Consider the following 217,527-nt stretch of genomic DNA (forward strand, 5'->3'; position numbering starts at 1 on the left):
CTGGTTTGGCTCTTATTTTCCAAGCTAGATCGGAAGCATCCATTGTACCCAGAACACAGCAGATGCTCTAAAATGGCTGTCACTATAAAATTTTACAGATTTGTTACTTACAACATATATTACTTTTGCAATTAGGTTACTACTTGCATTATCAATGTGTTTCTAGCCACACGCTAAGGCCACAAAACTTACCCATGTTAAGAAAATTGAGAAGCAACTAGAATAGATAGTAATATTAAATAATTAGGAGCAAACTTCTTAATTCAAAATCACAATTGTGTCATCTTTAAAATGCAGATGTGACAACAACTGGAAAGATGTTTCAGACAAATGATTCTGAGGTACACCATAGTTATTTCCTCAGTCAAAAATTACTCTAAAAAAGTATTTCACTTGTATCAGGCACACATGATAGATATCCAACAGTCATGCAATAGGTCATTCTCCCATAAATATACTACTCATCAATTTTTACAAAATAACTGAAAAGGAACATCTAGACTTATACCCTCTTGCCAGCTGTAAGACATGCTCAGCCCCTTCCCTCCCCTGCCTCAGATTCCCATTCTTAATTTTTACAATGATCTATTATCAGTTGGAATCTGGGTGGGAGGGAAGAGAAGCCCCACTTTGTTCCTAAATCTGTATATATGAAATATATGAAACTTGTATAACTTAAATACGATAAAAAGAATAAAGAAAAAAAAGACATGCTCAGCATTTCTCAATCCATTTAAAAATTATATCCTTCCTATTGGTCTCTAAAACTTTTAATTTGTATAGATACCACTTGTTTCCAAGAAAATGAAGATGAAATAAATAATTCTAGGCATGATTTCAGCCCTCTGTGTACCCCACATGTCAAGGAAATCAAACAAGATTTATTTTTCATATTTTTAGATGATATATCATTTGAAAACCATGCAGCCCATGGACTAAGACAAAAGTGAAAAGGAAGGATAAGAGGCTTATTGAATTATCGCTAGTTATTCTGAATAAGCAACAATATACACAATGATATACAATCATATGAGAAAACTATTGTTTATTTAGAAAAAAAGTTACACAGGTAGAATTCAGTAGATAAAAAAATTCTCTTAAAAATGTCACTGTGAAACTTTTCCAGATGAAAGCGCAGCAATACAAAGCTCCTGTAGCTGTAGACTTAAAACACAATAAACTTCTGATCCCCCGCCTCTGCCAAGATTTGTCTAACATAATTACAGGGGGAAAAATGGCAAGGGACAAGTGAGCAATGGTATCTTTTCCTTTTTCAAACAGATTTTAATGTTGCACATGTACTATTTTATAAAATGATTCCTAAGCATTACATAAGACACTTGCTCCCACTTTTTAGTGACAAGTATTAAAAACAGGCCAAATAATAAATTAAAACTAAGTTTTAAAATGAGGTAAATTCAAAACAGTTCAATAATTTTTTATTTTTGAACAGTAAAAAGGAAATGGGTGGGGGATGGGAGGGAAAACAACTAAACCCAGGCAATATTTAGTTAACCAAAAGTGAAATTCTGTACACATGTAACCTTATTTGCTTGTTGGAAACTGTATGCAGCACATTGTGCTAAAAATATCAAACAGTTTTACACTTTCAGCCATTACTGAAAATAAACATGTAGAAACCAAACAACAAGTTAAAATACAGTAATGTACAATTCAACAATTTTAAGTTTTCAGCATGGAGCAATAAAGCTGATAACTGAATAATTTAAGGAGATGAAAATGGGCCCTCTTCGATTCATAATCCCCGGCAATTTATTCAGGAAAATTAATTTCTGGTCACAGATGAACAATTTCATTCCAATATCACCTGAAAGAAACAAAGTGATTATATTGATAGATAAGGAATAAAGGAAGACTGGAAGGGAAGGAAGGAAGGAGAAAGGAGGAAACAAAGAAAAAGGAGGTGGGAAAGAGAAGGGAGGGAAAAAGGCAGCTAGGTTCTTTTAATATAAAAAGAGAAAGAAAAAAAGAAAGGAAAATTAGTAAGTTCCATCAATAATAAAGACTTGAATCAAGTCCCCAGAAAGGGATGAAATATTTGAGTATTTCTTATTATTGCCCACTCTTAGAAACCACTAAAGTCAGGCACATTATGACTTTTTTAAAAAACAAAAAGCAATGAATTTTTTGTGTTTGAGAAGGAGGGCTGGGGAAGAGTAGGGAGAAAAAATGAAATAGCAGTAAGGAAACATTTTACAAGCATAAACAATAGCTTATCAAAAAAGAAAACCATAACATGTAGCAAAGAATTCATTTTACATGATCAACAAAAGAAAAATGACATCACATTTTTCATAAGGACACAATTTTAATTGCGACATATTAAGATGCAATGTCTGCTAAATTATAAAAATTGCTTTAAAAATATATTGACTCAATTATACTCATTTCCTTTCCTTTATGTATTGACATTTTTCAAATACTGTATATTGAAATAAATTCAAAACATGATCATTACAATATGTGGCAAATAACTTCATATCTGCCTAACATTGTTCTCAAAGTTAAACTAATGCTTAATGCATTACTTTATTGATGAAAATACTACATTCACATATTTCATAAAACCAGAACTAGAAGGGGCCTTAGAAAATAATCACACTTCCATGAAATGCTGACAAATAATTTACATATCATTTCTACAAAGCATTCTGTTCACACCATGTATAATCTTGACATTGTCAATGATAATCATAGATACACTAATGTTGAACTTACAGTTTTAATACTTAAAAAGTCATTGTTCCTATCCATCAAACAATGAATGGATAAACACAATATGATACACATTCATTCAATGGAATATTATTTAGCTATAAAAAGGAACGGAGCACTGACATGCTACAACATGGATGAACCTTGAAAACATGATGCTAAGTCAAAGAACCCACATACAAAAGGCTGCATATTGCATGATTCCATTTACGTGAAATGTCCAAAACAGGCAAATCCATAGAGACAAAATACATCAGTGAATTACAAGGGTCAGGAGAAGAAAAAGAATTCAGAGTATGGTTGACAGACCTGGGATTTCTTTTCAGGGTGACAGAAATGTTATGGAATTAGACAGTGGCGATGATTGCACAACATAGTGAATATACTAAAAACCACTGAATTGTACACTTTTAAATGCTGAATTTCATCACAATTTTTTAAATTGCAAAAGAAAAAAAAGACTCAGTTCCAATAAGGAGCATGATCCTATCAGTATGGCCATAATTAGGCAATAAGAAATGGCTTCTCAGTCACGAAGATGTCACTTTAGAATTAGTGGACAATCAAAATTTTGACAACATAATTAATGGAACATTAAAGGATAAAATTGCTGTTAAAATATATAAAGAAGATCCTTCCCAGGAAACGAAATTAAAATTTTTACAAGAAGCCAAAATCCTCAAGCAATATAATCATCCCCATATTGTCAAACTTATAGGAATTTGCACACAATGATAGCCTATCTACATCATCAAGGAAGTGGTTCCAGGAGGCGACTTCCTCTCCTTTCTGAGAAAGAAGGATGAACTAAAACTCATCATTTAGTGAAATTTTCATTAGATGCTGCTTCTGGATGGCGTATCTTGAGTAAAAATTGTATACACAGGGACCTTGCGGCAAGAAACTGCGTGGAGGTGGAAATATTGTTCTGAAAATCAGTGACTTTGGAATGTCTCGTCAAGAGGATGGTGGTGTATATTCATCTTCTGACTTAAAGCAGATTCCCATTAAATGGACAGCACCAGAAGCTCTTAAATATGGGAGATATCATTCTGAGAGTGACGCATGGAGCTTTGGCATCCTCCTCTGGGAGACCTTCAGCTTAGGGGTCTGTCCATACCCTGGAATGACAAATCAGCAAGCACAAGAGCAAGTGGAAAGAAGATACTGGATGTCAGTCTCTCAGTAGTGTCCGGCAAGTAATCATAAAATAGTGCTGAAGTGTTGTGATTACAGACTTGAAAACCTCCCCCAAGTTCAATGAACTTCAGAAGGAGCCAGCTGCCAACAAGAAGTTAGTCACATAGTGATGAAATAGTCCTAAACTCAGCCTTTCGGACTTTATCTTCAGCAAAGTAATATTTTTCTTTTCATTGAGGTTATACCACATTACCTGCCACATTCTTCTAAGTTGTTTTTTTTTTTAAAGTATCATTTTAACCATTATATATAAGCAAGCATAGGTTCTGTACGTAAGTCGTCACACACACACACATCTCTTTTTCACACCTAGGACAGATGTGACTTCAGGAGCAGTTCAGAATCTGCATAGTCTCCATTACAGACCCTATACTGTTATTGGTAATACTATGTCTGCAGGGCACATTTCAACAAAAGGTGGTCTCCACTCTGCTGAAACAAGGTTACATTTATAAACATCATTTTATATTGAAAGCTATCTGGATCTCCTAAGTTTTCTTTTTCTTATGCCAGCAATTGGTCCTATATCGTAAGACTATTATTTCCCTACATTCTACCATGCCTTCCTCAGGGAATCAGAAAACTAAGTACAAAATGTCTTCAAAGAGAACTCTCTCAGAGTTGAGGCAGCTGACCAGCTGACTTTAAGAAGGATTACAGAGCTGTTACAACAAGAGGCAAATTTGAAATGCACAGTGATCTGGAGAAAAGAGCAGCTAGAGACCAGAAAGAGAAGAAAAGGCAGACAGAAAATCAGTCTTTTTATCAAGGCGTGCCTTTCTAAACATATACATGATTTTTAATTTTATGATCAAACCAAAAAGGTGCTAAGAAAGGTTTCAGCAATTCACAGATTACTCATACAAGAGCCTTCTTGATGGCAACGAATTTTTTAACAAAACTACAAAATACAAGCCCACCAAAACAAAACTAAACATTAAACTAAAATGTCTGGGATGTCCTCAAAGACAGCATCCCAGAATTGCTGCATTCCCTGCATCCAAAACTGTAAGGATTTCACAATCCTAATTTCCTCCCTCCCTCTGTCTGTCTGTCTGTCTCTCTCTCTCTCTCTCTCTCTCACACACACACACACACACACACACGAGTAAAAAGGCATAAGGATGAAGTTAACTTTTCAAAACTTGAACACACATTTATAAGGTAGAAAAAAGTTTGAAGGAGAAAGACACAGGGACAGCCACTGTAATTCTACTTTACTCCTGCATTTATCTTTACATTACAACCAAATAATTCTTACAACAAACATAGTTCCTGAGATATTTCATGTGGATAAAATATAACAGAATTAAAACTGGGACTCTAATGAGCTGAATCTTAAGCATATTCAGGGATGCCTCTCAGGATACATACATATATTTGGGATAGTCACATTCATGGCCAAATGTGGCATGACAGCCTTTTGTAAGTGCTTAACCCTGTTAGGTTTAACCAAAAACAGAACACCACACACACACACACAATCAGCACCCTAATGAATACTGGGCCTAAAAGAGCAAGGAAACAGAAAAATTCCTCCCATCCTATTCAACTGTGCAGCACTGATGAATATCATTGCCAAAGCCCATACCCAGTTTAAGAGTCTAAAAGACAATAATGAAGAGAAAAATGGATTGTGTCTATTATTTCAATTCTCTAATAAGTTTTACAAATATTAAATGTTTATCATATAAAGAACTAAATAAAAGCACAACAAATTTGCCTTCAAAAATATATTGCAAAACATATAACAAATTCTTTTTCATCAGTATGGTTTCCCATCTATCAAACACTGTAAATAAACTGAACCTTCTTTTGATGACAAAAAAAGTCACTGTTGCTGTTCATTATTTTCACACTCATGCCAAAGAGAAAAACTTAATATTGCTATAATGGTCCCTCTGTAAAGTTAACAAAGTATCTAAGACATAGGACATAATAAAAAAATACTTAATTGGAAGATTGGAATGAAGGGATACAGTTTCAGCCTTCAACAAAATCACAGTTTGGGAGAGGGGTACACAAGGTACTCTACATAGGAACCTGTGACTAGAACTTGGAAGGCAAGCCCACATGCACACATATTAGCAAGGGGAGGCTACTGAGGAAGCAACTTAATCAAACACTCCCTAGCCCTATACAAATTACTACCATCAGGAACCTACTTCAAAATGACAATACATTCCTAAAATAAAAAATCCTTCAGAGCTTCGAGGCCAGTTTTCAAGTATGGACTGAAGGAAAAAACAAAAAGCTTAGAGCAGGAATTACACAATCAATAGTCTACAAGGGCTAGGAATGTAACAGAAATAAATGATGTCGCTGAGTGAGAACAGACTGACCTTTTTTTTTTAAGGTCTTGGCTTGGGGCCAGAGTTGCACCATAACAGGTAAAGCCGCCACCTGGGACATGGGCATCCCATATGAGGGCAAGTTTGAGACAAGGCAGCTCCACTTCTGATGCTGCTCCCTGCTAATGTGCCTGGGAACGTAGTGAAGGATGGCCCAGGTGCTAGGGCCCTTACACCCATTTGGGAGATCTGGAAGAAGCTCCAGACTCCTGGCTTTGGGGAGGGAATGAACCAGTGGAAAAAGCAATCAATTAAAAAAAAAACACAAAGCATTGTGTGATACACTCCAGCAAGCCACATTCTACCAAAGGGCTGAGAATTTGCAGCCTTGGGATAGAACTCAGGTAAGAGTTAGGGTTCAGGTATGAAATGGAGATGAGAAATGAATCTGCAATATATATTCAGCTTGCTGAAATGGAGGATTAGAATAGGAATGTACTAGATTTAAAATACAGATGATAGTGTGGGTATTTAGCCTAGCAGTTAAAGATACTGGTTAGGGGGCTGACGCTGTGGCGTAGCGGGTAAAGCCGCCGCCTGCAATACCAGCATCCCATATGGGTGCCGGTTCAAGTCCCAGCTGCTCCACTTCCAATCCAGCTCTCTGCTATGGCCTGGGAAAGCAGTAGAAGATGGCCCAAGTCCTTAGGCCTCTGCATCCATGTGGAAGACCCGGAAGAAGCTGCTGGCTTCAGACAGGCGCAGCTCTGGCCATTGCAGCCAATTAGGGAGTGAACCAGCGGATGGAAGACCCCCCCCTCCGCCTTTCCTTCTCTCTCTCTATGTAAGTCTGACTTTCAAATAAATATTAAAAAAAAAAGTTTTAAAGATACTGGTTAGGAAACTGGCATCCCATGTTGGAGGGCCTAGACTAAGTTCCCAACTCTGGCTAACTCCAGCTTCCTGGGAGGCAGGAGGTAATGGCTCAAGTAGGTGGGTCCTTATCACCCACAAAGAACTGGATTCACTTCACCCTGGCCCAGTCCGTCAGTCTTTCTCTCTCTCTTGACTATATTAAAAACAAAATGAAGTAACATTATGAAAGTTGGGTTCTAAGGACTTAAATAGTATTCACTTATGCAAGTTTTAAAAATACAGATGGACAGGATATAGCTAATTGTTGACACTCTTTAACATCAAAATCCTAGGTCCAAAATAATAAAGAAAGGGCAACTGAGCACCTCAAGGTCTGGGAGCCAAGTGTCAGCTTAGCACAGCAGCTCAATCACAGAAAGGACTCTCAAAAGCGTGACAAGCTCAACATTCCTGTGTTGAGGAACACACATATCAAATTAAAATCGATAAGCCAAAGGTTAGTTCTTTGGGGACAATTTTAATAGGCAGGAATTTTTAAAGAAGATTAAAGTAGAGAAAAGATTAGAAGCAAAACAGCTAGTAATGTTCAAGAGACTAAATCAAAAAGAGGTAAGATGAATTTGGACAAAGATGTTACGGGTAGCAGAAGATATAGAAAAAGACAGGATCTTGCAAACAAAAACAAAAAACAAAAACAAAAAACAGGCAGGGCAGGTGTTTGGCCTAGTAGTTAAGATGCCTCTGTCCCATACAGAAAAGCCTGATTCAAGTCCTGGTTCCAGCTCCTGACTCTAGTTTCCTACTAATGCACACCATGAGAAACAGTGGATGATGGATCCTACTACCTGCTACCCACATGAGAAACCTGGATTGAATTCCTGGCTCCTGGCTTTGGTCTGGGCTAAGCCTAGTTGTTGTGGACATTTGGGAAATAAGCCAGAGAACAGGTGTGTGTGTGTGTGTGTGTGTGTGTGTGTGTGTGTGAAATAAAAAAAAATACACAAGGGAAGAAGACAGAAGACTTTACAAGGAATTTAACTGAGTCACATTTATATAGTATATTTTCTTAATAGAAAATAAAAGGGGAGTATGGAGATTTTGAGATAGCCTATATAGCTAGATGGAACCAGTTAGAAATAGTAAGACCTCTAAAAAACAAAAAGGAACACATACAAAAAGACTTGACCAATCCTAGAATGAACCCAAACAGAAAGCGGCAGTCAGAAAAATCAGACCTTCACATAATTAAGAGTTTACTCAAGAATAAACTATAATACACACTTTTCAGGAAGAAGTTAAACAGGATTACCATCAAGCTAAATGTTATCTTTTAAAGGATATCTGAATCTAAAAGCTCTGCTATAAAACTATCAGCCAAACACCTCACCCTAGCCAGTCTTTTCATGATTTTGTTCCTGATAGATTATAGACAGGTAAAAGTACAAATGCATGATCAAGGGAAGAATTCAATGAAATTTGTAACAAAGCCTCATATACAAAATAATACTTAGATACTAAGTAAAAAGACATGTATAAATTCACAGTAAAAAATTGTGACAGTAGTTGGCTCTTTTCCTAATGAAGATGAGAGGCAGGCTTCTTGTTTCTTTAATAGAGAGACCTACCTCATGGTGAAAGCAAAATCCCAAATTAAAAGAAAGGCTAAGGTAAAGAATGAGAGAAGAAAGATTAAGTCTACCAGAGACTATAGCTAGTTGTCAGAATGAGGGGTGAGGGTAATGAAGACTAGAATTGAAGAGGAGTAATATTTCTTTTACAATCTTCAAATTTAAAAAGATTTAAACTACAAATGCTGGTTCCTAGCTCTTGTTTAACCTACTTTACTTAGATAACTAGCCCAAAATAACAGAACAGAAACAGCATGCCACTCAGAAGCAACCTCAAATCCCTGCTTTATAGCCAAAATAAACATGAAAAAAATCCACACCCTAAAGCCCGTACCCTCAACTAGAACTAGCTCTCAGACACTTAACTCACCTGTACCTGTAAATAGCCTGGTTTATCTATCTGGCTTCATAAAAGGTTAGAAGTAGCTAATAACATTAGGGAGAAATAATAGATAGTAAGTATACTTAATATTATTAAGAAATGGAAACTAACATGAAAACAAGAAAATGGACAATAAAAAAGCAGAGTCAACAACTTCAGATACATCTCTCTGGAACCATCAAATAAACCACTAAATGTAGGAGAAAATCATCTTACACATTTCAATAATCCTAAGGCATCAGCAAATAGTAACTATTCTGATAATGATGGACACAGAATTTATTTAAGATGGTTAAATCACTTTGTAAGTCTCACATAACACATAAGCGAATTTCCTTGAAAACAAAGTTGCACATCTTAAATTCTAGAACTAAAAGCAGAGACCTTATTTTCTAGCTTTGTAAAACATGGGAAGTAGTAGAAAAAGGCAAAAAAAAAAAAAAAACGTTAAAAATCTTTGGATTACATGTCTGCGTGAGAAGGCATAAAGAACAGAAAACACTCAAGGAATAAAACCTAAGTTTGAGTATTGGCTCAATTGGACAATATCTCTGTGATTTTCATCAACTTAACCCTAAGAGCCTCAGTTTCTTTACCTGTGAAATGCAAATACTAATACTACTTATAGGACCACAAATACTTCAAAAAGTTAATTAACTACCCAGAGCAGATGGGAATGAGTGGTGAAGAGAAAACCAGATATTCTTAAATACATCTTGGTGTTTAAAAAAAAATGCGTGGCAACTCAGTAAGCTTAAGTCAAAAACAGCTTTAAAAATAACTATGAGTCTTGTTTCACATCTATATCCAAAGACTTTATCCTTATAGTTAGGTGAAAAAAAATTAAGTAGCTATATCTTGCAAAATGGATCTAGTTTCTTAAACAGTATTAGTTCTTTAACATGACAGTACATACATTTATATCTTTAAATAAAAAGGAGATAAGAGACTACTCACCTTGATTTAAAGTCTTCATTATCTGTGTTTATCTGAGGACTTATGAGTAGATGAAAAATTAAGGGAAAACAACTTTGGAGGAAATAAAGAATAGTGTCTCAACCTTCAGGCAATTCCTCAGGTTGCAGGCCTAAGCATCTGGATCAGCCTGATAGCTGCAAACTTCCCAGCCCTGCTCCTAACTTGGCCCTTCTATTTCCCATGTTCAGTCACCATGGGAGTCAAAGAACAAAAATCCCAAACATCAGGTTTCCCACTTCCACATTTCATATATTTGAGAGGGTTACCTTGAAAGACCACTGGGGGGAGGGGGGTTATGAAGCCTTTAGCATTTAGACCACAGACTTCAGGGTATAATTCTAAATACATGCAGTATCAAAATTTTTTCATTATACCACCACCACCACCACTACTACTGAAAACACCAATAAATGAAAAGGATATTGTTTCTTTTCTTCCTTTCCTCCTGAACTGTCCCGTTTCTCTTTCTTTTCTATCTTTTCTTTATCATGCCTGGACTCCTATAAGGAATGGTGCAATTAGATGGGGAAGAGAAAGCCAAATGTAAAAAAATCAGTTCAAAATCCCTTTTCATCACCTACAAGCCAGAATTTTTCTTCAAAGATTTACTTAATATGGTACCAAAAGCACAATCAACAAGAGAAAAAAAAAAAGAAAACTAGAAACATACACTGGACTCCACAAAAGAACAAGGAACTTTCTTGCATCAAAGTATGGCTAGAGAAAAAAATAAACTTCAAAAAAGGCAGGCTAAAACTCAGGTGAACAGAAAGTGATGGAATGCAATTTTTAGAGGTCACTAATTACCTCTCAATAATCTGAGACTGAACTGGCTCTAATTCCCCAGTTAACCTTGCGGCCTCCCTCCCCCCAATGTCTCCTTTCTTCCCACACCCAGGTAATTAACAAAAGAAGACTCAAAAAAACTCTAGGGCAACCTTGCAGTTCAGTGTGTTAAGCTGCTCCATGCAATGCCAGCATGCCATATGAGCACTGAATGCCCACTGGAGTCTTAGCTGCTCCACTTCTGATCCAGCTCCCTGCTAATGCACCTAGGAAGGCAGCAGAGGCTGTGCCAAGTGCTTGGGCCCCTGGCACCCACATGGAAGACCCAGAAGGAGTTCCATGCTCCTGACTTCAGCCTCGTTCAGCTCTGGCCCTTGCAGCCATTTGTGGCATGAACCAGCAAATAGATTTCTCCCTCTCCCTCCAACAACACTGGTGTCTTTCAAATAAATAAATATTTACCAAAAAAGAAAAAACTCAATATTTGGTAAATTCTCAAAAGGATGATTTAAAAAAAAATAAAGAACATTGTTTTGTTTTCCTAATTTACCTTTTTGCCACCGGAAGAGATTTTATCCATCTTCTCGGACTTAAATGAATCACCACCTTTTTCTTTGCCTGAAGATTTTGACTTATTTTTTTCCTTGTCTTTCTCATTTGGGTAAGGAGAGTCACATGGACTTTCACTTTTGCGTTTTGATACCCCCACTACAATTACAAAAGAGAATCATGAAAGCCCTTTCCAATTCACATTGACAATTGCTTCAAAGGCATTAATAAGTCTACCTACTTGTTCCATTTTCCTCTTTACGCCTCTTGGCTATGTCCGGTGGCACTTCACGGTCACTGTTTGAGTGATCCTAGAACCGAGAATTGTGAACTACATTGATCAAGGGTTTACATTTTTGCTTTAAAGTATCGCTTTTATACAAGAAGAGTGAAGCTAACTAGCATTGGAGAACATTTGCAGTAGTTTCACATACTTGGTAAAAATGGCATGAAAGACAAGCACAGCTGGTACAGATTACTAGGCTGAAGATCCTTATTATTGTGAAGACGCAAACACACTTCAGGGTGAAAATACCAGTTAGAACATGAAATAATAAGCTGCTATGGAACAAACTAGTATTTTCAAAGAAGCAACAAACATGATAATGAGTTTTCCAAACTAGTTGTAAAAAAATTACAAACCCTTTTCCGCTCTTTCCTGTCCTTCTCATCTTTTTTCTCTCTTTCTCTGGATCTTTCCCTCGACTTGTCCAAATCTTTCTTGTCCATTTCTCTCTCCTTACTCTTGGATAGTGGTGGAGGAGTATGATTAATGTAGAGCTGTTAAATTAAGGTAATATTACTAAAGATTATTAATTTTCCAGTATTGGCATCACTTGTTTGTTTATTAAGTGAAAGACAATTGGTAGTTAGACCCCAAGTCAAAACTGGTCAGCTGTTTAGACTCCAAAAGGTTTAAAAAAAAAAAAAAAAGGCAGGAGGAGGACATGGGACAAATTATACAGAGGTTTTAATTCTTGGCCTTACAAAAATTGTCACTTAAACTCAATAAGTTTGTTACTACCTCAATTGATATTCATTAGTAAATTAACAGCGAGAATTTACTGTTCTAAAGACCTGTAACCATTATTCGGAGAATCCATATGTGAAAAAATAGGGACTTGATTTTTCTCTACCATAAAACCATAAAAAGTAAGCCTCTACACAATCATGGAAATTTTAAACAGTCTTTCCAGGCACTGAAAGGCAGTCAACAACAGTGAGTAAAGGTGCAAAAATAAAATCTAGCCATAATTTTACTAGTTAAGCCTTTTCTGCCTCAGTGTAAACCATGCAGAGATTACCCTAAGTTAGCTTTACAAATATAAGGGCTACATATTCTTCTGAGCACACTCCAATTTCTATCAAATAGCCACAACTGATGGTAAATTCTGTTATTGGTTCCAAATAACTCAGAAAAACATTTTGACAGCTGAAAATTATGAAACTCAAAGAATGAAAAATGAACCAATATTCTCTGCCAAAAGGCATATAGGAAATAAAACATCCAAACACCAAGGATATTCTAACTGTAAATAATCTGAGAGATAACCCTACTCATACAAGGTGTAAATTCGGAAATTCACTATAAAAGAAAATATTTAGGAAGTAGGAAATATTCAGATATATAACTTTATAGCATTTATATCCAAACTTATGTTTAATAACAGATATTAAGAGTATCAGGAAGCAGAATGGTAAATATAATTCATTATGTAACTACACAATTCTAGATATACCTCAAGAATAAAATAGTGAATCTAAAGTCAAATATTTTTACATGAAGAAACCCTTTGGTATTCAAAGGAATACATGAAAAAGAAGACTCTCAGTTTGAGAACTAAGCACTTTAACACCACCAAACATTTTCAATTCAGTTGGCTCCGAAATACTGGCAGAGCAAGGCAGAAGTATATTCTTTAAAATTTTAATGTTTAAAAAGCTGATGATTAACTGAAATAGACAGTGTTTATTAATAACAAAGAGCAAGAGAATGATAAACAGTCTTGCTGGATACAATGCCTTAAATGACAAGTCAAGATTTTTCTAATTGTGAGGTTTATTTCTAACTGTGAGTTAATATTACTTATGCAACTGTTAAGACAAAAGAAATAATACTGCAATACTCAAAGTTTCTCTAAGAAAAGTATTGGGGGGCAGAGGGAGGCTTGTGATCACAAAAACCACACAACCCTCCATAAGAATGAAGTTTTAACTGTGCCTACTTCAATCCTGTATTACAAGGAATTGAGAAACTTTTCTAGGACTTCCTTCTGGTATTAATGTTCAAATATTTCATTCTTGACATAAAAAGTCAAATAGTTCAATTGACACACAATCAGACATTCTTAGTACAGAAATGTACCCAATTCAATTCCTTTTCTCTACCATTTGGAGAATAGTTTTGATCATAATACTTCTTTCCACAAAGCCATAAAGTTTCTCAATGCCTACTGAATAAATGCATACTCCTCAGGCTTAGGCATCCCAAGCTCTCTACATTTTTATAAGTGCACGCTACTATACAGCAAACCAATGCATTCTATTTACTATCATTGCTCCCTGTCCTCTGTCCTTTCCAGCAGTTCTCTTTATTAGAATGGCCACAAACTTTCATCTCCATCTCTTAAAATCCTACTTAGCCTTCAAATATAGCCCTCAAAATTCTGCAACTCAATTTTTGGAGAAATATTGTAGTATTTTATATTTTCCCTTTTTTGTGACAAGTATTCCCTGATGATTTCAGATCACTTATTTTTTTTTCCATCCACAACACAGTTTCCAATATAGCAAGAGAGCTAAGATGCCATTTCTAGTTTTATACACTTCTTAGTACCTTGTAAACACAGTGAGTGCTCAATATACAGCTGCCAAATAAAATAATCATTTCAGAGTAGGCATCTGGCACAGTGGTTAAGACACTGTTTGGGAGTGCCCACATCCCATATTGGAGTGCCTGGGTTTGAGTCTTGGCTCTGCTTCCAATTCCAGCTTACTGCAAATGCAGATGCTGGAAGGCAATGGGTGATGATTCAAGTACTCAGGTACCCGCCTTATAGCTCTGTTGAATTTTATTCTTGATTTGCTTTCACTCCTGACACTGGGATCAAGATCTAAAAGAGAACTTGACCAATTTTCAAAAAAAATCTGTTCAGGAAAACACTGCTGCACTGAAGATTCAACAAACAAAGATGGCCTCACTTTTAGTCTTGGGTTTGGCTGTAAATCCTCATTTTAAAATGGTGAATAAAATTAAAAGCTAAATTCTATCTTGAGCTAGTTACAGCTGTTCTCCTAAGTTACAGAGTTTTGGTTAGACTAACATGCCTACGAGAACTTTTTTCATCAAATGTACCTACTAGGATTGGTAGTTCAAAACACAACTGACCAAAACTGGAAATATACCAGCTGGAAATTAGGACTGGTGGCTGAACTGACAGAAAAGATTTGGATACTAAGCTAAATTTTTCTCCCCTTTAACTAATCGCACTTGACAAGCAAAATCCATGTATTACTTTTAACATGGATTAGAAAGTGAAAATAGCAAGTAATAAAACAGAATCTCTGAGGCAAAGCATAACTAAACAGTCAAACGGAAGCAGGGAAACAGGTTTATATGTACAAGTGACAAGATAACATGAAAAATAGACACATATCTTCCAAACCCTCTGAGTAAAAAGCTACCCCCAGAACAGTGAGGTCATGATCAATTTGAGATCAAAGTCCAGCAGAAAAAAAGTTTTCTAAGACATTCATGTGCTATTAAACTTTCTAGACACATAAAAATGCCAACATCAGCTACTACACAAACCAGTACATTGAGTGCTTTACCAAAGTCCAAAGGATTTTAAGAGTTCATGTCAAATATTTACTGAATATCTAACTTTATTTCCACATAAGTGTCTAAAAAGGAGTATGAGCCACATAATTTTCAGAAGTGTATTCATATGCCATTTTGAAAATTTTCTCCTTGTATGTGGAATAAATCTATGAAAATTTACATGCCCACAAAATTCATTTTTTAAATGGTGGGTAGAATGACTTGAATCACTGTACCTAGAAGACAAGACAAACACACTAAAGGAGCTTCAAACCCCTTCAACCATTGTTGAAATGGCACTGAAGTGGCTAAGAATGGAGGAACCCTAATTTTGGTTCACACTGTGGTACTAAGAAGTTGTATATGGGGCCAACGCCATGGCTCACTTGGTTAATCCTCCGCCTGCAGCGCTGGCATCCAATATGGGCGCCAGGTTCTAGTCCTGGTTGCTCCTCTTCCAGTCCAGCTCTCTGCTGTGGCCTGGGAGGGCAGTGGAGGATGGCCCGAGTGCTTGGGTCCCTGCACCTGCATGGAAGACCAGGAGGAAGCACCTGGCTCCTGGCTTCGGATTGGCGCAGCACCGGTCGTGGTGACCATTTGGGGAGTGGACCAACAGAAGGAAGACCTTTCTCTCTGTCTCTCTCTCACTGTCTATAACTCTACCTGTCAAAGAAATAAATAAAAAGAAGCTGTATGCTACTTGGAAAAGCAAGAACATTCTCAGTCTCTCATCTGTCAAAAAAGACGCTATCACTATCCTATTTATCTCTTAGCATTTTTATGAACAAGAAATGAGATATGTCATACAATAATGCATTTTCAAAAGGCTTTTGACAAATTTGAGGAGCAATAATCATCATTGATTAGAAAATCCAGTTACTTTTAACAGCAGATTTCAAATTGCTTCAAAGGATGTTTAGTAAATAAATACTCACAAGTTACCACTATTAACCCCTGAATTAAGATAGCCTACACAAGTCACTGATGGTTACTACTGACAATACAATCCCAAACTGGTTATGAAGATTGACTATAGTGCAATATATATTTAATTTAGCTAATAAGAAAGTTTTACTTTAAACAAAGTACTTATAAGTCCAACTGATACTCTTCTGAATAATACAGCATGTTCACAAACAATGCTACAGTTTTAACACACAAGCATGTTGGCTAATCTAAACTGTTGGAATCAGTGCTCACTTGCCCAGTATCCACAGACATTTCATTTATAACACTATGGATCTAAAAGCAGTTAATAACATCAATTGGTTCTGTTTTAAAGTTCCATATGGCCCATAATTAGCAGATTTAAGAGAAGGCAAAAGCAGAAAATCAAAGCAAAGGAAAATTCAAATTTTATAATGAAGACAACATAAACAATGGACAATTCAACTATAATGCTGAAATTAACTTTGTAGTAAGATACACAAACTGTACACTATGTTCAATAGCAGAATTTTCAAGAAAGTAGACTAACAGGTAAGATTGACTACTGACATGTAAACACAACCAACAACTTAAGAATTCCCGGGATGATTATTTTACATTTATTATATCTCCTAATATGCTGCAACTTTCAAATAGGTACCTCAGCAGAGGAGATTTAAAGGCAATATAAAGAGCTTTATGAATGAAGAAGGGATCATGTTTTAGAATAGTTATGTAAATGCATCAGATTTATTTTTTGGATCTTTTGGCTTGTCCAAAAAGAAGTCAGAATACAGCCTGGCAGATTTATTTTGAGAAATTAAATAAACCTAATCCCCAAAACAAACCAATAACTCCTCCCCAAACATTAAACTTATTTCCAGATTTTGAAGCAAAAAAGGAAAATGTATAACACAGCAAACAAGGAGAGATTATAGAAAGATTGCCACATTACACATATTTTATAACAATCTCATTAAAAGAGACCATTGTAATCTGTTGCTTCAGATTGTGTTAGGTTGTTTTTTTTTTTCCTTTTTTAAGGTTATTCTAAGGAAGCAGGATACTTCCTACTGATCCTAGGTTAATAATGAACTTACTAATGTGAGGGTATCCATTAAGTAAAAGTACGTTTTGGTTTACTTAGGCATGATGATTTTAAAAGACTCAAACCTTTGTTGAAGACTCCTTGAGTTCGATGAGACTGTCCTGTAGAAAATGAATGGAGATGACAGGTGAGCTGGCATAGTTCTCAGAACCCAGAGGAACTTTTGGAAGTATGGCTGTAACCTGGAAATAAACCAGCTACTTCTTGTGAGGATAAATTTCGTGATATCATTAGCAATATGAGTATCAACAGTAAAACAAAAACAAAATCATGTAATGGAGTTGTAATGTTTAAAAAAAAACTAAATTATATGTACTCAGTGTGAGAAATAAAAATTTATTCTGCTCAGAATTCAAAAATAAATGTCAATGCCACATTTTTCTTATCTTAGTACTTAATAGGTAATTAAGAACACAAAACATTTTTCTCCACAAAAAGCTTAAAATAGTGGAGGTCACTGTGGAAGAACAACACTAATTTGTATTTTTATAGTTTTTCTTAATTGGGAGGCTTCAAATTTTACTTAGGTTGTAATTCTAACATAAATACATACAGTTTCGATCTCAACTAGAAAACTCAGTGGCATTATTAAAAAGAAAACAAAGTACAGTCTATAAATGAACAATCACTTTTTTTGCAAAGTGCCTATAATGATGAATCATATTACCTCCCACCAAAAAAAAAAAAAGAAAAGAAAGAGAAAGTAAAAACAAAAACAGAAAGAAAAAAAGGTATTTTAAAAAAGAAAAAAAATCAATTATAATATTCCACCACAGTGTTCTTGATGAAGAATAAATAACTTACAGTTTTAAAAGTTCAACGTACTGCAAATTCAAAGATTCCATGAAATTAGATGACTTTAGAATTAAAATTAAATATGGAGCAAGGAATGGCTACCCTGAGTCTTCAAGAAGGCTACACCCACGATTTTGTGCTGCAGTTGAATGCCTGGGGTTTCTCTTTGCTGGGTGGTAGGATTGGATGCCACATCTGCTTTTATCGTAACGCAAGGTTCAACTTGTTGGGAACCCAATGGGTATAAACAAACCTCCAAGGGAAGATACAACAGAAGCTGCATGCTCACTGAATATACACAACTACAGGAGAACTGATCACCAAGGAGACTTTAAAATGGAACTCCTTTCAAGATTCCTTCTTAGAAGGCACATCGGTATGATGCTCATCAAGAAGCTTGATGAATTCAGAGGTATCTTGTTTATCCTGTATCATCCAGGGTGTCTTCAGTACTAAATATTCTTCAATATTTATGCTGAAAAATAGGCTTCATTCTGCTGAAAAGATTCATTTGCTTGTAGCTACCATTGCACTCCAAAAAAGACTGCTTAAAGCAGCGAGGCACTTCGTGGTAAAATTTCTCTTGCACTTTGAAACACTACAAAATTAGTGCTAGGTCCTTGAAGTTTAACATTTTTATAACAAAAATTATCAATGGGAAAAAATCAGTCCACCGATATAGAAAAATTCATTTTCTAATGCAATATAAAACCTCCAGTGGCTCCAGTGAATACTTGGCACAAGACTTGAAGGAAGTCAGGACACTGGTATTCCAAACAGGTGAGCCTAATACGGACGCTGCCTTCCTCAGGCTATACTAACCTTTACTGCGGAGGAATGTGATGGAGAAGGGTGAGTATCAATTTTGCGGCGTTTTTGTTCTGTTAGGACAAAAAGAAACAGAATAAAGTCTATCTCCAGTTTTTCCAAATAAAAATTATGAACTTTCAAGATCATCAAGTGTTAGTTACCCTAGCAAAATCCCTAGATTGCTTACCAAAACAAGGAGACAACAACCAAGTATATGCTAAAATAACAAAAAGTAAACAAATATAAAGAAAAGTACACTTGCCCCTTTCAGGCTCTGCAAGATCTGATCTGGGAACAGGTGACTTCAACGACCCAGAAACTGGCGTTTTTTCTCCTCCTTTAACATTTTCCTTTGATTTCACTTCCTTTGCTATATCTCTTTCTCTGGATGGCTCCTTTTCTCTTTCCCTCTCTTGAGATGATTTTGCTTCTACAATGGGGACAGCGGTCTTAAACTTCTCATCTTTAGCTTTTTCTTCCTTCTTGAATTTTTCTTTCTCTTTGTCAGACTTAGGTGTTCTTTCCTTGGTCTCTCTTGCTTTTTCTTCTTTATTTGGCCGTTCTTCCTTTGGTTTTTCTTTACCATCTTTACCAAGTACCCTGGCCTCTGGAGTAGTAGCTGGAGTCTTTTCTTTTTTCTCTTTTTCTTTCTCTTTCCCTTTTTCTTTGTCATTTTCTTTGACAGTTTTGCTGCTTAAGGATAAAAACACAGGATTTTAAAATACAAAAAATCATAAAGTACATACCATGTTTAAAATCAAAGTTTGCCATCAGCTTCAAAAATTCTGGAATTAAGAAAAGCCCTTTGAAAACTAAAGGAAAACTTTAAGACAAGTAAAAAGGAAGTATTTCTTTATCCATAAAATAATAATAGGGGCTGGAGCTGTGGTATAGAGTACTAAGCCTCCATTTGCGGTGCTGGCCTCCCATATGGATGCAGGTTTATATTCTGGCTGCTCCTCTTCAGATCCAGCTCTCTGCTATGGCCTGAGAAAGCAGCAGAAGATGGTCCAAGTGCTTGAGCCCCTGCAACCTTGTGGGAGACCTGGAGGAAGCTCCTGGCTCGTAGCTTTGGATCAGCCCAGCTCTGGCCATTGCAGCCACTTGGGGAGTGAACCAGCAGATGGAAGGCCTTTCTCTCTGTCTTTCCCTCTGTCTGCAACTCTCTCTCAAATAAATAACTAAAATATTTTTTAAATCAATAATAAACAAATTCATTAATAGATGAAAAAGGATGACTAAAATAATGTCAGGTTCTTTTTTGAGGATAACAAGGCAACAATCAAAACTATATCCCACAAACCAAAATGGAGTACTACTATCAATAAATGGATTACTTAGCTGGATGGATTACTGAATTACTGTAGGCTTTTCTTACATATACTAGCCTTATTCAGACCATCCACAGAAAGCACTCTGTATTAAAATAATTTTTAACTTCACTATTAATACTCCCCTGCATATCCCAGCAAGGCAAACAAACTTATTACATAAAATAAAATTAGGATATTAAGTACATCATCAAAACAGTGGTTCCTACAAAATTTCAAAGTCCAACAGAATTCTGACATAAAGCCCAGTGTCCCTACCTGGTAGAGCTACTATTTCCATTGCTTGAATTCCCTTTTGGAGTGGCACTAGAAGCTTTATTAACAGCTTTCACACCACACTGAGATCTCTCCCTTGATTTATCTGAAATAAAAGTAAGGTTTTATTTAACAAGCATTTAAAAGTAAATAAGCATTTTCACAGCAAAACTATTAGAGAATAATTAGAAACAAACAAGAGGCTGATTACTTCTTAACAGTTATTAAAACTCCCAGCTAGGGAATTAAAAAAAAAGAGTAATACCAAACAAGCACTGTATTTGTCATGTGATACAAAACATTTCACTGTGTTGAAACAAAATGCATTACTTTTAAGTTTCTGCAAATAAGCATACCAGTCTCCTCAGTACTGCTTTCATCCGATTTAGATGCACTTCCTATCGATGATGAAGAAGGCCCACCACCAGGCCCATTTTGTACACTGGCGACAGCATTCCTCGGAGGGGGGTCTTTGTGATGAAACTCATTTTCAGGTATCATGTATGACTTTCTACTTTTCAACTGCCCAGAGTAGCTGAAAGTCGCACAAAGTGTTTAAATATACAAACACAAATCAAAAAGCACAAACATGGGGTTCAAAAGAACAAAATCAGTACTTTATTCACTCTACTACTTGGTTCCAGAGAATAAATAAATATTTTCAGTAACTTCTTGAAGATCTTTAAAGCAAACCCTGGAAAACTGCCTTACAAATAAAAAAAAATTTTCAGTGTAAGCTGATCCTAAACTAAGACAACTCTACTTCTTTTTGTCCTTTAAGATCTGATAATTCTATAATGACAAAATTACATTTCTTGCCAATCAAGATAGATTATATATGACTTTTGAAACTATCATCCAGTATAGACCGGAGGTTGACAATCAGAAGCAACAACTCTCACCAGCCTGTGGGAACATGATCGCATAATCTCCCATAATCTCCTGAAATAAGGCAGAAGATAAACTTCAACACTGTAAAACATTTTCAAGTCTTCAGAATCCTTCTGTCATCTAATCTCATAAATCACATTAAAGTATAATTTTGTTACCCCATAGCCAATGCATATAGATCTGGCCTCTTCTCTTTTTCTTCTTGGCAGATTTTGTGCACTCTTCTCTCCAAAGCCTGACCCAGATTCAGAACTTTTGGGTACCAGGGAAGTATTTTTGTGAGTACAATCAAGATATTCCTGATGTGAGTATATTCGCCTGTTTCAAGGCAATGTACTGATGCCTGCAATAAACGTTTTATGATCCATTATTAAAACGGTACAAGTATGAAGAGAAAAAATTCCCCTTTGAAAATCCGTTTTTGCTTACCTTGGTTAGTTTGTAATGCCATTTGTGTACCACATGTCGAAAATTTTCATAGTCTAGTTGATCAGCTTTATTTCCACCATCAAATCCAGTCGCCCGTAATATGGTAAGGAATCCGGGATAGTTACCACATTCCTAAGGGGAAAAGTTGGCTTCTGAAGAAAAACTATGTCTCACAAAACAGCAGAAACTGAAAGTAGACTAGATAAATGATTACATGTAAAAACGTGTATTTGGGTGACAGGTAGTTTGCACAGACAGGTTCAGCTTGTTCAGTGTTTTTTTAATTTAGAATATGTTATAAGATAAAACTGTATAGCACTTCTCACTAATGAGTAATTATGTTTTTAAAATACTGTTTTACAACTGAATCTTAAACTTGGCTACTCTTTTAAAACTCAACCATCTAGAGATTACTGGAAGTGGTCATTATATACATGGATAAAAGGTAAGGGAATTAACTAGTCATACAATTTCATATCGAAAGTCATACCTTTTCATATGTGGCTCTATCGCTATGCCACCTGGTCACAGTCTCTAACATGCAGCAAAGAAATCTCCCGTATCGACTAGCTTCATTTTCAGTACAGCTTGCAACTGTGTAAATTATATCAGAAAAAACCTAAGGGTAAAAAGTTTGAAAAATAAAAGCAAGTCGAAGTCAAAATCAGTTGACAATATTAAAAGATCTTCTTATAGTGAGTCATATCAGGTAAGTTTAATCAAAATGTGCTTTTCCCATTATATTCACACTTGCAGAGTCCTATGGAAATTTGACCTTTGTGCAGAAACACTACATTTGTAAAGCAATTTAAAAAAAAAACCTTTTATATAAGAAAGCAGATTTCACAATGACAGAAGAAAAAAACTGTCACTATTATCATACAATAGCTTCTTAAAGAGTCAGCCATACGTATTACTCGAGTTAGGGAACAGTAAGCAGAGGCAAAACTGATAGAAATTAGAAATAGGCAGCTGACATGTTGTAACACATATTGATGCACAGTAATTTGACAAGAGAAAGATATACAATTCTGTGAATATGACCATCCTGAAAAGCGTCCCTGCTTTTATCAATGTGTGCTATTATTGCTGTTTTCAGGAATGAGGGTTAACAAAGAGTTCTACCTACTATCAAACAACATGTAAACTCAAATGTTTAGTTAACAGCTTGATCTTAAGTGCTTACTACATATCAGGTAATACCCAAAGTGCTTTTCATGTGTAATGACTCATTTTATCCTCACAATTTTATGAAGCAAATACTGTAAATCCTGCTATACAGATAAGAATACTGACGCACAGATAAGTTATATAACTTGCCAAAGATCACATAGCTAGAAAGCAGAAAAGCTAGGATTCAAGTTCGGGCACTTGACTTTCTAAATCATGCTTTTAACCACACACACAATAATATGTCTATAGATTATAATGTTTAGCTATGTTTGTGTGAGACTTTTTTTTAAAGGTTGCAATAAAAAACTTACTCGATCATAGCAAAGAAGTGTGGAAAAATTTGGAGTTTTCTGTTGATGTACCAATTCAACAAAACGAGCACAGTAAACAGCATCAATTGCTGAAAAAATACATCGAGGAAATATACACAGCTGTAGAAATTTTGTGATGGTCTCATTTTTGGTAGATTCTAAAAATAACAGAAGAAAATATTAAGTGGTAAACTTCTTCCTCAAGTGCCTGAAGGCCACTAAACATGACAACATACTAACTTTAGTGTAGAGAATGCCATAAAACCACAAATTATTTATGGTTTGTAACCAAATTGCTATGCCTAGGATAAGAATATCTTTTTACTCTGTGGTCATTTTTCTATCTATGATTTCCCCAGAACATGACTTTATACAGAAAATGTGAATGGTATGCTGCCAATATTGTAAGTTAATTAAATTCACCAGCAAGCTAATATCAGTTCCTTCCATGACCATGTGAAGTTGATTCTGCATCAATGAATAACCAAAAAACAGAATAGTGAACACTGAGTTGAAATATAATCATTATAATATACTTCAACGTCTCCAAAGTGATAAAGATTTGCTTTTTGAACTTAACAGCAGCAGAATGTAACAATTCCAACAACTTACTTGCTAAAAGCCAGTTGTCCTTTTCCAATTTCAGTCTTTGCAGAACTCTCTGTACATGTTCCATCTGTTTCTTTTCTTCTTCAAGAAGCTTGTCCTGAAGGGCAGTACAGCGCTCCTTCTCCTTTTTCTTTTTATTTGGAGGCTACAAAGTATAAGTTAGATATACACATTACCTCCCTTATTTTAATTAAAAAATTTAAAGAGATAAATGCTGATGCTTTATAATTATTTCAACCTGGATGTATAATCAGTCCATTTGGATGCGCTTTCATATCCATCCTATACATCAAAAACAGTGCCACAGTTTTCATAAAAGTATCAAAACAGACTACCTTCCCAATAGTAAGTAATATTAGTCTTGGAGATAAAGCCATCTTTGACTCTTCTCCTTCACTCTTATATTCTATTTGACAAGTCTTGTGCATAATTAGTACCTCCACTGCAGTCTAAACCCTCGTAACCTCATGATGAATTTCCCCTAAAAAAAAACCACCTACCTGGGCTACTACTAGTCTCCTCCCTCATCAAAAGCATCTTTCAGGGCCAAGTGCCTGGCACAGCAGTTAAGATGCTGTTTGGACATCTACATCTCATATCACAGTGCCTGGGTTCAAATATTGCACCTGATCCCAATTCCAGCTTCCTGCTAATGCATATCCTGGGAGGCAGCAGGTGATGGCTAAGGTACTTGGATCCCTGTCATCCATGTGGTAAAACCAGATGGAGTTCCCAGCTCCTGGCTTTGGCCTGGCCCAGCCTCAGCTACTGTGGGCATTTGAGGAGTAAACCAGCATATGGGAGATCTCTGTCTGTCTGTCTCTCCCTCTTCTTCTGACTTTCAAATATATAAATATTCTTTAAAATAATACATTATTTTAAAAAAGCATCCATCACACCACTGTCATGAGTTATCTTTTTAAAGTACTATTCTTTATCATTATTACTTCCCTATTCAGGATTCTAAAATAGCTCTCAATTTTATCCAGTCAACTTTTCCTCCTGACTTTAAATATCCTACATAATATAGCCCCATCCTAACTATTCAAATTTGTCATTAAACAAGATCACTAAAATGAATGTAGTCTAAAAGCCCAGACTGTTTCCTGACTCTGTTGGACCCCTAGAGTGCCTTATTTGCATCTGTATTTCCAAACCTAATTGACCATAAAGGCCTGCTCAGCTCAAGACTCAATAAAGTCTTCTCCTAAAGAGTTCAACTACCACCACTCTTGCAATTCAAGTCATACAGATCTGTTTATCTTAATAGCATAGCCTTTTATAGAAAGACTTCTAACTTCAACCCATTCATCAACTCCCTGCTCCACCCACTGAGGTTATACCATTAAACTAACTTAAGAAAACATTGTATACAATATCAAGATCACAGCCTTAAGGAGCCTGAACTAAAACAATTTCAAAGTATGGGTATTAATAAATTAACATCACAAAGTTATTGTACTTGAGCAATGAGAACAAAAACCTACCATTTCCTGATTGTCATCGATTGCTTTCATCTGGACTTTAAGTTTATTGACTTCTCGTTCATAGCTGGTATGTGGAACTGCAAGGTCATACATTGTCAATGACCAGAATGTGGCATAGAATTGAGGGCTGATATCATCCCAGACTTTGGAAACATGTAAGGAGACCACTGCTTCATGGACAGGAGCCATCACCATTTCACACGATGTGATGTACTTGTGAACTTTATGTTGCTGTTTACTTCCCTTTTCTGATTTTTTAAGTTCATCATACTTCGACTGAAGATAGAAAGTAAAAACACATACATACATAGAAACACAATATAATTTATAGCTTTTGACTTTCAAAGTATAAAAACCTACAATCTTTTTTAAGGAATCAAAAGATGACCAATCTCAAAACTATTACAAGAATTTTACTTTCTTACCAGTAGCATTTATTTTAACATAAACCATCCCTGGAAGCTGTTCTAATTGTTATTCCCATATTCTGACTATGAGTTTTTCAACAGATTCTTATTAAGTCTGACCCGTTGAGTAAGTGAAGAGGGAATGCATACCCCCCACCCCCCATCCATGCCTCCCAACCTATTCCCTCTTACTGCAGTATTAGGGATTGAACAAGTAGAGCTTCCAGTCCTGCTTTTGAGATATTCAATGGAACTAAGCGGAGGGTCTTAAGATTAGTAAAGAGGTAGAACAGAAGGAGTAACAGCCAACCAAGATAGAAGGTAGTATCATTACTTGAAGTTCCTACCAGATGTTAACAATTTGCCAATTAAGAAGCTGGATCAGCACTAAGAAACGTTAGGAAGAAGTTACTATAAGACCAATGAGTACGTTGACCAGCTGTTCAGGTTTGCAAAGATTTAAGGGTTTCCCAGGATGCAAGATTTTAGTACTAAAACTGGGAAAGTGTCAGGCAATTCAGGAACAGCTGGCTAACTTACTCCTTAGCCAAATAAAATGTCCTATGAATAGCTGTGGTATTGAAGTTTAAAGAATGTGAGAAATGATGCAGCAGCTTTTTTGAGCTGAATGGTATATCCTAATTTGGGAAAGAGTCAGAGGAAGGCCACATTCTACTCTGGATGAGAAAAAAATTGTTAGTACAATGGTAGGTAATGCATGTTATATCACAGAGTGTACACCAAATGTAAAAAAGAAAATACAAACTACAGTCATTGCTATTGCTTCATATCCTTAGTCTCCTTAGGATAAAAGAGCTCTCTCTCATCAAGGAAACTCCATTTGGATTAGACATCATCCTTAAGGCAAATCCAAGAGAAGTCCTAAAACCAGCTTCTTTGACAGAAAAGAAGCACTTAAATTATTCAATTTATGCTAAACATGTAACCACAAACTAGAGTCTGCTTCCAGGTCTGTTATGTGATAAGAAGAATCTCAGCTCCTTACAGTCCAACTCTTTTTCCTTCTAAGTGCTCTGGGTACCACTGTACCCCCAGGCTTGCTGAACTGAAGGCATACCAAAATCTTTGTTTTCAGACAGTATCTCAAGCAGAAACTGAAAAGCTTACATCCATTTTAGAGAGCATGCCAACAACTGAGACCACAAAAGTGATAACTATAAAGAACACCAGTTATGAGAGGGCGTAAGAGAGAGACACCAGCTGGGATAACAATTTTTTTTTTTCAATTTAGAAAGTGAGTCTTTTTGAAGATAACTAATACAAATCTAGGTGAGCAGAATGACATCTGCTAAGGGTATAAGAAAACATGAGATAATAGTGCTAAAACTATCTGTATAAAACAATCTAGCCTCCCCCCCACCCCCAACAAAAAAGATAACTTAGTTATCTGATTTGGGCAAGATCTAGAATATGAACTGGGGGAAAGGCTCTCTTTCTAGCCCATAACTCAAGATAGATTTCAACAATTGAAAACTGAAATTAACAGGTTTAAGAGGGTTATAAAATAGCTCCAATCTCCTTAGTCCTCCGGTTCTGAATCTATGACTTCTATTGCTGGGCATCCCCTTAGTCCCTATCGTGTTAGAAAAAAAGAGCTGTACTTCATATTTACCTAGGATGAAAACTTCCATGCCTAAGGTTAGTTTAACTTCCACTTTAAGCTCACATCTTCAGTCAAATGGAAAGCTATAGAGATAACAGCTCTATATTTCAGGACACTTGAGGGAACTAGAAGAATGGAACAGAACTGATATCTACATTATTGCTATACTTCTGATTACTACTCAAAAAGCTGTTACCTCAAGAAACAGTGTTTGGCTGAATTATTCCGAAGAAAGCCTATTGGCAGTTCACTTTTATGGAAGAGACCTAGCAGTCCTCTAATGCTCATGCACTTGCACTACTTCATTGAAGGTTCTTCAAGAGAGGCTTCTCAAGAAGCAAAAGCAAGGATCTCCAAGGCAACTTGAATGCCCATCCAGTGCAACCAGGTTGCTGAAGAACTCCCTTTCTAGAGAGTGACTTGTAGATTATAGATAAAGACTTATCTCTGATGTAGCTATATACACAAGGTTACTTCAAAAGGTTGGCAGAACTGAAAAGTCAAGTTTATTTTGGCACAAAAAATTTTGAAATCTGGGGCCAACACTGTGGCAGAGTGAGTTAAGCCACTGCCTGCAGCACTGGCGTCCCATATGGGTGCTAGTTTGAGTCCCAGCTGCTCTACTTCCAACCCAACTCCCTGCTAATGCACCTGGGAAAGCAGCAGAGGATGGCCCAAGTGCTTGGGCCCCTGCACCCATGTGGAAGACCTGGAAGAAGCTCCTGGTTCCTGGCTTCGGCCTGGCCCAGCTCCGGCCATTGCAGCCATTTGGGTCGAAGACCACTCTCTCTGTGTCTCTTCCTCTAACCCTGCCTTTCAAAATAAATAAAATAAATCTTAAAAAAATGAAATCCACACAGATATTTCATAATAGGTATTTTCCAAGAACTTTTTGAAGATTCCTCATAGTTTTGTTTTCTTCCTCAATTCTGAGAGGGAAATGCCACTTTTTTTGCTATCACTTAAGAGACAAAAACACAATATTTTACAAAGGCTAGAAAAAAGATACCTATGTGTATGAATGACTGGTTCTACTTTCTAAACTAGGGAAGTTCAGCCAACCGGGTGTTTCTGTTTTCTAGGGTTCACTACTGTTGATCACTGTGCTTACTTCTCATCACAGCACAGGGCAATGAAGCAACTCTCCCACCTCAGTGCTTCAAGTAATCAGGTCCTCTATTGTATAGCTGAGACTGATCTGTGGGTTGGCGCAAAAATAAGAAATAACTATACAAAGACAGCATACAATTCTCTGGACTGAGAGATTCAAGAGGGAAAAGGTTTAACTGACACTCCCTTATCTAGTCTATAAGACAGCATCTGCTGCAATAAAGAGATGATCAAATCAAATAATGTTTAAGGTGTTTTTTGGGGGGGTGAGATAAGAGACTGTGGCAGTTGACATATAAACACTAAGTTTGGTGGGGGAGGTCAGCGCTGTGGTACAGCGAGTTAAAGCCCTGGCCTGTAGCACTGGCATCCCATATGGGCACCTGGGCATCAGTTCAAGCCCCAGCTGCTCTACTTCTGATCCAGTTCCCTGTTAATGCACCTGGGAAAGCAATGGAAGATAGCCCAAGTCCTTGGGCCGCTGTAACCAACTGGGAGATCCAGAAGAAGCTCATGGCCTCTGATCAGTTCAGCTTCTGGCCATTGTGGTTATTTGAGGAGTGAACCAGCAGATAGAAGACCCCCCCTGCCACCTCCACCTCTCTCTGTAACTCTTTCAAATAAATAAAATAAATCTTAGAATCCAAGTTTTTCTGCACTTCTTTGACAGACAAGCTCTTCTACAGAGTTCTGTATCGCTGACAAAAATTGGGATTCAGTTTAAGAGAAAGGGTCAAGACCTTTCTCAAACTTCATAATGAAAAGCCTTGTACAGTATATAATTTAAAACAACATAAGCATAAAGACCAGAATCCAAGCCTATAGAAAAATAAACATCCTGGGGATCCAGTCACTGGAGTTAGTAAACTACTATGAGTTTACTAACCATGGCTCTGAGGGGAAAGGAAAGCTGAATTCACACTAACAGTCACTGTTTTTTGGGGCTGTCTCCTCTCCTCCCACATCCTGACTTGAATTCAAAGTCACTACAGGGATATCATGCTTGCAAAGTTCTCAGTTTACTTTTGGGTGGGTTTTTTTTTCCAACAGTTTTATTCAGGTGAAGAGAAAACAAAACCGAGAATATACCCTCCCTAGAAAGTACACAACAGAGAAGGCAAGGCTTTTTATAGGATTGGGTAATGGAGTCTTTTTTTTTCTTTTCATTATTTCTTTGCTTCTTTCTTTCTAGGAAATATGACTAATATCAAGTCAACTATCTGACAGGAATATTCTTACTGAAAAAATATTACTTTGTAGTCAACAAGAGATATTCTCAGATCCATTTGTTTCAGAATTACCTAGCACTTGTTTAAAATAAAGGATACTCTAGGGTAGGTGTTTGGCACAGCAGTCAGCGCAGCACTTTGGCTGTCTGCATTCCATGTCAGAGTCTCTACTCTCAGCCCCTGCTCTGCTACTGACTGCAGTTTCCCACTACTCCACACCCTGAGAGCCAACAGGTGACACATGGCTCAAGCATTTGGGGCTCTGCCACCCACCTGCCATTCCAGGATCTTGGCTTCACCCAGCCCATTCCCTGTTGTTGCATATATTTGGAAGTTAAACCAGCAGATGGAAGATCTCCCTCTCTCTTTGCTTTCCAACAAAAAAAAAAAAAGAAAAAAAGAAACCTAGGAATTTCCAGACATCCTTAAAGTTAATGAATTAAATGTTTGGGATGCTTTAGCAGGTTAAATTTTGGTGTGTGGTGTGGCATAGCAGGTTAAGCTACAGGCTACAGCTTGGAACGCCAGGATCCTATATTGGAGTACCAGTTCCAGTTCCAGCTGATCAGTTTCCAATCCAGCTACCTGCTAATGTTCCTGGGAAGGTGAAGGATAATGGCCCAAGCACCTGAGCCCCTTGCCATCCATGTGGGAGACCAGGATGAAGTTCCTGGCTTTGGCTTGGTCCACATCTCACTATTGTGGCCATTTGGAGAATGAACCAGCAGATGGAAGATCTTTCTCATTCTCCCCTGACTCTCTCTCACTACAATTTTTAAATAAATCTTTTTTTAAAAAAAATTTTAGTAAGTTTGAGACACAGGGTTCTGAGTTATAAAGATGCTTCTCTGGTGATTCACATCTACATTAATAGGGTTCTCTAGTGTCCATGAGATATCAATCTGGACAACTGGCAGAGTACAAAAAGTAAAGTAATAGACTGAATAAAACATACTTTTTTTTGAAAGATGCATTTATTTATTTGGAAGGCAGAGTTGCAGAGAGGCGGGGGGGGGGGTCTCCCATATGCTGGTTCACTCCCCAGATGGCTGCAATGGCCAGAGCTGCACCTATCCGAAGTCAGGGATAGGCGCTTCCTTCAGGTCTCCCACATGGGTGCAGGGGCCCAAGGACTTGGGCCATCTTCTGCTTTCCCAGGCTATGGCAGAGAGCTGGATCAGAAGTGGAACAACCAGAACTCAAACTGGCGCCCATATGCTGCAGGCTGCAGCTTTACCCGCTACGCCACAGCACTGACCCCTAAAATATACTCTTAAGAAGGGACATTTCCATTGAACACTACTTACATCCGAATATCAACAGAAGATAGAAGTAACTCTCCAAGGGACATAAGTTAAACATATCTGTGTCAAATTAATATGCATTTAAAAGCAAGACAGCTAAGAAATAACTTACAATCATTCTTGAAAGGCAGCAAAGATAGTTGTACTTACCGAAATATGGTGTGCATACATTGGCCTAGACAGGAAAAATGCCGCATCATGGGGTGTATGAAATTCATTACAGAGCACATCAATTGAAGGCACTCGTTTTATATAATCTTCTGTGCTTAGGTTAGATGCTAAAAACCCACCAAACTGTACCAGGGTATCGTGACACTAAATTAAAAAAATAAGGCAGAAAACATGAATGTGCTATCATTTTATAAAACCATCAAACACTTTCCAAAATGAAGAAGGTATATCATTTTAATATTAATTAAAAATCCAAATTTTACAATTTAAAAGGATGTTATAGGACACCAAGTAAAATCACAGGATCATATAAAAAAGATGCTAATAACCTGAAATGTTGACTAATCCAAAGCTTTAAGAATACACCAAGTCCCATAAGTTCCAAGTTAATGTTCATCACTTTTAGGAGAATATAATTATTTATGTCACATAAACAATATGCATGGGGCTGGAACTGTGGTATAGAGAGTTAAGCCTCTGCCTGCAGTGCTGGCATCCCATACAGGCGATTGTTTGAGTCCCAGCTGCTCCATTTCCAATCCAGCTCCCTGCTAATGTGCCTGGTAAAAACAGTGGAGGATGGCCCAAGTATTTGTGCTCCTGTACTCATGTGGGAAACCCAGAAGAAGCTCTTGGCTTTGGCCTGGCCCAGCCCTGGCTTTTGCAGCCTTTTGGAGAGTGGACCAGTAGAAGGAAGATCACTCTTTCTGCTTCTGTGTCTCTGCCTTTACAATAAAAAAATCCTAAGAAAAATATGCATGAGGTGGATCCAAGATGGCTGAATAGGATATAGCCATGCTGATTTCAGATGCCTTGGGGTATGAAAAGAACAAAGGAATGACCTGTTTCCAGGAGCCTGACTGGGAGAAATTTTCAGTGGAAAAGTGACAAAACAATGAAGACTCCATGAGTCAAGAGAAAGGGAGGACAGAGATGCTGTCTGCACACCAAAGGAAATGATCAAGAGTGAAGAGACATCCAACAAAATGGGAAAAAAAATATTTCCAAGCTACCTATCCAAGAAAGGACTAATATACAGGATGTATCAGCAATTTAATAAACTTAACAACAAAAAGAAAATCTGGTGAAGAAATGGGCAAAGGACCTCAATACACAGTTCTCAAAAGAAATGCAAATTGTCATCAAATATATGAAAAAATGCTGAACATCACTAGCCATCAGGGAAACGCTAATCAAAACTCAATGAGATATCACCTCACCCCTGTCAGAGTGGCAAAAATCCAAAACACAAAGAGTTGCTAAGAACTCTGGTAAGAATATGAAGAAAAAGGAACACTAATACACTGTGGTTGGGAACCCACTATGGAAAACAGCATGGAGATTTAAAATACTAGAAACAAACTTGCTGCATCATCCAGCAATCCCATTTCTGGGAATATACTCAAAAAACAGGAACGCATTGTTCCAAAAAGATACCTGCAACCACTATTGTTTACAGAAGCACTATTCACAACAGCCAAAATATGGAAATCAACCAAGGTGTCCATCAATAGATGAATGATAAAGAAAATGTGGTATATATATACATACAATGGAATATTATTCAGCTATAAAAAATAATGAAATTCTACCATTTGCATCAATGAATACAATTGCAGGACATCGTGTTGAGTGAAATATGTCAGATACCAAAAGACAAATACCACATGTTCTCCCTCACACGTGGGAGCTAAAATTAAAAAAGAAAAAATAAATTAAAAAAAGAGAAAATGCCTGTATCAGTATGACTGAAAATATAGTTTTGCCAAACTTTGTTTTATACCTTGTCAAGCCAATGGTTAAGAATATTATACTACTATAGTTTTAATGATTTGTGTGATCACTTTAAAACGTAATTGGGTAAAAGGGTCATCCTTCCATCTGACTACTGTTTTTTAGTCCTTGCCCATATTTGTCAAACTAGCATTTTTTTTGCTTTATATCTGTTGAACTCTTTATTTAGTAGAGAATTAAGTCTTTGTCTGTAATGTAAATTAAAAACAGGTTATCTCAAAAAGGGAGGGAGGGAGAGAGAAGTGAAAATCATTGTTTTATTAGAATTGTATCTATAAACTATATTGAATGTGTTAAAAACTAAAAAATTAAATAAATAACAATATGCATAAGGCAAATAGAAATCAACTCCTTTGCCCTTAAAAGATGAGAATTTACTTATGTAATATATATTTATAAATGTTATGCAACAAAACCTATGACAGCCAACAAAATTTGTTTATCACCAGCTATATTACAAAGAAAAAAATGAGATACCATCTACTTTATTGTGCTTGACATTCCAGATTTCCAGAGATCAGGAAAGATGAGGCAAACAACTCAAGATTGCAGAAATTTAATGACAGAAAGCCTAATTAACTGAAAGCCTTATACATGTAAAATCTCAGAATCATTTCTTAAATACTATAATTTGCATAGAAATATGCCTTATTTCCAAAATATCTGTTTTATATTATAACTGTTTCATAATTATATAAAGTACAAAACATTTTTGTTTTTCAAATTTTACCACATTCTCTATTTTCCTTTATCAGGTTCAAAAATTTACATCAACACAAAAGTCACTGTTAACTTGCCTGGTCATAGAGCTTTCCCACAAGTTTCAAATGCTTCTCTCCACCTTCTTGAAAGATTACTCCATTCCTCTGCTGAGCCATAAGCAAACAGAGAGGAAGAGCAAGATCATGGTCCAATAGTGCATCCTTTAATCTCTGAGAGGATTTCTTAGTGTTTCTGATCTGGCCAAAATAACCACCCTAAACAAGAAAGACACAAATTTACCAGGATACAATACATAACCCATGCCACCTTATGTGAAAGTGAAAAAAATTTCAGTTACAATCCTTAAGACACGAAATTCCTACGTTCTATGTTCCTTCCCCTTTTCATAAATTTATTTTAGTGACACCATTACTAATTATAATGACTTAAAGGTAAATGTCAATCACTTTCCCCCTTGCTGACCCCTACCTTCACAGGATCATTCTTTATTCACTGTGGATCAGATTAAGCAGAGTAGCAACATCAAGATTTATGGCAATAAAGATATCAAGGACCACAGAAGATTTGGTATTTACTTTCCTCACAGGTGTATCACTTAGTGTCTTTTACATTATGCTTTAGGTTTTTAAAAAGATTAAAATGGTTTGTGGAATGAGTATTTGGCACCTATTAAGCTGATGCTTAGGACACCTGCATCCCATATCAGACTGCCTGGTTCAAATCCCAGCTCTCCTTACAACCCTGCTTCCTGCTAATTTACATCCTAAGAAGCAGCAAATGATGGTTCAAGTCCCTGCCACCCACACGGGAAACCCATAAGGACTTTTAGGCTCTTGGTTGTTGCAGGCATTTAGGGAGTGAACTTGCAAATGGAAGATCTATCTCTGCCCTTTGTCTCTGCCTTCCAAATAAAAATGTATAAAATAACTAATATATCTCAATCTCACAAAGAGAGGTAAGTGGTTGTGAGAGAGTATAGCTTTTGACATTCGGCTTTATGTATTCGTATTAAAATATTCTTTACTATGGCCATGCATACAGCAGTACCTCCTTATCCACACAGGATATGTTCCAAGACAAACAGTGGATGACTGAAACTGTTAATAACACTAAATTATGCTCACCTTTTTTCCCTATATACACACATATTTATTATCTGTAAGTATAATTTATAAATTAGTTGCAGTAAGAGATTAACAAGGGCTAATAATATAATTCAGTGGATGCAGGCTCACTCTCAAAATATCTTACGATATATGAGATGATACAATGCCTACAAAATGAGATGAATGAGCCAGCACTGTGATGTAGCATTAGGCTACCACATAAGGGTTACTTGAACACAAGTAATGTGATACAGCCTGATAAACCAAGACAGCTACTAAGTGACTCTTGGGCAAACAGCATATACTCCCCCTGGACAAAGGGAAGGTAAGATTCCCATCCTGGGCAGGAATGAGGGGCACAGCATGTGATTACATCCTGCTACTTAAACAGAAGACAATTTAAAACTTCTAAATTTTTTATTTCCAGAATTGACCATTTAATATTTATAGATACCAGCTGACCACAAGTAACTAACTACAGAAAGCAAAACTGCAGAAAATGTGGTACTACATACATTTTCTATTGTAAAAGTAAATAACCAAAAATGACAACTCTCACCTCAGCTTTTAGCTGCTCTCCACCAGTCATAGCCTCTAGTTGCTCCATTGTCATTTCCTCTGTAATTTCTATTCCTGCCATTTTTTGTACCACTTCTTTCAATATAAGAAGGTCAAAACTATTCAAAATAAATGGTCTACAATTACAACTTCAAATATATGTGACAATGTATTATAATTAATATAGCAAGAATCTGTAATTATTTGTAGATGAATATAGAGGAGGTTGAAGAGGTTTTAAAACAACTACATTCTTAGAACCAAAATGAAAAATATTTCTTGTGTATGTTTATATTTAATTCCATATAATGTTAACCTTACAGATAGTATCAAAAATAAAGGTACAAAGCAAGCCCATATAACCTTTCCCTCAATTTAATTATTAACATTCTTATTGCCATCTGCTTTATCATTTGTGTGTCCCCCTCACTTCCTCCTCTCTCTGTACACATATACAATTGGATGTCCAATATATTTTTGATGGTATAGTCATCTCTCGAAACAATTCAATTAATAAAAATGAATAAAGAATGATCAAAACACACTTGGAAGAGGGTACACATTAAAGGAAAAAAAAAAAACAAAGGGAAGGCAGTTTCCAAGTGTACTATTTGAGCCTGAGATGGCAGCTGTTTGTCCTGATTGTTTGAAATACTAGATCATTTTTTATTTTGTTAGCTTTCTACCAGAAAGCTCTTGGAAACAATTTCTAGTTCTTAAGAGTCTCGTCAATTTCCTGCTGCTGAGGTTTAATATTTGTACTAATTCAGGTTCTGGTGTTGTGGCTTAGCAGGTTAAGGTACCAGCTGTGATACTCAGCATCCCATATGACTGCTGGTTCAAATACACTTCCAATCCAGCTCCCTGCTAATGTACCTGGAAAAGCAACAGAAGATGGCACGATTGCTTAGGCGCCTGTCACCTACATGTGAAACCCAGATGGAGTTCCAGGCTCCTAGCTTTGGCCTGGTTCAGCCCCGGCTTTTGTGGCCATTTGGGGAATGAACCAGTGGATGGAAGAACTCTGTCTCTCCCTCCCTAACTCTTTCAAATTAAAAAAAAAAAAAAAAAAAAACTCTCACACACACAAATTCAAACTTTAAGCACTGACACTGGCCCAGAATAGCTAATATTTATAAAGAAAAAGACTGCCCCAAAGCTATGCAGACCTTACATATCTCTAAAGTTCAAATATAAAAATATGCTTTGTGTTTTGTCATGAGATTATACAATGTACATATTACTCATTTACTCATAGTTTAACAGGTAGTCAAAATAAGCAAAAAATGTCTTTTTAGTGAGTTACATATAAAGTCAAATATTTATTCCTATAGAAAGGGTCTGTGTATCAAGTTATAATTTCTTTTAATTACAAAATTCCACACAGATAAATAAGCAACTATTTTACTTGAGCCTACAACAAACAAGTAGTCTTTCAGGATAATATATATCTCAGTATCTCAATACCTCCCCCAAATTCTCTAATTACTAAATTTCACTTATATATCATTTTCTATAAATACCTTTTGCCTGCCTTTAGCTGATTGGCCACATATTGAAGAAGACCAGCAAGATCAATTGGATATTTACGAAAAACTGCACCACAAAAACTAGCCAGGCCTATATGAAGTTAAAAAGAAAAGAGTAAGAATAAAAAGAGTTCATAAAAACAAAACAAAAAGCACACGTAGCATCATTTCTTCAACTAAGTCAATTTCTAAAACAAAATGAAGTAGGAATAACTACCTTGCTGATATCATTGAATGGAGTTCTATAATAGCTAATATTTCTTAAACATGTCAAGCATTATACCAAGTACTTTACATTGATTAATTCATTCAATTCTTATGATGATCATCTAAGGGTGATATAAACCTATTGATGAGGCAAATTCAGAAGATACATCATGTAACTTGCTCATGGTCACATGGCAGAAAGTAGTACACTGATTCTAACCTATGCAGCCTGATTAATTAGGACAGATCAAAATCTCACAGATTACTCAGTAAACCTAAATAAATAACCAAATACCAGCCCTTTAAACATTCCAATCAAAAACAATTATCTGGGGCCGGCACTGTGGCACAGTGGGTAAAGCTGCCACCTGTGATGCCGGCATCCCATGTGGGCGCCAGTTTGAGTCCCAGCTGCTCCACTTCTGATCCAGCTCTCTGCTATGGCCTCGGAAAGCAGTAGAAGATGGCCCAAGTCATTGGGCCCCTGCACCCAGTGGGAGACCCAGAAGAAGCTCCTGGCTCCCGGCTTGCAATCAACACAGCTCCAGCCACTGTGGCGATCTGGGAAGTGAACCTGCGGATGGAAGACTCTCTCTTTCTCTTTCTCTCTCTCTCTCCCCACCCCCTCTCTCTGCCTCTCCTCCTCTCTGTGTAACTCTTTCAGATAAATAAATAAACCTTTAAAAAAACCAATTATCTGCTTTATCTAGGAACATGCCTTGTCAAGGAACTTATCTAGGAACTACTTGTCAAGGGATACAGAAACAGGTAAAATATTGCCAGGCCAAGAAACAGACAAGAGAATAATTTTAACCAATAGTCCTTACCATGATTAGGGAGGAAACCCCAATCAAGACAAGAAAAGAAAATCCTAGTTAGGTTATCCATAGTCTATTCAACAATTACTTGCAAAGCACCTAAATTTTACTGGACAAAACATGGGTCCTGTCCTCAAGGAGCCTAAGTCTAGTGGGAGATACAGAAAATAACTTAAAATTGAGTTGAATAAAAAATTCCATGGGAATACAAAGAAGTTGCATTTAATTCTGACTTTTGGGCAGGAAGATTAACAGGAAAAGCTTTCCAAAATAAATGATCTTTAAGTTAGAATCTAATAAGAAGATGGAATAAGGACGAGTGGTCACAGAGGAGTATTCTATACAGAGAAAGCAACAAATGTAAATGAGCCAAAAAAGTCCAAATTCAGTATTAATGAAAGGTAAAATACTGGAACAAGGGGAATGCTGAGGCTAGAACAGTAAGGACCTGATTCCAAAAGAACTGAGTTGTATGATTAATTAAAGATTTCAGCGTTTAAAAGACAATGGGAAGCCACTGCAAGATTCAGCTATCAGAGATGATAGAATGAAAGACTGGGAGCTGGCTTATATAAAACAAAAGAACAAGAAATAAAAAAGAAATGTGGTGTATTTTTGGTTAAGCAGGCAAGTTTTTGATCTTTGAAAATGACTAGAACCTTGAATAGAAAGGGAGAAAAGTGAGGTTATTTCCCTTAATAACAATTCCTTTAAAATAATAACTAAAAAGAAGAGGATCTTCAACTCCCTTGTAATGCTTACCCAAATTCTCTTACAGTCAATAATGATCTAAAGTTTGGAAATTTGAATTATATGAACTCCATTATACAGCCAAAGATTTGGATGCTCTATAAGCTGAGTGGCTAGACAGCTTTAAAAGGTCTTGACAAACAGACTCTTAGGAAGTCTCAAAATACAGGTGATGGAATGTATAATATAGCAGTTATCAGCAACAGTAATTTCACTTTTGGAAAAACAAAAATACTTACTCTGAAGCCAGTTTGAGATGGTTGTGTCATCATGTTTCATTCGCTCCTTTTCTGGATTAGCTAAAGCTTCAATGATACAATCTTTCATTACATTTAGGAAAAATGCATCACTAGCAGAGACCACTAAAATAAAACAATAAGCCACATACTGGAAAAAACTAAAACTGCTTGCTTCAGGCTGTTACAAATTAGTGAAAGACACTCACTTTAGTACCAACTTTTCTTTTTTAGCCTCTTTTCCATCTTAAGAAAGCATGATAAATTCCACCTAAGTCAAGATGTTTGGTAAACCTAACATCTCTCCCTTTATACAACACAGATATATGTGCACACAGACACTCAATCACTCTCATAGTCTTGACTAGTCAAACTTCAGATCAGTCACCTGAATCAACTTCATATCATTGCTTAAGGAATGGTGAATAAAAATAAAGTATGGGCCAGTGTTATGGTGCAGTGGGTTAAAGCCCTGGCTTGAAGCACCGGCATCCCATATGGGTGCTGGTTCTAGTCCCAGCTGCTCCTCTTCCGATCCAGCTCTCTGCTATGGCCTGGGAAAGCAGTAGAAGATGGCCGAAGTCCTTGGGCCCCTGCACCCATGTGGGAGACCTAGAAGAAGCTCCTGGCTCCTGGCTTCAGATTGGCACAACTCCGGCCATTGCGGCCATCTGGGGAGTAAACCAGCAGATGGAAGACTTCTCTCTCTATCTCTACCTCTTTCTGTAACTCTGTCTTTCAAATAAATAAAATAAATCTTTTTTTTTTAAAAGAAAATGTTCACCATACATTTATGAAATGTGAAATCTATGTGTTGCTTCTTCACTTGAAAGGATACAGGCCAAGACATCATAATTCAATGAAGTGAGGTATTTCAATGAATCTACTACAGGTGTTATTAAGTTATCGTACTTCTGTATTTGTGACAAGATCTGGAAGAAAGCAACAAGAACAGAGGGCATAAACTAATCAAAAGATGGCATCTACTATGCCAACTAAATAATACCTGCAAATTTTATTTTTCAAAAGAAATAATGCTTATAATTTAAGTGGCTTCCTATCATTTCGCATTTATATAAAACATACTATTTTGTCACTGCATCAGAATTTTTTCTTTGAGAATGTTTTTCCAATTAGGAAAGAATTCCAGAGGGCCTAAACTTGGATTTTCAATGACAGAGGCTACTATTGCATCAAATGTGTTTTAGACATCTTTTGAAACTGAAATAGTGTGTATCTAAATCACAATGAAATGCCATTCAATATTTCTAAAAGCTAAAATAAAAAATAATTATTTCTAGAAATTAAAATGTGGTAGGCCAGCATTGTAGTGCAGCAGATTAAGCTGCCATTTATAATACCAGCATCCCATATCAGAGCACTTATTCATATCCCAGCTGCTCAGCTTCCAATCCAGCTCCCTGCTTATGTGCCTGGGAAGGCAGCAGAAGATGGCCCAAGTACTTGGGTCCCTGCCAACTACATGGGAGACCAGTATGAAGTTCCTGGTTCCTGGTTTTAGCCTGGCCCAGGCCCAGATGTTTTAGTCATTTGGGGGAGTCAACCAGTGAATGGAAGACCTCTTTCTTTGTTACACTGCTTTCAAATAAATAAATCTTCAAATAAAAATATATTAAAATGTGGTAAACTGTTTACAACAGAAGCACTGTTCCATGTTACCAGAAAAATACAATAAATATAAATACACCATATAAAGTTCTTTATATCTGGCAATCTTTCAATGTTCCAAGTATTTTCCCCCTAACACTACCAAACATTTTAAAAACTACATTGTTCTTTTTCTGCTATGCCAATTTAAAGACACCAAAAGGAAAAATCCCTGAAAATATTAACTTCAAAAACATACATAATCAAACAAAATTGTTGGATTGCTGTGGCTCAACTTCCCAATTTGTCTTCCAGAAGGCTTCACATTTTCCTTGGTTAGTCGCCTACAAGGAAAGAAAAAGGCAGCAGAGGTCATCTTAAGAGACAATCCTCATAATGTTGATAGCTTTGTGATATCATGTAAAAAATAAAATTCTTTCCCAAATATTCAAAATGGATCCATGTAAACAACTGTATTCATCATCATATGCTTTACTATAGAACTTGGATTATTTTAGTTAGCGATTCTCCCTGAGGGTATTAAGATCTCGATATTAAAAACTTAACATTTAGAAAACATACATTTCCATTTTATCATAATAGCCTAATAAGTATTAAAAATTTTACTGTACTCTGCAAGTACACAAAATTCTTCCTGCAGAGAATCTATTATTTTATATTTAGAAGGGCTCATTTATCAGGCTAGGTATTAAGGTATCAAGTTTAATGTGATGTAATGAAATGCTTCATGCCATCTGGTTCAGTGACCCTAACAGAGTAATAGCTAATGTTATACTACTCAACATCAAAGGTTCTCTGCTTTTTCAAGGTAAACATTTTTTAAATAAATTCTACTTCTTTTTTCCCTATTTTTTCTCCTGCTTAGGATTCACTAACATTCAGCAAATTTATAATCTGTTACATTTTTACAGTTCAAAAACAATTATTACACAGAATCTAAAACTCCTCTGATGAATCTGTTACATGATTAACCCAGGAAATGTAAAACTTGAAAAGGTCGTTAAGTGACAGGAAGGAAACTTTTGCAAATGAAGTATATTATGAATTCAGTTCAAAATGTGGGGAATGTGATCATTCTTGAAATTATGAAGAAGAAACTTCAGAAGTTTCTCATGGCGAAACCGGACCATCAATTAAAATTGCTTCATCATCAACTTCCCCCCCTTCACATTGTTCCAGGCCCAGTTTCTTTGGCTATCTTCTGTTTTACCTTTTTCCCTATTTCTATATCAAGTGGTCCTCCTACTTGTCATTACAACCCACTACCCTTTTTATTCCATCCCTTACTGCCTCCACTACCTGGGCAGGAAAAATGAAAGAAATATTTTCTTGATTATGTCTGCCCCTTTTATCATGGTATCTGACAAATAAAACACAATCAGTGAGTATTTTTATAATTAATTATTAGATGCCCTATGGCAAGCTCATGTTTTAAGTAGTATTCAAACTTTGTGAAATTCTACAAATAATAAATATGTTCCATTCTCCAATTCAAGCAATAACAAAATCATATTGCTAAGGCCTGGTGAAATATGTACAGCTTACTAATATGACAAAATTCTAAGTATATTAAAAATTCTGTACATTTTGTATTGTATAAATTATATCTTATTAATTTCATAATATTGATACCTACTATGACAGCTAATGTGCTAAGCTTTAGGAACATAAAGATGAATAGCAGTTCCTGCTGAGATTTCTTAAAAAGAACAACAGAACAGTATTTATATGCTATCAATATTAAAAGTGAGGATAATTACTTGTATTACCTTATACACAGATAAAAGTATCTGGGAGGATAAATAAGAGACTAAAAATTAGTTACTATATATTTTTTATTGAGGGGGAATAGAGTGAGAGATAAACCATATGGCTTTTTTTTGCTGTGTATATTTATGGAGTACGATGAAATGTTCTAATCATGTATATACACACTGTAGAAAAATTCAGTAAAGCTAATTAACATACAACACCTCACTCATTTATTTGTAGTGAGACTGTTCAAAATCTATTTTTTCATCCATTTTGAAACATATGTATATAATAACATACATTATTAATTATATAACAATACATTATTATTAACTATGGTTATCATGCAGGATGACAGATCACTAAAACATTCCTCTAAAGTAAAAATTTTGTGTCCTTTGATCAATATCTTCCCCTTATCTAACCCACCCCTGCTTCTGATAACAACCTCAACTTTAAAAAAAAGGGAAATTCTGTCATTCTCAACAACATGGATGGAACTGGAAGACATTATGCAAAGTAAAATAGACACAGGAAGACAAATACCACATGACCTCACTTAGATGTAGACTCTATATACCAACTTAAACTGGGTAAACATATAAACTATTCAAAAACTAGAAAATATTAAAAAGAAAAATGATCATGGCAATGTACCTACTAAGTAGAATGCTAGGATTTTAGGCATAAGGGATATTGGTGTCACAAAAAAAGAACTATCAACTTGTGTTGGGCAATATGTGCTAGGTTAGTCTTCACAGCAGTGACACTGGAGCTCACTCTCCAAAAATGTTACCAGATGGAGTAAAGGGAGGTAAAGGAAAATCTGCACAAAGAGAGGAAACAAAGGCACAGTACAGCTGGAGGTGGAATTGACAGGAAATGAGGTTAGATAGAGGGAGAGACAGATCAAGCAGTGTCTCTTACTTAGAACATCATGCCATAAAGATTGACATACTCCTGAAAACAAAAAGGCATTATAATTCTCTATAAGAACTAAGGTGGGGCCAGTGCAGTGGCCTAGTGGGTAAAACTGCCGCCTGCAGGGACAGCATCCCATATGGCAGCCGATTCAAGTCCCAGCTGCTCCACTTCCTATCCAGCTCTCAGCTATGGCTTGGGAAAGCAGTAGAAGATGGCCCAAGTCCTTGGGCCCCTGTGCCCATGTGGGAGACCTGGAAGAAGCTCATGGCTCCTGGCTTTGGATCAGCCCTGCTCCGGCCATTGCAGCAATTTGGGGAGTGAACCAGCAGATAGAAGACTTTCTCTGTTGCTGTGGATTCGTTCTGAGAGGAGGAGCGTGGTGGGGGCAAGAGGCGTGGAGTCACCACAGAGACCCTGGGAGTCGGGTGAAAGTGGGCCAGAGGCGAGCAGACCACAGGCTCTTTTATTTCAGATGGTACAGCAGCTTATATAGCCAAGGCAGCCAATCCAGTCAAGGGACGGTTTATGCCCTAACCAATCACAGCCCATTGCCAGGCAGGCTCCATTGCCAGGTGGTTTCCCAGGAGATTTCCCAGGGGGTTTCCGAAGCCATTCCTGAGGCTCGGTTGCCAGGTGGTTTCCCAGGGGGTTTCCGAAGCCATTCCTGAGTAACTGATGCTCACTTGCCAGCGGCCATCTTGGCATGGCCTTCTCATTCCGCTACATTTTTCTCTCTCTCTCTCCATCCCTCCCTCCCACTCTGTAATTTTGCCTTTCAAATAAATAAATAAATCTTTAAAAAAAGAACTAAAGTAAAATCTTTAAAAGAGGGTGGTGGTGGTGGTGGGCAGGGCAGTGCTGTGTCACAGTAGGTTAAGCCACCATCTGCAGCACTGGCATCCCATATGGGTGTTGGTTTGAGCCCCAGCTGCTCCACTTCTGATCCAGCTCCTTGCTAATGTGCCTGGGAAAGCAACAGAGGATGGTCCAAGTGCTTGGGCCTCTGCATCCATCCAGGAGATTCAGATGAAGCTCCTAGTTCCTGGCTTCGTCCTGGCCCAGCCCTGGCCATTGCAGCCATTTGGGGAGCAAACCAGTGGATGGAAGATCTCTCTCCTCTCTTTTTGCTGTAACTGACTTTCAAATACAATAAATAAATCTTAAAAAAAAAAAGAACTAAGGTAGTGGGGGCAGGTATTTGGTGCAGCGGTTAAGCTAACAGATCCCATTTCACAGTACCTGGACTTGAGTCCTGGCTCTACTGCTGATTCCACCTTCCTGCTAATGCACACTCTCGGAGGGAGCAGAGGAAGGCTCAAATACTTTTGTCTGAGGTGGGCATTTGGCACAACTGGTAAGATGCTGCTTGGGATGCCCACATCCCATGAGTGCCTGGGTTTGAGTTCCTACTTTGCTTTCAATCTAGCTTCCAGATAATACACATTTTGGGAGGCACCAAATGATGATATAGCCATGCCATCCACAAAAGAGACCCAGATGGAATTCTGGGTTCCTGGCCTCCTAGCTCAGCCTGACTCAGCCATGGCTGTTGCAGGTATTTGGGGAATGAATCAGCAGATGGAAGATATTTTTCTCCATATCTCCCCCCACCTCTTGCAATGATATTCAAATAAACAGAAATAAATAAGTACTTACAGGGACCAACACTGTGGCAAAGTGGGTAAAGCCACCGCCTATAATGCCAGCATCCCATATGGGCACTGGTTTGAGTCCCAGCTGCTCCACTTCTGATCCAGCTCCCAACTAATATGCCTGGGAAAGCAGCGGATGATAGCCCAAATGCTTGAAGCTCCTGACTCCTGGATTTAGCTTGGCCCAGGCCCAGCCCCAGCCATTGAGGCCATTTGGGGAGTGAACTAACAGATGAAAATCTGTCTCCCCCTCTCTCTTTATAACTCTCCTTTTCAAATAAATATTTTTTTAAATAAAAGTACTTGTGGGGCTGGCAATGTGGTATAATGGGTGAAGCTGACGGCTGTGATGCCAAAATCCCATATGGGCACTGGTTCAAGTACTGCCTACTCCATTTCTGATCCACCTCCCTGCTAATGGCCTGGGAGAAGGAGCAGAAGATGGCCCAAATGCTTGATCCTGCCACCTATGTGGGAGACCCAGAAGAATCTCCTGGCTCCTGGCCATTAGGGCCATCTGAGTGAACCAGTATACGGAAGATATATATCTCTTTCTGTAACTCTTTCAAATAAATAAATAAATCTTTTAAAAAAAATAAGATAAAAAGTACTTGTGTCCCTGGGTGGGAAACCCAGTTTGAATTCTGTGCTCCTGGCTCAGCCTAACACAGACATAGCTATTGTAGCCATGGCGGGGGGTGGGGTGGGGGGGGGTGGGTGTCAATCAGTAGATAGAACATCCCTCTTTGTCTCTTAAGTAACCAGAAAATAAACAATATTTTTTAAAAGAAAAATAACTAAGGTCCTAGTAGTAGAGAAAAAGATGACATGGATTTAAGGAATGCATTAATGCTTGACATATTATTAAGTAATATATATAAATCACATAGTTCAGGGAACACATAATAATGACTCTATAAAATATTAGCTATGGTGGTTAAACTAAACGCTGTTCCTGGAGAATTCTTTAAAAACCAGAACTCTTTTCAGATGAACCTGTCCTAATATCATCTTCTGCCATAACTTCCTTAAGTAAAATAATTTACTCTCCTGTCTATCCTCCCATAGCACTTCATACATACTACATAATAGCACCTAATAAATAAGACTCTGATCCTGCACACACCTGTTTTTACAGTACAGCAGCATGACAGTTATCATGTGGCAAAGACAGTATCAATGCATACTGTCAAAGCTAGTTAAAATATAGAATGCAATGCTTTTAATGAGAATAACCACACCACTGCATGAATTTATACAAGGAATGACAACTGACAATAAATAACCTTGCAGAAACACTTGCATTACATTGGTTAAGTGTATTTACTATATAAACTGATACTAATCTGAAATATATAATTTTCATAGTAAAACTTTAGTCTACCAGAAAGTAGAACTAACATCAGTCTTATGCTTCTATGATATGAAAGTAAAAGCATACAAATGAAAACAAAGTTTCTCAAAAGTCAGCACCGTATGGAGAAATTTCTACATAATTCCAATAGATCATCCTAACAGAGCGTTAAAAACCTTTATTATACCATTTGTCAGTTGAGGATATTCATAGAATATCTATTACACTGCACAACATATTAAATGTATTATTCAAGTTGAGCAAAGGCCACAGCTTTTTTAAAAACAAAAAGGCAAAAACTGAATCTTACATGTATTACGGAGAATTGTTTAAGATTTTATATCTATATAACTTAACAACTATGGAAACAGTAACTTTGTACTCAAAATAAGCTAAAACTGCGAAAATTGACTCATCTTACCTGTAAACTAGGATCAGCTATACCTTTAACAAACATTCATCAGGTTTTTTTTTTTTTTCCCCAAAATTGAGGCTCAGGGGGCCAGTGTTGTAGTATAGTGGGTAAAGCCATTGCCTGTGACATTGGCATCCTATATAGGAGCCCATTTGAGTCCTGGCTGCTCCACTTTCAATCCAGTCCCCTGCTAATGTGCCTGGAAAATCAGCAGAGAATGGCCCAAGTGCTTGGGCCCCTGAACCCACTTGAGAGACCGGAGGAAGCTCCTGGCTCCTGTCTTCAGACCGGCCCAGCTCTGGCCATTGCGGCCATATCGGGGAGTGAACCAGCAGATGGAAGATCTCTGTCTCTCCCTCTCTCTGTAACTCAGCCTTTCAAATAAATAAATAAATCTTTAAAAACAATTGAGGCTCAGACATAAGCTAGCTGAAAAAAAAGTAAATTAAATCCATATATAATGTAGATTAATATGAAGAATAATGAATTACAACTTACTTCATGATATATTTGGCTCTGTCTATTGTTTGAGCTTTAACTTTTACTAAAAGTGGGTGACTGTTGTAAGTTTCATTCTTCCACTGGCCATACAGACGATATCTTAAAAAATGAGATGAAGAATTAGAAAAAGTTAAACATACTTAAGAGGTTAACACATTAAAATTACTAGTAGGTAAAAATGTGAAAATATATATTTACCTATGCTGATAAGGAAATGTTTTAAACATTCCCCATAGCTCTTCAGACATGCAAGCATTGCAGTCCATCAAAGAAAGAGATGGAAGAAGTACCTGGTCAGTTATGCTAAGCAAACAGCTTAGGATAACTTCCTAAGAAAGGAGGAAAAATTATTTCACAAAGCTGTCCAGACCAATCCATCCCTCAAAATAAATTTATGATAGTCAGGAAAACTGTCCTTTCTTGATCTGCTAACACAAAATATAATTCCCCACCTTACAACTTCCCTTATTTATGCTTCTCCAGGCAAGATAGCACATACAGAGAGAAAGATAAGGATTACTAAGGGAATGAGTGATTTTTATCCCTCATTCGCTTCTAAACATGCTAATCTTAAAAGGGGGGTTAATCTTAAAAATATAACTTTGTGTGAGCTGACAAAAGAGAAAATAAGCATGTCAAATATAACATAATTACCTATACAAGTGACTAAAGCTTATTCACAATAAAATTTGCACTGTTATATCTAAACATTTGACATATTATTGGATTTTTTCTAGTTTCTTACCGTTTTCTCTTTATCTTCTTGTTTGCTTCCATCAGACTGAAACTAAAATTAAAAAAATATTAAAACAAAACAGAAAGGTTAGCATCATGCCATCATAATTAGTTTTAATTCCAAAATATTAACTTGTACAATTATTTTAAACTGTATTCATATTTAAGGTTTACATATAGACTATTACCAATTAACATTTTAAAATTTTATCTCTATTTCTAGCATCCAACTCATTCTTGACATCCATACATTTTAAATGATTGTATAGGCCAATTTTCTCACTCTCATCACAAACTAAGCATCCTAAATCGATCTAAGTATCATAAAATAAAATTAAAGCTAGCATAATAATTTATAGTTCATTTGTACTATCTGATCCAGGTTTTAGTTATTCCTCTATAGAATTAGTAAAATCAAACAGTAAAATAACAAAAATAGGGGCTGGCATTGTGGCACAGTGGGTTAAGCTGCCAACTGCAACGCCAGCACCCCATAGGAGCACCGGTTCTAGTCCGGCTGCTCCAACCCAGCTCCGTGCTAACCCACCTGAGAAGGCAGCGAATGATGGCCCAAGTACTCGGGCCCCTGCCACCCACGTGGGAGACCCGGATGGAGTTCCAGGCTCCTGGCTTCGGCTTGGCCCAGCCCCAGCCATTGCGGCCATCTGGGGAGTGAACCCCAGCGGATGGAAGATCTCTCTCTGTCTCTCCCTCTCTCTCTGTAACTCTGCCTTTCAAATAAATAAATCTTTAAAAAAAAATAAAACCAAAATAAACACAATGAAATGTAAAGGCATGTTTTAATACACTACTAAAGTCCTCACAGAAAAATAAGCAAAAATATTAACAACATTGCTGAAAAAAAAAATAAAAACCATTAGTTAACTTGAATCCATTAATAATAAAAAACTGGGTTAGCAGATGGGTCCCCAAAGTGTTTGACAACATTGTATATTCATTCAATATGAAATAATGAGTGATATGTGTATGTGTACAGCAGGTGGAGGGTTGGGAAAGAGTGCAGAGGCAAAGGGACAACTGAAGCACTGACACCTACAGACAATTTAGATTTCCTGAAAGAATTAGCTCAATAGCAGGGAAGGGAAAGGGAAAAGCAAATAAATATGCAGCTAATAAGCTTACTATTTTCCTAGTAAGCAAGGTTATTTTGTGTATGTATGTACTTTCATACTTGAGCAATGTAATGAGTGTTAACATGGTAAAGTCTAACTTCTGTGTCACATTTTCAACACCTACCATATAAACTTTATGAGGGAAAACACACACCTTTTTTTTTTTTTTTTGGAACTGGCAGTCAAAAAGGTATGATCATTTTCAAAGAAACAATTATTAGGTTACCTTGGTCAGTAAATAAGGAATTGGGTTACAGGAGAGTGGCCTGGTAGGAAAAAAGCTAGAGAGTCATCTGGGTTTTTGGAGATGGGGGATGGAAATGTGTAATTCTGGTGGCATACTGAGTGTACATTCCGGATGGAAATAGGGTAGACCATAACTGGAAAAACTTCCTTAATTTCCAATATAATACATGATAAACATACCAAAAGAGGTTTCAATATTGCCTTATAAAGACAGAGCTACTAATGGGGCTACATAACAACATAGGTTGAAGATTAAGGGGAAAGTTGCAGACATAAATCAGATGAATTACTTTTATGGCTAGATCAAAACCTGTAGCCATACCTATATGAACTATAGCATTACCTTCACCATCCTTATTCTTCTCATTTTTAATGACAATTATTGAATATCCACCAGGTCCATGTACTAGAATAAAGACTTCATATTTATGTTTTAAAACTATGAGGAAAATCATTTTGCTAAAAATTATCCAAGTAAGATTAAAACAATTTAGAAATCAGAAAATATACCTATAGGGAAAAAATTATCTAGGGAACAGGAGATTAACAAGTCTAGAGAACAGATCAATAAACCACCTTCCTTATATCTTTCAATTAAAATTTAAGACTTTATAAAATTCTTAGAAATACATTGTTAATACTACATTATTCATGAAAAGATAGATACTAAATGACAAAATATTATCTCCTAGCTCCTGGCTCCAGCTCTGGCCGATGCAGTCATTTGGGAAGCGAACCACCAAAAGGAAGACTTCTGTCTCTCTGCCTCTCCCTCTGCCTCTCTGTAACTCTGTCTTTCAAATAAATAAATAAATCTTAAGAAAAAAACGTACATCGGGCTATGCATTTGGCCTAGCAGTTAGGGCACTAGTTGGGAAGCCAGCATCCCATATCAGAGTGATTAGGTTCAAGTCTCAGCTCTCCTCCTGATTTCAGCTTCCTGCTAATGAGTACCCATGGGGGTAGCAGATGATGACTCAAGTGGTTAGGTCCCTGACACCCACATGGGGAACCTAGATTGCATTCCTGGCCACCGGTGTGCATCTCTCTCCCTCTACTTCTACCTCTCCCTATCACTCTCCTTAATAAAGAAATTCTATGTACTGATCTTTCTTATATAAAATGCATTTTTAAAAATAATGTACTGTTTTCATCTAGTCTATATATGCCTCGTAATACTTAGTAATACTTAGTAGCTGCCTATCCTTGTATGTTTATATACCTCTTTTAGTTAAGCAGAATAGCTAATGAGGAAAATGCTAATTAAAGTATGATTTGTAATTTATTCCCTTAAGTATGATTCTACATCTTGATTAGAATTGTAACAGGAAGATATTCAGTACGAGATAAGCTGATCTTAATTCAAACCAATTGTTAAAGGTGAAAATACAAGAGCAAATATAAACATCTTAATACTTCTTTGATCACATTCATTAAATACAAAAGATGTTTTTAGATTAAACTTGGTTTCTAACTCTAGAGCTCCTCATTTTCTTTGTATGGACTTTTTACAATAGCAAAAATACATCAGGGAACTTGACAGTACCAAAAAGAGCAGTGTTTGCCTCTATGTGTAAAATAAGAACTATATTAAAAGATTTTGATGTTTTTAAGGTATTCTTACAAAATGCTTTTTACTTAAAATGAAGAGATACACACTCATACCTACCCTTGAATAGTTCACTCACAAAACCCTAGCAATAAATATTTTCTTCATAAAAATTGCCAGGGCTAGCACTGTGGCATGGCAGGCAAAGCCGCCACCTGCAGCACCAGCATCCCATATGGGTGTACTGGTTTGAGTCCAGTGGCTGCTCCACTTCCTATCCAGCTCCCTGCCAGTGCACCTGGAAAAGCAGTGGAGGATCACCCCTGCACACATATGGGAGACCGGATGAAGCTCCTGGCTCCTGATCTTTGAGGCCACTTGGAGAGCAAACTAGTAGGCAGAAGATCTCTCTCTGCCTCTGCCTCTGCCTCTCCCTCCCTGTTATACTTTAAAATAAAATAAATGAATCTTTAAAAAAATTGTCTTTATTTTGTGTTAACTAATTTATAAAATAAATAGCAACACTGGTGGGGTAAAAAACCACCTGATTATCATTAAAAAGTAAACAAAGAAAGTCCTTGGGGCTGGCGCTGTGACATAGTAGGTTAAGCATCTGCCTGCAGTGCTGGCATTCCATATGGGCCCCGGCTCTAGTCCCAGCTGCTGCACTTCTGATCCAGCTCTCTGCTATGGTCTGTGAAAGCAGTGGAAGATGGCCCAAGTACTTGGGCCCCTGTATCCGCATGGGAGACCTGGAGGAAGCTACTGGCTCCTGCCTTCAGATAGGCCCACCTCCGGCCACTGTGGCCATTTGGGGAATGAATCAGTGGACGGAAGATCTTTCTGTCACTATCTCTCCCTCTCCCTCTGTCTGTAAATCTGCCTCTCAAGTAAATAATATAAATCTGAAAAAAAAAATGAATTCTGGGGCTGGTGCTGTGGCACAGTGGGTTAACACCCTGGCCTTAAGCACCGGCATCCCATATGGGATGCTGGTTCAAGTCCCGGCTTCTCCTCTTCCCATCTAGCTCTCCGCTATGGCCTGGGAAAGCAGTAGAAGATGGCCCAAGTCCTTGGGCCCCTGCACCCAGATATGAGACCCGAAGGAAGCTCCTAGCTCCTGGCTTCGGATCGGCACAGCTTCAGCCATTGTGGCCAATTGGGGAGTGAACCAGAGGATGGAAGACCGCTTTCTCTCTCTGTCTCTACCTCTCTCTGTAACTCTTTCAAATAAATAAAATAAATCTTAAAAAAATGAATTCCTACATATAGTAGACAAATGTGCTCTTGAGTGAAATAAAGCTATTACCTTAACATGAGAACTAAAAATTTTAAGACAAAAAAAAGCTTGTAATAGTTTCAAACAAATCATCAAAGTCTAATGAAATAATGACTTACTCAAAAAAAGCAATATCTATGATCTTAAGAATTCATGACTATTCACATTTTACACTATAAAGCTAATTAATGTTAAGAAATACTTGATTTGATCCTCATAGCAATTCTGGGAACAAGATAAGGCAAATATCACCATCCATCTCTGGCTTAGAAAAGTGATCAGCTCAAGGTCACAGAACCAGCAAGCAGCTAGCAGTTTATCCTGATGAAACCAATTAACCAAATGATCAATTTTTAGCTCTTTAATTACTTTGGAGTACAGTCATAACTCAAGATGCTTTATGGGTAAGTTAGGTTCTAAAGTCGGTACAGAAAATGAAAATTACACATGCTCACAATTATTCTTAAAAGTCCCCTAAATTATCCATAATGTACACAGGCATGCCATCTTTTAGGTAAGTCTAACACAGACTATTTTTCCCTCTAGTAAAAATAATTCACTGTTAAGTGAACAGCAGACCTAAACAAGAGATGAAAGAATTTCTTTGCAGTTGAGGCTAGGTCCCATGAAAACATATTAAATACTAGACTCACACTCTGGTGTGAGACTCTGTAAGAGATCTGAGAAATGGAACCAAAGTACCAAAAATGTCTACCAATTTCAAGCTTACTCCTGGGCATACACACTAAATATTTTGAAGGTACAAGTTTGGCTACATTGACATAAATTAAAATGCAAGCATATCCCAATTCCAAGCCCAGACTTCTATACAAAAGAAATATTAATTTGGGTTCTAACCAACACAACCACTACAGATACTCAATTTCAAAAAGAAATAGGAAGAGTAAGGCAAGATCACACACACACTACTCCTAAAAAAAAAAGTAGTGAACATCAACCCCAAAATTCTATGACAGTTTGTTCATAAGCAAAATTTTGAAGTCACTGGTCTAAAGTACATTCTCTACCTACCAACTCAAAGATAGTACACCATCTACCGTCTAGATTCAATATCTTGTACTTTCTGTGACTGACCCAAAAAAATGCAGACATGAGAAACACAAAATGGGCATTCAGGGTATACCCCATAATTATAAGGACATTCTTCTACATTACCATAATATCATTACTTCACTTATTTCCTAATATCATCTAATACCCAGTCTGAGGTATATACTGATCACATGAGTTCATGTTTCTAACAGTCATAAAAAATTTATGCAAACAAATAAATTAAGATGGAAGCAGATTGGCGCAATGGCTCACTTGGCTAATCCTCTGCCTGTGGCGCCAGGATCCCATATGGGCGCCGGGTTCTAGTCCCGGTTGCTCCTCTCCAGTCCACCTCTCTGCTGTGGCCCGGGAGGGCAGTGGAGGATGGCCCCAGCGCTTGGACCCCTGCACCCATGTGGGAGACCAAGAAGAAGCACCTGGCTCCTGGCTTCGGATCGGCACAGCGCCGGCCATAGCGGCCATTTGGGGAGTGAACCAATGGAAGGAAGACCTTTCTCTCTGTTTCTCTCTCTCACTGTCTATAACTCTACCTGTAAAAAAAAAAAGATGATAGCAAAGTAAAAACACAGAATCTCTCCCCAAATCCCTGAAGCAATGAGCAAAGTAAAGGATGGGTTTTTAAAGGCACAAAATTCACCATCATCAACCAAGGAAAAAAGGAACCTATGCTGTTAACTCTGAGGGGAGGGGAGTTGCCAAACAAGAATCCAATTCTATAAACAGTGTGGTATGGCCCCAGAAGTAGTACTAAGGAAGCTTAGCCACCAAAATCCATTAGGCAACATGGCCTATAGTTAAGTAGATAGCCTGAGGAAAAAATCCTTGTGAATAGGAGCCTAGCAAGACTCCGTAAGGGCTGCTACCTTTCAAAGGCACTGTGCTTAAATCTGTGAATGAGTCAAAGCTCAAGGCAGTTAGGTATGTACTTGGTTGGGTGGGCTATCACTACTGTAAAAAATTTTGGACAAAATTCTGCAGACAAAAAAGCAACAAGGTATTCATCTTAAGTTTGTACATGCTGACTTCCAGCTTGTCATGTAAGAAACTTAGAAGTGACCACACCATACTAACAGGTAAAAAGCTGAACAAATGAAAAGCCAACAGCTCTTAATGCAGTCGCCAGGCAAACCACTATCCCCAAAATTAGAGACAGACAAGCAAACACAAAGAATCACAACTTGCAGTAAACAGAAACTTCCAAGGAAACCAGTGGCCAGGACAGAAATATCAGGCTTGTAAATCATAAATCACAATATAGACAAGTCTGGGAGCTTAAAAACTCCCATTTGGGGGTGAGAGGTGGGCACACACATGCACTGTCCTGAGTTTTACCTAGCATGAGCTCAACCTGGTTCTCACAGTGAATATCAGAGAAAATCTTGTGTTTCTAACAGAGGGAAGGAAAAAGGAATCATTTAAAATTACACCAAAGCATTCTGTCCTCCTTAACAGGGTCTGCTCTCAGGATAAACTAACCAGAGCCTAACCTGCTGGGATTCTATCAATCTCTAACTGACCTGTGAGAAAAAACACCCAACTCAGGCTACTCTACCCATCCTGTCTCACCTGGGGGAGGCTGGGAGGCAGCTCCTCAGAAATATTTGTGAAGTTCACAGTCTAGGGTCACAGACAAGGTCACTGAAAGACTGACACTTTACCATTACATTACTAAAGTCCTAATTACGGTTCCTTTTACCAAGGACATCATGCCTAGCTACCAAGAAAAAAAACACAGGTTGAAGACACAGAGTTCGAAGAATCAAAACCAGACTCAGATACAGCAGGGATATTGAAATTACTGGGCCAGGAATTTAAAATACTGATGATCAACATGCTAAGGGTTCCAATGATAAAATAGGCAGCATGCAAGAATAGATAGGCAGTATAAGTATAGAGGTAAAAATTGGAACCAAGAAGAGATGTTAGAGATCAAAAACTCAGAATGAAAAATGCCTCTGATAAATATTTTAGACTGGACATGGCTGAGGAAAACTTCTGAGCTTAAGGCTATCTCAATAGAAGCCTCCAAACCTGAAAAGCAAATAGAGAAAAAAAATGCTTGGAAAACAAAAAATAATCAAGAACTGCAGGATGTGAAACAACTATAAAACAAGTAACATGTGCATAATGGGAATACTTGGAGAAAAGAGAAAGGAACACAAACAATACTTGAAGTATTAAATACTGCAAGTTTTCCCATAATTAATTTCAGACACCGAATCACGGATCCAGGAAGCCTAGAGAAAACCAAGTAGAATAAATTCCAAAAATAACTACACCTAGGAATCATACTCTAACTATAGAAAATCAGAGAAATGGGAAATATAAAATAAGCCACAAGACAACCATCTTACCTATAGAAAAATAAAGGTAAGAATTACCAGGCCTCTCCTCAGAAACCATACAGAGAGTAGTGTGAAATATTTAAAGTGTTGAGATCGGAAAAACAAAAAACTATCAATTTAGAATTCTGGGATCTGTGAAAATATCCTTCAAAAGGAGAAAAAATAAGAACTTTCTCAAACAAACAAAAGTTGAGGGAATTTGACGCCAATGGAACTGCCTTGGAAGAAATGTTGAAGTTATTTAGAGAGAAGGAAAATTACAGAGGTCAGAAACTCAAATTTGCATATAAAGAATTTTTAAAAACGTAAGTTAAGGCAAAATAAAAACTTTTATGCTTCTTACTCTTAATTGATCTAACAGGTAACAATCTGCTCAAACTACTAATACCAACAATGTATTTCATTATATGTTTAGGGGTATGTATGCTCATTGATAAAATGACAGCAAAGACACAAGCTTCAGAAGAAGCAGGATTATTCTGACAAAGCACTTGCAGTAAACATGAAGCAGTATAATGTATTTGAAAGTAGAACTACATTGATTGTAAATGTTATTGGAAACTCTAGGGCAACCAGTTTTGGAGGAAAAAAGAGACATGAAGAGAAAATGGAATCATACAAAAATGCTCAGGTAGGGATGGCGCGCTGTGGAGCAGAAGGTTAGTAAGTCTCTACCTTTAGTGCCAGCATCTCATATGGGCACCAGTTCCAGTCCCAGATGCTCCACTTCCTATCCAGCTCTCTGCTAATGCAACTGGGAAAGCAGCAGATGACCCAACTGCTTGGGCCAGAGTACCCAATTGGAGATACACAAGATGTGCCTGGTTCCTGGCTTCAGCCCAGCCCTGGCCATTTGGGGAGCGAAACAGTGGATGGATGATCTCCCTCCTCTCTCCCTCCCCCTCTCAATCTCTTTCTCTCTCTCTCTCAAGATTTCATTTATTTGAAAGACAGAGTTACAGAGAGAGGCAGAGACAGAGAGAGAGGTCCTCCATCCTATGGTTCATTCCCCAGATGGCCACAACAGCCAGAGCTATGCCAATCTGAAACCAGGAGCTTCTTCCAGGTGTCCCACATGGGTGCAGGGGCCCAAGGACTTGTGCCATCTTCTACTGCTATCCCAGGCCATAGCAGAGAGCTGGACCAGAAGAGGAGCAGCCGGGACAAGAACCGGCGCCCATATGGGATGCCAGTGTTGCAGGCCAGGGCTTTAACCCACTGCGCCGGCCTCTCTCTTTCTCTCTCTACCTCCCTCCCTCCCTATCTCTCTCCCTCTTTCTGCTCTCCTTCTCTCTCTGCATCTCTGCCTCTGAAACAAATAAATCTTTTTTTTTAATAAAAAAGCTCAGGTAAAATAACATAAGACAGAGAGTGGAAGACAAGTATGGAAACAAAGAACAAAGGCAAAATATAGAAAACATTAATATGGAAAATATTAATCCAAATATATCAATAATCACTTTGAATATCAATGCTGTAAATGTATCAATTAAAACACAGAGACTATCCACATGAAAACCTGTACAGACGTTTCAAGAATCTATATTCATAATCACCAAAACTAAAGCAACTAAAATATTCTTTTCCATAGGTAAATGGATAAGCAAACTGCTGTTAATCCAGAGACAATAGAATATTATTCGACACTAAAAAGAATTGAGCTATAAAGCCATGAAAAGACACTGAAGAACTTTAACTGCTTAATACCTTACTAAATCAAAGAAGTCAATCAGATGAGGCCATATAATGTATATTTCCAACTATATGACATGCTGGAAAAGGTAAAACTATGAAGAAAGTAAAAAGATAAGTGGTCGCCAGGGATTGTAGGGAGGGAGCTAAAAATAGGCAGAGCACAGAGGATTTTGAGATACATGAGACTAGTCTGTATGACACTATAATGGTAGGTTCAAGTCATTCTACATTTTCCAAACTCCAAGAGTGTACAACACCAAAAGTAAACCTGAATGGAAATTACAGACATTGGTTAGTAAAAACTCGTCATTGTAGGTTTGTCTCCTGTAATAAATGCATCACTCTGGTAGGGGATTTTGATAATGGAGGAAGCTATGCATTTGTAGAGGCATGATATAAATGGGAAATTTCTGTACCTTCCTCTCAATTTTGCTATAAATCTAAAGCTACTTTAAAAATGTCTAATTTTAAAAGTGTGTAGGTGCTATGAAGAACATTTAAATTAAGTAGGTCAAATGATCATGTCAAAGCTGGGCTCAGCAATTAAAGATTTTACAGCAGCAAAAGGTATCTTTTCATATGTAACTAGTCTATGAATCACCACCATCATCTCCCTTTAAGCCAAAAAAAACAAAAATCAACATTGGTTAATATATAACAGAACAATAATTCTCAGTTTATTATTTGAACCAGCAGGATCAACATCAACAGTGAGGGCCCAGTGTTGTGGCACAGAAGGTTAAGCTGCCACCTATAACATCAGCATCCCATTTGAGTGCTGGTTCAAGTCCCAGGCTGTTCTACTTCTAATCCAGCACCCCATTAATGTGTCTGGAAAGGCAACAGAAGATGTCTCAAGTGTCTGGTGCTGTCCCCAACGTGGGAGTCCGCCTTGGCCGTTGCAGACATTTTGGGAGTGAACAAGCAGATGGCATCTCTCTCAAGCTCTGTCTTTCCCTCAACATGACTCAGCCTTTCAAATAAATCAATAAATCTTTTTTAAAAAATCACCTGAAATTTCATTAGATATGCAATTTTTCAGTCACACCCTACATCTTTGGATCACAAACTCTGAGGAGAAGGCACAACAATCCATGGTTTAACAACTCTTTAGGAGGTCAGATTTATAGGCACCTGCAATGCCAGCATCCCACATGGGTACCAGTTCAATTCCCATCTGCTCCATTTTTGATCCAGTTCCCTATTAATGTGCCCGAGAAAGCATCAGAAGACGGCACCAGTGCTTGGGCCACTGCACATACATGAAAGACCCAGAAGACACTCCTAGCTCCTGGCTTTGGCCTGGAGCAGCCCCAGCAATTGCGGCCATATGGGAAGTAAAACAGTGGATGGAAAATTCTCTCTCCTCCCCATTTTTTTTAAAATGAAAACACCACCACCATTTAATGGTTGTTCTGAAACACATTTTTTTCAAATTTATTTATTTATTTGAAAGGCAGAGTTACAGAGAGGCAGAGGCAGAGAGAGAAGTCTTCCATCTGCGGGTACACTCCCCAAATGGCCGCGATGGCTGGAGCTACGCCAATCTGAAGCCAGAATCCAGGAGTTTCCTCTGGGTCTCCCACATGGGTGCAGAGGCCCAATGACTTGGGCCATCTTCTACTGCTTTCCCAGGCCACAGCAGAGAGCTGGATCGGAAGTGGAGCAGCCAGAACTCAAACCAGCACCCATGTGGGATGCTGGCGCTGCAGACTGGGGCTTTAACCCGCTGTGCCACGGTGCCCTCCCAAAATAAAAATTCTTAAAAGACATGCACTCCCCCAAAAATCACATTTATAAAAAAAACTTTGAGGGCCAGCACTGTTTAAAGCCCTGGCTTGAAGCACTAGCATCCCATATGGGCACTGGTTCTAGACCTGGCTGCTCCACTTCCAATCCAGCTCTCTGCTATGGCCTGGGAAAGCAGCAGCAGATGGCCCAAGTCCTTGGGACCCTGCATCTGCGTGGGAGACCAGGAAGAAGCTCCTGGCTCCTGGCTTTGGATCAGTGCAGCTCTGGCCATCGCAGCCAATTGTGGAGTGAGCCATGGGATGGAGGATCTCTCTCTCTCTCTCTCTCTCTCCCCCCTCTCTCCTCTCTCTGTGTAACTCTTTCAAATAAATAAATAAATAAATCTTAAAAAAAAAACAACAACTTTGGGCGCTATGGTGCAGAGGGTTAAAGCCCAGCCCACTGTGCCAGCATCCCATATGGGTGCCGGTTCAAGCCCTGGCTGCTCCACTTATGATCTAGCTCCCTGCCAATGGCCTGAAAAAGCAGTGGATGATGGCCCAAGTGCTTGGGTCCCTGCACCTGCATGGGAGACCTGGAAGAAGCTCCTGGGCTCCTGGCTTTGGATCAGTCCAGCTCAGGCCATTGCAGCCATCTGGGGAGTGAACCAGCGGATGGAAGACTGGAAGATCTCCCTCCCTCTCTCTCTTTCAAATAAATAAAACAAATCTTTAAAAAAAAAACCTTTAAGAGATTCTGATATGCTGAAAATTGAGAATCACTGTATTAGGAACTTAATCTTATACTACATGTCAAATTAAAGATCTCCCTCTCTCTCTTTCAAATAAATAAAATAAATCTTTAAAAAAAACCTTTAATAGATTCTAATATGCTGAAAATTGAGAATCATGGTATTGTATTAGGAAGTTAATCTTATGCTACATATGTCAAACAGAAATGATTACAAGTAACCAAAGTTTAGAAGACTTCTGTTAATGTTATCTAATTTAAGTACAGAAGCTACTTTTTTTTTTGGACAGGCAGAGTGGACAATGAGAGAGAGAGAGACAGAGAGAAAGGTCTTCCTTTTGCCATTGGTTCACCCTCCAAGGGCCGCCGCGGCCGGCGCGCTGCGGCCAGCGCACCGCGCTAATCTGATGACAGGAGCCAGGCACTTATCCTGGTCTCCCATGGGGTGCAGGGCCCAAGCACTTGGGCCATCCTCCACTGCACTCCCTGGCCACAGCAGAGAGCTGGCCTGGAAGAGGGGCAAGCGGGACAGAATCTGGCGCCCCGACCAGGACTAGAACCCAGTGTGCCGGCGCAGCAAGGCAGAGGGTTAGCCTAGTGAGCCGTGGCACTGGCCAGAAGCTACTTTTTAAAAATATGCATAATTTATACATTCAAGCAACCACAAGGCAATAAGTGAGTCTTATATAAGAAGTTAATTGTGGGGCCAGCATCATGGTGTAACGTGTTAAGCTGCCACCTACAGTGTCAGCATCTCATATGGGCACCAGTCTGAGCCCCAGCTGCTCCACTTCCAATCCAGCTCCCTGCTAATGCACCTGGGAAGGCAGCAGAAGATGGCACAAGTCCTTGGGCCCCTGCCACCCTCGTGGGAGCCGCAGAAGAAGCTCCTAGATCCTGGCTTTGGCCTGGCACAGTCCTCGTTTTTGCAGCCATTTGGGGAGTAAGCCAGCGGATGGAAGATCTCTCTTTACCTCTCTAACTCTGCGTTCCAAATAAATAAAATAAATCTTAAAAAAAGTTTAATTGAAAATTTTTTAGAAACAATCTTATAAATCTTCTTTGAAATCAAGCTAGGGAACAAAAGACCAATATACCTATAAACACGGAACAAATGATCTGTCATAGTGCAATATTTATAGGGGCAAAAATCAATCGAAATTCTAACCCAGATTATCAGAAATATTCACTTTTCATACCACGACCCTAGTCATGAGAAAAGACAAATTTCTTCCCACATTGGCCTGAGTAGTCCAAAAGAACGCATTTTTTCCTTCCCTTCTTCCTTCAATATCTCTGCAAGAATAGACTGGAGTTGGGACTGGGGCCAGGTCCAACCAGGACAGAACCAAGGTACAGCAGTCCTAACAACTGTGTATCTTGGAAGCAATATTGTACATATTGTGTGCACACATATATATAATGCTTATGTATTGGACAACTTCCATAAGTTGGATATTTGGTCTCCTGCTTACAAGTTTTTAATTGTTGCCAAACAAAGACTTTCAAAACAAGAGATCTGGATATCAAGATTCTCAATTAAGAACACCATCTTTGGACATTGTGGCATAGGTTAAACCACTGCCTGCAGCACCGGCATCCCATGTGGGTGCTGGTTTGAGTCCCAGCTACTCTACTTCAATCCAGCTCCTTGCTAATGCACCTGGGAAAGCAACGTTTGGGCCCCTTCACCCATGCAGGAGACACAGAAGAAGCTTCTGGCTTCGGCCTGGCTCAGCCTCGGGCATTGCAGCCATCTGGGGAGTAAGCCAGTGGATGGAAGACTTCTCTCTCTCTCCCTAACTCTACCTTTCAAATAAATAAAATAAATCTTTTTTAAAAAAAGTCTTTTCATTTGAATATTGTTTGTAGCCCATTCCTGCTTTCCTGCTGGACTATTGTCTTTACTTCTGACTTTTTTAGCTCTTTATTTAGTACAAGACAGACCAGCACTAGGTAGGTGGAAGTATGATGAGAAACAGGCTATTTACATTCCCAAAAGTATCTCCTAAAGGGAAAAACAGTAACAGTACAGCTGAAATGCTGGTAGCACTCATCTTAACCAAGTGATCAAAGTTAAAATCATCAGTAATAGAACAAAATGATTTCACATGCTTCCTGATAGGATGCACTAAGACATAACTCTGCTCTTTGAGAAGGCACTAGTTAAAATGACATTCTTTCCAGACCATAAGGATCAAAATGTTTAAACGTTGTCATGATTCCCTTTTATATGCACATTATATAATAAATGATAAATATAATAACTAACTACCTAACATATTTAGAGAACTTTTATGCTATTTTCATTTATGGGCATAAAAAACTAGTATTAAAAGCCAAGTTAAACATTTCAGGTGTTAAAGGATCAATATACAACAGCTTTTAAGTTTTCAAGAGTTATTGTTGTTTAAAATTAAAATTAGCACAGGTGTTTTGCACAGCTGTTGAAAAGCCAAAGCCACTTGGGACATCTGCCTCTCATTTCCAAGTGCCTCAACTCCCGCCTCTGCTCCTGGGCCCAGCTTCCTGCTAATCCTGCCTCTCATTTCCAAGTGCCTCAACTCCCACCTCTGCTCCTGGGCCCAGCTTCCTGCTAATGCTCACCCTGGAAAGCAGCAGGTGATGGCTCAAGTAGCTGTGTCTCTTCCACACACAAATGAAATCCATACTGAGCTACTGGATCCTGGCTCAAGCCTGGGCCAGCCCAAACCATTGCAGGCATTTGGGAAGTTAATCAGCCAGAGAATGGAAGAAATCTACCTCTCTCTCTCTCAGATAAATGAGTTTTAAAATCTAAATTAGATGCAGGAACAGGCATTTGAAGCAGCAGTTAAGACACTAGTTAGGATGCCCACATCCCATACTAGAGCACCTGGGTCCAAGTCTCAGCTTCACTCCCAGTTTCAGCTTCCTACCAATGTGGACTCTGGGAGGCAGCAGGCAATGGCTCAAGTGGTTTGAGTCCCTTCCACCTGGACTTAGTCCTTGGGTCCTGGCTTTGGCCTGACCCAGACCCAGCTGTTGTGGGCAATTGAGGAGTCTATCAGTGATTTTTTTCCCTAAAAACTTATTTGTCTGAAAGGCAGAGTGAGAGTGAGGTATCTTCCATCTGCTAGTTCAGTCCCCAAATGGCCACCAATAGACAGGACTGGGCCAAAACCTAGAGCCTTGAACTCCATCCAGGTCTCCTACATGGATTACAGGGCTCAAGTACTTCAGCCATCTTCTATTGCCTTCCCAGGCATATTAGCAGGGAGCTAGATGGGAAGCAGAACAGCTGAGACTCAAACAGGTGTTCATATGGGATGCTGACATTGCAGGTGGCAGCTTAACATGTTATACCATGACGCTGGTCCCACAATTAAACTTCTTATACAAGATTTACTTATTGCCTTGGGGTTGGCCGACACCACAGCTCACTAGGCTAATCCTCCACCTGCAGCAGCGGCACCCCAGGTTCTAGTCCCGGTTGGGGCACCGGTTCTGGTCTTGGTTGCTCCTCTTCCTGTCCAGCTCTCTGCTGTGGCCCGGGAAGGCAGTGGAGGATGGCCCAAGTGCTTGGGCCCTGCACCTGCATGGGAGACCAGGAGGAAGCACCTGGCTCCTGGCTTCGGATCAGCACAGCACGCCGGCCATAGCGGCCATCTGGGGGTTGAACCAACAGAAGAAAGACCTTTCTCTCTCTCACTGTCTAACCTGCCTGTCAAAAAAAAAAAAAAAAAGGAGCTGCCGTACTTAAATTAGATATCATTAACAGAAGTCTTCTATACTGTGGTTACTTGTAATTATTTCTATAATTCTACATATTTCTTTAATTTGACATATGTAGTATAAGATTTTCATCCTGAAAACCTTGGGTTGAGCAAAGATTTCTTACAGCACAAAAGCAAACACAAAAGAAAAAGACTGTTAACTTGGAATTAATTAACATCTAAAAATTTTTGCTATTCCAAAGATAACAAAACTTAAGAAGTAAATGTGACTGAGAAAAAAAATCAAAATCAAATATCTGATAAAGGTCTTGTATGGAGAATATATGAAGAATTTTACTCAATAATAAAAAGATAATACAACTTAAAAATGGGCAAGATTTATGAACAAATCACTACAGATGATTACAAATGGCAAATAAGCACATTAGAAGATGCGCAACATCAATAGTCACAGGCAAATGCAAATTAAAATACAACACCCACTAGAAAGACTAAAATGTACAAGAGTGAGAATACCATGCATGTATCAGCAAGGATTTGGAGCATCCTATAAAGCTGCACCTAGAAAAGCAAACTGGTCCAGTATGAACCATTTGGGTAATTCCTTTAATTCCTTAAAGAGTTTATTCCTATGATCCAGTAATTCCACTCCTGAGGACATATAAAATTATGTCCCCCAAAAAAGTCATACAAGAATATTCAAAGCAGCTTTATTAATAATAGCCCCCAACTACAAACAACTCAAACATCCATCAATTTGGTGAGTGGATAAACTCTTGTATGTCTATATAATGAAATATTACCCAGCAAGAAAGAAATTGCTGACGCAATCAACAACTTTGATGAATTTCAAAAGTATTATGTGGAAGAAACCAGACAGAAAAGATTACATACGACACGGTTCCACCTAAATTAAGTTCTACAAAATCTATAGTGAGTGACAGAAAGCCTTTCAGAGGTTACCAGAAACTAGCAATAGAGGGAGAAAACTTATAGCAGAGGCAAGAGGAAATTTTCAAGGGTGATAAAAAACATTCTCTACTGATTGTGTTGATGGACATGCAACTGTATAAATTTGTCAAAACTTACTGATACTAGTTCAAGTCCTAGCTGCTTGGCTTCTGATCCAGATTCCTGTTAATACATCTAGGAAGGCAGCAAATGATGGCCCAAGTGCTTGGGTCCCAGCCACCCATGTGGAAGACCCAGATGAAGTTCCTGGCTCCTAGCTTCAGCCTGGTCCTTTTTTCTGCTTAGCTTCCTGCCTGTTGTGGCCATTTGGGGAGTGAACCAGCAGATGGAAGATATTTCTATCTATCAAACGATATATATATACACACACACACACATATATATCCTCTCTCTCCCACTCTGTCCCTCACTCAGTCGCCCTCTGACACTCTGCCTTTCAAATAAATAAGTTTTTAAAATAAAAAAATTGCACAGATGATAATACTTGGGGTAATGACTTGAAGGGAGTACAAAGGAGACCCTGGGTTGCTGGTAGTCTTTGTTTTATCTCTTGATTTGGGAGGTGAACACATGGGTGTTTAGTTTGGGAAAAGACAGTGAGCTATACAATTATGTTTTATTTCAATAAAAAGTTTACTTAAAACATATAAATAGGTCTTCAACATTCTGAGGTTGAAGACCCTTCTTAAATATAACAGTAAGGATTGAAAACTGAAGGCATGTCAATGAGTAGAAAACAAGCAAGAGAAAAGTAACCACTAATTATAAGAGGATTCATAAAGCAGCCACTTGTCCATAGCATATTTTCTGAGGAGGGGAACTCAGCTAACAATCTTTACATAAACGGTTAAGACACAATGACTTTCCACAAATCTTACTCAACATAATCTTAAATTGGGTTCACTTTAGTTTTGTTCCTAGAATACCTGTAATACAAGTATACTCACAACATTTTCATTTCAAAATTTAAATTTGCTTGAAAGAAAAATCTTACTGACCTCCTTCATAAATGACTTGCCTATGCGCACAACCTTTGCAAATAAAATGGGATCATGAGAAAGGTGAGGACCAAGATAACAGAACATATTGAACACGTCTCTCCTCAAATCTTCATAGCTCTCTGCTTGTTTTGGTGCTCTCTTGTTTTGCAAAGCATTAACAGGTGAGCCTTTAGCACCTTTAGGAACGCCAACTCTATTTAAAAAGAGCAAAATATTTATACATGTATATAGATATACACTATACAATACCTTCCATTTTAAGTTAACAGTCATCTTAATTAGTAAGTTAAACTCCTGCTCATATTTGATTTCTGTATTTCAATTGTGCCTAATGTTATTGTAACAGATAATTCTCAACTGGTAGAAAAAATACAAAAACAATATTATAGGAAAAAAATACAGCTAAGAGGACAGTGTTTCAAATTAACCACTTAAGAATAGGAAATCCAAGAAACGTAGATCCCAAGTAACATTCAATACATATCATTTGTTTTCAAACTTGGACAGTATTAAGAATTTGGATATAGAAATGGGGAAGAGGGATGGACCTCTGAGACACTGGAAAATGAAACAGAAAATTATGGATATAACAACACTGATTCATGTCAATTAACATTTCTTAGTCTGGGTTCCAATACCCAGACCGAGTATGAGGGAGGTGGTGGCAGGGAAGGTGAGTTGAATAATGAAGGAAGGTGTGACACTAAAAAGGATAGAATGCCCAGAGTTCTCACCTGCTGAGCAGGTGTCCCGCTGTGGAGTCACAGGGGTCACTCTATGAGAAGAAACCTTCATGTTCCACAGCCCAGGTGGCACTGAAGGCAGCAATCAGCAGCTATGCACGATCACAAGGCTGGGGCTTTTGAGGCAGGCTCTGATCTGTGGGCTGAAGCCAGAGCTGCTGCCAATAGTGCTCTTAAGTATTCTGCAAGTAGGCTGAGGGCTACATGACTGGTCAACACAGTAACTAAGGATCATGAGAGAGGCTTTACTGGTAATTTCCAGAACACCATCTTATACACCAGGAGAGATAAGGCCAACAGAGACAACATCCTCAGAGCCACTCAATCCAGGGTAGAGGAAAATTACACTAAATAAAAATAAAAACAGGAATTCCCTGCTCCAAGAGAGGAAGACAAGTCAAAAAATAGGAAAATGGAGTTTTCATTCCTAACGGAACAAACCAAACCTAGAAATTGAACCTATCATTTGTAAATTACACTCCAATAACATGTTCTAGAATACCTGGTCTAGGCATGAGGAGACAAGTCACTCATTAACATTTATCAGACTGAAAATTTCTGGGAATAATTCTTATCTCTTGATAAAATGCACTAGAGTGTATGCTTGGTTTGAGGAGACAAGATAAATATGCAACATTGCCTTTGTAGTCCTAAACAATTTCTATCTCAAAGATGAGTATACAGTAACATACCTTCGGTAGAGAGGCTCAATAGTTATGTGAATAAGCTTGCAGATAGCAAGGGCTATTAGCTTATGTGAAGCTGCATAGTAGGGAGGCATCTGATCCATAATGTTCTGGGCATGCTGCCAATCACCAATCTTTAACAAGGCTTCCAATAAACCAAGCTTTTGGTTGTCAGGTGGCTAAAAATAAACAGTCACATCAAAGATACTTAAGATACAGGAATCAAAAAAATATTAATACTGTTTCACTTTAAAAACTGAGCTACACAATACAATTGATATCAAAAATAGTTGTCATTAATGGGAAATTGAATAGCATTGTCCTGAGAATACAATCCAAGGTTTTTAACTGAGAAAAAAAAAGACTCCACTTTTTCATTTAGCAGGCACAGGTATTATAGTTTACAGACTTGGGATTAAGTTCTACTTAACATTATATTGTGCCATAGGCAACCAAAATTCATTCATATTTGAGAATTCCCTGGGGGCCAGTCTTGCGGCATTGGGGGTAAAGCTGCCATCTGTGACACCAGCATCCAATACAAAAGTACCGGTTGCTCCACTTTTTTTAAAAAAGATTTTATTTATTTATTTGAGAGGAAGAGTTACAGACAGTGAGAGGGAAAGACATAGAGAAAGGTCTTCCTTTCATTGGTTCACTCCCCAACTGGCTGCAATGGCTGGAGCTGCGCCTATCCGAAGTCAGGAGTCAGGAGCTTCTTCCGGGTCTCCCACGTGGGTGCAGGGGCCCAAGGACTTGGGCCATCTTCTACTGCTTTCCCAGACCACAGCAGAGAGCTGGATTGGAAACGGAGCATCCAGGTCTCAAACCGGCACCCATATGGCATGCCAATGCTTCAGGCCAGGGCATTAACCCACTGCGCCACAGCACCAGCCCCTGCTCCACTTTCGATCCAGCTCCCTGCTAATATGCCTAGGAAAGCAGCTGAATGGCCCAAGTGCATGGGCCCTTGCACCCAAGTAAGATACCAAGAAGGAACTCCAGGCTCCAGCTTTTGCATGGCACAGCCCCAGCCACTGGGGCCATCTGGGAAGTGAACCAACAGATGGAAGATAGATAGCTCTCTCTCTGCCCCCCTCTCTGTAACTCTGCCTTTCAAATAAAAAAAAAAGGAGGGAGAATCCCTTTACGAATGGAACATTAATACAAAGACCATAAATATATTTTGTGGTTTTACTTAAAATACATTTTGAAACTTACTAAGTAAAAAAATATGGCCCTTTGTAGGAAGATGACATCAGATAATCACTTTTGCTTCCTGTCTGTTTTGGTTTCCTATATTAACTTTTTAAAAATGCTTTTTTGAGTATTCTGAAAATCCATTCTCAGCAAAATTAAAAAACTAGGAGATTCTGCATCCATCCATAAGCTGATTAATTATTAGAAGTTTAAAATTTTGTGGCCGGCGCCACGGCTCACTAGGCTAATCCTCCGCCTTGCAGCGCCGGCACCCCGGGTTCTAGTCCCAGTCGGGGCGCTGGATTCTGTCCCAGTTGCCCCTCTTCCAGGCCAGCTCTCTGCTGTGGCCAGGGAAGGCAGTGGAGGATGGCCCAAGTGCTTGGGCCCTGCACCCCATGGGAGACCAGGAGAAGTACCTGGCTCCTGCCATCGGATCAGCACGGTGCTCCGGCCGCGGCGGCCACTGGAGGGTAAACCAAAGGCAAAGGAAGACCTTTCTCTCTGTCTCTCTCTCTTACTGTCTACTCTGCCTGTCAAAAAAAAAATTTGTGACTTTAAGTCCAGAAGACATTATTAATTTTACTAGAATGAATTATATACCTTATCTACTTTCTCTTCTTCTTTTTCCTTTTCTCTCTCTCGTTCATCCATTTTTTCAGAAGACAATACAACCATCGTAAGTTTTCTAACAATTTGCTTAGCTTCCACAATTTCCCGTTTATGTTCATCCATAATACAATTATCAGCTGGAAGAAGCTAAAAATAAGTCATTAAAATTTAATGAAACAGCTAATATTAACCACCTGCTCATATAAAAGCAAACACTATTCTCAACTGAAAAAATGCAAATAAGAAGTCTCCTATTCACAACCATGGTTTCCCTTCCAAATAAGTTTGTTATTTTCTTAGAATTTAACAAGTACTAAATTTTGTACACCTCTTAAAATGAGTTAGCAGTTCACAGTTTCATATTTTCAAATCAACAAATTGATTTTAATCTCATCTGATAATTGTCATCATCGTAACAATAGCACTTAGTCTGCTTGCATTTATTGTTAAACATATCAGTATTAAATCTATCATTTTTGTATTTTCCATTTGCTATGCTACTCTATATTAGCCTCTAAATTCATACCTCTCTCTTCAAATTCTCCCTTTTCTGACAAATTTTTTATATTCTCAATTTGTACAACACTTCTCTTTGTTAAAACCTGAATGCCACTCTACTCCCAAGAGAAAAATCCAGACTTCTTACTATGTCATTAAAACCATTCCGTATAGCTTACCCCCAACAACTTCTCTATCCTCATTCCCTATATAAACCATTCTAGGCTCCAACCACTCTGAGCTTCCTGATATTCTCCAAAAAGCGATAGTAAAGTCCTTTCAAACCTCCTGCCCTTACAACATTCAGTTAATTCTACCTAAAAATCTTCCCATCATTTAAGCCTTAGCAACTACTTCTCATTTATCAAGATCCCGGTTTGACATCACTATTTGGAAAACTCTTCTAAACTACTCCCTCTAAATATATGAACACTATCGACTCTGAGATCAAACAGCACTTTGTGAATACCTCCAAAAGAGTACCTACTATGTATGCAAAACTGTATTTTCTACCTTGCTAGATTATGAGTGTTTCCAAGTTAGAGAAAAAGACTTACTCCAGATAGGCAAGGAAGTTATTTCCTTACTGACACTTAAGAACTTAAGCTTTATATCCAATCTTAAACTCCATAGAGGTGATGAAAAGGTATTTGATTTCTGTGATTTTTTTCAAGGAATTAAATTCATTCACTTTATAAATGCAAAGCAATAATGTATTGGTGCTTCAAAAAAAATACTTGAGAGCCTAGCACCAGCCTTGGAGTGCTATGTAGATGACTACTCCCTCTTTCTTACCCGAGAGTTAGACATCAAAATATTTTTAACATCCCACTTAACTTACATGTACATAAAGATCATCTAAATCAATAAGATTAAACTGCAGAAGTACTGCTGCAACTCTGTATAAAGATGATGGAGTCTCGCCATTTGGCTCCTTAAAAAACAGAAAGAAAATTTTAGAGTGTATAAAGTACAGCAATTAAAATCTATCAAATAACGCTAAGCCAAGAACACACTTCATCACTCTTTCTCATCACACCAATCATCTGAATTTAGGACAATGATTATTACATCAACATTGGAACCATCTTCTGATGAAAGGAAAGCAGTTTCAAGATGGACACAAGTTAACTTTTGAATAAAATTAACAACTGAATAAGCATGATTTTATACTGTATAATAGTATGTGTTTCTGTCTATTTATGTGTTTCCTTCACTTGTTTTTCCAAGTAGCTCTCAGTGGAGATGCAGATATATTAAGACTGATAAATGTGTAAGGATAGAACCGTACGTTTCCTTAATACTTTCCTCCCTAAATCTTTTATTGATCTTATCGATCGCCAGCTAATCTCCCCTTTAAAACAGGTGTCTATTACAAATCAATCAATAAATTTTGGTAGATGAATCAGAAACTTTAAGATATAGGTATGAAATCAAAAAGCATTCAAGCAGTAGTTTCAGAGATGTAAGTCAAAGTACACAGATATCACTTTAAAAGCAATTGTGAAAGTATGCTGTAGAACTAGGACAGATTCAATAAGTTTCGTAAAAATAAGACATATGAAAAACTATTAATCTGAGATCATTTACTTCATTTGGATGGCTGAAGAATTATACAGGATCTTTTAATTTTTTAATAGAATTTTTAACAGATTCAATGTGATCTGTAGATGGAATTCTAAGAACATAATGATATTGTCTCCCTCATTCTTTTTCCCTTTCTTCCTGCCTTTTTTTATTTTAAGATAACATTTTAAAATTACATTACAGTAAAAAGTCTTAATACTTCACCAAATAAGAATTTTAACAAGTAAAAATCAAGAAGACTCTGGTTTACTGGGACTACAGACAACAGCCATAAACAATAAATGGAAAAATGACCATTTCACCCATATACAGTAAATTTTAAATTGATCACAGATCTCTAAAACTACAGTAGTATAACATTCTTAACCATTGGTTTTGCAAAAGTTTAAAAGTTTTACAAAACTACATTTTCAGCAATACTGATACACACAGACATCTCTTATTTCTTTTTTGTTAATTTTTAAAGTTTTAGCTCCCAAATGTAAGGGAGAACATGTGGTAATTCTCTTTCTGAGTCCAAACCAACCCACTAAAGTTGCAAGTTAGAAAATATATCAAAAAACAGTAGCTTTTTTACATGCTAATGATGAGCTCACAGAAAGAGAAATCAATCAAGAAAGAAATCCCATTCACAACAGCCACAAAAACAATCAAATATTTAGCAATAAATTTAATGAAAGTGAAAGATCTCTACAAAACCACAAAATATTGATTAAATTATCAAGGATACAGAAAAAGTTTGTTTTCCATGCTCATGGATAGCAAAGATCAATATTTTTTAAATGTCTATACCACCTAAAGTAATTTACAGACTCAATGCAAGTCCTATCATGGCATTCCTCATAGGATTAGAAAAAAACAATTCTATTTATGGAATTACAAACGAGCACGAATACCCAAAGCAATCCAGAGCAAGAAAAGCAAGGTGGAAGCATCACAATACCTGATTTCAAAGCATACTACAAAGCTATAGTAAGTAAAACAGCTTGGTATTGTCATAATAATCGACACATAGACCAATAACAGAGCAGAGAGCCCAGAAATTAATCCATGTACATACAGCCAACTTATTTTTGACAAAAGTGCTCAGACCATACAGTGAAGGGTAATCTCTTCAACAAGGTGCTGGCAAAACTGGATGTATATATGTAAAAGAATGAAATTAGATCCATACCTCTCACCATATACAAAAATCAACTCAAGATGGATCAAAGACATAAACTTAAGACCTGAGACAACAAAGCTGCTGAAGAAAACATAGGAGAAACACTCCAAAACACAGTTGTAGGGGACCCCTTCTTGTACAAGATCCCCAAAGTACAGGCAACAAAAGCAAAACTAAACAAATGGGGGAGTGGGGGCTGGTGCTGTGGTGTAGTGGATAAAGCTACTGCCTGCAGTGCCGGCATCCAATTTGGGCGCTGATTCCAGTCCTGGCTTCTCAACATCTGATCCAGCTCTCTGCTATGGCCCAGGAAAGCAGCAGAAGATAGTCTAAGTGCTTAGGCCCCTGCACCCGCCTGGGAAACCTAGAAGAAGCTCCTGGCTCCTGGCTTCAGATCGGCTCAGCTCCAGCCATTGCGGCCATTTAGGGAGTGAACCAGTGGATGGAAGACATCCATCTCCTCTCTCTCTCTGCCTCTCCGTAACTCTGCCATATAAATAAGTAAATAAACCTTAAAGAAAAAAAGTAAACAAATGGGACTATTATCAAATCCAGAAGCTTTTGCACAGCAAAGGATGATCAATAGAGCAAAGAGACATCCAACAGAATGGGAAAAAAATATTTGCAAACCACCTATCTAACAAAGGATCAATATCCCAAATATATCAGCAACTCAAAAAACTCAACAGGGGTCTGGTGCTGTGGCTTAGTATGCTAAACCTCCATCTGTGGCATGGGCATCTCATATGGACACTGGTTCATGTCGGGGCTGCTCCTCTTCTAATCTAGCTCTCTGCAAAGGCCTGGGAAAGCATTAGAAGATGTTCCAAGTGCTTAGGCCCCTGCAACCGTGTGGGAGACCTAGAAGAAGCTCCTGGCTCCAGGCTTTGGATTGGATCGGCTCAGCTCCAGCCATTGTGGCCATCTGGGGAGTGAAACAGCAGATGGAAGATCTTTATCTCTCCCTCTGTCTGGAACTCTTACCTCTCAAATAAATAAATAAAATCTTGAAAATTCAACAACAACAAAAAACAACCAATCTAGGTGAGAAATGGGTAAAGGACTTCAATAGACAGTTCTCAAAAGAAATACAAGTGGCCAACAAATATTTGAAAAATTGCTCAGCATCACTAGCCATCGGGGAAATGGAAATCAAAACCACAATGAGGTATCATCTCAACCCTGTCAGAATGGCTAAAATCCAAAACACAAAGAGAAACAAATGCTGGCAATGATGTGGACAAAGGGGAACACTTACATACAGTTGGTGGGAATGTCAGTTAGGGCAGCCACTATGGAAAACAGTGTGGAAATTTCTTAAAAAACTAGAAATAGACTTGCTATATGATCCAGCAACCCCACTTCAGAGTACATATTGAAAAGACTTGTACACAATGTATCAAAGAGATACCTACACCACCATGTTTATACTAGTATTGTTCACTACAGCCAAAATTTGGAACCAACCAAGATTTCCATTATCAGATGAATGGATACAGAAAATGTGGTGTGTGTGTGTGTGTGTGTGTGTGTGTGTGTGTATATATACATACACACAACAGAATATTATTCAGCTATCAAAGAATGAAATTCTACCATTTGATGCAACTGGAGGACACCATGTTGAGATAAACTAATATTTTAAAATAGGGATCACAGGGTGGTGTTCAGCCTAGAGGTTAAGATAATGGTTGAGATGTCAAAACCACATCTCATAGTACCTGGATTTGATTCCCAGCTCTGGCTCCTGACTGTAGCTTCTTGCTCTTGCTAATTCAGACCCTGGAAGGTAGCAGTGATGGCTCAAGTAACTGAGTTCCTGTCACTTTGCCACCAGATTGAATTCCCAGCTCCTGGCCCAGCACCAAATGTTGTGGGCATTTGGGTAGTGAACCAACAGCGGTGCACACATATGCATGTTTCATATATATATATATATATATATATATATATATATATAAATATAAATTCTTTAAACATGTTAATAAAATAAAACACACAAGTGGCAAAGTCAATTCCAGGGCAGCCATGAGGGCTCTCCACAGAAACGTATCTTTGAATGCTAGCAATTTTCAAAGCTAATTTTTAAATTGCTGGAGAGTAAAGTGAGAATAAGTGACAATAACTAAGTGGCTACAAGTATATAAAAAGCAAATAGTGGGGCGGATGTTATGGTGCAACGGGTTAAGCCACCCTTGGTGAATGGGACTCTGGCATTCCCTATCTGAGTGCTGGTTAGAGTTCCAGCTACTCTGCTTCCGTTCCAGTTTCATGCTAATGTGCTTTGGGAAGGCAGACAAAGATGGCCCAAGTACTTGGGCCCTGTCATCCATGTGGGAGATCAGGCTGGACATTCCGGCTCCAGGCTTCAGCCTGGACCAGACCCAGCTGTTGTAGCCATTTGGAGAGTAAACTAGCAGACAGAAGATACATAACTCTGTTCTCTGTCTTCTCTGTCTCTGTCGTTCTGCCTTTCAAATAAACAAACAATAATTCTTTTTTAAAAAATAAAACGCCCCGGTTCCCCTCTTCCAGGCCAGCTCTCTGCTGTGGCCCGGGAGTGCAGTGGAGGATGGCCCAGGTGCTTGGGCCCTGCACCCCATGGGAGACCAGGAAAAGCACCTGGCTCCTGGCTCCTACCACCGGATCAGCGCGGTGCGCCGGCCGCAGCACGCCAGCCGCAGCACGCCGGCCGCAGCGCGCTGGCCGCGGCGGCCATTGGAGGGTGAACCAACAGCAAAGGAAGACCTTTCTCTCTGTCTCTCTCTGTCACTGTCCACTCTGCCTGTCAAAAAAAAATGCAGGGGCCAGCACTGTGGCACAGGGGGGTTAATGCTCTGGCCTGAAGCACCGGCATGGTTCGAGTCCCGGCTACTCCACTTCCGATCCAGCTCTCTGCTATGGCCTGGGAAAGCAGTGGAAGATGGCCCAAGTCCTTGGGCCCCTGCACCCACGTGGGAGACCTCAAAGAAGATCCTGGCTCCTGGTTTCAGACTGGCACAGCAGCAAACTGGGGAGTGAACCATCGGATGGAAGGACTCCCCCGACACACACACCATGTAACTCTGACTTTCAAATAAATGAATTAATCTTAAATAAATAAATAAAATGCAAATAGTAACAATACACTATGTTGATTCTAACAAACACTGAAAATGAGGCCTTTGTAGGTGAGGGTCCTCATCAGAATTGTGTGGCTTCAGACAGGCCCAGCTCCAGCTATATGGAGAGTGAACCAACAAATGGAAGATCTGTCTCTCCTTTCTCTCTCTCTCTCTCCCCCCACCCCCCACCCCACTCTCCGTAACTCTTTCAAATAAATAAATCAATCTTAAAAACAAAGAAGTATATGTGAAGTTTTGAGACTACAGATTAAGAAGTACACAGATGAAGTGTCAGCTAAGACTTTATAGAGCAATATTTGACCTTAACAAAGAGCTGACAAGATGAAAAGAGAAGTGAGAGGGTTGGATATGGATAGCTTTCTAGTAATAAGGAATCCTACAAACAAAACAATATTTATAACTAAATGCAGGCAATGTCTGGTCATTTGATAAGACTAGAATATTAGATTTAAGGGAAAAATTACTAAAGAAAGAAAAAACAGTGCCAGATTGTGAAGGGCTTTTTCTGACATGTTTACCAAGATTGAATTTCATCCCACATGCAAAGGTTTTTGATCAGTGAAATGCTTCAGATCTCTTTTAGAAAGTAACAGTAGAAGGGCCAGCACTGTGGTGCAGCAGGTTAAGCCACCACTTACACTGCTGGCATCCCATATGGGTGTGGGTTTAAGTCCTAGCTGCTCCACTTTCGATCCATCTCCCTGCTTATCTGATTGGGAAAGCAACTGAAGATGACCCAATGCCTTAGGTCCCTGCAACCCATGTGAGAGATTTGGAAGAAGCTCCTGGCTCCTGGATTTAATCTGGCCTAGCCCCAAGCACTGTAACCGTTTGGAGTGAACCAGCAGACAGAAGATCTGTCCCTGGGTATTTCTCCTCCTAACTCTGCCTTTCAAATAAACCTTTTAAAAAAGAAAATAGCAGTAGCAATGTGAAAGATGGACTGAGAGAAATAATCAGAGGCACAAATTATCTTGATAGCAATTATAATTTAACTGAAAAAAGATATAAAATATGCCTCATTTATTCACATCCAGAAAAAAATTCACAATAAAATTCTAATACAGTATTCAAGGTCCATGACAACCTAAAAGGTGCCTACCTTTCCAACCTCATTTTTTGTCCCATCTTTTCCCATTTTACAATGCAGCCTTATCAGACCATGGACCATTCCTTCAATCTATTATGTATATTCACACCACTACACCTTCACTCTTATACTGTTATTCCTGCATAGAAAACAACCAACAAATTCCTACTTATCCTTCAAGGATCACGTACAAGAAAAGAAAAATGGTCACATCTGTAAAGTCTTTTCTGACTTTACCTTTCCTGAGACAAAAATTAATTATGCTTTCCCTAGGCTTTCACATCACATCATTCATTGTTAGCTTTCCACTTATCTATCTACTCTGCTCTATAGAATGCCTAAGCCGAAACCAATCACTTACAAATAAAATTCAAAGTATACATAAAAAATTATGGGATTAACCTACACACACACACACATCCTCTCCGCCCCCATACATACACACACATAATTTTTTACCTGATAAAACTTGAATTTGAATCCAAGAATATGACACAGTGTTTGCGGTTCACACATACTCATGTAAGATTCTAATAAAGATATAAAGAAGTCATCGTGTTCTGGCCTGCATTCAAACACTTCTAAAATGACATCCAAAACTCTATTGGGATCCAGATTAAAGCATCCTGCAACAGAGGAGATATACACAAATTCAAAAGTGATTATGCATCATTTATAGTAAAGCCATTAACTTTCAGGTATAACATACAGCCAGGTAAAACTTTTTTTTTTTAAATAACTTATTACAGTTTTGCTTCCTCTTCCCCATAGGAACATCTTCATAACTTTCAAGATCATAAAGTGTACTCTACACATATTACAGAAAGAAACGTGACGTGCCCTGGATCACAAAATATATTAATGACAGGTCTGAGGGTAGAGTCCAGGATTTGTGACACTATTCAAGTAAGCATTCTTTGATGCCACACTGTCTCACTAGTTCTTGACTACTTAGGCTAGTCAGAAGTATCCACGTTAATTCCTAGCTAAATATGAAAACCAAACAATGCTGGTTACATGTTAGACAACTAAAGAATTTTACTTTTAGACATAAGTATATAGAATGTGATAAACTGCTAAAAGTTTAGATTCACGGAAAGGAGACCATTATTTGTAAAGGAAATTTGAGTTTATTTTACATGCATAACAGAGCTATAAGATATACCTATACCACTGATTTATATTTATGGTTTTTAATAGCATTGTAAAGGGAAATGTGATATACTACTGGTACTAAGAGAACAGAGAATACCAAGGGACACAAGAAAGGAGTATAGATGACACACATAAAAACAAAAGGAAGAAGGTAACCTCAGTAGAACAGGGAAAAAAAGGCAAATAAATACTAAATAAGTGTTCTTGAGTACTAGACTTAACTAAAAAGGGTCAATGGACATGAATTTAACAAACGTTCCTACCAGCTACCCTATACTCAAAACATTATTAACTCTATATGCATTCATCCTCAGCTATTTCCATAATTATAATACAGTGCAGTCACATCATATGCACATTTCAGTTAGAAGAATTCAACTTCTGCACACAGGGAAAAAATAGAAAAATTAATGTAAATAATATAGGTAATTCCAAACACCATTCCTCTCAATAAAAATTACTCTACTCTTAGGACCCAGAGTAAGCATGAGATAGCAGTTTTCTGTATCCCCCTTCCAAATTAATAAACTCTCCCCCTTCCAAACTAATAAACCTTTTGTTTAAAAGTTCATGAAAATGCATATCATAAAACTATGCCTGAAATTAAAAAAATTTTGCACCAAAATAAACATCTTTTATTCCATTTTCCATGAACTTTTTGAAGTTCCCTCATATAACCCAGCCCTATGCTTTTTTTGTAAAACATTTTCCCAAAGTTATTTATATTAAGCACTGCAAAACTGAAGTCTGCTTCATAGTATCTTAGAGTCACTTAGAAAAGTAAATCCAGGGCCTGCGCTATGGTGCAGTAGGTTAATCCTCTGCCTGTGGGGCCGGCATCCCATATGGGCACTGGTTCCAGTCCCAGCTGCTCCTCTCCCAGTACAGCTCTCTGCTATGGCCTGGGAAAGCAGTAGAGGATGGCCCAAGTCCTTGGGCCCCTGCACCCACGTGGGAGACCCAGAAGAAGCTCCGAGCTCTTGTCTTCGGATTGGCACAGCTCCAGCTGTTGCGGCCACTTGGGGCGTGAACCAATGGAAGAAGATCTTTCTCTCTGACTCTCCATCTGTCTCTAACTTTCTCTCTCAAATAAATAAATAAAACCTTAAAAAAAAAAAAGAAAACTAAGTCCTTCTCCAAGTAACTATTTTTCCCTTTATGTGATCTAAATTTAAGAACACATTTTCTTCCATTTTGCATTCCAAGGTATAGAAGGATTAATGAGGCAATCATGTCCTGTTGAATACAGTTCCAGATTTTCATAAGATTTTCAAAAATGTATTTCCCTAAAGTTTGGAGAAAAGTTTCTCAGTGTTTTGCCTCCACATGTACTTTCAAAAAGTATGGCCTCTATAAATTTAAAGAGTGAATCTAGAGGCCAGCATTGTGACTCAGTAGGTTAAGCTGCCACCTGCTGCTCCACTTCCAATTAAGCTCCCTGCTAATCCACCTGGGAAAGCAGCAGATTATGGCCCAAATTTCTGGACCCCTGCCACCCACTTGGGAAACCCATACAGAGCTCCTGGCTCTGGCTTGATCCAACCCTGGGCCATTGCGGCCATTTAGGAACAAACCAGCAAATGGAAAATGCTTTCTCTCTCTGCCTCCTCTTCTCTCTATGTCACTCTGCCTTCCAAATCAACAATATCTTATTTTTAAAAAGTAAATACAAACTAGCAATCTGATTCATTAACTGCTACTGATAGGAATGTAAAATGATGCAAATAACTTTTCATAAAACTGGCAGATTCTTTAAATGTTAATCCCACACCTGCCATATGACCCAGCCATTCCATTCCTAAGTATTTACCCAAGAGAAATAAATGTCTATGTTCATACAAATAGTTGTATACAAATATTCACAGCAGCTTTATTTGTAATAGGAAATACACACACATGTCCACCAACATGTGAATGGATCAACAGACTGTAGTATACACAAGTACAGTGGATTAGTACTCAGCAGTAAAATGTGAAGAACTACAGATACAGGGAACAACAAGGAAGAAATCACCAAATAATTGTGCTGCATGACATGTAGTATACACAAGTACAGTGGATTAGTACTCAGCAGTAAAATGTGAAGAACTACAGATACAGGGAACAAGGAAGAAATCACCAAATAATTGTGCTGCATGACATGTCAGACCAAAAGAATTTACACTATATGATTTTATAGAAGAATTCTAGAAAAAGCCAATTAAACTACAGAACAGAAAGCAAATTTTCAGCTGTGTGGGGAGAAATAAAGGGATAGAAAGGGAGATGAACACAAAAGAACAAGAGGAAATTGGGGTGGAGGGTTGACAGAATGTGCATTATCTTGTCTATGATATTTTCACAGATGTACTTACGCTAAAATTCAGTTTCAACCTTTAAATACATGCAGTTTATTGTATAACAACTAAAGCTGAATAAAACGGAAAAAATACCACCAAATTGCTATACTACTGACAACAGTATATTATGGAAGTAAGATCTGGCAAATTCTCCAATGCTATAACTTCCATATTTACAAAATATAAAAGTGAAGTCACTAACAAAAAAAAATGAATAGCACCCTATTCTATCATAGAGAACAGAGAGATACTTAATTTTGAAAAACTCGAGAGCGTAAAATTACCCGTAAGTCTACATATGCACAACTTGTGAATAAGGACTACAACAAGCAACATATTATATGGACATCTTTAAAGTCATTCATTCACAATTCTTTGAAGTTTATATTTTCAATGTGCTAGAACGTGAACCATTGAAATTGTTTATTTTATGTTTCTCATCAAGACTATTTTATCAGTAATCAGTACTGTCTAGAACTCATTTCTTTCTACATTCAATTTAAGAATATAGAAGAAGTAGGCCGGCGCCACGGCTCACTAGGCTAATCCTCCGCCTTGCAGCACTGGCACACTGGGTTCTAGTCCCGGTCGGGGCGCCGGATTCTGTCCCAGTTGCCCCTCTTCCAGGCCAGCTCTCTGCTGTGGCCAGGGAGTGCAGTGGAGGATGGCCCAAGTACTTGGGCCCTGCACCCCATGGGAGACCAGGATAAGTACCTGGCTCCTGCCATCGGATCAGCGCGGTGCGCCGGCCACAGCGCACCGGCTGCGGCGGCCATGGGAGGGTGAACCAACGGCAAAAGGAAGACCTTTCTCTCTGTCTCTCTCTCTCTCACTGTCCACTCTGCCTGTAAAAAAAAAAAAAGAATATAGAAGAAGTAGCATGCACTTTCACTTATAACAGATATCAATCTTTGCATCTTTCTCAAAAGAAAAAGTGGCCGGTTACTTTTCTATTAAAATCTCAGGTGCTGTAAGTTAGTCCAACCAATATCACCTATAATATAGAAAAAGTAGCCAAACTGAAAGTTTAGAAAAATCATTTCCAAAACCTTAGTTTCTAATAACAGTTAACTTATTTCACATATAATAAGACTCTAATAACAATCAATAAGACTGAATAGCCAAAAAAGTATTTTCTAGTGGAAATTGAGGTAGAATATAGACACTCTTGTATTCAAGCATCTTAGAAAGGATTTCATCCAGCTCAAACATCTACAATCTTATGATCTAGAAAGATCAGGACCAGCTTGCTCCCTACCTCTACCACCATTTACATTAAGGAATACATATACATACATACATACAAACACACACACACACACACAGCTTTTATGTCTTTTGAGGAACCAACAGGGAACCATACTGGAAGGGAACAATGGAAAAATAAAGAAATGACAGACTTTACTATAATCATTAAATCATTCCTTCATTTAAATAAATATTAAGTAACTACTAGGTGCCAAGTGCTTATAACACAGAGCCTCCTCTACCCTTGAGAGTACACGCCTCCTGGATGATATTTTTAAAGAAATGCATTGGACAGTAACTGAAGTTTCCCCCCAAAGATGAACAAGATGGTCGTATATTGGAACAACTGCAACTACAGATAAGAGCTGTGATTAAACTGACAGTGGCTTTTATAGCAATACAGCCAAACTGAGCTTCTAAACAGGAAAATAAAACACCAGGAAAATACTGTAAACATGACCGGAAGAGTTGTCTAGTGTATACATTTCAGACAAAAATAACATAATTATAGGTTGACAATGTGGCTTAGCATATAAAGCTGCCACCTGCAACATCAGCATCCAACATGGGCACCAGGTTCAAGTCTCGGCTGCTCCATTTCCAATCTAGCTCTCTGCTAATTGGGTGGAAAAGCAGTGGAAGATGGTCCAAGACCTTGGGCCATTGCACCAATATGGGAGAACTGCAAGAAACTCCTGGCTTCAGTCTGGCCCAGACCCAGCTATTGCTGCCATTTGGGAAGTGAATCAGCAGATGGAAGACCTCTCTCTGTCTCTCCTCTCTCTGTAACTCTGCCTTTCAAATAAATAAAATAAATCTTAAAAAAGATTTTTATAGTCTCAGTAACCAGACAAAATGGGCCTTAAAATATAAAGAAAAAACCAAGCTTTCAACAAAATGAAACAACTTGGAAAGTAGAAAGAACTCCTTTTGAAGCAAGCTAATAAAAAATACTATGGGCCCAGTGGCGCGGCTCACTAGGCTAACCCTCCGCCTGCGACACCAGCACCCTGGGTTCTAGTCCCGGTTGGGGCACCGGATTCTGTCCCGGTTGCTCCTCTTCCAGTCCAGCTCTCTGCTGTGGCCCCAGGAAGGCAGTAGAGGATGGCCCAAGTGCTTGGGCCTTGCACCTGCATGGAAGACCAGGAGGAAGCACTTGGCTCCTGGCTTCAGATCGGCGCAGCGCGCCAGCCGGAGCAACCATTTGGGGGGTGAACCAATGGAAAAAGGAAGACCTTTCTCTCTGTCTCTCTCTCTCACTGTCCACTCTGCCTATCAAAAAGAAAATACTATGTTAAATAATTTCTGAGAAATAGTATTTGCAAAAAAACTGTACGTGTCACTGTAGGAACCAATAAAATCAAGATGCAGAAAAATACACCTAACAAAATAAAAATTATTCTAAGAGAAAAGAAAGCCTTTACTTCAAATCACCAAGAGCTGTGCTCTTTTTCATGGCAGGGGGTGAGGGGGAGGGAGGATCTCCAACTAACGTATTGTTAAGAAATTTTAATAAATCAAGAAATTATGTAAAAGAGGCAGCCAAATGGCCTTTCAACAAGATAGAGGAAACCTGACACAATGATAAGATGTATCTAGGCTGACAAGACCTTATATTGATTGATCCAAAAATAAAGTACTAAGTACACTCAAAATAACATGGTCAAAGGAATTCAATGTCTCAAAATCTGTCCAAGAATAAAATGGCTCGGTTTGTTGTTTTTTTGTTTTTAATGTTCCTCTGGTCACCTGACAAGCTTCAAGAGTACTTGTGAGACTAGAGGGCCATACCCCTCACCAGCGCTACCCAAATCTACAACCTTAGACCTTAGGCAGCAAATAAAAAGCCCTGAGGCTTGGTGAAAAGAATTTTGACTCTGAGAGAGATGATAAAGGGTTAGAGTTTGGGCCAAAAAGATCCTAGACAACTAAACCCAAAACCACGAAGAACAATTTTCAATCCATAAAACAAAGTTTAAGGATGCTCACTCCAGGAGCAGCTTACAGCTAGAACTTTTATTTAGAGCAGGAATCAAGAAAGTATCACCCATGGTGGATTAAATCCATTTGACTGTTTTATAAAGTTTTACTCTAACAACCAAACTCATTTATTTATGTACAATCTATGGCTTTCAACACTGTAAGACAGAGCTGAGTAGGTGCAACAAAAAACCATATTATCCACAAAGCAAAAATGTTTTTCCTAACTTGCCATTTAAAGAAAAATTATGCTTCACTACTGAATCAGAAAAAAAAAAATCTAACAATCACTTTTTTCACTGTATGTATGTAAGGTATACAACATGTTTTGGTTTCTGAAAGGCACACAAAAAGAGGAGAGTACACTTAGTTTAGTTTAACAAAGTGTTTAAAGGAGTACAACTCTGATACCCTTTCCTCTAAATTATAAAATGTGCTTTTTGCCATCTTGATACAAGGATCACTGGTATAGGGATCTATGAATCGGCAGCTCAAAAGTATACTAATGAGCTGGCACTTTGGTGTAGTAGGTTAAGCCTCTGCCTGCACTGCCAGCATCCCATATGGGTGCCAGTTCAAGTGCTGCCTGTTCCTCTTCCAATCCAGCTCTCTGCTAATAGCCTGGGAAGTGGAAGACTGACCCAAGTGCTTGGGCCCTGGCTCCCATGGGAGACCCTGAAGAAGCTCCTGGCTCCTCCTGCCTTTGGATGGGCCCAGCTCTGGCCATTGCAGCCATTTGGGGAGTAAGTCAGCAGATAGAAGATCTCTTTCTCTCTCTCTCTCTCTGCCTCTGCCTCTTAATAATTCTGCTTTTCAAATAAATAAATAAATCTAAAAAATATTTTAAAAAGATTTATTTTATTTAAAAGAGTTACAGGAAGGGGGAGGGAGAGGGAAATCTTTCATCCACTGGTTCACTCCACAAAAAGCCACAACAGCTGGGCTGGACCAGTCCAAGGCCAAGAGCCTGGAACTCCATCTAGGTCTCCCACGTGGGTGGCAGAGGCCCAAGAACTTGGGCCATCTTCTGCTGCTTTCCCAGGCATATTATCACGGAGTAGGATCAGAGGAGATGTAACCAGGACTTGAACCTGTATTCATATGGCATGCTGGCATTTGCAAGCAGCGGCTTAACCCACTGTGCCACAGCACCTACCCAGTATTATTTTTGAGATAACATTTAATTTACATTATAGTCAAAGGCTTAACACTCTACTAAATAAAGAGTTCAACAAATAGCTGGCGCCACGGCTCACTAGGCTAATCCTCCGCCTTGCGGCACAGGCACACCGGGTTCTAGTCCCAGTCGGGGCGCCGGATTCTGTCCCAGTTGCCCCTCTTCCAGGCCAGCTCTCTGCTGTGGCCCGGGAGTGCAGTGGAGGATGGCCCAAGTACTGCACCCCATGGGAGACCAGGATAAATACCTGGCTCCTGCCATCGGATCAGCGCGGTGCGCCAGCCGCAGTGTGCCAGCCACGACGGCCATTGGAGGGTGAACCAACAGCAAAGGAAGACCTTTCTCTTTCTCTCTCTCTCTCTCTCTCACTGTCCACTCTGTCAAAAAAAAACTTAAAAAAAAAAAAGAGTTCAACAAATAAAAGGCAAAAACACCGTAATTCAGAAAGAATACAGGCAAGGGTTAAAAACAATCAAATGAAAAGAAATTCAACTCATTCATATAAATTTTTAAAATAGCCACAGATCATTAAAACTATAGAAACATATAATTTTTAACAATGTGTTTGACAAAGATTTAAAACAAAGTTTGACAAAACAATAAATTTTCAGCAAAGCATTATATGAAATGCACTCATCCTGTCTCTATGAATAATCTACAAGCTTTAAAAAAATCTTAACACATAATGCACACACATATAAATCTTACCTATTAAAGACTTGATATTTTCTAAGATTAAATCACTAGTAGCATTTCCAGATAAATCTTGCCCCAATTCAGCAATCAACTTGGCATAACCTTCATTCTCCTCTCTTAGCAAATTGAATTTTTGCTGTTTATAACTGAAATCAGATAAATATCATTAAGAGGATAAAACTAACTTCAATTAACAAGCCTGTATACCATAATGTAGTCTTATTGAATATCTCCCACTTTAAAATAATCATAAGAATAGCTATTAAATGTTTAACTTCTTTGTATCATTTTTAACAGTTCATAAAAGAATATGGAAGTTACATGGGTAAATCAGTAACAAAAGGAAAGAATATTGCTAACATCAAAGAATAACAATACACCACTATTTCTATCATGTGCTCTGATTATAGTCATAGTCCCACACTACTTTATTGCTAAAAAGAACATTAAATATTATTTAATGTTGAATACAGACAAAATTAACACTGGTTTTGCAGCAGTAAACCTCACTGATGACTCAATCTTAGGCTACTCTTTGAAAGCAGAAAAACACAAAAGATCCACACTAACCACAAAAATTTCTTCAATGAGCCTTAAAAACTCATAGTATTCAAAATGAGAAGTTAAAAAATATCCAGCTACTTGATGTCCAATATAAGATACATATACTTACAAGAGCTTTGTCTTGATTTTAACTGATTTTTGATTAAATTGCTGTGATTGCTTGATAAGCCCTAATGATTCCAGTGTTTCTGGATCCAGGCGTTCCTTTAGAACTGTGTCTGAAACTAAATACTGTATTAAAAAATATTAAGTGTCATTTACTTCTTAGCATTCCAACTACGCAATCTACAATCTAAATATATTCTAAATAACTTTTCCCAAATGAGAATACAAACATTTCATTCTATAAATATCAACTTATAAAATGTTTTTGGACTTCAATTAAAAAAAGATGACTCTCCAAATATTGAAATATATAACATACAGCTCTCCCAAAAATTCACTTAAAAATTATATGCATAGTATACATAGCCAACAAATGACAAGCACAACAGGTGAAATTCTCATTAAAACTGAGTCTGTCTCAGCTGAATTTTAAGATAATATAGCATTTCAGTTTTCTTTAGTTTCAACTGTTTAAGTCAAATAATAGCACCACAAAGACAAGGACAAGGACATTCTTCCAGGTCTGGGTAATGTCATTCTCTTTAGTTCTAAATTTGTGACATATGGTTTACTAGACCATAATTATGAAAAGTTTTAGAATTTATTACATGAAAATTACTTCCATTATTTTTCTCCTTGCCTAATAAAGAGTTTAGGAAAATTCTTTCAGTTTAAAAGCTGTCTATAGTCATTTCTATTTATAGATGCTTACCTTTCCTTAGGAACTTACTAGGTCAGGAATATCACTAAAGGTTTCACGTGAACAGTTTAAGAGATACGGTAACATGTTTATTTCACAGAAATATCACATCTAATTTCAAAACACATTCCATTTCAAAACCCAAATCTCACCTTATGTGAGCTGTCACCTGAATGTCAAAATATCCTCCATTAACATAATTAACTGCAATGACGACTCCAATGAAAAGTTTTAAAAAGTACTGTTTATAACTTACCAAACATGCTAATACCAACTGTGTAAAATAGTCTCTCTTGCTTTTTTCTTCTAAACAGTTTGTCTCAATATCTACAATGATGAAAAAAAGATAAGTTTGATTGATTTCTCTAGATTCTAACACTAAAATATTTTGTTTAAAACTTCCTAATTCAAAAATGCCTCATCATAAATTTGGAAAAATTTAAAACTATGGCAACTGGAGACATCTGACGTATGTATGAGTGTTTTAATATCTATCCATAAAGGGTAAGTTGATTAACAAGCGCTACCTGCTGTGGCAATGGAAGCAACAATGCTACAAAAAATATTGTCCTTAAAATGGTAAACAGTCAAAGTTTAAACTACTTGTCAAAGATGCTGAAAAAATAAATTCTTTCCTTAAGTAAGAAGTTGAACTGACTGACAACAAAGATCTCTTCTAAATCTGAAGATCCTCTTGTTTATAAAGATCAAACCCTTGGCCGGCGCCGTGGCTCAACAGGCTAATCCTCTGCCTTGCGGCGCCGGCACACCGGGCTCTAGTCCCGGTCAGGGCACCAGATTCTGTCCGGGTTGCCCCTCTTCCAGGCCAGCTCTCTGCTATGGCCCAGGAGTGCAGTGGAGGATGGCCCAAGTGCTTGGGCCCTGCACCAGCATGGGAGACCAGGAAAAGCACCTGGCTCCTGGCTTCGGATCAGCGCAATGCACCGGCTGCAGTGTGCCGGCTGCAGTGTGCCGGCTGCAGTGTGCCGGCCGCGGTGGCCATTGGAGGGTGAACCAACGGCGAAAGGAAGACCTTTCTCTCTGTCTCTCTCTCTCTCACTGTCCACTCTGCCTGTCAAAAATAAAAAAATAAAAAATAAAAAAAATTAAAAAAAAAAAAGATCAAACCCTTGACCTTGGCCACCTTAGTCAAACCACCATGTTCTAACAAAGCTACCTGGCCACCAACTCTCCACAAAGATATTTTGAAAAGATTTTAAAATATCTTTTCAATTACAATTCTAGTAAATAAAGTGTATTCAAGATTTTTATTTTCTTCCCACTGAAATATTTTTTAAACTGAGACCTTAAGTTTTAGTAAATTATTCAGAAAATTTGTCAAACAGTCTTCTGATCTGAGGTATGGAGGAAATATAACAATGCTAAATAATAATCATCAAAAATTTCAACCACGATTGGCAGGATTACAAACAAGATTATCTCAGGGGCTGGCGCCATGGCTCACTTGGTTAATCCTCCACCTGCGGCACCAGCATCCCATATGGCACCGGGTTCTAGTCTCGGCTGCCCCTCTTCCAGTCCAGCTCTCTGCTGTGGCCTGGGAGGGCAGTGGAGGATGGCCCAAGTGCTTGGGTCCCTGCACCTGCTGGGAGACCAGGAGGAAGCACCTGGCTCCTGGCTTTGGATAGGTGCAGTGCGCCAGCCATATCAGCCATTTGGGGGGTAAACCAACGGAAGGAAGACCTTTCTCTCTGTCTCTCTCTCTGCCTGTCTAAAAAAAAGAAAAAAAGAAAAAAAAATTATCTTGAGATTATTGTTTTAACTGATTACGTACTATTAAACTATTTAAAAGTCAACTGATACTTTAGAATGTGCTGTTACTAAGAGGCAACAGCTTTAGCAAAGTAATAAAAATCACCCTCCAACACACATCCTACTGCTGTTTTGCTTGTTTACTTTCTACTGACAACACTAAAAAAAGGAAAAAAAAAATAAGAAGAAATTTATCATCAAACATATTCACATTTTCCCGGCCTTTCTCCACTTTTCCCTTCTTGGACAGCTGCCAATTCCCCCATATTTTGGCCATTGTAATTAAGCATACAGCTCAAATTGTGTTAAGGATATTGTATTGTGTAACTTATGTAATGTAAATAGTAGTTCAATTTGAATTTCTCATCGAGACTTTTTTTTAATTCATATATATTTTGTTAATCCTTTCTAGGAACTCTCACCTGTTATCCTGGTATCTCATCTTCTGGTCCCTCTCTCAGTCTAGAACTTCAAGGAAACTGATCTTAAGGGGTTGGGACTAAATTAGGCTCATTCGTTTAACCAAGATCTGTCAACTCTCTTGGGCCCTAAAGTCTCTAACATCAGGGCGCCTGATAGCAGATTCATCCTCTACAAAACCAATCTGCTCACCTCAGCCACCTGACCTGCTTCAGATGCCATCCTCCTGGGTTCTGACCATGTCAGCAAACACTTAATAGGACCTCAGTGAATTTCTTAGTTGTCTCAGTCAATGCAGTACTCTAATATCCCAACTGTGCTTTTCCTGTTTACTTTATCCTTTGATTCTTAACTCATAACAGCATTCTAATGAATTCATTTTTTGTTATTTTTTAAGGATTTATTTATTTGAAAGGCAGAGTTAGAGACCATCCAATCATTCACTCCCCAAACAGCCACAACAACTAGTACTGGACCAGGCTGAAGCCAGGAGCTTCTTACAGGTCTCCCACATGTGTGCAGGGGCCCAAGCACTTGGGCCATCTTCCGCTGATTTCCTAGGGGCATTAGCAGGGAGCTGGATCAGAAGTGGAATAGCTGAGACTCAAACCAGTGCTCATATGTGATGCTGGCATCACAGGCAGAGGCCCTACTTGCCACAATGCTGCCCCCCGCCCCCCGATTCCTTTCTATCCTAAATCTACTTACCTTTCCATCCCTGAATGAAGTTACCTTTCATTTCCCCTATAATTTTAGATTTTAATAAAAAGCCCTCAACCATTTCCAGCTGTAATTCTCTGAGTTACCAACTACCTACCCCCAAGCAGATGTCCCAGCAAGGCATCGAGTTATATCAAACTTGCCTTTTCAGGTTACTAAGGTTCTCAGGCTGGGGCCAGCTTTGTGGCAAAGCAGCTTAAAAGCCGCCACTTGGAATGCTTGCATCTCAAATCAAAGTGCTTGTTCGAGTCCCAGCTGCTCTGCTTCCAATCCAGCTCCCTACTAATGTACCAGAGAAATCAGCAGAAGATGGCCCAAGTACTTGGACCCCTGCCACCTACATGGTAGACCCAGATGCAGTTCTTGGCTTTGGCTTGGACCAATACCAGTCATTGCAACTATTTGGGGAGAACCAGTTTATGAAAAATTACTCGCTTGCTTGTTCTAACTGCCTTTCAAATAAATAATTCTTTTAAAATAAATAAATAAAGCTCTCACGTCCCCTCACCCTCACACAATTAGGCTTTTTAGCTATCTTAACCTGGAAAGTACAATACTGATTTCCCTTATACTGTTAACACATTGCAAACACAAAATGATGTAATAAAAAGATCACATGCTCTAGAGCTTGCAGGATCCAGGTTCAAATCCTATCCAGATTCAAATCCTGCCTAATTAAATACATGGTCTTGAAATGCCACCACTTCCTGAACTTCATTTTTCTGATCAGTACAAGCCTACCTTACAGAAATTGCTGAGGATTAAAGTGAAATTAAATGCTTAAGCACTATGCCTAAAACAAAAATTCCTCCAAAAACAGCACCTATATTATTATTAATATTACTATCATTACCATTATCATCATCACCTTCAGAGATAGTTCATATTCTTTCTCCTATTCCCCTACCTTGAGCTGGGGTCACCCTTGATCATGTTTTTTTTCTGTCAAAGTCTCACATGAGAGTGATTGTGGGAGGGGGCAGGTAAATTTTCAAGTTTACAGTCCTAATGTTTCTTATAAAAACAGACTGGATAGGCTAAAGAAATTTCCCAAGAGCAACCAAACATCATCTTCATGGATTCATGTTACTAGTGAAAAAAAAAAAACCAATGACTTGTAGTAATAACTCATATTACTAATTAACTATGAAGGGAAAACACAACCCAGTAAGTAAATAATTTACTGCAACTGGTAAACTGATACCTAATGATTACCCAAAGATAGATATAACATAATCCTGAAACTATTAAGGAACAACAGCTTTTACAAAATGTTACATACAAATTTATAGATAGCAAATTTCAGCTTTTTAAGTTGGAATTTGTTTCATGTTATGTTCATTTTTAAAATAATGTGGTATCTTCAGTGCATGCTTCAAAAACTAAGGGCTTTTAATTGTTGTTAGTATAAATCAATCAATCCAACAGATACCAAAAAAATGTACTTTATAACCCAAAGAGGACAGTTTTGAGAGTGACAGAGGGCACTATTAACAATTACGCTAGGGAAAACAAAATGGGAACATATAGTCACCCCATCAATGGTCTGGTCTTTTCATTTATCACTACAGTACACACATTCTGACCTGTTCTCAGTATCACCACTATTATGAAATCTGTAACATACTAGGATCAAAGTACCAGGCACTTGTACTTATTAAGGCCAAATTCTAGAGTCTCAGTAAGTTACTTAAGCAATTTAACTAATTTTAGGAATTAAGATTAATGAGCTAAAATAATTCATTCCAACTTGACAAACTTTCACAGGATGTCTTATTTTAAAGTGAACAGAATGTCTGATAATGCTTTCCCCATTAGATTCAAAGTCATTAAAAAGCACAAAACTAATGGAGAAAAATGTGCTAAGTTATTTTAATCCAGATGTAAAAATAGAAAAAATAAATTGTAATATACATTGTTTTTTAAATCCATGCTTCCCATAGAGGGACACTACCTTCTGTTCTGTTTTTTATGGCTTACATGAATTCTTATTTATTCTGTGCAAATAGAGAAGTTGCTATTTCCAAAGCTGGTTTCTTATCCACAAAACAAAAGTACTTGAATACCTTGTCTCTTCTTGCTCTTTCTAAAATTAAGAAGAATCAAGAGTACAATAGCAAAATAAATATCTCAAGTGCCCAAATTCGAGATTCTGACATCATTCACTGAAAATCTACACTGACTACAATTATTTTGTTACTACAATCTAAATAACTCAGAATAATTTCATGCCAGAAAACTTGTTTTAACTTGAAATGACTTAATTTAGCTCAAATTTTTATAAATATATGTTGCCAAAAACTCCAAAAAAGTTGTTATACACTAAAGATAGTTTAGAAAGTGACTATACTGACATCTGACATAGAATACTATACTGTTTATTGTGTGAAAAAGAAAAACTATTTCCAGATTTGCAGAAACATTTGTAAAATTCTTATTTTTAAAGAAAACATTCTATTCAATATGGCACATCAACTTACCGTTACACAGCACATGTTTACAGGTAACTTAATACTTACCTAATATGCAGAATACATCAGCAAGAATGGAGGGCATATCCTCACGAAATTCCTAATTCAAAAATAATTAAGTAAATACCAGAACAATACACAGCCAGTACTAGGGTTTCAGAATAATACTCTTAAGTAGAACTTAAAAACAAACCCCCAATATCACTGTGCTATCAAATATTAAAATTCTTCAAGTTTCATAAAAAAAAAAAAACAGAAAGGAGATAATAGTTGGAAAAAGTTTCTTAATGTCTACTATCAAATAACTTGCTACAAAATGGAAACTTAAGCAAAGGGAGGGAGAGGGAGGGAGAGGGAGGGAGAGAGGGAGGGAGGGAGGGAGGGAAACAGAATCAGACAGAGACCAAGTTCCCATTCAATGGTCCACTCCCCAAATGCCTTCAAGGGCCAGAACTGGGCCAGGCCAAAATCAAGCCAAGAACTCAACCCTGCTGCCTCCCACGATCTCTTTGGCAAAAAGCTAGAATCAGGAACCAGAGCCAAGAACGGAACTCAGCACGCTAATATGGGACATGAATGTCCTAACTGGTGCCTTAACCACTAGCTAAACTACCATCCAACCTCAGAAAATATTAAACAGTACAAGTGAGTAACATTTTTCCAATTCACATTCAGGTTAGAAAATGCTGGAATTTGGGGCCAGTTCTGTGGCACAGCAGGTTAAAGCCCTGGCATGAAACACCGGCATCCCACATGGGCGCCGGTTCAAGACCCAACTGCTCCACTTCCAATCCAGCTCTCTGAAATGGCCTTGGGAAAGCAGTGGAGGATTGTCCAGGTCCTTAGGCCCCCGTAGCCACATGGGAGATCCAAAGGAAACCCCTGGCTCCTGCCTTCAGATCAGTGCAGCTCTGGCCATTGCAACAATTGGGGAGTGAACAATCAGATGGAAGACCTCTCTCTCTCTCTCTGCCTCTCCTTCTCTCTCTGTGTTAACTCTTTCTAATAAATAAATAAATCTTTAAAAAAAAAAAAAAAGAAAATGCTGGAATTTAGAATACCTCACACATACTTGAAGCAAAACTATTAAAAATGGTATATTTTTCATCTAAAACATTAAAGGTATTCATACCTGAGTCAATATTTGATCTATGAAAAATCATAATGCTATCACAAGAACATAAATCTAAAAATCACAAAACTAAACACTATTGTTCCATATTGTACATTTCTTTGAAGAGGAAAATAATTTCTGGAACCTTATTTTATTCATTCTCATTTGTATCCTTTGGAAAAACGAGCCCAAAATTCTGTTTCTGGATGAAAACTTCAGCATTAGACGAGATTTGTTTCCTGTCTTCCACTCTCATGCTCAATTTTAGAGCCATTTTCCACTAGTAAGGATCACAGCTCAATTACTGCAATTTGTAGTTTCCTGGTACTATAGCAGCCCTAAAATTAGCCTAATTTCAGAGACTAAAAGAAATTCTAAAGAAAAACACACAAGAGACGTTTCCATAGCTAAGATATTTGACAATGTATATTATGAGCAAGCCATGGCAAAGATAATCAAGCTCAGGAAGTGTATGTAAAGATATCACTAAATATTCAAAAGAAGCTAAGTAAAAACTGAAGACACATAAACAAGGTTCATTTGGACTATTTTCAGCAATCTGAAAAAGAACTATAATCAGATACCATAACATAATGAAACCTATATCAATGCCCATTTTACAGAATGAAGTCACACCTTCATGGTCAACCAGATATTTTTCTCTGGCTACATCTACTTGAATGCAAGCGCTCAGGCTACTTGAAGACCAAAAGAGAGCAAGGCAAGAAACTTCAAACACAGAATATCACTTGCTTAAGAAATAGACCAGGGGCTGGCCCTGTGGCGCAGCAGGTTAAAGCCCTGGCCTGAAGCATCAGCATCCCATATGGGCGCCAGTTCTAGTCCTGGCTGCTCCTCTTCCCAACTAGCTCTCTACTATGACCTAAGAAAGCAATAGAAGATGGCCCAGGTACTTGGGCCCCTGCACCCACGTGGGAGACTTGGAAGAAGCTCCTGGCTTCAGATCAGCACAGCTCCAGCCATGTGGCCATCAGGGGAGTGAACCAGCAGATGGAAGACGTCTCTATCTCTACCTCATCTCTATCTCTACCTCTCTCTGTAACTCTTTCAAATAAATAAATAAATAAAGAGAGAGAGAGAGAGAGAGAGAGACCGACCGACCGACCAGATGAGTCCAACATGAACAGATCAGTCCAACTGATGTTTACAGCTGGTAGGAATAAAAGGGAAACTTATACTCAACTCTACTACTTAAATGTACCTGAATACGGAGAGAAGAAAATCACAAAAGCTAAACTTATGACCATCCCTGGGAAGCACAAAAATTAAACAAAGGAGATTACCTTCCCTTAATAGAAAAAGGCTACAAAAGCTTAGAATGCAACAAGGGAAATTCATACTGAGATCAAGAAGTCCCAGATCTCACCTCAATAATATTTATTATAAAAGCTGTTCTAAACTGGAAAGATAATTTTATTCATACAAGTTTTACTTAAAAAATTTATTAATTTGAAAGGCAGAGCTGGGGGGGGATACATACATATACATATACATACACATACACATACACATACACATACACATACACACACACACACACACACTCTGATCTTCCATCTGCTGGTTCACTTCCAAAATAGCCATGAGGGTCAGGACTGAGCCAGGCCAAAGCCAGGAACCTAAAACTCCCTCCTGGTCTCTGATGTGGGTGGCAGGGACTCAAGTACTTGGGCCATCTTCTGCTGCCTTCCCAGGCACATAAGCAGGGAGCTGGATCAGAAGTACAGCAGCTGGGACTACAACCAGCACTTATGAGATACCGGTATTGCAAGCAGCAACTTAACCCACTGTGCCACAACACCTGCCCCACATACAGGTTTTAAAACCAGCCTATCTGGGGCCGGCACTGTGGCACAGCGGGTAAAGCTGCTGCCTGCAGTGCTGGCATCCCATACGGGCACCAGTGAATGGAAGCTATCTCTTTATCTCCACCTCTGGATCAATCTCTCTCTTTCTCTCTCTCTCTCTCTCTCTCTCTCGCCCTTCCCCCATAACTCTGCCTTCAAATAAACAAAAAAGGCTTTTTGAGGATACTGGGGCTGGCGCTGTGGCGTAGCGGGTAACACTGCTGCTTGTAGTGCCAACATCCCATCTGGGCACCGCTTCAAGTCCTGGCTGCTCCACTTCCGATCCAGCTCTCTGCTATGGCCTGGGAAAGCAGTACAATATGGCCCAAGTCCTTGGGCCCCTGCACCCACATGAAAGACCCAGAGGAAGCTCCTGGTTCCTGGCTTCAGATCAGCACAGCTCCGGCCACTGCAACCAATTGCGGAGTGAACCAGCGATGGGAAGACAGACCTCTCTCTCTCTCCCCCCCCTCCCCCCCTCCCCCCCTCTCTCCCCCTCTCTCCCCCTCTCTCCCCCTCTCTCCCTCCCTCCCTCTCTCCCTCTCTCTTTTTCTCTCTGCCTCTCCTTCTTTCTCTGTGTAACTCTGACTTTCAAAGTAAATAAATAAATTTTTTTAAAAAAAAAAACAGCCTATCGGTAACAGAATAACATATCACTCGCAATACCTCAAAGTTTCACAACAAATACCCTTAAAATCTGACAGCTCATTTTCCAATTCAAATGCCAAACCACTATGAGAAGTATCTGGTCTAAATCTCACTTAAACTAAGATATAGAATAACTATAAGGTTAAAAAAAAGTCTCATTAGGGGGCAAGCATTTGGCCTAGCAGTTAAAACACACACATCCTATATCAGAGTGCCAACACAGACTCTGGGAAGCAGCGGTAATGGCTCAAGTAACTAGGTTCCCACCACCCACATGACAGACCTGGATTGAGTTGTTGGCTCCCAGCTTCAATCCAGTCGTTGCAGGCATTTGAGGAGTATGCCAGCAGATGGAAACAAGCTTGCTCTCCCTGCCTCTCAATTTTTTTTATAAATCTACCTAATATTTTCTCTAAAACAAACAACAAACAGATGAAAAACAGCAAGTCAACAGTATAACTACATAACCAACATTTAAAATAATTTAATCCTCTGGGGGCTGGCGCTGTGGCACAGCAAGTTAAAGCCCTGGCCTGAAGCGTCAGCATCCCATATGGAAGCCTGTTCTAGTCCCAGGTGCTCCTCTTCCCATCCAGCTCTCTGCTGTGGCCTGGGATAGCAGTGGAGGATGGCCCAAGTCCTTGGGCCCCTGCACCCACATGGGAGACCCGGAGGAAGCTCCTGGCTCCTGGCTTCAGATCAGCACAGCTCTGGCCGTTGTGGCCACCTGGGGAGTGAACCAGTGGATGAAGACCTCTCTCTCTGTCTCTACCTCTCTCTGTAACTCTGTCTTTCAAATAAATAAATCTTTAAAAAAATAATTTAATCCTCAAAAATTCAAAATCTCATTAATTTCTAAGCATAAATATAAACAAAAGGGGCCGGAACTGGGGTATAGCAAGTAAAGACACAGCCTGCAGTGACAGAATCCCATATGGATGCCAGTTCAAGTCCCAGCTGCTCCACTTCTGATCCAGCTCTCTGCAATAGCCTGGGAAAGCAGTGGAACATGGCCCAAGTCCTTGAGCAACTGCACCCACATGGGAGACTTAGAAGAAACTCCTGGTTCCTGGCTTTGGATTGGCCCAGCTCTTACTGTTGCGGCCATTTGGGGAGTGAACCAGCGGATAGAAGACCTCTCTCTCTCTCTCTCTGTCTCTCTCTCTTACTCTGCCTCTCTGTAACTCTTTCAAATAAATAAATAAATCTTTATATATAAATAAAAATGGCACATTATACTACATTGGAAGAAAACTAATTTCAGATTTTTAAAAAATTTAAATGGCAGAGACAAAAAAAAAAGAACTTCCATCTGTTGGTTCACTCCCCCAAATGCCTGCAACAGCTCAAGCTGAACCAGGCTGACACCAGACCTAGAACTCAATCCAGGTCTCCCATGTGTTTGGCAGGGAGGGACCCAAGTAGTTGTGCCATCACCTGATGCCTCCTATGGTACACATTAACAGGAAGCTGGAATCAGAAATAAAGCTGGGACCTAAACCAAGGCATTCTAATATGGGATGCAGGCATCCCAAATGACATCTTAATCACTCAGCTAAACACTCAATCCTCAATTTATTTTTAGATTATCACTTTAAATTAAGGATACTTCAATTTCCTTACAGTGCAGGCACCTTTTTTCATCCTCCCAACTTTCCCATTATTTTCTACTTTACTCATAACCAGATAAAAGGAATTAAAATATCTTTACTACCTAAAGATAGTCACTTTACTACCTTAAGATACCCACTTTAGAATGAAATATAAGTATATACTTCAAGGATGTCTATGTCAAAGGCAAGAGATGTACCAACTAATTTTAAATATACAAATATATACTTACACTAATGTCATTAAGAACATTAGATGCCTGTTCATGCTTTAGATTTCCTTTAATGACATGGTATGACAACTCATAGAGAGCTTGCTGGAAATCTGTTGAACATAAAAGAAGTAGTGTAAGAACACAGTCTCTTGACATGAAACGCAGACTTGGAGGGAATCTATTTCCAATTTCTCAGATATAAGTGTCAATAACAAAAAGAAAAATATAATTCTAATGCTTTTCTCTGGCAGTTTTCCTTTTATTTTCACAAAAACATAACACTAACAGGTTAGACAAAAGTTAACCATTCCTCTAATATTGTAATGTTACTACTGGTTAAGCATTCCTTTTCAGTATTTTCCCATAGACTATAGATTTTACATATCTGCAATCACTGTGTATATCATTTGGTATTCTGATTCTTCACCACTTTCAAATACATTTTTCATGCTACTAATGTAGCCATAATTATTTTCAATAACTGCTTTGAACTCTACCAAGTTTATATAAACTAATCATTTTCTTCACCAGGTGAGTTCACAGATTTTCCTAAACATATTCAAAATATACTCAATTAGATCTTAGGGCTACAATGACAACAGAAATAGCAGAAAACAGAATACTGAGTTTTATCCATATCTTACAGTCAGAGACATTTCTCTCAAAATCAGATTTCAATTGCCACTAGAATTTAAACAAAAAATAAATGTATACATATATACTTTACATTTCAAAAATGGCAGTTCTATGAGAAATGTTAGCCACAAATAGCTCTATTCACTATTAATTATCACAGCTTCATTTCTTGGAAAAAAATTTACCTATGGAGACGGTTGTTACTGGTCAAATGAACTCCTTCTTGTCATCTTTTTATTTAGTCTCATATATTAAAACTTTACCTCTTTCTAACCATTAAAAATAGGAAAACAAGCAGCTCTAAAAATGTTAATATAAAATAAAGTCTTTTTTAATAGCCTTTGGAGGGGCCAGAACCATGGCGTACTAGGTTAATTCTCAGCCTGCGGAGCCAGCATTCCATGTGGGCACCAGTTCTAGTCCTGGTTGCTCCTCTTCCAGTCCAGCTCTCTGCTATGGCCAGGGACAGCGGTGGAGGATGGGCCAGGTGCTTGGGCCCCTGCACCCACATGGGAGACCAAGAGGAGACACCTGGCTCCTGGCTTCGGATCAGTGCAGCTCTGGCCATTGCAGCCATCTGGGGAGTGAACCATCAGATGGAAGACTTCTCTCTCTGCCTCTCCTTCTCTCTGTGTAACTCTGACTTTCAAATAAATAAATAAATCTTTTTAAAAAAGTATTCTGTTCTGATCTATTCACAAAGGCATAATTTAACTATAATAAGTCCTAACAAATTTGGCTCAAAATAGAATAATGATTATAAAAATATATTCCCCATATTGAAAAAAACATTGAGTTTCATCCCTAACTAAAGCTACGTATAAAAATGCTCTAAAATTACTAGACACAATCTCTTTTATTTTTGCCACTCCTTTGCCAAACCTGTATACTTAGGTTTAAACTAATGAATATTAAGTAGTAAAGTCCTTTAACACTAAAATTTACATCCTGCCTCATTATGTAATATCTTAATTAATCCTATTTGGGATATGCAGTAAACAACTCATTTGCTTTTCATGTTTTCCATGGCAACTGCCCTTAACAAGATCCCCAGATACCACCTGAACATAACCAGCTCTAGTAAAAACACTAAGCTTCAGTTTCTGGAAATTTTCTAGTGCAAGTAAAATCAAAGCCGTTTTTCTTTCCATGCCAGCTTTTCTCTCACATTTATGACTGATACAGCTAACAACTGCTGAAATCCAGCTAAATATACCAAGTCTCAATTACAAAAGTCAAGCAATATCATATGACTGTACTGCAGGTCAAATAACAAGAGCATACAAGATGTACAGTCTTACTGTAGTTTTAATCCTGACTATAATGGATTCATATAAAAGCTTGATATAAGGTGAACTCTTACACTTTTTGTTTTTTATACATAGCAATGAATGGAAAGCAAGAGTTAATAATTGTAATCGAACCAAAAATAATGGTTTATTTTACTTTTTGATGTCTTACCTCTGTAAGTCGAACTATCATCGCTTTTATTTTCACTAAGGAGCCGGCACAAATGCAAGCTAGAAAAAAAGAGAAATAATCCATATCAATTTCCAAGATTAATACTTGGGATTCTGAAAGCAAATTATATCAACTAAAAACACACAGAAATATATAAAATATGCTTTAATGCATTAGTTTATAATGACAAAACAAACCTAAAAACTCTAATTGGTTAGAACTGGAGGATGCTGGGCTGGTGTTGTGGCAGAGCACATTAAGTCACTGCTTGCGATGCCAATATCTTACATAAGTGCCAGTTTCTGTTCCAGCTGCTCCACTTCCAATCTAGCTCCCCACTAAAGAGCCTGGGAAGATAGCAGAAGATGGCCCAACTACTTGGGCCCCTGCCACCAATGTGGGAGACCTGGATGGAGCACCAGGCCCCAGTTTAGGCCATTTGGGGAGTGAACCAGTGGCTGGAAGCTATCTCTGTATCTCTACCTCTGGATCTGTCACTCTCTCTCTCCCTCACCCTTCCCCTGTAACTCTGGCTTCAAATAAACAAAAAAGCCTTTTTGAAAAACGAGGATGCTGTGGCCTAGCAGGTAACGCTGCCGCCTGCAGTGCCAGCATCCCATCTGGGCACCAGTTTGAGTCCCCGCTGCTCCACTTCCGATCCAGCTCTCTGCTATGGCCTGGAAAAGCAGTACAATATGGCCCAAGTCCTTGGGCCCCTGAATCCGCGTGAGAAATCCAGAAGAAATTCCTGGCTCCTGGCTTCAGATTGGCCCAGCTCTGGCCATTACACGCTTCTGGGGAGTGAACCAGCCGATGGAAGACCTCCTTCTCTCTCTTTGCCTCGCTGTAACTCTGACTTTCAAATAAATAAATCTTAAAAAGAAAATGTAATAAATACACACAACAGAAGACTATCCATGCATACAAGGGAAGAACTCCATCATTTGCAACAATCTGGATGGAACTGGAAGCCATTATGTTAAGTGAAATAAGTCAGGCACAGAAAGACAAGTACTGCATGACCCCACCCATATGTGAAATCTAAAAAAGTTGATCTCACAGAAACAGCAGGGGGGGAGTGCTAGAGAAAGGGAATGGGAAAAGTTTGATTAATGGGTACTATGTTATAGCTAGGAGACAAAGAAGTTCTGGTTTTCTGCACAGTAGGGTGATAATACATATTTATGTTGTGTATTTCTCTTTAAATATTAGAAGAATTTTGAATGTTTTCACCATAATGAAATGTTAAAACGTTTGAGGAGATGTGGTTACTCTGATTTGAATATTACACAACATGTACATGTGTTGAAACATCACAATGTCTCAAAAATATACACATTTTCACATATCAGTTCAAAACAAAAACATTTTCAAACAAAATAAAATAATGTTTAAGGACACTCTTTAAGCAGGACAACAATGATTGCGCAGAGAATCTTAGAGTTGCAGGAAAAAAAACTCACATATAGATAATTCTGAATGTTAACTCAACAATACTTGTAATAATGATGTCTTATGTTATTTAAATATAGCACTAAATATACATATATAGCTATAGACAAATACTGATACACATCAAAACTAAATGGGTTTATCTGGAACATCCAAGATTCCGCCAAAGTAATTTATTACATTTTTTTTAAATCACATGATAGTTCAGTAGATCCATTAAAAGGCTTCTACAAAATGTAAGATTCATTACTTTTTCAATTTAAAAGAATCCTAGATAAATACTCATGGAAGAGAATTTTGCATATTATCTATTTTATTTTTATTTATTTAAAAGGCAGAGTGAGTGATAGTGAGAAAGAGCAACAGAAACAGAGAGCCCTCCTATTTGCTGGTTCACTCCCCAAATGTTCACAATGGCTAAGACCATGTCAAAGCCAGGAGTACAGAACCAGGTGAGTTTCCCACATGGCTGGCAGGACCCAAGTGCTTGGGTCATCACCTGGTGCATCCCAGGGTACACATTAAGAGGAGGCTAGATAGGAAGTGAAGCAGAGACTCGAACCCAGGCTCTGATATGGGATGCAGGCATCCCAAGTGGTGTCTTAACTGCTGTGCCAAAAGACTGCCCCTTTTTTATTATTTTTTTTAATGTTTAGAAGAGAACTTTTTTAACTCAATAAAGCAGCAGTTGTTAGCATCTGCTTCACAAACCCCTGATCCTGAGGACTCACTCTTGAGATCTACAAGGTCAAAACTACTTTCATAATACCAAAACATCCTTTTCCTTTTGCTCTAGACATTCTAAATAATAGTCTGAAAACAATGGAGAGTAAGACTGCTGATCAGCCTTAGCACTATCAAGGCAGTGGCACCAAACTGTCCCAATAACTTCTTCAAGATCAAAAACTCAAAGCAAAGAAAAAAAACCAGTCTCACTTAAGATGTCACTAAACTATTTCATTACATTCTTCATGATCATACACAAATAAAAGCCAGCTTACTTGTGAATGTTTTTGATGGGAGTGTCATCAGTAAGATGACAGAATAGGAAACCCAAAACTTTTCTTCCTGGCACTAAGTCAATGAATAACACACAAACCAATTCTCTTTATCATAAATCAGTTAAGAGACCCAAGTCAAATATCAAACCACATGGAAGTCAATAGAAAAACTCATAACACACTCTATCCATATCCTCTCCCCATAACACATGAAGCCAGGAGCCAGGAGCTTCATGCAGGTCTCCCATGTCGGGTAGCAAGCTGCTTTCCCCAGCTCATTAGCAGGGAGTTGAATTAGAAGTGGCGTAGGGGTGCTGGCACTGTGGTGCAGCAGGATAGAGCCCTGGCCTGAAGCGCCAGCATCCCATATGGGTGCCGGTTCTAGTCCCGGCTGGCCCTCTTCTGATCCGGCTCTCTGCTATGGCCTGGGAAAGCAGTAAAAGATGGCCCAAGTCCTTGGGCCCCTGCACCCACGTGGGAGACCTCGAAGATGATCCTGGCTCCTGGCTTGGGATCAGCACAGCTCTGGCAGTTGCAGCCACTTAGGGAGTGAACCAGCGGATGGAAGATATCTCTCTCTCTCTCTCTCTCTCTCTGCCTCTGCCTCTGCCTCTGCCTCTCTATAACTCTGCCTTTCAAATCTTTTAAAAAAAGAAAACAGTATGGCCGGCACCGCGGCTCAATAGGCTAATCCTCCACCTAGCAGCACTGGCACACTGGTTCTAGTCCCAGTCGGGGCACCGGATTCTTTCCCGGTTGCCCCCTTCCAGGCCAGCTCTCTGCTGTGGCCCGGGAAGGCAGTGGAGGATGGCCCAAGTGCTTGGGCCCTGCACCAGCATGGGAGACCAGGAGAAGCACCTGGCTCCTGCCTTCGGATCAGCGTGGTGCGCCGGCCACAGCGCGCCAGCCGTGGCGGCCATGGGAGGGTGAACCAATGGCAAAAGGAAGACCTTTCTCTCTGTCTCTCTCTCTCTCACTATCCACTCTGGCTGTCCAAAAAAAAAAAAAAAACACCAAAAAACAGTATGTCAAAAGAGATCCATATTCACTACAACATTATTCACAGTAGTTATAGTTGGAATGAACCTAAATTTCCATCAATAGATGGATAGAGAAAATATGGAGTATATACAAAAAGAAAATTACCCAGCCTTTAAAAGAAGGAAATTCTGTCATTTGCAAAAACATGGATAAACCTTAAGGATCTTAGAATAACTGAACTAAGCTAGGCACAGAAGGACAAATACCACATGATTTCACTTATACGCAGAATCCAAAACACTCAAACTCACAGAAGCAGAGAACACAAATAAAAGTGATTACCAAAGGCTGGGGTTAGAGATAATGGGAGGTGATGGCCAAAAGATACAAAGTTTCAGTTAGAGAAGATGTAAGTTTTTTGAGACCTTTGGACAGCATGGTGACTAGTTAATAACAATGTATTACATTATTTCAAAAATTGTTGAGAGCAAATTTTAAATGGTCTCACCACAAAAAAGGTACTTGAGGTGAAGGATGTATTCTTTAGCTGGAATTTATCAGTCCACATCGTATACACAAGGTTTTCAAAAGGTTTTCAAAAAGTTCATGGTCAGTGTATATTATAAACTATGCAGATTTCAAAATTTCCTGTACCAAAAAAGCTTCTCTCTCAATTCCATTTTTCCATGACTTTCTAAACTACCCTCATATGTCATAACATCACTTTGTACCCCATAAACATATATAAAAGATACTACCATAAACAATTATATGCCAACAAACTGAAAACTGAGGACAAATGGATAATTCTTAGAACCATACAACCTATCAAGAATGAATCTTCCTTAAAAAAAATGAATCTTAAAGAGAAAATCTGAAGAGACTATAATTATAAAGGTTTTAATCAATAATTTTTAAAAAAGTAAAGTTCAGGAGCAGATGGCTGCAAGGTCAGTTCTATCAAACATTAAAAGATGAATTAATCTTTCTCTAATTTGTCCAAAATATCAGAGGGACCACTTCCAAACTTATCTTGTGAAGCCAGAATTACCAAAGACAAAAAAAAAAAAAACCCGACATTATAAGAAAATTACAGACCATCTTCCCTGGTGAATATGCACATAAAAATCCTCAAGAAAATATGAGAAAATTAAATTCAATAGCTCACAAAAAGGAATCATACACCATGAAAAGAGAGATTTCTCCCTGGGATGAAGGAAGGCCCAACATACTAAAATCCACCAACATGATACACATTAACAGAACAAAGGACAAAAATTATACAATCGTCTCAATAGATGCAAAAATGCTGACAAAATTCAACCATCCTTCATGATAAAAAACACTTAACAAACTAGAATAGAAGGAAATTACGTCAACATAACAAAAGTCTAGTAAGAAAAAAAGTCTAATATGAAAAGCTCACCAGTAACATACAGAATAGTGATAAACAAAAATTTTTCCTCTAAGATCAGGAACGTAGTATAAATGCCCACTCACACTACTTCTATTCGTCATATTATGGGAAGTTCTAGACACAACAATTAAGCAAGAAAAAATGGCATCCAAATCAGAAAGTGAAAAGTAAAATTATCTCCATTCACAGATGACAAGATCTCCTATGCAGAAAAGCTTAAAAGATTCTACCAAAAAAACCTCTTAAAATAAACAATTTCACCGAAACAAGATACAAAATATACAAAATTCAGTTGTGCTTCTATATGCTAAAAATGAACAATCCAAAAGGGAAATTAAGAAAGCATCATTTACAACACCAAAAATAATGTATTTAGGAATATGTGTAAATGCAAGCTAAGAATCAAGACTTTAACATTGAAAACTTCAACGTACAAAACATTTCTAAAAGAAATTAAAGACAAAAATAGCATTGTGGTACAGAGGGTTGTGCCAGCTTCCCATATGGACTCTGGTTCAAGGCCCAGATGCTCCACTTCCAACCCAGCTCCCTGCTAAGGGCCTGGAAAAGCAGTGGAAGATGGCCTGAGTGCCTATAACCTTGCCACCCATGTGGGAGACCCCAGTGAAGCTCCTGGCTTCAGCCTGGCCCAGCCCTGGCTGTTGCAGCCATCTGGGAAGTGAATCAGCAGATGAGAGATCATTCTGTCTCTCCCTCTCTCTGTGTAACTCTTTCAAATAAATAAATAACTCTTTTTAAACTGGCGCCCCGGCTCACTAGGCTAATCCTCCGCCTTGCGGCACCGGCACCCCGGGTTCTAGTCCCAGTCGGGGCGCCGGATTCTGTCCCGGTTGCCCCTCTTCCAGGCCAGCTCTCTGCTGTGGCCCGGGAGTGCAGTGGAGGATGGCCCAAGTGCTTGGGCCCTGCACCACATGGGAGACCAGGATAAGTACCTGGCTCCTGCCATTGGATCAGCGTGGTGCGCCAACCGCCGCAATGGCCATTGGAGGGTGAACCAACGGCAAAGGAAGACCTTTCTCTCTGTCTCTCTCTCTCACTGTCCACTCTGCCTGTCAAAAAATAAATAAATAAATAAATAACTCTTTTTAAAAAATCAACTCAAAATGGAATACAAGCATAAAGTTAAAACTTCAAACTGTGAAACTCCTGTGGCCATCATCATGGCACAGCAGGTTAAGCTACGGTTTGGGATGCTGGCATCCCAGATCAGAGTGCCGGTTGAAGTCTCAGCTGCTCCAGTTCCCTACTAATGAGCCTGGCAGTGGAGGATGATCCAAATGCTACTGCTACCACCCACATGGGAGATCCAGATGGAGTTCTGGATCCAGCCCGTCCCAGCCTGGGCAATTGCAGCCATTTTGGGCGAGTGAACCACAAGATGAGAAGATCTCTTTCTCACTGTTTGTCTCCCTCTCTGTCACACTGTCCTTCAAATAAATAAAATAAGACATTAATAAAAAAACTACAAAACTTCTAGAAGAAAGCACAGGAGGAAAGTTCTGTCATTGTTTTAGCAATAATTTCTAGGATATGACACCAAAAGCACAGGAAACAAATCAGAAAAAAACAAATGCAACCGCATCAAATTAGCAAGCTCCTGTGCAGAACAGGAAACCCTCAACAGAGTGAAAAGGGAGCCAACAGAATGGGAGCTCTGGCCATTGCAGCCAACTGGGGAATGAACCAAAGGATGGAAGATTCTCTCTCTCTCTCTCTGCCTCTCCTTCTCTCTGTGTGTAACTCTTTCAAATAAATAAATAAATCTTTTTAAAAAAGAGAGAGAGAGAATGGGAGAAAACATTTGCAAACCATATACAGGATTATACCTTAGTAAAAACGATTGAGCCCATTAGTATTTCAGAGTTTGAGATATCTCGAAGATGGGACCAAAGTCAATATATAAAATTCATTTAGTTTGATACAGACCTTACACATCAGCCTAAAGGTAATTTTAAATTTTTAATTATTTTCATTTATTTGAAAGGCAGAGCAACAGAGCCAGAGATCTTCCATCCACTAGTTCACTCCCCAAATACTCACAGCAGCCAGCACCAGGCTTGGCCTAAGCCAAGAGCCTAGAATTCCATCAGGGTCTCCCATGTGGGTAGCTGGGACTCAAGTATTTGAACTGTGACCTGATGACTCTCAGGGTGTGCATTATCAGGAAGCTAGATCAGAATCAGAGTTGGGATTTGAACCCCACCACTCTGATATAGAATACAGGCATCCCAAGCAGTCTTAACCACTATGCCAAATATTTTCCCCTGATACAATCTTTTCTCCCTTAGGGATACTGAATAAACTGTGCCTTATGCATCTGCATTTTGAGTGTAACCCATCAGAAAATCAGGTGAATTTTTCACTTGGGCCATCACACTGGTACCCAAGAAGTTTTGGACTTTGGTGCATTTAGGATTTTCAGATTAGGGATACTCAACCTGTATCTGATAAGGAGCTAACAACCCAAAACATATAAAGAACTCCAACAGTTCAACTGCAAAAAAAAAAAAAAAAAAAGTAACTATTTATAAAATGGGCAATGTACTTAAGCATTTCTCCAAAAACATACGAATGTCCAGTAAGTACATCAACAAGTACTCAATATCACTAATAATCAGAGAATTACAAATTAAATCTACAATGAGATACATCTCATTGTATGATCATTTTTGTTTTAAAAAACAAAATAATCATCATTATTGAGGCGATATGGAGAAACTGGACATTCGTGATTGTTGGTGGGAATGTAAAATAATATAGCCACTATAGGAAACAGTATAGAGGTTTTCATCAAAAAATTTAAAAATACAACTACCGTATGATTTACCAATCCCACTTCTAGATATTTATCCAAAAGCACTGAAATCAGAATCTCAAAGGGTTATCTACACTCTCAGGTTCACTGAAACATTACTCACAATAATTAGGAGGTAGAAATAATCCATGGATTAATAAAAGGGATAAATCTGTGTGTACATACATATAAATGCTTATAAATTTACATATGTATATATAAATTATTCAGTCATGAAAAAGGAAATCCTGTCATGTGCTAGAGCTAGGGAAAGGGGGAGAGTCTCAGCTGCTCCACTTCCAATCCAGCTCTCTGCTGTGGCCTGGGAAAGCAGTAGAAGACGGCCCAAGTGCTTGGGCCACTGCACCTGCATGGGAGACCTGGAGGAAGCTCCTGGCTTCGAATCAGCCCAGCTCCGGCCATTGCAGCCATTAGGAGAGTGAACCAGTGGATGGAAGACCTTTCTCTTTCTCTCTCTCTCTCTCTCTCTCTCTCTCTGCCTCTCTGTAACTCTGCCTTTCAAATAAATAATCTTTTTAAAGATACAGCAAGTTCCCTATTATAATTTAAATTCAATGTTACAACAAACTATCAAGAACTGCCACTTGACAGAACTCTGACATGACACCAAAGAAGAATATAAACAATTATTCTAAGAGGCTAACAAAATTCTCCTTCAGCCAACTACTTATCTGTGTGAAGCAGGAATTTCTTCATCTATTTCAACCACAACTTATTGTAATGTCTACCTCACAGCAAAAGTCAACACCAGGTAGACAAAACTTAAAAATGAAAAGAAAAACTAAGTTCTCAGAAGATTATAGAAGTACAAGTTCATTAACCTTGGAGCAAAGAAAATTGCTTAAACAAAAAATATCTAATCATAAAGCAGATGACTAATAAATCTGACTACATTAAAATGATTAATTTCTGTTCATCAAAAGTCACCATTAAGAGTGGATATGGGGGCCAGCACTGTGGCACAGTAGGTTAATCCTGCGGCGCCAGTTCTAGTCTCAGCTGCTCCTCTTCCGATCCAGCTCTCTGCCGTGGCCTGAGAAAGCAGCAGATGTCCCAGGCACTTGGGCCCCTGCACCCACATGGGAGACCAGGAAGAAGCTCCTGGCTCCTGGCTTCAGGTCGGCGCAGCTCCGGCCATTGCGGCCAGCTGGGGGGTGAACCAATGTATGGAAGATCTTTCTGTCTCTCCCTCTGTCTATAACTCTCTCTCTCAAATAAATAAATAAAATCTTTAGGAAAAAAAGAGTGGATATGTAAGCCAAAGAATAAGAAAAGATGGCTGCAAAAATTATAGTGTAACCCACCAGGGCTCAAACACACACTCTATCAGGCTTCAAGAGGCCAGAGTTGGGGTCGGCGCTGTGGCGTAGCAGGTTAAGCTGCTGCCTGCAACACCAGCATCCTATACAGATGCTGGTTTGAGTCCTGGCTGCTCCACTTCCAATCCAGCTCCCTGCTAATGTGCCTGGGAAAGCAGCAGAAGATGGTCCAAGTGCTTGGGCCCCTGTACCAACCTGGGAAACCCAGATGAAGAATCTGGCTCTTGGCTTCCACCTGGCCCAGCCCCAGCCATTGCAGCCATCTGGGAAGTAAACCAGCAAGTGGAAGATACCCCCCCTTCTCCCCCCCCCCGTCCCGTAACTCTGCTTTTCAAATATAATAAATAAATCTTTATTTTATTTTTTAAAGAGGCTAGTGTTGTAGCATAGCAGGTTAAGCAGCTCCCTCTCAAATTCAAGTCCTAGCTGTTCTGCTTCCTATCTAGTCCCCTACTAATGTGCCTGGGAAATCAGGAGAAGATGGTCAAAGTACTTGGGCCCATGCCACCCCTGTACGAGATCTAGATGGACTTCCAGACTCCTGGCTGCAGCCTGCTCTAGCCCTGGCCATTTGGGGAGTGAACCAGTGAATGGATCTCTGCCTCTATGTCTCTGCCTCTCCTCCCTCCACCATCACTCTTTCAAATAAATCGTTTAAAAAGTGTTTTTAGAAAAATGTAATCAAGTTTTGTTGTAAAAATTTTTAATTCATGCATAGTTTTTTCATAATATACATTTTCCATGAACTTGTTAAAGATCTCATATATAATGAACACCCACAAATCAATAGAAGAAATGCAAATGATTCAATAGAAAAATAGGCAAAATATATAGAGACCCTTTACGAGGTAAAATCAGAACTTAAAGACACTGAAAACATATAAAAATATGTGCACAAAAAAACAGAGCCACAATAAAATACCATTATATATGTATCATACTGACAAAAATATTTAAAGTCTGACAATATCAAATGTTAGCAACAGTGTGCAACAATGTCAATTCTCATACATGGCTGGTAGGAGTGTATATTGCAAAAGTCTGGCAATATCTATTAGAGCTGAAGTACAGTATAAAATCCAGTGAATCTATAAGTAGATACCCTACAAAAAAGACAAGCTTGTATACACCAAGACAGTTATGTATGAATGTTTCTATTGGCACTGCTAATGTTTCAAAAACTAGCAACAATAATAGTACAGTGATGCAACAGAGTATCTTGCAGCTATGAAAATGAATGAACTGCAAATACAAAACCACATGGGTGGATGGATCCTTAAGACAAAAAATCTCGGCAAAAGCAGCTCGATACAATAGAATACATACTCCAGCATTTGAAGTACAATAACAAACTTAAGCTAATTGGTTAGTAAAACCATAAGGAACAGTAAGGAAGAGATAAACCATAAATGTCAAGGTAATAGTTACCAGGGCCAGCACTGTGGCATAGTGGGATAAGCCTCTGCCTGTAGCACCAGCATCCCATATGGGCACCGGTTCTAGTCCCAGATGCTCCTCTTCCAATCCAGCTCTCTGCTATGGCCTGGGAAAGCAGATGATGGCCCAAGTGTTTGGGCCCCTGTACCAGTGTGGGAGACCCGGAAGAAGCTCCTGGCACCTGACTTTGGATTGGCCCAGCTTTAGCCGTTGTAAGCCATTTGGGGAGTTAACCAGCAGATGGAAGACCTCTCTCTCTCTCTCTGTCTCTCCCTCTGTCTATAACTCTACCTCTCAAGTAAATAAATAAATCTTAAAAAAAAAAAAATAGATAGATAATGGTTACCACAGAGGAGGCAGAAAGGGTTTGATCAAGAAAATTATGTTGGGCTGGCGATGTGATGTAGTGGGTAAAGCCACCACCTGCAGTGCTGGCATCCCACATGGGCACCAGTTCAAGTCCCAGCTGCTCCAATTCCAATCCAGCTCTCTGCTATGGCCTAGGAAAGCAGTAGAAAACGGCCCAAGTCCTTGGGCCCCTGCACTCACATGGGAGACCTGGAAGAAGCTCCTGGCTCCTGGCTTCAGATCAGCCCAGCTCTGGCCATCACGGCCATTTGGGGAATGAAGCAATGGATGGAAGACCTTTCTCTCTCACTCTGCCTCTGCCTCTCTGTGATTCTGCCTTTCAAATAAACCCTCTGTAACTCTTTCAAATAAAAAAATAAATCTTTAAAAAAAAAGATTATCTTGTCTTGTACTGAGTGTAAGTTAGGTGGTTGTGCATTTTACAATGATTCTTTAAGTTCTACATTTGGGTTTTGTGCATTTTACTGTATTTTTGTTAAATTTCACACTTTAGAAAAAGAAATATTATTACAAGTTGAAAAAGGCTTTAAAGACAATAAAGACAACCAATGAATGCATATACAATGGTTTCTTTTTATATCCAGCTATCTTTTTCCTAGTCAATGAAATAAGACATTTTAAGATTTACAGAAGCTGCTTATATACTACATCTAAGGCTAAATATAACACCACATTACCATCATCCCATAGAGATTGTCCACTTCGCAGATTACCCATGCCTATGCAGCTCACCTCTTTTGATTATTGCAATACTTCATCAGGATGAGAATAAGGTTGTCAACGATTAATAAACATTTGCCAGTCAACTTGTAGGTTTCACAAAAAAATTTTTTTAAGTTTACTTTATTTATTTGAAAGGTAGAGTTAGAGAGAGAGAGAGAGAGAGAGAGAGAGAGAGATTGACTTTTCACCCACTAGTACTCTCCCCAGATGGCAGCAATGGCCAGGGCTGGGCCAGGTACAGGGCCCAAGCACTTGGGCCATCTTCTGCTGCTTTCCCACGTGCGTTACCAAGTAGCTAGATCAGAAACCAAGCAGCTGGGACTCAAACTGGTACCCATATGGAATACCAGCATCTCAGGAGGCAGCTTTACCTATTGCACCACAATGTCAGCCACACAAAATTATTTTCAAAAAGCAATAAAAATGCCAAAACAATTATTAAATCAAATCTCATTTAGTTATAAGTTTTTAACCACCTCCCTCCAGAAAAAAAAATCTTTAGAGTGTTCCTTACAAATGATAGAATAAACTGGTTTATGTCCAATCCCAAATATTATCAACTACTTCCCTAGAGAGCCAGACAGGCCTTCCAATGGGTTGAGAATATTGGTTAAGTTTCTAATTTAACAAAAACATGTTAAACTTACCACAAGCTTATCTGGAATATAAAATAAATATGCCTTTCGATAAGCAATAGAGATAATACTTGGGAACTGGCATTCTAGCCCAGTGGGTAAAGCCACCAATTGTGACATCAGCATCCTATATGGGCACCAGTTCAAGTCTTGCTGCTCCACTTCCAATCCAGCTCCCTGCTAATAGCCTGGGAAAGCAGCAGAGGATGGTCCAAGTGCTTGGGCCTCTGCCACCCACGTGAGAAACCCGGAAGAAGCTCCTGGCTTCTGCCTGGCACAGCCCCGATGTTGTAACCATTTGAGGAGTAAACCAGTGGGTGTAATTCTGCCTTTCAAATAAATAAAATAAATCGTTTTTAAAAAATATAACCTAAAAATGCCTATCATATAGCTCTTTGTTGGATATACATGTAAGAAAGCATATCACTAGTGCTTCGATATTTATTCTGAAGTATTAAAACAATTCCCACTTGTGGTTCTCACTGCCCCTATAGATTCAATTCCCTTTAAATTGTAATACCATGAAGCATCCTGTTTTTGACAAAATTAATTTAAGAGAATCAAGTAATTCAGTTTTCCCTTTGTGTTCAGGATATTAAAATGTAAGATCAAATATCCTTTTTACAGAAAAAAGGAAAAGATTTTTAAATTCCTTCTTGTAGCAAATGCATGTGCTTCCTCACATTTTCATTAGCTTCGTTTTCTACTTGTTTTAAAACTCTTAGTTCCTGTGCCTTTTGTGATAATCCCTCCCCAATGGTTGAGAAGGGAAGGTTTGTCAGTGGTCCAACTCCTACTTAATGGTACAGTCATCATTCCATAGTTTTAATAACTGAAATATAATTCTATACTGTCAATCACTAGGCCAAAAACATATTCATTAGCATGCAGATGATAATCTTATAATGAACTATTAATTAGCATCTCAAAGATTTGCTCAGATTGTGTATTGAATCACTAATGGGTTATGGCAATAATGCAACTCATCTGCGTAACAGAGAATTGTATATCCCTAGTATAAAACAGGTATTCCTTCATTATAGCAGAAAACAAAAAACAAACAGTAAGAATTTTCCCCCAGAGGTAGGCACTGTGGCACACTGTTAAGCTACCTTAAGAGTCCCTGGTTTGAGTCCCAGCTACTACTCTGCTTCCTATCTAGCTTCCTGTTATTGCACACCCTGGAAGGAAGCAGATGATGGTTTAGGTAGTTACATCCCTGTCACACACCTACATGAGACCCAGATGGAGTTTTGGGCTCCTGACTTTGGCCTGGCCTGGCCTGGCCCCAACTGTTGCAGGCATTTGGAAAGTAAACCAGTGGATGGAAGATCGGGGGGGGGGGGGGGGCGCAGGGGAGAGGGCACTTACTTACTCTGCCTTTCAAATAAAGAAAAATAAATAAAACTTTAAAAATAGAATTTTTCCCCGGGGCCAGCACAGTGGCACAGCAGGTAAGGCCGTCACTTGCAGTGCCAGCATCCCATATGGAGTCCCTGCTGCTCCACTTCTGATCTAGCTCTCCGTTATGACCTGGGAAAGCAGCGGAAGATGGCCCAAGTCTTTGGGCCCCTGCACCTACATGGGAGACCCAGAAGAAGCTCCTGGCTCCTGGCTGTTAGAGCCATCTGGGGAGTGAACCAGCGGATGGAAGATCGATTCTCTCCCTCTCCCTCTCCCTCTCTCCCTCCCTCCCTCCATCTGTAACTCTGCCTTCCAAGTAAATAAATAAATCTTAAAAAAAAAAATCTTTCCCTAGTAACTACTGCAGATTTATCTGTACTCTTCTCCCTAAGTAATCTTCTAATAAAAGACCATCGAGTATCCAATGTCCTTAAAGAATGAATTTGTGTCTGAATGCTGCATTTGTCTTACTACATATCTGTTAAACAATTTTACAAACACTAACCTAAATTACAGGGAAGGAACAAACAAAACTATCTTTAACAGTTGCCTATTTTAATATGGCTTTAAGGGGTCAGTGCTGTGGCGTAGCAGGTAAAGCTGCCACCTGCAGCGCCAGCAACCCATATGGATGCCAGTTCAAGTACCAGCTGCCCCACTTCTGATCCAGCTCTCTGCTTTGGCCTGGGAAAGCAGCAGAGGCTAGCCCAAGTGCTTGGGCCCCTGTGCCCACATGGGAGACCCACAAGAAGCTCCTAGCTCCTGGCTTCAGATTAGCCCAGCTCCAGCCATTGCAGCCATCTGGAGGGTGAACCAGGGGATGGAAAATCTCTCTCCGCCTCTGCCTCTCCACAACTCTGCCTTTCAAATAAATAAATCTTTAAAATAATATGGCTTTAAAATAATCAAATTCTATGTCTCCACCCAACTTCAGATTATTATTTTAGTCCCTTAATTAATAACCTCCAAATATTTGAATTTACCATTTGTTCCACTTTTAAAACAATTTAGGAGACAAGCATTTAATGTAATGGTTAAGAAGCCATTTAGGACATGTGCATTCCATATCCAAGTGCTGAGTTAAGGTCCCAGCTCAGCTCAAACTCTAATATGCCCCTAGGATATAGATGTCTCAAGTACCTGGTTCTCTGCCACCCACATGGGAGAACTAGGTTGAGTTCCTGCCTCCTGGCTTCAGCTTGGCCAAGCCCCAGTTGTTGAAAACATTTGACAAAGGCAGATGGGTAACTGGTCTCTCAAGTAATTAAAAAAAAATTAGCATCACTGTGGACATGCTCTCAGGTCCCTGAGAACAAGAATAGAATTTACTTTCAGCTAAAGATTCAGGAAAAACTGAATAAAATGTCTCAACTTCTTCCAAGGATTATGAAATATTTTGTGAATACTTATTAACACAAATATTTAGCTTTCACCTTATTTGCTCACATTTTCCAGTACAAAGAAAACAGCACAATCCTGAACTATCTGATTATGCTGACATCTCAACGTTTGCTTCATACATAAAAGGCAACCATGCTTCACTTAATTCTTTAAAACGAGGCACAAAAACCATTAAATTCAATTAAGTAAAGTGCTACCTCTATTATCAGTGTTAGAAAAGAGATATAACCAACAAAAATGAATACTGGGATAAAATAGTTTTATCTTGTGGAAACAAGCATTCATGAGGTAGGAAACAGGAAATGTTTTTAAAAAAAGACAACAGAAGTTCCTGCACTTACAGTAGAAAAAAGCACAAGTATATTAATAGCACTCACTTTACCTCAACATCTAAGTGTTACAGAATATTTTTTAACAAAGAAAGCAGTATCCTAGATAATCTCCTGATACTGCTTCAACATTTTCTGAAGAATGAAGGAAAACAAACCAAAACATATACTTAACTCATGAATACAGGTTAAAATGAGAAACCAAATGCCAAATGGGAACTAAGACATGAAAGAAATGCTTCAGATAAAGCTTTGACTGATTTGCAGCAATTTGGAAGGGGGAGGCACCAAGACTAAAATTCTCCTCTTAGTTCCCTCAGAAAAATTCAGGTCAGACAACATTTACTGAATGCCCAAATGTACTTAAATTCCAGAATGTCTAGAATCATGTGGCATAAGCAGAAGAAAAAGAATTGTAACCAAAACAGTTGGCAATGACATTTATTATAACTATCAATAATTAATGAAGACCAAAGCAAAGTTTCTAATTGGGATATGTAAGTTTTTTAAATGAAAAGAAAGTTCTCAAATAGAAATAGATGATATTTGACAAATCTATTTCAAAATTAGAACAAGTAGTGACATGAGGCTAACACCTTCAGATTAAGAGCTTGGGATATAAATCCTCCATTAAGGTTGCCTGTGACAAAGAAATGCTGAGCTCACTGTGCTAATGATTTCTACTAAAAACATAATTCTCTGAACTACCAGTACATACAAGTTTATTAGCTTAGTCATGGCAAGTCCTATGCTGACATGGATCTATCAAGAAGCTAAAACTCTAATTCCAAACTTAAAGTGGTTAAATCTGTATCCTGTATATGTGCAGAATTTGAGTTTGCATTTAGAAGTGAAACCTGTTCAGAGTAGGTCTGAGTATTACTGGAAAGGACACTTAATAAATAATTACATTTTGGTAGTGCTCCCTGCTACTTCTTGGAAAAGATCATTTTAAAAGGTCTATAGAGACAGACATTTGCATCCCATATGGAAGTGTCTGGGTTAGTCTTTGCTCCCAATTTCAGTGCATCATGGAAGGCAGCAGGTGATGGCTCAAGTAGTTGGGTTTCTGCCACCCACACAAGAGACACACACTGGGTTCCCAATCCCTGCTTCAGCCTCAGCTGTAGCAGGCACTTAGGGAGTGAACCAGCAGATGGGAGCTCTCTCTTTCTGACTCTGTTTCTCAAGTAAAAAAAAAAAATTTAAGTTCTATAATTTATCATTAAAAACATGATCGGTATCTCTGGAAACACAATAAGGTAGCTAAGTATGTGATGGATCATTCAGACAGGAAAAATACAGTTTCACTTTTCAGCTTAATTATCTGACAAAACTTATTCTTCAAAGCCAAGACCCTCCATCCAATACACAGTTGCTTTTCATGTGGCAAAATTAAAGTTACAAACTGCCCCATATCACCTGTTTGTTTTTAACACAGTTATGCTCAAGTCCACTATAACACCCAGAATAGACTTATGCTGTTAAGAGACAGAAATGAACAACCTCATAGAATATATCATACATTTTTTAAAAGATAATTTTTAATCATGTTAAAGCTTATCTGAAAATTTATCACCTTAAAGAGGAAAAATCTGCCCAATATATAATTTTCGATATTAATAAGTCTAAAAGCCAAATCTATAAATGAGTCCACTAATAATTTAATGGGACACTACTTTTGCTTTAATGTTTTGAGTTTCTCTTTCATATTTAAGAGGTTCTATTTTCAGGCAAAGGAAATGATTATTTCCAATATAACACCATTTGTCCTAACAAAATGAAAATGTTAATATGCATCTTTAACAAGATACAAAAATTCCCATGTTAAGCTTTATATAATTAAGCTTTCATGAAGGAAAAAGGTTAAATAAATGAAAACTAAGTACTGGATATTTATGTGTCTGGCTACTTGGAATGTTATGTCACATAATAACTTTAAATTATCTTCATGTAACAAAATACAATCATAAAACTGGCTACACATCTATCACATAAACCATATTCCACAAGCCTTGTAATAACTTCCTACACATTAAGTCCTTAAAAGCAGCTCTTCAAACATAGAAACTACAAGTATTATGGGTAGCATGGATCAGGCAAATACATTTAAAATGATCCCAAAATTCCATTTGAACTAGGTATGTCAACCCCTACATAACTTGTTTTTTTCTCCAACCACCGCCAGTTAGAAGCCAAGCAGAATTTCACCTCCTATCCATATATCATTCATTCTAAGGCAGAAGCAATTATAATAAAACTGTCAAAAACTGAAGCTGGAATAAGGAAGCTGAGCAACCTACAAAGATGACAGCCCTGGAATAAAAGAGTTGGCTTTAAAAGCGAACAACAGTCTTGTCTGGGTTTGGGGGTTACCCTAATACAAATGAAGATGACGGTTTGGTAACTTTCCATCCCACCTTCCTTGCACATGAGGGACTTGACAGCTACAGCTGCTTGCTAACCAGCACATACAAGGATTTGGAAAATGTTTTCTAACAGTTAGCAAGAAATGTTTATCAAAAAAAATTCTCTGGTCAGTTAACAAACCAATAAGCACTATAAGCATAAGCTGGGGTGGGGGCTGAGCCAAAAGGAATGAAACATAGTTCCTATCCTCCAACAGCCTCACAATTCATTAGAGTACAAGACTAAATACACATGCAGGAGTCAGACACCAATTAATTGCTAACCTGAGTAGTGCAGCCTTTAAGTGCGAGAGCTGTCCTGAGAAGTTTAAATATCTTAAAGATTGAAATAATATTACTTTTAATAGCTATCACTTTGGGCACTTACTATAAGCCAAGTGCTTTACAGGCATTATGTAGCCTTCACAACAATCCTTAGAGCACTTATTATTCCCAATTTACTCAAGGGGAAACAGTAAAAGTGGTTAAGGAACTTACCCAAGGTCACTCAGCTAGTTAAGTGGCTAAGACAGCCGCTTATGATTCAGGCAATCCAATTCTAGAGCTCACAGTTAAGATATAAAGTAGTGCGGTGGGAGGGAATAGGTGATATAGGCTGGCAACACTAGCACATCAGACAACACATTCCCAGCTTTTCTTTTCGTTCCAAGTAACAAACTTGCAAAGATTTGTATCTTTTGCGCTAGCAATAGTACACTTGCCACACAGAGGGATGGGGGAAGGGGGACACAACGATGACAAAACGGTTAACAGGAGGTGATCTTATACAGAGCTGAGCTTCTAAAACGATTCAGGGAAAGAAATTAGAACTAAGTTATCTTTTACATCTGCGATTTGTGCTGCTGCTTAATTTTTTTTCCAAGGGGGATGGGGAAGCGCTGAAATTTTGGGCGAGGAAGCCGCAAGTATGCCAAATTACTGTTTTCTATTACGGAGGGAGGGGGGGCGGGAATAAGTTTTATCATTAAAGGAAACGTAGTATCCTTGGTACTTGGAGAGCTTGAAGAGCTGCCAGAATTAGTTACAGTCCCAGGACAAAGTGGGGTATAAGAAACATGTAATGACTAAAGTTGAGTCCAAACCGAAATAGCTCTAAGGTGAAAAGACGGAGCAAAGAAATGCCAGCAGTCTTCAGGGAAAGCGGCAATCTCTGTCACTTCCCCACGGCCCGCGGCGCCGCGCAAGGCCGGGACAGTCCGAGAGGTGCCAAGCCGGGCTCTTCGCGATGCCCCAGGCTTCTAGGCGGCGGGCGGAGAGGAGAGGAGGGGAGGGAGTCCGGGACGGTTCGCCCTCCTCGGACTTCGGGCAGGCTTCAAACTGCGGAGTCGAACGGGTGCAGAGTGAAGAAATGGGACAGAGAGAGATGCAAAGTCCGAATCACCCCCAGTGCAGACCCATAAAGAGAAAGGAGCCAAGTGAGCTCAAACGAAGAGGGGGACAAAAAAAAAAAGAGAGAGAGAGAGAGAGAGAGACCGAGCAGAAGCGCGGGGACCGGCAGGGGCGAAACAGGAGTACTGCTAAGAGGGTAAAGGAAGCCGGGCTAACACAGGCAGCAGGATTTCGGAGAGGCCGGGGAAGGAAGGAGGTCAGCGGTGGTTTAACAGCACCTCACCTCCCTGAGTTCTAAACTCCCAGCCAACCATCCACGCCCGCCACCCCGGTGGGGGAGGGGGTACTCCCCCCCCCCCGCCAAAAAACCTCCCACCACACCTGAGGGTGCTGCCGACACCCTGACCCGGCCGGGCTGTGAGGCTGCCTCCAGCCCGAACACTCACAATTCGCCTCTCCCTGATTTCTCCCAGTTCTTTATCCACTCTGCGGGAAGCACCACACTTGCCGCCGCCATCTTCCCCTCGCTAGTAACAGAAGCCCGGATGTGTAGCACGCGAACGAGAGGTCAAAGGGGAGCACCGCCCACGAGGAATGCCGGGAGCTCCGAGTTCGATTTTCGATTTCCCGCCCCACCCTGCGGAAGCCCTAGGCCGGGACACCAACTAGGTAGGAGACAACCGTGGGCGCTTTCCCCAAGTGGCTGCCCTGGCGGCGCCCTCCCCATTCCTCGCCGTGCTTCCCTTTGGAAAACAGGAAAACGCCATAGCGAGGCCTTCTCCTAGCTCGCATCTTCTTTCCTAATTCCCACCCCAGACCACTAATTCAAGCATGTACTTTACAATTTTTCAATTTGGACTAAACACTGGAGGTAGAGAAACAATAATCCATGATGCCTACCTTCAATGAACTCACAGTCTGTATGCAGGCAAGGCAGAAATATTAAGCAGCTAAGTTGCTTACATACAGCTAAGTTTCTAACATACAGCAAATCAAAAGGAGAGGGAGCAGCCACTTAATACATACCAAGCATTGTGCTAATAGAAAAGATAGTCTAGCCCTGTGTGGATCCCTAAATCCTAACACTACTGTGTTTGCAAGTTATCATTCTTAGCTTGGCCTAAACTAGGGAGCGCAAGTAGGAGAAACAAAATGTTTACTTTGGGGCCAGTGTTGTGGCTTAGTGAGTTAAGCCTTGGCCTGCAACCCAATGGATGCCCCAATAAATCTGCGCTGCTCCACTTCCAATCCAGCTCCCTGCTAATGCACCTGAGAAGGCAGCAGAAGGCCTGCCACCCACGTGGGAGACTTGGGAGACCCGGATAGAGTTCAGGGATCCTGATTTCTGCTGGAGCTTTCTGTCTCTCGGTCTCTCCCTTTCTCAGTGTAACTCCGTCTTTCAAATAAGTAAATTTTTTTTAAAAAGTATTAGCTTGCACTCTTCAAAATCATCAAGGTCATGGAAGACTGAATAATACCTCCAGATTAATGATGACATGAGACATAACTATTTACCAGCCAGAAAATTTTTTTCTTTTTCTATAAAGAGCATTATTGGGATAATTAACCAAAATTCCATGTCTGTAAATTAAGTAATAATATTATATCCATGTTAATTGCTTAATTAACAAGTTAATTGCTTTATTAAGAAATAAAACAATGTTTTTAAAAAGAAAGCATCTATTGAAATCTTTATTTTTTTTAAAGATTTATTTATTTATTTGAAAGAGTTACACAGAGGCGAGGCAGAGAGAGAGAGAGGTCTTCCATCCAATGGTTCACTCCCCAATTGTGCTGGTCTGAAGCCAGGAGCCAGGAGCTTCTTCCTAGTCTCCCACACGGGTGTGGGGGCCCAAGGACTTGGGCCATCTTCTACTGCTTTCCCAGGCCATAGTAGAGAGCTGGACCAGAAGTGGAGAAGCCGGGATTCGAACCAACACCCATATGCGATGCTGGCACTTCCGGCCAGGGCTTTAACCCACTATTGAAGTCTTTAGAGATAATGTAGCATTACTTTGCAACTTACTCTAAAGTGTTTCAGAAGCAGTTGACATGTAACAAAGCCATTAAGACACTACTTGGAACCCGAGCTATGGCATAGAAGGCTAAGACTCCACCAGCAGTGCCAGCATCCCATATGGGTGCCGGTTCAAGTCCTGGCTGCTCCACTTCTGATCCAGATCCCTGCTAATGGGCCTGGAAAAGCACAGGAGGATGGCCCAAGTCCTTGGTCCCCTGTACCCAAGTGGGTGACCTGGGTGAAGCTCCTGGCTCCTGGCTTTGGCCTGGACCAGCCCTGGCCATTGTGGCCATTTGGGGGAGTGAACCAGTGGATGGAAGATTCATTCTCTCTCTCTCTCTCTCTCTGTAATTTTGAAATCATCTTTACTGTAATACAAGTACTGTATTACTATACACTTCTCTGTAGAATCTACAGGAAGAATTCTTAACCTTGGACTCTTATCTGCATTTGGATCAGAAAATTCTTTGCCGGGAAGAGGGATTTGGGTGGAGTCCTCTGCACTGTAGCATGTTTAGCAATATCTCTAGCAAGGACCCACTAGATGTCAGTAGCACATACATACACCAGTTGTTACAATCAACAATGTGTCCAGATACTTTGAATGTCTCCTGGGTGGTAAGATCACCTCCTGTGAGAGACACTGAGTTACTGTATTCTCTTGTATTATGGCTTGCCTTATCATGAAACACAGTGATTTCTCCTCCCAAACACTAACTTGTATGCAGTGTGTATGCTACTCAGTATACCTCTAATGTGCAATGACCTGAGTGCAACAATGTTGCCCTCTGAGACCTTGGTTTTCCCTTCTCACAGAGCCTGCAGAACTATTTTTACATGTTATGATGATTCCTTTAGGAATTACTCGGAGCTAATTGGCTTTTTGCTCTGCAAGACTGCAAAGCTATCATATCTTTTGCATCCTTGTTGTTGGCTTGTCTGTTCTTTGCTATCAGCGTCTGGTATTGTTTCGGCAGCTGGGAGCATTGTTCCCTAGTGATCTCACTGGCTCATGAGTACCAGTGTGCTAGTCAGGGACTGAGGACTGTGGTAAAGGCTAGAGATTGGGTAGTTTCAATGCTGGCAATCTGCTACATAGAATAATCAGTTGATTTGGGGTCATTGTAAGGTCAAGCAGTCTTATTACACACCATCTCAGTGAAAACAGATAATGGGACCAAGAAAGAAGCACATAAAAGCAAATCAAGACAAAATCATAAAAACCAAAGAATTAATTGAAAGAAAGCAAAAGCTTTCTTTTAATTTTCTTTTAAATTTCTTTTAATTAGAAACAAAGCAAAAGCTTTTCTAAGATCCAAAATGAAGGTGAGCTCTTTGAGCTACTTAATAACATGCATATTATGCTAAGGTTGTTTTTATGTCAAACTAATCTAATGGGCTCCATCCTGCTCAGACTGCCCCTTTGGTGAGGAAAAAGCACTTTTCATGATCTGTGTCAGGTCTCCCAATTGAAACCGGAAATCCAAAAGGAGGCGAAGTAGGGAAGAGGGGGTCAGCAATGAGGTTGGTCCAGACCGCTATGAGGGACAGATTTTTTAAGGTCACAGGGTAGAGGTGACCAGAGTTTGGTAACCAGGATGTGTTAGCACTACCTGTTTGGTAGGAATAAACAGTGCCCAGATTAGATAGACTTGTTATCAGACTGGCACTGTGGCGAAGCTGGTAAAGCCACCATCTGTGGTGCTGGCCTCCCATGTGAGCACTTGTTTGAGTTCCAGCTGCCACTTCCAATCCAGCTCTCTGCTTATGGCCTGGGAAAGCAGTACAAGATGGCCCAAGTATCTGGGCCCCTGCACCCACTTGTGAGACCTGGAAGAAGCTCCTGGCTCCTGGCTTCAGCGTGGCCCAGCCCTGGGAAGATCCCTGTCTCTCTGTCTCTTCCTTTCTTGCTGAAACTCTGACTTTCAAAATAAGTAAATAAACCTTAAAAGACTCATCTCCTCTCAGTTTTTCATTGCTGTTCTCTTTTCCGTTGCCTTTGCCTCTTCAAACCCAAGAAATCAGGCTCTAGAACAGGGTTTGAACTTGGCTTTCACCACTTAGCTGCATGACCTTGGACAAGTTAATTTATTTCTCTATGCTTTTATTTCTTCCTTTATCAAATGAGGATGATAGTATCTGTTGGGCTTGGAGGGGAACAGGTGATTCACATTCTTCTTCCTTGTCCAAATTTTACAACAAGAAGAAAGGGTTAAGGAGAGAATGTGGTTAAACCTGCAAGTAATGAATTGGGCCTCCTAATACTAAACACTAGCAAGAGACTGGCCCTCCTTCCCCACCCAGTGACGTGCAGCACTGGACTGGAGCAAAACAGCTACTCCTGTCCCAAGATAAAGCAGAGATGTACAGGCTGGCTACACATGCCCAGTTTCTCCTTCCAAAAGGACCCATCAAGTCAGTCACATCTGAAGGAGAGGAGTTGGAAGAAGGGTGGAGAAATTAAGGAGGCCATGGAGCAGGACTCTTCACCCCTATCAAAAGGATGCAACAGCATTTGGGCTGTGTTTTCTCCCCTTAACTATATCTCATTGGGGGTGTGGTTTTGAGACCAAAATGAGATAACATGAGGTAACACATGCTTAGAACAGTCTCCAGCACATAAGTAAAAGCTCAACAAATATTAGTTATTACTATTATTACTCACATGGGCCCTAACCATAGCACTGCCATCTGGCAGGATGCTGGGCAGCGCTATAAAGATGGGCTGTGATTGAAAATGGGCTCTATGATGACTGGTGCATAGGGAGATTACTGATGCCATAAACAGGAGTGTCAATTTGTAAAGTCAACAACAGGAGTCACGGTGCACTTACTCCTCATGTAGGATCTCTGTCCTTAATGTGCTGTACATTGAGGCTTAATGCTATAACGAGTACTCAAACAGTATATTTCACTTTGTGTTTCTATGGGGGTGCAAACTGTTGAAATCTTTACTTAATGTATACTAAACTGATCTTCTGTAAAAAAAAAAAAAAAGAAATTATCAATTCCCAACTTGACTCTCACTGGGATTAAACATGACAATAGGTCTGATCTGATTTCATCATCATTTAAAAAAATCATCTATTATTTTTCACTTTATGTTTCTGTGTGGGAGCAAACTGTTGAAATCCTTACTTAATGTATACTAAGCTGATCTTCTGTATATTAAGATAATCGAAAATGAATCTTGATGTGAATGGAAGGGGAGAGGGAGTGGGAAAGGGGAGGGTTGTGGGTGGGAGGGACGGTATGGGGGGGAAGCCATTGTAATCCATAAGTCGTACTTTGGAAATTTATATTCATTAAATAAAAGTTAAAAAATAAATAAATAAATAAATGAGAGGTAAAAAAAAAAAGAAAGAAAGAAAATGGGCTCTATGTATGTGTTCTGTGCAGAAATTACTGGTTTATGTCCAGAGCTTTGCTCCTCATATGCGTGGGGACTGTCCTACAGTATTCTGAACTTTGTTATATGCATAGGCCCTATCTTAGGTCAGGTTTCCCAATGCAGACCCTGAGGTGAAGATTTTAGCATGTGTGATTCATTAAGGAACTACTCCCAGGAAAATCAGGGAAGGCAGTCAGGAAAGCAGGACAGGGGAGAGGATGAGGCCAAGCAAGGGTGCAAAATGAAGTACCAGCCTTTGCATGATCCCAGAGGGAGATCTGGAACACAGGTTATTCAGAATTTGCCCAGCTTAAGGCAAGGGAGCTGGACATTCATATTGCCAAGTGGGTCAGTGGCTAGAGATCATAAACTCCTAGGCACATCCAGCACTCCACACACTTACAGCAAGAAGTAGCTATGGTAATTGTGGTAGCCTAGTAGCAGTCTGCTGAAGAAGGTGCTCACGGTGGTGCCAGACTTTTAAAATCAAACAACACAAAGTAGTAGGTAGGCCTGTGGAACTGGTAAGAAGGGCTCAAGGGATCTGACCTGGCCCTATGCTAATGGGCTCGAGAGTAGTGTGGATAGGTTCTGTGATTGGCTTGGAACCTGTCTCTCCAGGTGCTGAGCATTTCTATAGACTGTATTCTATGTGGGACTGTCTCCTGGAATGCTGAGCATTGGTAATGTATTTTGTTAACTAAAGTCATAATTGTGTTAAATATGCATACTAAAATAGCTAGGATAACCATGACAAAAATAAAAGCATATTGCATATCTTTCCAAACAGCAGAGAGGAAAATAATTGAAAGAGAAAGATGGGGGAATAATCAATTCACAGAAGGCAATAAAACAGGCAACAATTTTGGGAAAGAAGGACAAAAGAATAGAGGAAGCTAGTAGATTTGAAACTGAATATATCAGTAATTTCATAAAATGTGAATGAACTAAAAGCTCCAGTTAAAAAGTTAAGATAAGTAGTCTGGTGGTTTTCTTTGTTTATTTGTTTTTGTGGTTTTTTTTAGCAGTCTGGTTTTAAAGATGCCTAGCTGCCTTTCTTTCCTTCCTTCTTTCCTTCTTTTGTGTAGTGGAAGTCTTGGGAATTTTATTAACTCAATCTTTTTAAAGATTTTATTAAAAGAGAGAGAGAGAGAGATCTTCCATCCATAGGTTCACTCTCCAAATGCCTGAAAAGCCTGGGATTGGCCAGGTGGAAGCCAGGATCCCAGAACTCCTGTGAGTCTCCCACATGGATGGCAGGGGCCCACATACTTGAGCCATCATCTGTTGCCTTGCAGAGTGCATATTAGCCCCAAGCAGCAATTTAGGCACTGTACCAAACGCCTGGTCCTAGTCTAGCTATTTTTGAGAGACACACTTAAAACACATGGAAACAGAGGTAGGCATTAGGCCTAGCAGTTAAGCTGCCAGTTAGGATAGACTCATCCCACATCAGAGTATCTGAATTCAATGCCTAGCTCTAGCTGCTGATTCCATCTTCCTGTTAGTGCAAACCCTGGAAGGTAGTGGTCATGATTCAGGTGGTTGGTCCCTTCCACCCACAGGGGAGACCTGGATTTCATCTGCCTCCAGTCGTGGCCCATATCCACCCATTGCAGACATATGAGAAGTAAACTAGCACATGGAATCTCTCAGTTTTTCTGTCTGTGTGTGTGTGTGTGTGTGTCTCAAAAAATTTTTAAAAATAAAACAATATGGAAAACACCAGTCAAAAAATGTACCAAATCAACAAAAATTAAACTGTTGTATCTAGATTGATATTACATAAAATGGACTTTAAGGAAAAATAATTACTAGATTTTAAAAGATTTACTATGTATTCATAAAAGTTCAATTGACCAGGGAAATGTGACAACTTATTGAATGTACTCAACTATAACTTCACAATAAGTGAATCAAAAAGTAACAGAACTACAAAGAGAAATAATAATAATATAAATTTAAATTAAATTAAATTTAAATTTAATAATAATAATAAAAACTTGCCACCACAGTGAGTCTTTAATTTATCTCTCTCAGAAATTGATAGTTGAGGGGCTGGCCGGCATAGTGGTGGAACAGGTTAAGCCACTGCTTACAACAGTGGCATCTTATATTGGAGCTTCCTGTTAATGCTCCTGGGAAGGCAGCAACAGATGGCCCAAGTACTTGGATGCCTGTTACCCATGTAGGAGACCTGGATGGATTTCATGGCTCTTGACTTTAGCCTGGCCCAACCCTGGCTGTTGCAGCCATTTGGGGAGTAAACCAGCAGATGGAAGATATCTCTCGCTTGCTCGCTCTCTCTCCCTACCTACCTCTCTGTCACTCTACTTTCCAAATAAATAAATAAATCTTTTTTAAGAAGAGACTTATAGATGAGGCAAACAAAATCATTGATGATGATGTAGAAAATTTGAACAAGTGAGTAAGCTTGACCTGGCAGTTATATATCAAATACTGTATATAGCAACTGAAAAATAAACATTCTTTACAAGAACACATACATGAACAGGACCACAAGTGTTCATTGATCAAAGGCACTTAGCCAAGGCGACAAGTAGGGGCCAAAATTCACCCCACGTTCCACTTGACCTGCATAATAAGGCACATTTTTGTAATCCATATGAATATGTCCAGTGGTGGCCCAGCACACTGAATATTTATGAAAATTAACTATATATAAATAAAAAAGCCAAAGTCAGCACATTCAGAGACTCAGCCTTAAGCACTTCAGGTTTTCTGATACAGTGCAGTTAAATTGGGAATTAGTAACAAAAAGATAAAGAAAATGCCCGTCCTTGGAAATTTAAAAATGTACTTTGAAATAAATCACAGATCAAAGAAAAAGTTATACTAAAAATATTTAGCACCAAACATTAATGAAAATGTTACATAGAATTAATGAAGAAACGTATAAGTTGCAACTAAAGTGATATTTAGGGAGAAAAAAAGTTTGCCCTTAAACCTTTGTATTATTAAAGAAAAATAGTTAAGTGCTTGCTTCGACAGCACATATACGAAAGAAAAATAGTTGGAAACAGTGGTCAGCAATGTGGCATAGAAGGTTAAGCCTCTGCCTGTAGTGCTGGCATCCCGTATGGGTGCTGATTCGAATCCTGGCTGCTCCACTTCCAATCCAGCTCCCTGCTAATGTGCCTGGGAAATAGCATAAGATGTCCCAAGTCCTTGGGTCTCTGCACACACATGGGAGACCCAGAAGAAGCTCCTGGCTTCAGATCAGCCCAGCTCTGGACGTTGCAAACCATTTGGGAAGTGAACCAGTGGATAGAAAACTTAACTAACTCTCTCTCTCTCTCTCTCTCTCCCTCCCTCCCTCTTCCTCTGCCTCTCTGTAACTCTGCTTTTAAATAAAATAAATAAACCTTTTTTTAAAAAGAGAGAGAGATGATTGAAAAGTGGATCATGGAAGGGAAAACAGATTTTCTAACCCTGGTTCTCCCTTTTGCCTCTCCATACCCACCCTTTGTCCATGTATCCTTTGTCCAGATGAAAAACCCATGTCCTCAAAATGAAGTGTACCAAGTCCCATCAACTACTATGTCATTTCAGGGTGATGCCAATTCACTCATACTCACACAGGAAATCTAAAATATTAGCCACCACCAGGGATTTCAGCTAAAGAGATAAAAATGAGGTACGTTAACATAGTTGCTACATTGTGGGTGAGAGGGTGGTTATGGGGGGAAAACCACTATAATCCAAAAGTTGTACTTTCGAAATTTATTTTTATTAAATAAAAGTTAAAAAAAAAAAAAACAGTTACGGGCCACACTGTGGTGCAGCGGGTTAACACCCTGGCCTGAAGCGCTGGTATTCCATATGGGCGCCGGTTCTAGTCCCGGCTGCTCCTCTTCCAAACCAGCTCTCTGCTATGGCCTGGGAAAGCAGTAGATGGCCCAAGTACTTGGGCACCTGCACCCACATGGGAGACTGGGAAGAAACTCCTGGCTCCTGGCTTCAGATTGGCACAGCTCCGGCCATTGTAGTCATTTGGGGAATGAACCAGCAGATGGAAGACCTCTCTCTCTCTCTCTCTCTCTGCCTCTCCTCTCTCTCTGTGTAACTCTGACTTTCAAATAAATAAATACATCTTTAAAAATAAAAAAACATAGTTGCTACAATCTCTGCTTCTCTAGCTATAAACAAACACTTACTTGATAAGCATAGCTTCTTTTTTCTACCACCCCTCCATATTTCCCCTCCACTCTCCTAGCATCTCCTAACAAGACAGGATATATTACCTGATAGAGTTGCCTACGTCTTTATTCCCACTGGATCTGGGTCCTTAGAATTTTACCTTGGTCGAGTTACCAGTTTTCATTGACCACTAGTATTGACCAAGAGAATGTGAAGAGGAAACCCTCTGAAGCTCCTCACTCCTAGATATAGTCCTCCTTGTCCCCATTGTGTAGCGGCAACCTCATTTGCTTTTCAGAAATATAGATGACCTTGCTTGGTAGAGTGACCCCCTTATCTGCCTATGAGTTCAACAGCGTGAGAAGTATAAAATGGCCACAGAGCATTGTCAGCTTCCAAAATATCAGAATCCTAACAGATTCTCTAATGGAAGAATTTATCCTGGGGCACTAGAACCTTCTAACCCACTGAATTCAAAATTTAGTGATGGGAACCACATATTTATTCAGTGAGAGTGTTTATTCCTACCTTTACCCCCTGAATGCTGGAATCAGGCATTCTGACTACAAGGGAGATGAAATGCTATACTGGCCTATGATTTAAAGCATATACTAGGTTCTATAAGACAGTATTCCAGACTTACTGGAGGTGTTTACCAGCTGGTACCAGCAATAAATTTAACCATTCTATCAAGCCAAATATGACCAATGCATTCCATGGAGATGAAGCCATTATCACACTTTCTTTATCCTAAAGTGAATTCCTATGTTGGAGGCAATGTTGGGTGGGAAACCATGGTGATGAATAAGCCATTCTGTGGGTCCACATGGTAGTGCTGGCAGAAGAACTGCAAGCATGGAAAGCAAATCTGTATTTAGAATATGCATGCAATTCTGTGAAGACATTTGATGCCTTCTCTCTGGAGGGGTACAGTGTAAGCAACCTCCATCAGATGACTATCTGGTCCCTCTGGCCAGTGTTGCCATACTGGTGCCTAATTGCTTGGTCTCTTTTGAAAAGTAGATAGCTCATTTAACAGTGGTGGTAGACAGACTAGTTTCACTGAGAAGTTCTTCTTGTTGAGTCCCTGTATGGGCCCTATCCCAGCTGCCATGGCCATTTTCTATGTGGGTCTTCTGAGCAAGTTCTAGGGTAACTGAGTAAAAAGACTAACATCAACAGAATAAATCATCCTATACACCTGATTACTGACAACCTCTACTATACTGAATGCCATTTGGGGCAATTATATAGAACACAAATGTCTTCCAACTCTGGCCCTTTCTGAGAAGCCCATGTATATGTGTACCTCTACCCTAGGCCTCCTTATCACCAAATTCCTATCTTGTTATTTCCACACTCTTCCCTTGTCAACCAATTTGTTGGCCTCTATCTATGAATCAGTATAGATCTGTATATTAGGCCGCTTCTTCGTCAAAAGTAGACAATCAGGTGTACTACTTGAGCTGATTTACTTATAATTCAGTCTCTTGAGGCCATCCCTTAGTGGGGCTATGGCACAACTGCCACCCACTTCTGCCAGCTGCCAGCCTACTATACTGACCCATAGTTCTGCATTTCTTGGTCTTTTAGATGGTCATGGAGCAGTCTCTTTGAAGCCATTTGTATAGGCTGATGGTGAGGCAGTGGCAATAACCATGAGGATGTGAGCCACTTCCTCATTCAGTTTACGTTTGCTTTCAGTTTTCTGGAATCTGATTTCATAAGTGAATTCTATTTAACAATGGTATGCTGCTGCACATGGCCATTTGATGACTGAATGTCTCAAATAATACCCAGTGATCAACTCATCCCGATTTTCCTGGAACTGGACTGGTTTTAAAATGAAAAACTTCCCCACTCCCAAAAAAGAAGAGAAACAAACAAGAAAAGAAAAAAAAAAAAAACAGAAAACCCTATAACCTAAGAAACTGTGAAGTTCTAAGAGTGTAGTTGGAGGAAGGCTCTGTGAAGGTGTCACGTGATAGACCCACTTCGTCTCCTTCCCCTTGGGAATTTGGGCATCTGGGCTGTGTTGAGATCTAACAATTCTTACGAGTATGGAATGAGGAGTTGTGAGGACTGGTGCTGAGGAAAGCCAGTATTCGTTGTAAGGCAAACACCTCAGTTGAAGTCACTAAAAGTGGTTTGTTTTTTTTTGTTGTTTTTTTTTGTTTGTTTGTTTGTTTGTTTTTTAATGCAGGGAAAGACTGGTACCTTAATCAAGGGATATAGGGTTACTTCCACTAGCAAGGATGATTCAGGAGGAGTTGAAGGTTAACTTTTTCTTAGCTTCATCTTTTATGCTCAGATGTTTCCATACAATAGGTTAGGATCTTATTCTTTCCCCAGGAGTGTCCTCAACTTAGTCTAAGATCCTGGCAAGGCTGAACTTTTAATTGATGCTGTACCTCCGCAGCATTTATAATCAGTCTCTGAATGTGATCTTCAGGCATATCTTCCCTGCAGCTGCAAGAGAATAAATATTCTTCATTACTGGAATTGGGGATCTTTGATTTTTTTTCCACTGTGACCTGAGTTGTGCATTCAAGGCTCTCAATTTGTCCTCTTTTCTATGTAACCTCTCTGGGGTCATCACAAACAGGTTAGTCCTAGACACATCCTTCTCAATAATCATCATCACCACAGGGACTAAGTGTTCCAGCCACTTGAGTTCCCAAAACTTTGCCCTCCAATCACATCCCATTTCAAGCCACCATGGGTAATAATTTGAGAAAATCACCATCAGTTCATGGCATACAGTACGAGTACCCCATTTCCCCCTAGCAAAGAAGTGGTCACAGATTGTATTATTTAGGAAGCAGAAGCTGAAACTGAAACTGAGTGAGGAGCGCAAGGAGTTTACTGGAAAGTAAAACCAGTGAAGGAAAAGAGGAGACAGTAGGACTGGGCAGAGGCAGGACAGGCAGGCAAGTTAAACCCAAATCTGATGTGTTAATTCCATTTGGGACAACTCACTGTCTCCTCCAAAGAGGAAGGGGGGTCCAATGCCATTAAACTTACCAAAAGTGGCTGGCTAGTGCCCCTTCAGTCACTGTTAACGATATTGGTCTCTGCTGTGGGCTTTTTTGGGCACTCAGCAGTGGCAGTAGTTAAATCCATGCTTTTGGGTCCATGCACAGTCTCCATCTCTCCTTACATAACCACTGGTTCATGTGCCCATTGCATGGGTAGTAAAGTGGCCAGGGAGTTTGGTTGGCTGACATCCACAGCTTAGCCCCTCTTATCCACTTGGCAACTTAGAATCTCCTCTACAACGATGGTCATGGGTGGATATGTATTTGAAATGCAAAAACCTGCCCACTCCCAGGGGTCCTCCACAGAGCTTTCTCAGATATCTTTTTCACTGGTATTCCAGCATTGCTCCTTCTATGCCTCCATCCAAGGTACCAGGTATTTGCCACTACCCAGGACTCACTGTATTTCTATATATCAGGCTTCATGTCTCTCCATACAAAGTGAATGACCAAGAGTCTTGCTTGCTGGAATGATTGCCCTTCAGCAGATAGAATAAAATGGCAAAGGGATGTGGCTGCACATGTCACTAAAAAGGGAACAATGACCGCAATCAGAGAAATAGGTGTTCAAAAATGATGCGTTATTGGAACACAGCCACCCTCATTCAGATACATATGCCTGTGACTGCTTGCACCACTGCAATGGCAGAGTTGTGCAGTTGCAACAGACTGAAAGGCCACAAAGCCAAGAGCACTTACTCCATGGTCCTTGGCAGGAAAAAGCTTGTTAGCCTCTTTTTCAGACAGTAAAATCCAAGAACACCTTAACATAAGCACAAGATAAGCACAGGATGTCAACATTCCCATCTTATTTAGAATGTTCTTAAGAGCACCATAAAGGAGAGAGTAAGAGAGAGAGAGTTGATATTATTCTACCTGGAAAAGACACATAGGAAGAGAGCTGGGAAAATACAAAAATGAAAGTCGATGTCAGGGGTTCTTAACCTTCACTGGGCCTCAGAATCCCTTGGAGGGCTTGTTAAAACACAGACTGTGGGGCCAGCGCTGTGGTGTAGCAAGTAAAGCTGCCGCCTGCAGCACCAGCATCTCCTATGGGCACCAGTTCGAGTCCCGGCTGCTCCACTTCCAATCCAGCTCTCTGCTATTGCCTGGAAAAGCAGTGGAAGAGGACCCAAGTCCTTGGGCCCCTGTACCCACATGGGAAGACCTGGAGGAAGCTCCTGGCTCCTTGCTTTGGATCAGCACAACTCTGGCCTTTGCGGTCAATTGGGGAGTGACCCAGCAGATGGAAGACCTCTCTCTCTCTCTCTCTCTCTCTCTCTCTCTCTCTCTGCCTCTCCTTCTCTCTCTGCATAACTCTGACTTTCAAATAAATAAATAAATCTTTAAAAAAAATACACACGGACTGCTGGGTCCTACTTCCAGAGTTTCTGAGTCAGTAGATCTGGGGTGGGGCTTGATCATTTGACTCTCTAACACATTCCCAAGTTATGCTGATGCTGTTAGCCTAGAGACTGCATTTTGGAAGTTGCTATCCTAAGTGTTAGAAATAGTTTCCAAAGTCAGCTACTCTGGCAACCCACATCAGAATCACCTATATCCCTGGCCTCCTCCAGGAGCTAACTTTTTATTAAGATTCATTTTATTTATTTATAAGTCAGAATTATAGACAGAGGAGGAGAGACAGAGAGAGAGAGAGAACGAGATCCTCCATCCACTGATTCATTCCCCAAATGACCGCAATGGCTGGGATTGGGTCAGGCTAAAGCCAGGAGCCAGGAACTTCTTCAAGGTCTCCCAAGTGGGTGCAGGGCGCTCAAACTCTTGGACCATCTTCTACTGCTTTCTCAGGCACGTTAGCAGGGAGCTGGATCAGAAGTGGAGCAGCCATGACTGGAACCGGCACCCATATGGAATGCCAGTGCTACAGATGGTGGCTTAAACCACTGTGTCATGGTGCCAGCCCCTGGAACTAACTTTCGAGCAAAGAGGTGTGAGAAAAGCTCAAAAAGTTCATGGAAAATGGAATCAATAGGTAAGTTTATTTTGGCACAAAGCATTTTTTAGACCCATGCATACCATGAGTCTCTAAAAAGACCATGAAAATACACATTATGAATAAAGCTGTACATGGATTTTAATTTTTTGGCACCAAAAGTGATGTACTTTTCCATTTTCCCTGAACTTTTTGAAGTACCTTCATATTTGAGGTAGGGTGATCAATTCAGGCATTTCTAAGAAGACAACAATGGACAGAGACCTTAATGAATGTCAAGAGCAAGCTACCGATTATGATAACTCATAAATATGTTCATATGCGAGGGAAGAGTATCACAGGTGGGAAGAACAGTCAGTACAATGACCATGAGACTGGAATGTACTTGGTATGTGTTCCTGGGACAATTCAAAGCCAGAGTTTGACTCCTTATTGTTCTTCCTGGTTCTTTGTATTCTTTCTTCCCCAAGGAAATAAGCTTCATTTTATTGTCTATTTCATCAACAAGATCAAACAATACTCATACATGTTGTTCTGTCAACTGGGCACTTTCCCTTAATGATACATCTGACCTCCAGTCCTCTAGTTCTGTGATAAAACCATATTGTGAAGCCACTGTAATTAGATACACTGTTACAGACAAATTCATCTCTGAATCATAAGGTGAACCTACCAGGGGCTAGGAGAGCATGTTGCAGATACCTGCCCCTTAGCAGCCAGAGCACAGGCACCTGCTCACCTCAACCAGAGAAAGGACGTAAGTGTATACAAAGAAAAAGTTAGTAATTTCCTCTCACCCCCTGTAGCTGGCTGTTGATCCTCTCATATCCCCCAGGTACTCATTGTTTCTGTACAGGCTGGTGGCTTTTTATTTCAAGTAGCTGCAACTTGCTGCCTAAAGACTTTCTGGCCACAGGAGAGGTACCTAACCCGAATTCAAGGCCAGAAGTACCAGGGAGGTAAAGCCCACCGGAGCAAACCTCAGTCAACAGTGGACACCAAGAGAAGGAAAAGAACCCAGCTTCCCTGATCCTGGGGTGGAAAACTCGGTTCTATTTAGTCTCCTGAGCTCCCACTGGGATTGAGCCGCAGTTGCCCAGAGTGCTAACCAGCTCATTAGCAGACCTTGTATTGTTTTCTTTCCTATCTCATTTCCCTCCTCTGCTTCCTGGGATTATCTCCCCAATAAGCCACTTGCTTCCAGATACTTAGCTCTGGGTCTATTTTACCTGAAGTCAGATAGTTGCAACCAGAAGTGGTCCTTTAAAGTGGACCCTCAGGATGGAATTCTGGATGAGGGTCCTTCAAAAGATTTATGGGAAATGGAATTAAAAGGTAAGGTTTTTTTTTTTTTTTTTTTGGTGTAAAAAAATTTGAAATCCATGCATGGTTTTTTTTTTTATAATGCTCACTGAACATATTTAGCCTGAAAAAAAGCTATGCATGGATTTCAAATTTTTTAATTTTTTTAAAAAATTTATTTACTTGAGAAGCAGAGAAAGAGAGCACACTGTCTGCAGGCTCACCTCCCAGATGACAACAATGACCAGAACTGGGTTGGGGCCCAAGCCAGGAGGTGGGACTGCAACCCAGGTTTCCCATGTGAGTGGCAGGAACTCAACTACTTGGGTCATTGCTGCTGCCTCCCAGGGTATATATTAGTAGGAACTTGGAGTCAGGAGTCAGAGCCAGAAATTGAACCCAGGTGCTCCAATGTGGGATATGGGTGCCTTAACCACTGGGTTAAATGCCCACTCTGCATTTAGGAAATTTTTGCATCAAAATGAACTTATATTTTAATTACATTTTCATGAAGTTTTTGAAGTGCCCTTGTAGAACATATGAAAGTAAGGACCTCATTATTAATGGTAAACAAGGTAGTAGGTGTCTCTGGAATGTCGTCACACTACCATTACTGAAATTGGGAAGGAATACAGGTGGAAGAAGAAACGGCTCATGTAAGAGCTCTAGCACTTGAAAGATGGAAATTTTTAGACTCATGGAGTTTGTTTCCTGTTGTTAATGACCATGGAAACCCAAAAGGACAAAAATGATGTTTAGTCAGTCTGCTAGGAAGAATGTGAAAGCAAAAGGTCCTCATAGGAATTTTTTATCTCTTGTGATCTCTTGCAGAAAAGGACAACCTATGCTAAAAAATGAGATTTCAGATTTGATTGTGAGAGTAGTACAAGGGTATTTGAAAAAGTTCATGGAAAGTGGAATTAAAAGTACAAACAATTTTGAAATCCATGCATAGTTTCTTCATAACACGCATCTTCCATGACCTTTTTTGAAGACCTCTCCGCACATTTCTTCCATAGACAAATAAGAAAGAGAAATTATTAGCATGGCCCAAGAAAGGAAAAATTGTTTTCACTATGAGAGAAAAGAAATTATTCACTGAGTGGTTGTAGGATGTGACAAATCTGTATTTGCAATATTCAGGATAATAAACCGAGAATGGATCTTGAGGATGCCAGGCCAGGGCGGAATATAAAGCTGGATGTGGGAGAGTTTATAAACGTTGGAACATTCTCCCATGACTCAGGATTTAGCATTCTGGCAAGGACACCTGGAGTTGGTCCTAGTCTGCTGCTGGAGTGGTTCCTTGAAACTTGGAAACAACAATGCCTACACAGTTAAGTGAAGTGGAGTTGTTGGAACTGCCTTGGTGAGAAAAGGGTCAAAAGGCCCAGAGGAGTGGGCAAATTCGAATGGCTTATTAATGTACAATAAGAAAACACACCAGCTGGTGATGTCCCCTGGGAGGGCCCAGAGGACACTTCTTTTGTTAAGGCAATAAGACCTGGGTTACTCCACAGCGACCATCTTCTATGGGTCAGGGTTCATGATAAGGGAGAAAACTATGCAGTGAAGCCCCTTGATATCAACGGGGATGATGAGATTCTCAAATGCCAGAGGCCAGCTGGCAGCAGTTAGCTGTCAGAATCAAAGTGAGTCTATTAACCATGATGGACAGCAAGTCCGGAAAGGCAAAAATGAAACCGTGACCTCCAAGAGTCTGTAGAGATGACTAATAAACTGACATTCCTAGGAACAAGATAGATAGGAGGCTATATTGACTTGCTAGGGATGCCACAACAAAATGCCATAGCAAGTTTAAATAATACAAATGTATTTTCTCACAAGTTCTGGAGGCTAGAATTCCAAGGTCAAGTTCTTGAAAGGTTTGGTTTCTTCTGAAGCTTCTCTCCTTGGTTCTCTGTGTTCTCATGTAATCACCCCTGAGTCTGTATCTGTCTGTATTCCCTAATCTCTTCTTTTAAGGACACGGGTCACATTCGATTAGGGCCCACCTAAAAGACCCCATTTTACCTTAATTATCTCCTTAAAGTACTGTCTCCAGATATAGACACATTCTGAGGTTTTAAGGGTTAGAACATCAAGATAGAAATTTGGGGGTGGACACAATTCAGCCCATATAGAAGCCAACAAGAGTACTGCTTTAAAGACTGAACTCAAGAATGGGTGAGCAGTGGACTGATGTTGGTTGCCATAAAAAAAAAAAAAAGCATAATGGCTTCCCTTTCCCTGGGGAAAGGGGGAGAGTCCCAGCTGCTCCACTTCTGATCCAGCTCTCTGCTAGGCCTGGGAAAGCAGCAGAAGACGGCCCAAATCCTTGGGCCTCTGCACCCTTGTGGGAGACCCAGAAGAAGCTCCTGGCTCCTGGCTTTGGATCTGCACAGCTCCGGCCATTGTGGCCAATTGGGGAGTAAACCATCAGATGGAAGACCTCTCTCTCTCTCTCTCTCTCTCTCTCTCACTGCCTTTCCTTCTCTCTGTGTGTAACTCTGATTTTCAAATAAATAAGAAATCCCCTGTAGTCCTGGGACCCAGTTGGCCACAGTCATTAACCTGCTCACCTTGAGCTGCCTTCCTTCCTTCCCTGTCTTGCTTTTCTATTTCCTTAGCAGTGCTTCCTACAATCACCTTCCAATAGACTATTTACATTCAAGTCCTTCCCCTCAGTGTCTAATTCTGGGAAACACCAACCTAATAGATCTTCCCTCTCGCCTCTGTTCATACTAAAAACCAAACATATAGAGATTTTTTTTGTCATTGTCATTATTGTTGGTTGTGACCAAAACAGAGGTGAGGGGGGAGATCATACCATATACAATATTCTGCAATGATCTTTTTTCATTTTATAATGCTTAATGTAATTTCTTCCAGGCCAATAAATTATGTATCTAATTCATTAATAGCTTTGTTATGTTCCATAGCATGTATTACATTCACCTATTGTTAAACATTCTAGTAGTTTCTACTTTGTCACCATAAACAATGCTACCATAAGCATTTTTGGACAGATGCCTGAATGAAACACTACTTCTGTTTATTTAGAATAGACTTCAGGGGGGCTGGCATTGTGGCACAGTGGGTTACACCGCTGCCTGTGACAATGGCATTCCACAGAGCACTGGTTCATGTCTCAGCTGCTCCACTTCTGATCCAGCTCCCTGCTAATGCACCTGAGAAAGAAGCAGAAGATCACCCAGGTACTTGGGCCCCTATCACCCACATAGGCGATCTGGATGGATTTCCAGGCTCCTGGCTTTGGCCTCATCCAACCTTGGCTGTTTCAGCCATTTGGTAGTGAACAGGTGGATGAAAAGATCTCTCTCTCTCTCTCTCTCTCTCTCTCTCTCTCTCCATTTCTCTCCCCTTCCTTCATCCTCTTCCTCTCCCTCTCCTCCTCCCTCTCCTTTCTCTCCTTCTCTCCCTCTCTCCCTCCCCCTCTCTTTGTGATTCTGCCTTTCAAATAAATAAATAAATATTTTAAAGAAAGAAATTAAGAGGTGACTGTGTCAGAGGCTTTAGGATAGAATTTTTCCCCTTTTGGAAAAGAAAAATAAAATAAACTTGAAAATGAAAGATTACTAGGTCAAAAGGTATATGCATTATTTCTTCTAAAAAGACACCTTCATGTTTCTCTCCCAAAGGATTAGAGCAACTCAATTCTCATCAGCAAACTTGACAGTGTACTTTCTTCCAGCTCTTGATGGGGTACAATGCTATTACTCCTCTAGCTTTTAAATCATATCAAGGAAACAGTATCACATTGTTGCTTTAATTATTTTCAGTATTACTTGGGAGGCTAGATTTCCATGCAATTCTGAGGCTTTTTAGATTTCCTCTTTGTAAATTGTTTTTTCTCTCACAGGAATTCATTGTATTAGGAATACTACTACTGTATATATTGTATTTGTGTTAAACACACTTTTTTTCTAAGCAATTGTCATTTGACTTTATATTGTTTGAGTATATAATAACTTTTTTAAAAATTAGGCAGTCAAGTATGTCTTTTTTTCAATGATATCTAGATTTTATGTCTCATTTCCAAAGGTCTCCTTGACCCTCATGAATGTTTTCCTAGAACACAGTAAGTGTTCTCTTAAATGTTCATCGAGTACTTTGTTATTTTTTAACAGTACAATTGTTCATCCAATGTTACAAATGAGTAAGGTTGGGGAAGCAAGAATGGTCTATGTGGTAATAGAGTAGTGTTGAAGACGTTAGTATGAACTCATGTGTAGCTCAATATAGGTAGAAATAGTCACATATGCAATATTTATAAATACATATATAGACTAAGGTTAGTATACCCACATATCTCCCTTCCCTGATAACTGAAAGGCTTTTAAAAAAAAATGTATTGGCCAGTGCTCACTTGGCTAATCCTCCACCTGCAGCGCCGGCACCCTGGGTTCTAGTCCTGGTTGGGGCACCAGATTCTGTCCTGGTTGCTCCTCTTCCTGTCCAGGTCTCTGCTGTGACCCGGGAAGGTAGTGGAGGATGGCCCAAGTCCTTGGCCCCTGCACCCGCATGGGAGACCAGGAGGAGGCACCTGGCTCCTGGCTTCAGATTGGCACAGTGAGCCAGCCGTAGTGGCCATTTGGGGGGTGAACCAACGGAAGGAAGATCTTTCTCTCTGTCTCTCTCTCTCTCTCTAACTCTGCCTGTGAAAAAAAAATTTATTTGTTTGTTTGAAAGAAATGAGAAACAGCCCAATAGAACAATGAGCAAAGTATATAAACATACAGTTCACAAAACTGTAAATGCAAATAGTTCTTAAATCTATGAAAATAGATTCAAATTCACCTATAATTAGAAAAGTGAAATATTCTTTTCACCTCATAGATTAGAAAAGACCAAAAAAGTTTGAAAAAAACACTATTTTGGGGGGAGTGAGGAAACAAGCACTTGGTTACATTGTTGGTGGAAGTGTAAAGTGATACAACTCTGCTGGGGAACAATTACACAGTATCTATCAGCATTTAAAATTGGCATGCTGTTTGACCTCATGCTGAAGATGTACAAATTGTATACACAATGTTACTGACTGAACATTGGCAAAAAAGTATTTTGTTCATCAATAGGAAACTTTTTAAATATACAATGTAACAACATTATGTATCCATAAAATGAAAGATTGTGTGTCCATAAAGGGATAAGAAGCAACTTCTTTCTGTAATTCTCAAATTTCCATTGCTAAGACAAATAAATCAACATGCAGAACAATGTGTATATGGAAAAACAATATGATTCAAAGCTCTCTGAAAGTATATACAGGAAACAAGTGATACAGCATGCCTATGTGGAGGATAACTGAATGGCTGGGGGATAACTTTTGAATTTGAACCATGTGAATATTTTAATCACTCAAAAGATTAAATTGTTAATTTTTATAATAATTATAGATTCCCTTTATCCAGTTCACTGGGATTTTATAAAGATTTCTCCTTGAATTTCTTTATATTTGTTTTTTAGGGGAAGATTAAAATTTTATGTGTCTTTCAATTTGTTGAGGTCTCGTTTCCTGTTCTTCAAATAAATCATGTTCATCTCCTATTCCATTCATTCCTCAATATTTTAAATTTTTGCCAGTGTTATGAATGGAATACTATCCCATTACATTTCTAACTGGTTATTAGTAACATAAAGAAATTCTGGGGCCAGTGCTGTGGCAAAGCGGGTAAAGCCACTGCCTGCAGTGCCAGCATCCTATATGGGGCACCGGTTTGAGTCTCAGCTGTTCCACTTCTGATCCAGCTCTCTGCCATGGCTTGGGAAAGCAATAGAAGATGGCCCAAGTGCTTGGGCCCCTGCGCCTGAATGGGATACCTGGAAGAAGTTCCTGGCTCCTGGCTTTGGATTGGTGCACCTCTGACCATTGTAGCCATCTGGGGAGTGAACCACTGGATGGAAGACCTCTCTCTCTGTCTCTCCCTCTTTCTGTAACTCGACCTCTCAAATAAATAATCTTTTTTAATTAATTTATTTTTTTTAATTTTTTTTGACAGGCAGAGTTAGACAGTGAGAGAGAGAGAGAGACAGAGAGAAAGATCTTCCTTTTCCATTGATTCACTCCCAAAATGGCTGCCACGGCCAGCGCGCTGCGGCTGGCATGCTGAGCAGATCCGAAGCCAGGAGCCAGGTGCCTCCTCCTGGTCTCCCATGCGGTTGCAGGGCCCAAGGACCCAGGCCCTCCTCCACTGCCCTCCCTGGCCACAGCAGACAGCTGGACTGGAAGAGGAGCAACCAGGACAGAATCCGGCGCCTCAACAGGGACTAGAACCCAGGGTGCCGGCGCTGCAGGCGGAGGATTAGCCAAGTGAGCTGCGGCGCCGGCCAATAAATAAATCTTTTAAAAAAGAAATTCTATTGATTTTGCTTATCATGTAAATAAAATTTTGTATTAATCCTGTAAGTAAAAGTTTTTATTAATCCTGATTGATTTGTTAAAATTAGAGTCCACTAGATTTTCTATGGATATACTAAAAATAGGACAACTGCTGGATCTTTCTTCTGACATTTATTCCTCTAGTATTAGTTTAGTAAAAAACTAAATAAGGCAGAAAGAAGAAAGGAACTTGCTTCTTCGTTACATAACCATCTGATCAGTCCAGCCTGGTGTGGGACACCCTTGCTCCACAGAGTTCTTCAGGGGCATACGTTCCTTTCATGTTATTGTCCCGACATCTACTGGGGTATTACACTTCTTTTCACAGTTGAAGTTGAGTGAACTTGTGCCTCTAGTCCAGCTCGTGAGGAGCAGAGTGTGAGAAACAGCCAGGTCAAGCAATTGAGGGGTACGTGGAACTCCTCACTTCCATGCATACTGTACTGGTGAGACACAGTCATGTGGCCACATTTATTGTCAAGAGAAACTGGGAAATATACTCACTCAGGCAGGGGCTTCCTTAAAGCTGTATTTCTAAGGATGAAAGGGAGAACAGATTTCAGGGGGGAACTAACAGCCGGCTACACATATTACTTCATTTGTTTGTCTTATTGGATTAGTCAGAACATCCTAAATAATGTTGAATAAGAGTAGTGACAGCATCCTTCTGTCATTCCTGATTTTAACAAAATGACTTTGTATTTTTGTCGTTCAGTGTAATAGTCACTGCTGAGGTTTTGATAAGCAATTATCATATCTAAATCATTTACTTTTCATCTCTATTTTACTTTGAATAATTATTATGGCTGCTGCTGAAATTGTAAATGCCTTTTCAGATTCAGTTAATGTAATAATACAGGTTTTTCCTTTAATTGTTCCATATCATAAATTATATGAGAGGCCTTTGAAACATTCATGGAAAATGTGCATTAGGAAAAAACTATGCAGAGTTTTCAATTTTTTGTACCAAAATGAAGTTATCTTTTTATTGCCCTTTTCCATGAACTTTCTGCAAGATTCTCATATTGATACACTTCCTAATGTTGAATCATTTTTGCATTTCTGAAATAAACTGTACTTTATCATGCTGTGTTGTTCTTTTCCACACTGCTAGATTTAGAGCTTCAACTGTATTTGGAATTTCCATGGGTAGTTTTGTACAATTATCACATTTTAATATATTACTGTATATAAGGCTAACTGAGCTTTACAAAGTAAATTTGGGAGCTCTTCATCTTTTTCTGTGGTATGAAGACTGTATGTGCTACTACCTAAACTGTTATCATCCATGATAGGATAAATGCAGAAATTGAGAGTGTTTAGAAGTCTTTAGAGGGGCTGCCGCTGTGGCACAGTGGGTAAAGCCAGCGCCTGCAGTGCTGGCATCCCATATGGGCGCCGGTTCGAGTCCCGGCTGCTCCACTTCTGATCCAGCTCTCTGCTATGGCCTGGGAAAGCAGTAGAAGATGGCCCAAGTCCTTGAGCCCCTGCACCCATGTGGAAGACCCAGAAAGAAACTCTTGGCTCCTGGCTTAGGATCTGCTCAGCTCTGGCTGTTGTGGTCAATTGGAGAGTGAACCAACGGATGGAAGACACCTCTCTCTCTCTCTCTCTGCCTCTTCTTCTCTCTGTGTGTAATTCTGACTTCCAAATAAATAAATAAATCTCTTTTAAAAAAAAAGTCTTTAGAGCAATTCAACATGGTTATGACATTCGAGCAGATCAACAAAAAGTGTATTCACTTATTCAGTTTTTGTGATCATTTTCATTGTCTCTGTTACATTTGTTTTGACCATATGTAATGAAATGTAATTTTTTTCTGATGATTCTGAAAATTTAAAAATTGACCTTGCACTATTATTTAATTTGCCCATTTTTATTGCATTCCACAAAAGTATATGTCTACATAATTATGATTTTTAAAAACATCCTTCACTACAGATATTTTGAAAAAAACACTGGTCTAGAATGGCTTGAATGACATGGAAATGATCGACTCTATAAAAGTGAAGCAGAATTCATTTGCAAAACCAACTGGACCTGGCCACTTTCCATTCTCCTCTGGTTATGGCTTTCCTCTGTTTTTGTTGTTGTTGTTGTTGTTGTTGTTGTTGTTTTGTTTTGTTTTGTTTTAATTTCTTGGGTCAATTAAGGTAGTTTGTAGTTTTGCTAGGCAAGCAGTTATTCCTTCTGTGTACGTACTCGCACGTTACATACTCTCTTAGCAATCTTTAAATATCACACGTGTGTCTCTAGCCACTTTCTCATTCCTGATACGCTTCCCTCCCTTCCCTCTCGCTGCTTCCTTGCCTTTCTTCCCACCGTGGGCTAGCCCAGAGTTCATCTAGTTTACTGATCCTTTCACACAAAGGCGCTCAGGGGCAGGGCGCCAAGCGGGGAGTGAGGAGCGGACCCAGCGCGGTGCCTCGGACGTGGGCTCACTCCGAGCCGCGAGAAAACAGCGGCAGGGGCGGAGGCAGCTCGGGCCGAGGAGAACCCTCAGGCCGGAAGTAGGGGTTTCCGGGGTTCGGGAAAGCCTCCGCGGGCCCCAGCTTCCGGTGTCGCCGCCCTGATGCCATCTCCTCTTGCATTGTTGGCGTCGCCGCCGCCTCCTCCCCGGCGCGTTCCGCCGTGCCTGGCCCCTCCTGGAGCCGCTCCTGCTATCGCAGCTGCCACTCGGTTGGTCCTCCTCCTACGCCAGATGTCCAACCGTGTGATTGGGCGGTACACAGTGGTACTCCGCCTCAAGCCCCCTGCTGAATGCACTGATAGAAGGGTGGAGGGCGTTGTCGGAGCCACAACGCTCAGGAACCATTGTCGCGCCTTGTGCAGGATATGCTTACTGTGGCTCGTCTTCTTGCTGATGCGCTTGCCTTCCCCGTCATGTGCCCCCCGCAATGTTTGCTTTCCAGGGTGAGTAGACAGAGGACACCTCTCAATCGCCTCCCTCTTGATCAAAAAAGATTTACAGAAAACGGAACATGAGCACAGCATTGCCATGTACATTTGCCTTATACTCGTGCTGTTAGAGCCGTGGCGAGCCACAAGGGCGGCTTGACTGCTATTCCCATCCTGGTCTGAACGCTAAATGATTCAACAAAACAGGAATTCAGGAGACTACAGTAACTAGCTACTGCAGCGCTGAAAGAAATACAATCTAAGCTACAAAAGTCAGCCACGTGTGTAATTTTAAATGCTCTAGAAGCCACAATAGAAAAAAGAAATAAATTTTAATATATTCAATACATCCAAAAGATACCATAATTTATATAAAAATTATGAGATATTTTATATTCTTTTTTTCATTCTTAATCTTGAAATTCTGGGTATATTTACAGTCCCAACATATTTCCTATCAAATTAGCTGCATTTAAGATGTTCAGTAGGGATCACCCATTTGGGACAGTACAATTTCTTCTATCGCTGCCATTGACATCGAAGATTCTGAACAGTTACTCTGCAGAATCTGAGAGAGGTTCATAAATCTGTCTAGAATCTAGACGAATCATGTAGGTGTGTTACAGAACAATAGGACCACATGTATTTCAGCAATCACTTGAAAAAGCACCATTATGCAGTATGTGGAGTATGTGCCATCTGGACTCAGCAAATATTATTGCGGAGCTCCAGAATATCGAATGACCATGAACTTTCCTGTGTGATTTATGTCCAGTTGAGCCAGTGTAGAAACTGGTAGGCAAGCCGGCCAGTTGGGCAGCTGGGGCACTTATCAGTTCACTGAAGCTCCAGGTCCTCAGGGATGCCACTGTGTGTCTTCCTCCTCTGGCCACAGTAAGAGCCCGGCCTTACCCTTCCCAAAAATATCATTCCTGATCTTGAGGGACAGTGAAACCTCAAACTAAGAGAGTGTCCTTCTATTTTTTTCTGGTAGGAGTAGCCCTTGCTAATTTTTCCAAATTTCAAGTCATTAAAAAATATCCTTCCTTGTTTAAGGCAGTCAAAAAATTGGATTACAGGCCCCAATATGACAGACAGCCCTTTGAATGCTACCTGTTTTTCCTAATGTATCATTTAACACATCCTAAAGGTCCATTTTGCAGATTTGTGTGTGTATATTCCACTTGCACAGCAATTTTCAAAATGGCATGCAGACAAAAAACAGTGCTTGATAGATTGAATTTATTATTTTAAAGCCAACTTTTGGGTTTTGGCATTAACTATTTTTGTGTGTTTGGGGGGCAAAAACAGAGGTGCTACTCAGAATCCACTTCAAGAAATGTCTCACTATTGCAGCCAGCATTGTGGTGTAGGCAGTAAAGCCCCCACCCGCAATGCCGGCATCCCTTATGGACGCCGGTCTGTGCCCTGGCTGGTCCACTTCTGATCCAATTCCCTGCTACTTGCCTGGGAGAAGCAGTGAAAGATGGCCAAGTGCTTGGGCCCCTGCAGCCACGTGGGAGACCCAGATGAAGCTCCTGCTCCCGGCTTCAGCATGGCCCAGCCCTGGCTGTTGTGACCATCTGGGGAGTGAACCAGTGGATGGAAGACCTCTCTCTGTCTCTGTCTGTCTGTCTGTCTCTGTGACTCTGACTTTCAAATCAATCAATAAATCATATATATGTGTGTGTGTGTGTGTATATATATATATATATATGAAATGTCTCATTGTCCAACCACAAGGAGTATGGTTAGTTCTTAGTGCCACATGCTATTCATACGTACAGGGTCCACGTTGAGTTTTTTCTTTAAGATTTATTTATTTACTTCTGAGGCAGAGTTAGAGAGAGAAAGATCTTCCACCCGCTGGTTCACTTCCCAGATGGCTACAATAGCTCAAGCTGGGCTGATCTGAAGTCAGGAGCCAGGAGCTTCTTCCCAGTCTCTCATGTGGGTGCAGGGGCCCAAGGACTTGGGCCATCTTCTACTGCTTTCCTAGGCCCTAGCAGGGAGTCGGATCAGAAGTGGAGCAGCCTGGACTCGACCCAGTACCCATATGGATGCCAGCGCCATAGGTGGAGGCTTAGCCTACTTCACCACAGTGCCAGTCCCCACATTGAGTTTTGAGCTGAGGTTATCCTCCTCTCGGGCAGGATACCAGGGCTAGTGATCTAGCAAAGGGAAGGTAGTGGAATGTAGCCTTTTCTGCCCAAAGCAGGACTCCTCTGATGGACAGCCATTGCTCAGAGCTCCCCAAAGGGCTGGCAGAGACTTTGTCAGGTCTGTGCTGCAGTCTCACAATACCACCTGCCCCCCTTTGTTCACAGGTGTTAATTCCCTGTAAACCTCTGGTACCCTTAATTCCTCAGCATCTGCTTCCCAGAGAATCTAGGCTGTGACAAGTTCTATTTTCACTCATTGGAGCCCTTAGCTTTCATTAGTTCCCTATTTATATTTTCTTTTGAATAATTTAGTGGCTTTGCCACTGAGTTTTTAGATTACTTAATTTGCATTTTGCATTTTTCCTTTTTTACATAATAAAAGCATTCGCAATAAAGTATTGCAAACTGCTAGACTTGAATGCTTTTGGAGCAATCACATCCTTTCCGGTTCTCTACAGCCCCCACCTCTCCCTATTTTTACATCTATCCACTTCCTACGTCTGTATCACCTACTTAGGGCCTGAAAAGATTTGTGACGTCTATTTAAAACTATTTTCTCCTAAATAGAATCCTAAGTGATGGATAGGTTTTGCTACAGCATACTTACTTTTTGTTACTCCCTAAAAATTGTATAATGTTTTGATCTTCTCTTTGATCTAAGAATATTTAGGAGAGTATGAGCCAATTTCCAGATAGTAAAGCTATTTGACCATCTTTTATTATGTATTTCTAATTTTACTGGAATATAATGAGAAAGTATAACCTCTGAAAAAATCTCTTCTGCTTCAAACCTACTAAGTTCTCCTCTGTGTAGAAGCACACAATTGATGGACATTTTAAAATATCTTACAGTTTTAATTTTTTTTTGGAAAAAATTACTTGAGAGGCAAAGAGAACTCCTATTTTCCGGTTCATGCTGCAAATGCTTGCAACAGCTGGGGCTGTGCTGGGGTCAGAATGGAAGCTAGGTTCAAAATCAGGGTCTGTCATGTGGTGGCAGGACCCCATTTCCTGAGCCATCACCACTGTCCCACCACAGTGTGCAGTGACAGGAAGATAGTATTGGGTGTTACAGCCAAAAATGCAACTTAGATACCCTAATATGGGTTTTGGGTAGCTTAACCACAAGGCTAAGTGCTTGCTCCTAAACCGTTCTTTTTAATATGTATATGGATCTTTAGATAAATAAACATTGAAATTTTTTGCTCTACTATTTAAATAATACTCTGGGCCGCCATCATGGTCCGGAAGCTTAAGCTTCATGAGCAGAAGCTGATGAAGCAGGTGGACTTCCTGAACTGGTAGGTCAACCGACCACACCCTGCACGTGCTGGGGCGTTAACAGTTGCCGCGGCGCGAGGACTGCATGCGCTACAACCGGCTGAGCCGCACCGCGCGCGAGCGGCCCGCGCCCTCGAGCCCTTCCGCGTGCGCGCTTCAGCCACGCTGCCCAACAAGCTGTCCGCGCTCAGTCCAGTGCCCACGCGCGGCTCGCACGAATGCTGCGACCTCGTCATGGTCTCGTGCTTGGGCCGCTGCCACCTGCCCACTGTACTCCTCAAGCTGCGCATGGCGAAACACCTCCAGGCTGCGGTGGCCTCAGGGAGCAGGGCCACGTGCGCGTGGGCCCCGACGTGGTCACTCACCTTGCCTTCCTTGTCACACACAGCATGGGGGACTTTATCACCTGGATGACTCGTGCTAGAGTACAACGAGGTGGATCTGGAAACCTAGTGGGGTCTCCCTGTGGTTTGCAGATGGGAAAACAGGCCTGAAGCCAGCCTCTACGAGGGTGCTTCCCCCAAGAGCATGTCAGCTGTTGTGGGTTGTTTAGGAACTTGGCTTTCTAACCGCCGGCCACACAGAGCCAAGGGGGAGTACTTGCTGTTTTCCACGAACTTGGACTCCTGATGGGGAAATGACTTCCTGGGGAGAGAGCGGGAAGCCGTGTTGTGCTGCACTGCGGGAATTGTTAATTTCTTGTGCCTGAACCAACGTAGAGTAAAAGCCACAGCTTCAGCACAGGCACACCTGCTTTCCCTTTATTGTATTGTGGCTATTTGGCTCAATTTATTTAATTGGAATTCTTGCTCTTGTTCGTGAGTTAGTTGCTTACTGTTGGAGAATTCGGGCTCATGTTTAAATAAAGTGAGTGAAACTTGAATGTTTAGGGTCCCCTCCCTCATTTAAAGAAGGTTTTCCTGATGCCAATAAATGGCCCAGCTACTTAGTACAAAAAAAATTGATCTACTCTTTAGCTTAATGTTTATCTACTTGATCATTCAAATTCTGAAAGAGGTATACTATAATGTCCCAGTATGGACATAACTTTTGGTGTTATTTCAAATTTGCCTTGTGTTTCAAAGAGATTTTGCTTTAAATACCAAGCTGCTGTGATAATTTAGTATATAATGGTTTGATTCACCTCTTTATTAAGGATTGAACCATTTATGCCCTACTTTTCCATTTTAATATTTTGCATTTCACTTTTTTCTTTTTGTTAAGATTTATTTATTTGAAAGGCAAAGTTGGTGGAGGGGGAGAAAGAGAGAGAGAGAGAGAGAGAGGGAGAGAGAGATCTTCCATCCACTGGTTCACTCCCCAGATGGCTGCAATAGCCAGGAATGCACCAGGTCAAAACTAGGAGCCAGGAGCTTTATTGGGGTCTCCCATGTTGGTGGCAGAGGCCTAAACATTTGGGCTATCTTCCACTGCTTTTCCCAGGCCATTAGCAGGGAGCTGGATTGGAAGTGGAGCAGCTAGGACGTGAATGGTCACCCACAAGGGATGCCAGCATTGCAGGTAGCAGTTTAACCCGTTGTACTACAATGCTGGCCCCAATTCCACTTTATTCTATAAATACTTAGTGACTTAAGCAACACAAATTTATGATGTCTTAGGAATCCAGGCATGGCTAGTCTTTTGCTTCAGAATCTCTCAGAAGATTGTGATCAAAGTGTCCACTCAGAGTCTTTCATGGGCTTCAATCAAGGTTTCAACTGAGGTTGAGGCCTCATCTTGAGATTCATTTGGGAAAGGATGCGCTCCTAAGCTCACTCAAATGGTTACATGTTCCTTGCTGGCTGCTGCACTAAAGGACTTAGTTATTTACCAAGTGGCCCTCTGCATCAGAGGAATCACACATGAAGAGAGAGAGAATGTGAGCAAGACGCAGAAACTACAATCTTTTGTAACCTGATCATGAAAATGGCATCCATCACTTTTGCCATAGTCTGTTAGAAGCAAGTCTGCTCTGTTAGAAGCAAGCCCAATACAAACACACAAGAAGAGGGACTTAGGGACCCATGCTGGGACATAGCAGGTAAGGCCGCCACCTTCCAACACCAGCATCCCATATGGGTGCCGGTTCATGTCCTGGCTACTCTACTTCCAATCCACCTCCCTGCTGTTGGCCTGGGGAAAGCAGCAGAAGATGGCCCAACTGTTTGGATCCCTGCCACCTATGTGGAAGACCCAGATGAAGGTCCTGAATCCTGGCTTCTGCCTGGCCCAACCCTGGCTGTTGTGACCATCTAGAAAGTGAGCCAGCAGATGCAAGATTTTTCTCTTTCTCTTTCTCTTTCCCTTTCTCTCTGTCTGTCTGTCTCTCTCTCTCTCTCTCCCCCTTCCCCCCACCCCAACCCTTTCTCTGTAACTCTTTCAAATAAATTAATTAATTTAAAAAAGAGGGATTTACACAAGGGAGTGAGCACCAGGAGGAGGAGCTCATTGGAAGCCATTTTAGAAGCAGCCTACTAGAGCAGGGTATAGTATTTTTAGGTAATAGTTTTTTTTTCTCTAATGTTCTGTAGATGGTATTCCACTATTCTCTAGCTTTCTGTGTGGTGGATGAAAAATCTCATCCTAGTTTCTTTCCCTTTGTAGGATTATCAATTAGGATCCAACCAGAATATAGAAAGTACTTGAGTATTTAAAATAGAAAGGAGTGGACATTTGGTACAGTGATTAAGACCTTGAATAGAATGCCGGCATTCCATACCAGAGTATCTGGTTTGAGTTCCAGCTATTCCACTTCTGATCCAGCTGCATGCTAAAGCACACGCTGGGAGGCAGCAGTGATGGCTCAAGTACTTGGACCCCTGACACCCATGTGGGATACTCGGGTTGAGTCCCTGGCTCCCAGCTCAGCCTTGCCTCATCCCAGGCTCTCAATGCTTTTGGGAAGTGAACCAGTGGGGTTGATTCTCTCTCTCTCTCTCGTATATTTATTTTCTGTTATTTAACTTGAAAGAAAGATGGAGAAAGAGAGTGAGAGGGAGACCGTTATCTCCCATCTGCTGATTCACTGCCCAAATGCCCACAATAGCTGTGGTTGGATCAGGCTCACGCAGGAGCCAAGAACTCAATCCAGATCTCCCACATGAGAGGCAAGGACACAGCCACTTGAGATATCAGGGTGTGAATAGCAAGAAACTGGACTTGAAAGCAAACCTGGGACTCAAGCTATGCATTTCAATGTGAGATATGGGCATCCCACCCAGCGTCTTAACCACAGTACCAAACTCACCATACCTCTGAGATAACTCTTTTCAGTACATTTTTTTAAAAGATTTATTTATGTACTTGAAAGGCAGAGTTTCAGAGAAGCAGAGGCAGAGGCAGAGGCAGAGAGAGAGAGAGAGAGAGAGAGAGAGAGAGAGAGAGATCCTGCATCCTCTGGTTCACTTCCCAGCTGGCTGCAATGGCCGGAGCTGCACCAATCAGAAGCCAGGAACCAGGAGCCTCCTCCAGGTTTCCCATGCAGGTGCAGGGGCCCAAGGACTTGGGCCATCTTCTACTGCTTTCCCAGGCCATAGCAGAGAGCTGGATCAGAAATGGAGCAGCCGGGACTCGAACCTGTACCCATATGGGATGCTGGCACTGCAGGCGGTGGCCCCACCCACTACACCAGCCCCTTCAGTACATTTAAAAGAAGTTATATATAGAACACTGTGACTAAAAAGCCAAAAAATGAAAAAATAAAACAGAATATATGATAATGCAGGAAATAGACTACACAAATAATGGAAGAATTGATATAAAACAAGGGCTAGTGATGGACTCCTGGAGACAGAACTAGCAGGGAGTTCCTACTACCCCTAAGTTAAATTAGAGTCAGAAGAAGAAAGTGATGCTCTTGGTGATGGAGCAAAGACATAAGCCTCAGCCATCCTCCCTCATTGCCCAAAAGACAGATAAACATTCGAATGTATTCCTTGCCCTTGAATCTGTTGGGTCTCACACCCTATTGCCTTCATACCCCACCTGAAAGGCCAGTTGCTGGAACACCTGAAAGACCAGTTCCAGCAATGCCCCTCCACCTGCTGCCCCCACCCCCACCCCTAGACCTCATAAAATATAAAAAGTTCTAGCCCCTGGGATCAGGGCCTTCTGCCACGTGTTCCATCAATGTATACACAGGCAGTTGGTCACTCACCTCTACAAATTTATTTTCTCTGAATAAATTCGGTCTGGCTGTAAATTCATACACTGCCTCTTCTCTATTCTGCACCTCTTTTTCTAACATTGATGGTGCCCCGTGTGAGGAAGCACCAATCTGCGACTCTTTTCCTAACAGTTGGAGCCTAGAGGACAGGGTCATCCAGTGGAAGTGTGTCTGGCAGGATCTAGGGTTATAGAGAAGCTGCAACCATTACCAGAGATGCTACCCGAGACCTACAGGAAGGTGGAGAAATACCCTGGCATCTCCTTATGCCCTTCCTCCTGCCTCCAACCTTCCACCAGTGCCTCCCACTGGCCAAAGCCAGTTGGAAGCCAGAATGTGTTCTTACTATTTAGATGCTTTTAGGATTTACTTTGTATCCTCAGAATTGAAGGATTTCACAAGGATAGGTTTTTTTAAAAAAATGTGTTTCTTTGAGAGACAGAGACAGAGGGAGACACCAAGACAGGCAGATGGAAAAAGCTCCCAAATGCTGGTTTAATCCTCAAATGCTCACAACAGGCAAAGCTGGGCCAGGTTGAAGTCAGGAACCGGGAATTCAATCCAGGTCTCCCACATGACAGGCCAGGGACTCAATTCCCTGAGCCATCACCTGCTGCTTTCCAGGTGCACGTTAATAGGAAGTGGAAATTGGAAGCAGAGCTGGGACTTACCTGGGATGTGAGTATCCCAAGCTACATCTTAACTGCTCACCAAATGCCTACTCTTCAGTGTGCATTTTCAGTTTACAAACTCAAATCTTTCTTCAACTCAGAGAGAATTCTTTCTGGTATCTCTTTCTTCCTTCCTTCTGTTCACTTTGTCCTTCTGGGCTTCTATTATTTTTGTGAAAGATCTCCTGGATCCCTTCTCCAGAGTGTCTTGACCATGATGCTTTCTGCCTTTTTATATTCTTGTTCTCTGTTGAGAGAGATTTCTTCCACCCAATCATCCAGATTACTAATTTGGTGCTCAGTTGCAGCTGTTGCAATGAATTGTTAAACTCCAAACTTGTGTTTTCTAGTTCTACAATGTCTTTGTTTCTACTCTAATTACACACACTTGAGAGCTGTCCATACTTTCCTGTTACAGTTTATTATTTGACAAACATGTACATGACACACAAGATGTCCTAGGCACTGTTCTACTATTTTCAGATATTAACTTTAATCATTTAATAATTCTGACCCTCCCTGTGGTTGTACGTCAGTGGAAGCCACCCGTCTAGTTGTGTGAGTTAGGTTTCCTCCATCTAGACAATAAATGTCCTTCAATGGATAATTTTTCTTTGCCTGTTCAGGATTTGAATTCTTAACAGTTAGGTCACATTGTAAGGGTCTCTTGAGCAGCGGTAATGTGTGAGTGTTGGATAACTACATTTTCGCTCTTGTGGATCAGAAGGAAAGTAGATGAAGGTGAAGAGCCATTATGCCTTTGCCAAGACAGGCGGGATGGCTCTTTGCACAAACTTTTCCTGAGTGTGAGTGGCAATCTCTTCCAATCACAAGGGCTTGAAGCAAGTCAGGCCAGCAAATCATTTGCCTGGAGGCCCATCACAGCCATCTGAATCAGACAGGGCCCGGCAAAAGAAAAGCAAGTAAGCAGATCGGAGCTTCATGGAACAGGCTTCGTAGAGCAGAGCTCCCTCAGAGAACAGCAGAGCCATCATCTTTGTCTCAGGTCTCAAAAGATATGCCCTGCCCTCTGCTCCTGTCCTCTGACTCTCACCCACCATGACGATCAGACAGTCTCAGCCAACCCCGTGGAACTCTGGAGCTAAGACTGCCTATTTGAGACATCCCACAGTGGGCAGAAGTGGGCAGGGCTAGCACCACTGTCCTGCAGAGTCATTGGCTAGATGCTGCTTGAATCTGCTCTCCATCCCCATCAGAAGATGCAGAAATAAATGTGGCCTTCTAAGCAGCTCCCAGGCTCTGGCAGTTTACCTATTGTGGCTGTTGTTACTCTAAAGCAGGATTCAGGAAGTGTTCCAGGGATATTTTTTCAAACTACCATCTTCCCAGAATTTGAGGGAGATGTAATTTGCAGGACACACTTACATTTATATTTGAGGGATATAGATGGGTAGATAGATGATAGATAGATAAATAAGACTATCCACACTAAAGAAACATTGCAGCAATGCTAATTTGTTCTTTTTTAAAGCATTATTTTATTTATTTGAAAGACATAGTTACAGAGAGAGGGAGAGCCAGAGAGTGAGAGGACTTCCATTCCGCTGGTTCACTCCTCAAATGACCGCAATGACCAGAGCTGAGCCGATCCGAAGCCAGGATCCAGGAGCTTCTTCCAGGTCTCCCACGCAGGTACAGGGGCCCAAGCATTTGGGCCATCTTCTACTGTTTTCCCAGGCCAAAGCAGAGAGCTGGATCCAAAGAGGAGCAACTGGGACTTGAATTGGCACCCATATGGGATGCCGGCACTACAGGCTGGGGTTTTAACCCACTGTGCCACAACACCAGCCCCGCAGCAATGCTAATTTCCAAAAAGAAGGCAGGAAAGTAGGTGTAGCATTGTGCTGGTGGTTTTCCAAGACCTAAAAATTATCAACACCCTAATGGCTAAGCTGAAATACTTGAGGCAGGGCTGGCAAACTCAAAGATTAGGATCAGGCAGGTAAGTACATGAAGGAAGGAGCCAGGAGTCAACGGGTAAGCATTTATTGTGTGAGTGGTAATGGGATGGATTCCAGAAGGCAGGCTACTCAGCTCCAGCACACTTCGCAGTGGGAAAATGCAGTCTCACCTAGAGTCTACACTCTTAACTACAGTGCTGTGTGACCAACATTTAGAGCTGGACCTGTACCCATACCACCACTCGTCATACAGTAAAAAAGACCACAATAAGATATGGAATGACATCACTACTCTCTTGATTACTCAAAAAACAAAACCCACAAGGTAGCCCCACTAAGATACCTACTCATAGCACTAGAATGATGTCCAGACCAACTTTCATCATATCAAACAAAAGTGCCTGTCTAAACTGAGATCATCATCATACTATCACTTAATTTACTGAGTCTGTCTCTGATGTAATCATGGTGTGTATTCACCCCAAGATTTAACATGCCACAAGCAAGTGTTAGCCAAGAAGAGTCTGTCTCCCCACAGTTCCATTTAGAAAGCTGCAGTCATAACTGTTCTCAGTAATTCACAATACATACTACAATCAGCCCCTGATGACTCTGCAACCCATATTCATAACACTACTCATATACCAGTTTTAGTCCTTGCCCAGATGAGAACTCATATGTGTCACACAGTTCAGCACAGCAGGTGACAGCCCCAGACCATATAAAACTTTAACCTATACGAAAACTCAGTTAATCACAAGATTATACTAGGTACTTCCCAGTACTCATATTCTTTACCACCACTGAGCACACACCATCAGAAACCCAGTGTGGGCACTTATTACCTGTGTCACCAATCAGCCCCTAACTAGGCCAGGCTATTCATCCGTCTTATTTACTCAGAAACCCAAGAGGCAGTGGCTGGCATTGTGGTGCAGTGAGTTAAGCTGCAGCCTGGGAGGCCAACATTCTAAATTAGCACCAGTTCAAGTCCCACCTGCTCCACTTCCAATCCAGCTCTCTGCTGATGTGGTCTCTGTGGGAGTCCCAGATGGAGTTCCTGCCTCCTATCTTCAGCCTGGTCCAGCCCTGGCCATTGTAGCCATTTGGGGAGTGAACCAGTGGATGGAAGATATCTCTGTCTCTGTCTCTGTCTCTGTCTCTCCTTCTCTCTCTAAAACTCTGCCTTTCAAACAAATAAAATAAATCTTTAAGAAAAAATAGAAATCCTGGTCTAGCATTGTGTCATGGCAGGTAAAGCCACCACCTGCAATACTAGCATCCCATATGAGTGCTGGTTCAAGTCCTAGCTACCCACTTCTGTTCTAGCTCCTGTCTAATGTGCCTGGGAAAGTGGTGGAGAATGGTCCAAGTGCTTGGGCCCCTGCATCCACATGGGAGACCCAGAAGAAGCTCCTGACCCCTGGCTTCAGTGATTTGGGGAGTCAACCAGCAGATGGAAGATCTCTCTCTCTCTCTCTCTCTCTCTCTCTCCTTCTGTCTCTCCCTCTCTCTCTAACTCTGCTTTTCAAATAACAAATAAATCTTTAAAAACATAGAAATCCAAGAGATAGGCCTTATCCAGAATAGGGTTCATGCATACTCCACTCCACAGCATACCTAATGACAGTCCCCCACCCCACTCATTCTACTGCTCTGTGCACCATGAAACATATCATCCCTTCACATATTGGGAATGGGTACTAACCAAACTGATTCCTGCCTATTCAGTGTGCCCATTCCGGGAGCAGCTCAACAAAATTAATCAAAAACAAAAAAAAAAAGATAAATTGATTGAAATTAAAAGACTGATTCAGCAGATGGTTGGATAGACAAAGATTTAAGTCACTAGTAGTTATGTATTAGTCAATTTAGTCATACAAATTTAGTCATACAAAACTTGAAGAAAAATTGACAAATATCCTAAAGGAACAGAATTTTTTAAATTTTGAACTCATATGCTTCTACCTACTTTAAAAAATATTTATTTTAAAAAAAATATTTATTTATTTACTTGAAAGGCAGAGTTACAGAGAGGCAGAGGCAGAGAGAGAGAGAAGTCTTCCATCTGCTGGCTCAGTCCTCAAATGGCTGCGAAGGCCAGAGCTGGGCTGATTTGGAGCCAGGAGCCAGGAGCTTCTTCCAGGTCTCCCATGTGGGTTCAGGAGCCCAAGGACTTGGGCCATCTTCTACTGCTTTCCCAGGCCATAGCAGAGAGAGATGGATTGGAAGTGGAGCAGCCAGGACTCGAACCAGCACCCACATGGGATGCCAGCACTGCAGGCCAGAGCTTTAACCCGCTGAGCCACAGCACCAGCCCCTACTCTTTCTGAGGCATTACCTGCTTGGTCAGCGTCTCACACTCCCAGCTCACTCTCAGCATCTGCTTCCTAGAGGGCTCAAATTGATGCAGCCTCCACATTTAGACAGTTCTGCAGCCACTCCATATTTTCTGGGGTTCTTTTGGATCTCCCACATTTGAATGGGACAATTATAGCACTTTTCACCTCAGACTTTCAATTTTTGCATCTGGCATCTATTTTCTATCTCAGTGAACTTTCTTCAGATTTCTGGTCCTTTCTTCATAGGGACTTCCTGGTAGGTATGATCACTGAAAATCCTATTCTTGTATGTTTCCTTGTGTCCTGGACAGGAGCCTTGCCATTACTTAGTCCAATGTCTAGAAAGTGGAAGTATTTCCAGCTTTGAGTGTTAGCCAAAATTCCAAAACAAGAAATTTTCATTTAAATTTTATGCACATGTAGTATGTATTATGTATCAGATACACGATACATAATACTACTTGCAAAAAAATGAAATTGTGCTATTTGTTTTATCTCCAAGTTTTCTTTTTAAGAATCTTATAAGGGGCTGGCGCCATGGCGCACTAGGCACTGGCATCCCATATGGGCACCGGGTTCTAGCCCCGGCTGCTCCACTTCCAGTCCAGCTCTCTGCTATGGCCTGGGAAAGCAGTAGAGGATGGCCCAGGTGCTTGGGCCCCTGCACTCACATGGGAGACTCAGAAGAGGCTCCTGGCTCCTGGCCTAGGATCAGCACAGCTCCGGCCGTTATGGCCATTTGAAGAGTGAATCAACGGAAGGAAGACCTTTCTCTCTGTCTCTCTTTCTCTCTCTCTCTCTCTCTCACTATAACTCTACCTGTCAAATTAAAAAAAAGAATCTTATAATACCTAGAATGTACAACACTGTGGTAGTTAATTTTGTGCATCAACTTGAATGGGTTAAGGAATATCCAGATAGCTGGTGAACATTATTCTAGGTGTGTCTGTGAGGGTGTTTCTGGAAGAAATTAGTGTCGGAATCAGTAGACTGAGTAAAGATGTACCATCACCAACGTAGGCAGGCACAGTACAATCCATTGGGGGCCCAGATCAAACAAAAAGGTGGAAGAAGGGTAAATTCAGTGTTTCTTCTTCTTCTTTTTTTTTTTAAGATTTTATTTATTTATTTGACAGGTAGAGTTACAGACAGTGAGAGAGAGAGAGACAGAGGAAGGTCTTCCTTCTGTTGGTTCACTCCCCAAGTGGCCGCAATGACCAGAGCAGTGCCAATCCAAAGCCAGGAGCCAGGTGCTTCTTCCTGGTCTCCCATGCAGGTACAGGGGCCCAAGGGCTTGCACCATCCTCTACTGCTTTCCCAGGCCATAACAGAGAGCTGGATTGGAAGAGGAGCAGCCAGGACTAGAACCGGCTCCCATACGGGATGCCGGCGCCACGGGCGGAGGATTAACTAGTGCGCCACGGCACCAGCCCCCAATGTTTCTTCTTGAACTGGAACATCCATCTTTGTTCTCGAACATCAGAGTGTTTTGTTCTTGTGTCTTCAGACTTTGAGACTTAAACTAGCAGCTCCCACTCTGTCACTCCTGCACACACATCGGGTTCCTGAGCTTTCAGCCTCGGTGGGAGAATTACCCCACTGGCTTACCTGGTTCTCAGACTAGGAACTACGCCACTGCCCGTGCCCCAGCCCTGGTTCTCACAGCTTCAGTCTTGGACTGCATTCCCTACCAGCTTGCAGACAGCACATGTGGGACGACGTGGCTTCCACCATCACAGGACTGAATTCCCATACTAAATGTTGTCTTATCTATACCCTTGGTTTTGTTTCTCTGGAAAACGTTGATGAATACAACACCAACAGTGAATCCTAATATCAACTGTGGACCCCAGATGCTAATATCAATGTAGGTTCACCAGCTGCAAAGAATGTACCCCAGTGGTAAAGGATGTTGACAGTGGAAGTTGTGTAGGGAGGTGGGGTATATGGGAACTCTGTACTTCCCACTCAGTTTTGCTATGAACCTAAAACTTCCCTAAAAAATAAAACTCATACATTTTTAAAAGCTTAAAAACCCTTAAAATAGCGATATATCAAAATATTTTATTGGTTCTGTCATATTCTATTACGTGGAGTCTTATGATTGTTTTCCAAAAATCAGCACCCTACGTGTAGGAGACATTCTGTCAATTTTTCATCTTTACACATAATTCTGCAATCACCACTACCGTATATCCATCGTGACATATTTCTACAGGTTAGACACACAAAAACGTGTTGCTAAGTCAGAGTCCTGTACCTCCCACTGTTTACAGATGCTGACAAAATGCTCTGAAAATACTAACACAGTGGATAATCCTGCTCACAGTGTTAAGGCACTTATTTCTCCACATCCTTACCAATCCTGGAACTTGTCAATATTTTAAATATTTACTAATATAGTAGGCTGAAGAAAATATTTTCCAGGAGCCCAGAATCTCATCTGGATCTCCCACATGGGTGGCCAGAACCCAAGTAATTGAGCTGTCAACTGCTGCCTTTCAGGATGCACATTAGCAGGAAGCTGAAATCAGAAAATGTTTTTATCTACATTTCTTTCGTTACTAATAAACTTGAGTGTCTTTCATACCTTTATTGACCGTATGTATACTTGCATACCCTTCACCCATTTTTCTAATGTGTTCTTGGTGGTTACTGATTTGTAAGAATTCTTTTTTTAAAAAAAAAGATTCATTTATTTATTTGAAAGGCAGAGTTACAGAGAGGCAGAGGTAGAGGCAGAGAGAGAGAGAGAAGTCTTCCACCTGCTGGTTCACTCCCCAAATGGCTGCGAAGGCCAGAGCTGGGCCAATCTGAAGCCAGGAGCCAGGAGCTTCCTCCAGGTCTCCCACATGGATGCAGGGGCCCAAGGACTTGGACCATCTTCTACTGCTTTCCCAGGCCGTAGCAGAGAGCTGGATTGGAAGAGGAGCAGCCGGGGCTTGAACCCTCAACCATATGGGATGCCGGCACTGCAGGCGGCAGCTTTACCCGCTACATCACAGCGTCAGGCCCCAGAATTCTTTTTCACATTAAGTAAATAAGGTCTTGTCTTTTGTATGTAGTGCTAATGTTTATGCTCAATTTGTTTTTCTAGATTGATATTTTGTGCTGTGTAGAATTTATTTCTGTATTTTTATGTAGTCGAATTTATGTCTTTTTGACTTTAGAATGCCTTGGCTTTGTGCCATGCTTAATAAGGCTTCACTTTTTTCTCACACCACTTTTATGGTTCTATTATTTCCTTCATATATTTGAACTTATTTTGGAATAAGGAATGAGGTAGCAAATTGCCTGCATTTTTTTTCAAATGGCTAGTCAGTTTTCCAGACACCTTTATTGGATAATGTTATATTTTCTCTACTGATTTCCAGCTGCTGCCTTTACCAAAATCTATATTGCCATATGTATTTAGTTTTATACTGTTTATTTTTGTTTCAAGTACAATGTCACATTATTATCCCTTAACAATAGGTTTTAAAATATAGCAGAGCTACACTTTATTAAACTTTTAAAAATAAATTTCCTCAATAGTCTTGCATATTTTTACTTGAATGAATATTCCTTTAAAATATGTATTTATTTGAAAGTCAGAGTTACAGAGAGAGAGAGAGAAAGAAAGATCTTCCATCTGCTAGTTTATTCCCCAGATGGCCGAAATGGTCAGGGCTGGGCCAGGCGGAAGCTAACAGCCAGATTCTTCATCTGGGTCTCCCACGGGGGTGCAGGGGCCCAAGCACTTGGGCCATCTTCTACTGCTTTCCCAGGCCATTAGCAGAAAGATAGATCAGAAGTAGAGCAGCTGGGGCTAGAACCGGCTTACTCACAAGCCACAACACCAGCCCCCACTTAGGTGAATCTTTAAGTTAATTTCCTCAACTATCCAAAAAGTATTGTGGAGTTTTTAAATCAGAATTCTGGGACTGATGCTGTGGTGTAGCAGGGAAACGCTGTCACTTGCGATGTCGGCGTTCCATATGGGAGCTGGCTTGAGTCCCAGCTGCTCCACTTCTGATCCAGCTCCTTGCTAATGGCCTGGGAAAGCAGGAGAGGGTGGCCCAAGTGCTTGGGCCCCTGCACCTTGTGAGAGACCTGGAAGAAGCTTCCAGATCCTGGCTTCGGCCTGGCTCAGGCCGCCATTGCAGTCATCTGAGGAGTAAACCAGTGAATGGAGGATCTCTCTCTCTGTCTTTCCTTCTCTCTGTGTAACTCTCACTTTTAAATAAATAAATATTTTTTTTAAAAATCAGAAATGCAACGCATATAGTAAATTTAGAGATAATTAATATCTTCACAAAATTCAGTCCTTTGGTTTTCCTCTGGATCAATTTTTTTTGTTGTTAAGATTTTTATTTATGGGGCCGGAGCCGTGGCTCACTTGGTTAATCCTTTCCTGCGGCACTGGCATCCAATATGGGTGCCGGATTCTGTCCCAGTTGCTCCTCTTCCAGTCCAGCTCTCTGCTGTGACCCGGGAAGGCAGTGGGGGATGACCCAAGTGCTTGGGTGCCTGCACCCGCATGGGAGACCAGGAGGAAGCACCTGGGTCCTGGCTTCGGATTGGCGCAGCTCCGGCCATGGCGGCCATTTGGGGGGTGAACCAACGGAAGGAGGACCTTTCTCTCTGTCTCTCTCTCTCACTGTCTAATTCTGTCAAATAAATTTTAAAAAAAAGAAAAAGATTGTTATATATTTATTTGAGAGATAGAGTTACAGTGAGAGGGAGAAACAGAGAGAGAGGTCTTCCGTCTGTTGGCTCACTCCCCAAATGGCCGCAATGGCCAGAGCTGCGCCGCTCCAAAGCCAGGGGCCAGGTGCCTCTTCCCAGTCTCCCATGTAGGTGCAGGGGCCCAAGGACCTGGGCCATCTTCTACTGCTTTCTCAGGCCTCAGCAGAGAGCTGGATCAGAAGTGGAACAGCCAAAACTCTAACAGTTGCCCAAATGGGATGCCGGTGCTGCAGGCTGGGGCTTTAACCCGCTGTGCCAGAGTACCAACCCCTAGATTGATTTTATTTTTTTTTTAATGTTTATTTACTTGGGGCCAGCGCTGTGATGCAGCAGGTTAAAGCCTGGCCTGTAGTGCCTGCTTCCTCCCATATGGATGACAGTTTGAATCTCCAAATAATCTCTCTCTCTCTCTCTCCACACACACACACACACACACACACACACACACACCTCACACTGAGTAATGTAATCTTTGACCTGGGGCTCATTTGCTCACTGACAGAACAAGTGATGCTTTTGTGTGGACATTGGGAACTGAAGGGAATACTTGGAGCTGAGTACCATCCAAAGAGGTCTCCTAGTGCAACCTACAGGCTGTTCTGGAGAGGGAACTCGAAGACTACACTTTGGAAGTGGGGAAATAAAAATGGCCCACTTGCTTGAACCCCTGCCACTGACATGGGAGACAAAAATGGAGCCCCTGGCTCTTGACTTCAGCCTGATCAGTCCCAGCCCCAGACATTGCGGCCATTTGGGGATTAAATCAGCAGATCTCTCCCTCTCTCTCTCTCTCTCTCTCTCTCTCTGTGTGTGTGTGTATGTGTCATTCTGCATTTCAAATAAATAAATAATTAAATATTTGTAAAACACAAAAATATCAAATATCATTCTAGTCTCAAATTATTCCTATAAATAATCGATCAGATAGTTTGTCAAATGCATAGTTAAAAGTAGCCAGACACACAGTGAGAGACAGCAAAGAATGACCAAGAACCATCAGAAATAACATGCAATAGAAACATCTACCAGGAAGTTTCTACCACAATACTGATAAAAGCTATAGTTAAACTTTTTTAGGGAACTAGAAACTATAAAGTGGCACTATATATTTTAAAACAAACCAGTTTGAAATTATAGACATGAAAAATAAAACCAAAATTAAGATCTCAGTAGATTAATTTCACAGTAGATCAAACATAGCTGAAGACAGAATCAATAACAAGAAGAAAAAAAAAAACAAAATAAAGGAGAAAAAAAGCAAAAGAAGAGAAACCAAAAGAAAATTGTTCAAACGAGTCTGTTTTCTCAACTACAAACTAAGGAGCCAAAAGACAATGGGAAGAAATACTTAAGTTACTCAAATAAAGTAACCATACTTAATTGTGCCAAGTCTACACAGGTGAAAATATTTTAAATTTGAAACAACATGTGGGAAATACAGAGAAAACAGTGAGGTAGTGTTATTAGTCACTGTTCAAACAAGGTATTTTTCAATAGATAAAAGCTAAAATTATAGAGACAGTAAAAGAATCAGCAGTCATAAGGGGCTTGAAGGGAGGAAGAGAATGAATGAGTGAGCTGCAGAGGAATTTTATGGTAGAGAACTATTCTGCATGATACTATAATGGTAGACTACATTGGCAAAAATCCATAGAATGCACCCCACTAAGAGTGATCTAATGTAAACTATGGACTTTGGATGATAATGATGTGTCAATGTAGGTTCATCAGGGTTTTTTTTGTTTGTTTGTTTGTTTTTTTGGCCAGGCAGACTTAGACAGTGAGAGAGAGACAGAGAGAGAGTTATAGACAGTGAGAGAGAGAGAGAGATCGATCTTCCTTCCGTTGGTACGACCAGCACTACGCCGATCCAAAGCCAGGAGCCGGGTACAGGGACCGAAGCACTTGGGCCATCCTCCACTACTCTCCCGGGCCACAGCAAAGAGCTGGACTAGAAGAGGAGCAACTGGGACTAGTACCTGGCACCCCAACAGGGACTAGAACCAGGGGTGCCGGTGCCGCAGGCGGAGGATTAGCCAAGTGAGCCACGGCGCAGGCCGGTTCATCAGTTTTAATAAATGTACCTCTTATGGTGCATATTGATGGTGGGAAAAGCTGTGCGTTCAATATGAACTCTATTGTCTGCTCAATTTTGCTATGAACCTAAAATTGCTATTTAAAAAAAAGCCTGTTCTTGAAAAAAAAGGGAAGGGGTTGAGTCTTATGGCACAAGATAAGATTCAGCTTGGCACTGTGGCAAAAAATGTCCTACATGAATGACCTCGATGGGTGAGATCCCAGTGGAAAAAAGTAGTCATCAAAGAAGGAGGGACTTTTCTCTGAAGGGAGGAGAGAATTTCCACTTTGTTTATGGCCTTGTCTAAATATTGATGGAGTTTGTGGATTCAAAAGCTTCCATAACCTAGGCAGCTCATGTCATGAGCCTCGGGTGATTACTGACATCATACATTAGAGTGTTAATTGTTAAATTAACAACAGGAGTCACTGTGCACTAACTTGCCAGACAGGACCTCTGTCCTCAAAAAGTTGTATTATAACTATGTCTAAGTGCTCCCAAAAGATGTATCATTCTTGGGTTCTTGGGTGCTTCATTAAAGTTAATTAAGTTTCTAAAAAAAAAAAAAAAGAAGTGAAATTAACTTCAAGATGCAATGACTTTGAACAGCCCTTGTCTCCACTGTTGAGGAACAGTTTTCATTTGTATTGTCTTTTTTTTTTTTCATGGAAATTGTTGAACTCTTTACTTAGCATAGAGTTGGTCTTCTGTGTATAAAGTTAATCGAAAATAGATCTTAGTGGAGAATGGGACTGGGAATGGGAGAGGGAGCAGGAGGAGGAAGAAGGGTATGAGAGTGGGTGGGAGGGCAGGTATGGTGGGAGAAATCACTATAGTCCTAAAGTTGTACTTAGGAAGTGCATTAAGTCTGTATTCCTTAAATAAAAGGTTTCTTTGGAGAGGGAGAAGATTCAGCTTGGGCCAACTGCATCCTTTATTGGAATGCCTGGTTCAAGTCCCGGGTACTCCACCCTTCTGATTGAGTTCCTTGCTAAAGCAGTAGATGTCCCAAGCACTTGGGACCCTGCCATCCACGTGGGTGGCCCAGATGGAGCTCCAGGCTCCTGGCTTCAGCCTGGCCCAGCCCAGGCTGTTGCAGCCATTTGTGGAGTGAACCAGCAGATAAAAGATCTCCCTTCCCCTCTCTCTCTCTCTGTCTCTCTGTCTCTCTGTCTCTGTCTCTCTCTCTGTTACTCTACCTTTCAAATAAATAAATCTTTTTTTACTTTTATTTTTTTTTTGCCAGGCAGAGTTAGACAGTGAGAGAGAGAGAGAGAGACAGAGAGAGTTATAGACAGTGAGAGAGAGACAGAGAGAAAGGTCTTCCTTCCGTTGGTTCACCCCCCAAATGGCCGCTACGGCTGGCGCGCTGCGCTGATCCAAAGCCAGGAACCAGGTGCTTCCTCCTGGTCTCCCACGCAGGTGCAGGGCCCAAGCACTTGGGTCATCCTCCACTGCCCTCCTGGGCCACAGCAGAGACCTGGACTGGAAGAGGAGCAACCGGGACAGAATCCGGCGCCCCAACCGGGACTAGAACCCAGGGTGCCAGCACCGCAGGCGGAGGATTAGCCAAGTGAGCCGTGGCACCAGCCAAATAAATAAATCTTTTTTTAAAATATGCCAACAAAAAGAGTAATATATACAAAGAACTTGGAGAAAGGACTAGATATCTTACTCTAAATCACATTATTCTAGAGATTGATGTGAATATGCTTACCTCTACTGAACTAAACACTTAAAAATGGGTATGATAGTAAGTTTAACATTATTTTTGACAACAATAAAAAACAATAAATGATATAATAGCACTGAAGTTGAGAGGGAGTCGAATGGATTTTAGTGTTATGGGGTCTTTACATTATCTGGGAGAAGGAGAAAAATAAAGATTAATATTAGCCTTTGATTAGTCAAGGATGCATGTCAAATTTTAATGTAATCACTGAAAGAATTTTTAAAGTATATAACTTCGAAAATAATGAGAGTAGGAAATAATTTTTAAAATTCTTTAAATGTAGACCCTGTGAGTTATTGAGGATGGTTCATACAATTAAGTTCCTGCCTCCCACATGGTTAGGTTCCTTCCAGTTCCCAGATGCAAAATAGGCAGACATTTGGAGAGTGGATGGGAGCTCTTTCTATTTCTGTCTGTCTCCTTGTCTCTCAAATGATAATAAAAAAGAATAGCAAAATGAACTCAAAGAGAGTAAATGGAAGAGAATTGTAAAATAAAAGCAAAATTAATGAACTGGAAAACAAACATATGGAGAACATCAATAAAACCACAAATTGGTTTTTTTGAAAAAATGTAATAAAATTCATGTGAAAAACCCCACTGCTGGTGAGATTGGTCAAGAAAAAATAAGAAAGATCAACTGATGAATGTTAGGAATGTAAACAGGTACATACTGTGTATCTTGCAGATCATAAAAAGATAAAAAGAGAAAATTATCAGGAACTTTAGACCAATGAATTTAAAGCTTTGGATGAAATACATAGTTTCCTAGGGGAAAAAATTGCCAAAAGTAATTCAGGAAGAAATACATAACTAAATAGACCTATAAATAGTAAAGAAACAAAAGCAGTAATAAAAGTATTCCCATAGAGAAACTTCAGGTCCAGATGTAGAATATTTGCACCACATACTCAACAAAGAAAGCATTGCAATCTGTGGAAAGTCTTTCAAAGAATAGAGTACCCTTCCCAATTCATTTTATGAGTCAGCATAACCTTGATACCAAATCCAAAAAAGGTAGTTCAAGAAATAAAAGCTAATAATTAATGTACATCATGAAAGCTTGCAAAAAACGGGACAAAATATTAGCAAGCTGAATCTAACACTATAAAAAAGGAGTAATCAGAGGCTGATATTGTGGCACAGTGGTTAAGATGTCCCTTGGGGTGCCTGCATCCTAAATTGGAATGCCAGGTTTCTAGTCCTTTCTCTACTTCCAATCCAGCTTCCTGCTAATGTGCACTCTGAGAGGCAGTGGGTGATGATGGCTCAGGTACTTGGATCCCTGACACCTGCGTGGAGACCCAGACAGAGTTCCAGGCTCCTGGCTTTGGTCTGGCCCAGCCCAAGCCATTGCCACCATTTGTGGAGTGAATCAGTCGATAGGTCGATAGAAGAGATCTCTCTCTCTCTCTCTCTCTCTCAAATAAATAAATAATGAATAAATAAGTAAAACTTCACTGGTGATTTTTTTAAAAGGACTAATGACTAAATTGAATTTATTCCAAGAATATAAGCTTGATTTAACCTTACAAATCAGTCAATGTAATTTGCTATCTTTTAACTTATCGAACAAGAATAATTTTTTAAAGATTTATTTTTATTTATATGAAAGGCAGAGTTAGAGAGAAAGAGAAATATCTTCCACCTGCTGGTTCACTCCCCAAATGCTTCAATAAATAGCTGGAGCTGGGCCAATCCAAAGCCAGGAGCAAGGAGCTTCATCTGGGTCTCCCACATGAATGCAGGGGCTCAAGCACTTGGGCCATCCTCCACTGCTTTCCCAGGCACATTAGCAGGGAGCTGGATGGGAAGCTGAGCAGCTGGGATTCGAACCAGCACCCACATTGGGTGCCTGTGTCACCTTACTCCCTATGCCACAATGTCAGCCCCTCCTAAAGGTTAAAAAAAAATCTACAACAGACATAAAACTTAAAGGAGAAATATTAAAAGCTTTCTCCTATAGATCAGGAATGAGACAATGATGTGTGCTATCATAATTCTTCAAAAAGTATTTGAAAGGCAGAGTAATGGGGAAGGGGGGAGGGAGAGGGAGAGAGAGAGAGCATGTGTGTGCTCATATTCTATCCACTGATTCACTTCCCAAATGGACACAATGACTAAGGCTGGGCCAGGCTGAAGCCAGGAGCCAAGAACTCCATCCTGGTCTCCCACATGGGTGGCAGGGATCCAAATGTTTGAGCCATCATCTGCTGCTTCTCAAGACCATTAGCAGGGAGCTGGAAGTGAAGCAAAGCAGCCAGGATTCAAACCAGCAATCCAGTATGGGATGCCAATGTCACAAGCAGCGGCTTAACCTGCTGTGCCACAATGCCTGCTCCTGCTATCACTATTTCTATTCAACATCATACTGGGCAGAAAGCAGCAATAAAAACTAAAAAATTTACAGACTGGACAAAAACAAAACTGCCATTTTGCACAGACATGCCCATGTACATAGAAAATAAAAAAGAAAGTAACTTTTATAATTAATTAGATAATTTATCAAGGTTCATGGATACAAAATTAGTATTCAAAAATGAATTATTGGGGCTGGTGCTGTGGCATAATGGGTAAAGCCACCGCCTGCACTGCCGGCATCCCAAATGGGCACCAGTTCGAGTCCTGGCTGCTCCACTTCTGATCCAGCTCGGAAGAAATGAAGCATTGTACCTGCTACAACATGGATGAACCTTGAAAAAATTATGCTAAGTCAAAGAACCTAGTCACAAAAGGTCTCATGGTTTGTTTTTTTTTTTTTTTTTAAGATTTATTTATTTATTTGAAAGGCAGAGTTACAGAGAGGCAGAGGCAGAGAGAAAGAGAGAGAGGTCTTCCATCTGCTCCCTAGATGGCCACAACAGCCAGAGCTGTGCCGATCCGAAGCCAGGAGCCAGGAGCTTCCTTCGGGTCTCCCATGTGGGTGCAGGGGCCCAAGGACTTGGACCATCTTCTGCTGCATTCCCAGGAAGTAGAGAGTTGGATCAGAAGTGGAGCAGCCGGGACTCGAACCAGTGCCCATATGGGATGCCAACACTGCAGGCAGTGGCCTTACTCACTATGCCACAGCACCGGCCTCCTCATGGATTTTTTTTTTAAGATTTATTTGTTATTTGAAATGCTTAGTTAGAGAAATCGAGGGAGAGAGGGAGGTCTTCCATCTGCTGGTTCACTTCCCAAATGCCCACAATGGCCAGAGCTAGGTTGGTCTGAAGCCAGGAGCCAGGGGCTTCTTCTGGGTCTCCCATGTGGATGCAGAGGCCCAAGGACTTGGATCATCATTTATCGCTTTCCCAGGTCATTAGCAGGTTGCTGGATCAGAAGTGGAGCAGCTGAGGTTTGAACCCACACCCATATGTGATGTCAGCACTGCAGGCAGTGGCTTAACCTGCTCCACCACAGCGCTGGCCCCAGGACCTCATAGTGCATGATTCCATTTATATGAAATGTCACACAAGAATTGTGAGGACAAGAAGGGACTTCTGAAGGAACTGAAAGGAACTGGTAGTAGTAAAAGATGATAATGCCATACAGAATTCACGCTCAGCAAGAGAAAGTTCCATTCTAAGTGAATACTAAACAAGTTTGATATCTGGTGGATCAGAGCACTAACAAAAACTCAAAAGGAAGAAACCTAACAATTGCACAGTCCAAGTGGCAGTGGTCCTCTTGCAAAGAAAAGAAGATAGGGAGACAGATCCCTTTGAGGAGTAGCATCACAGAAACAGATCAAATGCATAACTGATTAAAGAGACTGTAACTGACTGTATCAACAGAAGGTGGTGCTCTTGAACCAATAAACCAAATAAGGTATCCAAATCCTTTCCTTCGTATGGAATCAGCTGCTATTGCTGCACCAGGAAATCCAAGACATTTCTCTGTGGGAGAAAGGCAGAGTGAGAGCGAGAGCGAGAGCATCTTTCATTCACTAGTTCACTGCCCAAACGCCTGCAACAGCAAAGCTAGAAGCCAGGAGCCAGGAGCTCTTCCACATGACAGCGCTGTCTTCCAGGATGTGCATTAGCAGGAAGCTGGATCGGAAGCAGAGTAGCTGGCACTCCATCCCAAGCACTGTGATATGGGGTGCAGGCACCCCAAGCAGCAGTGTAACCCACTGCATCACAATGCCCACCTTTAGGATATTTGTATAATGCTTAGAAAAATGAAAGGGACCACATGCAAGAAGTTAAAGTGAAGGCAAAAGAAAAGCTAGAATCCAAACTTTTCAGTTGATAAACATATTCACCCTCCAATAAAAAGAACCACAAAGTAGAGAAAAACACTAATTAAATACAATTAAACAAGTAATTACAGATATGCAAGAATACTGGAAGTCAGAAAATCAAAAATTCACAATAGAAACAAACAACAGGAGAGTGTGAAATGAGTGCCAACTGAACTCGGGAATAAAACTGGAAAAAAAGGACAAAGTCATCTCAGAAGAGAAAAATAAATAAATTACAAGGTACTCAAGGGAGAATGGTATGGTTGCAAAAGACAGTAAGGGGAAAAAGAATAGAAATAAAAGGAGCCATGAAAACCCAAATGAAATAAAGGAGACAAGAGGAAACTGGAACTGCTTTTAAAAAAGAAAAGGCAAATAACAAACAGAATTTACATTTAAAATGACAATTTGAGCAGAACTTTCTGGAAAGAAAAGAATACATTTAAAGATCCCATTGTGCACCTGAGAACATTAATAGTCAATGCAGAGGCATGGCCTAGTAAAACAGACATTACTGGCAAAGAAAAAAATCCTTTGGGTCTAAAAGCAAAACACAAACAACAGCAACAACAAAAACCCAAGTAACCTGCAAGATAAGAAAATCAAGTGACATCAAATGATTTGACAGAATTATAGAAAGTAAGATAATGGCAGAGAAATATTTTAAAGAAATTAGTGTGACAAAAAGTTTGAGCTGAAGTCTTACAGTTTTAAACTTTCAGGAAATCAAGAAATTTTGTATTCAAGAACACTTTCTGTAGTGGTTACTAGAGGTTAGGAAACACGGGTGGGGGTGAGGGTGGGGGTGGAAAGAGGTCAGATAGCCACGTACCCAAACACAGTCAGAGTTCTGGGGCCAGCGCTGTGGCGCAGCAGGTTAAGCTGCTTCTGATCCAGTTTCCTACTAATGGGTCTGGGAAGGCAGCAAATGGTGGCCCAAGCACCACCCACATGGGAAACCAGAATAGAGTTACTGGCTCCTGACTTTGGCCTAACCCAGACCCAGCCATTGTGGTCATTTGGGAAGTTAACCAGCAGATGGAAGATTCTCTCCCTCTCTCCCTCTCTCCCTCTCTCGTTCTCCCTCTCCCTCTTTCCCTCTCCCTCTTCCTCTACCTCTCCCTCTCTCTCTTTTCTTCTCCTTCTCCTTCTCTTTCTTCTCCTTCTTCTACCCTCTCTGTCACTCTGCTTTTCAAGTAAATAAAATAAATCTTAAAAAAGCAGTAATAGGCTGTACTGTTCCACAGCACAGAGGGGCGACTACAGTTCACAATAACCTATTACACATTTTACGAAGAACTGAAAGAGAGGAGCTCATAGGTCCCAAACATGAAGAAAAGATAGGCCGGCGCCGCAGCTCAATAGGCTAATCCTCCGCCTAGTGGCGCCGGAACCCCAGGTTCTAGTCCCGGTCGGGGCGCCGGATTCTGTCCCCGTTGCCCCCCTTCCAAGCCAGCTCTCTGCTGTGGCCCGGGAGTGCAGTGGAGGATGGCCCAACAGGAGAAGCACCTGGCTCCTGCCTTCGGATCAGCGCGGTGCGCCGGCCGCGGCAGCCATTGGAGGATGAACCAACGGCAAAGGAAGACCTTCCTCTCTGTCTCTCTCTCCCTCTCACTGTCCACTCTGCCTGTAAAAAAAAAAAAAAAGAAAAAGAAAAGAAAAGATAAGGAAGTGGAGATGCTGATCGCATGATCTGATCAGTTTATGCTGTATACACGTAGTGGCATGTCACACTGTAGCCCATAAAAATGTACAAATATTACATATTAATCATTTTTAATTAAAATGGAAAAAATAACTCTTTCTGATGTTTCTAGTAGTCAGGTTTCATCCAGCTAAGAGATGATTGGAAAACTGACCAAAACCAAAACAAAACTCAGATATGAGAATGGAATAAGTTTAATTGCCCAAAGGAAGGAAAATGGGAAATAAGAGCTAAGCTCCTTAGCTATTCCAGTATATTCCCCATCTACCTTTTAAGTCCCTTTGTGCTCTAATCCTTATGGTATCTGTTAAATATTTCATGTATCAGATAGGCTCCATGCTAGACCTGTACCCCGAACCCCCTCTCTTTTTATCTCTCCTACACACACTCTCTCTCTCTCTCTCTCTCTCTCTCTCTGCTGCCAGCCCAGGCCACTCATTACATAACACCTCTTGATTCTCTGTTTTGTAATCTAATGGCAGCACTCTCATATTCTCAGCCCACAGTAAAATACTTTACCTTCCTGCTGAGCCAGCTGCCCCACTTCTAGCTGGGGAATCCAGCTCTTCATCAGCCGGCCAAAGGGCTTCCAAGGCAGCTTTGTTTACACAGAAATACAGCATCCCTGCCTTCAGCCACAGCCGGACATTGAAAGGTTGCGCTCTATTGTGGGAGATTGCTGAAATGTGAAGATTTTTCTAATTGCAACAGTTCGCTTCGGGGCTTACTCAGTAGCTTGCTACTCAAGCCAGAAAAGAGCAGGCAGGAGGTAGTGCTGAAAAAAAAAAAAATAAAAGATGATGCTGGCTGTTTGTTTGAGGTGTATTTTTTTTAGCGTGTAAAGACACTATCCATCTGTCCCTGTTTTATTAAGGTTTTAAATAAGATTATCAGAAATAAACATTAAGTTTTCCCAGATGTTTTTTAAGCATATATTAAAACAATCACATGGCTTTCTACCTTTCATCTATTAATTCAATAAATTATAATGTTCATATATTTTATCACACTGAACCAAGTCTTATATTTCTGGAATGAATCAACCTTGGCCATGGTTAATACATGACTGTATTCTCTTTGCTAAATATCCTATTAGGGTTTTCATAGCAAAAATTTACAGTATTTACATTAATATTTCATTGTATTTATTCTGAACAATCCTTTTATCTGGATGGATTTTTTTCTCCCTCTCAAATCATCTGTGTCAAGAACACAGCTCAGATATGTACCACTGCCCAGCACACCATGTGTGGTTCCTACTCAGTCCAGAATTCTCTCAAATACCATGTCCTAACCCAACACAATGGAGCCCTTACATAGCTCACAATCCTTACCCATGGGAGCCAGCAAACTGGGAGATGGCCCTCTGCCTGGTTCAGGACTTTTATACAGACCTATGCTCCCTGAATCACTAAGCAGACAATAGCAAATAATAAGCAGATAATAGCAAATCCTGACACCTAACACAGTTCAGTATACTAGGAGAGAGAACTCACTCACAATTTTCATCAGAAATTGCAAGGTGACATCCTTCATGTCAGAGCCACCTTGCATATTTTTGCCCACACACATTGTTTTCTGTCTCCCTTCTTTCTTTCTTTCCTTCCTTCCCCTCCCTCCCTCCATCCCTTCCACATTTCTTTGATTCTTCCCCCATTCTTTTCTTTTTGAATTGAGCCAAGCCTTAAAAATTGGAATATTTCTCTTTTAAAAACATAATCTGTGTCTTGTAAGCATCTCATGAAAATTGGAAGCTCTGGCAAGACGAGACTGCTTTCCTGTATAGTCGAAGCAAAGCTGCAGCTCATTGCCCTAACACATCTCCAGAATTAGTTACCATTTGTCATTGTACTTAGACTGCTTATTTTTCTCTCATAGCAGAGAACATTTTCTGAATGCATGTTTTCCTGAGGGCTGACTGTTTCTGGAGAAACGAGAGAGTTGATTTCTTTATGCAAATGATTAATATTCCTCCACAGAGTTACAGAGAGGCAAAGAGAGAGGGGGAGAGAGAGAGAGAGAGAGAGAGAGAGAGAGAGAGAGAGAGAGAGTTAGAGAAAGAGAGGTCTTCCATCTGTTGGTTCACTCCCCAGATGGCCGCAATGTCCAGAGCTGATCTGATCTGAAGCCAGGAGCCTGGAGCTTTTTTTTGGGTCTCCCACGTGGGTACAGGTGCCCAAGGAGTTGAGCCATCTTCTACTGCTTTCCCAGGCCATAGCAGAGCACTAGATCAGAAGGGCAGCTGGGACTGGAACCGGCACCCATATGGGATGCCAGCACTTCAGGCCAGGGCTTTAACCCACTGCGCCACAGTGCCAGCCCCTTAATTTCCATTTTTCTAACTGCTTGTTGCTATTATGCGGAAATAAAATTGAATATTATATACTGTTCTATCCAACATCCAGGTTGAACAGTCTCATTAGTTTGAATTGTTGATCTGTATAAACTTTTAGAATGTTGACTTACATAGTCATATTATAAGCAAATAATAAAAATTTTGGCTTATCTTCTCAAAAATATTTTAATGTATTATTTTGAAACTGAGAGAGAGGTCTTCCATCTGCTGCTTCACTCCCTAAATGGCCACAACAGCCAGGACTGTGCTAGGCTGAAGCCAGGATCCAGGACCTTCATCTCGGTCTGCCATGTAGGTGTCAGGGGTCCAAACACTTGAGCCATTGACTGGGAGCTGGATCAGAAGTGGAGCAGCCAGGACATGAATCGGCACCCATATGGGATGCCAGTGTCACAGGCAGCAGCTTTACCAACTATGCCACGATGCCAGCCCCTCAAAAATCTTAGTCTTTTTGCCCTCCCCCCCCCCCCGCATAGGGACTCCACATAAATGCTGAGGAGGAATGGTAAAGATAGTGAGCGTGTTTGCCATGTTCCTGTTCTCAAGAGAAAAGCTTTTAAGAGTTCACCACATATGATAACTGTATTTCTGAAGGTTTTTAAATCAAGGACATCCCTTTATACTTCATTTTGCTATTAGTTTTTATCATAAACAGATATTGAATTTTATAAGATGTTTCTTTCTGCATCTTCTGAGATTACTATATCTCACTCTTTTAAAAATTTATTTACTTTCTAGTTTTTTATTTGAAAGACAGAGAGATATGGAGATAGATGGAAAAAGATCTCCCATCTGCTGGTTCACTCCTCAAGTGCCCACAACAGCCAGGACTGGGCCAAGCCAAAGTCAGGAGCCCAGAACTTAATCCAGATCTCCCACAAGGGTGGCAGGGATCCAAGAACTGGAGACATCAGCCAATGCCTTCCTAGGGTACACATCTTCAGGAAGCTGGCTCAGAAGCAGACGAACCACGACTCAAACAAGGCACTTTGATGTGGGATGCAAGTGACTTACTTGCTGCACCACACACCTGCCCCAATCTTCTCTTTTATTATGGTAAAACAATCATGGCGCCGCCGGCACTGTAGCATAACTGGTAAAGCTGCCATCTGCAGTGCTGGCATCCCATATGGGTGCCGGTTCAAGTCCCAGCTGCTCCACTTCATATCCAACTCTCTGCTATGGCCAGAGAAAGCAGTAGAAAATGGCCCAAATGCTTGGGCCCCTGCACCTGCGTGGGATACCTGGAAGAAGCTCCTGGCTCCTGGCTTTGGATCGGCACAGCTCCAGCCATTGTGGCCAAATAGGGAGTGAACCAGTAGATGGAAGACCTCTCTCTCTCTCTCTGCCACTCCTTCTCTCTCTGTGTAACTATGACTTTCAAATAAATAAATAAATCTTTAAAAATTATCAAACAAAACAGTTGATTCAGAGTGAGCATTTGGAACAGAGCAGTTAAGATGTTGCTTGGTATGTCCACATCCCAAGTCAGAGTTCCTGGGTTCAAGTTCTAGTTCTTCTTCCTTGGGTCTCTGCCACCCATGTGGGAGTCACCGGATTGAGTTCTGGACTCCTGGTTTTGGCCTGTCCCAACCCCGGCTGTTGGGGAGTAAACCAGCAGGCAAAATCGATTTCTTTCTCGCCCCGACCTTTCTCTCTCTCAAAAAAAAAATAATAATAAAAATTTGGGTGCCAGTGCTGTGGCGCAGCTGGTTAAGCAGCTGTCTGCAGCTCTGGCATCAAAATGGGCACTGGTTTAAGTCCTGGCTGCCCCACTTCTGATTCAGTTCTCTGCTAATGGCCTGGGAAAGCAGCAGAAGATGATCCAAGAGCTTGGGACCCTGCACCCACATGGGAGACCTGGAGGAAGCTCCTGGCTCCTGGCTTTGGATCAGCACAGCTCTGGCCATTGCCATTTGGAGAGTGAAACAGCGGATGGAAGATCGATCTCTCTCCCTCTCTCTGCAATTTTATTTTCAAATAAGTAAATAAATAATAAATAAAATATTTAAAACAAAAAAATTTAGGAAAAAATAATTGATTCTCTAATTTTAAAGCACCCTTGCATTCCTGAGAATAAACCTGTTATTTGGGATACGTTCATTTTTTCCATATTGCTGGACTTAAGTTGCTAAAATTTGGTTTAGGATTTTTGCTTCTGTATAAATAAGATTGGCATGTCATTTGCCTTTTTTAAACTGTTATTGGGTTCTGGTGCCAATATTATAGAAGTCTCATCAAATGAATTGGGGACTATTCTATCAATTTCTAGTCTCTGGAAGAAATTGCAACTACTTCTTCTTTAAATGTTAAACTGGAAAGACATCTAGGTCTGGATCTTTAATTTTATTTGGGTTTTCTATTATTTTTTCTGTATCAATTTGATGAGTATTGTCTTCAGACAATTTATCCATTATATTTATATGTTCACATGAAGTTGGGGTCATAGTATCCTCTTATTATCTCATTACCTCCTGGACCTTGAACCAATAAATTGCTCATTAGTAACTATTAAACATGTCTCTTCATTTGCTTTGCCACTTTTTAACATTGGGGCCAAATCCAGATACTACCAGGAGACAGTCTCCCATGCAAGGCTGGGTCTATGCTTCCATATATGCCAAGCAGGCCATGGCCAGGCCTGAAGTCCAAACATACACCCTTGCTATAACATAGTGAACTATGTGATGGCTCCCACGAAGATTGGAGCCCACGTGTTGCACACTGCCCAGCACATGCTAATGCAGCCTCTGAATGCAGAGAAACCAACCACAGGCCAAGAATCAGGACAGTCCTCAGGTCACCTCGATGTCACAAGAAATCCTCACCCAGCTCAGGGGCTCCTGTCTTCCACTACTCCACCTCAAGGGTTGCTTTCCCAGCCCTCACCTACTGGACCTGTTGGGATGAGACAGGGTGGGTCCCACCTTCCTCCAGTCCTCCAGCCCTGCCTCAGGCCCCGACCCCAGCTCCCACTGCGCCCCCTATCTGAGCCCCCCTCCTGCTGTGCCGCCTCCCCCACGGGTGCTGTTCTCTGCACCTGCCACCGAGGCTCCCCATTTCCCCACTCACGGGTGACCTGTGAGTCTCTGCTCTGGGGTCCCCTCCCCACGAAGCCACGGCTGATCCTGTCCCCAGCACCTAGAGCTGCCTCTGTGTCCCAGCGGGACCGGGATTCCCAGGCTCTCAGGTCCTCACGGGCAGGGACCCCCTGGGGCTGCTCACCTCCAGGTCCTCAGGACAGGACAGGGCCTGGGTGAAACCAGCCACCTTGCGCGGGCTGGAGAGGCCAGTGTGTGTGCAAGCACAGGGACAGCTGGCACCCGCACCTGCCAACAAGCCAGGCGGGAAAGGGCACGCGGGCCTGCTTGTGGCTGCAGAGTGGCTGTGGCAGGAGGCCAGAGGCCGGAGGCCTGAGGCCAGAGGAGCGGTCAGCAGGGCAAGCGGCCCCCAGGGCGCCCTAAGAACCGCGGAAGGGCTCAGGAAATATGTGTTGGATCAGCTGGGGTGCGTGAGGCAGACTTAGCCAGCCAGAGAGGCATGAAGGGCCCTTGAAGTCCTGCTGCTAGGGAGGCTAATTTGGCAGGCAGAGGGGAGGGAGCGGGTGAGTGCGCGCCGCTGGGGAGAAGCACTCGCTGCAGCAGACTGGCAGTAATGGCCCTCCAATCCAGGTCAAGTGATGGCTTCTGGGGGCGCAGCAGAGCCAGGCGCCTCCCTGCACTCAGCCAGAGCACCGCCCGTGCTGGCCGGTGACACGTGTTCCATGCCAGGCGTGAGGTGGCTGCGGGCGGCCAGCTGTCCCAGCGTTCCCCTAACTGGGGAATGCCCAGGAGTCACACTTTCCACTTTAAAACCAGGGCAGTCCCCCGCAGGCAGGCCGGCAGGGACACTTGGGCACTTGAGGTGGCCTCGGAGGGCGTGTCCGTGTGGAGCAGGGCTCCCCTCCCTTGCTGCTGTTGAGAGTGCAGGAAATCGGGGAGGGTGGTCAGCGTGGCAGCCCTGTCGGCATGTGCCCAGGGCCTGTGGCTCTGTGGGCCGGCATCCAGCTGGGACCGGCAGCTGCCTGGGGGCTCACTGCAAAGGGCTGTGGGCTCAGCTCTGCCTCACCCACCGTGCTTGGTAGGTGTGCTGTGACGGCCATGCTTTCCATGCAGGCTGTGTGTACTGAGATGGGCAACAAGCTTGACATTAGCTGGAGTTTTTTGCCAAGGTTCCTGACTGGTTCTTGTCAAAAATATATTAATAGAGTGGCTTTGTAACTGTGAGTCTGGAAACCTTCAGAAAAGTTTGATCTATAAAGTCATTATTTTATTTTTAATTCATATTTTATTTTATTTGTTTCATCATTCACATAGGAGCCAGTGTTGTGGCAGAGCAGGTTAATCTGCTGCCTATGATACTGGCATGCCACATTGGAGCACTGGTTCGAGTCCTGGCTGCTCTGCTTCTGTACCAGCTCCCTGCTAATGCATCCAGGAAAGCAGCTGAAGTTGGCCCACGTACCTGGGCCCCTGCACCCATGTGGAAGACCCAGATGGAGTTCCTGGCTCCTGGCTTTGGCCTGGCTTAGCCCTGGCTATTGTTGCCATTTGGGTTGTGAACCAGCAGATGGAAGATTGTCTCTCTCTCTCCTCTTTTTCTCTCTCTCCCTTTCAAATAAAAATAAGCATTAAAAATGCACATAACATGAAATTCCCCTTTTTAAACATTTTAAAGCATATAATTCAGTGGTTCTTATTATCATCACAACATTGGACATTTTCATCACTATAAAAAGTAACCTAGCGCTTCCCAGTTGCCCCCTCCCTCATCCCTGTTGATTCCTAATCTCCTCTTTGTCTCCACAGATTTTACCATTTTGTACATTTCATTTGAATGAAGTCTTACAACACGTGACCCAGTGTGACTGACCTCTTGCACTTCACATAACACTTTGCAGGTTCATCCATGATGCAGAATGCACTGGTGCTTTAGTCTTTTTATGACTAAGCAATATTCTATTCATGGATATACTACATTTTTTATCCATTTATCAGTTGAGGTACACGTGGATTATTTGGCTGTTATAAATAATGCTCTTTTGAAGACTCATGTACAAGTTTTTGTATGAATGTATGTCTCCCTTCCTCTTGGGTATATATCTGGGAGTATAATTATTGAGTCATATTACAACTGTATATTCAGCATTTTTAAACACAGTTTTGAAAAACTTATTTGAGAGAAAGAACACTCCCATCTGCTGATTTACTCCCCAAATGCCTACAACAACCTGGGCTGAATAAGGGCCAGGGGCAAAGCTGAGAGCCAGAAGCTTGATCCAAGTCCTCATGTGGGTGGCAGGAACCCAATCACTTGAGCCAGCACTGCTGCCTCCCAGGGTGTGCATTAGCAGGAAGCTGGAGCCAGGAGCTGGAGCTGGGACCCAAGCCCAGGTACTCTGCTGTGGCATGCAAGCATTGTAATGAACATGTTAAGCACTAGACCAAACACCTGCTTCCCCGCATGTTTAACATGTTGAGGAATGGCCAAGTTGTTTTCCAAAGTAGCTGTACTACTTCACATTTCCAGCAACTATGTGTGAACATTCCTTTTCCTCCACATCCTTGTGATTTTTCTTTTATTTAAATATGGCCATTTCTGAGACCTTGGGACACTGCGCCCATGTGGGAGACCTGGAAGAAGCTCCTGGCTCCTGGCTTCGGATAAGCGCAGCTCTGGCCATTGTGGCCAACTGGGGAGTGAATCAGCGGATGTAAGACCTCTCTCTCTCTCTCTCTCTCTCTCTCTCTGCATCTCCTTCTCTCTCTCTGTAACTCTGAGTTTCAAATAAATAAATAAATCTTTAAAAAAATAAATATGGCCATCTTGGTGGGTTTGAAGCAGTATCTCATTGCGATTTTGGTTTGCATTTCCTAATGACTACTAATATTGAGGATCATGTGTCTTACTTTTTCTTAAAAGATTTATTTATTTATATATTTGTAAGGCAGAGTTACAGAGAGAAAGGAAGACACACAAACACACACACACACACACACACACACACATAGAAAGAGAGATAGAGAGAGAAAATGAGACAAAAAATCTTCGGGCCAGTGTTGTGGCTTAGTGGGCTAAGCCTCTACCTGCGGCACCAGAATCCCATATGGACAGCGGCACAAATCCCAGCTGCTCTTCTTCCTATCCATCTGTCTGTTGTGGCCTGGAAAAGCAGTGGAGGATGGCCCAAGTGCTTGGGCCCCTGCACCCACATGGGAGATCAGGAAGAAACTCCTGGCTCCTGGCTTTGGATCGGCTCAGCTCCAGCTATTGTGACCATTTGGGGAGTGAACCAGTGGATAGAAGACCTTTCTCTCTGTCTCTCCCTCTCTCTGTAACTCTACTTCTCTGGGTCTCCTACACAGGTGCAGGAGCCCAAGGACTTGGGCCAACTTCTACTGCTTTCCCAGGTCGTAGCAAAGAGCTGGATTGGAAGTGGAGCAGCCCAGACTCGAACCAGCACCCATACGGCATGCTTGCACTGCTGACGGCGGCATTACCCACTATACCACAGCACTGGCCCCTGTAAGTCTACTTCTCAAACACATAAATGAGATCTTAGAGAGAGAGAGAGAGAGAAAGAGATCTTCCACCTGCTGGTTCACTCCCCAAATGGCCACAACAACAGCCAGGGTTTGGGCCAGGCCAAAGTCAGGATTCAAGGATTGCATCTGGGTCTCCCACATATTAGCAGGGGCCTAGGTACTTGGGGCATCTTCCACTGCCTTCCAAGTGCATTAGAATGGAGCTGGATCAGAAGAGGAGCAGCCAGGACTCAAATCAGCCCTCCAATATGGGATACCAGCATCACAAATGGCCCCTTAACCTAGTGTACCATGCCAGTCTCTTTGATCCCTTTTTTTTTTTTTTGACAGGCAGAGTGAACAGTGAGAGAGAGAGACAGAGAGAAAGGTCTTCCTTTTCCATTGGATCACCCCTCAATGGCCGCTGCGGCTGGCGCGCTGCAGCCAACGCGCCTCGCTGATCCAAAGCCAGGAGCCAGGTGCTTCTCCTAGTCTCCCATGTGGGTGCAGGGCCCAAAGAATTGGGCCATCCTCCACTGTACTCCCAGGCCACAGCAGAGAACTGGACAGGAGGAGGAGCGACCAGGACAGAATCTGCGCCCCGACCGTGACTAGAACCCCAGGTGCCAGTGCCGCAGGCGGAGGATTAGCCTATTGAGCCGCGGCGCTGGCCTGATCCCTTCTTTATACTTCCTTTCTATTTGTTACAGATTCCTGCCACAGTACATCTTCCCATGTCTAGCCTTGTCTTTCTCCTTAGAACTGAGGCTTGGTATGTTTATTTTTTTTTCTCCCTCTCACCCTACCTTCCTCTACCACATTCCTTTCTCCCTCTTCCTTTCTTCCTACCCTGTCTCCCTTCTTTCTTTCCTCCCAGCTATCATTGTAATTCTCCCATTGTCTATAGTATCACCTTGCAGTCCAGAGTAAATACCTTCCTTAACCTTCCAACCTTCCAAAGATTGACCTCTGACTCTCGCCAGCAGCATTGCTGGAAGGCCATGGAGAACACTCCCAAGCCTGATAGAGGGTGTGACATGGAAAGTGACAAGGAAAGTGTTGGGTATTTAAAAAAAAAAACATTTATTTATTTGGGGAGAGAGAGAGAGAGAGAGAGAGAGAGAGAGAAAGAGAAAGAGAAAGAGAAAGAGAAAGAGAAAGAGAAAGAGAGAAAGAGAGAAAGAGAAAGAGGGGAAGGGAAGGGAAGGGAAGGGAAGGGAAGGGAAGGGAAGGGAAGGGAAGGGAAGGGAAGGGAAGGGAAGGGAAGGGAAGGGAAGGGGAGGGGAGGGGAGGGGAGGGGAGGGGAGGGGAGGGGAGGGGAGGGGAGGGAATGTTCCATCCACTGGTTCACTCCCCAGAGGCCTATAACAGCCAGATCTGGGCCAGACCAAAGCCAGCAGCCAGGAGCTTTATCTGGGTCTCCCACATGGGTGCAGGGGCCCAAGCACTTGAGCCATCTTCCACTGCTTTCCCAGGCCATAGTAGGGAGCTGGTAGAATTCAAATTGGTGCTCTGATATAGGATGACAGCATCAGAAGCTGTCTCAAACCTGCAGTACCATAATGCTGGTGTCTGTGCTTTGTATAGCACATGGATTCCTTTAGCCCCCAAATCCACTTTCCTGCTTTCTTTCTCTTACCCTGTGTAATGAAGTTGTTTAGGGTCTAGGCAAAAGAAATGGCACAAGGACAGGGACACAGTATCGGAAGCAGTCTTCTCATTAGAGCTTGCTTCTCCAAGGATGGATGTTTCAGGAAAGCTCACCTTGCAACACTTTCCTGGGAGGGGACCAGACCACCAGGCGACCAAGGAGAGCTGCAAAACACCAGTCAGTCAAAGTTTTGAACACACGGTGTGTGAAAATGGATCTTGCTTGGGCTGGAAGGGCCGTCCTGTTCCCCCTCTTGAGGCTGATTTTTTGATGACCCCCTGCCCCAAGCAGACAGGCCCTTTGTGTTTGCTAACACTTGGACCCCCAGGACACTACCGCTTCCATCCTCTGTGCCATGAGCTCCCTTGCCCACTGGCTTCTGCTTGGGTTTGGCCAGTGTAGGCACTGACAGGAGCTAGCTAGATGATAGCTGACACAGAGAGTGGGAAGCAAGAGTTCAGAGGTCAGAGTATTCATCCCCCCTGGGCCCCTTCCTGCCCAGCCATGGTTCTAAAAGGGGCAGGCTCCTTCAGAGGCACTCCCTCTTCCACAGCTCCATCTCTCACCAAGCTCTGGTAGTAGTTTCCACCTCTTGGTTCTCCTGAGTGGGGGCAATGACTTCCTTTTGTGACTAGTGCTGAACTACTGAACAGTTTACTAATGCCCTTTATTATCTCCCTTATTTCTGCCTGCTTCTTCAGTCAACTTACCTCAGAGAATCCTGTTTCCTGCTGGGACCCCTGCAGGGCAAGGAGCTGGAATCAGAGCCAAGATAGTGCCATTCCTGGGGCTCTCTGCACTCTCCATCAAGTGAGCCACGGACTTGCCTCTTACACGAAGAGCCAAAAACAAACCTGAAGTCAAGGTGCAAGAGACATTTGATTCTTTCTTTTTATTTTTTTCTTTTTTTGACAGGCAGAGTGGACAGTGAGAGAGAGAGACAGAGAGAAAGGTCTTCCTTTTGCCATTGGTTCACCCTCCAATGGCCACCGCGGCCGGCGCGCTGCGGCTGGCGCACCGTGCTGATCTGGTGGTAGGAGCCAGGTACTTATCCTGGTCTCCCATGGGGTGCAGGGCCCAAGAACTTGGGCCATCCTCCACTGCACTCCCTGGACACAGCAGAGAGCTGGCCTGGAAGAGGGGCAACTGGGACAGAATCCGGCGCCCTGACCGGGACTAGAACCCGGTGTGCCGGCGCTGCAAGGCAGAGGATTAGCCTAGTGAGCCGCGGCGCCGACCTTGATTCTTTCTTACAAGGCTCTGGGACTTTTTGTAGAAAAGCAAGGTGACACATCAAGGCTTGGCTAGGACTACCAGACCTTAAACTAAGAAGGTGGCTCTGACTCGTTTGTCCCGCAGGGAATCAGAGGCTCTGCAATCCAGACTGTGCAGGAATAAACAATCTTATCCAAATCAGAGAGAAGATGTCATGTTAACCTTTTGCAAGGCAATGTGAGAACTGGGTGGTGTCTTTGGACTTGGCTACAGCCCTGCATTGTTTCCAGGCCAGGTCTAAGGTAACCTCCTTGACCTCCTGGAATGTTAGTAATCATCTAAGAAAATAACCATTGTGAGTCTCATGGCTTGTGTTCGTTGTTCCCATGGCTGGAATTCTACCTTGTCTGGGCATGTTTCATGACTTGGAGGAGCAGGTGACTTGAGCCATTTATTTGCATCAGTATCAAACTGATTTACAGAATAAATAAATAACAGTTATTTGTTACAGAAAGAGAGACAGAGAGAGATCTTCCATCTGGTTCACTCCCCAGCTGGCTGCAACAGCCAAGGCTGGGCCAAGCTGAAGCCAGGAGCCAGGAGATTCATTCAGGTCTCCCACGCGGGTACACGGGCCCAAGCGCTTGGGCCATCTTCTACTGCTTTCCCAGGCCATCAGCAGGAAGCCAGATTGAGAAGTAGAGCAGCCGGGACCTAGACTGGTGCCCATAAGTGATGCCAGCACTATAGATGGCAGTTTAAGCCACTATGCCACAGCACTGGCCCCAAGGGGACCACATCCTTGGCACAATGTTCTCATGTGCAGGTAAGAAAAATTATTCAGAACTTGTAAATAAGGCAAAAGGGTGTCCTTTCTATGCTAGAGTGAAGCATTGTCTAACAGGTCTGTCCAAAGATTATCTAATTCTCCAGGGAAATGCATCTTATTGACTCACTATTTACTGTTAAGGCTAAGTCTTGGTGACGTAGCGCTTTTTTATTTGGAAGGCAGGGCAGGGGATGGGGAAGGTTGGACTGAGAGATAAGATTTTCTACCCACTATTTCTCTCTCTCTCTTTCTTTCTTTCTTTCTTTCTTTTTGACAGGTAGAGTTAGACAGTGAGAGAGAGACAGACAGAGAGAAGGGTCTTCCTTCTGTTGGTTCACCCCCAAAATGGCCGCTATGGCCCTCATGCTGTGCTGATCAGAAGCCAGGAGCCAGGTGCTTCCTCCTGGTCTCCCATGGGGTGCAGGCACTGAAGCACTTGGGCCATCCTCCACTGCCTTCCCGGGCCACAGCAGAGAGCTGGACTGGAAGAGGAGCAACGGGGACAGAACCCAGCGCCCCAACTGGGACTAGAACCCAGGGTGCCGGCGTCTAGTGAGCCGTGGCACCGGCCGGAAGACCTCTCTCTCTGCCTCTCCTTCTCTGTGTAACTCTGACTTTCAAATAAATAAATAAATAAATAAATCTTCAAAAAAAAAACAAAACACCCTGGGGAGACTCCCAGCCGTAATGTGATGAAACAGGTATTCCACCCTAAGTTCCTGGTTTCGCTTGAATGTGAAGGCAAAAAGAAATAATAATAATTGTCCAAGTTTCATCAAGACAAGATTTCAAAACCTTTTCATGAAAACTTCTAGTTGCATAACTTTTTGTCCACTCTAAGTCCACGTGCTCTAAACTAAACATTATCTTTCCCCCTTTGAATTTCAAGACTCTGGTGTTCCCTGCTGGAACAAGGACATAATCCTCAGCCATTCTCCCTCATCGCCCCAAAGAGGTAAACATTGGAATGTATTCCTTGCCTTTGAATCTCAATTGGGTCTCACAGCCTATAGCCTTCAAACCACACCCTCACACCCACCTGAAAGACCAGTTGCTGAGAGCACTTGAAAGACCAGTTCCAGGAATTCCCCTCTGCCTGCTGCCCCCACCCCCACGCCCATCCCCAGTCCTCCTAAAATATAAAAAGTCCCAGCACCTGGGGGCGGGGCCTTCTGCCACGTGCTCCATCATTGTGCATTTGGGCAGTTGGTCACCCACCTCTGTGGATTTATTTTCTCTGAGTAAATTCGGTCTGGCTGTAAATTCGTACACTGCCTCCTCTCTATTCTGCGCCTCTTTTCCTAACATTCCCTACTAAATTGAGTGGTACCTCTGCTCACTCCATCTCACATTAGAAACTGGAAATTCATCTGGGCTTTCCTTTCTTCTCCATCTTCTATATATGGTCAGGGTCTTAGTAATTCTACATCATAAATCAGTATCCCTTCCTGTCCCATCTGACTCCTACTGCTTTCTCAATTCAGTTCTTTATCACCTCTCATTGTCTGAGCCTACTCACCTGCCTCTTTATCACCCACCCTCCAAGTCTTGTTAACAATATTGCTAGTTTCATTTCATGAGGAGAAAATTGCCTTAGCATTATTCCTTAGCATTATTGATGAAAAACATTCAAGAGAGGGTGGGCATTTGGCTTAGTGGTTAATATTAGAAGTGACTTAATGGTGTATTTCCCTAAGAACTTAGCCTTAGTACAGCCATGATGCCAGAGCCTGGTCCCTGGCTGCAAAGGGGGATAAGTGGAAAATCCCAAAGTAAATAAATCGATGGCTCAGTTAGCAGAGATGAGTGGAATAAGTTCTTGCCTTTGCAGGAGAATTAGGACATAAGACAGAAGAGTGGTAAATAAGGCAGTAAGGTTAAATGAGGTAGGGCATCCATTAGAATGGATGGGCACCTCTCTTGACAGATCTGAAAGACAGTACCTAGTTTTCAGTTAGACTGGGGTTATAAGGAAATGGGATCCAGTTCTTCCTGCCATTTCTGCTTCCCCATCCCTCTTCTCCTGGACAAAGGATTTGCTGAAAGTAAATTAAATAAAAGCCCTCCCAAGGTTTTATGACCCAGTGTTATCAGACTGGGTAGCCCACCTGGAACTGGGCAGAAGTGATTCCCCTAGGGTGCCTTTCTTGGGGGGACACAGCGAAGGTTTTATTGCCCATTGTTAGGCTGGGTAGCCCACCTGGTGCCAGGCAGAGGCGCTTCCCCTAGGGAGCTCCCCTTGGGTGGAAGATTGGGATCACCTGCAAAGCTATTAGGGTATGGGCAGGTCTTTGTAGCTTAAAATACTGGGCAGCTTCTAAGGTATGCTTCCAAGGCTATTACATTCCTTTTTGAAGAATCTTTTGTTTTCTTCAGGCCCCTCACACACACATAGGCTAACTTCTAACTTCGTACTTAATAGTTCCAATTATGTAATAACAGGATGTATATCACAAGTTCTCGAACATGGCAGTTCTTAGAACTGCTCAGAACAAACTGATTTTGCTGCAACCACAGTGTGACCTTGCCCTTCTCTATCCTACCTGCCCAACAACACCCAAGCCCAATTGCCCTCCTCCTCTTGCTTTAGGCTTCAGCCTAAAGAAACAGGCTTCAGCTGCTTCTAACATGTGGGGCGTAAACCAGCATGTGGGAGTATGCTCTCTCTGTCTTTCTGACTCTCAAATGGAAAAACAAACAAACAAGTTCAAGAGGAGCCATTGTAGAGGTGGAAGTGATGGATCATGGTGACTAAGTGAATAATATAATCAAGGATATAAAAAACTCCTCAAGGGCTTCTTGCTACCTATAGGATCAAGTGCAGGTTCTTAGTACTTAAGACAATGTATAAGCTGATCTTGACCTATTTATCAGCCTTATCTCCAGGCCCTCCCTGACGAACTTCCTCTACAGTGCAATTCTCTCAATGCTCATTCAAGCTTCCTTGCCTTTGTACACATTGCTTTCTTTGTCCCAAATAACTTTATCTCTCTTCTCTGCCAGGGATATTCCTATTTCCCTGTCAAATTCCTCCAGGGAGAACTGACAAGTGCCTCCTGAAATGTTGTACCCAAGACGGCCTCACCCATATCACCTTAGTTCTGACTGAGACTTTGAAAACAGCCTTCTTAGACAGTGTTAAGAAAAGTAAGGGGCCAGCGCTATGGCACAGTGGGTTAAAGCCCTGGCCTGAAGCGCCGGCCTCCCATATGGGCACCGGTTGGAGACCCAGATGCTCCACTTTCAATCCAGCTCTCTGCTATGGCCTGGGAAAGCAGTGGAGGATGGCCCAAGTCCTTGGGCCCCTGCACCCACATGGGAGATCCAGAGGAAGCTCTTGGCTCCTGGCTTCGGACTGGCGCAGCTGCAGCCATTGTGGCCATCTGGGGAGTAAACCAGCAGATGGAAGATCTCTCTCTCTGTCTCTACCTCTCTCTGTAACTCTTTCAAATAAATAAACTAAACCTTTAAAAAAGAAAAAGAAGTGAAAAAGAGTATATTTAGTAGTCTCTCATTTGTTCAAGAGGAAGGAAAAATAAAGACAGTCATGGATCTGCTTTTCTTTAAAAAAAATGAAAGAAAAGAAGCCAGAAAAATAATAAAATTGGTCACCATAAGACACTGAAGGAAAGAGGATAGATGATACACAAAGGATATGGGAAGAAGTGACCTTTTTTCCCCATAACATTTATTTATTTATTTATTTGAAAGGCAGAGTGACAGAGAGAAAGGGAGAGACAGACAGAGGGAGAATGCGAAAGAGATCCTCCATCTGCTGGTTCACTCCTCCATATGGCAGCAACAGGGCCAAGCTAAAGACAGGAGCCAGGAACTCCATCCTGGATCTCCCACATGGCTGTCAGCAGCCTGAGATTTGGGCTGTCATGTGCTGCCCCCAAGGTGCATTAGCAGAAAGCTGGATCAAAAGCGGAGGCAGGGGCCAGCACTGTGGTGTAGTGGGCTAAGCCTCCGCCTGCGGCACTGGAATCCCATGGGGTGCTGGTTCAAGTCCAGGGTGCTTCTCTTCAGATCCAGCTCTCAGCTATGGCCTGGGAAAGCAGTAGAAGATGACCCAAGCGCTTGGGCCCCTACACCCGCGTACACCAATGTGGAACACTGGGAAGAAGCTCCTGGGTCCTGCCTTCAGATAGGCTCAGCTCTGGCTGTTGCAGCCATCTGGGGAATGAACAAGAGGATGAAAGACCTCTCTCTCTGTCTCACCCTCTCTCTGTAACTCTGCATCTCAAATAAATAAAATGAAATCTTTAAAAAAAAAAAAAAAGAAAGAAAGTGGAGGCAGGACTCGATTCCAGGCACTCTGATATGGGATGCAAGCATTCCAAGGAGGGGCTTAACCAGATGCACAACACTACCCAAGCAGTGACAGTTCTGAGTGTACATTACTGTGTGGTTTTGATTTCTATCAGTATGTTAATGTTCTCTATTGTCAACAGAAATGAACAAGCACTGTAAAAAGGCTAACGTTAGGTTTATTCAGAGCAGAATATGAATGTTTTAGGCCCAAAGGGACACAATCTCAATGACTTTTTTTTAAAGATGGAAAGATCTACTATTTTTATTATTTCCTTATTTCTTTTTTAAAGATTTACTTATTTACTTCAAAGTCAGAATTACACAGAGAGAGAAGGAGAGGCAGAGAGAGAGAGAGAGAGGGAGAGAGAGAGGTTTTCCATCTGCTGGTTCATCCGCTGTGCTGATCCAAAGCCAGGAGCCAGGAGCTTCTTCCAGTTCTCCCACATGGGTACAGGGGCCCAAGGACTTGGGCCATCTTCTACTGCTTTCCCAGGCCATAGCAGAGAGCTGGATTGGAAGTGGAGCAGTCTGGACACAAACCGGCACACATATGGGATTCTGGCACTGCAGGCGGCAGCTTTATCCACTATGGCACAGTGCCGGCCCCAAGCTCAATGACTTTTAAGGAGTCTTGGGAAGTGTTCCGAAGTGGTCAAATTCTAGTCTGAACTTATGTATTCTTTTATCATTACACAGTAAATACACATTGATTTGGCCCCAAAAGATGGTCATTAGGTAAGTGGGAGTGAATTTCTCACAGGTTAAAAATTGCTGTTTTTACATCATAATTGGTTACAAACATCATCAGAGACAGTGTATGCTGAAAAGACTACTGATTCATTTGAAAAAGATATTTCTGGGCCAGGTGTTGTGCTTCATTGGGTTAAGCCACTGCTTGGGATGTCTGCATCCTTCATCAAAGAACAAGTTTGGATCTTGGCTGCTCTCTTTCCAGTCCAGCTTCCTACTTAATGCGTCCTGGGAGGCAGAAGATGATGGCCCAAGTACTGGGGCTCCTACTACCCATGTGGAAGACCTACAAGGAGTGCCTGGCTCCTGGCCTAGGCATGGCCCAGCCCTAGATGCTGCAAACATTTGGGGAGTGAACAGGTAGACAGAAGACCTCTCTCTCTCTGTCACTCTGCCTTTCAGGTAGATGAAAATAAATAAATAAATAAATAAACCAACCCTAAAAAAGAAGTTGAACAGTAAAAAAAAAAGGACTTTCTGAGAATAGATCAAAAAGGAAAGTATGGATGAAGAACAAAGGATTGGTCAAGGTTGCTCCCGATGGCTAGACAAAACAGACCTTTTAGGTACCTATCACCCAAGTCAAATCAACCTGGTCAACAAGATGAATGACCCGGATGTGACATACCTCAGATGTGTCTCAGCAGATGTTTGCTCTAAATGTTTTGAGACTTTTTCTTTTTTAGGGGTAGTTTGTTCTCAATATAATTTTAAAATTAAATTAAATCAATAAGGATGGGAAAGGGAACAAAACTAAAATGAAAACAAACAGAAATGAACTCCATTGTGTTTTAAATTAATACTATGGGGCTGGTGCTGTGGCGTGGCTGGTAAAGCCGCCACCTTCAGTGCCAGCATCCCATATGGGCACCAGTTTAAGTCCCGGCTGCTCCACTTCCCATCCAGCTCTCTGCTGTGGCCTGGGGAAGCAGTAGAAGATAGCCCGAGTCCTTGGGCCCCTGCACCCATGTGGAAGACCTGGAAGAAGCTCTTAGCTCCTGGCTTCAGGTTGGTGCAGCTCCGGCCATTTCGGCCAGTGGGGGAGTGAACCAGTGGATGGAAGACCTCTCTCTCTGACTTTCCCTCTCTCTGTGTGTAACTCTGATGTTCAAATAAATAAATAAATCTTTAAAAAAATTAATACCATAATCTCATTTAAAAAAGAGGGAAGGAAAGTGGAGAAAGAAAGGACGAATCCAAGTTCTTTATGAACCTTGAGTCCGAACTGATGTGGGGTTGGGTGGCAATCAGAATTGCAAACAGGGGGTCGGCACTGTGGTGTAGTGGGTTAATACCCTGGCCTGAAGCGCCGGCATCCCATATGGGCGCTGGTTCTAGTCCTGGCTGCTCCTCTTCCGATCCAGCTCTCTGCTGTGGCCTGGGAAAGCAGTAGAAGATGGTCCAACTCCTTGGGCCCCTGCACCCATGTGGGAGACCTGGAAGAAGCTCTTAGCTCCTGGCTTCGGATGAGTACAGCTCCAGCCATTGTGGTCATTCCGCGAGTGAACCAGTGGATGGAAGGTCTCCCTCTCTCTCTCTGTAACTCTGCCTTTCAAATAATTAAAAAAAAAATCTTAAAAAATGAAAAAAAAAAAAAAAGAATTGCAAACAAATCCTGAAAACACATTGGTAGGTTTCCTTTTGGTGGTACTGTGGACAAAATCGTTCTGGAACTACTCCAGATGTGTGATAGGATAGAGTAGATGAGTAAATGTAGTTGGGAGTCAGGGTTCTCACTGAGAAAGAAAAGATGTACAGTAGGGGCCGGTGCTGTGGTGCAGCGGGTTAACGCCCTGGCCTGAAACACCCACATCCTATATGGGCGCCGGTTTGAGACCCAGCTGCTCCACTTCTGATCCAACTCCCTGCTATGGCCTGGGAAAATAATAGAAGATGGCCCAGGTCCTTGGGCCCCTGCACCCATGTGGGAGACCTGGAAAAAGCTCCTGGCTCCTGGCTTCGGATCGGCGCAGCTCCCATCCATTGCGGCCAGTTGGGGAGTGAACCAGCTGATGGAAGATCTCTCTCTGCCTCTCCTTCTCTCTCTGTGTAACTCTGACTTTCAAATAAATAAATAAATCTTAAAAAAGAAACATGGGTGTAAATTGATGATTTCTGGAGCAGTACATACACGTGTATAAGGATATTTCAAAAACTTCATAGAAGGGGCTGGCAATGTGGTACAGCAGGTTAAGATGCTGACTGAGATGCCAGTATCACATATGAGCACCTGTTGAGTCCTGGCTGCTCCACTTCCTATCCAGCCCCTTGCTAATGCCTGGGAGAGCAGCTGAAGATTGCCTAACTGCTTGGTCCCCTGCTACCCATGTGGGAGACATGGATGGAGTTCTAGGCTTCTGGCTTTGGCCCAGCCATTCTGGTCATTTGGGGAGTGAACCAACATATGAAAGATTAATCTCTCGCTCTCTTTCTTTCTCTCCCTCTTTAATTTTTTTTTCTTTTTTAAAAAGTCCATGGAAAATTCATATTAGGAAAAAACTGCATGCATTTCTTTTTTTTAACCAATACCAAAATAAACTTATTTTTGAAAAAGATTTATTTTCATCTACGAGAGGGAGAGTTACAAACAGAGAGGGAGAGACAGAGAGGTCTTCCATTCACAACGGCCGGAGCTGGGCCTATCTGAAATCAGGAGCCAGAAGGTTCTTCCAGGTCTCCCATGAGGGTACTGGGGTCCAAGCACTTGGGCCATTTTCTACTGCTTTCCCAGGCACATTAGCAGGGAGCTGGATAGGAAAAGGAGCAGAAGGGATACAAACTGACTCCTAATTGGAATGCCAGCACTGCAGGCAGAGGTTTAACCTACTACACTATAGAGTCGGCCCCAATAAACTTATCTTTTAATTCTATTTTCCCTAAACTTCTAGAAGTACCTTGTATTTATGTGCTCATATATATAAGTATGCATGTGTGTATGTATGTATGTCTATACATGTGTCTATATGTTTCCTAGCTCTGTCTACTTAATGGGCCACTCAATAACATTGAGCACACCTAATGTCTAGATCTTGGTCTCTAATACTGTTTTTCCACTAAAAGGAACCAAGCTACCTCAGTGTAATAGCCACATCCAGGCCTCAAGTAGGGTAGGGGCAAGCTAAACTTAGAACACCTTTGTATGATACAAAATCAGGAAGTGCTTTACAAACAGTATGGGCATGTTGTTAAGTATGCAGAAGCCAGCTTGAAGGAGCTGCCTGTTGACCAAGTCTGGGAATATTTGAGAGCCAAATAATTAAGTTCAATGATGACTTATGAATCAACAAAAAAGTAGAAACCCATGAGTAATATAATCAATCAATCAGGGAGAAAGAAGAGCCCTTGCTTAAAGTAGAATGTGGAGTGCCAGCTGATTAATATAGAGAGAATTCTGGAGTAGAAAAATCAGTGCTTTATAACTATTTTAATAAAGATTGAATTAGGCAAGAATCAGCAAACAATACTTTCATATCCACAGGGAATTTTTTATGAAGAGCTAGATATTTGCATTGTTTAAATTTGTCTCCCCCACAGAATTGCTTATTACTTTCAAGAGAGAGAATAGTAATTAAAAAGTAGAGAAATCTGACAACCCCTTGACAAGATGATAATTGACATCATCAATTATGAACAGATGAACACTCTATGCTTCCAGATGTGATACCTTGAAAAGGATACAACATCATCTGTGGATAAGTCCGGTCAGGAACTTATCATACAAGTTTGTATCATACAAACTTGGGCAAGTGTTTAGCCCAGTGGTTATGTTTCAGTTGGGCTACTTGCACCCCATATCGGAGTACCTGGGTTCAATTCCCAGCTCCTGACTCTGGCTGTAAGTAAGTGGGCTCCTATCACTCATATGGGGGACCTGGATTGAGTTCCTGGCTCCCTCCTGGCTTTGGACCGGTACCTGGTCCCAGACTTATGGGCATTTGGGGACTGAACCACAGAATAAAAGTTCTTTCTGTTTGTCTCTCTGCCTCTCAAATAAGTAAATATATTACAAATAACTGACTTTATGTACTTATGACAGAATATTATTCACCCTTAAAACATAAGGAAATTCTGGGATAGACATGTAGCTTAGAGACTAAGACCCTAGTTAAGATGCCTGCCTACATCCTTCATTGAAGTAACTAGCTTTGAGTCACAGCTCTGGCTCCTGGCTCCAGCTTTCTGCTAGTGCAGATCCTGGTAGGAAGCAGCGATGGCCCGCATGATTGGGTTCTAGCCACCCACATGGGAGACATGAATTGAGTTCCCAGCTGCTGGCTTTGGCTTCCAGTCTGTGATCATTGTGGGTATTTGGGGAGTAAGCCTGTAGATAGTAGCTCTCTTTTCTCTGTTACAGTCTCTCAAATAAATAAATCAAAAAATTTTTGAAGATTTTATTTATTTGAGAAGCAGAGTCAAAGTCAGAGAGAGAGAGAGAGAGAGAGAGGGAAAGGTCTTCCACCTGCTGGTTCACTCCCCAAATGGCTGCAATGGCTGGAGCTGTGCAGATCTGAAGCCAGGAGCCAGGAGCTTCTTCTGGGTCTCCAACGTGGGTTCAGGGCTTTCTTCTACTGCTTTCCCAGGCCATAGCATAGAACTGGATCAAAGTGGTGCAGCTAGGACACGAACAGGTGCTCATATGGGATGCTGGCGCTGCAGGCGGAGGCTTAGTCTACTACACCACAGTGCTGGCCCCAGAATTTTTTAAACTAAGGAAATTCTGATACATGCTACACATGGATGAACCTTGAAAACATTAAGCTAAGTGATATAAGGCATATACCAAAGGACAAATATTGTATGAATCCACTTATATGAGGTACCTAAAATAGTCACATTCATGGAGAAAGATTAATGGTGCTTGCCAGGGATTGAGAAGAGGGGAATAGGAAGTAATTGTTTATAACAGATACAGAGTTTCAATCTGGACTCATACAGAGTCTAGAGATGGATGATAGCAGCAGTTGCCCAGCGTTATGTGTGTAATTAATCCTATAGAATCATGTACTTTAAAATGGTAAACCATTTTTATTTATTTGGGAGGCAGAGAGACAGGGTGAAAGAGAGACAGAGAGAGCTCGCATCTTTTGTTTCACTTCCCAAATGCCCTCAATGGCTGAGGCTTGGCCAGAGCAAAAGCTGGCAGCTGGGAACTCAATCCAGGACTCCCACGTGGGTGGCAGGGACCCACTCACTTGAGCCATCATCTGCTGCCTCCCAGGCTGTGCATTTCCAGAAAGCTGGAATAGAAACAGAACTGGAACTCCAACCAGGCACTCCAACACGGAGGTCCCAAGTAGTGTGTTGTTTTTTTTTTTTTTTTTTGGACAGGCAGAGTGGACAGTGAGAGAGAGAGACAGAGAGAAAGGTCTTCCTTTGCCGTTGGTTCACCCTCCAATGGCCGCCGCGGCCGGCGCACCACGCTGATCCGATGGCAGGAGCCAGGTACTTCTCCTGGTCTCCCATGCAGGTGCAGGGCCCAAGGACTTGGGCCATCCTCCACTGCACTCCCTGGCCACAGCAGAGAGCTGGCCTGGAAGAGGGGCAACCGGGACAGAATCCGGCGCCCTGACCCGGACTAGAACCTGATGTGCCGGCGCCGCAAGGCGGAGGATTAGCCTAGTGAGCCGCGGCGATGGCCCAAGTAGTGTTTTAAAACACTAGGCCAAACACTTGCCCTTAAAATGTTTCAATAAAAAAAAGTTCAAAGAATATGTAACCTCAATCTAATCATGAAGAAATATCAGATACAAAATGAAAAACGTTTTGTTTTTTAAATGAGGAAATGTATTCTTTTTTAAATATATAGATTCATTTATTTATTTGAAAGGCAGAGTTACAGAAAGGCAGAGAGAGAGAGAGAGAATCTTCCATCCATTTGTCCACTCCCCGGTTGGCCACAACGGCCAGAGTGTGCCAATCTGAAGCCAGGAGCCAGGAGCCTCCTCCAGGTCTCCCACACAGATGCAGGGGCCCAAGGATTTTGGCCTTTCCCAGGCCATAGTAGAGAGCTGCATTGGAAGTGGAGCAGCCGGGACTTGAACTGGTGCCCATATGGGATGCTGGCACTGCAGGCAGTGGCTTTACCCGCTATGCCACAGTGCTGACCCCGGAAATGTATTCTTGAAAAATGTCAGTGTTGTAAAAGACAAAGAAAGTGTATGGAAATAGGTACTACTAAAGGAAGATAAGAATACATGAGAACTAAATGCACTGCTTGACCTCAAATTGGATCTTGTACTGGAGGAGAAAATTGCTGTCATGTACATTATTAGATCAACTGCTAAAATTGGAATAAAAGATGATAGATAAAAGTACTATATCAATATCAATTTCTGAAATTGATAACTGGGCTGTGGTTATGACTGTCAGCATATTCATGAGAAACTGTGCACTGATGTATTTAGGGGGAAGGTCCATGATATATGACACTCTTAGTTCAGAGGAGATAGATATACAGACAGATGGGTAGATAGACGGATGGGTATAAATAGATCAATGTGTATCTGTAGATGCATGGATGTAGAATAAGAGCAAGGGAGAGAGCACAAATGATAAAGCACATGGGATAAAAAGTGAACACAAAGTCAATCTGGGTAAGGTATCCTTTATACTATGCTGGCACCTTCTGTAAGTTTGAAATGATCTCCAAGTAAAAAGTTTAAAAACCAAGACAGGGGTTGGTATTGTGACATAGCGGGTAAAACTGCTGCCTATGATTCCAACAACCCATATGGGCACTGGTTCAAATCCCTTCTGCTCCACTTCTGATCCAGCTCTCTGCTATGCCCTGGGAAGGCAGTAGAAGATGGCCCAAGTCCTTTGGCCCCTGCACCCGTGTGAGAGACCTGAAAGAAACTCCTGGCTCTTGGCTTCAGCCTGGCCAAGCCCTTGTCATTGCGGCCATTTGGGGAGCTAATCAATGTATGGAAGATCTCTCTCTCTCTCTCCCTCTGTCTTTGTAACTCTGCCTTTCAAATAAATAAAATTTTAAACAACAACAACAACAAAAAAAACCAAGACAATAATGCCTTCATTAAAGTATTTATCATATTATGACTGTGGCTCTACTAGTCTGAAAGCAATCACAGACATACAGGATGTCTTATCTGTCATTGCCAGGGCCTGAGGGTGGGAGTGTGCCTCCACAGGGCAGGCCAAATAGTAGGTGCACTATGAATGTTTGTTGATTGCTTGACCGTTCTGCAAGTGATTGCCTCACAAAGGGTGTACTCTGGAGGATAATTTCCTGGGTGACGTGTCAGGTAAGGGTTCAAGTAAGTTAGGGAATTTCTGGCAGTGCTTCTATCAAAAGCATTGATAGAGTCCAGCATGTGGCACAGCATCCAATATCTAAGTATGGGTTTGAGCCCCAGCTATTTCACTTCCAATCTAACTTCCTGCTAATGTACCTGGGAAGGAATTGGAAGATGGCCCAAGTACTTGGGCCTCTGCCACCCTGTAGGAGACCAGCGTGGAGTTCCTAGCTCCTGGTTTTGGTCTAGTCCAGACCTGACTGTTGTGGCCATTTGGGGAGTGAACCAGTGGATGTAAGATTTCTCTCTCCCTCCTCTCTCTCTGTCTCTCTGCCTTTCAAATAAATAAATATTTTTAAAACATTGTTAGGTTTCTTGGTGTTATTTCCTCTTCCCTTTAGGGACTCTTGCTATTATAAGTACACCCTAGGAAAGCATGTCTTGTGGATTCCTCAGCTCTGAGTATGTTAGGCTTTCCTAAAATCCAAACAGCTTGATGTAAGCTCTGGTGAAATTTGCTATCTCTTGTTATCTCTATAATTGAGCAGACGAGCTGAATGATTTGTGAATACTCCCAGCCCACCTCCACAATGCCATATGATTGCAAGTCACAAAGGGGTCATATGATTCACTGAGGGCGATATCCAGCCAAGTGTCTGCCTCATTATATCTGCTAATAATGAACAGAATGATTTATCTGTAACCCAGGATGGTTAATCGTTGTTACTACTGCTTTGAATTTTTTTCACTCATTCATTAAATTAAAAAAATCTGTTGAGTACAAACAAATGCTGGTGAGGATGTAGGGGAAAAGGTGCCCTAATCCACTGTTGGTGGAAGTGCAAACTGGTACAGCCACTGTGGAAGACAGTATGGAGATACCTCAGAAATCTGAATATGACGTGCTATATGACCCAGCTATCCCATTCCTTGGAATTTATCCAAGGGAAATGAACTCAGCATGTAAAAGAGTTATCTGTACCCCACATTTATTGCAGGGCAATTACAATAACTAAGATATGGAATCAACCCAAATGCTCATCAACTGAAGACTGGATAAAGAAATTACATTGGATATATACAGCATGGAATACTACACAATGGTAAAAAAAAAATGAAATCCTGTCGTTTGCAACAAAATGGGAGAAACTGAAAAACATCATACTTAGTGAAATAAGCCAGTCCCCAAAGGACAAATACCATATGTTCTCCCTGACCTGTGATAACTAATAGAGCACCTAAAAGGTAATCTATAGAAGTGAAGTTAATACTTCAAGCAATGACTTTGAATAGCTCTTGTCTCAACTGTTGAGGAACAGGTTTTTTTTCATACAGTTTGTTGTACTCTTTACTTAGTATAGAGTTAATCATGCGTGTATAAAGTTAATTGAAAACAGATCTTAGTAAAAAATAAGATGGGATTAGGAGAGGAAGAAGGAAGAGGGATGAGAGTGTGGATGGGAGGGAGGGTAGGGTGGGAAGAATCATTATATCCCTGAAGTTGTATATATGAAATGCATGAAGTTTGTATACCTTTAATAAAAGGTTTCTGGGGAAAATGTGTTGAGTAGATGCTATCTGAGGGGCACTTTTCTGATCACTGAGGATAGAGCAGTGAGCAAAAGAGCCATGTCCCCATTTTCATGGAATCCGGTGGGAGAGGGAGACATTACACAAGTAAGTGTATCAGAGGTTAGCTTTGTAAAAGTCAACATTTAAAAAACAATATTAGATTCCTGAGCTTAGGACTTAGCATTCCTGAACATGATTTCCTAGGACATTTGGCTGTATGCATTTTGTGTTTTTGCATTACTAGTCTTCTGGTATATCTCCTCCTTGAATTAGAAGCTGATGACTTCTCATTAACAGAAGTAATATAATTAATCTGTCAGGAATGTTTTCAATAATACAAAAGGGGGACCTGTATCAATTACTGTCCAGCAGGAGCAGATGGTATACTCAGTAGTTTTTCTTAAAGCATTTAATAAAGCAATTATTTACAATATTTCGGTAGGATGTAGAAAATCCACACATGATGTGTTGAACCCAGAATTAACACCTGACACAGCAAAAGAAGGGAGTAGTTTCTCGCACCCGGGCTGGTGGAGAACAAGTCGGGTGCAGAAAGGACTACCTGACAGGGGGAACCAAGACAGCCAGGTGAAGGAATCAGCCAGCAAACCTCTTGTGGAAACGGTCATAGAAATGAGCACCGTAGTTTCACTCTCTTCCATCCCTGCAAGTTCTTCTCAGTCCTCCCCACTGGCCAAACCCAGCTGGAAGCCAGAGGCCACGGAGCTCGCTGATGTAGTGTAGAGAGGCCAGTCTGCCAGGCACAGAGCCAAGTGGAGAGTGGATCTAGAGGGAAATCTCAACAAAGGATATGCAGCACAGCTCCCTGTGACTCTTTCCCCTTCGATTCAGTTTAGCCCAGGTCTTCAACTGTTGGATTCAACCTATCTTACCTTTCACTTCCTGATCAATTTCGGACCTTTGCCATCTTGTGACCCTTAACTAATTTCTCCCGTAAAACCGAGGGTCCTCTTTGGAAGCTAGCGCTTGGTCACCCCTTTGACCAAGATGTTGTTATGAGCTCTGGGTAACCTCTCCCAATTCAGCATGCACTCTGGAACACCATTTTTTTTTTTTTTTTTTTGACAGGCAGAGTGGACAGTGGGAGACAGAGAGAAAGGTCTTCCTTTTTGCTGTTGGATCACCCTCCAATGGCCGCCGTGGCTGTTGCGCTACGGCCGGCGCACCGCGCTGATCCGAAGGCAGGAGCCAGGTGCTTATCCTGGTCTCCCATGGGGTGCAGGGCCCAAGCACTTGGGCCATCCTCCACTGTACTCTTTGGCCACAGCAGAGAGCTGGCCTGGAAGAGGGGCAACCGGGACAGAATCCGGTGCCCCGACCGGGACTAGAACCCGGCGTGCCGGTAACACAAGGCGGAGGATTAGCCTAGTGAGCCGCCGTGCCAGCCAGGAACACCATTTCAACAAAGGCCCTCGTAGCAAGTGCCACTGCTATATTTGCTTTGAACCCATGAGTAGCAACTGAATGTATCACAGTGAATGGGAAGCGCTTATGTGGTAGGCTAATAACTCAATCCTCATTCCAGATCTGTTTACTTCTGTGCCCTCTCTTGCCTGGCAACCACACTCGTGAATAGATTAGGATCACTAAGAACAAAGACACTGGACTCCAAACAACCAGGTTCAAAGGATACCTCATCAGAGGAGGGATGAAAATGACTGGGGAGACTACATGAACTTGAAGAACTAGTATTTCTTGCCCAAGCTGGATGATGACATTTTAAATGGAAGGAAAAAAAATAATAAGGCCAGCTAGTTAAGAGTTCTGGCAGGTAGGGGAAAGATAAACTCTAATTTTAGAGTAGTGATTATCTCTTCAGTGAGAAGGAAAAGAGATCCAGAAGAGATGTAGAGGAAGCTTCAACTGGGACCTTATTTTATTTCTTTTTAAAATATTTATTTATTTGAAAGGCAGAGTGATGGGGGGAAAGAGAGAGAGAGAGAGAGAGAGAGAGAGAGAGAGAGATGCTGATAGAGAGAGGTTGAAAGAGAGAGAGAGAAAGGGAGAGATCTTCCATTTGCTGGTTCATTCCTTAACTACCCAGAATAGCCAGCACTGGGTCAGGCGGAAACCAGGAGCCAGAAAGTCCATCTGCGTCTCCCACGTGGGTGGCAGGGGCCCAAGCACTTGGGCCATCATCTTCCCTGCTTTCCAGGCATGTTGACAGGAAGCTGCATTGGAAGTGGAGTAGCAGACAGGATGTGAAGAACAGCGCAGTTCTCTGGCTTCAAGGATCCACGTGGTGTACTGCAGGCATGTTGTTTCAGTGCAGCCACATGTGGAGGCCCCAGGGGACTCTGGAACTGTGGTGACACTAGCAGTGGGGAGGCTGTATATCAAGTGTACATCCCTAGTCACGTAGTAGACAGGAGTCAGTCTACAGAGTCGGCCTGCCGGGGGTCAGACTGTGGTTCGGGCACTTATTGGCTGCATCACTGCACTTCTCTCGCTCTGTTTCCTCATCTGTAAAATGTGATCAAAGTGTCAGCCTATGGCAAAGGATCATTGCAAGGGTTGTGACCATGGGCTAAATTCCATGGTATTTTTTTTATGCTGTTACTTTTCCAGAAGAGGTGAACTAGTGGGAATTACCTTCGAGCACAGGGGTCGGCAAACCTTTCCTATAAAAGGCCAGTGGCATATACTAAAATGAAACTTCTTCACAAAACAAGCAGCAGGCCCATGGGCTATGGTGTGCCAGTGCTTTCTCTAGCATTTCGAATCTTTGGCTATTCCATTTACCTCTTAGACTGGGGGAGGCCTGTGTTATTCGGGTGAGTGGCACACGCTTATAGTCCTCGTTTGAACCCTACCAAGAACTATATTATGCTTCCCTCCAAGAAGAGAAACAACGTTTCCTTAACACAAGCCGCGGACACAACGCCACCACTGCTACTGTCCTTAAGCAGATTCTGCTTGTGACACTCCAACTGCTTTGCCTCAAAACTCAGGACTTGCTCCCCAAATAAGGAGCTAAAAACAGGCTCTCTTCAGGCTCGTCACTCCGTGAGAAGATTCTTGATCGTTATTGAGGAAATATGAGGAGCCTTTAACTGGGGCACTCAAAATGTGCCAAAACTCGAGAATAGTCCCCACAAACTCTGTCACAGATAGCAGCATGAGTCAGGCATGACGTAGAAGGCAGACACGCACCATGAGAAGGCCACTGTCCAGATAAGGTCAAATTTAAAAACTACTCCTTTTCAGCTATGCTCTGTCTTCTTCCCTCGAGCATGTAGCTCAGGAAAAACCACTCACCAAGGCAACGGTACGGCAGAGCATCGCTGCCAAGGACATGGCCTCCGGACAAATCTACCAAACCAGCTCATGGCCAGATCGGGGGTTATAGCCAATCGTCAGCTAGATGTACAGAAATGGCTGCCCCTGGGATCCTTGCTCATGTCTCCACAGAGGGGCCCTTGTTGAAACCAGGCCAGGCACGGCTTCCCACTCAACAAACCATGACGCTTGTTTGAAACAGGCCTGAGCATATACTCATGGCTAACCTAGTCCTTAGTGCCTAACAACACGGACATTACACGGCCCCGCTAAAACAGACTGGGGCCACACGCAGACTCCACTGCAGGACCATGCACGATGGTCTCAGCTCAGCTTTTCCATCACAGCACACCTACCAAGCACAGTGGGTGAAGCAGAGCTGAGCCCACAGCCCTTTGCAGCGAGCCCCCAGGCAGCTGCCGGTCCCAGCTGGATGCCGGCCCGCAGAGCCACAGGCCCTGGGCACATGCCGACGGGGCTGCCACACTGACCACCCTCCCCGATTTCCTGCACTCTCAACAGCAGCAAGGGAGGGGAGCCCTGCTCCACACGGACACGCCCTCCGAGGCCACCTCAAGTGCCCAAGTGTCCCTGCCGGCCTGCCTGCGGGGGACTGCCCTGGTTTTAAAATGGAAAGTGTGACTCCTGGGCATTCCCCAGTTAGGGGAACGCTGGGACAGCTGGCCGCCCGCAGCCACCTCACGCCTGGCATGGAACACGTGTCACCGGCCAGCACGGGCAGTGCTCTGGCTGAGTGCAGGGAGGCGCCTGGCTCTGCTGCGCCCCCAGAAGCCATCACTTGACCTGGATTGGAGGGCCATTACTGCCAGTCTGCTGCAGCGAGTGCTTCTCCCCAGCGGCGCGCACTCACCCGCTCCCTCCCCTCTGCCTGCCAAATTAGCCTCCCTAGCAGCAGGACTTCAAGGGCCCTTCATGCCTCTCTGGCTGGCTGCCTCACGCACCCCAGCTGATCCAACACACATTTCCTGAGCCCTTCCGCGGTTCTTAGGGCGCCCTGGGGGCCGCTTGCTCTGCTGACCGCTCCTCTGGCCTCAGGCCTCCGACCTCTGGCCTCCTGCCACAGCCACTCTGCAGCCACAAGCAGGCCCGCGTGCCCTTTCCCGCCTGGCTCGTTGGCAGGTGCGGGTGCCAGCTGTCCCTGTGCTTGCACACACGCTGGCCTCTCCAGCCCGCGAGAGGTGGCTGGTTTCACCCAGGCCCTGTCCTGTCCTGAGGACCTGGAGGTGAGCAGCCCCAGGGGGTCCCTGCCCGTGAGGACCTGAGAGCCTGGGAATCCCGGTCCCGCTGGGACACAGAGGCAGCTCTAGGTGCTGGGGACAGGATCAGCCGTGGCTTCGTGGGGAGGGGACCCCAGAGCAGAGACTCACAGGTCACCCGTGAGTGGGGAAATGGGGAGCCTCGGTGGCAGGTACAGAGAACAGCACCCGTGGGGGAGGTGGCACAGCAGGAGGGGGCCTCAGAGAGGGGGCGCAGTGGGAGCTGGGGTCGGGGCCTGAGGCAGGGCTGGAGGACTGGAGGAAGGTAGGACCCACCCTGTCTCATCCCAACAGGTCCAGTAGGTGAGGGCTGGGAAAGCAAGCTTTGGGAGTGGCAGCTGGTGATCTCAGGAGAGGGGTTTCCTAGTTGAAGCATCATGACAGAGGCAACTCACAGGAGCCAACGTGGTGAACAGAAGCAAAGAGGTAGCTATAGGGGCTTGAGACTGCTCTTCCAAAAGCTTGCCTCTGACATGACAAGAAATGGAAGTAGAAAGGACTAGCTTTGTGTTTAAGAAGGCGGGTATCTAGTAGGTTAGAAGTTGCAGAAAGACACAGGAGAAAGGAGTGCGAAGAACGAGAGATGAGAGAGAGGATTGTAGCTGGAGACTGGGTACAGGTGTGCTAGCAGGTAGGCAGAGTACAGGTCATGGTTGAACCATTATTTATTTATTTATTTATTTATTTTGACAGGCAGAGTGGACAGCAAGAGAGAGAGACAGAGAGAAAAGTCTTTTTTTTTTTTTTTTTTTTGGCCGTTGGTTCACCCTCCAATGGCCGCCGTGGCCGGCGCACCGCGCTGATCCGAAGGCAGGAGCCAGGTGCTTATCCTGGTCTCCCATGGGGTGCAGGCCCAAGGACTTGGGCCATCCTCCACTGCACTCCCTGGCCACAGCAGAGAGCTGGCCTGGAAGAGGGGCAACCGGGACAGAATCCGGCACCCCGACCAGGACTAGAACCCGGGGTGCTGGCGCCGCCGCCGTGTCAGCCAGAACCATTATTCTAAGCAGCTGGGAACACTGGGTCCCTGTTGTAAAAAAGAACTGGCTGATTGAGAGTTGCTCAAGAGCTGGCATGTGTACAGATCCTGGTTTCAGCAGGTTCTGGCCTGTTCCGTGATGGGTAGGGGTACAGAGAAGCTGCTATCCTGCACTAGTGGTTTCACTGCTCTACTGGAACCAACAGTACATTCTGTTCTGCTGAACAAGGGGTGGCGTTGGGTGTGACTTGGGGCTCTCTCATGACTGGCTGGACACTGAGTCTGGATGTTCAGGTGTGAGTGGGGAGGCCCTTCTCACAGCGTCTTGAGCAAGGGCTCAGGTATGTCTCATGTTCTGATGGCTCCCTGTCATCCTAAGTGGGGGGGTGTGGACTGAGCCTTACACTCTCTGAGGTTGCATGATCTCTGCCAACTGGTTGCTTGTCAGCGTGCAAATCCGTGATCTGATCACTCCAACTAGCCAGTGACTTGTGGAGCACAGCTGTGTTCATGGACCCTGCTTTTGGCCAGGCTCTCTGTTGTTTTATCCAATGACAGTGCAGGCCCTGCTATGGTCTGGGCCATCTCCCCATGTGTGAAGCATTTGTATAAGGACAGAATGGCCTTTCCCCAGGCAGATGCTGCCTCTCAGAGCGCACAGTGGTGGTGTGGAGGGAGACCTTTCTCTTTTTGAAAATTTTTAGAGATTTTCATTGCATTTGAATGGCAGGAAGACAAAGATCTTCCACCTCCTGGTTTCACTCCCCAAATTCCATCAACAGCCAGGACTAGGTCAGGCTAAAGTCAGGAGCTCCGAACTCAGTATGGGTCTCCCATGTAGGCGGCAATGACCCACATACTTGAACCATCACCTGCTGCTTCCTAGGGTGTATGAGCTTGAAGCTGGATCGGAAGCAGAGCTGGGACTCTGACATGGGACACAGGCACCTAAGTGGCCACTTAACCACTGTGCCAAATGCCCACTCTGATGTTTTTTTTTCTGAGAAGGAGTTGGCACAGATAGTGCTGAAAGGGAATGAGGGCGCACACCTAGACCTTAGAGTGGCCAAGGAGCAGGGAACTCCATATGGGCTGAGTGATGGTATAGGTTTGAGTGTTCATCCATGTGAGGGCTTTGTCCTGGTGTGCCCAGCCTTGATGCAACTACAAAGTGTGGTCTGGGAAGGGACTGCTCTCAGAGATTCTGGTATGCTAATGATGGCATGGCTGTAGGTTCTGTTCTCACTTGGCACCATCTCATGTCATGTTGTGGCTGTGTTCCTCCTTCTGAGATGGGACTTTCTGGTGGTATGGTGGAAGGACAGCTATGCACAGCACTCAATGCTTCACAGGGGCTCACTCCTTTTTCTGAATACAACTGGTGACTTTTGGGGGCTGTGAGTCTCTCCTAGTGTGCTAAGTGGTGGAATTGGGAGCATCATAGTTTAATTCAGATTTCACTTTTGAGATGTGTGTGTGTGTTCTAATCCAAGTGGGAGCTGTTCCCTAATAGACTAGGCATGAGAATAATTATCCATCCTAGTTAACAAGAACTTTCTGGCATAGTGTTCAGTAACAATATATCCTCTCTTTTCTATTGAAGGTTTTTCCTCTTGATTTGATTACGAATGATCTGCGGTGGAGACCGTGGTCTTCTTAGGGAAATTCTCCTGCTGTGATGAGTGCTGAAATGGTTCTGGTTACTGCTCTGGGTGGGGGGCTCCTGCTGGCTTGTCTGAATGCTGGAATAAGTGTGTTCTCTGGCTTCTGCTTTGTTCTATAGAATACTGGAATTTGGGGAAGTACAAATAGGTCGTGGTCTTTGTGCTAACCTTCCCACAATACAATGAAGCAAGTCTGTAGGTGGGCTTGCCACTGAGAGATGTGGCTTGTTTGAGTTCAAAGCTGTCCCTGGTGTGTTACACATTGCTGTAAGTATGGGTTCCAACCTGGTAGAGGGCTATTTCACAGAAAGTGTTGAAGATAGGTGAAGAGAGGTCTGGTCCTGAGGTAAGAGCTGTCTCATGATGTGCTGAGGAATGTGTGAATAGAAGCAGCGCACGGTGACCTGAGCTGAGCCCTATCAAGATGTGTCAAAGGTTGGAATGTGTCTAGGCTCTCACAAGACAGCACTGTTCAGCATGTGATGAGCGGTGACATGTGTACATAATGTGGTCACACTCAATCGCATTGAGGAGTGGCCGGGATTCTATGTGAGCTGCCTAGCATTGTATTGACGAGTGGTGTGAAATAGAGTCAAGTGGACTCTAAAAATTTAGGTGGTGGTTGGTGAGCATGTGGCATCATAATTAAGTCATCCATTTAGGATGCCTGGATCCCATAGCAGAGTGCCTGGTTCCTGTTCCATCTCTACTTCTGATCCAGCTTCCTGCTGAAGCACACCCTAGGACACAGCAGATGATGGCTCAAGTACTTGGGTCCCTGCCACCCATGAGGGAGAACCACATTGAATTCTGGGCTGTCAGGTTTGGCCTGGTGTAACCCCAGCTGTTGTGGGCATTTGGGGAATGAAAGAGCAGATGGAAGATCTCTCTTTCTATCTCTCCACTTTTCAAATAAAATGTAAATAAACAAAAATTTTCAAAATAAAAAATAAAAGTTAAGTGGCATTTTCTACATTGGCCCTGGTTTGAGTTTGGGTGAGAGTGAGACTGGTGTGTTTTTAAGCAGTTGTATAGCTATCGGCACAGCTTCAGGAAGGGGCCATATTCCCATACGCTGAGTGATGCCAGGACATGAGTCCCGGTCTGGGTGTGCCCTACACCTCCTGTCAGCATACGGCCCAGCTGCCCTCAATTTCTGCTGGAGCATAGAGCAGACCCCATGCAGGAGAAACTATGATCTCCACACACTTGGCCCACAGCAGTCCCATCAATAGCTTCCACTTGCAGGCCAGGGGCTCCTCCCAAACATTCATTCTGCCCAGATACTAAGAAATGACTAGCAAACAAGTGGTGAGGGCCTTGCCTTTCTCCACTACTGTTAACTCTTTGCTTTTCTTATTCTTCTCCTTCTCCTCCTTCTTCTTCTTTTTCTTCTTTGGAAAGGCAGAGTTAGACAGAAAGAGAGAGATACAGAGAGAAAGGTCTTCCCTCCGTGGGTTCACCCCCCCAAATGGCCACCACGGCCAGCACGCTGTGCTGATCCGAAGCCAGGAGCCAAGTGCCTCCTCCTGGTCTCCTGTGCGGGTGCAGGGGCCCAAGCACTTGGGCCATCCTCCACTGCACTCCCAGGCCACAGCAGAGAGCTGAACTGGAAGAGGAGCAACCGGGACAGAATCTGGTGCCCCATTTGCTTTTCTTCTTAATCTTCTCTTCTAGTCGCTCCCTTGCCATTCCCTATGGTAGTTCCAGAAATTCCAAAGTACACTTACTATTCTAGATATACCAGCTCTCAAGAGCATACATTTCCCCTGTGTGCTGGGTTAAATACTGCTCCCCCAAATGCATATCCACCAGGAAACTGAATGTGACCTCACTTGGAAATAAGGCTTTTGCAAATGTACATATTAAAATGAGATAATACTGGGTTAGGGTACACTCTAAAAGCCATGTGAGAGGTGTCCTTAAAAGAACAGGAGATCTGCACACAGACACACAGAGAGGAGAATGCCACAGGAAGACAGAGACTGGAGTGACATGTCTGCAAGCTAAGGAACACCAAGATTCAGTGGTAAGCATCAGAAGGTAAGAAAAGGAAAAGGGGCCAGCGCCGCAGGCGGAAGATTAGCCTAGTGAGCCGCGGCGCCAGCACCCTGGGTTCTAGTCCCGGTTAGGGTGCTGGATTCTGTCCCGGTTACTCCTCTTCCAGTCCAGCTCTCTGCTGTGGCCCGGGAAGGCAGTGGAGGATGGCCCAAGTCCTTGGGCCCTGCACCTGCATGGGAGACCAGGAGGAAGCACTTGGCTCCTGGCTTCAGATCAGCGCAGCTCTGGCCATGGTGGCCATTAGGGGAGTGAACCAACAGAAGGAAGATCTTTCTCTCTGTTTCTCTCTCTCTCTCACTAACTCTGCCTGTCAAAAAAAAATTTAAAAAAAATTAAAAAAAAAAAGGGAATGGAAGGATTCTTCCGAGGGAGTATGGCACTTCTGACACCTTAATTTCAAACTTCCAGTCTCTACAAAGTGAGAGAATAAATGTCTTTTGTTGAAAGCCACCTAGTAAGGGTAACTTGCTATGGTATCCCTAGGAAATGAGTACTCTTTGTTTCAATGTCGTTTCTTTTTGATTACACCCTGCCTAAATGTCAATGATTTCTTTTGATTTATCTAGTGTGTGCCTCTTGGGACAAGTGAATATAACTTTCTTAAAGACTTATTTTATTTATTTGAAAGGCAGAGTAGCAGAGTGAGGAGAGACAGAGAGAGAGAGAGAGAGAGAGAGAGAGAGAGATCTTCTATCCATTGGTTCACTCCCCAGATGGCCTCAACAACCAGGGCTAGGTTAGGCCAAAGCCAGGAACCTGGAGTGTCTTCCAGGTCTCCCACATGGGTAGCAGGAGTCGAAGAACTTGGGTCATCCTCTGGTACTTTTCCTAGGCCATTAGCAGAGAGCTGGATGGGAAGTGGAGCAGTTAGAACATGAACCAGTGCCCATACAGGGTGCCAGCATCACAGGCGGTGGCCTTACCTGCTACGCCACAATAGTAGATCCAAGTGAACATAATTTAACTAACTGGATGTTATCAAACACCTACATCTATCCAGCAGGCATGACTGCTGAAATAGTACCAGGGCATATAAGCCAAGTGGTACGAATTTGAAATAACACTGAGATTTTTAAATACCCAAACAAGTGAATTTTAAAATTTCCCAGCAATTTCAAGCATAGAAACATCTTTTATTCTGAGAAAGAAAGAATATTTTAAATTCCCGGGTGGTGAGCAGGAGGGTTGTGGTGCAGCAGGTTAAGCAGCTGCTTAGGGTGCCTACATTCCAATTGCAGTGCTGGTTCAAGTCCCAGCCACTCCTCTTCTGATCCAGCTGCCTGCTCATGTGCCTGGGAAAGCAGTGTAAGATGGCCCAAGTGCTAGGGTACCTGCCACCCATGTGAGAGACCAGGATGGAATTCTTGGCTCCTAGCTTCAGTCTGGCCTGCCTCCAGCCAGTGTAGCCATTTAGGGAGTGAACCAGCAGATGGAAGCCAGCTCTCCCTCTTTTTTTTTTTTTTGACAGAGTTAGACAGAGAGAGAGAGAGAGACAGAGACAGAGAGAAAGGTCTTCCTTTTCTGTTGGTTCACCCCCCAAATGGCCGCTACAGCCAGCGCGCTGCACTGACCCTAAGCCAGGAGCCAGGTGCTTCTCCTGGTCTCCCATGCGGGTGCAGGGCCCAAGCACTTGGGCCATCCTCCACTGCACTCCCGGGCCACAGCAGAGAGCTGGACTGGAAGAGGAGCAGCCGGGACAGAATCCGGCACCCCAACCGGGACTAGAACACAGGGTGCTGGCACCGCAGGCGGAGGAATAGCCGAGTAAGCCATGCCACCGGCCTCTCTTCTCCCTCTTGTCACTGCCTTTCAATCGGTCAATAAATAAAGGATTTTTTTTTAATTCCTGGGAAAACATTTTATGTTTATCCTCTCTACTCTGTTTACTCATGTTATTCTGATAGCATATTTTTAATCCATCTTTAATAAATAAATTCACTTCCTTTTTTAAAGATATATAGCACTCATTTAGAATTAAATTTCTAGCAATTACATATTCAAATTATAGATACTGTATTTGATGGAGGGAAATCAGACATGGAGCATCTTTTTCCATCTCCTTTCCTTCTCTTTTAAACTCAGTCATCTGTCATCCTACAAAATACTTTCCCTCTTTTTCCTTTAACCCATTATCAGACATTCCAACAATATGTCTTCTAATATCCTGAATTCTCTCACTTTTTTTTTTTTTTGTCAGTACCATGTCCTGTCCCGGTTTTTCTCTTTTTTATTTTTTATTATTATTTTTATTTGAAAGTCAGTGTTAGAGAGAGGAGAGGCAGAGAGAGAGAGAGAGAGAGAGAGAGAGGTTTTCCATCTGATGATTCACTCCCCAGTTGGCCACAATGGCTGGAGTTGGGCCAATCTGAAGCCAGGAGCCAGGAGTTTCTTCCAGGTCTCCCACGTGGGTGCAGGGGCCCAAGGACCTGGGCCATCTTCTACTGCTTTCCCAGGCCATAGCAGAGAGCTGGATCAGAAGTGGAGCAGCCAGGTCTTGAAACGGCGTCCATATGGGATGTGGGCACTTCAGGCCAGGGCGTTAACCCACTGCAGCACAGCGCCGTCCCCCCAGTTTTTCTCTTCCCTCTTCCTATCTACTGAAAATTATAAAGGAAATTCTAATCCCACCTCCTGGGTTCAGTACAAAGTCTGACTCTCAAGCCTCTGTTACAGATCATAATGGGTGACCCTTGAAGTCCTACTCAGGAAAGGAATAACCTTGGGACTAAGGCAGCCCCTTGGTTGGCAGATGGTTTGCCAGGATCCATGCGTCACTAAATACTCACTGTGTAAGGTTATACAAGTGATGCAATCCAAGCATATTCCTTGAGGCAGGTGTTCAGCCTTGCAGTTAAAATACCACTTAGGATGCCCACATCCCACACTGGAGTGTCTGGGTTTGAGTTTCAGCTCTGGCTCCTGACTCCAGCTTTCTTCTAATGCAGGCCCCGGGAGGCAGCAGTGATGCCTAAAATAATCAGGTTCCTGCAACCCGCTTTGGAAACACAAATTGAGTTCTAGGCTCCTGGCTTCAGACTGGACATCTGGGAAGCCAACCAGAGGATAGGACCCATCTATCTATATCGATCATCTATCTCTGTCTCTGAAATAAGTAAGTAAATTTTATACTTTTTTACTATACTTCAAAAAATGTATTCCTTGAACTTTGGTAGCTTAGCTGTTTCTTCCTGCTCAGAGCCCAGCTCCTGTCTGTTCACTCATTCTTGCCGAGTGCTGCCCAATTCCACATCACCCACTCTGTTTCACACAGCATTTGTCCAATTATTGAAACTTGCCAGGACTTTGGGGCTGGCACTGTGGCGTAGCAGGTTAAGCCACTGCCTGTGATGCTGGCATCCCATATGGGCACCAGTTCAAGTCCCAGCTGCTCCACTTCCAATCCAGCTTGCTGCTAATGGCCTGGGAAAGCATAGGAGGATGGCCTAAGTGCTTGAGCTCCTGCAACCACATGGGAGACCTATGGAAGAAGCTTCAGGCTCCTGGCTTTGGTCTGGCCTAGCTCCAGCTGTTGTGGCCATTTGGGGAGTGAACAAGCAGATGGAAGATCTCTCTCTCTCTCTCTCTCTCTCTCTCCTTCTCTCTTTCTGTCACTCTGCCTTTCAAATAAATAAGTAAACCTTTAAAAATAAAAAAAAAGAAACTGGCTGGGACTTTGACTCTTTAAAACTGTGGTCTATGGAGCTACATACTACACTAAATGCTTCACATCCACTATGTCCTTTAATACTCACTTCAGCCAGTGACCATTCCTGCCCCCAGACAGAAAACAATGAGGCCATCTCACATGACCTACGCCAATTTCGCTCTTATCCACCTGAAAATCTCTCAATTGCTTTGCTTCCTTTACTCCAACTATGAAAACATGTCCAGTGGACAGAGACGGAAATAGAGGGGCATCCGGCAGACACATGTGGTCAGTCCACGGTCTCAAGGAGCAGAGACCGCCACGGAGTCCATGAGGACCAAAAGAGATGTCTAAAAGGAAGCGCCAGAAACTTTGCAAGAAAGTTCAAAAGGTTGTCAACTGAGGAGATGCTGAAATCACAAGCCCAGGAACTCGATACGGTTTGGGGATTGAAAGGATAGCTTTTATTTTGGGGCGGCTTAGCGATTTCTGAAAAACACTTTTTTTTCTCTCATGTGGAGTCAGCCCACAGGCAAAGGTTTTAAGACTTGCACCTTTCAAGGAACTCCTGACCTTGTGACCCTGCTTTTTTATCTGTCAGCATTAGTCATTCTGACCACTCCGATTTTATCTCTGTAACCGGCCACTTCTGCCCTGAAGACTTTAGATCGCTCCATGATGAGTCTCCAGATAGTGACTGCAAGTGTTGCTTCGCTCATTCTCTGCATGTCATGGGACCCAGAGGTAGGATTGGCGTCCTACTACCTCAACACTGCTTCCAGGCCACAGCTCTTTCCAAACGACTCCTTGGAGCTTCACGCCTTTCAGCTTGTCTTCCTCATTGCAGTCGCCTAACAACCTCTGGCCAGCCTCTCACCGAGTGTGTTGCCACCTGTCTCACTGTCCCCCTGTCTATTCCACTCCCCATGAGCACGGGTGACTTCAGTGCTCGCACCAGTGATAATCCATCTTGGATGCCTACCATGCAGGCAGAAGCGCGCAAGGTGGAAGCATCTGAACAGTCTCAGCTGACTTCACGTGGTTTCTGGGTGATTTCTCAATATAAAATGGCTGTGGTTAGACACTCAGCCTTATGGTATCCAGGACAGCGAGTCTTAGGTAAGTTCAGGTTAGCAGAATTTCAATGGATTTTAGCTTTCCTCTGCGGCAGACACGCTCTTCGAGTATCTTAGACGGAGAGATATCTGGGAAAGGAGGTTTAAGCAAGAGTTGTGGCAGACCCTGGCCTTATCTGGCTAGTAGCACAGTATTCAAATCAGCTCTAGTACATAGAGGTGACAGGTGACTGTCCCTTGAAGTTTCATGGTGTTGATAAGTAAAAAAAGTTATTTCAACAAATATCTCCTATGAGACTATATGTACCAGATATTATCTCAAACAGAAAAACCCAAAATCCCTTACCCTGTTGCTTAAATCAGCTCTTAACTGTTTAACAGAAATCATTAATTTGGCTAATTAGTTGATGACACCCAATTCACAGGGTTGATGTGAGCTTTAAATATTTATTTATTTATTTGAGAGGGGAGGATGAGAGAGCGCGAGAGCTCCTATCCACTGTTTTACTCCCTAAAATTCTCAATGGCTAGGCGTGGGCCAAGTCCAAAGCTCAGTGCCAGGAACTCAATCAGGCCTTCTGCATGCATAGCAGGAACACAAGTACTTGGGCCATCACCTGCCAGGGTACACGTTAGCAGGAAGCTAGACTCATGAGTGGAGCCGGGACTCGAACCCGGACACTCCAATACGAGATGCAGGCATCCCAAGCAAGGTTTTAACCCCTGACGTGAGTTTTAAAAAATAAAACTCACATAAAACGAACAGGTCAATAAATGGTCAGTAAATGGTAAAGGCATGGGGTTGTTATGAACTCTTCTACAACTCCCAAGTCTGACCACCAGGTGTCAGCCTCCCCTAGCTAAACCCTGCCAGGCCAAGAGTGATCCAGTTGTCCAGCCTCTCTAGCACCGGAGGAGGCAGCAAAGGACCTTGATGGAACTATTTGTCCCCCATTCACTTTTGGTCTGAACCACTTAGGCGCAGAAATTTGTTAGTACCGACTTCGGGTGAGAACGTGTCTGCCTATAGAGAAAGCTCAACTGGAGTGTTCTGCAGTCTCCCTAGGCGCTGCCATTTGGAAATGACCGAGGCAAAGTCAGGAAGCGGAGAAAGAAGGTTCCAAGGCAAAAAGCAGCAAAGCCAACACTGGGAGTGAATGCGATAGGAGGAGGAAAGAAGAGACTGACAGGGAAAGGTGAATTCTTACTCAGTCACCTCTCAGGGCCTCACCCAAAGCTTCACCAAAGCCCTCCCATTTAAGCCACCAGCAACCTGAAACCCCCACCTCCCAGGCTTCAGCATACGTCAAATCCCTTTTTAATCCTTGTAATCCCCCTGATTCTCTAGCTGGCTTTCTCTCAGATATATTTCAGAGAGGAGCTTTAGAGTCCCTGGCAAAGAACTCCTCATTCTTTTTGGACCCATGTAATTTCTAAGTGCATCTCTGCTGCCATCTTTCCCAGACTTCCCTACTCTCCTCAGTAGAAAGTAGATTCCCATTTTTTTGAAAGACACCTTTTTCCCCCCTTACAGTAGCCCCTTTGACTTTGCCAGTTAACCCAACAGCATATTTTATTTCCCAAGTGCCTCGTATTTTTGATCATTGGCATACTTTTTTTTTTTTTTAATTTCCAATAAGGTATTTTAAAAATAGTCCACAGGCTTCCTACGGATTATTGACTTTTTGAATGTCAGTCTTAATTTTTCCTAATGTCTTGTAACATGTGGCTACCCGAACAGGAATAGGCCTTGTTCGGATACCATGCTGAAGCAGAACTGTTGACTTCGCCTGCTCTTTCTGAGAGAGACTTGGCTGCAACTGTATGTTAGGCTCAACCACCAGTTAAGTTCCTTCACATGGGGAGAAAAAAAGATATTTACTAAAGGATTCTGAAAGACAACCAGAAGGACTGAAAAAACTGAACCCAGACTCTAGGAAGAACAATATTAAGAAAAATTCAAGCATATTTCCATTCAGAGCAAGGCCAAACTTGTGAACTACCACGAATTTCTCCTCTCCCTTAGCAAGGTGAGGCTTAGGGAAATGAATCCATTTCTAGGACAATGGGAGGATTCTAGGGACTGACAACCAGTTACATGAAAAACCAGAACTTGTGTAGCCTCCAAGTTGTTGACCAATCCAAGCCATTGGCCTGAGTCTTTCCACTCACCAAGGCTGCTACTGCTACTGCTGCTAATATGAAAAAGTTCTCTGCACCCCCATGTTTATTGCAGCTCAATTCACAACAGCTAAGACATGGAATCAACCCAAATGCCTGTCGACTGAAGAGTGGATACTATCCATTATCAGGAGAGAAACAGCCTTATAGGGAAATGGCTCCGCCATGGCCCCCTCACCACCATGTGCACATCCCCAGAGGCAAATGCTGCAATCCCCAGAGGCAATTGCCTGAATGCCGGTTATCTTGAATTTTGACAGAATGTCATGTGATCCTCCCAAAACACAGGAGGACTAAGGGCCTGTAAGGAGCTACACAGGGCCATTGCCTACTTACTTACCTCTTTATCTCCCCAGGAAGCTGTCAGGAGATGTCTCTCATCACCTCCCAGGCTCCAACGGAGACCAGATTTTCCTGCCCTGTCACTTACAAAATAGGAAACCGCTTTATAGATAATACGCAAATAGATGTATAAAATGTCATTTGTATATAAATATAGAATGTGATTTACAGCTATAAATCTGCATAAATACAAACTCTGCAGACCATAAAGTTGCATAACACAAAATCCCCTAGAGGCAGCCCAGGGTGAGTTCCTCCCAAACAGGGTGTCCCACAAGTCACATTGCAGTCATCCAGCCTCTGCTGCTTCCCTGTGGTCCTTTTTTTTTTATTATTATGTGGGACAAGGATCATGGAGAGCTGACACCTTTGGTTTACTTTTCTTTTACTGCCTAAGTAATACGATGTCTAAATCTAGAAGTGACTCATTTTGTCTTTACTGGACAAATCTGTCAGGTCTTAGACCTGTCTTGTCTTCTGTATGACCTTGACAAATCCTAAATCAGTCCGTATGGCCAAGTTGTGACTGTGTCTGGAACACGATCAGTTGAGGCCAAGTTTGAGTCCATTGACGGTCTGAGTGCTCCTACCCACTGGAGGCTATTGCTGTTTCTAAACACAAAATGAGGGTTCATTCTTTTTTTTTTTTTTTGAATTTTAAATTTTTAGTAAATTTTTATTTATTTATATTTATTTGAAAGGCAGAGAGAGACCTTCCACCTGCTAGTTCACTCTCCAAATGCCTGCGACACCTGGGGCTGGGCTAGGCCAAAACCAGGAGCCAGGAACTCAATACAGGTCTCCAGGGACCCAAGTACTTGAACCATCACCTGCTGCTTCCCAGGGTATGCATTAGCAGCAAGCTAGGATTGGAGTGGAGCCAGAACTCAAACCCAGGCACTATGATGAGGGATGCAAATAGCATCTTTACTGTTCTGCCAAATGCCCACCCCAGGGTTCACTCTTTGTGTTGTATAGCCTATGGATTTGGGCAAGTGTATGATAATGTGTATCCTTCAATAAAGTATCATGCAAAAATAGTTTTACTGCCCTAAAAATCCTTTATTATCTGCCTGTTTATTTTTTATTTATTTATTTATTTTTTGACAGGCAGAGTGAACAGTGAGAGAGAGACAGAGAGAAAGGTCTTCCTTTGCCTTTGGTTCACCCCACAATGGCCGCCGCGGCCAGCGCACCATGCTGATCCGATGGCAGGAGCCAGGTACTTATCCTGGTCTGGTCTCCCATGAGGTGCAGGGCCCAAGGACTTGGGCCATCCTCCACTGCCTTCCTGGGCCACAGCAGAGAGCTGGCCTGGAAGAGGGGCAACCGGGAAAGAATCCAGCGCCCCGACCGGGACTAGAACCCAGTGTGCCGGCGCCGCAAGGCGGAGGAGGATTAGCCTAGTGAGCCACGGCGCCAGCCTCTGCCTGTTTATACTTCCTCCTAATCCCTGACAACCACTGATCTTTTTACCATCTTGATAGCTTTGCCTTTTCCAGACTGTCATATAGTTGGAATCATACAGTACATATCCGTTTCAGACTGGCTTGTTTCACATAGTAATCTTCATTTAAAGTTCCTCCATGTATTTTCATGGCTTGATAGGTAATTTCTTTTTAGTGTTGAATAAAATTCCATTGTCTGGATAAATCAGAATTTATTTATTCGCCTGCTGAAGGACATTTTGGTTGCCTCAAAATGTTGGCAATTAGGAATAAAGCTGCCGTAAATATACATGTACAGGTTTTGATGTGGATATGAATTTTCAATTCATTTGAATAAATGCCAAGGAATGTAAAGTATGGATTGTACGGTAAGAGTACACTTAGATTTGTAAGAAAGAAACTGTATTCCAGAATATCTGTACCATTTTTCATTACCACCAGCAATGATTCCTGTTGTTCCACATCCTTGCCAGCACTGGATTTTGATCATTCTAAAAGATGTGTTGTGGTATTTCATTGTTGTTTTCATTTGTATCTCCTCAACAATATATGATAATGAACATCTTTTCATATACTTATTTGCCACTTTGTATATCTTCTTTGATGAGGTGTCTGTTCAGGTCTGAGAGGCAGAGAGAGAGTGGTCTTCCATCCGATGGTTCACTCTGCAGATGGCTGCAATGGCCGGAGCCACGCCAATCCAAAGCCAGGAGCCAGGAGCCAGGAACTTCTTCCGGGTCTCCCACGTGGGTGCAGGGGCCCAAGGACTTGGGCCATCTTCTACTGCTATCCTAGCCACAGCAGAGAGCTGGATCAGAAGAGGAGCAGCCAGGACTGGAACCGGCACCCATATAGGATGTCGGCGCTTCAGGCCAGGGCGTTAACCCATTGTGTGACAGCTCTGGCCCCTGTAAATAATATATTAACATATTATGTCACTTTATTTTTGCCTCAATATTATCTATCTAAATTAATTGCTATATTTTTAACATATATTTAAATTAATTTTTAATTGGGCTGTTAGTTTTCTCATTGTTCACTTTTAGGAATTCTTTGTGTATTTTGGATAACAGTCTTTTATCAGACATATCTCCTGCAAATATTTTCTCCCGTTCTGTGTCTAGTCTTCTTATTCTCTTGATGTTGTCTATTGTAGAACAAGACTTTCTGATTTTAATAAAGTCCAGCTTACCAGTTCTTTCTTTCATGGACCATATCCTTGATGTTCCATCTAAAACATTATCGCCAGGTTGGATATTTAGTTAAGCAGTTCAGACACCGTTTAAGGTACTCATGTCCCACATCAGAGTACCTTGGTTTGATGCTGTGCTCTGGTTCCTGATTCCAGCTTCCTGCCAGTGCAGACCCTGGAAGGTGGCAATGATCACAAGTAATTGTGTTCCTGCTGCTAACATGAAAGACCTGAACTGAATTCCCAGCTCCTAGCTTCAGCCCCAGGCCAGTGCCAGCCATTGTGGGCATTTGGGAAGTGAATTAGCAGATGAAGTCCCCCACCCCTGCCCTAGCTGTCTCTAGCTCTCTCTCACACAAATAAATAACATCTTTAAAAAGTTATCACCATACTCAAGGTCATCTAGATTTTCTCCAATATTATATGCTGGTATTTTCATAGTTTCGCATTTTACATTTGGCTTTATGACCCATCTGGAGTTAATTTTTAAGAAGGGTGCAAGGTTTATATCTTGATTCAATTTTTTTCGCATGTCGAGGTACACTTGTTGTAGAACCACTTGTTGAGAAGACTATCTTTGCTCCATTATGTTGTTGCTTTTGCCTTTTGGAAAAGATTAGTTGACTGTATTTATGTAGGTTTCTTTCTGGGCCTTCTATTCTGTTCCTTTAACCTATATGTCTATTCTCCCAACAATATCACACTTTCTTGATTACTGTTGCTTTAGAGTAAATCAGATAATGTCAGTCCTCCAACTTTGTTCTTCTTCCAAATCAATATTGACTATTCTGGGTCATTTGATTCTCCATACAAATTTTAGAATTAGTTTATTGATATCAACAAAATACTTTGCTGGGATTTTTCATAAGATTACATTGACTCTAGAGATCAATCTGGGAAGAACTGACATATTGAAAATACTGAGTTTTCCTGCCCATGAACATGGAACATCTCTCCATTCATGTAGTTCTTTTTTGGTTTCTTTCATCAGAATTTTGTAATTTTCTCTCATATAGACCTTATACCTATTTCATTAAATTTATGCACAAGTGTTTATTTTTGTCTTCCTTTGATTTTAACAAATCTCAACGTTTTGCCATATTTGCTTCAGATTGTTTGAGAAACAAAGTAATATGGATGAAAAAATTATAAATTGACTTGAGTTGTCTTGTATTCCTTTTCTGTATCCTATTTCCCTCTCTCTGTCCCCAAAAATCACTACTACAAATAATTTGATATGTATCATTCTTATACCTAGTTATAAACATAGAAACAAGTTATAATAATGTTTTATGTTTTATGTAAATAATATATTAACATATTTTGTAACTTGATTTTTGCCTCAATATCATCTTATTGAGATCAATCTAAATTAATACAAGTAACTCTAATTCATTCATTTTACTTATAAGATATTCCATTATATAAATATATCACAATGTAGTTACTCAGCCCTTTGTTGGTAGATATTTAGGTCACTTTTAATCTTTCACTATTAAGCCGGCGCCGTGGCTCAATAGGCTAATCCTCCACCTTGCGGCGCCGGCACACCGGGTTCTAGTCCCGGTTGGGGCGCCGGATTCTGTCCCGGTCGCCCCTCTTCCAGGCCAGCTCTCTGCTAT

At 41.3% G+C, this 217,527-nt stretch overlaps 1 protein-coding gene, 1 long non-coding RNA gene and 2 pseudogenes across 33 annotated transcripts; 3 read left to right on the forward strand and 1 right to left on the reverse strand.

The window, feature by feature from the left end:
- Nucleotides 1–1,020: 1,020 nt before the first annotated feature.
- Nucleotides 1,021–118,641, reverse strand: THOC2 (THO complex subunit 2). Of its 31 annotated transcripts, none has more exons than XR_011385341.2 (41): nt 118,503–118,641; nt 98,995–99,053; nt 96,916–97,007; nt 91,491–91,542; nt 86,315–86,385; nt 85,363–85,484; nt 84,702–84,835; nt 76,554–76,720; nt 69,969–70,061; nt 68,621–68,776; nt 66,827–66,999; nt 65,389–65,584; nt 48,448–48,648; nt 47,911–47,952; nt 47,364–47,494; nt 47,163–47,264; nt 40,806–40,890; nt 39,777–39,870; nt 38,942–39,022; nt 36,922–37,018; nt 35,400–35,517; nt 33,809–33,988; nt 31,197–31,361; nt 28,055–28,216; nt 25,373–25,648; nt 23,889–24,030; nt 23,277–23,434; nt 22,283–22,411; nt 21,793–21,924; nt 21,522–21,706; nt 20,829–21,007; nt 20,476–20,578; nt 19,149–19,576; nt 18,107–18,957; nt 17,347–17,382; nt 12,069–12,206; nt 11,668–11,737; nt 11,428–11,585; nt 10,515–10,591; nt 10,071–10,116; nt 1,021–1,828 (listed from the first exon to the last, which is right to left on the reverse strand). XR_011385341.2 is itself a non-coding variant. In XM_070066517.2 (41 exons), exons 1-40 carry the CDS (start codon nt 118,571–118,573, stop codon nt 10,089–10,091), a joined length of 5,142 nt encoding a protein of 1,713 aa, XP_069922618.1. In that variant the 5' UTR covers nt 118,574–118,641; the 3' UTR covers nt 1,021–1,828; nt 10,071–10,088. The 31 variants fall into 31 exon arrangements, 26 of the variants coding, with proteins under 26 accessions (XP_069922618.1, XP_069922617.1, XP_069922614.1 ...); XR_016228306.1 differs by having other exon boundaries at nt 1,021–3,857; nt 18,086–18,957; XR_007912187.3 differs by having other exon boundaries at nt 1,021–3,857; nt 18,179–18,957; nt 19,149–19,579.
- On the forward strand, nt 3,241–4,189 carry LOC108178708 (tyrosine-protein kinase Fer pseudogene; annotated as a pseudogene).
- Nucleotides 118,595–217,239, forward strand: LOC138847504 (uncharacterized). Its single transcript, XR_011385342.1, has 3 exons — nt 118,595–118,725; nt 208,966–209,132; nt 215,322–217,239. It is a non-coding gene; the product is annotated as an uncharacterized LOC138847504 (long non-coding RNA).
- On the forward strand, nt 142,486–147,540 carry LOC127484902 (U3 small nucleolar ribonucleoprotein IMP3-like; annotated as a pseudogene). The gene has a single exon (XR_016228375.1). The product of XR_016228375.1 is annotated as a U3 small nucleolar ribonucleoprotein IMP3-like (transcript).
- Nucleotides 217,240–217,527: the final 288 nt, after the last annotated feature.

The sequence above is a fragment of the Oryctolagus cuniculus genome, chromosome X (genome assembly GCF_051225735.1).
Source record: "Oryctolagus cuniculus isolate XC-2025 breed Fujian yellow rabbit chromosome X, ASM5122573v1, whole genome shotgun sequence".
In the NCBI taxonomy this organism is placed as follows: Eukaryota; Metazoa; Chordata; class Mammalia; order Lagomorpha; family Leporidae; genus Oryctolagus; species Oryctolagus cuniculus.

What these genes read in the sequence shown, in the direction of transcription:
- THOC2 (XM_051827766.3), bottom strand. Translation starts at nt 118,573, where the DNA reads ATGGCGGCGGCAAGTGTGGTGCTTCCCGCAGAGTGGATAAAGAACTGG. An exon ending in TAGATGATCTTTATGTACAT is followed by an intron (nt 68,777 to 69,968) that starts GTAAGTTAAGTG and finishes ACTTATTTTTAG; the next exon opens with CTTCTTCCAGCTGATAATTG. An exon ending in GAGAGCAGCTAAAAGCTGAG is followed by an intron (nt 33,989 to 35,399) that starts GTGAGAGTTGTC and finishes TTTCTTGTTTAG; the next exon opens with GGTGGTTATTTTGGCCAGAT.